Source organism: Gadus morhua, chromosome 23, assembly GCF_902167405.1.
Source record: "Gadus morhua chromosome 23, gadMor3.0, whole genome shotgun sequence".
Taxonomy (NCBI): domain Eukaryota; kingdom Metazoa; phylum Chordata; class Actinopteri; order Gadiformes; family Gadidae; genus Gadus; species Gadus morhua.
In genome coordinates, this window is record NC_044070.1 from 13493007 (window position 1) to 13767207 (window position 274201).

The following is a 274201-nucleotide window of genomic DNA, read 5'->3' on the forward strand; positions in this document are numbered from 1 at the left end:
AGAGTGAGACTGCAAAATATAAGCCGACGTGCGAGGCGAACATTTTTGACAACCCATAACCTAGCTTATTTGTTTTTTTTTACAAAACAGTCCTCGTTTATTTATTATAAACAAATTGAAGGAAGGATAACATAAAAGCCATTGGCTGTTGTTGACGTAGGACATTCAAAACACAGTCAGACACCTGCTGCCATAGATATGCATTTAACAAAGACCCCTGAATTGATTCCCAGTCCCAGAAAGAAGGAATTTAACAAACGGTAAAAATGTGTCATATCCGCATCCTCATCATTTTTTTATTGGTTGATAGCCAAGACTACATTCAGACATCTTGTAATTTTATTTTGTGGAGGGCTGTCAAATTATGAGAAACCTTAAGGGTCGATATTGTGAGAATGGGACCCCGCTCATAGCCAAACGTGACTTTATTTAGCCTAATGACAGATATTGAAAAGTAACAATATGTAATTAATGTTAAATCAGAATTAAAATATTATATATCCTAATTAAAATATTTGTAACCTGTAACATATGTATTATGTAGTAAACTAAGATATTCAGTAAACTAATGCCTATATAGAAGTGTTCTTCCCGTGCTTATTGCTCGAAAGGCACTTGTAATATAAATAAAATATATGCTAACACCAAGTTCTAGTTGAATTCCAACAAGGTCCACAGCCAACACAGAGAGGCAAGAGAGACAGTAGACATGGAAGGTGGGAGGGAGACAGACTGGAAGAGTTTTTGGAAAGGACCATTTATGAGAAGTTCTCTGGGTAACTTTTCGCCATCTTGTTTAGATGTTGGGAATAGCACAAAAATGCACATTAGATGTTCTTGTTCGTTTTGATACCCTGGCCGTAGGCCTACTTGTAGGTTAAGTATTGAGCAGATGCTCTAATCAGTCAATGAAACCAAATAGCGAAGTATCCGCAATTCCGCATTAATAAAACCACGTAACGTTGTTATTTAAAAAAGACAGCACTAGTTTGAGGCATTTATTTACGCTCTCAGAATGACCTTAACCAACACTTTATTTTCTTCTCCCAAAACGCGCGTCTTTCAGTCACAACTTTTCACGCGCAACAAAAAGACGCAAAGGGTGCGGCGTATCAACAGAGAAAGGTGCGCGGAGGACGTATCAGCCCTGCACTGCGGTCAACGCAATGCAGTCGGTTCGAATAGATAGACAGAACAGATCTACCGCTCATGTTTCCTCTATATTCAGTGGTCGTGAGTGATCAACGGACGGACAAAAGTTGATTAGCCTATTATTATTTTTTAAGAGATGAGCTATTTTGTGTGATATTTCTTTCGTTAGCGTAAGATTGATGCTGAATGCGTGAGTTTTACGCCAGATGCTTGAGTGTTGGCAACCTTGATTTACTTTAGGATGTTGCAAATTGAAATGACGGCTGTAGGCTACGTTTTGTACAAGGGCTATGGGAAATCTTCGCTCTGTTCACAATCATGTGTTTTTTTATGTTCCTCGTCCTATTTCATGTTTGACCGACAGGGCATTTGGTGAATTCCGGACATAATGGATGCAACACAGTTAATGTTTAATTATTCTCTCACGTTTCTTTCTTTGTATCAGACACAATGGCATCCTCAACCCCTTTGACCGAGGCCAACACCACCTTTACCCTGGCGTTGTTCAAAAAGATCACGGAGGAAAACAATTCTGGCAATGTCTTCTACTCTCCTCTCAGCATCTCTTCGGCCCTGGCCATGGTGCTGCTGGGTGCACGGGGGAACACCTCCACACAGATGTCAGAGGTATACACGTACGCACACAAATGCCCTTAAATTCTGTGGCTATAAACTGTATAGATCTTGGATTCCAAGTCACGTGTCAAACTTTTTAACAAAGTTCAGGTGTCTAGCACAATCGTGGGGTTAGACCTTGGTGTATGGACGTGTTTCCTTTCTAGTTGGTTTTCATAAAGAGCTTGCCTCTCCTTATCGTCCGTTGACGGTAGTAAAAGAAGCCATGTGTGCCTTAATGTAAATGTGTAAAAAAAGAAAGAAAAGAAAGACTGACAGAGAAACGTATGTGATGATGAATGCAGGGAGGGGCTTTGAGTCACCGAAATCCTGCCGAGGAGTTGAATGGAATAAAACCCAGTGACCTACATTGGTCCTTAACAGGGCCGTCATACCAAATTCTGGGACGTGGCCTGGCGGCCTTTTGCCGCTGAGCGCAAAATGTGGTAGAAAATTCCAAAGATGATTATTTATTTTTTTATTCCCATGGGCCCCCCTCTGCCTTGGAACCCCCCCACAGCTGTCCATCTTACATCCGCAGTACGACGGCCCTGGGTCCTTAACCTGTCCACCAACATTGAGGGTTTGAACACACCACGGCCTATTGACAGGGTATTTCCTTTTTTTTTTGATGTTGATGCAGTCAAACTCCGCCTGAGGAAGGGAGAGCGACAATACAGGCGTCAGTATCCGTTTGGAAAGGAGAGAGAGGAACCAATACCCTCATCTATGTCACACATGCCGCTTTCACACCAAAAAGAACCGAGAGCCAGTTCCGGGCTGGTGCTAGGGCCAGTTCCAAACTGGTTCCAGCCTTACCCCAGTTAAGAACCGGTTGGTTTCACACCGGCCAGAGCCAGCCATGGAGCCGGCGTGAGCAACGTCATGACGTCACTGCAAACGTCTCGGCTAGTGAGCTTGGACAGAAGCATAAGGCCGACATCTTTCTTTATTCTGGGTGGAAATAGTAACATAGTTACGCCATCAAATGCGTTTATGGAAACATTTTTAGCGAGAAATGTGCATTTTACTTTCATAATGTTCGCTCGGTGAATGTGAAGGATGTTTGGTTTGATAGTTATGACGAAGAGGGAACGCTCCGTTCACTTGCATGGACATGGACTCATCTAGCTGCGTTGGCGCGTTGACGCGTTGAACCACCACACAATGCGCGCAGAAGAACCCTCGCGCCAGTTTCAAACACAACAACAACAATTTCGTCTTCGATTCAATCCGTGTATGGTTCGTTCTTTGAATATTCCGATTTAAAACAAAATCCGAAAAAAAAAAAGAACCATACACGGATTCACGTCCATTGTTTACTTCGGTGTTTTAAAAAATGCCGGTCTTCGTTGGTCTTCCTGTTTATGAAGGTACGGATAACTCCGCCCCCTGCCCCCGGCGTAAAAGCGGTTCTAGTTCTAGCCCAGCTCTAAAGTGGAGCCAGAGTTGAACCGGTTTTTAGGGGCCGGAGCCGGTTCTTTGGCGGTGTGAAACCAAAGCCCTGGCCCTAGCTCCGAACTGGCCCGGAACCGGCCCCGATTTTGCGGCGGTGTGAAAGGGGCAACATACACACACACACACACACACACACACACACACACACACACACACACACACACACACACACACACACACACACACACACACACACACACACACACACACACACGGTGTGCACACAGCTGACCTCCCCAGCCGTCCTCGTGACCACAAGTCCCTGCCGAACCCCCCCAGGTGCTCTGCTTCTCCGAGGCAGAGGGACCCCAGCAGCAGGCTCTTCCAGCACTGGCACAGATGCAGATGCAGCAGAGGGCGCCCACCACCTTTCTGCCACCGTTTCTGCACAAGAGGATGGTACCAGGAGCCCAAGCCTCAAACGGGGCCATTTTGGATGTTGTAGCTAGCTTAAGTTACACTAACAGGTGGCTGATGTCTTTTGAACTGCAGGTCAAGAGGCCAGAGAGCCAGTGGAGAAGTTCTGGGATGTTATGAGCAAGGCCACCTTAAACCACGGGCTTACCTGGGCTGAAGCCCCAGCGCCTACGACGACCAGGGGGCCTATCATGAGCTTCAGTAAATGTTTATTTATTTAATTTTTTTAATACTGGCTCATGTTGCCCCCCGATCGGCTTAGACCCAAGACAATGTTATTTTTTTCTTTGGGGCTTACAAACATCGAAGGCCTTTCATGAGCCAAGAAAAAAGAGGGCCACTAGCGGGCACCCCCCCCCCCCCCCCCCCGTTTATGTGCCAATGTCGGAAAATAATTGACACATCTTCATTGTAAGACCCCCTATCAGGGGTCCTAAAAAACCTCTCAGCCCCAGGGCCCAATGGCAGGTTAATGCAGGCCTGGTTATGACTGAGATGGGATGGGATGTGTGACATGGCTGCTTCTTTACCAGGGGCACAGATGGGATCTTTGAACTGGGGGGGACAAAGCTGTCAGCAAATGATTTCAACTCAATTAATTATTTTTGTGTAATCTGGGCTTTACTTTCGTAATAGCCTATGGGCCAATGGTTTGCACTAAAAAGCCATTGGAAAATTCTTATTTGAAATCATGGATAAACAACAGTGAACATTGTTAATCAATGGCCTAATTTATCAACACTAGACATATGAAACTATTAGCAACCACTAGAGCAATCTCACTAGTGTCTCTACCTGATCAAACAGGCCACGGACTTCAGGGGGCATTTCTTTCAAAGCATGCACTGCATCTGCAGTTGTGTTGACCTTGTACTTGTTTTTAAACATGGCCAGTTGGACTCTCAAGTCTACCTCTCTCAGTTCAGGATATTTGCGAACAGCTGCATCATTTGTGACTGGAGTAAGGAGTGAGTTTTCCATTTTAATGTTGGAATTAGGGATGCACCGATTGTGAAATTCTGGGCCGATACCGATGTTTAAAATAACAATTTGGCCGACACAATGTTATTTATTGCCCCTTTCGTGCCAGGGAAACAAACCCTAACCCCCCGCGCACGCACGCACGCAGACATGCACACACAATGACACAGAGAGGCTTTTATGATTTGGATGAAATCATCTGTTTATTTCAACAACTGCGCCATCAACATTCCACATCCAAATTATTTCAACGTGGATAGGCCTAAATGCGCCGAAAACAGATCGCTATTTATTTGACTAAACACAGCCTGCATGACGGTGAATTAGACACGTCTTTAGCATATGGAAACTATGGCCGAAAAAATTACTTCACACGGTGTGTCTTTTCACCATTTATTTGTTGCCAGCATTCGTAGTGTTGATCAACTCAGAAAAAGTCGCCAAAGACATTGACGTCGCTTAGCAACCGAAGACGCTTGCGGAGTAGTCTCGCAAAGCCAGACCAAACTACAGCAAGTAGAATGCTTGCGGAGTGATACGACAGAAAAAATAAATAAGCCGTCAGCGCGCACTTGTGGTTGGTTTACAAATAAAATTGAAAGAAAATGTCGGTCGTGTGGGAGTATTTCACTGTCTCGGAGAAAGATCAGCGTATGCAGTTTGTAAGACATGTTCCAGTGACATTTCAAGAGGAGGAAGCCTCCGTTTTACCTGCGATGTTTGTCGCCTTTTGTAGGGACAGTGGGGAGGTCACTATGAATCTGAGGGGGTCATATCCACCCGTCCCTAGTGCCATCTGCGCGCATGTTCTTTACTAATGGGATGCCTTCATTCCCAATGCGGGACTTGTTGAGTGTGTAGGCTGTGTTTGACTGTTTCTTTCTTGCTGTTTCTGTAAGAAAAATACTGGAAGCGCTAATCGTTGTTATCGTAGACCGATTGAGCTGGTGAAGACTTCAGACTCACCTAAGCTCCTGCCTTAGAAATGTACAAAGCAAGATGTTTATTATGCCATACCTCTTCTAAATAATATACTTACATATGTTTACATATTTCTACAATTTCCCTCTCTGTCATTTTCCTCAAGGCTAGCAAATGTTTGACTCTGCCTTGCCTATGTGGGCTCTATCAAAGTACATGGCAGTAGCATTACATTTCTTGCTGCTACTTACTACGTTCTAATCTGTTTTGTGTGAGCATTCGGGTGGTGGAACGCGGTTGTACATCATCTTGCTGGTGGACAGGGGAAGCGGCAATCTCTCACGCAACCTCTCCTCTCTCAGACAGTGGTCTTACGTTGTGTTTCTCCCCCTCCCCTCCCCTCCCCACACACATACTCTGTACGATGTAGGCGCTGCAACATCAGAAGGGCGAGGAGGACATCAACGCCAGCTTCTCCAAACTGCTGAGCGAGCTGAACAAGCCAGACGCGCTGTACTCCCTCAGTCTGGCCAACAGGCTGTATGGAGAGAAGACTTACCAGTTTGTTCAGGTGAGGCTTAAATTTCAGAAATGCAGTTCTATTCTTCTTTTCTGTACAGTAATTTAAGGTATGGTAGGTATTTTGTCTTTATTTTTACTTCTCATTTCTACTAGTAATTAATTAACACTCCAAAAAGCTGGGTACTCCGGTTTTACGTTTTTTTGCATATTCATGCCTATGTGAAGTCAGAACACAACTCAGAGACGATAAATGATCATATTTAATTATTGCCCAGCACTAATGACATCATTGATGAATGATGGCATGAATACGTAAATAAAAAGAAAATTTGAGAGGCCCATCATCTCATCATGTGACTTTCCATACATGACCTGGACCTATTTATCCTCCATTTATAGGTATTATGCAATTGATTGTGTTATGCTACATGTGGGGGGTTGGTTGAATGTTTCCAGGGGTTCCTGGATGAAACCAGGAAGTACTACCAGGCAGACCTCCAGTCTGTGGACTTCAAAGCCAAGGCAGAGGAGGCCAGGGTGGAGATAAACACCTGGGTGGAGACACAGACCCAAGGTGGGACACAAACACACATATGCAAACAAACACACATACATTGTGTATGTGTGCGAGTAGTACTTATGTCTCTTGTTTTGTTATCTTGAAGTCGCAATGTGTTACATTTCCACTAGTTGGTATCTTAAAGCTACCCTGACAATGTTATCAATAGTGGTTTCAATAATGTTATTATGTTATACCTGATATAAAATAAATTATTTAAATTCTGGCCAGCCTATACCTCTCTCTTGGTTTACAAGGGTTAGGGTTAACCAACCCTAACAATGAGTTTCCCATCCATTGAGTGGATAAAACCCTGTCATTGAGTTTTAGCATTCTGAACGTCCCCGTATACTCACTGGGAGGGGTTCATTCTTACACATTGCGACCTTACGCATTCAATTGGATGTTTCCACCAAAATGCTGCATTTTCTTTCCTTCTTTTGATTATTTTTCTTTGTTCACCTAGATAAAATCAAGGACCTGTTGGTACCTGGTGTGGTTGACTCGCTGACAAAGTTGGTGCTGGTCAACGCCATCTACTTCAAGGGAAAGTGGGACAAGCAGTTCAAGGAGGAAGCCACCAAGGAGACTGCCTTCAAACTGAACAAGGTAGCGCTGCAAGACCGGAGCCAAGGGTGGGCCAGTTCACCACTGCCATCTTGGCACTGACACCCACCACAACTCAACCTAATGGTTGCAGATTGCAGGCTATGACTTGCAACAGCCAGCCCTCCATGCCTGGGAAACGTGATAGTGTCCGGTTGGGATTTGAGTCAGAGATGTGGAACATTTGAGAGTTTATATTTCCTTGCATAACAAGCTTCATGTGTCTGTGAAGAGGGGGATACATATGTTTGGTGAACAGAGAATTGATCTCCATACATCTAAGAAACATTGCTGCTTTGTCTAACTTGACACAGTTTGCTTGACACATTTTGTTAAAATATCACTCTTTTATTTCAGAGCTATTTTCAAAATGGTCATCGTGTGAGTAAGAACCAGTGTTGCCACATACAGTACATGTATATGCTAACAGAGCACCATAAAGAATGGGAAGGACACACCCTCACTTCCACACAAAGAGGAGCTGCAGCGCGACAGACGGGTGTGACCTCCACCGGGCTTGGCCGTGTTGCAACACAGAGCACACCCCCAAAATAATGTCTTGAGTGTGCTGATGCATCACGTTCTTGAATTATCAAATTCAAATCAGGCCAACAAACGGTCATCATCCTTGTGATTAGAAAGAGAAATACGGCAAGCCAGACCTTAGATTAGATTTTATGGACCGGCGTGTGCAATGTCAAGACTAGTCAAGTCAAATATGTTTGAACTGTGTTTAGTTATGAATGCATTACCCTGCTTGTCTTTTGTTTTACCCTCAGAATGACACTAAGAAAGTGAAGATGATGTACCACCAAGCAAGGTTCACTATTGCCTTCATTCCTGAGGCGAATTGCCAGGTAACCCCATTGTAATATTTAAACTATCAGTGGTTATTAGCCGAATATTCTTGTTTAGCTAGGTTTGTGGTGCAACAAGCTCATTCTTTATTATCTGTAATTTATGCAATCCTCTTTGTTTCAGAATAATTACAATGTCATACTGGGCACTGATTCCATACATTTTATTTAAATAAGAAAATAAATATGTTAATGTATGATAGTTTCCTTTTGGATTCATACCGTACTCTGAATGTGTTGGTAAAGATCCTGGAGCTGCCCTATGAAGGCAAAGAACTCAGCATGCTGATCTGCCTGCCTAGGGAAATTGAGGACGGCACCACTGGCCTGGAGAAGGTAGGAACAGTGCAGAGAGGTACACACAGTAAAAAGAAAGACCAGTGTTAAAGTGGCAGTGAACTGTAATGTCATCGTTACCCGGAGAAACACATCTCCCTCCCCCTTCCCCTTCCTCGTCGAACTGAGACTGAGTCCCGCATCATCTTTTTTTATGTCATAGTGAATTCGAGCTAAAGCAGGTGGTTCACTTGCAATGGAATCAGACCCCACACGCTAACAGTCAAATCAACCACCACCCCCAATTGTTTTCAGCTGGAAGCGATGCTGACCTACGAGACCTTCATGAAATGGACCCGGCCAGACATGATGGGCCAGAGTAAAGTCAATGTGGGCCTGCCGCGATTCAAGATGACTCAGACCTACGACATGAAAGACATGCTGGTCAGCATGGGCATGGTGGACGCCTTCGACCAGGGCCTCAGTGACTTCTCTGGTAGGGACCACACAGCCGGATCGCGTGATCCAATTGTATTATATATCTTAAAAATACACTTTTGGAAGGGACCATATTACGTTCTATAAAAAAAAGAAGGGAATAACCAATTTGCTTGATACTATAAGCACTGTATGTATATATATAAATAAATAACTTATAAATAAATCCGTCAATAGACACATTTAACTGTATTAAAGTTGTGTAAAAAAACGAACAATTGAATAAACGGCTGCCACTGCCGAGGCACTGCCTGAGCACACAGTCGTGAATGATAAACTCATTCAGCGCCAGCGGTAGTGAAACACTCCCACAGCCCCCGTATCAAGTGTGCTAGAGAGCTCCACACCCCCTCAACACCTCCTCCTCTCCGATAGGCATGTCCTCGGCCAACGACCTGGTGCTGTCCAAGGTGGTCCACAAGGCCTTCGTGGAGGTCAACGAGGAGGGCACCGAGGCCGCCGCCGCCACCTTCTGCCGATATATCCCTATGTGCGCCCCCTACCAATTCGTCGCCGACCACCCCTTCCTCTTCTTCATCCGCCACAACCCAAGCAAGAGCATCCTGTTCGCCGGCCGCTACAGCTCACCTTAGTGATGGCTGAGGGTGGGGGACGGAGGGGGGGGGGGGGGGGGGGGTGGACAAGTGTCTGTGAGAGCCTCCGATGTGATGTGCACAGTGCTTGCCTACATTCATTAAGTGTTCACTTGTCTTTTAAAGGTCCCATGGCATGCTTCTTTATGGCTGCTTTAATATAGATATTAGTGGGCCCCTGACACAATATTTTAAGACGTTCCCGAAATTCAGCCGTGGTGCAGAATTACGGCCACTACGAGTCAGTCGCACATGATTGAGCTTTCCCCAAACACGCCGTTTCGGTGTCTGTAGCTTTAATGCAAATGAGGAGGAGAGAGGCGGGTCAAGGAGGAGGGTGGGGGTGGGGCCCAGAGCAGCTTGCGGCCACGGTACCATGCGCTCTGTTTACAGTAGATGTATCGCAATGGCGAGGCACACACAGCCTTTGGCCGTGTTCTGTAAATATTCTAGAACACTCCGGGCGCTCCGGCGGGAATCCTGGAGTACAATGTCTAAATGATATCATATAATACATAGATATCTATATCATATAATACATATTATCATGGCCAAAAGCTGTGTGCGCCTCCAGACTATATCATGAATCTCAAACGACGTGTCAATGACGTGTGTCCGGTTCACTGACGTCTCTGGTTCTTCCACGTCCACATCAATCTGAAGTAGACTGAACCATGACATGGAGGAGAAAGGAATTTTTGTGTGCGATTGTGTACCGCAGTGTTTTGGTTTCACTAATAGGTTATAGGTCTAGGCTGTGTCACTACAAAAGCTGTCCATGCACATCTATCAGAGTGTCGTAACCAGACACCAGACAGCGATTAAAAAAGTCAAGTTCAATACAAAAATAACTTATTTTACGTAGTTTAAACGTACTATTCTAAACTGATTAAAATGGAAAGATATTCCAAGGTGTCCCTCTATTTCCTACCCAGCGGACCCTAGTTTACGGCAAAAACAACACAATTGACGGCAAAAACAACACAATTGATGGCAACTCTTTTGCCGCCCTTGACGTCGTTAACGTGGTTTGGAGCAGAGATGTTTGGACTCATGAAGTCGTTTGCAAAGTGAACGGTGCATACATTGTGTACATTAATGTTCCTCATCACAGCATCCTGCTCCTATCACAGGAATCTACAATCAATATGTTCGGGGCTTTGTTCAGAATATTCTGCATATAAGATGAACATGTATTAAATGCCGTATATGTGCGTGGATGTTACAGAAAATGAAATAACGGCCTTAGTCAAGTCAAGTCAAGTCGGGTCAAGTTTATTTATACATTGGTCCACACCAAAGTAAAGAGAATTACAGTAGTCTATAGACGGGACATTATGAACAGGTGAATGACTCTTTCAAAGTCCTTTGGTGGGAGATACGGCTTTACTTTCGCGTGTAAGACTGGTCCACAGTCTATGGGGAGTTGTGCACAAAACATCTCATTTTATTATTACCAAAGTATTGTTTAGTGTCTTTTTTTTACGTCATTGGCCAATTCTTTAACATTTTTTGTAATATTCTGAGGCTTTTATTGTTGCAGTGCCATTTCTTTTACGTTCTTTGACATGACTTGTATCTCATGAATGTTTAAATAACCGCAATCCAGGAGACTCATGACATAGTATATCATTTCCAGAGAAGAGTAGCCCCAAAGCATCATCAAGTCCATTGTTGTCCAAAATTCACTATCCACTCCTTAACCCTAATTCAACATCACGTGTATTTCACTGTTGATCATGCATTTACAATTTTAACTAATGTGTATCTCCTGCATTATCTTTCATCGTTGACTGGATTATCATGTTATGAAATGACCCACCAGTTTATATTTACATTGTTATCATTGATGTTGAAATAAATGTAAGTATCACACCAACACTGCTTTTTTTTTTTGTTCAAGTTTAACTTAACTGTTCACAGTTGTGTGTGTGTGTGTGTGTGTGTGTGTGTGTGTGTGTGTGTGTGTGTGTGTGTGTGTGTGTGTGTGTGTGTGTGTGTGTGTGTGTGTGTGTGTGACATCCAAACGGATGCTGACGCCTGTGCTGTCGCTCTCTCCGTAGGCGGAGTTCGATGATCTCTGTTTTATAAATAAAGGTCTACTCAGAAACTAAACTTGTTGTAATCTGAATAGACGTCAAGTTGTATTGGTGGTTTTCTGAGTTTTCAACTCTTGTCATTTGCTGCTCACTTCATGATTAGCTGCAAATCACTCACTACATGGTAAAAGGTAAAACGATGCACAGCTGCCTATTGTTTTGGGATAGACAGTTGGCACACATAGAACATCTTAGTAAAGCATTGTGTAGAATCCTTTCAAAAAATAAACCTGCGTAAGGTTAATACTGTATTTTTCCCCAATCGGCTTGCCGTAGTATTCGAAACCCAATGACAATTCAGGAAGTAGGGCTACCCCTTTTTGACTCCTTGGCGTTGGCCAAAGATTGCTTAGGCTTGAGCAAAAGGTTTTGGGCGTATCCGAATACCATCGACATTATCTATAAAGACTCTTCTCTTACCTATACTGGTCGCTTGTCAAGGACAGGAACAAACTGATGGGTAAGGTTATATGCCGTTGAAAGACTAATCCATGGCTTTAAATCTTTTTAAGTTTGGTTTATTTATTATGTTTTTTGGATTGTTTAAAGTAAGTGTGTCGCAGATTTCGACGGTCTGCTGTCATGAATTGTGACCGATCGGGGATTGCGACCTGCTGCTTGTGGACTCTGTGATGATCGCAGACATGAATAAATGTGTGTACATACAGATATGAGGACGACAAATGACCTGAAAACATTTGGCTGGGGTTTGCCTCATTTTCCCTGCATTTACGTGTGGGCGCAGAATTCGACGGTGCGCTAGATTGATTGTCAGTAATGATCGCAGACATGAATAATTTTGGCATTAGTTCATACTTATTTTTATAAACGGCAGTAAAAAATAATAATAACGGTGGGCATAAAAATAAAAACGGTGGACATTATAACAAAAACATAAATAAATAATTGCACACCGTATTAAATGTGCTTAATAAATACATTTGATTTCATTAGCATTTCACAGACCCATAGTATGGATAAGGTGTTTAGTACGATCAATCACCGTTGCTTCTTTCCCAATAAGACGCTACAGTCAGTACGACGCTTTCAAGAAAGAAAGTATTGCCCGGTGTCACAAAACGAATGTACCCATTCCGAGTCTAGCTTCAAACTCGTGCATGTTGCAGAAAATGTGCAACAGCGCCCTCTGGGGTCACATATTTCGACGGGTCGCAGAATTCGGCGGGTACGGCCACACCAACCGCGTTGCTCGTAGGGGCGTTGAAAATCGTCATTTTTGCATAGGGAACCATTGGTCTAGGCGCGGTACACGCGTTGAAGCGTTGAAGCGTTGCGTTGGGGGCGTTAGGCGCGGCAGTTGCACGTAATTACGCACGTAAACGCAGTAACGCGCCCAACGCACCAACGCCCGGAGTTCAAAAAATTGAACTTTCAACGCTCCAACGCGTGACGCTTAGCCGCGGTAGCCAATCAGCGTGGAGCTTGACCCGACGTCACTGGCAGAGAGTAGTGAGCTTGCACAGAAGCATACGGCCGACATCTTTCTTTATTCTGGGTGGAAATAGTAACATAGTTACGCCATTAAATGCGTTTATGGAAACATTTCTAGGGAGAAATGTGCATTTTACTTTCATAATGTTCGCTCGGTGAATGTGAAGGATGTTTGGTTTGATAGTTATGACGAAGAGGAAACGCTCCGTTCACTTGCATGGACAGAGTCTCTGATTGCTAAGCAACCTCAACGTCTTGGCGGACTATTTCTCTGCTGATCAACACTACGAATGCTGGAAACACACCAGACACACCATGTGAAGTTATTTAACCCGATTATTGTTATTTATATCCGAGATTATTTAATCTAACCCGATCCAAGCTCTATCATCCACCCAAACAAGGCGGCGTTTGGGTTTCCTTCCTCGGACTCCTAAATCCAGCGCAGCCACAGGCTGGGGGGGGGGAGTTTTGGGCGGTCTCATCTACGCGCGTATGCGTACGCGCGTATCTGACCATTTTTGACACAAAATGGTCAAGCAACATTTTAGCTGCGTTACGCGCGTACATGGTACGCGAGGTACGCGCTTGGTGTGTTCGCACCTTAACACCTGTTGCTCACAAAGTTTCGCTGCGAATATTTCTGTTCGCTTTGGTCGCTCATGACGTACAATTCAATTATGCAGACGCATTTAAAGGAGCCATCTGCTTTTAGTACAGACAGCCATATCAAAGAGTTAACTCCCATACACTTTGGCCATATTGCCGAGACGGTTTTGCTTGTTGGATAAAGTGCTTCGACAACAGTGATTCCCCCCAATATAGAAAAACTACTAAAATGTAGGCTGATTACAACCGAGAACAAAAAACCCTGCGTGCTGTAGTAGGCTAGTTATAATATGTTTCACTGATCTCCATCTGCACTCATTCGTCGCACTCAAAACAAATATACATTGGCGCACATGGCTAATTTGCATACGTGCACAGGACTGGTTGGCTCCGCAAAGCAAATAATGGAACATAGGCCTATCTATCTATCTATCTATCTATCTATCTATCTATCTATCTATCTATCTATCTATCTATCTATCTATCTATCTATCTATCTATCTATCTATCTATCTATCTATCTGTGTCTATTTTTAATGTGATGTATGTCCAGTCAGACTTGTTCTGTGTGGTCTTGTAGGCTTCTGTCCTCGGCCAACGACCTGGTGCTGTCCAAAGTGGTCCACAAGGCCTTCGTGGAGGTCAACGAGGAGGGCACCGAGGCCGCCACCGCTGCCGTCATGATGCAGTTAAGCCTAACGATAACCCCCCCATTCGTCGCCGACCACCCCTTCCTCTTCTTCATCCGCCACAACCCCAGCAAGAGCATCCTGTTCGCCGGCCGCTACAGCTCACCTGAGTGATGGCTGAGGGTGGGGGGCAGGGGGGGTGGACACGTGTCTGCGAGAGCCTCCGATGTGATGTGCACAGTGCTTGCCTACATTCATTAAGTGTTCACTTGTCTTTTAAAGGTCCCATGGCATGCTTCTTTATGGATGCTTTAATATAGATATTAGTGGGCCCCTAACACAGTATTAGACGTTCCCGAAATTCAGCCGTAGTGCAGAATTACGGCCACTACTAGTCAGTCGCACATGATTGAGCTTTCCCCAAACACGTTGTTTCGGTATCTGTAGCTTTAATGCAAATGAGGAGGAGAGAGGCGGGTCAAGTAGGAGGGTGGGGGTTGGGCCCAGAGCAGCTTGCGGTACCATGCGCTCTGTTTACAGTAGATGTATCGCAATGGCGAGGCACACACAGCCTTTGGCCGTGTTCTGTAAATATTCTAGAACACTCCGGGTGCTCCGGTGGGAGTCCTGGAGTTCTATGTCTAAATTATATCATATTATACATAGATATCTATATCATATAATATATATTATCACGGCCAAAAGCTGTGTGCGCCTCCAGATGATATCATGAATCTCAAACGACTGTGTCGGGTTCACTGAGGTCTCTGGTTCTTCCACGTCCACATCAATCTGAAGTAGACTGAACCATGACGTGGAGGAGAAAGGGATTGTTGTGTGCGATTGTGTACCGCAGTGTTTTGGTTTTACTAATAGGTTATGGGCCAATTGCTCTGTCAGTTAGCATTGCTGCGCTTTAAAACCGTACTCCTTAAAACTGAGGTTTTGGAGTTTAACACGCAGCTGGTTGAACGTGATTGCTGTGTAACGACTCGTACAGGATCAGCTGATTCCCAGCTGACTCGGTTTAAACTGCTTGGAAACCGGAAGTACTCTGATTTCTAGTGTACCCCAGCAGATGCAGTCTTAACTTAATGGTGGATGCATTTGGTGCTATAATTACCAACAAAAACTTAATGGGAATGTAAGGTGAACTTTAATATAATAAAACTATCATAAATAAAAACGCTAATAATGTTGACATATATTATGAAATAGTCTAGGCCAGTGGTTTTCAAACTGTGGGGGGCGCCAGAGTTCTTCAGGGGGGGCGCGACGTGAGAAAAAAAAAAAACGAAAAAGAAACTGAAAGTCGATGTTTCAAATCATCAGTCGTACTTCAACTGTATAAGTAACATAACCAGTGCTTAATTTGAGGGGGAGCAAGGGGGAGCGCGCTCCGGAAGCTCGATCTGGAGTGTGTGTGTGTGTGTGTGTGTGTGTGTGTGTGTGTGTGTGTGTGTGTGTGTGTGTGTGTGTGTGTGTGTGTGTGTGTGTGTGTGTGTGTGTGTGGGGCTAATACTGTGTGCATGTGTGTGTTTTGTTCAGATGTGCAGCAAGAGAGGTTGGACTTGGAGTGACGCGAGTCGGTTGAGTGATGTGTGATAAATCTGCGAGGAGTTAGCGAAAGTGGCTGCGGAGAAGAGGGGGGCAAGAAGGCCAAAATTAACTTTATTATTATTATGGTTTTTGTGCTATTCTGGTATTGTTCTGGTTAATAATATGTATCTATTTGTTAACGTGGCCAAGTTGTCATGCCAGATTGTTGTTCTAACTAGGCCTACTATAATCTATGAGGTAGCCTATCTATTTGTTTTCATCTTTTGATGCGACGGAGATCCATTTTCAAGGACTTGGTGTATTTTGTTGTGTTGAGAATACAATGACTCAATGACGCACCTGCGAGTGCATGACATTATTCCTCAACTGTTAGTAAACAACGGTAAACTTTATAACGTGTGGCTGTGTGTCTCTCCAGCCTAACATGTTTACTATTTTTTCTGGGTACATCCCCATTCACGAAGCTTTAGTAGGCTAATTTCTTGCGATGTTGACTAAATAAGTGTGGGTTGTTCGAAAGCCGGAGGCGGAGGTGCCTAAGCGCTGCCCGGCAACGATCCCTTTCTCCTCCTTGTCGCGGTTCAGTCTACTTCACATTGATGAGGACGTTGAAGAACCAGGAACGTCGGAGAACCCAACGCGGTCGTTTGAGATTCATAATATCGGCTCACACATCTTTTGGCCGTTATAATATATATTATATGATATAGATATCTATGTAGGCTATATGATAATATTTTGATATAGAGCTCCAGGACTCCCGTGTGTTCTAGAATATTTACAGTACACGGCTAAAGGCTGCGTGTGCCTCGCCATTGCGATACATGCACTGTAAACAGAGCGTATGGTAACCTTTGTGAAGTTGGCCCCCCGTCTCATTCAAAATATTAAAATAACACTGCTGTTCGTTTGTGCTAGGTTTGTGCTGGTTTGTGCTGTAAAAATTATCGTTTGTGCTGGTAAGGATTTTGAGTAATTCAAAATTGCATTTTCTGGCACGTGACGTCACCCAGCCCCCCGTTCACGCCCAAATCTCATCAAAATAGTCCCAATCGTTAGTGCTACGTTTGTGCTGGTTTGTGCCGTCAAAAGAAATTGTTTTGCTATTATGGTTTCTTAGTTTTTCCCGTTTGATTTTTCACACATGACGTCACTCAGCCCCCCGTCCTCCTTCAAATCGCGTCAAAATGGTCTCTATCGTTAGTGCTACGTTTGTGCTGGTTTGTGCAGTCAAAAGAAATATTTGTGCAACTATAGTTTAAAAGGTATTCCAGTTTGATTTTTCTCACGTGACGTCACTCAGCCCCCCCTCCATCTTCAAATCGCGTCAAAATTGTCTCTATGTTTAGTGCTACGTTAGTGCTGGTTTGTGCTGTTAAAATAAAAAAATTAGATACTTTACTTTTTAAGCAATTAATACAACTTTATTTTCCCTTCTTGTTATGTAAACAGTACACTTGTTATGCAACCATCACCCCTAGAACGCTCAAATCGTGTCAAAATGGTCTCTATCGTTAGTGCTACGTTTGTGCTGGTTTGTGCAGTCAAAATAAATGTTTGTGCCACTACAGTTTAAAAGATATTCCAGTTTGATTTTTCTCACGTGATGTAACTCAGCCCCCCTGTGCATCTTCAAATCGCGTCAAAATGGTCTCTATGTTTAGTGCTACGTTAGTGCTGGTTTGTGCTGTTAAAATAAATGTTTTTGATACTTTACTTTTTAAGTAATTAATACAACTTAATTTTGCCCTCTTGTTATGCAACACAGCCCACCGTCAACCTTCAAATCGCGGCAAAATGGTCTCTATGGTGCTGTCTTGTATTCTTGTTACTCGTTGCGTTCTCGTAATTTCAGGTTGTGTTCATTGTATTTCTCCGTGCTACGTATGTTCATTGTTTACTAGTGTTTCTGACCTCGGACTGAACCTGTGTGCCCTATTTGGATTTTGTTTGCTTACCTGTGTACCGTATCCTGCCAGTAAACGTTTGTTCTTTATTCAACTACTGAGTTCTGAGTCGTGCATTTAAGTTCTGCACATCACCTTCAATTCTTAACAACTATAGTTTTTTAAGTTAATGTTAAAGCTTTATTATGCCCACGTTTGACCTCACCAGCCCACAGTCCACTTTGAAATTTCAAAATAGGCTCTATCGTTTGTGCCGTCAAAATAATTGATTGTTCCCCAATCATCACATTTGCATGTCCTGTTTATATGAGGTGTTTGCTTGTTTTTTGTGCGTTATTTTCAAATACATTTGAGTTTGGTTCACTTCAGTCTGGTTTTGATGAGATTTGGGCGTGAACGGGGGGCTGGGTGACGTCACATGCCAGAAAATGCAATTTTGAATTACTCAAAATCCTTACCAGCACAAACGATAATTTTTACGGCACAAACCAGCACAAACCTAGCACAAACGAACAGCAGTGTCATTTTAATATTTTGAATGAGACGGGGGGCCAACTTCACACAGGTCGTATGGTACTGTGGCTGCAAGCTGCTCGGGGCCACACCCCCACCCTCCTCCTTGACCCGCCTCGCTCCTCCTCATTTGCATTATAGCTACAGACACCAAAGCAGCGCATTTGGGGGAAGCTCAATGTGCGACTGGCTCGGAGTGGCTGTAACTCCGCACCACGGCTGAATTTCGGGAACGTCGTTATGTAACTTACTGTTTTGTTATGCACCTTCAGCACCCCTACACACACAAACAATCACACACCCAGCATGCAACACTACTGATACCACTGATATTCACACCCCATCGTATGTTCTGTTCTGTTCATTTCTAATATATTGTTCATACTAATTCTACCCTCTGATTACAGTTTCTTTATTGTGTGGTCTTTCTCTGCTGACATTCATTCCTTAAGGCTTTGTAGTTATACTTGTATAACCATCTGATACTAGCCAAGAGTTAAGCATATTCATCTAGCAAACTATACCTACCTTGGAGTGTTACAATAGCCAATAATCATTTTATTCCATGTGTCCATCCAGGCAAATTGGTGGATCCAAATATTATTAAAAAACAAACATACATATATGATGTAATTTCTTTGTAATCATCCAAAATAATGTTAAGTGTATGGGTATTTTTCCCAGAAGCCTGAGTCTGGAATCTGCCCTCACCTACCTCAATCTACTCAATTACTTGTCATTGCTAACCATTTTAGTTAAGCATTGACCTTTTAATGTTTCGTTGAATGGTACGATCCTCTGTGCGTTCATTTATTTTTGTTTACAGACAAATAATCTGTTCTTTGTAGAGTTTTAGTTGGGCACTTTAAGCAACTCCTATATCGTAGCCTGTATTGTACTGAAGGCCTATCTGGTGTAATAAGTGTAAATGTATCATACCTATTAATAATAATTCATGATACTAATTCTGTGTCTTCGTGTCGGTTATGATGGAGCCTTGTTTCATCTTGCAAACTGGTGTAGTCTCCTCTAAAACCACGTCATTGTCGAGATTAGACTAACACGCACAAAATACGCCCTCTAGTGTCTAATGTGAATTTCTCTGAAGACACAGCAATTGAGATCAAGGTAAAACGCAGCTGCAGGTTAAACCACAAGTATATATGACACAGCAATGGGGCTTAAGACGTCACGTGAGTTCTTGAGTTTAAAACCGTATTAAACTCTCAAAAGTGGCTAAAATAGCGACAGAGCAATTGCCCCTATAGGTCTAGGCTGTGTCACTAAAAAAAAATCTTTCCATTCGCATCTCTGTGACGTAACTAGACACCAGACAGCGATAAAAAATAAAAGGTCAAGTTCAATACAAAAATAACTTATTTTACGCAGTTTAAACGTACTAGTCTAAACTGCTTAAAATGGGAAGATATTCCAAGGTGTCCATCTATTTCCAAGAGGTCACCATATTGTTGTTTTGACGAATCCTGCGCAGCCCGCCCCCCCTTTTGAAAATAATCTCCCGATTGAAATGCATTGGTTTAATATTGAATGAATTAGTAGTAGACCATGTAGCTATTATCGTTATAACAAGATCTGTATCTGACCATGAAAATCCACTTACACCAATCCAATCAACGAAGAGGGTTTTAACACCAAGTAAAACAGTGTACTTTTTCTATGGGGAATGTGGTTCAGGTGTGACAATATTTAAATATTTATAATATATAAAACTAGCCTATACGTAGGCCTACAGCATATCATACATTTGACAGATGGAGTTAGACAATTATATGTATAGGGTTAGGCCGAATTCGGTAAAAATGCAGCCTCTGCCGGCCCGCAACTAGATCGTCTCGTTGTCTCGTTATATGCTTTATAAGTTAATTATATTTAAATTATTATAACCAGGGCTGTAGTGGTCAAATAAGAGGTGGGTAAACTATGAATTTTTTGATCAGACCGACCTCGACACAACGCAACGTGTTGCGACTCTGTAAGGCTAGCCTGGCTATATTCCATTATGTTATCAATTAAAGTCATATTAAATCAATCAATGACAGTCAATGAATGTGTTTGTAGTTTATTCAAGTTATTCAAATTTCAACAGTAAAGAAAAGTATGTGTAGATTAAGAACTATCTATCTATGGCATGTGTGTATGTGTGTGTATTAGTATGCATGCTTTTCACAGTAGTACCCAGAGGGCCTCCATGTCCTCCACGTCAGGTTCTGCCTTGCAGGGGCGTGTTCTGGAGTTCATGGCTCCCCTGTGCTTCACCAGCCAGGACTTCACATACGTGTTGGATTGAGCTTTGTGGTGGCTGAGTGGTGGGCCATTCAGTTGAATAAACATCAAGGACGACACTGTGACCAAGTGCAGACTGCATCTCAGGGGGCACACTATGATGTTCATTAAGCTGAACCCCCTCTCACACTCAGCAGCGCTAACTGGAATGAGATGGTCGATATTCAGGAGTGGTGCAAGGTTTTCTGGAATGATGCTAGAGTTATCCTTAAAATCCCTATAGCCTTCAAGAATTTTTCTGTCATCAAGTCTGAACCTTTGGGCAAGTTGTTTCAACTTGGATTCCCCATACTGCTCCTCTAGGGAACAGGGCAGTTTGCTGGGAAAATAACTAAAGAAAATAAATAATAAAATACAAATATTTATATAAAATACAAATATTTATATTTTTATTGGTTTAACCGCCAACCGCCCGAATTTAATTGAAATATATTTTTGAAATTGAATTTTTTTTTTTGTCGCGTCATCCGCCCGATCCACGGTTCAGCCGCGGAGTCCACGGCTGCAACCGCCAACCTCGCATCTCCAAATTGAGGCTTTAACATAGCGACCAAGCTATAGCGAAGTTGATACGCCGAAACCGGAGTTTAATATGGATAGTGAAACTCTGACTGACTTTCACTCATTTTGACGTGGGCAGTACACGGATAGCATGACTACGCATTGGCCAATCTGAATGCTCGTAGTCACTTAATAGTTCGTCAAGTAAAATTGATTTATAAATCACAAAAACAACTCATGTGAATTGATCATCTTCAGTCTTACTTTGTACTTGAGGCCTTTTTCGGACATCTGTTGGAGTGGGAGCACTCGAAGGTCTCTTCAAAAATCGCCTGATATCCATGGCTAATTAATGACGGGTATGATAATCCACAACGCGCAGGGCCATGTGTTTACATACTTCCTGTTTACATATTTTCCTGGATCCTGATTGGTGTTGCTGCCGCAGCCGCAAGGCACTGATTGGAGGGTCACAGACCATAATAGCATAGGCCTTAACAGCGCAGATGAAAATGATTCAGATTACAGTGTTTATTTGTTCAACAATATGAAACGTTGTCTTAGGTGTTTTAAAATGATGCTGAATTTATTTCCGATTATTCCAACGGCAGAATACAAGGCACAGGGAACTTTGAGGTGCGTAAACGCTATTTAGAGGTGCGTAAACGCTATTTCCTAAATTCCAGAGGTGCGTAAACGGCGTTTACGTGCGTTTACCCTCCACTACAGCCCTGATTATAACCATGTTGTTATGTTAGCAGAGTCACACTCTCACGGCGGAATAATAATTCTAATACATTTCTCTCTTAGCCGTACTAGCGTAGTTAATTTGTGAACCACGAACAGACGCACGCTCTCCTAGAGCCAAGTGCAGAGAGAGGGAAAATGTCTGTGACATTCCCTTGTATGGTCACAGCCATGGCGAAACAGCGCCTCCTTTTGGTTCTGAACAGGTAACTACAGTTACATGCAATCATACATATATCATACGTATATCAACACTCCCACTTATGAATGACATGTATACTGTGCAACTTTAACATATTCAAATAAACAATCAAAAATAACATGGCAGTCAAATGTCCAACATTTATAATCAAAAATAACATGGCAGTCAAATGTCAAACATTTATAATCAAACGGAGCATGGCAATCAAATGTCAAACATTAACACACCAAACATGATCCCTGCAAATTTCATTAGCTTGAGTTTGGATAGAGGCTTGTTCATAGCATCTGCAACCATGTCATCTGTGGGACAGTACACAAGTGTCATCTTCTCTTCTCTTATGGTGGACCTAATGAAGTGATACTTAATGTCCACATGCTTACATCTCTGCCTGCACACAGGGTTCTTAACAAGTGCAATAGCACCCTGGTTGTCCTCATAAACAACAGTTTTCATGTACCCATAGGTATCTAATATCTATACCTTTCAGTTGCTACAAATAGATACACTCCTGTATTGTTAGAGCTAGAGCCATGTACTCTGCTTCGCACGTGGATAGTGCTACTGTGGGCTGCTTCTTGGTTTTCCATGAGACCAATGAGCTGTCTTTACTCATGCTCACACAATAACCACTTTTACTACGCCTGTCGCTGGCGTCTGACCCCCAGTCTGCGTCACTGTATGTGCGAAGGCCTAGACCCTCACTGCTCTTTGTAAAACAGAGCTGTTTGTCTACAGTACCCCTGAGATAGCGCAAAACAGGTTTCACTGTAACAAGTGCTCATCTGTGGGGTTAGCGAAATGCTGTGATAGTCTGCTTACCACAAAGCATAGGTCAGGTCTTTTACAGGTAGCTAAGTAGATGAGACTGCCGACAACTTCTCTGTACTTTTTTACATCAGCCATTTCAGGGGCATCCTCAGAATAGTCTTATCTTTTGGTCACATGGTGTCTCCCTAGTTCTACACTCCTGCATGTCAAAACGATTTAGGATCTTTCCAACATACTTCCCTTGTGACATCTTCACACAGCCATCAGACGTCTCGCCATAATCCATCCCTGCCCTCGGACTATATCCTTCACAAACCTGGCCTTGTATCGGTCATGTCCATCACTTTCCTCCTTAATCGAGTATACCCATCTACCTCCCACTGTCTTTCTGCCCTCTGGCAATGTAGTCAGGGTAAAGGTCTGGTTGTCCTCTGTTGGGCAAAATAACCTGCTGAGTACATCACATGTACATTATAAATATAGCTAACTCCTACCCTAGCTTAATGAGCACATTACATGGCAGTCACCTTACAATATAGTCAACTTTTAACACATAACACATACATGAGAATATAGTCAGGTCAAGGCCGGAGCCGAAGGCCCCATTTCCCAGGCTGGCAGATGGTGGACACTCAGACAATGCACCAGTCATCCTCAAGAACGGGAGAGCCACATTAATTTATCACACAGGAGACACTTTGAAGCTCTCCCCCGTTACCTGCCCATACCAAGGGCCTGAGAGCCACATTAAATTATCACACACGAGACAGTTCGGGGGGCACTCCCCGGTTTAATTTACCACACAGGAGACATTTTGAGAGCTCTTCCCCGTTAGGAGGAACCAAGAGATACCCCTGCCCACACCAGGGCCTGAGAAGCCACATTTCGGGGGGGCACTCCCCGGTTTAATTTATCACACCGGAGACACGAGGAGCTCTCCCCGTTAGGAGGCATACACAGCAGGGCCTGGGAGCCAAGGCCAAGCAAAAACACACAGAACCACACACACCTCAAACGCACACACCTCATCGAGAGGAGGATACAGCATAAAACTGTATCACACAGGGACTCTTCACCTTCTTCTGAAGCAGACCTTCCACGGAGGCGAAGCTCCGGACGAACCATCAGCGCTGATTAGGGACTTAGACATATTCGATTTCTCACGCTTATGACTCTGTATAACCGTTGCCACTTTACTTAATAAATCCAAGGTCCTCGTGCCGACAGACTTTATTACCTCTCCGTCTCATTTCATCTGGTCCAGTAACTAGACAGACCGTTTTTCCCTTCACCTCTAAGGACTCAATCTCCTCGTCCATTGCTCTTTTCCACTTTCCTGATTCAGTTGATGTCATGGCCTCTTTCAAGGTCAGCGGCACACCACAAACTGCTCAGTAGCAATAGTCTATACTAGTGAGTGTACTTTCCTCCTCGTCACTATCTCCCTGAGTATAATCTCCCAGATACCCTGGGGGTCTCTGGTGGGATATTTCCCACTGCTTGAGGCCTGTGGCGTCACCCTAGGGTGCTTCTCGCCATCATCCTCTGGTGACTGTGGACCGCCAGTCTGTATGTCTGTGCTGAGGACACTGGGTTGTGGTGTCTCTCTCTCCTCACCATCTATTTTGGGGTCCAGCCCCAACTCCTGAGTCTGAGTCCCGTTCTCGCAGGTTGTCTTTGTATCTAACTTTACCAGCCTGGGCTTTTGCACTTTCCCTTTATTGGGGTAGTAATCTAGAAAGGCGGGACTGCCCTTGTCATGCCCTACAAAGAGTCCTCTCTCACACCTAGGATCTAGTTTACCTCTGTCCTGTTGGTAGGCGTAGCATCCTGACCCAAACTTGTGCATCTTGGCTAGATCCCTGTCAGTGCTGTATAAGGGGTAGTGCCTGTGACGAAAAACTGTAAGATATGATTAGCATTACAATTACGGAGAGACACTTTCATAAAGTTCTGAGTGTCTTCTAGTTTCGGTGTTCCTGAATCCTCGAACGCCAGACTTCCGAGCGCATGATGGTTGAAACTGGAACACGGAAATGAGGTAGGGTTTTTATGTGACGTCAAAGTTTGCCAGGTTGGTCCTAAATCCGCAATTATCATACAGGCATGCTCTCGTAGCTCTCTCCAAGTATAAGATATTGATTTATTTTTCGTAATCTGATCATATATGATTATACATACTTACTTACTAGTCAATACAAAATGTTACAGCAGTTGTTCTTATTAGTAAAAAAAAAAAATCATATTCGAGTGTATGAAAGAATTGCTGTTTTTTATATTGTTATTTATTTCTGAGGGCATAAGGCTCCTAAAAGAATAATTATTAACCATTAATTATGGTAAGGGGATAAGGTCAAAGAAACAATTTACAACCACCAAAATTGAGCATGCTTAGTCTTTATAAAGTCTCTATAAGCCAGACACAAATTTACACACACTTAAAATAAATGTTTTCCACGGTTAATGACATCTTTGGTTGAATAAAATTCATCATTAAGTGTATATCTGGCATACTATGTCATTAGAAAAATACAACCCAGCTACTACTACTGCAGTAAAGGAGTTTATGTGGAGGACTTAAAGCGGCTTAGAATGGGCCTACATATGGGGGACCTAAGGCTGGAGAGTGACAAACCGGGGGTATACAGCGCAAGGCTAGTGTGTCATACCAGTAAATCCATTGTTCCACTCAGTGTTGACCCAACAGTAGACTGTATGTGAATGCATACCACCAACGTGAGTGACCTCAATGCAAAAAAAATATTATATACGGAATTATTATATAATGCTAAAAATGTATTATGTACGGAAATTATATACGTGCATCGAAAAAAGTTTCGAAGCACCACCCCGGTTTGATCAAGGCAGGTCTCCTCCAGTTTAAAAGACAAGTGAACACTTAATGAATGTAGGCAAGCGCTATGCACCTCACACCGGAGGCTTTCACAGACACGTGTCCACCCCCCCCGCCCCCCACCCTCAGCCATCACTCAGGTGAGCTGTAGCGGCCGGCGAACAGGATGCTCTTGCTGGGGTTGTGGCGGATGAAGAAGAGGAAGGGGTGGTCGGCGACGAATTGGGGGATAATCCTGATGCATCGCAGCATCATGATGGCAGCGGTGGCGGCGGCGGCCTCGGTGCCCTCCTCGTTGACCTCCACGAAGGCCTTGTGGACCACCTTGGACAGCACCAGGTCGTTGGCCGAGGACATGCCTATCGGAGAGGAGGAGGTGTTGAGGGGGTGTGGAGCTCTCTAGCACACTTGATACGGGGGCTGTGGGAGTGTTTCCCTACCGCTGGCGCTGAACGAGTTTATCATTCACGACTGTGTGCTCAGCAGCCCGGGCAGTGGCAGCCGTTTATTCAATTGTTAGTTTTTTTACACAACTTTAATATAGTTAAATGTGTCTATTGACGGATTTAGTTACAAGTTATTTATTTACATATATATACATACATACAGTGCTTATAGTATCAAGCAAATTGGTTATTCCCTTCTTTTTTTTTATAGAACGCAATATGGTCCCTTCCAATAGTGTATTTTTAAGATATATAATACAATTGGATCACGCGATCCGGCTGTGAGGTCCCTACCAGAGAAGTCACTGAGGCCCTGGTCGAAGGCGTCCACCATGCCCATGCTGACCAGCAGGTCTTTCATGTCGTAGGTCTGCGTCATCTTGAATCGCGGCAGGCCCACATTGACTTCACTCTGGTCCATCATGTCGGGCCGGGTCCATTCCATGAAGGTCTCGTAGGTCAGCATCGCTTCCAGCTGAAGGAAGACAATCGGTGGTTGATTTGACTGTTAGCGTGTGGGGTCTGATTCCATTGCAAGTGAGCCACCTGCTTTAGCTCGAATTCACTATGAACTACAAAAAGATGATTGGCTCTCAGTTCGACGAGGAAGGGGAAGGGGGAGGGAGATGTGTTTCTCCGGGTAACGATGACATTACAGTTCACTGCCACTTTAACCCTGGTCGTTCTTTTTACTGTGTGTACCTCTCTGCACTGTTCCTACCTTCTCCAGGCCAGTGGTGCCGTCCTCAATTTCCATAGGCAGGCAGATCAGCATGCTGAGTTCTTTGCCTTCATAGGGCAGCTCCAGGATCTTTACCAACACATTCAGAGTATTGTATTAATCCCAAAGGAAACTGTTTATAGCAATTTCTCAAGATAGAAAACTAGTAAGTTATAAAAATGCTTGGATATCATACATTTACATATATTTATTTATTTAAATAAAATGTATGGAATCAGTGCCAAGTATGACATTGTAATTATTCTGAAACAAAGAGGATTGCATTAGTTACAGATAATAAAGAATGAGCTTGGTGCACCACTAATTTAGTTAAACACTTACTGAATATTCGGCTGATAACCACTGATGGTTTGAATAGTACAATGCGTTTACCTTACCTGGCAATTGGCCTCAGGGATGAAGGCAAGTGGGAAAGTTGCTTTGTGGTGCATCATCTTCACCTTCTTAGTGTCATTCTGAGGGTAAAACAAAAGACAAGCAGGGTTATGCATTCATAATATATATTTATTATTTATAATATTAATACTGATGCTAATTGGGATACATTTTTATTATGTGCATTCAGCACATGTATTAAGAGAAACCACATATTGCCATGCTCATGGATGTTTCCTCAATGGATTTTAGCTGCTATTTGAAAGCCTTGCATCCCCCATATGGGAATACAAAAATAGAATGAACTACAAACAAGTGGAAAGAAATGGAAATGTTGATATAGAAATTGCAAATGGTCGGGTTGTTGGACCAAAGAAAATCTGTACAGTAGCAAAATGTGTGTACTGTCCTCTGCTAATTTGATCCATAGTATGCGATCAAGGTAGCCTGCATCCTGCATTGCCATTCAAGGGAGTTTCTGCTCCTCTTTTGATTGATAAGGTTATAGTCCATAAAATCGAATCTAAGGTGTGGCTTGCCGTATTTCTCTTTCTAATCACAAGGATGATGAACGTTTGTTGGCCTGATTTGAATTTGATAATTCAAGAATGTGATGCATCAGCAGACTCAAGACATTATTTTGGGGGTGTGCTCTGTGTTGCAACACCCGTCTGTCACGCTGCAGCTCCTCTTTGTGTGGAAGTGAGGGTGTGTCCTTCCCATTCATTATGGTTCTCTTTCAGCATATACATTCAAGAATGTGATGCCTCAGCAGACTCAAGACATTATTTTGGGGGTGTGCTCTGTGTTGCAACACCTCAACAGGGCCAAGCCCTGTTGAGGTCACACCCGTCTGTCACGCTGCAGCTCCTCTTTGTGTGGAAGTGAGGGTGTGTCCTTCCCATTCATTATGGTTCTCTTTCAGCATATACATGTACTGTATGTGGCAAGACTGGTTCTTACGCAGACGATGACCATTTTGAAAACAGCTCTGAATTAAAAGAGAGTGATATTTTAACAAAAAATGTGTCAAGCACGTGCTAGAAAAAGCAGCAATTGTATGTTTCTTAGATGTATGGAGATCAATTCTCTGTTCACCAAACGTATTTATCCCCCTTTTCACGGACACCTGAAGCTTATTATGCAAGGAAATATAAACTTCTCTCAAATGTTCCACATCTCTGACTCAAATCCCAACCGGACACTATAACGTTTCCCAGGCATGGAGGGCTGGCTGTTGCAAGTCATAGCCTGCAATCTGCAACCATTAGGTTGAGTTGTGGTGGGTGTCAGTGCCAAGATGGCAGTGGTGAACTGGCCCACCCTTGGCTCCGGTCTTGCAGCGCTACCTTGTTCAGTTTGAAGGCAGTCTCCTTGGTGGCTTCCTCCTTGAACTGCTTGTCCCACTTTCCCTTGAAGTAGATGGCGTTGACCAGCACCAACATTGTCAGCGAGTCAACCACACCAGGTACCAACAGGTCCTTGATTTTATCTAGGTGAACAAAGAAAAATAATCAAAAGAAGGAAAGAAAATGCAGCATTTTGGTGGAAACTTCCAATTGAATGCGTAAGGTCGCAATGTGTAAGAATGAACCCCTCTCAGTGAGTATACGGGGACGTTCAGAATGCTAAAACTCAATGACAGGGTTTTATCCACTCAATGGATGGGAAACTCATTGTTAGGGTTAACCCTAACCCTTGTAAACCAAGAGAGAGGTATAGGCTGGCCAGAATTTAAATAATTTATTTTATATCATGTATAAGATAATACCATTATTGAAACAACTATCGATAACATTGTCAGGGTAGCTTTAAGATACCAACTAGTTGAAATATAACAGATTGCGACTTCAAGATAATACAATAAGAGACACACGTACTACTCGCACACATACACAATGTATGTGTGTTTGTTTGCATATGTGTGTTAGTGTCCCACCTTGTGTCTGTGTCTCCACCCAGGTGTTTATCTCCACCCTGGCCTCCTCTGCCTTGGCTTTGAAGTCCACAGACTGAAGGTCTGCCTGGTAGTACTTCCTGGTTTCATCCAGGAACTCCTGGAAACATTCAACCAATCCCCCACATGTAGCTTTTCACAATAAATTACATAATACCTATAGAAGGAGGAAAATATGTCCAGGTCATGTTTGGAATGTCACATGATGAGATGATGAGACACCTTTTATTTGTATTAACGTATTCATGCGATCATTCATCAATGATGCAAGTAGTGCTGGGCAACAATTAAATATGATCATTTATCGTCTTTGAGTTGTGTTCTGTGTACCCAGTGTTAACTAATTACGAGTAGAATTGAGTAGAAAAAATAAAAACCTATCCTACCTATAATACCTACCTACCATACCTTGAATTACTGTACAGAAAAGAAGAATAGAAAGGCATGTTTGATATTTAATCCTCACCTGAACAAACTGGTAGGTCTTCTCTCCATACAGCCTGTTGGCCAGACTGAGGGAGTACAGCGCGTCTGGCTTGTTCAGCTCGCTCAGCAGTTTGCAGAAGCTGGCGTTGATGTCCTCTTCGCCCTTCTGATGTTGCAGCGCCTACATCGTACAGAGAATGTGTGTGGGGAGGGGAGGGGAGGGGGAGAAACACAACGTAAGACCACTGTCTGAGAGAGGAGAGGTTGCGTGAGAGATTGCTGCTTCCCCTGTCCACCAGCAAGATAATTCACAGCCGCGTTCCACCACCCGAATGCTCACACAAAACAGGCTAGAACGTAGTAAGTAGCAGCAAGAAATGTAATGCTACTGCCATGTACTTTGATAGAGCCCACATAGGCAAGGCAGAGTCAAACATTTGCTAGACTTGAGGAAAATGACAGAGAGGGAAATTGTAGAAATATGTAAAGTTACATTATTTAGAAGAGCTGAGGTGAGTCTGAAGTTTTCACCAGCTCAATCGGTCTAGCAATAACAACGATTGGCGCTTCCAGTATTTTTCTTACAGAAACAGCAAGAAAGAAACAGTCAAACACAGCATACACACTCAACAAGTCCCCCATTGGGAATGAAGGCATCCCATTAGTAAAGAAGCATTCATGTTACACAGCATCCCATCGCATCTCATAACATCCCAGAAAATCTCCACTGGCTCTCTGGCCTCTTGACCTGCATCCCGTTCAAAAGACATGCGCACAACGTCATAGCAGTGCAACGGAAGAGAAGAAGGAGCCATGTTATTTCCCTGGGGATAATAACGCTTTGGTTGACTCCAAAAGACCCTGATCAGCCACCTGTTAGTGTAACTTAAGCTAGCGACAAAATCCAAAATGGCCCCGTTTGAAGCTTTGGCTCCTGGTACCATCCTCTTGAGCAGAAACGGTGGCAGAAAGGTGGTGGGCGCCCTCTGCTGCATCTGCATCTGTGCCAGTGCTGGAAGAGCCTGCTGCTGGGGTCCCTCTGCCTCGGAGAAGCAGAGCACCTGGGGGGGTTCGGCAGGGACTTGTGGTCACGAGGACTGGGGAGGTCAGCTGTGTGTTTGTGTGTGTGTGTGTGTGTGTGTGTGTGTGTGTGTGTGTGTGTGTGTGTGTGTGTGTGTGTGTGTGTGTGTGTGTGTGTGTGTGTGTGTGTGTGTGTGTGTGTGTGTGTGTGTGTGCGCGTGTTCATAAGCATGCATTAACATGCAAAAATGGACAAAATACAATTAAACAGTTGAAGTCAAGAGGATGGCTGTGCAGTTCAACAGTGTGCCCGCTTTTGTGTGTGTGTGCGTGCGTGTGTGTGTGCGTGTGGTTGCTAGTGAGTATTTGCAAGCAAAATTTTGCAAATACTCACTATTTTGCAAATATTCAAAATTACACATGAATGTGAAAAAAAAGAAACAACTCTGTCAATAGGCCGTGGTATGCTTAACCCTCAATGTTGGTGGACAGGTTAAGGACCAAAGGTCCTAGGTTTATAGGTCACTGGGTTTTACGGCATTCAACTCCTCGGGAGGACTCCGGTGACTCAAAGCCCCTCCTTGCATTCATCACTCATTGCATACCTTTCTCTGTCAGTCGATCTTCTCTTTTTTTACACATTTACATTAAGGCACACATGGCTTCTTTTACTAGCGTCAACGGAAGATAAGGAGAGGCAAGCTCTTGATAACAACCAACTAGAAAGAGAACACTTATCCATACAACAAGGTCTAACCCCATGGTTGTGCAAGACACCTGAGCTTAGTTAACAAGTAGAATTAACTGCATGAATACTACTCTAATGTGCTGTTAAACATGCTGCTTACAGTGAAGGGGGGGACCTCACTAACCACCAAGAGCTTGCATCCCCTATAAACAGTAAAACTTAAATCCTACGGAAAACCGTAACATACACAGTCATACATATTGTGAAAGAGCCGAAAAGAGGGATGGGCCTACTACTGTTTGTAATAGGTTTATTGGTTTATTGGCATTACACATCTGGTGTGTGTGTGTGTGTGTGTGTGTGTGTGTGTGTGTGTGTGTGTGTGTGTGTGTGTGTGTGTGTGTGTGTGTGTGTGTGTGTGTGTGTGTGTGTGTGTTGTTGCTATAGTAACATAACATATGAAAAGGGAGTGGGGGATCACAGAACAGTCAGCATTGTGCTGACTGTGAGATAAACCTACAATGATTCATACTGAAAAAGGCTGAATAGGATTGCAACCCTCATGCATGTTGATTTTTAAAAAGGGCAGGTCATGAGATCATGAGACAGGTGAGATCATGAGCAGGATACATAACCTTCAGTGGTAACACTGAAGGTTACACTTTGGTTCACTTTGATAACACATTGATAGTATTCTAAAACAATGATTTCTAAAAGAATGGTCCTAACCTAAAAAGGGAAATATTATGCATATCATTTCATTTATTTTTCTTTACTTTTATATTTCTGTATACTATTACTCAACAAGAATGTTGCGATATGCCTTTACCAAATTAATTACACTTAACCTATGGAATAAACCCATACATTCACTGTGTAATTGGTTAGATGTGAACTCAAAATCATTTTCCCAAATACATCCACTTCAAATGGTGCATCCAAAATAATTATGCTACATACTTTCACATATTAGGTGTGCGTGCGCGTGTGCTTGCTCGTGTGCGTGCGTGTATACCTCTGACATCTGTGTGGAGGTGTTCCCCCGTGCACCCAGCAGCACCATGGCCAGGGCCGAAGAGATGCTGAGAGGAGAGTAGAAGACATTGCCAGTCTTGTTTTCCTCCGTGATCTTTTTGAACAACGCCAGGGTAAAGGTGGTGTTGGCCTCGGTCAAAGGGGTTGAGGATGCCATTGTGTCTGATACAAAGAAAGAAACGTGAGAGAATAATGAAACAGTAACTATGTTGTATCCACTATGTCCGGAATTCACAAAATGCCCTGTCGGTTAAACATGAAAGAGGAAGAGGAACACAAGAGGAAACACATACAATTGAACAGAGCGAAGTTTTCCTTAATACCACCATTTACATAGCCCTTGTAACAAAAGTACAGCTGTCATTTCAATTTGCGACATTGTAAAGTAAATGTTTAGAACTCCTATTACTTTAGCATTTCACATGTCAGGAAGTGCTACCTATTCTAATCTAACGTTGCTATTGATCATGTATCCAAACTCCGACACTTACACACTTACTTTACACAATCCTAATAAGACATAATAAACCGACCTATATATACCTATAAATATATAACACTAACTTAAAAAGAGTTTAAGCCATGAGAGAGTTAGTCATATAAACTTACGCAGTGTGTTCCTGTCCTTGACAAGCAATAGGTATAGGTAAGAGAAGAGTCTAATGTCGATAATGTCGATGGTATTCGGAAACGCCCATAACCTTTTACTCAAGCCTAAGCAATCGTTGGCCAACGCCAACGAACCTGTCAGGAGTGCTTCCTGAATTGTCATTGGGTTTCGAGTTCTACGGCAAGCCGATTGGAAAAAAATTAAATCGTTATTACCTACGCGGGTTTAAATAGCATTTGTTTGAAAGGATACTACACAATGCTTTATACTAGGACTATTCTATGTGTGCCAACTGCCTTCTTTTATTATATCCAAATACAATAGGCAGCTGTGCATCGCTTACCTTTTAACATGTAGTGAGTCATTTGCAGCTAGCAGCAAATAACAAGGAGTTGAAAACTCAGAAAACCACTAATACAACTAGACAACAAATTTGGTTTCTGAGTAGACCTTTATTTATAAAACAGAGATCATCGAACTCCGGCTGAGCAGAGAGAGCGACAGCACAATCGTCAGCATCTGTTTGGAAAGGAGAGAGGAACAAATACTGTCATCTATATCTCACACACACACACACACACAAACACACACACACACACACACACACACACACACACACACACACACACACACACACACACACACACACACACACACACACACACACACACACACACACACACACACACTAAACTGTGACCAGTTTAGTTAAACTTGAACTGAAAAAAAAACAGTGTTGGGGTGATACTTACATTTATTTCAACATCAATGATTACAATGTACCCTAAATATAAACTGGTGGATCAATTCATAACATGATAATCCAGTCAACGATGAAAGATAATGCAAGAGATACACATTAGTTAAAATTGTATATGCATGATCAACAATGAAATACACGTGATGTTGAATTTGGGTTAAGGAGTGGATAGTGAATTTTGGACAACAATGGACTTGATGATGCTTTGGGGCTACTCTTCTCTGGAAATGATACTCCCTTCTTTGGAAATTATACCATGTCATGAGTCTCCTGGATTGTGATTAATATAACATTCCTGAGACACAAATCATGACAAAGAACGCAAAGTAACGGCACTGTAACAACAAAAGCCTCAGAATATAACAAAACATTTTTTACGTCATTGGCCTGAACAATACTTTGTTAATAATAAAATGAGATGTGTTGTGCAAAGCTCCCCATAGAATATGAACCAATGTAACATTTTTTTTTATTCTATAAGACAATTAACCAGGTGTTTAATACGTGCACAGTTGTGACGCAAAAAAAAAAATAGATAATTGTGCTGTGTGACAAAGATAAATGTTGAATACATAATGCTATATATACACAGGGGATAACAACGTTATGTGAGGACGGATGCCCTTGAAGAGCCACCCTCTTGGGGTCAGGGGAAGGTCTGGCTCAGGGACCTTGCGGTACACTTCTTTAGGTGCTGGTCATTGACTAGTGGCGAGTTCCCCCTTCAACCCTCCCTCCAGTGGGGGGGGGTAGTGTCGCGTTGTCCTGCTTGCTGCGGTGAGGGTTTCGTATAATTGTTAATTAATTAAGGGCGCCACCAGGGGGCGCCCCCGACACATTTGCCGCCCTGGGCGATATATATATTTTTCTTACTCCATGGACCCCTGACGCCGTCTGGGCCCCGGGCAGCTGCACCTGTTGCACCGCCGATATTTACGCCACTGCCTCCCTCATCATGCAAAATTAGACCGTCCCCACGGGAGACGGAGTAGGGTTGGTGCTGTTGTTGTTGGTGGGTGGGTTCAGGCCGATGTGAAAAAGCCCAACACCTGCGTGGGGACTTCAGCCAACACACTCCGGGCCAGGGCCTCTGGCGGGGCCTGGATCAGGGAGGAGACATGACACATCGGGGGGTTTGCTATCGTACACGAAGACCAGAAGTACATATCCAAAAGCACTTAACAGCAACAGAGTAAATTAATGAACTTGAGGAAGGGGTGGGTGGTCTACATGCAGTGAATGAATGAATGCTGTATTCAAACCGCACTCCAGTTACAGCTGTCACTCTCTGGCTCTCCCCAAGTAGGCCTACCTGTGTAAGTCAATACATGTACAGTATGCTTGTTGCCGTTGACCTCTAAACATGAAACATCTAAAGACAATAGATAAATTAGACAATAGATAAATTAGATACTTAGACACACAATAGATAAATTATAATAGATAAATTAGACACAATAGATAAATTAGACACAATTAGGCGCCAAATAACAATGTATTGTAAAAACTTTTACTTTGCTGGTTAATATATGCTTGCATTCATAATGCAGGTTATAAAGGCAGCCTAACGAATGTTTAAAAACGTTGGTAGCCAAGCCAGTATGTCACAGTTTCACTGATATTTGAATGAAATCTTACAATGCCTCGAACAGATCTTTTCACAAAAGTGAAAAGATAACCAGGGCAATGGCAAGGGCAAGGGTCACCCTTCTAAACAATGAAAGAAAATAGTCTCAAAAATGACTTCTGAATGGGAAAGGGGGTGGCATCCACATGGAGACGTACAAAAAACGCTTCTGAGCTTGAGGACAGAAAGTCATGCATGGACTGAGGGAGAAAGGTATGAAGGTATTATTGTAGCAAAAGTCTTTAGCACCTGTTACTGCAGAAGTTGCCCAAAAAAACATAGATAAAAAAAATAGTTTGAATCCCCCCCATCGCCCAAATGATTCGAAAATATGTTTTAAGCGCCGGTTTGAACCGGTAAAATGATAATCACCAGATATCACGCGATCACCAGATAGATAGGCTAGTGGTACATACCCACCTCTGCAAAGAGTATGCTGCATCTCTATAGGTCCATGGCTGGCAATGCGTGTCCCGTGTCCTTGCTCTCTGTCCAAGAGCCAGTGCGGCGACTGGTCATTAGGGAAAAGTGGGGCTACTCTCAAAAGAAAAAAAGAAAAGAAAAAGAAAATAAATAAATTTATAAAAAATGTAATATATATTTTTGTTATATATATATATATATATATATATATATATATATTAGAGCTGTCAAGCGATTAAAATATTTAATCGTGATTAATCGCATTAATGTCATAGTTAACTCTAATTAATCGCGATTAATCGCAAATTCTTTTTCTATGCTAAATATCCCTTGATTTTTTTGTCCCATAATTCTTCTCATTTTAATTCTCTTATCAACATGGTGAAGTGCATCGGCTTGCCTTGTGCAAATGATTTTTTATTGATAACAACGTTGGCATATACACTGATCAAAACAGGACGATACAAAAAAAGAGCCTATAGTGCAATTAAACAACTGCTTTGAACAAATGTCATTTGAACATAGCAGTCAGGCTACTGCTTCTTTGTTTTGAGCCAAAGGAAAAAAAAAAAAGAATTGTTTTTTTTGGTACATTTTTTTTTCATGTACCAAATTGCTTCAGCACAGCAAAATTCTTACGACTTGGCAAGCATCATTCATCTACGCAGTAGACGTCATACATATAACAAAAATAACATAAAACTCTAAAACAATATGACAATAAAATGTAACATTTAACATACAACAATTTAAAAAACAACATATATCTCTGTAGCAGAGTACAGTAGAAGGGCTAGCAGCAGTTTAAGTGTGAATAGAGAATAAGTTAAAAAAGAAATGCTAAGCATAAGTTAAAAGTTTTTTAAAAATTGTGCAAATATATCTATGAAGTGAATTGTATGAGTGGGGGAGCAGGGAGTAGGTGGAGGTGGCAACTGTTCAGAGGTTCAGTGTTTCTGATTCAGAAGCCTTACAGCCAGGGGGAGAAAGCTATTTGTGAGTCTGGTAGTCCGTGTTCGGATGCTCCGGTAGCGTCTACCAGACGGCAGCAATGAGAACAGTCCATAGCCTGGGTGGCTGTTGTCCTTTAGAATCTTTTTTGCTTTCCTCAGGCATCTACTGTTGTAGATGCCTTGCACGGTGGGGAGATGGCTGCCGGTGATACGCTCCGCTGTCTTCACCACCCTCTGCAGGGCCTTGCGGTCGGCAGCGGAGCAGCTACCATACCAGGCAGTGATGCAGCCTGAGAGGATGCTCTCAATGGTGCATCTGTAAAAGTTTGTTAAAGTTTTTGAAGACATGCCAAACTTCTTGAGTCTCCTCAAGAAGTATAGCCGCTTCTGTGCAGTTTTGACTGCTGAGCCTGCCTGCATGGACCAGGTTAGGTCATCCTTGATGTACACACCGAGGAATTTGAAGTTGGAGACTCTCTCCACTTCAGCTCCCTCGATGTGTATGGGGTCCTGACCCCCCCTCTGCAGCTTCCTGAAATCCACGATCATTTCCTTGGTTTTGCAGACGTTGAGAGACAGGTTGTTGTCTTGGCACCATTCTGCCAAGACCCTTACCTCATCTCTATAGGCGGTCTCATCGTTGTTAGAGATGAGACCCAGGATGGTAGTGTCGTCTGCAAACTTCAGGATGATGTTGGAACTGTGTGTTGCCACACAGTCATGCGTGTACAGGGAGTACAGGAGGGGACTGAGTACGCAGCCCTGGGGGGCCCCGGTACTCAGGGTCAGTGAGGAGGAGGTGTGGTTGCCCATTCTCACCACCTGGGGTCTGCTCGTCAGGAAGTCCAGGATCCAGTTGCACAGGGGTGTTTTAAGACCCAGGCCCCTGAGCTTCGGGACGAGCTTGGCAGGCACAATAATGTTGAATGCTGAGCTGTAGTCCACAAACAGCATCCTCACATATGTGTTGCTCTTTTCCAGGTGGGAGAGGGTGGCGTGTGTAGCTAGGGCAATGGCATCGTCTGTTGATCGGTTTGGACGGTATGCAAACTGAAAGGGGTCCAGGGTGTTGGGAAGGGTAGAGCAGATGTGGGTTCTGACCAGCCGCTCAAAGCACATATATATGTATATATATACGTATATGTATATATATGTATATATATATATATATATATATGTATATATATGTATATATATACGTATATATATATATATATATATGTATATATATGTATACATATATATGTATATATATATATATATATATATATATATATATATATATATACATATATATATATATATATATTAGGGAAAAAAAAAATATATATATATATATATATATATACATATATATACATATATATATATACATATATTATATATATACATATATATATATACATATACATATATATATATATATATATATATATATATATATATATATATATATATATATATATATATATATATATATATATATATATATATAATTTATAAATATATATATTTATATATATATATATAAAATTATCTCCCCCTTGCTTCTTCAGGCTGAGTTCGTCTGGAGGGGCAAGGTGCTCTAGCCCATGCTCTGACAGCCCAATGCAATGACTTGAAACATTGAAATGCGCATGCTCAGAGTGTTTCTCTGTTGAAGTGGACGGAGATTATTTTACTTCCCGGTGGGGCTAGCCCCACCGGGACCACCATGGACATATATGGTTCGTTCCACTACAGCGTCATTTCGTTTTTCACAGTTCATTGGCTGTCGGGTGAGGCAGGTGATGAGTCATGACTCGAGTGACCTCCCACCTCACCTCACGTGCCGGCCGCGCGAAGGAGAAGGATAACTTTGCTAACAAACATGCCGGAGGCACACAAACGAAAACGAATCGACAACATGAATGTGGTAGATCATCTATTGGAGCACAGCTTTGAGACACTTAGTCTGGAGGAAAAATTAAAGGTAAAACGCCTTATGTCTTGTGCTCTTCAGTCTATTTATGTTTCCTCAGTCTTTATGTTCCCACTGCTGGCCTGCGCCTTGTAGTGGTGGCGAGTGGGCTTTAAACCAAGACAGGCCATTCTGAATCTTTTCTTTCACAGCTATTTTCTTTGATTAGTCCTCCAGGACACTGCTTAGGCCTATGGGAGGTGTACTCCATGGTAAAATTATATTGGGTTTTATAGTAGCTCTTACAGCTGTTTGCAGTAGTATCATTTTATTCTGAGGTTTACGGGAAGCTTAGTTTAAAGTTTAAAAAACTTTTAAAAACTATACTTTCATTCTTGCAATGTTTTGATGTCAGCAATAAAAGATTAAAAGCTGCACTAATTTACTTTATTAATTTGATATATATATCTGATACATGGAGAACAGTCACTTAGTTAAAAAACAAAAAGCCCAGCATACTGAATAGTGTTAAAGTATATTTTTATTTGTAATGGTTGTGATGGCCCCAGTACCTGCCTGCTGTACTGGCAGGTCCTTGTGGGTGGAGGGCTGAATGGAGAATGGGAAACACCAAGCCAGCATGGTGTTTACAAACAGCATGGTGGGACACTTGACTAAGTAAGACAAAAAAAGGAAGCTCAATCTCTATTTTGAAATACTATAGCTTTTTTAGGAAAATTACCATTTTTATTTGTAATATATTAGGGCTGTAACTTTTCCAAAAATGAATTTCAAACAAAATTAAAAAGCCCCATAAATTGTTTGGATGGATGTCTGTATGCCTGAAAAGCCAGTAGAAACACTAACAAAAGTGAAGGGGTCTACCATTTTTGTTGAATGATTTCGGCAGTTTTGACACTAGAGTATGAATACCCTTCACAGCTCAGATGTTGTACTAGATTTTTTACATACAGTCCTGTGTTGTGCAGGATAGCCGGCAGCAGGCGGAGTCAACGTCTACAAAGATCGCCACGACTGTGAAAATAAACGGGTGTCGTCACGAACACTGATTCGTCATTTAAAAGATTAAAAAATGTTAGCCTAGCCCCACCTGTTTTTTACATGTAGAAACGCCACTGCCTACTCCAGACCCATCCAAATGAAATTTTAAAACCCACACCTATTAAAAATGAAGTCATTGGCATGAGATGTACGGCTAACCAATGGCATGGAGGCACTGGGCGTGTCGGATAATCATAATTAAATTCCAAAAACACCCCTTCCCCCCAAATCCAGAATTTGCAACAGAAGTCGTCAAACTATTATTTGAACAACCCAATTAAAACTCAAACTATAGTACATTTCAGCAAATAGCAACTTAACTGTAGTCGTGGCTTGATAGGGACTTAAACATATAGTGGGGAGTGTCAGAACCTAACCAAATACCTAATCATAATTTTTGCCCCATACCCCAGAAGCTCCTGTTGATATTTACAATGATCTGATATAGAAATCGTCATTAATAATCACAGGGCTCAGGATTTGTAGTCAGTGCGCCCAAATATTGAAATGGTTAAACCTGCACTATGTAACTTTTCCACTAGAGCTAATAACTCTATTAAACAAGAATCTACAATTTCAGAACTAGAAAGTTTTCAAGAATAATACGCCGATCTACAAGTCGATCCATACAGTGAGTTGTTTACGATAAAGCATTTCATTTGTTCTGATAAACCTTTTGACATTAACAGTCATCTGAAAATGGTGCAGCCACAACTCAAGTCACTAGAGAGGCTGCTGATAATAATCAGCCTACATAATGCAGGTTAACACCCTTCTATTAGATTCCACTATCTCCATCCATCTGGCTGGGTCTGAGGCTGCTATGGTTTGCTTCGTCACACTGACTGGACACTATCCATCTAGAACTGCTTGATAAGGGCTAACGTATCTAGAGTGAAAACAATTATGGTGTTTTTTTCGCCCCGCATGAGACTACATTAGCATCAAGTGAGCATTTTGTTGCAAGCTCATCCATGCTTCCTCTACTTTACTTAGAATGTTATTTTGCTTTCCGATGTAAGTTGCGCAATTTCCTTGCACATCTTTCCATTTCGTTAGTAGCGTACGTCTTGTGTCCCCATGACTGCATGTTGCACGGCTCTAATGAAAAGCGACAAATTAAAAGTCACCGATATGCAGTCCCTCACCCTTTTCCTTTCCTCCCCCAGGAATCCATCTGTGCCGCCCAGTTGATCACCGAGGACGAGGGCTTGGGTCGGCTGGCCCACACGGTGCAGGTCTTGGTGGACCTCACGCCGACTGCTGCCAGCCACCGCCGCACTAGCAGACCGGAGCTGCTAGGGGCGGACTGGCTAAGCACTTCTCCTTCCTTCTCTTAGCTCCATGTCGTCCACTGATTTTGCTGTCATCCAAAGGTCCAAAATGGTACCCAAAAAAATCAATGAAACACTTAGTTTGCAATCATTGGTTGTTGAGGCGTTTAGTTCAATTTGTTTTGGTTTTCAAGCAGGCCTATATAAATTATGCACATTGCAAGTGTAAGTCGAACAACTTGTTTTAAAGTTGATTCATATTTATTTTTTTATAGGATTTTTAATTTTAAACATTTTTTTACTCGTCAAACATCTAATTATCAGGCAATTGTTCATACAGCGTTATCATTATCGGCATTATCTCGACCAACAATAACAGCATATGACTGCACTGAATCCATAAAAAAAAGCATTTATTTTCAATCTTTGTCAGTTCCATTCCCTGTCGTCGTCATTCAGTAAATTCAAATAAAATGCTATACATTTTGATCGACTATATGGGCAGTGACTTGAGTGTTGTTGGTTATTCCTGTGCCCATCAGACTCCATCCCACCTCTCATATTCAGTCGACGAAGAGAACACAGTCTATCTCTTGTTTAACAGTTCTACCGATAACTATAACCCTAACCCTCAACCAATCAGAACCCATTATGAAGGGCTCATAGGTCCTATGGTTCTTTTTAGCCCTGTTAAGCTCGGGCGCAACTTGCTTGCAAAATGCTTTGTATTTTTGTTTTTTAGCTAAAAAGTCGAAAGTTTTTTGTAAATCTAACAACATTGTGTGATGTTACATCAAATCATGATGTCACAAGGGTGCAGCAGATAGAGCTGTTTATAGCGACCCCTGGAGTCCTGCCACGATAGGTCTTCACTGGAGCTTGATGTAGAGTTAGAAGCCGAACAATGTCATGTGAGTTTTAAGTCAACTACCATAACCTCCGGCCACTTAGTAGTGTCTCGACGCTGCAGCGGTGAGTGCTCTTGGGTGGCAGCGCTCGAGACCCCGATCATTCGGCTTGAGCGTTGTCATGTGGTCTGAGTGACAAACATCATTCAGACCACGATTGAATGAGTGACTGAAGAAGTCTGAAGATTAATGTCATATGTAACCTATCTATGACATCAAATCATGTAAAAGCCCTACTTTGGGTGGTCTCCACTACAAAGTGGAGACCACTACGTTATTCATACAGTCAAGTATAAGTTATTCATACAGTCAAGTATAACTTTCAACTATACCCAGGCCTGTGACTCCGTGGTGCAGCGGAATAAAAAGCTCACTGAATAAAAAGCACAATAGAGGCTTCGTCTACAACTCATCTTCATAATTCTTTTTTTTTTTTTCCTGAGTAAGTTTGAATTCTGATCATAGAAAATTGAGAGAAAGGACTAGTGTTTGAAACGTAAACCAGGAAACAAGGAAAATCCTTGAGAAAGAAAGCGAGTCCTGAATCACCAAAATGTGGTCAGTCTCTTATTTATTTTTTCACAATTTAGCAAACTTTGTACGAAAATAAAGTGTTCAATTCTCCAACACACGCCATAACCCTTTGGTGTATAAGCTACATATAGTGTTTGTTTAACACACGTTGGATTAATTTCATGATTTCACTTTGTTCAGTGTACAATGATTTCAACAACAACTTCTTTCCTGAATTTTCTGTATTGTTATTAAAAATAAATCCTTTTTCCTTGAATCGAAGACTGTTAGAGGAACTGGGAGCTGAGTCCCATTGAACAGCCATAGATCCCGCACGGATGAGCCCCTTGGGACGCGGGAAGTCAGTCCGAGGGGGGGGGGTGCAGAGAGAGTCTATATTATGACGTCATAATAAATGCTGCGCAACATCCATTTTTTAGAGAGACGAGATGACGGGTGACGTCACATTCAGGGCTCCGCTCTGATAAACACTCTACTGGTGTGTAAAATTAGTTCTGCCAACTAGCCACTGTTATTCACAAACGTTACCAAGTAAACAATGTGGAAATTAGAGTCAACTCGGCTGATACTGTGCTGAATTTCACACACTAACAACATGCCGACGAGCTGTTGCGGTCCGGGATTATACACAGCGTTATAACAAGGATTCAGGAGGTTATTTCTAAAGGTTTACAAAGGGAAGTGACCATAAAAGAAAGCCTTCATTTTCATCCAGAGTTACAATGGTCTGATATGAGGAAAGTGACCGTTTCTCCCTCAAGTGAACCGTCCGTCTTTGCTCTTTTTTTGCAAACCAGTTTACGTGCGGGATTCCAGAATCAAAACGATAACATTCAACCTGTCTATTAATATGGCAGCAAAATTTTACACCAGTTTTAGAATGTTGACTACAACAGATCTTGAACACCAACATGCTTATGTAAAATCAGCATAGTACCATATTCAGCTATGGAAAGTTCTGCGTTGTGCGTCATAGCCTACGTCAGCCTACACAGACAATGTTCTAAATAAAATGAAATGATAATATCATAAATATCATAAAAAGGGAGGATGTCAATAATTAAATGAAAAATCATGTTGTATGATGAAATTATACAAAAAAAAAAAGTACTGATTTGTTCAGAAAACGTTCTCACTTGCAGTTACAGCCAGGGGCCGCCAGGGGGGGTGCTGCAGCACCCTAAGCATCCCCACTTCCCGCATCCCTGGGTAACACTGTTGTTTTTTATTGGTAGTCAGTCATGAAAAAAACAAAAGGGGTAACAATGTCGATATTTATCAAATAAAACATAGGGGGTAAGGCTGTTGTTTTTCTTTGGTCGTCATGAAAAAAAATACAAGGGCTAACACTGTCGTTTTTACCAAATGAAACATAAGGGGTAACCCTGTCGTTTTTCTTTGGTCCTCATGAAAAAATCCATAAGGGGTAACACTGTTGTTTTTCTTTGGTCGTCGTGAATAAAAACATAAGGGGTAACACAGTTGTTTTTTATTGGTCGTCATGAAAAAAAATATAAGGGGTAACACTGTTTTTTTATTGGTCATCATGAATAAAAACATATGGGGTACCACTGTCGATATTCATCAAAGATAACATAGGGGGTAAAACTGTTGTTTTTTATTGGTCGTCATGAAAAAAAACTTAAGGGGTAACACTGTCTCTTTTTATTGGTCGTCATGAAAAAAAACATAAGGGGTAACACTGTTGTCTTTGTCAAATAAAATATAAGGGGTAACACTGTCGTATTTTATTGGTCGTCATGAAAAAAACATAAGGGGTAACACTTGTTTTTTATTGTTCGTCCTGAAAAAAAACATAAGGGGTAACACTTGTTTTTTATTGGTCTTCATGAAAAAAAACATAAGGGGTAACACTGTTTTTTTATTGGTCATCATGAATAAAAACATATGGGGTACCACTGTCGATATTCATCAAAGATAACATAGGGGGTAAAACTGTTGTTTTTTATTGGTCGTCATGAAAAAAAACTTAAGGGGTAACACTGTCTCTTTTTATTGGTCGTCATGAAAAAAAACATAAGGGGTAACACTGTTGTCTTTGTCAAATAAAATATAAGGGGTAACACTGTCGTATTTTATTGGTCGTCATGAAAAAAACATAAGGGGTAACACTTGTTTTTTATTGTTCGTCCTGAAAAAAAACATAAGGGGTAACACTGTCTCTTTTTATTGGTCGTCATGAAAAAAAACATAAGGGGTAACACTGTTGTCTTTGTCAAATAAAATATAAGGGGTAACACTGTCGTATTTTATTGGTCGTCATGAAAAAAACATAAGGGGTAACACTTGTTTTTTATTGTTCGTCCTGAAAAAAAACATAAGGGGTAACACTTGTTTTTTATTGGTCTTCATGAAAAAAAACATAAGGGGTAACACTGTTGTTTTTTATTGGTCGTCATGAAAAAAAACATAAGGGGTAACACTGTTGTTCTTTATTGGTCGTCATGAAAAAAAACATAAGGGGTAACACTGTTGTTTTTTATTGGTCTTCATGAAAAAAAAAACAAGGGGTAACACTGTTGTTTTTTATTGGTCGTCATGAAAAAAACATAAGGGGTAACACTGTTTTTTATTGGTCGTCATGAAAAAAAACAAGGGGTAACACTGTTGTTTTTTATTGGTCGTCATGAAAAAAAAACATAAGGGGTAACACTGTCGTTTTTCTTTGGTCGTCATGAAATAAAACATAAGGGGTAACACTGTCGTTTTTTTATTGGTCGTCATGAAAAAAAACATTAAGGGTAACACTGTTGTTTTTTTATTGGTCGTCATGAAAAAAAACATAAGGGGTAACACTGTTTTTTATTGGTCGTCATGAAAAAAAACATAAGGGGAAACACTGTTGTCTTTGTCAAATAAAATATAAGGGGTAATGCTGTCGTTTTCTTAGAATTTATTCGGTGTCTTGATGGTGCATTGGTTAGTTCGGAGGTTAACACTCTAAACAGCTCAGGTTCGAATCCCCGCAAAAGCGTTGACAGGGGTACCACTGTCGATATTCATCAAAAATAACAAAGGGGGTAAAACTGTTGTTTTTTATTGATCGTCATGAAAAAAAACTTAAGGGGTAACACTGTCTTTTTTTATTGGTCGTCATGAAAAAAAACATAAGGGGTAACACTGTTGTTTTTTATTGGTCGTCATGAAAAAAAACATAAGGGGTAACACTGTTGTTTATTTATTGTTCGTCATGAATAAAAACATAAGGGGTAACACTGTAGTTTTTTATTGGTCATCATGAAAAAAAATATAAGGGGAAACACTGTTGTTTTTCTTTGGTCGTCATGAAAAAAAAATAAGGGGTAACACTGTTGGTTTTTTTTTGGTCGTCATGAAAAAAAACATAAGGGGTAACACTGTTGTCTTTGTCAAATAAAATATAAGGGGTAACACTGTTGTTTTATATTGGTCGTCATGAAAAAAAACATAAGGGGTAACACTGTCGTTTTTTATTGGTCGTCATGAAAAAAAACATAAGGGGTAACACTGTTGTTTTATTGGTCGTCATGAAAAAAAACTTAAGGGTTAACACTGTCTTTTTTTATAGGTCGTCATGAAAAAAAACATAAGGGGTAACACTGTTGTTTTTTATTGGTCGTCATGAAAAAAAACATAAGGGGTAACACTGTCGTTTTTTATTGGTCGTCATGAAAAAAAACATAAGGGGTAACACTGTTGTTTTATTGGTCGTCATGAAAAAAAACTTAAGGGGTAACACTGTCGTTTTTCTTTGGTCGTCATGAAAAAAAACATAAGGGGTAACACTGTCGTTTTTCTTTGGTCGTCATGAAATAAAACATAAGGGGTAACACTGTTGTTTTTTATTGGTCGTCATGAAAAAAAACATAAGGGGTAACACTGTTGTCTTTGTCAAATAAAATATAAGGGGTAACACTTTCGTATTTTATTGGTCGTCATGAAAAAAACCATAAGGGGTAACACTGCCGTTTTTATTGGTCGTCATGAAAAAAAACATAAGGGGTAACACTGTCTTTTTTTATTGGTCGTCTTGAAAAAAAACATAAGGGGTAACACTGTTGTTTTATATTGGTCGTCATGAAAAAAAACATAAGGGGTAACACTGTTGTTTTTTATTGGTCGTCATGAAAAAAAACATAAGGGGTAACACTGTTTTTTATTGGTCGTCATGAAAAAAAACATAAGGGGTAACACTGTTGTTTTTTATTGGTCTTCATGAAAAACAACATAAGGGGTAACACTGTTGTTTTTTATTGTTCGTCATAAAAAAAAACATAAGGGGTAACACTGATGTTTTTTATTGTTCGTCATAAAAAAAAACATAAGGGGTAACACTGTTGTCTTTGTCAAATAAAATATAAGGGGTAACACTGTCGTTTTTTTAGAATTTATTCGGTGTCTTGATGGTGCATTGGTTAGTTCGGAGGTTAACACTCTGAACAGCTCAGGTTCGGATCCCTGCAAAAACGTTGACAGCGGTACCACTGTCGATATTCATCAAAGAAAACTGTTGTTTTTTATTGGTCATCATGAAAAAAAACTTAAGGGGTAACACTGTCTTTTTTATTGGTCGTCATGAAAAAAAACATAAGGGGTAACACTGTTGTTTATTTATTGTTCGTCATGAATAAAAACATAAGGGGTAACACTGTAGTTTTTTATTGGTCATCATGAAAAAAAATATAAGGGGAAACACTGTTGTTTTTCTTTGGTCGTCATGAAAAAAACATAAGGGGTAACACAGTTGTTTTATATTGGTCGTCATGAAAAAAAACATAAGGGGTAACACTGTCGTTTTTTATTGGTCGTCATGAAAAAAAACATAAGGGGTAACGCTGTTGTTTTATTGGTCGTCATGAAAAAAAACTTAAGGGGTAACACTGTCTTTTTTTATAGGTCGTCATGAAAAAAAACATAAGGGGTAACACTGTTGTTTTTTATTGGTCGTCATGAAAAAAAACATAAGGGGTAACACTGTTGTTTATTTATTGTTCGTCATGAATAAAAACATAAGGGGTAACACTGTAGTTTTTTATTGGTCGTCATGAAAAAAAACATAAGGGGTAACACTGTTGTTTATTTATTGTTCGTCATGAATAAAAACATAAGGGGTAACACTGTAGTTTTTTATTGGTCATCATGAAAAAAAATATAAGGGGAAACACTGTTGTTTTTCTTTGGTCGTCATGAAAAAAAAATAAGGGGTAACACTGTTGGTTTTTTTTTGGTCGTCATGAAAAAAAACATAAGGGGTAACACTGTTGTCTTTGTCAAATAAAATATAAGGGGTAACACTGTTGTTTTATATTGGTCGTCATGAAAAAAAACATAAGGGGTAACACTGTCGTTTTTTATTGGTCGTCATGAAAAAAAACATAAGGGGTAACACTGTTGTTTTATTGGTCGTCATGAAAAAAAACTTAAGGGTTAACACTGTCTTTTTTTATAGGTCGTCATGAAAAAAAACATAAGGGGTAACACTGTTGTTTTTTATTGGTCGTCATGAAAAAAAACATAAGGGGTAACACTGTCGTTTTTTATTGGTCGTCATGAAAAAAAACATAAGGGGTAACACTGTTGTTTTATTGGTCGTCATGAAAAAAAACTTAAGGGGTAACACTGTCGTTTTTCTTTGGTCGTCATGAAAAAAAACATAAGGGGTAACACTGTCGTTTTTCTTTGGTCGTCATGAAATAAAACATAAGGGGTAACACTGTTGTTTTTTATTGGTCGTCATGAAAAAAAACATAAGGGGTAACACTGTTGTCTTTGTCAAATAAAATATAAGGGGTAACACTTTCGTATTTTATTGGTCGTCATGAAAAAAACCATAAGGGGTAACACTGCCGTTTTTATTGGTCGTCATGAAAAAAAACATAAGGGGTAACACTGTCTTTTTTTATTGGTCGTCTTGAAAAAAAACATAAGGGGTAACACTGTTGTTTTATATTGGTCGTCATGAAAAAAAACATAAGGGGTAACACTGTTGTTTTTTATTGGTCGTCATGAAAAAAAACATAAGGGGTAACACTGTTTTTTATTGGTCGTCATGAAAAAAAACATAAGGGGTAACACTGTTGTTTTTTATTGGTCTTCATGAAAAACAACATAAGGGGTAACACTGTTGTTTTTTATTGTTCGTCATAAAAAAAAACATAAGGGGTAACACTGATGTTTTTTATTGTTCGTCATAAAAAAAAACATAAGGGGTAACACTGTTGTCTTTGTCAAATAAAATATAAGGGGTAACACTGTCGTTTTTTTAGAATTTATTCGGTGTCTTGATGGTGCATTGGTTAGTTCGGAGGTTAACACTCTGAACAGCTCAGGTTCGGATCCCTGCAAAAACGTTGACAGCGGTACCACTGTCGATATTCATCAAAGAAAACTGTTGTTTTTTATTGGTCATCATGAAAAAAAACTTAAGGGGTAACACTGTCTTTTTTATTGGTCGTCATGAAAAAAAACATAAGGGGTAACACTGTTGTTTATTTATTGTTCGTCATGAATAAAAACATAAGGGGTAACACTGTAGTTTTTTATTGGTCATCATGAAAAAAAATATAAGGGGAAACACTGTTGTTTTTCTTTGGTCGTCATGAAAAAAACATAAGGGGTAACACAGTTGTTTTATATTGGTCGTCATGAAAAAAAACATAAGGGGTAACACTGTCGTTTTTTATTGGTCGTCATGAAAAAAAACATAAGGGGTAACGCTGTTGTTTTATTGGTCGTCATGAAAAAAAACTTAAGGGGTAACACTGTCTTTTTTTATAGGTCGTCATGAAAAAAAACATAAGGGGTAACACTGTTGTTTTTTATTGGTCGTCATGAAAAAAAACATAAGGGGTGACACTGTTGTTTTTTATTGGTCGTCATGAAAAAAAACATAAGGGGTAACACTGTCGTTTTTTAATGGTCGTCTTGAAAAAAAACATAAGGGGTAACACTTGTTTTTTATTGGTCGTCATGAAAAAAAACATAAGGGGTAACACTGTTGTTTTTTATTGGTCTTCATGAAAAAAAACATAAGGGGTAACACTGTTGTTTTTTATTGGTCTTCATGAAAAAAAACATAAGGGGTAACACTTGTTTTTTATTGGTCGTCATGAAAAAAAACATAAGGGGTAAAACTGTTGTTTTATTGGTCTTCATGAAAAAAAATACATAAGGGGTAACACTGTTGTTTTTTATTGGTCGTCATGAAAAAAAACATAAGGGGTAACACTGTTGTTTTTTATTGGTCGTCATGAAAAAAAACATAAGGGGTAACACTGTTGTCTTTGTCAAATAAAATATAAGGGGTAACACTGTTGTTTTTTTATTGGTCGTCATGAAAAAAAACATAAGGGGTAACACTGTTGTTTTTTTATTGTTGGTCATGAATAAAAACATAAGGAGTAACACTGCAGTTTTTTATTAGTCGTCATGAAAAAAAATATAAGGGGAAACACTGTTGTTTTTCTTTGGTCGTCATGAAAAAAACATAAGGGGTAACACAGTTGTTTTATATTGGTCGTCATGAAAAAAAACATAAGGGGTAACACTGTCGTTTTTTATTGGTCGTCATGAAAAAAAACATAAGGGGTAACGCTGTTGTTTTATTGGTCGTCATGAAAAAAAACTTAAGGGGTAACACTGTCTTTTTTTATAGGTCGTCATGAAAAAAAACATAAGGGGTAACACTGTTGTTTTTTATTGGTCGTCATGAAAAAAAACATAAGGGGTGACACTGTTGTTTTTTATTGGTCGTCATGAAAAAAAACATAAGGGGTAACACTGTCGTTTTTTAATGGTCGTCTTGAAAAAAAACATAAGGGGTAACACTTGTTTTTTATTGGTCGTCATGAAAAAAAACATAAGGGGTAACACTGTTGTTTTTTATTGGTCTTCATGAAAAAAAACATAAGGGGTAACACTGTTGTTTTTTATTGGTCTTCATGAAAAAAAACATAAGGGGTAACACTTGTTTTTTATTGGTCGTCATGAAAAAAAACATAAGGGGTAAAACTGTTGTTTTATTGGTCTTCATGAAAAAAAATACATAAGGGGTAACACTGTTGTTTTTTATTGGTCGTCATGAAAAAAAACATAAGGGGTAACACTGTTGTTTTTTATTGGTCGTCATGAAAAAAAACATAAGGGGTAACACTGTTGTCTTTGTCAAATAAAATATAAGGGGTAACACTGTTGTTTTTTTATTGGTCGTCATGAAAAAAAACATAAGGGGTAACACTGTTGTTTTTTTATTGTTGGTCATGAATAAAAACATAAGGAGTAACACTGCAGTTTTTTATTAGTCGTCATGAAAAAAAATATAAGGGGTAACACTGTTGTTTTTCTTTGGTCGTCATTAAAAAAACATAAGGGGTAACACTGTTGTTTTTTATTGTTCGTCCTGAAAAAAAACATAAGGGGTAACACTGTTGTTTTTTATTGTTCGTCCTGAAGAAAAACATAAGGGGTAACACTTGTTTTTTATTGGTCGTCATGAAAAAAAACACAAGGGGTAACACTGTTGTTTTTTTATTGGTCGTCATGAAAAAAAACATAAGGGGTAACACTGTTGTCTTTGTCAAATAAAATATAAGGGGTAACACTGTCGTATTTTATTGGTCGTCATGAAAAAAAAATAAGGGGTAACACTGTTGTTTTTCTTTGGTCGTCATGAAAAAAACATAATGGGTAACACTGTTGTTTTTTATTGTTCGTCCTGAATAAAAACATAAGGGGTAACACTTGTTTTTTATTGGTCGTCATGAAAAAAAACATAAGGGGTAACACTGTTGTTTTTTTATTGGTCGTCATGAATAAAAATATAAGGGGTAACACTGTTGTTTTTCTTTGGTCGTCATGAAAAAAACATAAGAGGTAACACTGTTGTTTTTTTATTGGTCGTCATGAATAAAAACATAAGGGGTAACACTTGTTTTATATTGGTCGTCATGAAAAAAAACATAAGGGGTAACACTGTTGTCTTTGTCAAATAAAATATAAGGGGTAACACTGTCGTTTTTTATTGGTCGTCTTAAAAAAACATAAGGGGTAACACTGTTGTCTTTATCAAATGAAACATAAGAGGTAACACTGTCGTTTTTCTTTGGTCGTCATGAAAAAAAACATAAGGGGTAACACTGTTGTTTTTCTTTGGTCGTCATGAAAAAAACATAAGGGGTAACACCGTTGTTTTTTTATTGGTCGTCATGAATAAAAAAATAAGGGGTAACACTGTAGTTTTTTATTGGTCGTCACGAAAAAAAATATAAGGGGTAACACTGTTGTTTTTCTTTGGTCATCATGAAAAAAACAAAACACTGTTGTTTTTTATTGGTCGTCATGAAAAAAAACATAAGGGGTAACAATGTTGTCTTTGTCAAATAAAATATAAGGGGTAACACCGTCGTTTTTTATTGGTCGTCTTAAAAAAACATAAGGGGTAACACTGTTGTCTTTATCAAATGAAACATAAGAGGTAACACTGTCGTTTTTCTTTGGTCGTCATGAAAAAAAACATAAGGGGTAACACTGTTGTTTTTCTTTGGTCGTCATGAAAAAAACATAAGGGGTAACAATGTTGTTTTTTTATTGGTCGTCATGAATAAAAAAATAAGGGGTAACACTGTAGTTTTTTATTGGTCGTCACGAAAAAAAATATAAGGGGTAACACTGTTGTTTTTCTTTGGTCATCATGAAAAAAACAAAACACTGTTGTTTTTTATTGGTCGTCATGAAAAAAAACATAAGGGGTAACAATGTTGTCTTTGTCAAATAAAATATAAGGGGTAACACCGTCGTATTTTATTGGTCGTCATGAAAAAAACCATAAGGGGTAACACTGCCGTTTTTATAAAATGAAACATAAGGGGTAACACTGTTGTTTTTCTTTGGTCGTCATGAAAAAAACATAAGGGATAACACTGTTGTTTTTTATTGTTCGTCCTGAAAAAAAACATAAGGGGTAACACTTGTTTTTGATTGGTCGTCATGAAAAAAAACATAAGGGGTAACACTGTTGTTTTTTTATTGGTCGTCATGAATAAAAACATAAGGGGTAACACTAGTTTTTTATTGGTCGTCACGAAAAAAAATATATAAGGGGTAACACTGTCGTTTTTTATTGTTCGTCATGAAAAAAAACATAAGGGGTAACACTGTTGTTTTTTTATTGGTCGTCATGAAAAAAAATATAAGGGGTAACACTGCCGTTTTTATCAAATGAAACATAAGGGGTAACACTGTTGTTTTTTTATTGGTCGTCATGAATAAAAACATAAGGGGTAACACTGTAGTTTTTTAATGGTCGTCATGAAAAAATATATAAGGGGTAACACTGTCGTTTTTCTTTGGTCGTAATGAAAAAAACATAAGGGGTAACACTGTTGTTTTTGTCAAATAAAATATAAGGGGTAACACTGTCGTTTTTCTTTGGTCGTGATGAAAAAAAACATAAGGGGTAACACTGTTGTTTTTCTTTGGTCGTCATGAAAAAAACATAAGGGGTAACACTGTTGTTTTTTTATTGGTCGTCATGAATAAAAAAATATGGGGTAACACTGTAGTTTTTTATTGGTCGTCACGAAAAAAAAAATACAAGGGGTAACACTGTTGTTTTTCTTTGGTCGTCATGAAAAAAACATAAAGGATAACACTGTTGTTTTTTATTGTTCGTCCTGAAAAAAAACATAAGGGGTAACACTTGTTTTTTATTGGTCGTCATGAAAAAAAACATAAGGGGTAACACTGTTGTTTTTTTATTGGTCTTCATGAATAAAAACATAAGGGGTAACACTAGTTTTTTATTGGTCGTCATGAAAAAATATATAAGGCGTAACACTGTCGTTTTTTATTGTTCGTCATGAAAAAAAACATAAGGGGTAACACTGGTTTTTTATTGGTCTTCATGAAAAAAAACATAAGGGGTAACACTGTTGTTTTTTTATTGGTCGTCATGAAAAAAAACATAAGGGGTAACACTGTTGTCTTTGTCAAATAAAATATAAGGGGTAACACCGTCGTATTTTATTGGTCGTCATGAAAAAAACCATAAGGGGTAACACTGCCGTTTTTATCAAATGAAACATAAGGGGTAACACTGTCGTTTTTTTCTTTGGACGTCATGAAAAAAACATAAGGGGTAACACTGTTGTTTTTCTTTGGTCGTCATGAAAAAAACATAAGGGGTAACACTGTTGTTTTTTTATTGGTCGTCATGAATAAAAAAATAAGGGGTAACACTGTAGTTTTTTATTGGTCGTCACGAAAAAAAATATAAGGGGTAACACTGTTGTTTTTCTTTGGTCATCATGAAAAAAACATAAGGGGTAACACTGTTGTTTTTTATTGGTCGTCATGAAAAAAAACATAAGGGGCAACAATGTTGTCTTTGTCAAATAAAATATAAGGGGTAACACCGTCGTATTTTATTGGTCGTCATGAAAAAAAAAATAAGGGGTAACACTGTAGTTTTTTATTGGTCGTCACGAAAAAAAATATAAGGGGTAACACTGTTGTTTTTCTTTGGTCATCATGAAAAAAACATAAGGGGTAACACTGTTGTTTTTTATTGGTCGTCATGAAAAAAAACATAAGGGGTAACAATGTTGTCTTTGTCAAATAAAATATAAGGGGTAACACCGTCGTATTTTATTGGTCGTCATGAATAAAAAAATAAGGGGTAACACTGTAGTTTTTTATTGGTCGTCACGAAAAAAAATATAAGGGGTAACACTGTTGTTTTTCTTTGGTCATCATGAAAAAAACGTAAGGGGTAACACTGTTGTTTTTTTATTGGTCGTCATGAATAAAAAAATAAGGGGTAACACTGTAGTTTTTTATTGTTCGTCCTGAAAAAAAACATAAGGGGTAACACTTGTTTTTGATTGGTCGTCATGAAAAAAAACATAGGGGGTAACACTGTTGTTTTTTTATTGGTCGTCATGAATAAAAACATAAGGGGTAGCACTAGTTTTTTATTGGTCGTCATGAAAAAATATATAAGGGGTAACACTGTCGTTTTTTATTGTTCGTCATGAAAAAAAACATAAGGGGTAACACTGTTGTTTTTTTATTGGTCGTCATGAAAAAAAACATAAGGGGTAACACTGCCGTTTTTATCAAATGAAACATAAGGGGTAACACTGTTGTTTTTTTATTGGTCGTGATGAAAAAAAACATAAGGGGTAACGCTGTTGTTTTTCTTTGGTCGTCATGAAAAAAACATAAGGGGTAACACTGTTGTTTTTTTATTGGTCGTCATGAATAAAAAAATAAGGGGTAACACTGTAGTTTTTTATTGGTCGTCACGAAAAAAAATATAAGGGGTAACACTGTTGTTTTTCTTTGGTCGTCATGAAAAAAACATAAGGGGTAACACTGTTGTTTTTTGTTGGTCTTCATGAAAAAAACCATAAGGGGTAACACTGCCGTTTTTATAAAATGAAACATAAGGGGTAACACTGTTGTTTTTCTTTGGTCGTCATGAAAAAAACATAAGGGATAACACTGTTGTTTTTTATTGTTCGTCCTGAAAAAAAACATAAGGGGTAACACTTGTTTTTTATTGGTCGTCATGAAAAAAAACATAAGGGGTAACACTGTTGTTTTTTTATTGGTCTTCATGAATAAAAACATAAGGGGTAACACTAGTTTTTTATTGGTCGTCATGAAAAAATATATAAGGGGTAACATTGTCGTTTTTTATTGTTCGTCATGAAAAAAAACATAAGGGGTAACACTGGTTTTTTATTGGTCTTCATGAAAAAAAACATAAGGGGTAACACTGTTGTTTTTTTATTGGTCGTCATGAAAAAAAACATAAGGGGTAACACTGTTGTCTTTGTCAAATAAAATATAAGGGGTAACACCGTCGTATTTTATTGGTCGTCATGAAAAAAACCATAAGGGGTAACACTGCCGTTTTTATCAAATGATACTTAAGGGGTAACACTGTCGTTTTTTTCTTTGGACGTCATGAAAAAAAACATAAGGGGTAACACTGTTGTTTTTCTTTGGTCGTCATTAAAAAAACATAAGGGGTAACACTGTATTTTTTTTATTGTTCGTCCTGAAAAAAAACATAAGGGGTAACACAGATGTTTTTTTATTGGTCGTCACGAAAAAAAAACATAAGGGGGAACACTGTTGTTTTTTATTGGTCGTCAAGAAAAAAAACATAAGGGGTAACACTGTCGTTTTTATCAAATGAAACATAAGGGGTAACACTGTCGTTTTTTCTTTGGTCGTCATGAAAAAACCATAAGGGGTAACACTGTTGTTTTTCTTTGGTCGTCATGAAAAAAACATAAGGGGTAACACTTGTTTTTTATTGGTCGTCATGAAAAAAAACATCCTGAAAAAAAACATAAGGGGTAACACTTTTTTTTTATTGGTCGTCATGAAAAAAAACATAAGGGGTAACACTGTTGTTTTTTTAATTGGTCGTCGTGAATAAAAACATAAGGGGTTACACTGTAGTTTTTTATTGGTCGTCATGAAAGAAAAAAATTGTCCTTGTCGAATAAAATATATTTTGTTTTTCCTAAGTCATCATGGAGAAAAAACTTAAGGGCTAACACTGTCATTTTTATCAAATGAAACTTAAAGGGTAACTCTGTCTTATTTTATCTGTCGTCATGAAAAACCCATAAGGGGTAACACTGTCGAATTGTATCGAATAAAACATAGGGGCTAACACCAGGGACGCGGGAAGTCAGTCCGAGGGGGGGGTGCTGAGAGAGAGTCTATATAATGACGTCATAATAAATGCTGCGCAACATCCATTGTTTACAGAGACGAGATGACGGGTGACGTCACATTCAGGGCTCCGCTCTGATAAACACTCTACTGGTGTGTAAAAAGAGTTCTGCCAACTAGCCACTGTTATTCACAAACGTTAGCAAGTAAACAATGTCGAAATTAGAGTCAACTTGGCTGATACTGTGCTGAATTTCACACACTAACAACATGCCGACAAGCTGTTGCGGTCCGAAAAAACATAAGGGGTAACACTTGTTTTTTATTGGTCGTCATGAAAAAGAAACATAAGGGGTAACACTGTTGTTTTTTTATTGGGTAACACTGTTGTTTTTTATTGGTCGTCATGAAAAAAAACGTAAGGGGTAACACTGTTTTTTTATTGGCCGTCATGAAAAAAAACATAAGGGGTAACACTGTTGTTTTTTTATTGGTCGTCATGAATAAAAAGTAAAACATAAGGGGTAACACTGTTGTTTTTTATTGTTCGTCATGAAAAAAAACATAATAAAATATAAGGGGTACCACTGTCGTATTTTATTGGTCGTCATGAAAAAAAACATATTTGAAAAAAAAAAAAAAAATGTTGTTTTTCAAGTCATCATGCGGAAAAAAACATTAGGGGGTAAGGAGAGGTGGTCACCAAGGGGACAGGCTACGAAACAGATGTTCAAGAATGCTGGTAGGCCCGATACTGGGTAGACGTAACGACGAACTGGCGCCGGCTGATAGTAGATCCCCGGCTGAAGTAGGGATTGGTGATTGTAGTCTGGTGTGTCAGGAGAAGGACCACTGGCGTCAAGTAGCCACTAGATGGAGGTATTGGACCGTCTAGCAGGATGCGGCGTGACATAACACGCCCCTCTCCTTCCTACAACTTTTAATTAATTTTGGTTTGAACGAGTTCTCTCTAGAGCTGTCGGTCCGTTCTGGTCTAACATGGTGTACCTACTCTGTAGAAGAGAACCAGGCCGTTCACTATGTAGTCTAGATGAAAGGGCTCATTCCTAGGATACGAAAACACATCAATTCATATTTCCATGCTATAATTAAAACAATCATGAATATAATATTTAATTTCTGCCATGTCTGCGCAATAACCGTTTTAAAGGTCCCATGACATGCTCGTTTTAATGTATAATCATTAAAACGAGCCGTTGTAATGATTATACATATATATTTCCTAGTCAATAGAAAATGTTGCAGCTTTTTGTTCTTATTAGTTAATAAAATGTTTCATATTCGATTGTATAAGAAAAAACTGGTAAACTGCTCCTAAAATAATTATTAGCGATTAACTATGGTAAGGGAATAAGGTCAAAGAAACCATTTACAACCACCAAAAATACAGAACATATATTTTATGTATGATTAGTCTTTATTAAGTCTCTATAAGCCATACACAAATTCACACACACTTAAAATAAATGTTTTCCAATGGTTAATGACATCATATTTGGTTGAATACAATTCAGCATTAAGAGAGAAGTAAAAGACAAGTGAACACTTAATGAATGTAGGCAAGCGCTATGCACCTCACACCGGAGGCTTTCACAGACACGTTTCCACCCCCCCCGTCCCCCACCCTCAGCCATCACTCAGGTGAGCTGTAGCGGCCGGCGAACAGGATGCTCTTGCTGGGGTTGTGGCGGATGAAGAAGAGGAAGGGGTGGTCGGCGACGAATTGGGGGGTTTTCATCATGCTGCATCCCAGCATCATGATGGCAGCGGTGGCGGCGGCGGCCTCGGTGCCCTCCTCGTTGACCTCCACGAAGGCCTTGTGGACCACCTTGGACAGCACCAGGTCGTTGGCCGAGGACATGCCTATCGGAGAGGAGGAGGTGTTGAGGGGGTGTGGAGCTCTCTAGCACACTTGATACGGGGGCTGTGGGAGTGTTTCACTACCGCTGGCCCTGAATGAGTTTATCATTCACGACTGTGTGCTCAGGCGGTGCAGCCTCGGCAGTGGCAGCCGTTTATTCAATTGTTAGTTTTTTTACACAACTTTAATATAGTTAAATGTTTCTATTGTCGGATTTATTTATAAGTTATTTATTTATATATATACATACAGTGCTTACAGTATCAAGCAAATTTGATACTCCCTTTTTTTTCTTAAAGAATGTAATATGGTCCCTTCCAAAAGTGTATTTTTAAGATATATAATACAATTGGATCACGCGATCCGGCTGTGTGGTCCCTACCAGAGAAGTCACTGAGGCCCTGGTCGAAGGCGTCCACCATGCCCATGCTGACCAGCAGGTCTTTCATGTCGTAGGTCTGCGTCATCTTGAATCGCGGCAGGCCCACATTGACTTCCCTCCGGCCCATCATGTCTGGCCGTGTCCATTTCATGAAGGTCTCGTAGGTCAGCATCGCTTCCAGCTGAAGGAAGACAATTGGGGGTGGTGGTTGATTTGACTGTTAGCGTGTGGGGTCTGATTCCATTGCAAGTGAACCACCTGCTTTAGCTCGAATTCACTATGACATAAAAAAAGATGATTGGCTCTCAGTTCGACGAGGAAGGGGAAGGGAGAGTGAGATCTGTTTCTCCGGGTAACGATGACGTTACAGTTCACTGCCACTTTAACTATGGTCGTTCTTTTTACTGCGTGTACCTCTCTGCACTGTTCCTACCTTCTCCAGGCCGGTGGTGCCGTCCTCAATTTCCATAGGCAGGCAGATCAGCATGCTGAGTTCTTTGCCTTCATAGGGCAGCTCCAGGATCTTTACCAACACATTCAGAGTACGGTATGAATCCCAAAGGAAACTGTTTATAGCAATTTCTCAAGATAGAAAAATAGTAAGATAGAAAAATGATTGGATATCATACATTACATTTTTTATTTTTTATTTAAATAAAATGTATGGAATCAGTGCCCAGTATGACATTGTAATTATTCTGAAACAAGAGGATTGCATAAGTTACAGATAATAAAGAATGAGCTTGGTGCACCACAAACCTAGCTAAACAAGTAACACTGAATGTTTGGCTGATAACCACTGATAGTTTAAATAGTACAATGGGGTCACCTGGCAATTCGCCTCAGGAATGAAGGCAAGAGGGAACCTTGCTTTGTGGTACATCATCTTCACTTTCTTAGTGTCATTCTGAGGGTAAAACAAAAGACAAGCAGAGGTATGCATTCATAATATATATTTCTTATTTATAATATTAATAATGATATAAGGTAATTGGGAGGTGGCTACTGCATGAATTTTTATTATGTGCATTCAGCATATGTATTAAAAGAAATGTATGTATTAATGCATATATACATATCTATTAAAAGAAAACACAAACAATATGTGTGTACTGTCCTCTGCTAATTTGATCCATAGTATGCGATCAAGGTAGCCTGCATCCTGCATTGCCATTTAAGGGAGTTTCTGCTCCTCTTAACTGTATGGCCTGCGTAGGCCTTTGGGACTGTAACTGTAACTAAACACAGGTTTGACTTGACTAGTCTTGACGTTGCACACTCCGGTCAATAAGATCTGATCTAAGGTGTGGCTTGCCGTCTGTCTCTTTCTAATCACTAGGATGATGAACGTTAGACAAAGCAGCAATTATGTTTCTTAGATGTATGGAGATCAATTCTCTGTTCACCAAACATATTTATCCCCCTTTTCACAGACACCTGAAGTTTTTTATCAAGGACGGATTAACATGACCACGGGCCCTGGACACAAACCAGCCATGGACCCCATACCAACACGCAAATACACGCACTAGCAAACCGAATTTGGTTGCATATAACTCATGCAATCCACAATCACACACATTATAATGCAGCGCACAGCCGAGAGAGAGAAAAAGAGAGAAAAAGAGAGAGAGAGAGCGAGAGCGAGAGCGAGAGAGAGATGACTGTGGGGGAGAGAGGGTAACCCCCCTCCCCATGCATAATGAATGTAAAATAATTAAAAGACTGACTATCAGAAGCCAGGATGCCAGAAGTTGGAGGGAGGGGGGGAGAGAAAGAGAGAGAAGCTGCACGGTACGATATATTGCAGCATTCTTAGAGAAGTCTCCTCATAGAGACAGTCTTGGATCCAATTGAAACGAGTACACTTCCATTGTTTGATATAAGACAGTGGGGGTAGAGAGAGAGAGAGAGAGAGAGAGAGAGAGAGAGAGAGAGAGAGAGAGAGAGAGAGAGAGAGAGAGAGAGAGAGAGAGAGAGAGAGAGAGAGAGAGAGAGAGAGAGAGAGAGAGAGAGAGAGAGAGAGAGAGACAGAGAGAGAGAGAGAGAGAGAGAGATTATCTAACCCCGCGGCTGCAGGCATGCATAGTGCCAGCCGCTTGCCTTAACGGCAGAACATGGAATCTGTCAGGTTAATATCATGACTTTAAAAGCACCTACTGACTTCCTCTAACGAATTAACGAGTCAAAATGTTGAGATGGACGGTACTTGTACCAGGGCAGTATCTTTAGAGTCTTTTTCTTTCTTTCTTTTACGCTATGCTGACCCGCTTAGCACACGTTTCTCCATTTTCACTGTGAAATTGACGGTTGACCACTACGACATTAACGTTCCTTCACGATATTTTTTTTTAAATGTGATGTATTTATTTTGCAAATCAAAAACGTTCAAATCCTTTCATGACCAAAGAATGAATTTGGAATTTTTTAATTAAAATAGAAATTAAAGAATAATATATATATCAAGGCCCCCCCCATTGGCCAGGGCCCTGGACATGTGCCCTCTTTGCCCATGCGAAAATCTGTCATTGCTTGTTATGCAAAGAAATGTAAACTTCTCTCAAATGTTCCACATCTCTGACTCAAATCCCAACCGGACACTATAACGTTTCCCAGGCATGGATGGCTGGCTGTTGCAAGTCTAGCCTGCAATCTGCAACCATTAGGTTTAGTTGTGGTGGGTGTCAGTGCCAAGATGGCAGTGGTGAACTGGCCCACCCTTGACTCTGGTCTTGCAGCGCTACCTTGTTCAGTTTGAAGGCAGTCTCCTCGGTGGCTTCCTCCTTGAACGGCTTGTCCCACTTTCCCTTGAAGTAGATGGCGTTGACCAGCACCAACCTGGTCTGCGAGTCAACAAGACCAGGTACCAATAAGTTCTTGATTTTATCTAGGTGAACAAAGACAAAGAATCAAAAGAAGGAAAGAAAATGTAGCATTTTGGTGGAAACTTCCAATTGAATGTGCAAGGTCGCAATGGGTAAGAATGAACCCCTCCCAGTGAGTATACGGGGACTTTCAGAATTCTAAAACTCAATGACAGGGTTCTGTTCACTCACTGGATTGGAAACTGAGGGATGCAAATTAGCATAGCTCAGCTGGCTGAGTGGTGTGAGTAGGAGGGATTTTTTGAGTGTCAAGAGATTCTTGTAAACCAAGAGAGAGGTATAGGCTGGCCAGAATTTAAATAATTTATTTTATATCAGGTATAACATAATAACATTATTGAAACCACTATTGATAACATTGTCAGGGTAGCTTTAAGATAACAACTAGTGGAAATGTAACACATCAAATTTGCATGTGTGTGTTTGTGTCCCACCTTGTGTCTGTTTCTCCACCCAGGTGTTTATCTCCACCCTGGCCTCCTCTGCCTTGGCTTTGAAGTCCACAGACTGGAGGTCTGCCTGGTAGTACTTCCTGGTTTCATCCAGGAACCCCTGGAAACATTCAACCAATCCCCCAAATGTAGCATTACAATCATTTACATAATACCTATAAATGGAGGATAAATAGGTCCTGGTCATGTATGGAAAGTCACATGATGAGATGATAGGCCCCTCATTTTTTCTTTTTATTGACGTAATCATGCCATCATTCATCAATGATGCCCTTAGTGCTGGGCAACAATTAAATATGATCATTTATCGTCTCTGAGTTTTGTTCTGACTTCACATAGGCATGAATATGCAGACGTACAACCGGAGTACCCAGTCTTTTTGAGTGTTAATTAATTACGAGTAGAAATGTGAAGTAAAAATAAAGACAAAATACCTACCATACCTTGAATTACTGTACAGAAAAGAAGAATAGAACTACATTTCTGAGATTTAATCCTCACCTGAACAAACTGGAAAGTCTTCTCTCCATACAGCCTGTTGGCCAGACTGAGGGAGTACAGCGCGTCTGGCTTGTTCAGCTCGCTCAGCAGTTTGGAGAAGCTGGCGTTGATGTCCTCTTCGCCCTTCTGATGTTGCAGCGCCTACATCGTACAGAGTATGTGTGTGGGGAGGGGAGGGGAGGGGGAGAAACACAACGTAAGACCACTGTCTGAGAGAGATTGACGCTTCCCCCACCAGCAAGATGATGTACAGCCGCGTTCCCCCAACCTAATGCTCACCCAAAACAGACTAGAACGTAGTAAGTAGCAGCAAGAAATGTAATGCTACTGCCATGTACTTTGATAGAGCCCACATAGGCAAGGCACAGTCAAACATTTGCTAGCCTTGAGGAAAATGACAGAGAGGGAAATTGTAGAAATATCTAAATATATGTCAATATATTATTTAGAAGAGGTATGGCATGATAAACATCTTGCTTTGTACATTTCTAAGGCAGGAGCTTAGGTGAGTCTGAAGTCTTCACCAGCTCAATCGGTCTATCAATAACAATGATTAGCGCTTCAAGTATATTTCTTACAGAAACAGCAAGAAAGAAACAGTCAAACACAGCATACACACTCAACAAGTCCCGCATTGGGAATGAAGGCTTCCCATTAGTAAAGAAGCAGCCATGTCACACAGCATCCCATCACATCTCAGTCATAACCAGGCCTGCATTAACCTGCCATTGGGCCCTGGGGCTGAGAGGTTTTTTAGGCCCCCTGATAGGGGGTCTTACAATGAAGATGTGTCAATTATTTTCCGCCATTTTGCCGTTGTCGGGGGGGGGGCATTCGATCTTTGTAAGCCCCAAAGAAAAGGCTTGTCTAAGCCAATCGGGGGGCATCATGAGCCAGTATTAAAGAATAAAAATAAATAAATAAACATTTACTGAAGCTCATGTAGGCGAATCTGCTCTTTCCTGGTTCACATCCTGACGAACCTGCTCTCTACCTGCTCTTTCCTGGTTCACATCTTACCTGACGAACCGCACCTATCAAGTGACATGGAATGGCACGCATATCGGAATGTCTGGCGGATGTCAGCACCTGGACAACTGCCCATTACCTGAGGCTTAACCTCAACAAAACCGAGCTCCTCCTAATCCCAGGGAAAGATTGCCCACACATGGACTTGCTGGTCACCGTCGAGAACATCACTGTATCTCCCTCTCCAACTGCCAGAAACCTTGGTGTGGTATTGGACCATCAGTTATCCTGCACTGCAAACATCACTGTGGTTGCCCGATCCTGCAGATTTGCACCTTTCAACATCTGCAGAATCCGGCCCTTCCTCACAAGGGAAGCAGCTCAGCTTTTAGTCCAATCACTGGTCATCTCCCGCCTCGACTACTGCAACCCACTCCTAAACCTTTGCAGCGCATCCAGAATGCGGCAGCGCGCCTCGTGTTCAACCTACCGAAGTTCTCCCATGTGACCCCCCTCTTCCGGGACCTCCACTGGCTCCCTGTAGTAGCTTGCATCAAATTTAAGACGATGGTACTGGCATACAAGGCAGTCGATGGAACTGCCCCTGCCTACCTCCAAGCATCGCTAAAGCCACACACCCCAGCTCGATCCCTCCGCTCAACTACCTCAGCTGGACGCCTGGTACCGCCATCGCTAAGAGCTAGCAAAGGCCGCTCAGCAAAGTCACAACTTTTCTCGGTTCTGGGACCTCAGGGGTGGAGCGAGCTCCCTGCCGCTCTCAGGACCGCAGAGTCGCTCACTATCTTCCGAAAAGGACTCAAGACTCACCTGTTCAGAGTCCACTTCGACACTGCATAGCCAAGCTCCCCCTTCTGGCCACCATTGTACACTGTATTGTATTGTGTTGTATTGTATTGTACTATAGCACTTAACTGTGTAGCAACTGCAGTAGCTTCTATCATGGTTGTAACACGGGGAATTGGTTAGCCTAGAGATTGCTGTGCTTGCACTTGGTTCTATGAACATCCTTTCTGTACCGACAGCGATATATTGATGCACTTCTTATGACAATTGTACTTATTGTAAGTCGCTTTGGATAAAAGCGGCTGCTAAATGCCCTAAATGTAAATATAAATGTAGGTGCTAGGGCTTCAGCCCAGGTAAGCCCGTGCTTTAAGGCGGCCTTGCTCAAAACATCCCAGAACTTCTCCACTGGCTCTCTGGCCTCTTGACCTGCAGTTCAAAATACATCAGCCACCTGTTAGTGTAACTTAAGCTAGCTACAACATCCAAAATGGCCCCGTTTGAGGCTTTGGCTCCTGGTACCATCCTCTTGAGCAGAAACGGTGGCAGAAAGGTGGTGGGCGCCCTCTGCTGCATCTGCATCTGTGCCAGTGCTGGAAGAGCCTGCTGCTGGGGTCCCTCTGCCTCGGAGAAGCAGAGCACCTGGGGGGGTTCGGCAGGGACTTGTGGTCACGAGGACGGCTGGGGAGGTCAGCTGTGTGCACACCGTGTGTGTGTGTGTGTGTGTGTGTGTGTGTGTGTGTGTGTGTGTGTGTGTGTGTGTGTGTGTGTGTGTGTGTGTGTGTGTGTGTGTGTGTGTGACATAGATGAGGGTATTGGTTCCTCTCTCTCCTTTCCAAACGGATACTGACGCCTGTATTGTCGCTCTCCCTTCCTCAGGCGGAGTTTGACTGCGTCAACAGCAAAAAAAAAGAGGGAAATACCCTGTCAATAGGCCGTGGTGTGTTCAACCCTCAATGTTCGTGGACAGGTTAAGGACCAGGGCCGTCGTACTGCGGGTGTAGTAAGGTGGACAGTTGTGGGGGGGCCAAGGCAGAGGGGGTCCCATGGGAATAAAAAAAATAATAATAATCTTTAGAATTTTCTACCTCCCCCTAGTGGCTAGGAGCCGCACACTGCGCTCAACGGCAAAATGCCGCCAGGCCGCGTCCCAGAATTTGGTGCGACGGCCCTGTTAAGGACCAATGTAGGTCACTGGGTTTTACTCCATTCAACTCCTCGGGAGGATTCCGGTGACTCAAAGACCCTCCTTGCATTCATCATAACATACGTTTCTCTGTCAGTCTTTCTTTTCTTTTCTTTTTTACACATTAACATTAAGGCACACATGGCTTCTTTTAGTACCGTCGACGGACGATAAGGAGAGGCAAGCTCTTTATGAAAACCAACTAGAAAGGAAACACGTCCATACACCAAGGTCTAACCCAGCCTTTCTCAAACTTTTTTCAGCCAGGGCACCTTTCAAAAGTGCATAAAATCTCAAGGCACCCCAGTGTAAAATATGATTAAAAACGACACTGCATAGCCTAAACGTAAATGCAAATGTCCTGTTTATTTAGACAGGACAGTAATGAACAGAGCATAATACAACTGTAAATATTAATAATAATAACAACTTCATAGCAACTTTATAGCACCTTTAAAAACACAGGTTTACAAAGTGCTTCACAAAACAATAAATCAGAGACACAAATGCCATAAAACCATAAGAGGTGGACCGCCCAAGCTATACAGCAACACAGGCAATACAAGAACCCAACAAATTGAGACCAGGAGAACTCAAATGAAGTGCAGAGATAGCAGGAATGTTTTTCCATCATAGTGCTTGTTTTCGTTGTACGTTCTCTTTTTAGCCTTATCTACCTTTGCGACCTTTGGTGCAGACTCAGAGCTGGTGGACGAAGGCTCGCATGAAGTAGTAGGCTGAGGCTCCATTTCACAGTCAATCATGTCTGGTTCTTGTGGGGCTTTTCTTTTTAAAATGTATTTTCGCGGTTAAATTATAAAACAATGTGCTGTGTGCTGCGCTGTCACGCTGACACCGGTGGGGACGTCACGTTACGTGAGACAGATTTTTATGGTTAATTTTATATATTTGTTTAACTAAAATGACTTTACAATTTTATTAATCCATTCATATGTAAAATAATGTATTTATGTATTCAATATATTCATATATGTCATATATGAAATGTCAGATTATTATTATTATTATTATTTTTTTTTTTATTAAATGTCAGAATACGTAATATTTTGGCGGTGTCACACTAAATTTGTACCGGCTGCCAAATTTGTACCGGGCGCGTCATCAATACGTAATCCATTCCAAACCTGCCCGGCAACAGATGATCGCGTCGTCCGTTGCCTGGCAACGGACGGTCGCGTCGAATGACGTGAAAGGCTCACGAACATTCGCGAACCTTCTATCAGCGATCCGTTATCTGTATTGTGCTATTTCGTCCTTGACCTGCTTTAAACACTCAGTTTACTTGCTAAATTTGATTAAACAATGAAATACAATACAAATATAAAGTAAAAACAAGTGTTATCTAGCGATCCGTTTTCTGTATTATGTTATTTCGTCTTTGGCAACATGAGCGCGAATGTTTTTTGAAACCCGCTTTAAACACTCAGTTTACTAGCTAAATTTGATTAAAAAATGAAATACAATACAAATATAAAGTAAAAACAAGTGTTATCTAGCGATCCGTTAACTGTACTATGTTATTTCGTCTTTGGCAACATGATCGCGAATGTTTTTTGAAACCTGCCCGGCAACGGACGACGCGATCATCTGTTGCAGGCAGGTTTGGAATGGATTACGTATGGATGACTCGCCCGGTACAAATTTGGCAGCCGGTACAAATTTAGTGTGACAGCGGCACCCCTGACACAGTCACGGGGCACCCCAGGGTGCCGCGGCACCCACTTTGAGAAAGGCTGGTCTAACCCCATGATTGTGCTAGACACCTGAACTTTGTTAAAAAGTTTGACACGTGACTCGGCCACACGACTGTGGGTTCAGGTTGGAATCCAAGATTTATACATTTACATTGCCCTAATGTGGGACACTGCCTAATCTGGGACACCTAAGGTCTAGAGCATTTATCTCTTATTCTGAAACATGCAAATGAATAATGTGGTTGTCAAATGCAAGCAGGGATGCCCTGTGATTGAAATCACACGATTTCACGATTTTGGTTATAAAGATAGGGGAGTGGCTACCGTCAAACCGGAGGTGCACAGTGTGAAGTCCCGAAAAGGTCAGTGACATAGGTTTTAGAGAAAATTAATTCTAAGGTTATAAATTTGTAATAAACAAAAACAAAATCATATTTGATATCAGATTGTGTTTATGATATAATTATGCTGCAAATTAGCCAAAAATATTATGAAAATGTGTTTAATTTTAATTTTTTTCTATCAATCTTTAGCTGTCCCACATTTGGAAAGGTGTTTCCGAACGTGGGACAGCATGATTTGCCTAATCTGGGACAGTCATGTTAATTGTGAAAATAAGCATTTAAATGTGTAATGTGTATTTAATTCAGGGTTTATTAGTACAATAGGATCAAAACCCAGTCTTGATGGGCCAGTTAATCTAGTTTAGTGGAGTAGCTATGTCAAAGCACTAGCTTTTAGTCACACTAAAATCAAGCTAGCTAGACTAGCTAGCCAGGACAAAGGCTTTTAGTCACTCACACATCGCGCGCGCACACACACACACACACACACACACACACACACACACACACACACACACACACACACACACACACACACACACACACACACACACACACAAAGTTTAAAGCAAGGCAAAGGCAAATTAAATTTAACTAAATAAAACAATGCAACCTATTACAGATAAGGCTACAATGGCAAAGCAGAAAGCAGGGAGAGAATGCAGAGAAGGAAGCCAGGGCAAGAAGCTCAACCAGTGGAGCCAGGAAAGAATGAAGGGAGCAATAAATGAGTACAGGGAGATTGTTGAGGCCGGTCGGGTCCCTCAGCTGAGGCTGTTGGCCAGGGCCTGGAGTGTGCCAAAGTCCACCCTCCAGAGCAGACTAAAGGGAGCTGGCCACCATCATTACACTATCGGCCGGAAGCCACTAATTGCTGCAGAGGACGAAGCTGAGCTGGCTGATTTGGTAAAGACCCTCGGTAAACGGGGCTTCCCTCTAAGGATTGCTGACATCCAGAAACTAGCCTTCCAGTTTGCGCAAAAGAAGGGCATCGTTGGTTTCAGCCAGAAAAAACCGAAGGCTGGCTATCGCTGGGGCTTCATGAGACAGAACATTCACCTGGGCATCCGCAAACCTGAAGCCCTGTCAGCAGCGAGGGCGGCAGGCATCAACCCCACGGTTGTGATGGGATGGTTCCAAAAATTCCAAGAAATCATCAAGACCCTGGGATTAGAAGATGTGCCCAGTCACATTTGGAACTGTGATGAAACAGGGCTCCAAGACCACTTCCTCTCTACCAAGGTGGTGGCTGAGGTTGGAGAGCCATGCTACGAGGTCACTGGTGGGGAGAAAGGGGTAACAACCACCTGTCTGGCCAGCCCGAATGCTGCTGGCCGCTTCGGGCCAACTATGATAATTTTCAAGGGAAAGAGAATGAAGCTTGAGTGCCTCTTGGGGTCTCCCCCCAACACATTTGTTAAAATGTCCGACAACGGGTGGATCAACAGCGATCTATTTGTAGAGTGGGGGAAACTTTTCCTTAATAGCCTTCCAAATAATGGTCCTCGACCCCACTTGCTCCTTGTCGACGGGCATACGTCCCATGTGTACAATTTAGATTTTTTAAAGATGATGAAGAACAACAATGTCTTTGTATTCAGCCTTCCCCCCCACACCACTCACTATCTGCAGCCTGCAGATAGGGCCCTCTTCAAAAGCTTGAAGCACTTCTGGGGGCTGGAGGGGAGGAAGATCACAAGGGAGACTGGAGGAAAACGGCTGGACAGGGTGTTGTTCATGCCACTGTTTGCCAAGGCCTGGGCCAAGGCAGCCACAGCCTCAAATGCCATGGCTGGCTTTGGAGGCTCCGGGATTTACCTGTTCAATCCAGCTAGGATAAAGGCAAGCTTATTCACACCAAGTGAAACCACTGAGCGGCACTTCCAGGAGAACCTAATGGACATGCCAGTAGATGAAGCAAGCCCTGCGGCAACTCCAACCCATCAGCAGCCTGCACCTGACAGTCCCTGCCATCACGATGTCCAATGGTATCTTATGGCGCAGACCCCATCCCATCCTCTGCATGATGCTGTCCAGCCAGTGACACAGCCAGAGACAGAAGAGGTCTCCTTCATAAGTCTCACTCCTATTCCAGTGAGAGAGCACCAACCACCAGCCGCCAGAGAGCCAAACCTCCTTCCTGGAACTTGATGAATGTATTGTAGGAATTGGTATCACAAAGCATGGGTATGTACATTTGACCATGAATATTCATGAGCAGATAAATTTAAATTAAATTGATATTGTCTTTTCTATTCCTAATGACTGTCCCAGATTAGGGCACACACTGTCCCAGATTAGAGCAAACGCATTTTCTTGAGCAATTTTGCACATGGAGCACTAATATATGTGAAATGTCTTCTCTGAGTATGATACCTGAAAATGTTTGCTTTTTTTTTTTTCAGTAGCCAACATCTTGAGGATTTCAGAATGGTATCAGGTGCGGGTCAAATGTAGTGGCTTAGTTTGGTAATATCGCACATAAATTGAAATTGCAAAAAGTGTCCCACATTAGGACAACTCACCCTACACTAGCCACATAATTTAAGGGCATTTGTGTGCGTGCGTGTATACCTCTGACATCTGTGTGGAGGTGTTCCCCCGTGCACCCAGCAGCACCATGGCCAGGGCCGAAGAGATGCTGAGAGGAGAGTAGAAGACATTGCCAGACTTGTTTTCCTCCGTGATCTTTTTGAACAAGGCCAGGGTAAAGGTGGTGTTGGCCTCGGTCAAAGGGGTTGAGGATGCCATTGTGTCTGATACAAAGACAGAAACGTGGGAGAATAATGAAACATTAACTGGTTGTATCCATTATGTCCGGAATTCACAAAATGCCCTGTCGGTCAAACATGAAATAGGACGAGGAACATAAAAAAACACATGATTTTGAACAGAGCGAAGTTTTCCTACCATTTACATAGCCCTTGTAAAAAAACGTAGCCTAGAGCCGTAATTTCAATTTGCAACATCTAAAGTAAATAAAGGTTGCCAACTCTCACGCATATGGCGTAAAACTCACGCCTTCAGCATCAATCTCACGCTAACGAAAGAAATATCACGCAAAATAGCCCATCTCTTAAAAAATAATTATAGGCTAATCAACTCACGACCACTGAATATAGAGGAAACATGAGCGGTAGATCTGTCTATCTATTCGAACCGACTGCATTGCGTTGACCGCAGTGCAGGGCTGATCTACGTCCTCCGCGCACCTTTCTCTGTTGATACGCCGCACCCTTGGCGTCTTTTTGTTGCGCGTGAAATTGTGACTGAAAGACGCGCGTTTTGGGAGAAGAAAATAAAGTGTTGGTTAAGGTCACTCTGAGAGCGTAAATAAATGCCTCAAACTAGTGCTGTCATTTTTAAATAACAACGTTACGTTGTTTTATTAATGCGGAATTGCGGATACTCCGCTATTTGGTTTCATTGACTGATTAGAGCATCTGCTCAATAGGCCTACTTAACCTACAATTACGGCCAGGGTATGAAAATGAACTAGAACATCTAATGTGCATTTTTATGCTATTCCCAACATCTAAACAAGATGGCAAAAAGTTACCCAGAGAACTTCTCATAAATGGTCCTTTCCAAAAACTCTTCAGTCTCTCTCCCTCCCACCTTCCATGTCTACTGTCTCTCTTGCCTCTCTGTGTTGGCTTTGGACCGTGTTGGAATTCAACTAGAACTTGTTGGTTTGGTGTTACTTAGCCTATATTTTATTTATATTACAAGTGCCTTTCGAGCAATAAGCACGGGAAGAACACGATATAGGCATTAGTTTACTGAATATCTTAGTTTTTACTACTTAATCCATATGTAACAGTTACAAATATTTTAATTAGGATAATATAATACTTTAATTCTGATTTAACATTAATTCCATCTTGTTACTTTTTAATATCTGTCATTAGGCTAAATAAAGTCACGTTTGGCTATGAGCAGGGTCCAATTCTCGCAATATCAACCCTTAAGGTTTCTCATAATTTGACAGCCCTCCACAAAATAAAATGACAAGGTGTCTTAATGTAGTCTAGGCTATCAACCAATAAACAAATGATGAGGATGAGGATATGACACATTTTTACCTTTTGTTAAATTCCTTCTTTCTGGGACTGGGAATAAATTCAGAGGTCTTTGTTAAATGCATATCTATGGCAGCAGGTGTCTGACTGTGTCTTGAATGTCCAACGTCAACAACTGCCAATGGCTTTTAAGTTATCCTTCCTTCAATTTGTTTATAATAAGTAAACGAGGACTGTTTTGTAAAAAAAAAATAGGTTATGGGTTGTCAAAAATGTTCGCCGCGCGCGTCCACTGATATTTTGCAGTCTCACTCAGCCAAAGTCCCAAAGTTGACAACCCTCAGTAAAGTTTGAACCTATTCTAATCTAACGTTATTTGTCATGTATTCAAACCGCAACACATTTACTATAAACAATCCTAATAAAACATAATAAATAAACCTAACTTAAAAAGATTTAAAGTCATGTATTAGTCTTTCAACGGCATATAAACTACTTACCAATCAGTGTGTTCCTGTCCTTGATAAGCGATCAGTCAAGGTAAGAGAAGAGTCTTTATAAATAATGTCGATGGTATTCGGAAACGCCCACAACCTTTTTTTCTCAAGAGGAAGCAATCTTTGGCCAACGCCAAGGAGCAAGGAGTAGGCCTACTTCCTGAATTGTCATTGGGTTTCGAGTTCTACGGCAAGCCGATTGGGGAAAATACATAGTTATAAGCTTACGCAGGTTTAAATAGCAATTGTTTGAAATGATACTATACAATGCTTTATACTAGGACTATTCTATGTGTGCCAAATGCCTTCTTTTTTTTATATCCAAATACAATAGGCAGCTGTGCATCGTTTTACTTTTTAACATGTAGTGATTTGAGTTGTTGAAAACCTGTTGAAAAAAAAGTTGAAAACTCAGAAAACCACTAATACAACTGGACGTCTATTCAGAATACAACAAGTTTAGTTTCTGAGTAGACCTTGGAATATAAAACATAGGTCATCGAACTCCGCCTGAGGGGGAGAGCGACAGCACAGGCTTCAGCATCCGTTTGGAAAGGAGAGAGAGGAACCAATACTGTCATCTATATCTCAAAAACACACACACACACACACACACACACACACACACACACACACACACACACACACACACACACACACACACACACACACACACACACACACACACACACACACACACACACACAAAACTGTGACCAGTTTAGTTAAATTTCAACTGAAAAAAAGCAGTGTTGATGTGATACTTACATTTATTACTACATCAATGATTACAATTTACCCTAAATATAAACTGGTGGGTCATTTCATAACATGATAATCAAGTCAACGATGAGAGATAATGCAGGAGATACACATTCGTTAAAATTGTAAATGCATGATCAACAATGAAATACACGTGATGTTGAATCAGGGTTAAGGAGTGGATAGTGAATTTAGGAAAACAATGGACTTGATGAAGCTTTGGGGCTACTCTTCTCTGGAAATGATACTCCCTTCTTTGGAAATTATACTGGGTCAAGAGTCTCCTTGATTGTGATTATTATAACATTCCTGAGGCACAAATCATGTCAAAGAACGCAAAGTAATGGTACTGTAACAACAAAAGCCTTTTTATTTATAGTTCATACTTTGGGAATGTGAAAATGTCCCCCCCTGCCCCTCCCCCCAGAGGCAGACACATAAGATATACAAATCTCCGGGAGCATCACTTGTCTTTTCGCCCTTGTGCGGCCTGTGCTACAGGTCTGTAATGGACTACGATCTGAACTAAGATGAAGCAGTTGATGACTAGGAAGAGCAGTCCGGCCAACCAGATGGCCAGGAATGTGTTGTGACCTTTGAACTCCAGGAAGTAGGCGGGGCCCAACCAAGCACCCTTGCAAAGGGAGAGAACATGTGTAACTTTGACTGAGTGACTGAATCACATAGGAGTTGATACTGTGTTTTTCTGTATCAAATTGTATGAGTGCACCGCAAAAAGAAAAGAAAAAAATTGACATCGATAGCTTTGCAATTCAAAAACATTGTCATAATAATTACATTGATCCAAATGTACAAAAGGATAAAAAAATATCCACATATCTTTTTGGTCTTTAATGGGAAAAAGTTCATGTTACCTGTCCGGTGAACCAGAGAGCCAGCAGGGCCACTCCTTGCCATGTTGAGAGACTCAGGTTAGGGATCACCAGTGGGAGCAAGCACAGGTACCACAGGAAATACTGGAAAAACAAGGACAGAAACATAGCCAATCAAGCACCGGCACCCAAGCAGGAAGTAATGGAGAAACAAGGTTGGACCATCAGCCCACAAATGCAGCCCAAATCAACACATTGGAGATTGTTTAGGATGAATGTTTGGATTAGGCAACTTTCTACGAACCTTCTTTGAATGTCTGTAACAACATTTCAACAACAACAACGTTTAGAATTGTCCAAAGAAATGAATTAAACCAATTTTTAAAAAAAAATGTATACCACCTCAACCATATTTTAAAATCATTCTACCATAATATAGTAATGTTTATTGTCACAACATAGGACGACATAAAGGGACATTTTGTCGTCGCATTGCCCTTTGTTTTGTACCCTTTGTGTTCTGTGCATTTACGCTCTGTACCTGCGAGGTGCAGACTTTGTTGAAGGAAACAAAGATGGCCGTGTGCAGGAAGCAGCAGAGCGCCAGGTCGCGGTGATGGACCCAGGACACCAGGAGGAGCAGCGCTAGTTGGGGCACGAAGGCTGCCAGGCCCAGCCACTGGCTCCACTCACTGTCTGCATGCAGAATGAAGAATTACTTTATTCCCAATCCAAGTTCCATAGAAAGACAATATAATAGACGATGCAAATACAAGTTCTACAATACATAGACATAACACAGCAGGGAGAAGCACCACGTGAGAAGCCACACCTAGAAGGGTTGCTTAGGCCGGGAAAACGATTTTAGTTGTCAAGTCCTTGGCAATGCAGTAGTAGGGGAATATAAGCAACAACAATCCAGTTACCATATTATGAAAAAATTGGAATTTCCCTGCTATAAGTGGCATATTAAAATAAAAATTATACTTATTTTCCAGTTTCACACACAGCTCAACTAGTGCTGCATTGGAGTTGAGTGATGGCTAGATGGATGGGAGGATACCAACCTGCAGTGAGATAGAGCATGTAAAAGTATGGGGAGAAGTTGTGCCTGATGTCCCTCCTGGTCAGGTGGTAGAGGTAGGTCTCATGGAGGAAGTCCCAGCCGTACCTTAACATAAAGGGACGAGACAGACAGGGGAGGGTGTTGGTGTTACCACTGAAGGTGTCTGATGAAGGTGACCCTTCATGTTTCATTCAATTTAGATTTAAAAAGGTTCTTGTGGCATACAGCTGAACAGACTTGGCAGAAATTGAATATAATATTCATGGTTGTTTTAATTATCGCACGAAAATATGAATTGATGTGTTTTCGTCACCTAGGAATGAGCACTTTACATCTACATAGAGAACTATTCTACAGAGTACACCATGTTAGACCAGAACGGACCGACAGCTCTAGAGAGAACTCGTTCAAGACCTATTTGTGTTTATTTTTTGGTACCGTTGTTTAAGAGCATGATAATGTTGTGATGTTGTCTATAAAATGTGCCACTCTGTTTCAATACACTACAAAGATCTGAGACGCTAATCCCTCTTTGGATACTAAATACTGTTCTAACCAAACTCAAATGTCAAAATATATTTTTAAGGAGTAGACCCACATGTGATAGAAGAGTGCGCCAAGCCCAAAGAACACGATGGCTGCCACCACGGCGAACAGCAGCAGCTCTCCGTTCAGGAAGCTACGGAGGAACCCCCACAGACTGCTCCCCCACCCCCGGCGCTGCGGGTGCACTGCCTCCCTCCCCACACCAGGGGTCACCTGCGTGCGGAGGGCCAGGGCGATGGGCAGAGCGTATGTGACCGGGTAGATCTTCATGTGGACCGACAGGCCGTACAGCGCTGCTGCCCACGTCAGACGACGGCCTTTAAAACAAAAAATGGACGCTTTTTAAGGATCAGGAGAAATAAATATAAATATACATAAGAGTCAGTATCTATTGACATAGAAATACATTATATTAAACCAGTCTGTATCAGAATTTCATTTTCTTCGTTTTTAAGTAAGCCGTAAAAACAATGATACAAGGGATTTGGTTTGGTGCACTGTGCTGAAAGGCCCAATAAACGCACACTAGGGCAGCATCGTATAGCAGTAGGTATAGTTTCATCTACTTTTACTTTACTGTAAGTGCAAGTTACAATGCCTCACTCCTTAAATATTCCAAAACAATCCAGTACATCCAAACATAAATCCTACAGCAAGATGTAGGCTATAGTACTGGACATCCCTTGGTAAAACTAGTCCAGCATTATCAATGTACATCACAATTCATTGTTCATATTCATCAGAACTCCTCCACAATGTATGTATTCTGCAGACCACTCTAGAACTTGTTCGCCTTGTGTCTGGCTGTGAGTGTGCGTGCATGCTGCTATGCTTAGGCTGAATCGCATCAAGACAAATCTGATTGGCCAATCAGCTAGCCAATCCATCCTGGGCAGTGTTCCTACAAAGCTCTTGCCTTTTGTCATATGCACAGAGCTGAAATCTTTTTAGTGTGTCAATTTGTTTGAAAGACATGAAATTAATTTTCTTGTATGTACTGTTATATATGTTTAATGAACAATACACACAATGAAGAAATGTTTAAGAGTACATCTTTTTCATTCACACACACACACACCCACACCCACAGCCACACACACACACACACACACACACGTTATGTCTTTTTCACTGATCCAAGCACTGCAGTACAAAAATGTGAAGTAACTTGTAATTTGAGTAACTTTGTAGCAAAGTACTTTTTTACTCTTAGGTTTTCCAATTGGAACATTTACTTTTAGTGGGTAGATTTTGAAGGAAGTAATTGTACTTTAACTTGAGTATAGTTTTTCAGTACTCTACCCACCACTGGTTAAACAACAAAATTAATTTCATGTCATTTCAAACAAATTGACACGCTAAAAATGTAAAGGACTTGGTGTAAACAATTCGACTTTGATGGTGTGAACTCAACCATGTCTTCCATTTACAGTATGCAAGTCAACAACAGGTTGTCTCTGAGTCCAACCCACCTTCTAGACACAGCAGTGTACACAGTACTAGGGCCGTCAGTATGGACTCGGCATTGCCCCGGCTGGAGACGCCCATGGGCAAGGGGTTGAGAAGCCACAGGGAGCAGACACGACACGCAACCTGGTTACATATCAAAAATAAAATAACAAAGAGTTGGTTGTTCCCTCTCATCATTCAGAAAGATCCTGATTGATGAGATTCTTCTCATCATTCATCATGATTCTTCTAGTAAAAGCCCTTCGTGGCTGTGGCTGTGTAAAGTAGCGTACTACACAAAAATCACCTTGCTTGACCACGGCAAACCAACTTAAATTACAGATGTTCTGATACTCTTTTTACTTCCGATTCTGATTCCGGAACTTGAGTATCGGCCGATACCGAGTATATGCAGCTACAGCATCGAGCAGTAACTGCTAATAGCACTTTTTCTTATTGAAGGGTTATGTATCAAGTTATTTCTGATACTGGTATCGTTATCTGAACAACTCTTATTTAAACGGACCTCTGAGCTGATCCCCCGCAGGCAGAGGTACTGGTAGATGAGCAAGCCTGTCAGCACATCACAGAGGATGAAGAGGATCTTCCCGAACGTGAAGTTCAGGTAGATGTTGGGAGTGAGAATCCAGGCCAGGACAGGAGTGTAACGGTATGTTGATCTGTTGTATGGTGACTCGCCCTGTGTGAAAAACACAACAGCAGCACTGAACACGACACAAACACATTATGTACAGCAAAAGCCATTATCAATTGTGTCATTATTGTGGTGGCAACTACGTTGGTTGTAAGATGTATGCGTAGCAATGTATAGGGGTATTTGTATTTTATGAATTGCCATAACTGTATTGTATTGTGGTTTTATGATATTGAAAACAGTATTGCGTTATTAGGTGTATTTTATTGTATTTTCATATAGGTCATGTATTGTGGTTCTATGATTCGATTTTCGTTCTATTTTAATACATGTCAAATCAGACAGTTGAAAATGATCAATACCCCAGTTGGAACTGTGTTGATTTGCACAGTCCATGTCAAATCAAATTCAAACATTTGATAGATCAAACCCCTTTGGTACCTTGCATCTGAAAATAATGACTTTTCCGACTCACATGTAGCATAACTGATACACTACAACCACACATACCGATATACAAGATGAGAGATGACAAGTCTGCTTATGTTGATGAGGATACCTGAGTGATGAACCTCGCAGCATCGGTAAACACGTGATAGTCGATGTCTGTGTATTTCACCTCCATGGTTCTGTCCTGGTAGTCGCCATAAATTACCAAAGCGAGTCGTATAATAAAAGAAGCGGGGAAAAGGAAATGTTTCTTTGTAATCCATGATGTATACCTTTCCATCTTTACAGTAGGTTATACGATTTATGGTTCAAATTGAACTCGAAGCAGCAATGCGAAGTAGTGGATGCTGGATGAATGTCCGATTATGTTTTCCTTTTCTATAAACTTCATTTTAAGCAATGATTAAATTTACATTTACGGAGACTGTCATAAACTTTTGGAAGAGTGTCTTCTAGTTTCGGTGTAAGCATGTTGATGGTTGAACCTGGAACCCGGAAATGAGATACGGTTTTTATGTGACGTAGAGGGTTGCCAGGTTTATCCTAAATCCGCAAGTTATTCATACAGACAAAGTCTCCTAGATCTCGAACTAAGGGATTAGTAATTATTAATCAGCCTTGGTCTGAATATTGATTTGTTTTTCGTAGCTTGATCATATATGATTATTATTACTTATTTCCTAGTCAATACAAAAATCAAAATGTTGCAGCATGTTTTTCTTATTAGTTATTAAAAAGTTACATATTCGAGTGTATAAAAAAAAAAGCAATTTATTATGGGGAATAAGGTCATAGAAACTAACCACCAAAAATGTATTTCATAATTTTTTGGTACGTTTGTTTAGTCTTTGTCTTTGTAAGCCAAACAAATTCACACACTTAAAATAAAGGTTTCCCACGGTTAATGACATAACCTAGCATGTGAGAGAAAAGTAAACTGCATTACTGACTGAACTACTGCAGTAAAGGAGTTTATGTGGAGGACTTAAAGCAGCCTAGAATGGGCCTACATATGGGTGACCTAAGGCTGGAGAGTAACAAACCGGGGGTATACAGCGCAAGGCTAGTGTGTAAATCCATGGTTCCACTCAGTGTTAACACAACAATTAACTGGATGTGAATGCATACCACCAACATGAGTTACCTCGATACTAAAAACAAGTACATTTCAAAGCTTTGCAGCAACAACCCGGTCTGATCAAGGCAGGTCTCCTCCAGTTTAAAAGACAAGTGAACGCTTAATGAATGTAGGCAAGCGCTGTGCGCTTCACATTGGAGGCTCTCACAGACACGTGTCCACCCCCCCCCCCCCCCCGCCCCCCACCCTCAGCCATCACTAAGGTGAGCTGTAGCGGCCGGTGAACAGGATGCTCTTGCTGGGGTTGTGGCGGATGAAGAAGAGGAAGGGGTGGTCGGCGACGAATCGGGGGGGTATTATGAGGCAACACATCATATCGCCACCAGCGGTGGCGGCGGCGGCCTCGGTGCCCTCCTCGTTGACCTCCACGAAGGCCTTGTGGACCACCTTGGACAGCACCAGGTCGTTGGCCGAGGACATGCCTATCGGAGAGGAGGAGGTGTTGAGGGGGTGTGGAGCTCTCTAGCACACTTGATACGGGGGCTGTGGGAGTGTTTCACTACCGCTGGCGCTGAACGAGTTTATCATTCACGACTGTGTGCTCAGCAGCCCGGGCAGTGGCAGCCGTTTATTGAATATTTAGTTTTTTTTTTACAAATCTCTAATGTAGCTAAATGTGTCTATTGCCGTGTTTATTGTTAAGTTAACTTATAAGTTATTTACATATATATATACTGTGCTTATAGTATCAAGCAAATTGGCAATTCACCTTTTTTTAAAGAACGTAATATGGTCCCTTCCAATAGTGTATTTTTAAGATATATAATACAATTGGATCACGCGATCCGGCTGTGTGGTCCCTACCAGAGAAGTCACTGAGGCCCTGGTCGAAGGCGTCCACCATGCCCATGCTGACCAGCAGGTCTTTCATGTCGTAGGTCTGGGTCATCTTGAATCGCGGCAGGCCCACATTGACTTCCCTCCGGCCCATCCTGTCGGGCCGGGTCCATTCCATGAAGGTCTCGTAGGTCAGCATCGCTTCCAGCTGAAGGAAGAAAATCGGTGGTTGATTTGACTGTTAGCGTGTGGGGTCTGATTCCATTGCAAGTGAGCCACCTGCTTTAGCTCGAATTCACTATGACATAAAAAAAGATGATTGGCTCTCAGTTCGAGGGGGAAGGGGAAGGGGGAGGGAGATGTTTTTCTCTGGGTAACGATGACATTACAGTTGGTACACCGGTCGTTCTTTTTACTGCGTGTACCTCTCTGCACTGTTCCTACCTTCTCCAGGCCGGTGGTGCCGTCCTCAATTTCCATAGGCAGGCAGATCAGCATGCTGAGTTCTTTGCCTTCATAGGGCAGCTCCAGGATCTTTACCAACACATTCAGAGTATTGTATTAATCCCAAAGGAAACTGTTTGTAGCAATTTCTCAAGATAGAAAAATAGTAAGATAGAAAAATGATTGGATATTATTTTTCTATCTTCTATCTTCTAGATTTTTCTATCAAATGAAACTTAAAAAAGGCCTCAGGCCGAAACGTTGTTCATTACAATATTATTCGGCATCTGAACAAGAGTGTGCGGTTTCTCTGAACCTGTCTTTATCCCGTACACGATACCGTCACCAGCACCTCGAAAAAGCTATTAAGAATTGGTGTGCGTTGGATTTCTCAACAAATGGATATCATACATTAAAGCTATACTGTACGATGTGAGAGAGCTAGCATGATTTGAAATTAGCTTCTCTTCGGAGTTCCGTTTAACTCCTCCCCCACCCTTCAGGACTCCCAGCCCCCACCCCTCGACACAGAGCCGTGCACGAGCGCTTCTGCTGCTTACGGGTTACTTGAACGGCAACCATTGCGTCACTTTTCAGGCCATTCAACTCCCTCAGCTGTGGCCATCGCTGAAAAGCTAATCCAATATTTATTCTCGTTTTTCCTTGAGCAGTCTCGAGGAAAGGAACCGGAGCTTGTGAGGGAGGTGGAGCGCTATCAGTTAGATCTGGTGGGGCTTACCTCCACGCACAGTCTCAGCTCTGGTACCGTACTCCTGGATAAGGGTTGGACTCTATTCTTCTCCGGAGTTGCCAAGGGCGTGAGGCGCCGGGCGGGTGTGGGGATACTCATAAATCCCCGGCTGAGCGCCGCGGTGTTGGAGTTTACCCCGGTAGACGAGAGGGTCGCCTCCCTGCGCCTAAGGGTTGTAGGGGGGAAAACTCTGACTGTTGTTTGTGCGTATGCACCAAACAGCAGCTCAGAGTACTCGGCCTTCTTGGAGACCCTGAATGGAGTCCTGTATGGGGCTCCAGTAGGGGACTCCGTAGTTCTGCTGGGTGACTTCAACGCCCATGTGGGCAACGATGGAGACACCTGGAGAGGCGTGGTGGGGAGGAACGGCCTCCCTGATCTAAACCCGAGCGGTCATTTGTTATTGGACTTCTGTGCTAGTCATGGATTATCCATAACAAACACCATGTTCGAACATAAGGGTGCTCATAAGTGTACCTGGTACCAGAGTACCCTAGGCCGAAGATCAATGATCGATTTTGTGATCGTGTCATCTGATCTGAGGCCGCATGTTTTGGACACTCGGGTAAAGAGAGGGGCGGAACTGTCAACCGACCACCATCTGGTTGTGAGTTGGATCAGGGAATGGGGGAAATTTCCGGATAGACCTGGTAAGCCCAAACGAGTAGTGCGGGTGAACTGGGAACGTCTGGAGGAGGCCCCCGTCCTAGGTATCTTCAACTCACACCTCCGGCGGAGTTTTTCTGGCATTCCTGTGGAGGTTGGGGGCATTGAGCCGGAGTGGGCGGTGTTCAAAGCCTCCATTGCTGAAGCTGCGGCGGCTAGCTGTGGCCTCAGGGTCTTAGGCTCCTCAAGGGGCGGTAACCCTCGGACACCGTGGTGGACACCGGTGGTCAGGGAAGCCGTCCGATTGAAGAAGGAGGCCTTCCGGGATATGATATCCTGGAGGACTCCTGACTCGGTTGCAGGGTACCGACAGGCCCGTAGGGCTGCAGCTGCTGCCGTGTCGGAGGCTAAGCAGCGGGTGTGGGAGAAGTTCGGAGAGGCCATGGAGAAGGACTTTCGGTCGGCACCAAAGTGTTTCTGGAAGACTATCCGGCACCTCAGGAGGGGGAAACGGGGAACCATCCAAGCTGTGTACAGTAAGGTTGGGACTCTGTTGACCTCAACTGAGGAGGTTGTCGGACGTTGGAAGGAACACTTTGAGGAACTCCTGAATCCGAATAACACGCCCTCTATGTTGGAGGCAGAGCTCGAGGTTGATGGTGTTTCGTCGTCAATTTCCCTGGTGGAGGTCACTGAGGTAGTCAAACATCTCCGCAGTGGCAAAGCCCCATGGATTGATGAGATCCAGCCAGAAATGCTAAAGGCTCTGGGTGTTGAGGGGCTGTCATGGTTGACACGCCTATTCAACATCGCGTGGGAGTCGGGTACAGTGCCAAAGGAGTGGCAAACCGGGGTGGTGGTTCCCCTGTTCAAAAAGGGGGACCAGAGAGTGTGTGCCAATTACCGGGGTATCACACTTCTCAGCCTCCCTGGTAAAGTCTACTCCAAGGTGCTGGAAAGGAGGGTTCGGCCGATCGTCGAACCTCAGATTGAAGAGGAACAATGCGGTTTTCGCCCCGGACGTGGAACTACGGACCAGCTCTTCACTCTCGCAAGGATCCTGGAGGGGGCCTGGGAGTATGCCCATCCGGTCTACATGTGTTTTGTGGATCTGGAGAAGGCGTATGACCGGGTCCCCCGGGAGAAACTGTGGGAGGTGCTGCGGGAGTATGGGGTAAGGGGGTCTATCCTCAGGGCCATCCAATCTTTGTACTCCCAAAGCGAGAGCTGTGTTCGTGTTCTCGGCAGCCAGTCAGTTTCGTTCTCAGTGGGTGCTGGTCTCCGCCAGGGCTGCGCCTTGTCACCAATCCTGTTTGTGATATACATGGACAGGATATCGAGGCGTAGTCTTGGTGGGGAGGGGTTGAAGTTCGGTGGTCTGAGGATCTCGTCACTGCTTTTTGCAGATGATGTGGTCCTCATGGGATCATCGGCCTGTGACCTTCAGCACTCACTGGATCGGCTGGCGGCCGAGTGTGAAGCGGCTGGGATGAGGATCAGCACCGCTAAATCTGAGGCCATGACTCTTAGCAGGAAACCGATGGATTGCTTACTCCGGGTAGGAAACGAGTCCTTAGCCCAAGTGAAGGAGTTTAAGTACCTCGGGGTCTTGTTCGCGAGTGAGGGTACTATGGAGCGTGAGATTGGCCGGAGAATCGGAGCAGCGGGGGCGGTATTGCGTTCGCTTTACCGCACCGTTGTAACGAAAAGAGAGCTGAGCCGCAAGGCAAAGCTCTCGATCTACCGGTCGATCTTCGTTCCTATCCTCACCTATGGTCATGAGGGCTGGGTGATGACCGAAAGGACGAGATCGCGGGTACAAGCGGCCGAGATGAGTTTTCTCAGAAGGGTGGCTGGCGTCTCCCTTAGGGATAGGGTGAGAAGCTCAGCCATCCGTGAGGAACTCGGATTAGAGCCGCTGCTCCTTTGCTTAGAAAGGAGTCAGCTGAGGTGGTTCGGGCATCTGGTAAGGATGCCCACTGGGCGCCTTCCTTGGGAGGTGTTTCAGGCACGTCCAGTGGGGAGGAGGCCTCGGGGAAGACCCAGGACTAGGTGGAGAGATTATATCTCAACACTGGCCTGGGAACGCCTCGGGATCCCCCCGTCAGAGTTGGTTAATGTGGCCCGGGAAAGGGAAGTCTGGGGCCCCCTGCTTGAGCTGCTCCCCCCGCGACCCGACCCCGGATAAGCGGACGAAAATGAGATGAGATGAGAGTCTCCAACTTCTTTTTTGTTGCTGCCTTTTCAGTTTCTGTCTTTCTTTTTCTTGCCTTTTTAAAAGGATGAACCGGGGCAAGTAACGGTGGCAGTGGTAACTTCAGTTGTTTCTCTTCCATTGAGTAAACGTTGTAGGCTCACTAGTCCACTGTCATGAACTACTATGACAACAACGCTTTCTTTGCCCTCCGTGAACGCGCTCAGGCCGGCTCAGGCTCGTACACAGAGGGGAGAGAACGCGCAGGCTTGTGATTGGTTCTTTAGATTCGGGTACAGTGTCTCCGATTGGTAAGCATTTTAACAGGTTTATAGCAGATACAGAATTCGTTTTTTTTTCGCTTCTTTTTCATTGCCCATAAGTTATTTATTGCTGTCAGGATGTAAAAACCAATTTCAACAACACATTAAAAAGTGCATATTACTGGATCCCGTACAATATGCCTTGGCCCTTTAACACATATATTTTTTTAATTTAAATAAAATGTATGGAATCAGTGCCCAGTATGACATTGTAATTACTCTGAAACAAAGAGGATTGCATAAGTTACAGATAATAAAGAATGAGCTTGTTGCACCACAAACCTAGCTGAACAAGTAACACTGAATATTCGGCTGATAACCACTGATAGTTTAAATAGTACAATGGGGTTACCCGACAATTCGCCTCAGGGATGAAGGCAAGAGGAAACCTTGCTTTGTGGTACATCATCTTCACTTGCTTAGTGTCATTCTGAGGGTAAAACAAAAGACGAGCAGGGTTATGCATTCATAATATATATTTCTTATTTATAATATTAATAATGATATAAGGTAATTGGGAGGTGGCTACTGCATGCATTTTTCTTATGTGCATTCAGCATATGTATTGAAAGAAATGTGTGTATATTAATGTATATATGCATATCTATTAAAAGAAAACACATATTGCCATGCTCATGGATTTTTCCTCAAGGGATTCTAGCTGCTATTTTAAAAGCCTTGCATCCCCCGAAATTAGAATGAACTACAACAAGTGAAAACAAATGGAAATCTTGGTTTTGTAGAGATTGCAAATGGTCGGGTTGTTGGTCCAAAGAAAAACTGTACAGAAGCAATATGCGTGCACTGTCCTCTGCTAATTTGATCCATAGTATGCGATCAAGGTAGCCTGCCTCCTGCATTGCCATTTAAGGGAGTTTCTGCTCCTCTTTGGATTGCTAAGGTTAGAGGGTTTCATAACTATATGGCCTGCGAAGGCCTTTGGGACTGTAACTGTAACTAAACACAGGTCAAACATATTTGACTTGACTAGTCTTGACATTGCACACGCCGGTCAATAAGATCTGATCTAAGGTGTGGCTTGCCGTATGTCTCTTTCTAATCACAAGGATGATGAACGCTTAGACAAAACAGAAATTATGTTTCTTAGTAGATGTATGGAGATCAATTCTCTGTTCACCAAACATATTTATCCCCCTTTTCGCAGACACCTGAAGCTTCTTATGAAATATAAACTTCTCTCAATGTTCCACATCTCTGACTCAAATACCAACCGGACACTATAACGTTTCCCAGGCATGGAGGGCTGGCTGTTGCAAGTCATAGCCTGCAATCTGCAACCATTAGGTTGAGTTGTGGTGGGTGTCAGTGCCAAGATGGCAGTGGTGAACTGGCCCACCCTTGGCTCCGGTCTTGCAGCGCTACCTTGTTCAGTTTGAAGGCAGTCTCCTCGGTGGCTTCCTTCTTGAACGGCTCGTCCCACTTTCCCTTGAAGTAGATGGCGTTGACCAGCACCAACCTGGTCAGTGAGTCAACCACACCAGGTACCAACAGGTCCTTGATTTTATCTAGGTGAACAAAGACGAAGAATCAAAAGAAGGAAAGAAAATGTAGCATTTTGCTGGAAACTTCCAATTCAATGTGTAAGGTCGCAATGTGTAAGAATGAACCCCTCCCAGTGAGTATACGGGGACGTTCAGAATGCTAAAACTCAATAACAGGGTTCTGTTCACTCACTGGATGGGAAACTGAGGGATGCAAACTAGCATAGCTCAGCTGGCTGGGTGGTGTGAGTAGGAGGGATTTTTTGAGTGTCAAAAGATTCATGTAAACCAAGAGAGAGGTATAGGCTGGCTAGAATTTAAATAATTTATTTTATATCAGGTATAACATAATAAGATTATTGAAACCACTATTGATAACATTGTCAGGGTAGCTTTAAACTACCAACTAGTTGAAATGTAACACATTGCGACTTCAAGATAACACAATAAGAGACACACGTACTACTCGCACACATACACACTGTATGTGTGTTTGTTTGCATATGTGTGTTAGTGTCCCACCTTGTGTCTGTTTCTCCACCCAGGTGTTTATCTCCACCCTGGCCTCCTCTGCCTTGGCTTGGAAGTCCACAGACTGGAGGTCTGCCTGGTAGTACTTCCTGGTTTCATCCAGGAACTCCTGGAAACATTCAACCAATCCCCCAAATGTAGCATAACACAATCAATTGCATAATACCTATAAATGGAGGATAAATAGGTCCAGGTCATGTATGGAAAGTCACATGATGAGATGATGGGCCTCTCACTTTTTCTTTTTATTGACGTATTCATGCCATCATTCATCAATGATGCCATTAGTGCTGGGCAACAATTAAATATGATCATTTATCGTCTCTGAGTTGTGTTCTGATTCCACATAGGCATGAATATGCAGACGTAAAACCGGACTGAACAGTTTTTTGAGTGTTAACTAATTACGAGTAGAAATGAGAAGTAAAAATAAAGACAAAATACCTACCATACCTTGAATTACTGTACAGAAAAGAAGAATAGAACTGCATTCCTGATATTTAATCCTCACCTGAACAAACTGGTAAGTCTTCTCTCCATACAGCCTGTTGGCCAGACTGAGGGAGTACAGCGCGTCTGGCTTGTTCAGCTCGCTCAGCAGTTTGGAGAAGCTGGCGTTGATGTCCTCTTCGCCCTTCTGATGTTGCAGCGCCTACATCGTACAGAGTATGTGTGTGGGGAGGGGAGGGGAGGGGGAGAAACACAACGTAAGACCACTGTCTGAGAGAGGAGAGGTTGCGGGAGAGATTGCCGCTTCCCCTGTCCACCAGCAAGATGATGTACAACCGCGTTCCACCACCCGAATGCTCACACAAAACAGATTAGAACGTAGTAAGTAGCAGCAAGAAATGTAATGCTACTGCCATGTACTTTGATAGAGCCCACATAGGCAAGGCACAGTCAAACATTTGCTAGCCTTGAGGAAAATGACAGAGAGGGAAATTGTAGAAATATGTAAACATATGTAAATATATTATTTAGAAGAGGTATGGCATAATAAACATCTTGCTTTGTACACTTCTAAGGCAGTAGCATAGGTGAGTCTGAAGTCTTCACCAGCTCAATCGGTCGAGCAATAACAACGATTAGCGCTTCTAGTATTTTTCTTACAGAAACGGCAAGAAAGAAATTAAACAACAGTCAAACACAGCATACACACTCAACAAGTCCCGCATTGGGAATGAAGGTATCCCATTAGTAAAGAAGCAGCCTTGTTACACAGCATCCCATCGCATCTCATAACATCCCAGAACTTCTCCACTGGCTCTCTGGCCTCTTGACCTGCAGCCCGTTTAAAAGACATGCGCACAACGTCATAGCAGTGCAACGGAAGAGAAGAAGGAGCCATGTTATTTCCCTGGGGATAATAACCCTTTTGTTGACTCCAAAAGACCCTGACAAGCCAACTGTTAGTGTAACTTAATTAAGCTAGCGACAACATCCAAAATGGCCCCGTTTGAGGCTTTGGCTCCTGGTACCATCCTCTTGAGCAGAAACGGTGGCAGAAAGGTGGTGGGCGCCCTCTGCTGCATCTGCATCTGTGCCAGTGCTGGAAGAGCCTGCTGCTGGGGTCCCTCTGCCTCAGAGAAGCAGAGCACCTGGGGGGGTTCGGCAGGGACTTGTGGTCACGAGGACGGCTGGGGAAGGCAGCTGTGTGCACACTGTGTGTGGTGTGTCTGTGTTTATTTATAAGCATGCATTAACATGCAAAAAAATTGTTAAGGTCAAGAGGATGGCTGTGCAGTTCAACAGTGTGCCAGCTTGTGTGTGTGTGTGTGTGTGTGTGTGTGTGTGTGTGTGTGTGTGTGTGTGTGTGTGTGTGTGTGTGTGTGTGTGTGTGTGTGTGTGTGTGTGTGTGTGTGTGTGTGTGTGTGTGTGTGTGTGTGTGTGTGTGTGTGTGGTTGCTCAGGAGTATTTGCAAGCACACATGCATGTGAAAAAAAAAGAAAATACCCTGTCAATAGGCTGAGGTGTGTTCAACCCTCAATGTTGGTGGACAGGTTAAGGACCAGGGCCGTCGTACTGCGGGTGTAAGGGGACAGCTGTGGGGGGGGGGTCCAAGGCAGAGGGGGGCCCATGGGAATAAAAAAATAAATAATCATCTTTAGACTTTTCTACCTCCCCCTAGTGGCTAGGAGCCGCACACTGCGCTCAGTGGCAAAATGCCGCCAGGCCACGTCCCAGAATTTGGTGCGACGGCCCTGTTAAGGACCAATGTCGGTCACTGTGTTTTACTCCTTTCAACTCCTCGGGAGGATTCCGGTGACTCAAAGCCCCTCCTTGCATTCATCATCACATACGTTTCTCTGTCAGTCTTTCTTTTTCTTTTCATACATTTACACTGAGGCACACATGGCTTCTTTTACAACCGTCAGATAAGGAGAGGGAAGCTCTGAAAGCCAACTAGAAAGAGAACACGTCCATACACCAAGGTCTAAGCCCACGATTGTACAAGACACCTGAACTTAGCACAATCCAAGGTAAGAGAAAATACAAGATCCATACAAACAATTTATATGCACACTAGCCACAGAATTTAAGGGCATTTGTTGGCTTCAAGAATGGTACTGCATTAATACTCTACTTTATCTACTTTAACATACTGTTAAGCATGCTGTTCAGCATCCTTGATGTTTAAGAGCTTGCATCGACTGTTACAGTAAAACGTAAATGATACGGGAAATCGTCATCCGCACTAACAGTTAATCCCCCGTTACCCCCATTGTCCCTTCCATTTGGGAACATGTTTAATAAATATGTTTTATTTCGCTTGTTTCATTAACGCTATTATACCGTACTCAACAAGAATGTTGCGATATGCCTTTACCAACTTAATTACGCTTAACTTATGGAATAAACCCATACATTTACTGTGTAATTGGTTAGATGTGAACTCAACATAATTTTCAGAATACACCCACTTCGAATGGTGCGTGCGTGCGTGTATACCTCTGACATCTGTGTGGAGGTGTTCCCCCGTGCACCCAGCAGCACCATGGCCAAGGCCGAAGAGATGCTGAGAGGAGAGTAGAAGACATTGCCAGACATGTTTTCCTCCGTGATCTTTTTGAGCAAGGCCAGGGTAAAGGTGGTGTTGGCCTCGGTCAAAGGGGTTGAGGATGCCATTGTGTCTGATACAAAGAAAGAAACGTGGGAGAATAATGAAACATTAACTGTGTTGTATCCATTATGTCCGGAATTCACAAAATGCCCTGTAGGTCAAACATAACAGAGGAAGAGGAACACAAGAAAAAACGCATACAAGTGAACAGTGCGAAGTTTTCCTTGATACCATCATTTGAATAGCCCTTGTTACAAACGTACTGCTGACATTTCAATTTGCAACATTGCAAAGTGAACAAGCTTGCAAACGCATCCTGCGTGACACATTTCAGCATCAATCTCACGCTCATGTCATGCGAAATAGCCCATAGCAAAATAGCCCAAAAAAACAAAAACCTTTTTCCGTTCGTTGATCACTCGCTAGACCACAGAATATATAGGAAACATCCTCGGTAGATCTCTCTATATATCTATTCGGACCGACCGCGCACCTTGACAAAAGGTTATTCTATTTTTATTGTTATAACTTTTGCAAATTTTATTGAGGAATTCATTGTCACTTTGCACATTAAAATAAACTTGGATAAAGGAGTAAAAATATGGTTAACTGTTGTCAAAAATGTTCGCCGCGCGCGTCCACTGATATTTTGCAGTCTCACTCCAGCCAAAGTACGTGGCAAGCCTCAGTAATTGTTTTGAATAGGCTATATTACTTCAGCATTTCACATGTCAGGAAGTGTTACCTATTCTGATCTAACGTTGTTATTTGTCATGTATTCAAACTGCGACACACTTACACACTAACTTTAAACAATCCAAAAAAACATAATAAATAAACCAAACTTAAAAATATTTAAAGCCATGGATTACTCTTTCAACGGCATACCAATCAGTGTGTTCCTGTCCTTGACAAGCGACCAGTATGGGTAAGAGAAGAGTCTTTATAGATAATGTCGATGGTATTCGGAAACGCCCACAAACTTTTGCTCAAGCCTAAGCAATTTTTGGCCAAAGCCAAAGAGTAGGCCTACTTCCTGAATTGTCTTTGGGTTTTGAGTTCTACGGCAAGCCGATTGGGGAAAATACCTTACGCAGGTAACGGTTTATTGTTTGAAAGGATACTACACAATGCTTTATACTAAGATTTTCTATGTGTGCCAACTGTCTATCCAAATACAATAGGCAGCTGTGAATCGTTTTACCTTTTACCATGTAGTGAGTGATTTGCAGCTAATCATGAAGGGAGCAGCAAATAACCAGAGTTGAAAACTCAGAAAACCACTAATACAACTAGAAGTCTATTCAGAATACAAGTTTAGTTTCTGAGTAGACCTTTATTTATAAAACATAGATCATCGAACTCCGCCTGAGGGGGAGAGCGTCAGCACAGGCGTCAGCATCCGTTTGGAAAGGAGAGAGGAACAAATAGTGTCATCTATATCTCACACACACACACACACACACACACACACACACACACACACACACACACACACACACACACACACACACACACACACACACACACACACACACACACACACACACACACACACACTAAACTGTTTCCAGTTTAGTTAAACTTGAACTGAAAAAAAAAGTGTTGGTGTGATACTTAGATTTATTTCAACATCAATGATTGCAATGTAAATATAAACTACAGTCAACGATGAGAGATAATGCAGGAGATACACATGAGTTACAAATGTAAATGCATGATCAACAATGAAATACACCGTATACACGTGATGTTGAATTAGAGTTAAGGAGTGGATAGTGAATTTTGGACAACAATGGACTTGATGAAGCTTTGGGGCTACTCTTCTCTGGAAATGATACTCCCTTCTTTGGGAATTATACTGGGTAAAGAGTCTCCTGGATTGTGATTATTATAACATTCCTGAGGCACAAATCATGTCAAAGAACGCAAAGTAATGGTACTGTAACAACAAAAGCCTTTTTATTTATAGTTCATACTTTGGGAATCGCATCAAGACAAATCTGATGGCCAATCAGCTAACCCATCCATCCTGGGCAGTGTTCCTACAAAGCTCTTGCCTTTTGACATATGCAAAGAGCTGAAATCTATTTACATTTTTAGCGTGTCAATTTGTTTGAAATGACATGAAATACATTTTGTTGTATGTACTGTTGTATATATGTTTAATAAACAATACACACAATGAAGAAATGTTTAAGAGTACATCTTTCTCACACACACACACACACACACACACACACACACACACACACACACACACACACACACACACACACACACACACACACACACACACACACACACACACACACACACACACACACACACACACACACACACACACACGTTATGTCTTTTTCACTGATCCAAGCACTGCAGTACAAAAATGTGAAGCAACTTGTAATTTGAGTGACTTTGTAACAAAGTACTTTTTTACTCTTAGGTTTTCCAATTGGAAGATTTACTTTTAGTGGGTAGATTTTGAAGGAAGTAATTGTACTTTAACTTGAGTATAGTTTTTCAGTACTCTACCCACCACTGGTTAAACTGTGGACTTGGTGTAAACAATTCGACTTTGATGGTGTGAACTCAACCATGTCTTCCATTTACAGTATGCAAGTCAACAACAGGTTGTCTCTGAGTCCAACCCACCTTCTAGACACAGCAGTGTACACAGTACTAGGGCCGTCAGTATGGACTCGGCATTGCCCCGGCTGGAGACGCCCATGGGCAAGGGGTTGAGAAGCCACAGGGAGCAGACACGACACGCAAACTGGTGACAGATCAAAAATTAAATAACAAAGAGTTGGTTGTTCCCTATCATCATCAAGAAAGATCCTGATTGATGAGATTCTTCTCATCATTCATCATGATTCTTCTAGGAAAAGCCTTTTGTGGCTGTGGCTGTGTAAAGTAGCGTACTACACAAAAATCACCTTGCTTGACCACGGCAAACCAATTTAAATTACAGATGTTCTGATACTCTTTTTACTTCCGATTCTGATTCCGGAACTCGCCCGATACCGAGTATATGCCGCTACAGCATCGAGCAGTAACTACTAATAGCACTTTTTCTTATTGAAGGGTTATGTATCAGTAATTTCTGATACTGGTATCATTATCTGAACAACTCTTATTTAAACGGACCTCTGAGCTGATCCCCCGCAGGCAGAGGTACTGGTAGATGAGCAAGCCTGTCAGCACATCACAGAGGATGAAGAGGATCTTCCCGAACGTGAAGTTCAGGTAGATGTTGGGAGTGAGAATCCAGGCCAGGACAGGAGCGTAACGGTATGTTGATCTGTTGCATGGCGACTCGCCCTGTGTGAAAAACACAACAGCAGCACCGAACACGACACAAACACATTATGTACAGCAAAAGCCATTATCACTTGTGTCATTATTGTGGTGGCAACTACGTTGGTTGTAAGATGTATGTGTATCAATGTATAGTGGTATTTGTATTTTATGAATTGCCATATCTGTATTGTATTGTGGTTTTATGATATTGAAAACTGTATTGCGTTATTAGGTGTATTTTATTGTATTTTCATATCGGTCATGTATTGTGGTATTCTATGATTCGATTTTCGTTCTATTTTAATACATGTCTAATCAGACAGTTGAAAATGATCTGTTGGAACTGTGTTGATTTGCACAGTCCATGCCAAATCAAATTCAAACATTTGATAGATCAAACCCCTTTGGTACCTTGCATCTGAAAATAATGACTTTTCCGAGTCACATGTTGCATATCTGATACACTACAACCACACATACCGATATACAAGATGAGAGATGACAAGTCTGCTTATGTTGATGAGGATACCTGAGTGATGAACCTCGCAGCATCGGTAAACACGTGATAGTCGATGTCTGTGTATTTCACCTCCATGGTTCTGTCCTGGTAGTCGCCATAAATTACCAAAGCGAGTCGTATAATAAAAGAAGCGGGGAAAAGGAAATGTTTCTTTGCAAACCATGATGTATACCTTTCCATCTTTACAGCAGGTTATACGATTTATGGTTCAAATTGAACTCGAAGCAGCAATGCGAAGTAGTGGATGCTGGATGAATGTCCGATTATGTTTTTCTTTTCTATAAACTTCATTTTAAGCAATGATTAAATTTACATTTACGGAGACTGTCATAAAGTTTTGTAAGAGCGTCTTCTAGTTTCGGTGCAAGCATGTTGATGGTTGAACCTGGAACCCGGAAATGCGATACGGTTTTTATGTGACGTAGAGGGTTGCCAGGTTTATCCTAAATCCGCAAGTTATTCATACAGACACAGTCTCCTAGATCTCGAACTAAGGGATTAGTAATTATTAATCAGCCTTGGTCTGAATATTGATTTGTTTTTCGTAGCTTGATCATATATGATTATTATTACTTATTTCCTAGTCAATACAAAAATCAAAATGTTGCAGCATGTTTTTCTTATTAGTTATTAAAAAGAAACATATTCGCGTGTATAAAAAAAAAAGCAATTTATTATGGGGAATAATGTCAAAGAAACTAACCACCAAAAATGTATTTCATAATTTGTTTAGTCTTTGTAAGCCAAACACAACTTCACACACTTAAAATAAAGGTTTCCCACGGTAAATAATGACATCACCTAGCATGTGAGAGAAAAGTAAACTGCATTACTGACTGAACTACTGCATTAAAGGAGTTTATGTGGAGGACTTAAAGCAGCTTAGAATGGGCCTACATATGGGTGACCTAAGGCTGGAGAGTTTCAAACCGGGGGTATACAGCGCAAGGCTAGTGTGTAAATCCATGGTTCCACTCAGTGTTAACACAACAATTAACTGGATGTGAATGCATACCACCAACATGAGTTACCTCAATACTAAAAACAAGTACATTTCAAAGCTTTGCAGCAACAACCCGGTCTGATCAAGGCAGGTCTCCTCCAGTTTAAAAGACAAGTGAACACTTTATGAATGTAGGCAAGCGCTGTGCGCTTCACATTGGAGGCTCTCACAGACACGTGTCCACCCACCCCCCCCACCCCCCCCCGCCCCCCACCCTCAGCCATCACTCAGGTGAGCTGTAGCGGCCGGCGAACAGGATGCTCTTGCTGGGGTTGTGGCGGATGAAGAAGAGGAAGGGGTGGTCGGCGACGAATTGGGGGGGTATTATGAGGCAATGATACATCTGGATGGCAGCGGTGGCGGCGGCGGCCTCGGTGCCCTCCTCGTTGACCTCCACGAAGGCCTTGTGGACCACCTTGGACAACACCAGGTCGTTGGCCGAGGACATGCCTATCGGAGAGGAGGAGGTGTTGAGGGGGTGTGGAGCTCTCTAGCACACTTGATACGGGGGCTGTGGGAGTGTTTCACTACCGCTGGCGCTGAACGAGTTTATCATTCACGACTGTGTGCTCAGCAGCCCGGGCAGTGGCAGCCGTTTATTGAATTTTTAGTTTTTTTTTTACAAATCTCTAATGTAGTTAAATGTGTCTATTGTCGTGTTTATTGTCAAGCAAATTGGAAATTCACCTTTTTTTAAAGAACACAATATGGTCCCTTCCAATAGTGTATTTTTTTAAGATATATAATACAATTGGATCACGCGATCCGGCTGTGAGGTCCCTACCAGAGAAGTCACTGAGGCCCTGGTCGAAGGCGTCCACCATGCCCATGCTGACCAGCAGGTCTTTCATGTCGTAGGTCTGCGTCATCTTGAATCGCGGCAGGCCCACATTGACTTCCCTCCGGCCCATCCTGTCTGGCTGGGTCCATTTCATGAAGGTCTCGTAGGTCAGCATCGCTTCCAGCTGAAGGAAGACAATTGGGGGTGGTGGTTGATTTGACCGTTAGCGTGTGGGGTCTGATTCCATTGCAAGTGAACCACCTGCTTTAGCTCGAATTCACTATGACATAAAAAAAGATGATTGGCTCAAAGTTCGAGGGGGAGGGGGAAGGGGTTAGATGTTTTTCTCCGGGTAACGATGACATTACAGTTCACTGCCACTTTAACCCTGGTCGTTCTTTTTACTGCGTGTACCTCTCTGCACTGTTCCTACCTTCTCCAGGCCGGTGGTGCCGTCCTCAATTTCCATAGGCAGGCAGATCAGCATGCTGAGTTCTTTGCCTTCATAGGGCAGCTCCAGGATCTTTACCAACACATTCAGAGAATTGTATTAATCCCAAAGGAAACTGTTTGTAGCAATTTCTCAAGATAGAAAAATAGTAAGATAGAAAAATGATTGGATATCATTTTTCTATCTTCTATCTTCTTGATTTTTCTATCAAATGAAACTTGAAAAAGGCCTCAGGCCGAAACGTTGTTCATTACAATATTATTCGGCATCTGAACAAGAGTGTGCGGTTTCTCTTAACCTGTCTTTATCACGTACACGATACTGTCACCAGCACCTCGAAAAAGCTATTAAGAATTGGTGTGCGTTGGATTTCTCAACAAATGGATATCAAACATTAACATATTTATTTTTTTATTTAAATAAAATGTATGGAATCAGTGCCCAGTATGACATTGTAATTATTCTGAAATAAAGAGGATTGCAGAAGTTACAGAAAATAAAGAATGAGCTTGGTGTACCACAAACCTAGCTGAACAATTAACACTGAATATTCGGCTGATAACCACTGATAGTTTAAATAGTACAACGGGGTCACCTGGCAATTCGCCTCACGAATGAGGGCAAATGGGAACCTTGCTTTGTGGTACATCATCTTCACTTTCTTAGTGTCATTCTGAGGGTAAAACAAAAGACGAGCAGGGTTATGCATTCATAATATATATTTCTTATTTATAATATTAATAATATTTTTAGGTAATTGGGAGAAGGCTTGTGCATGCATTTTTATTATGTGCATTCAGCATATGTATTAAAAGAAATGTGTGTATATTAATGCATATATGCATATCTATTAACAGAAAACACATATTGCCATGCTCATGGATTTTTCCTCAAGGGATTCTAGCTGCTATTTTAAAAGCCTTGCATCCCCCGAAATTAGAATGAACTACAACAAGTGAAAACAAATGGAAATGTTGGTTTTGTAGAGAATACAAATGGTCGGGTTGTTGGTCCAAAGAAAAACTGTACAGAAGCAATATGTGTGCATTGTCCTCTGCTAATTTGATCCATAGTATGAGATCAAGGTAGCCTGCATCCTGCATTGCCATTTAAGGGAGTTTCTGCTCCTCTTTTGATTGCTAAGGTTAGAGGGTTTCATAACTGTATAGCCTGCGAAGGCCTTTGGGACTGTAACTGTAACTAAACACTGGTCAAACATATTTGACTTGACTAGTCTTGACGTGGCACACTCCGGTCAATAAGATCTGATCTAAGGTGTGGCTTGCCATATGTCTCTTTCTAATCACAAGGATGATGAACGCTTAGACAAAACAGAAATTATGTTTCTTAGTAGATGTATGGAGATCAATTCTCGGTTCACCTAACATATTTATCCCCCTTTTCGCAGACACCTGAAGCTTGTTATGAAATATAAACTTCTCACAAATGTTCCACATCTCTGACTCAAATCCCAACCGGACACTATAACGTTTCCCAGGCATGGAGGGCTGGCTGTTGCAAGTCATAGCCTGCAATCTGCAACCATTAGGTTGAGTTGTGGTGGGTGTCAGTGCCAAGATGGCAGTGGTGAACTGGCCCACCCATGGCTCTGGTCTTGCAGCGCTACCTTGTTCAGTTTGAAGGCAGTATCCTTGGTGGCTTCCTCCTTAAACTGCTCGTCCCACTTTCCCTTGAAGTAGATGGCATTGACCAGCACCAACCTGGTCAGCGAGTCAACCACACCAGGTACCAACAGGTCCTTGATTTTATCTAGGTGAACAAAGACAAAGAATCAAAAGAAGGAAAGAAAATGCAGCATTTTGGTGGAAACTTCCAATTTAATGTGTAAGGTCGCAATGTGTAAGAATGAACCCCTCCCAGTGAGTATACGGGGACGTTCAGAATGCTAAAACTCAATGACAGGGTTCTGTTCACTCACTGGATGGGAAACTGAGTGATGCAAACTAGCATAGCTCAGCTGGCTCAGGGATTTTTTGAGTGTCAAGAGATTCTTGTTAACCAGGAGAGAGGTATAGGCTGGCTAGAATTTAAATAATTTATTTTATATCAGGTATAACATAATAACATTATTGAAACCACTATTGATAACATTGTCAGGGTAGCTTTAAACTACCAACTAGTTGAAATGTAACACATTGCGACTTCAAGATAACACAATAAGAGACACACGTACTACTCGCACACATACGAGTAGTGTGTTTGTTTGCATATGTGTGTTTGTGTCCCACCTTGTGTCTGTTTCTCCACCCAGGTGTTTATCTCCACCCTGGCCTCCTCTGCCTTGGCTTGGAAGTCCACAGATTGGAGGTCTGCCTGGTAGTACTTCCTGGTTTCATCCAGGAACTCCTGGAAACATTCAACCAATCCCCCAAATGTAGCATAACACAATCAATTGCATAATACCTATAAATGGAGGATGAATAGGTCCTGGTCATGTATGGAAAGTCACATGATGAGATGATGGGCCTCTCGATTTTTCTTTTTATTGACGTATTCATGCCATCATTCATCAATGATGCCATTAGTGCTGGGCAACAATTAAATATGATAATTTATCGTCTCTGAGTTGTGTTCTGATTCCACATAGGCATGAATATGCAGACGTAAAACCGGACTGAACAGTTTTTTTGAGTGTTAACTAATTACGAGTAGAAATGAGAAGTAAAAATAAAGACAAAATACCTACCATACCTTAAATTACTGTACAGAAAGAAGAATAGAACTGCATTTCTGAGATTGAATCCTCACCTGAACAAACTGGTAAGTCTTCTCTCCATACAGCCTGTTGGCCAGACTGAGGGAGTACAGCGCGTCTGGCTTGTTCAGCTCGCTCAGCAGTTTGGAGAAGCTGGCGTTGATGTCCTCTTCGCCCTTCTGATGTTGCAGCGCCTACATCGTACAGAGTATGTGTGTGGGGAGGGGAGGGGAGGGGGAGAAACAGAACGTAAGACCACTGTCTGAGAGAGGAGAGGATGCGTGAGATATTGCCGCATCCCCTGTCCACAAGCGAGATGATGCACAGCCGCTTTCCACCACCCGAATGCTCAAACAAAACAGGCTAGAACGTAGTAAGTAGCAGCAAGAAATGTAATGCTACTGCCATTGACTTTGAAAGAACCCACAGGCAGAGTCAAACTTTTGCTAGCCTTAAGGAAAATGACAGAGAGGGAAATTGTAGAAATATGTCAATATATGTCAATATATTATTTAGAAGAGGTATGGCATAATACACATCTTGCTTAGTACACTTCTAAGGCAGTAACTTAGGTGAGACTGAAGTCTTCACCAGCTCAATCGGTCTAGCAATAACAACGATTAGCGCTTCCAGTATTTTTCTTACAGAAACAGCAAGAAAGAAATTAAACAACAGTCAAACACAGCATACACACTCAACAAGTCCCGCATTGGGAATGAAGGCATCCCATTAGTAAAGAAGCAGCCTTGTTACACAGCATCCCATCGCATCTCATAACATCCCAGAACTTCCCCACTGGCTCTCTGGCCTCTTGACCTGCAGCCCGTTCAAAAGACATGCGCACAACGTCATAGCAGTGCAACGGAAGAGAAGAAGGAGCCGTGTTATTTCCCTGGGGATAATAACCCTTTTGTTGACTCCAAAAGACCCTGACAAGCCACCTGTTAGTTTAACTTAATTAAGCTAGGGGCAACATCCGTAATGGCCCCGTTTGAGGCTTTGGCTCCTGGTACCATCCTCTTGAGCAGAAACGGTGGCAGAAAGGTGGTGGGCGCCCTCTGCTGCATCTGCATCTGTGCCAGTGCTGGAAGAGCCTGCTGCTGGGGTCCCTCTGCCTCGGAGAAGCAGAGCACCTGGGGGGGTTCAGCAGGGACTTGTGGTCACGAGGACGGCTGGGGAGGTCAGCTGTGTGCACACTGTGTGTGGTGTGGCATGCATTAACATGCAAAAAAAAACTGTTAAGGTCAAGAGGATGGCTGTGCAGTTCAACAGTGTGCCAGCTTGTGTGTGTGTGTGTGTGTGTGTGTGTGTGTGTGTGTGTGTGTGTGTGTGTGTGTGTGTGTGTGTGTGTGTGTGTGTGTGTGTGTGTGTGTGTGTGTGTGTGTGTGTGTGTGTGTGTGTGTGTGTGTGTGTGGTTGCTCATGAGTATTTGCAAGCACACATGCATGTGAAAAAAAAAGAAAATACCCTGTCAATAGCCTGAGGTGTGTTCAACCCTCAATGTTGGTGGACAGGTTAAGGACCAGGGCCGTCGTACTGCGGGTGTAAGGTGGACAGCTGTGGGGGGGGGGGTCCAAGGCAGAGGGGGGCCCATGGGAATAAAAAAAAAAAAAATCATCTTTAGACTTTTCTACCGCCCCCTAGTGGCAGCGGCAAAATGCCGCCAGGCCACGTCCCATAATTTGGTGCGACGGCCCTGTTAATGACCAATGTCGGTCACTGTGTTTTACTCCATTCAACTCCTCGGGAGGATTCCGGTGACTCAAAGCCCCTCCTTGCATTCATCATCACATACGTTTCTCTGTCAGTCTTTCTTTTTTTTTTACACATTCACATTAAGGCACACATGGCTTCTTTTACTACCGTCAACGGACGATAAGGAGAGGGAAGCTCTGAAAACCAACTAGAAAGAGAACACGTCCATACACCAAGGTCTAAGCCCACGATTGTGCAAGACACCTGAACTTAGCACAATCCAAGGTAAGAGAAAATACAAGATCCATACAAACAATTTATATGCACACTAGCCACAGAATTTAAGGGCATTTGTTGGCTTCAAGAATGGTACTGCATTAATACTCTACTTTATCTACTTTAACATACTGTCAAGCATGCTGTTAAGCATCCTTGATGTTTAAGAGCTTGCATCGACTATTAGGCCGACAGTAAAACGTAAATGATACAGGAAATCAGTTAATCCCCCGTTACCCCCATTGTCCCTTCCATTTGGGAACATGTTTGATAAATATGTTTTATTTCGCTTGTTTCATTATACTATTATACCGTACTCAACAAGAATGTTGCGATATGCCTTTACCAACTTAATTACGCTTAACTTATGGAATAAACCCATACATTTACTGTGTAATTGGTTAGATGTGAACTCAACATAATATTCAGAATACACCCACTTCGAATGGTGCGTGCGTGCGTGTATACCTCTGACATCTGTGTGGAGGTGTTGCCCCGTGCACCCAGCAGCACCATGGCCAAGGCCGAAGAGATGCTGAGAGGAGAGTAGAAGACATTGCCAGACTTGTTTTCCTCCGTGATCTTTTTGAACAAGGCCAGGGTAAAGGTGGTGTTGGCCTCGGTCAAAGGGGTTGAGGATGCCATTGTGTCTGATACAAAGAAAGAAACGTGGGAGAATAATGAAACATTAACTGTGTTGTATCCATTATGTCCGGAATTCACAAAATGCCCTGTCGGTCAAACATAAAAGAGGAAGAGGAACACAAGAAAAAACGCATACAAGTGAACAGTGCGAAGTTTTCCTTGATACCATCATTTGAATAGCCCTTGTTACAAACGTACTGCTGAAATTTCAATTTGCAACATTGCAAAGTGAACAAGCTTGCAAACGCATCCTGCGTGACACATTTCAGCATCAATCTCACGCTCACGTAGGCTATGTAATGCAAAATAGCCGATCTTAAAAAAAACAAACAAAAACTTTTTCCGTTCGTTGATCACTCACTAGACCGCACAATATATAGGAAACATCCTCGGTAGATCAGTCTATATATCTATTCGGACCGACCGCGCACCTTGACAAAAGGTTATTCTATTTTCATTGTTATAACTTTTGCAAATTTTATTGAGGAATTCATTGTCACTTTGCACATTAAAATACACTTGGAATAAAGGAGTAAAAATATGGTTAACGGTTGTCAAAAATGTTCGCCGCGCGCGTCCACTGATATTTTGCAGTCTCACTCCAGCCAAAGTACGTGGCAAGCCTCAGTAATTGTTTTGAATAGGCTATATTACTTCAGCATTTCACATGTCAGGAAGTGTTACCTATTCTGATCCAACGTTGTTATTTGTAATGTATTCAAACTGCGACACACTTACACACTAGCTTTAAACAATCTAAAAAAACATAATAAATAAACCAAACTTAAAAATATTTAAAGCCATGGATTACTCTTTCAACGGCATACCAATCAGTGTGTTCCTGTCCTTGACAAGCGACCAGTAAGAGAAGAGTCTTTATAGATAATGTCGATGGTATTCGGAAACGCCCACAAACTTTTGCTCAAGCCTAAGCAATTTTTGGCCAACGCCAAAGAGTAGGCCTACTTCCTGAATTGTCTTTGGGTTTCGAGTTCTACGGCAAGCCGATTGGGGAAAATACCTTACGCAGGTAACGGTTTATTGTTTGAAAGGATACTACGCAATGCTTTATACTAAGATTTTCTATGTGTGCCAACTGTCTATCCAAATACAATAGGCAGCTGTGAATCGTTTTACCTTTTACCATGTAGTGAGTGATTTGCAGCTAATCATGAAGGGAGCAGCAAATAACCAGAGTTGAAAACTCAGAAAACCACTAATACAACTAGAAGTCTATTCAGAATACAAGTTTAGTTTCTGAGTAGACCTTTATTTATAAAACATAGATCATCGAACTCCGCCTGAGGGGGAGAGCGTCAGCACAGGCGTCAGCATCCGTTTGGAAAGGAGAGAGGAACAAATAGTGTCATCTATATCTCACACACACACACACACACACACACACACACACACACACACACACACACACACACACACACACACACACACACACACACACACACACACACACACACACACACACACACACACACACACACACACACACACACACACACACACACACTAAACTGTTTCCAGTTTAGTTAAACTTGAACTGAAAAAAAAAGTGTTGGTGTGATACTTACATTTTTTTCAACATCAATGATTACAATGTAAATATAAACTACAGTCAACGATGAGAGATAATGCAGGAGATACACATTAGTTACAATTGTAAATGCATGATCAACAATGAAATACACGTGATGTTGAATTAGGGTTAAGGAGTGGATAGTGAATTTTGGACAACAATGGACTTGATGAAGCTTTGGGGCTACTCTTCTCTGGAAATGATACTCCCTTCTTTGGGAATTATACTGGGTCAAGAGTCTCCTGGATTGTGATTATTATAACATTCCTGAGGCACAAATCATGTCAAAGAACGCAAAGTAATGGTACTGTAACAACAAAAGCCTTTTTATTTATAGTTCATACTTTGGGAATCGCATCAAGACAAATCTGATTGGCCAATCAGCTAACCCATCCATCCTGGGCAGTGTTCCTACAAAGCTCTTGCCTTTTGACATATGCACAGAGCTGAAATCTATTTACATTTTTAGCGTGTCAATTTGTTTGAAATGACATGAAATACATTTTGTTGTATGTACTGTTGTATATATGTTTAATAAACAATACACACAATGAAGAAATGATTAAGAGTACATCTTTCACACACACACACACACACACACACACACACACACACACACACACACACACACACACACACACACACACACACACACACACACACACACACACACACACACACACACGTTATGTCTTTTTCACTGATCCAAGCACTGCAGTACCAAAATGTGAAGCAACTTGTAATTTGAGTAACTTTGTAACAAAGTACTTTTTTACTCTTAGGTTTTCCAATTGGAACATTTACTTTTAGTGGTTAGATTTTGAAGGAAGTAATTGTACTTTAACTTGAGTATAGTTTTTCAGTACTCTACCCACCACTGGTTAAACTGTGGACTTGGTGTAAACAATACGACTTTGATGGTGTGAACTCAACCATGTCTTCCATTTACAGTATGCAAGTCAACAACAGGTTGTCTCTGAGTCCAACCCACCTTCTAGACACAGCAGTGTACACAGTACTAGGGCCGTCAGTATGGACTCGGCATTGCCCCGGCTGGAGACGCCCATGGGCAAGGGGTTGAGAAGCCACAGGGAGCAGACACGACATGCAAACTGGTGACAGATCAAAAATTAAATAACAAAGAGTTGGTTGTTCCCTATCATCATTAAGAAAGATCCTGATTGATGAGATTCTTCTCATCATTCATCATGATTCTTCTAGTAAAAGCCTTTTGTGGCTGTGGCTGTGTAAAGTAGCATACTACACAAAAATCACCTTGCTTGACCACGGCAAACCAATTTAAATTACAGATGTTCTGATACTCTTTTTACTTCCGATTCTGATTCCGGAACTCGCCCGATACCGAGTATATGCCGCTACAGCATCGAGCAGTAACTACTAATAGCACTTTTTCTTATTGAAGGGTTATGTATCAGTAATTTCTGATACTGGTATCGTTATCTGAACAACTCTTATTTAAACGGACCTCTGAGCTGATCCCCCGCAGGCAGAGGTACTGGTAGATGAGCAAGCCTGTCAGCACATCACAGAGGATGAAGAGGATCTTCCCGAACGTGAAGTTCAGGTAGATGTTGGGAGTGAGAATCCAGGCCAGGACAGGAGTGTAACGGTATGTTGATCTGTTGTATGGCGACTCGCCCTGTGTGAAAAACACAACAGCAGCACCGAACACGACACAAACACATTATGTACAGCAAAAGCCATTATCACTTGTGTCATTATTGTGGTGGCAACTACGTTGGTTGTAAGATGTATGTGTATCAATGTATAGTGGTATTTGTATTTTATGAATTGCCATATCTGTATTGTATTGTGGTTTTATGATATTGAAAACTGTATTGCGTTATTAGGTGTATTTTATTGTATTTTCATATAGGTCATGTATTGTGGTTCTATGATTCGATTTTCGTTCTATTTTAATACATGTCTAATCAGACAGTTGAAAATGATCAATACCCCTGTTGGAACTGTGTTGATTTGCACAGTCCATGCCAAATCAAATTCAAACATTTGATAGATCAAACCCCTTTGGTACCTTGCATCTGAAAATAATGACTTTTCCGAGTCACATGTTGCATAACTGATACACTACAACCACACATACCGATATACAAGATGAGAGATGACAAGTCTGCTTATGTTGATGAGGATACCTCGCAGCATCGGTAAACACGTGATAGTCGATGTCTGTGTATTTCACCTCCATGGTTCTGTCCTGGTAGTCGCCATAAATTACCAAAGCGAGTCGTATAATAAAAGAAGCGGGGAAAAGGATATGTTTCTTTGTAATCCATGATGTATACCTTTCCATCTTTACAGCAGGTCATACGATTTATGGTTCAAATTGAACTCGAAGCAGCAATGCGAAGTAGTGGATGCTGGATGAATGTCCGATTATGTTTTCCTTTTCTATAAACTTCATTTTAAGCAATGTTTAAATTTACATTTACGGAGAAAAAAAAAGTTTTGAAAGTGCGTCTTCTAGTTCTATTTCATGTAGGCTACGCCGTCTAGGCTTCGCCTTATGGGCTTGTCCCGTGCGCGCGCCCGCGCGCGCTGAAAATTCAAACTATGCACCTATCAGCGTGGGCACCGCCCACATTTCCCACGGTATCGTGTCTATATAACGCGGTGTATACCGTCGCTCATCCTCCCTTTTCTTTCAGCACTTGTGCTTATCAGCGAGAAATTGAGAACTACTATTAAGAAGATGAGAACTTCAACACGGATCTCCCAAGCCGGTGGCAGCGGCTCGGGCGAGGCCGCGGACAAACGGCCCTTTTCAGGGCCACCTGAGAGCGCTCCTAGAGCTAGGTCCTTTTCAGGACTCCTATGCGCCTCCTGTCCCGCCTCCCTGGCACCGGGTGACGGGCACTTGGCGTGCTTTTGGTGCCTCGGCGCCGACCACGCCGCGGCTGCTATGGCGGCCCCCGTCTCCTGTGTCGCCTGCCGGGAGCTGCCTGAAGAGGGGATCCTCTCCAGGCATCTCTTCTTTTCCCCTGCGGTGGAAATGGCTGACGCCATCGACCTATTCGGACCTGACGTCGACGATGGCATCATCGACGCCTCCCTGGACGACGTCTTCGGCGACTCGGCGTCCGGTTTTTCCCGCTCTCGGGTTACAACCGCCACCGTCATACAACACGAGGGTCCGCGCCGGATGACCGATCTCTTCCGGGAGATCATGGGTGAGGCGGCGGCCATCAAAGGGATTCCCATGCCGGCCCCGCCTCTCGCCCCCGTATCTGACGATATGCAGGGCGAGTGCTTTCGCACCCCATCTTTTTCCCGGCGGGTTACCCAGTGCCCCTTGTTCCCGCCTTTGCAGCACTTGTTTATTGCTGCCGGTGAGGACCCTTCGACCCTGAAGGCTCCGGTAAGATCCTACACGGATTTCACCAACGTGGAGGGGTGGGCCGATGCTCAGGCGAGGGGGATCCCTCGTCTGGAGCCTCCCCTGGCAGCGCTTCTCTGTCCGGGCGCCGGATGGCTCCTTAACGAAAAGCCGCTGCCCCCCGACCGCCTCCAGAAGCAGATTGTCGGCCTAACGGACAGGGTGTTCGTTTGTGCCTCTCAATCCGCGGCGGCGGTCAACAACATCGCCCTGCTCTCCTCTGCCATGGTCTCCTTGTCGGCTGACAGGGAGGCCTACGGCCCGGAGGAAGCCGCGAGATGGCTGGCGGTTTCCCGCTTTTCCAGCGCCATCCTCCAGTTATGCCAGCCGATAGCCGTTTCGGCCGGCCAGCATATGGCGTGGGCTACCATGATTCAAAGGGTCATATGGCTCTCCCACACTGCGGTGCCGGAACGAGAGCGGGCCAGCCTCGTCCAGGGTCCACTAGCGCCGGATGGCCTATTTGGTCCCAGGTTCTCCGAGGTGCTCGCGCACCAGCAGTCAGTCCGTGAGGATCGTTCCCGGTTCGGGACGATTCTCACGGGCTCCTCCCGCCAGCAGGCTGAGAGGAAGCGGGGTCTAGGCCGGTCCCAGCGTTCCATGGGGCCGCCTCCGACTCCAGCCCCGGTGCAGCAGCCGCAGCCGCCGCGCACGGGGAGAGCAGCAGCGCCACGGACCGGGAAGTTCCGGACGCTTGCTCCTACTTTTTCTTTCCCTATTAAAGAAAAGAGTAAAGACCGTTCGGCCGAACGGCAGTACATGGTACCTAAAGAGCGATATTCCCCAGGCCACCTGCGCCCTACGCTTGTGGTGCGCTCCTCCATGTTGCCTCTTTCCCCCTCTCAGCCCGGTGGCTGTAGGGTGGCGGTCGGACGGCGTGTTCACATGGCCTCTGGTTCACCTGCTTCTAAGAAGCGGCGTCCCTTGGAGCCTCGTGGACGGATCAGAGACTCGTTGCACGGTCTCCTGGTTCCCCACATTATAGGTGAGGAGATGGGTCCGCGCGCTGTGGCTACAGCCTGCGGACAGCGCATGCGCACAGGTGCTGCGGCCGGACGGCTCGCTCCCTGTTCAGCGGGCACGAGCGCGACGTCTAGACAGCTCGTTGTTTTTACAACTGCTAGTTGTGGTACGTCTCCTACGCTCGCTGAGCCTCCTCCCTTTCGTGGGAAGCCCCCCTTGGTCCACACGCAGTGTGAAGGCGGTAGGGGCAGAGGAATACGGGTTATTCCTGGACGGTCTTCCTCAGCTGTCGGCTCGCCCTCTCTCCAACCGCTATGCGTGTTGGCAAGAGCGGTGCGTTCTGCCATCGTGGTTGGACACCACGTTGAGATGGGGCCATCCCATACAGTTCAAGCGTCGTCCCCCACCCTTTACGGGGTTGGTGGAGACCACGCTACGGGACCCGGCTGCGAGCACGGCTCTGGCAGCAGAGGTGGCACGTCTCTTGGTAAAGGGGGCCATCACTGTCGTTCCCCCCCACGAGTCTCACCTAGGTTTTTATTCCCGCTACTTCCTGGTTTCCAAGAAGTCAGGGGAAATGAGACCTATTCTGGATCTTCGCGTGTTCAACAGATTCGTTGCCACGAGGAAGTTCAGAATGCTCACGGTCGGAGCATTGTTCCGGTGTGTGAGAGAGGACGATTGGTTCACATCCCTGTATCTCAAGGATGCTTACTTCCACGTCCCTGTTCGGCAGGCGCACAGGAAGTTTCTCCGCTTTGCCTTTATGGGGATGGCGTACGAGTACCAGTGTCTGCCGTTCGGCTATTCCCTGGCGCCGCGCACCTTCTCGAAGTGTGTGGAGACGGCGTTGGAACCGCTCAGACGTCAGGGAAAGAGGATTCTCTTCTACCTAGACGATCTGCTTATTCTGAGCAACTCAGAAGGGACACCATGTTGGTGATAAACCATCTCTCCTTCCTGGGTTTTGCCATCAACTGGGAGAAGAGCTCCCCGCTCCCCAGCCGGCAGACAGTCTACTTGGGGCTTTGCCTAGACTCAGCCACCATGACTGCGATGCTTTCGCCTCCTCGGCGAGACGCCATCCTGTCGGCGCTCTCCCGTTTTCACGTTCGCAGAAACGTGACCGCACTGTCCACCATGCGCCTGTTGGGGCTGATGGCAGCTGCCCACCCCGTGGTCCCCCTGGGTCTGCTTTTTATGCGCAGACTCCAGCGGTGGTTTGCTCGCCAACGGTTGGACCCCAGGCGACACAAGCTCAGGGTGCTCCTCGTCCCCCGTTCGGTGTCGCCAGACCTGGAATATTGGAAAGGACCCTCCGCCCTTCTCAAGGGTTCCACTGGGCAGGGTGGCGTCCTACGTAGTGGTCTTCACGGACGCCTCGTTGACGGGTTGGGGAGGAACGTGCCTCTCTCACTCGGTCGGAGACGAGTGGCGCACGCCCCCTACAGCACACATAAATGTGTTGGAGCTCGACGCTGTGAGGAAAGTGCTGTTGCATTTCTTTCACCTGGTGCGCGGCCGCCACGTTCTGATCAGGACAGACAGCGTGTCGGCGGCGGCGTACATCAACAGACAGGGGGGAGTCCGCTCCCCTGCTCTCCACCGAAAGGCGGTCGAGCTCTGGCTTTGGGCTCATCAGTATCTCCGCAGTCTGAGAGCCCTGCATATCGCGGGCGCCCAGAACTTTGGGGCGGACCTCATGTCTCGAGGCGGTCCCCGCCGAGACGAGTGGCGGTTACATCCCGACATTGTCAGACTGATCTGGCAGAGGTTCGGGACAGCGCAGGTGGACCTCTTCGCGTCCCGGGAGAACACGCACTGCAGGTGGTGGTTCTCCCTCAGCCCTCGGGATCTTCCCCCGTTGGGGGTAGATGCGTTGGCACACACACCTTGGCCGCGGACTCTCTTGTATGCGTTTCCCCCGCTCCAGCTGATCCTTCCTCTTCTGGAACGGGTCAGACAGGAGAGACTGTCCCTGATATTAGTGGCCCCGGAGAACCGTGCAGCTCTGTGGTTTCCAGAGCTTGCCGCGCTCTCGCGGTCGGCGCCTTGGCCAGTACCATTCAGGCCGGATGCGCTTTCACAGGCCCACGGGACGGTGCACCACCCGCCCGATGTCTCGGGACGGCTGTTGGTTTGGCTCCTGAGAGGTTGATCCTGCAGGGCAAAGGTTTGCCTGAGACGGTTATCAACACTATTCAGAGTGCTCGTGCGCCTTCTACTTCTTCCCTCTATGCGGCGAAGTGGTGCGCCTTCTCTAATTGGTGTGAGACGAACCACGCTGTCCCATCTCAATGCGAGGTGGGAAGCGTGCTTTCGTTTCTGCAAAACGTATTGGAAAAAGGTTTGGCCTTCTCCACTATCAAGGTCTATGCGGCAGCCGTTTCGGCTGGCCATGCAGGCTGTGATGGTGGACCGATCTTCAGCCATCCACTGGTCAAGAGATTCTTGCGTGGGGCTAGACGGGTTAGGCCTGTTTCACGCGTGCTTACACCACGCTGGGATCTCCCCACCGTGTTGCGCGGATTGTCCAGGGATCCTTTCGAGCCTCTCTCCCAGGCCCCTTTGGATGCCCTGTCATTCAAGACGGCGCTCTTGTTGGCCTTGGTTTCTGCCAAGCGGGCCGGTGAGCTAACCGCTCTGTCTGTCAGCCCGAGTTGCTTGTTGCTAAACGAGGACAGCTCCTTCGCGTTGCTCAGACCTAATCCTGCGTTCCTCCCGAAGAACATTAATAGTTCTTTTCGGTCGAGGGATATTGTGCTTAAGGCTTTTCACCCCCCGCCTCATTCTAGTGAGGCGGAGGCGGAGTTGCATCTCCTGTGCCCGGTTCGGGCGTTGGCTATGTACGTGAATCGCTCGGCAGCGTTCCGCTCCACACAACAGTTGTTTGTGTGTTATAGCGACGCTAGCAGGGGCCGCGCTCTCTCTAAGCAGCGGTTTTCTCGCTGGGTATGTGAGGGTGTTTGCCTAGCCTACTCTCGGCAGGGCTTGGCGCCACCGTTGGGCGTTAAAGCTCACTCCACACGGAGCGTGGCCGCTTCAACGGCTCTACTCAAGGGCGTTTCGGTGGAAGACATCTGCGCGGCTGCGTCTTGGTCTTCCCCCGGCCCCTTTGTCCGTTTTTACATGTTAGACATGTCCAGGGGCTCACTCTGCAACTCTGTGCTAGAGTCCGGGACCCCTTTTACGGCTTAAGAATATAGACATGTTCTTTAAAGCGGCGTGGTTGGATTTCCTCTCGCCGGCTGGCGAGTTGGTCTTGATTACCAGTCTCTTACTCTCCCACCTTTTTTCAAATGAAAAACAAGGCTAGGGGGTTTTCTATTGGCTCGCCAATTGTCTGGTGGTTTTGTTTACCAGTGAGGCACTCCCGCCGTTTTCTTCAAATAAGAAACGGCCGAGAGAGTCCCATTATTGAAGAGCCGAATTCCGTAGCTCCGCCCCCGGTGGTAGCGGACCTAATGGGAACCGTGTTGCTCTGGTTTTCTTTTCCTTTTCATGGGTTCCATGAAGCACGGAATAGAGCCGGAGTCTTTACAGACTCACTTTTTTCTCCCTTGATCATTGCCTTGCTTGATCTAGGAGGAATTAGTTTTTATAAAGCTGTTGTGTTTTACACTTCCTTGGCTTTTTGAGTCTTAATGTGCTCTGTAGACTTAGGTCGTTTTGACTGGGGTCCAGCAGGAGTACATTGATCGGGCTCCGCTCGCAGCTTCACCTTAGCCCATAAGGCGAAGCCTAGACGGCGTAGCCTACATGAAATAGAACGATAGTTATGTTATTATAACTCTAGTTCTATGATTGTAGGCGTAGCCGTCTAGTTTCCCACCTGCTGTACCCTCCAAATGCTGAAAGAAAAGCGTGGAGGATGAGCGACGGTATACACCGCGTTATATAGACACGATACCGTGGGAAATGTGGGCGGTGCCCACGCTGATAGGTGCATAGTTTGAATTTTCAGCGCGCGCGGGCGCGCGCACGGGACAAGCCCATAAGGCGAAGCCTAGACGGCTACGCCTACAATCATAGAACTAGAGTTATAATAACATAACTATCGTTTCAGTGTAAGCATGTTGATGGTTGAACCTGGAACCCGGAAATGAGATACGGTTTTTATGTGACGTAGAGGGTTGCCAGGTTTATCCTAAATCCGCAAGTTATTCATGCAGACACATTCTCCTAGCTCTCCAACTAAGGGATTAGTAATTATTAATCAGCCTTGGTCTGAATATTGATTTGTTTTTCGTAGCTTGATCATATATTATTATTATTACTTATTTCCTAGTCAATACAAAAATCAAAATGTTGGAGCATGTTTTTCTTATTAGTTATTAAAAAGATACATATTCGCGTGTATATAAAAAAAAGCTATTTATTATGGAGAATAAGGTCAAAGAAACTAACCACCAAAAATGTATTTCATAATTTTTTGGTACGTTTGTTTAGTCTTTGTCTTTGTAAGCCAAACCCAAATTCACACACTTAAAATAAAGGTTTCCCACAACAATTAACTGGATGTGAATTTATACCACCAACATGAGTTACCTCGATACTAAAAACAAGTACATTTCAAAGCTTTGCAGCAACAACCCAGTCTGATCAAGGCAGGTCTCCTCCAGTTTAAAAGACAAGTGAACGCTTAATGAATGTAGGCAAGCGCTGTGCGCTTCACACTGGAGGCTCTCACAGACACGTGTCCACCCCCCCCCCCCCCCCCCCCCCCCCCACCCTCAGCCATCACTAAGGTGAGCTGTAGCGGCCGGCGAACAGGATGCTCTTGCTGGGGTTGTGGCGGATGAAGAAGAGGAAGGGGTGGTCGGCGACGAATCGGGGGGGTAGGCATAACATCACACAGATGTTGGCGGTGGCGGCGGCGGCCTCGGTGCCCTCCTCGTTGACCTCCACGAAGGCCTTGTGGACCACCTTGGACAGCACCAGGTTGTTGGCCGAGGACATGCCTATCGGAGAGGAGGAGGTGTTGAGGGGGTGTGGAGCTCTCTAGCACACATGATACGGGGGCTGTGGGAGTGTTTCACTACCGCTGGCGCTGAATGAGTTTATCATTCACGACTGTGTGCTCAGCAGCCCGGGCAGTGGCAGCCGTTTATTGAATATTTAGTTTTTTTTTTACAAATCTCTAATGTAGTTAAATGTGTCTATTGCCGTGTATATTGTTAAGTTATAAGTTATTCATAAATATATATATATATATATATATATATATATATAGAGTGCTTATAGCATCAAGCAAATTGGCAATTCACCTTTTTTTAAAGAACATAATATGGTCCCTTCCAAAAGTGTATTTTTAAGATATATAATACAATTGGATCACGCGATCCGGCTGTGTGGTCCCTACCAGAGAAGTCACTGAGGCCCTGGTCGAAGGCGTCCACCATGCCCATGCTGACCAGCAGGTCTTTCATGTCGTAGGTCTGCGTCATCTTGAATCGCGGCAGGCCCACATTGACTTCCCTCCGGCCCATCCTGTCGGGCCGGGTCCATTCCATGAAGGTCTCGTAGGTCAGCATCGCTTCCAGCTGAAGGAAGAAAATCGGTGGTTGATTTGACTGTTAGCGTGTGGGGTCTGATTCCATTGCAAGTGAGCCACCTGCTTTAGCTCGAATTCACTATGACATAAAAAAAGATGATTGGCTCTCAGTTCGAGGGGGAAGGGGAAGGGGGAGGGAGATGTTTTTCTCTGGGTAACGATGACATTACAGTTGGTACACCGGTCGTTCTTTTTACTGCGTGTACCTCTCTGCACTGTTCCTACCTTCTCCAGGCCGGTGGTGCCGTCCTCAATTTCCATAGGCAGGCAGATCAGCATGCTGAGTTCTTTGCCTTCATAGGGCAGCTCCAGGATCTTTACCAACACATTCAGAGTATTGTATTAATCCCAAAGGAAACTGTTTGTAGCAATTTCTCAAGATAGAAAAATAGTAAGATAGAAAAATGATTGGATATTATTTTTCTATCTTCTATCTTCTAGATTTTTCTATCAAATGAAACTTAAAAAATGCCTCAGGCCGAAACGTTGTTCATTACAATATTATTCGGCATCTGAACAAGAGTGTGCGGTTTCTCTGAACCTGTCTTTATCCCGTACACGATACCGTCACCAGCACCTCGAAAAAGCTATTAAGAATTGGTGTGCGTTGGATTTCTCAACAAATGGATATCATACATTAAAGCTATACTGTACGATGTGAGAGAGCTAGCATGATTTGAAATTAGCTTCTCTTCGGAGTTCCGTTTAACTCCTCCCCCACCCTTCAGGACTCCCAGCCCCCACCCCTCGACACAGAGCCGTGCACGAGCGCTTCTGCTGCTTACGGGTTACTTGAACGGCAACCATTGCGTCACTTTTCAGGCCATTCAACTCCCTCAGCTGTGGCCATCGCTGAAAAGCTAATCCAATATTTATTCTCGTTTTTCCTCGAGCAGTCTCGAGGAAAGGAACCGGAGCTTGTGAGGGAGGTGGAGCGCTATCAGTTAGATCTGGTGGGGCTTACCTCCACGCACAGTCTCAGCTCTGGTACCGTACTCCTGGATAAGGGTTGGACTCTATTCTTCTCCGGAGTTGCCAAGGGCGTGAGGCGCCGGGCGGGTGTGGGGATACTCATAAATCCCCGGCTGAGCGCCGCGGTGTTGGAGTTTACCCCGGTAGACGAGAGGGTCGCCTCCCTGCGCCTAAGGGTTGTAGGGGGGAAAACTCTGACTGTTGTTTGTGCGTATGCACCAAACAGCAGCTCAGAGTACTCGGCCTTCTTGGAGACCCTGAATGGAGTCCTGTATGGGGCTCCAGTAGGGGACTCCGTAGTTCTGCTGGGTGACTTCAACGCACATGTGGGCAACGATGGAGACACCTGGAGAGGCGTGGTGGGGAGGAACGGCCTCCCTGATCTAAACCCGAGCGGTCATTTGTTATTGGACTTCTGTGCTAGTCATGGATTATCCATAACAAACACCATGTTCGAACATAAGGGTGCTCATAAGTGTACCTGGTACCAGAGTACCCTAGGCCGAAGATCAATGATCGATTTTGTGATCGTGTCATCTGATCTGAGGCCGCATGTTTTGGACACTCGGGTAAAGAGAGGGGCGGAACTGTCAACCGACCACCATCTGGTTGTGAGTTGGATCAGGGAATGGGGGAAATTTCCGGATAGACCTGGTAAGCCCAAACGAGTAGTGCGGGTGAACTGGGAACGTCTGGAGGAGGCCCCCGTCCTAGGTATCTTCAACTCACACCTCCGGCGGAGTTTTTCTGGCATTCCTGTGGAGGTTGGGGGCATTGAGCCGGAGTGGGCGGTGTTCAAAGCCTCCATTGCTGAAGCTGCGGCGGCTAGCTGTGGCCTCAGGGTCTTAGGCTCCTCAAGGGGCGGTAACCCTCGGACACCGTGGTGGACACCGGTGGTCAGGGAAGCCGTCCGATTGAAGAAGGAGGCCTTCCGGGATATGATATCCTGGAGGACTCCTGACTCGGTTGCAGGGTACCGACAGGCCCGTAGGGCTGCAGCTGCTGCCGTGTCGGAGGCTAAGCAGCGGGTGTGGGAGAAGTTCGGAGAGGCCATGGAGAAGGACTTTCGGTCGGCACCAAAGTGTTTCTGGAAGACTATCCGGCACCTCAGGAGGGGGAAACGGGGAACCATCCAAGCTGTGTACAGTAAGGTTGGGACTCTGTTGACCTCAACTGAGGAGGTCGTCGGACGTTGGAAGGAACACTTTGAGGAACTCCTGAATCCGAATAACACGCCCTCTATGTTGGAGGCAGAGCTCGAGGTTGATGGTGTTTCGTCGTCAATTTCCCTGGTGGAGGTCACTGAGGTAGTCAAACATCTCCGCAGTGGCAAAGCCCCAGGGATTGATGAGATCCAGCCAGAAATGCTAAAGGCTCTGGGTGTTGAGGGGCTGTCATGGTTGACACGCCTATTCAACATCGCGTGGGAGTCGGGTACAGTGCCAAAGGAGTGGCAAACCGGGGTGGTGGTTCCCCTGTTCAAAAAGGGGGACCAGAGAGTGTGTGCCAATTACCGGGGTATCACACTTCTCAGCCTCCCTGGTAAAGTCTACTCCAAGGTGCTGGAAAGGAGGGTTCGGCCGATCGTCGAACCTCAGATTGAAGAGGAACAATGCGGTTTTCGCCCCGGACGTGGAACTACGGACCAGCTCTTCACTCTCGCAAGGATCCTGGAGGGGGCCTGGGAGTATGCCCATCCGGTCTACATGTGTTTTGTGGATCTGGAGAAGGCGTATGACCGGGTCCCCCGGGAGAAACTGTGGGAGGTGCTGCGGGAGTATGGGGTAAGGGGGTCTATCCTCAGGGCCATCCAATCTTTGTACTCCCAAAGCGAGAGCTGTGTTCGTGTTCTCGGCAGCCAGTCAGTTTCGTTCTCAGTGGGTGCTGGTCTCCGCCAGGGCTGCGCCTTGTCACCAATCCTGTTTGTGATATACATGGACAGGATATCGAGGCGTAGTCTTGGTGGGGAGGGGTTGAAGTTCGGTGGTCTGAGGATCTCGTCACTGCTTTTTGCAGATGATGTGGTCCTCATGGGATCATCGGCCTGTGACCTTCAGCACTCACTGGATCGGCTGGCGGCCGAGTGTGAAGCGGCTGGGTTTAGGATCAGCACCGCTAAATCTGAGGCCATGACTCTTAGCAGGAAACCGATGGATTGCTTACTCCGGGTAGGAAACGAGTCCTTAGCCCAAGTGAAGGAGTTTAAGTACCTCGGGGTCTTGTTCGCGAGTGAGGGTACTATGGAGCGTGAGATTGGCCGGAGAATCGGAGCAGTGGGGGCGGTATTGCGTTCGCTTTACCGCACCGTTGTAACGAAAAGAGAGCTGAGCCGCAAGGCAAAGCTCTCGATCTACCGGTCGATCTTCGTTCCTATCCTCACCTATGGTCATGAGGGCTGGGTGATGACCGAAAGGACGAGATCGCGGGTACAAGCGGCCGAGATGAGTTTTCTCAGAAGGGTGGCTGGCGTCTCCCTTAGGGATAGGGTGAGAAGCTCAGCCATCCGTGAGGAACTCGGATTAGAGCCGCTGCTCCTTTGCTTAGAAAGGAGTCAGCTGAGGTGGTTCGGGCATCTGGTAAGGATGCCCACTGGGCGCCTTCCTTGGGAGGTGTTTCAGGCACGTCCAGTGGGGAGGAGGCCTCGGGGAAGACCCAGGACTAGGTGGAGAGATTATATCTCAACACTGGCCTGGGAACGCCTCGGGATCCCCCCGTCAGAGTTGGTTAATGTGGCCCGGGAAAGGGAAGTCTGGGGCCCCCTGCTTGAGCTGCTCCCCCCGCGACCCGACCCCGGATAAGCGGACGAAAATGAGATGAGATGAGAGTCTCCAACTTCTTTTTTGTTGCTGCCTTTTCAGTTTCTGTCTTTCTTTTTCTTGCCTTTTTAAAAGGATGAACCGGGGCAAGTAACGGTGGCAGTGGTAACTTCAGTTGTTTCTCTTCCATTGAGTAAACGTTGTAGGCTCACTAGTCCACTGTCATGAACTACTATGACAACAACGCTTTCTTTGCCCTCCGTGAACGCGCTCAGGCCGGCTCAGGCTCGTACACAGAGGGGAGAGAACGCGCAGGCTTGTGATTGGTTCTTTAGATTCGGGTACAGTGTCTCCGATTGGTAAGCATTTTAACAGGTTTATAGCAGATACAGAATTCGTTTTTTTTTCGCTTCTTTTTCATTGCCCATAAGTTATTTATTGCTGTCAGGATGTAAAAACCAATTTCAACAACACATTAAAAAGTGCATATTACTGGATCCCGTACAATATGCCTTGGCCCTTTAACACATATATTTTTTTAATTTAAATAAAATGTATGGAATCAGTGCCCAGTATGACATTGTAATTACTCTGAAACAAAGAGGATTGCATAAGTTACAGATAATAAAGAATGAGCTTGTTGCACCACAAACCTAGCTGAACAAGTAACACTGAATATTCGGCTGATAACCACTGATAGTTTAAATAGTACAATGGGGTTACCCGACAATTCGCCTCAGGGATGAAGGCAAGAGGAAACCTTGCTTTGTGGTACATCATCTTCACTTGCTTAGTGTCATTCTGAGGGTAAAACAAAAGACGAGCAGGGTTATGCATTCATAATATATATTTCTTATTTATAATATTAATAATGATATAAGGTAATTGGGAGGTGGCTACTGCATGCATTTTTCTTATGTGCATTCAGCATATGTATTGAAAGAAATGTGTGTATATTAATGTATATATGCATATCTATTAAAAGAAAACACATATTGCCATGCTCATGGATTTTTCCTCAAGGGTTTCTAGCTGCTATTTTAAAAGCCTTGCATCCCCCGAAATTAGAATGAACTACAACAAGTGAAAACAAATGGAAATCTTGGTTTTGTAGAGATTGCAAATGGTCGGGTTGTTGGTCCAAAGAAAAACTGTACAGAAGCAATATGCGTGCACTGTCCTCTGCTAATTTGATCCATAGTATGCGATCAAGGTAGCCTGCCTCCTGCATTGCCATTTAAGGGAGTTTCTGCTCCTCTTTGGATTGCTAAGGTTAGAGGGTTTCATAACTATATGGCCTGCGAAGGCCTTTGGGACTGTAACTGTAACTAAACACAGGTCAAACATATTTGACTTGACTAGTCTTGACATTGCACACGCCGGTCAATAAGATCTGATCTAAGGTGTGGCTTGCCGTATGTCTCTTTCTAATCACAAGGATGATGAACGCTTAGACAAAACAGAAATTATGTTTCTTAGTAGATGTATGGAGATCAATTCTCTGTTCACCAAACATATTTATCCCCCTTTTCGCAGGCACCTGAAGCTTCTTATGAAATATAAACTTCTCTCAATGTTCCACATCTCTGACTCAAATCCCAACCGGACACTATAACGTTTCCCAGGCATGGAGGGCTGGCTGTTGCAAGTCATAGCCTGCAATCTGCAACCATTAGGTTGAGTTGTGGTGGGTGTCAGTGCAAAGATGGCAGTGGTGAACTGGCCCACCCTTGGCTCCGGTCTTGCAGCGCTACCTTGTTCAGTTTGAAGGCAGTCTCCTCGGTGGCTTCCTTCTTGAACGGCTCGTCCCACTTTCCCTTGAAGTAGATGGCGTTGACCAGCACCAACCTGGTCAGCGAGTCAACCACACCAGGTACCAACAGGTCCTTGATTTTATCTAGGTGAACAAAGACGAAGAATCAAAAGAAGGAAAGAAAATGTAGCATTTTGCTGGAAACTTCCAATTCAATGTGTAAGGTCGCAATGTGTAAGAATGAACCCCTCCCAGTGAGTATACGGGGACGTTCAGAATGCTAAAACTCAATAACAGGGTTCTGTTCACTCACTGGATGGGAAACTGAGGGATGCAAACTAGCATAGCTCAGCTGGCTGGGTGGTGTGAGTAGGAGGGATTTTTTGAGTGTCAAAAGATTCTTGTAAACCAAGAGAGAGGTATAGGCTGGCTAGAATTTAAATAATTTATTTTATATCAGGTATAACATAATAAGATTATTGAAACCACTATTGATAACATTGTCAGGGTAGCTTTAAACTACCAACTAGTTGAAATGTAACACATTGCGACTTCAAGATAACACAATAAGAGACACACGTACTACTCGCACACATACACACTGTATGTGTGTTTGTTTGCATATGTGTGTTAGTGTCCCACCTTGTGTCTGTTTCTCCACCCAGGTGTTTATCTCCACCCTGGCCTCCTCTGCCTTGGCTTGGAAGTCCACAGACTGGAGGTCTGCCTGGTAGTACTTCCTGGTTTCATCCAGGAACTCCTGGAAACATTCAACCAATCCCCCAAATGTAGCATAACACAATCAATTGCATAATACCTATAAATGGAGGATAAATAGGTCCAGGTCATGTATGGAAAGTCACATGATGAGATGATGGGCCTCTCACTTTTTCTTTTTATTGACGTATTCATGCCATCATTCATCAATGATGCCATTAGTGCTGGGCAACAATTAAATATGATCATTTATCGTCTCTGAGTTGTGTTCTGATTCCACATAGGCATGAATATGCAGACGTAAAACCGGACTGAACAGTTTTTTTGAGTGTTAACTAATTACGAGTAGAAATGAGAAGTAAAAATAAAGACAAAATACCTACCATACCTTGAATTACTGTACAGAAAAGAAGAATAGAACTGCATTCCTGATATTTAATCCTCACCTGAACAAACTGGTAAGTCTTCTCTCCATACAGCCTGTTGGCCAGACTGAGGGAGTACAGCGCGTCTGGCTTGTTCAGCTCGCTCAGCAGTTTGGAGAAGCTGGCGTTGATGTCCTCTTCGCCCTTCTGATGTTGCAGCGCCTACATCGTACAGAGTATGTGTGTGGGGAGGGGAGGGGAGGGGGAGAAACACAACGTAAGACCACTGTCTGAGAGAGGAGAGGTTGCGGGAGAGATTGCCGCTTCCCCTGTCCACCAGCAAGATGATGTACAACCGCGTTCCACCACCCGAATGCTCACACAAAACAGATTAGAACGTAGTAAGTAGCAGCAAGAAATGTAATGCTACTGCCATGTACTTTGATAGAGCCCACATAGGCAAGGCACAGTCAAACATTTGCTAGCCTTGAGGAAAATGACAGAGAGGGAAATTGTAGAAATATGTAAACATATGTAAATATATTATTTAGAAGAGGTATGGCATAATAAACATCTTGCTTTGTACACTTCTAAGGCAGTAGCTTAGGTGAGTCTGAAGTCTTCACCAGCTCAATCGGTCTAGCAATAACAACGATTAGCGCTTCTAGTATTTTTCTTACAGAAACAGCAAGAAAGAAATTAAACAACAGTCAAACACAGCATACACACTCAACAAGTCCCGCATTGGGAATCAAGGTATCCCATTAGTAAAGAAGCAGCCTTGTTACACAGCATCCCATCGCATCTCATAACATCCCAGAACTTCTCCACTGGCTCTCTGGCCTCTTGACCTGCAGCCCGTTTAAAAGACATGCGCACAACGTCATAGCAGTGCAACGGAAGAGAAGAAGGAGCCATGTTATTTCCCTGGGGATAATAACCCTTTTGTTGACTCCAAAAGACCCTGACAAGCCAATTGTTAGTGTAACTTAAGTAAGCTAGCGACAACATCCAAAATGGCCCCGTTTGAGGCTTTGGCTCCTGGTACCATCCTCTTGAGCAGAAACGGTGGCAGAAAGGTGGTGGGCGCCCTCTGCTGCATCTGCATCTGTGCCAGTGCTGGAAGAGCCTGCTGCTGGGGTCCCTCTGCCTCAGAGAAGCAGAGCACCTGGGGGGGTTCGGCAGGGACTTGTGGTCACGAGGACGGCTGGGGAAGGCAGCTGTGTGCACACTGTGTGTGGTGTGTCTGTGTTTATTCATAAGCATGCATTAACATGCAAAAAAAAATTGTTAAGGTCAAGAGGATGGCTGTGCAGTTCAACAGTGTGCCAGCTTGTGTGTGTGTGTGTGTGTGTGTGTGTGTGTGTGTGTGTGTGTGTGTGTGTGTGTGTGTGTGTGTGTGTGTGTGTGTGTGTGTGTGTGTGTGTGTGTGTGTGTGTGTGTGTGTGTGTGTGTGTGGTTGCTCATGAGTATTTGCAAGCACACATGCATGTGAAAAAAAAAGAAAATACCCTGTCAATAGGCTGAGGTGTGTTCAACCCTCAATGTTGGTGGACAGGTTAAGGACCAGGGCCGTCGTACTGCGGGTGTAAGGGGACAGCTGTGGGGGGGGTCCAAGGCAGAGGGGGGCCCATGGGAATAAAAAAATAAATAATCATCTTTAGACTTTTCTACCTCCCCCTAGTGGCTAGGAGCCGCACACTGCGCTCAGTGGCAAAATGCCGCCAGGCCACGTCCCAGAATTTGGTGCGACGGCCCTGTTAAGGACCAATGTCGGTCACTGTGTTTTACTCCTTTCAACTCCTCGGGAGGATTCCGGTGACTCAAAGCCCCTCCTTGCATTCATCATCACATACGTTTCTCTGTCAGTCTTTCTTTTTCTTTTCATACATTTACACTGAGGCACACATGGCTTCTTTTACAACCGTCAGATAAGGAGAGGGAAGCTCTGAAAGCCAACTAGAAAGAGAACACGTCCATACACCAAGGTCTAAGCCCACGATTGTACAAGACACCTGAACTTAGCACAACCCAAGGTAAGAGAAAATACAAGATCCATACAAACAATTTATATGCACACTAGCCACAGAATTTAAGGGCATTTGTTGGCTTCAAGAATGGTACTGCATTAATACTCTACTTTATCTACTTTAACATACTGTTAAGCATGCTGTTAAGCATCCTTGATGTTTAAGAGCTTGCATCGACTGTTACAGTAAAACGTAAATGATACGGGAAATCGTCATCCGCACTAACAGTTAATCCCCCGTTACCCCCATTGTCCCTTCCATTTGGGAACATGTTTAATAAATATGTTTTATTTCGCTTGTTTCATTAACGCTATTACACCGTACTCAACAAGAATGTTGCGATATGCCTTTACCAACTTAATTACGCTTAACTTATGGAATAAACCCATACATTTACTGTGTAATTGGTTAGATGTGAACTCAACATAATTTTCAGAATACACCCACTTCGAATGGTGCGTGCGTGCGTGTATACCTCTGACATCTGTGTGGAGGTGTTCCCCCGTGCACCCAGCAGCACCATGGCCAAGGCCGAAGAGATGCTGAGAGGAGAGTAGAAGACATTGCCAGACATGTTTTCCTCCGTGATCTTTTTGAACAAGGCCAGGGTAAAGGTGGTGTTGGCCTCGGTCAAAGGGGTTGAGGATGCCATTGTGTCTGATACAAAGAAAGAAACGTGGGAGAATAATGAAACATTAACTGTGTTGTATCCATTATGTCCGGAATTCACAAAATGCCCTGTAGGTCAAACATAACAGAGGAAGAGGAACACAAGAAAAAACGCATACAAGTGAACAGTGCGAAGTTTTCCTTGATACCATCATTTGAATAGCCCTTGTTACAAACGTACTGCTGACATTTCAATTTGCAACATTGCAAAGTGAACAAGCTTGCAAACGCATCCTGCGTGACACATTTCAGCATCAATCTCACGCTCACGTAGGCTATGTAATGCAAAATAGCCGATCTTAAAAAAAAAAAAAAAAAACTTTTTCCATTCGTTGATCACTCACTAGACCGCACAATATATAGGAAACATCCTCGGTAGATCAGTCTATATATCTATTCGGACCGACCGCGCACCTTGACAAAAGGTTATTCTATTTTCATTGTTAAAACTTTTGCAAATTTTATTGAGGAATTCATTGTCACTTTGCTCATTAAAATACACTTGGAATAAAGGAGTAAAAATATGGTTAACGGTTGTCAAAAATGTTCGCCGCGCGCGTCCACTGATATTTTGCAGTCTCACTCCAGCCAAAGTACGTGGCAAGCCTCAGTAATTGTTTTGAATAGGCTATATTACTTCAGCATTTCACATGTCAGGAAGTGTTACCTATTCTGATCTAACGTTGTTATTTGTCATGTATTCAAACTGCGACACACTTACACACTAACTTTAAACAATCTAAAAAAACATAATAAATAAACCAAACTTAAAAAGATTTAAAGCCATGGATTACTCTTTCAACGGCATACCAATCAGTGTGTTCCTGTCCTTGACAAGCGACCAGTATAGGTAAGAGAAGAGTCTTTATAGATAATGTCGATGGTATTCGGAAACGCCCACAATCTTTTGCTCAAGCCTAAGCAAGCTTTGGCCAACGCCAAAGAGTAGGCCTACTTCCTGAATTGTCTTTGGGTTTCGAGTTCTACGGCAAGCCGATTGGGGAAAATACCTTACGCAGGTAACGGTTTATTTTTTGAAAGGATTCTACACAATGCTTTATACTAAGATTTTCTATGTGTGCCAACTGTCTATCCAAATACAATAGGCAGCTGTGCATCGTTCTACCTTTTACCATGTAGTGAGTGATTTGCAGCTAATCATGAAGGGAGCAGCAAATAACCAGAGTTGAAAACTCAGAAAACCACTAATACAACTAGAAGTCTATTCAGAATACAACAAGTTTAGGTTCTGAGTAGACCTTTATTTATAAAACAGAGATCATCGAACTCCGCCTGAGAGAGACAGCACAGGCGTCAGCATCCGTATGGAAAGGAGAGAGAGCAACCAATACTGTCATCTATATCTCACACACACACACACACACACACACACACACACACACACACACACACACACACACACACACACACACACACACACACACACACACACACACACACACACACACACACACACACACACACACACACACACACACACACACGACCAGTTTAGTTAAACTGTAACCAGTTTAGCTAAACTTAAACAAAAAAAAAAAAAGCAGTGTTGATGTGATACTTACATTTATTTCAACATTATTGATTACAATGTAAATATAAACTGGTGGGTCATTTCATAACATGATAATCCAGTCAATGCTGAAAGATAATGCAGGAGCTAAACATTAGTTAAAATTTTAAACGCATGATCAACAATGAAATACACGTGATGTGGAATTAGTGTATAGTGAATTTTGGACAACAATGGATTTGACGATGCTTTGAGGCTACTCTTCTCTGGAAATAAAATGATACTCCCTTCTTTCGAAATGATACTCCCTTCTTTGGAAATTATACATGTCATGAGTCTCCTGGATTGCGATTATTTAAACATTCCTGAGATACAAGTCATGTCAAAGAACGCAAAGAAATGGCACTGCAACAATAAAAGCCTCAGAATATTACAAAAACATGTTAAAGAATTGGCCAATAACGTGAAAAACACACACTAAACAATACTTTGGTAATAATAAAATGAGATGTTTTGGGCAAAACTCTCCATAGGCTATGGACCAATCTTACACATGTATATACTATCAGACAATATATGGACCTACAGGTGTTTAATAAATGCACAGTTGTGACGCAGAACACAGAAAATCTTAAAAACTAAATAATTAAAAAAATAGAAAATTGTGCTGTGTGATAAAGATAAATGTTGAATACATAATGCTATATATACACAGGGGATAACATTGGATAAAACATGCATGCGAGCAAAGTCCCTTTGCCGATTGGCTAAAGCAAACATATCCATCAGTGCGGAGTGTAAGAGTGTGCTTGGTCACTTTCACTGGTGCACAGGTAAGAGGGGAGCCAGGCAGGCGATATTTGGCACAGAAGGCTTGCAGAACGAGCTACGTTACGCGTGTACGGATACCCTTCTAGAGCCACGCTCGTGGGGTCAAGGGAAGGTTTGACTCAGGGACCTTGCGGTCCGTACGGTACTTCTTTAGGTGCTGGACGGTGACTAGTGGCGAGTTCCCCCTGTAACCCTCCCTCATCATGCACAATTAGACGGTCCCCACGAGAGCCGGAGTGGGGTTGGTGCTCCTGTTGTTGTCGGCGGGTGGGTTCAGGCCCGTGGAGGTGAAAAAGCCCACCACCTGCGCGGGGACTTCAGCCAACACGCTCCGGGCCAGGGCCTCTGGGGGGGCCTGGATCAGGGAGGAGACATGACACATCGGGGGGTTTGATATCGTACACGAGGACCAGAAGTACATATCCAAAAGCACTTAACAGCTACAGAGTCAATTAATGAACTTGAGGAAGGGATGGGCGGTCTACATGCAGTGAATGAATGAATGCTGTATTCAAACCGCAGTCCAGTTACAGCTGTCACTCTCTGGCTCACCCCAAGTACCTGTGTAAGTCAATACATGTATGCGTGTTGCAGTTGACCTCTAAACATGAAACAACTAGACAATAGATTAATAAGACACTTGCCTTTGAATCAGAGACCATTTTTTCAACGTCACTGGCGGCGCCAAATAACAATGTATTATAAAAACTTTACTTTCCTGGTTAATATATGCTTGCATTAATAATGCAGTTTATAAAGGCAGCCTAACAAATGTTTAAAAACGTTGGTAGCCAAGCCAGTATGTCACAGTGTCACTGATACTTGAATGAAATCTTACAAGGCCTCGAACAGATACAAAAGAGAAAAGATAACCAGGGCAATGGCAAGGGCAAGGGTCACTCTTCTAAACAATGAAAGAAAATCATCTCAAAAATGACTTCTGAATGGGAAAGGGGGTGGCATCCACATGGAGACGTACAAAAAACGCTGCTGAGCTTGAGGACAGAAAGTCATGCAGGGGCGGAGGGAGAAAGGGTTCATGCACGAAGGTTAAGGACAAGCGGCCAAGGCAGCGGGTTAAGGGTTTGTTTCTTGTTGTTGTTATAAACAATTCTAAAGAACCGAGGTACCCCCTAGGATGCACTGGCCTCCTTGGGAGGCTTCAGCCCAAATAGGCCGAAGAAGGTGGCCACTTGCTGCGGGAGCTCGGCCAGTACGCTCTGGGCAAGAGCCTGGCTTGGGGCCTGTAAAGACACGGATACACATGGCACACAGGTGAGCTGGGCGTGCACCGGGCCCACGGGTCGGTCGGAATTCAGAACCAGAGACCAGAAGCGACAGGACAGTGTCAGGCCGTTTAGCTCCATGTTTTTTTTTAGGCTTAATTCAACTATTAATCGGCCGGTGGTTACGAGCAAAGCACGATCCATGCGGTGACAACCTCAGAGCTATCGTCTCGCCTACTTACATTCTGGAAGTCCCTGAAGGGGACAAACTGGACGATGTCCCGCATGGCCGACTCGCCGGTCTGAGAGCGCAGCCGCCCGTCGTCGCCGTCCAGGAACTCCATGGCGCTGAAGTCGGCTCCGCCCACGCCGATGATTATGATGGACATGGGGAGGCGGGAGGCGTTGACGATGGCGTTGCGCGTCTGGTCCATGTCCGTGATCACGCCGTCGGTGATGATGAGCAGCACAAAGTATTGCTGCAAAGAGTTGGATTGTTAAAGTTGCATTGTGTAACATTCCAACTGGCTGGTAGTTTAAAATAACCGGAACATACCTGCATTCTAGTAGTAATGTTCTCAATAAAATCACTTCCTATAACGCATATATATTATACAAACAAAAGATGTGTACCTACCTGTGTTTCCAAGTATGTTCGTGCGCATGCACGCGTGTGTGCGGTGTGTATATGCGCGCTTGTGGTGTATGTATGCGTTTGCGCGTGCTGTGTGTGTGTGTGTGTGTGAGCTGCAGACTGCTTGGCACATGCGCACATGAGTAACTGGTGCGACAGCCCTGCTATTATAGTAGTAAGATATTTAAAAAAATAATAATGCGGCCCAGCCCATACCACCCTTTGTACACAATAATCGTACCATCGACAGTTGCACAGCCAGTTAGTGGACAGAATCCTGATTTTGTTTCTTGAATTCTAAAGGTCTCTTGCCTACTAACCAGCTTGTGGCTCAAACTCACACATTGCGGAGGAAGGAAACGTAGCTCTGTAATATAAACTACAGTGATAGAAAAACTCAAGTGGGTTTCAGACACAAGCCTAACCAAAAGAACCCAAAGACAGTTAGACCTTTGCGGTCTACGGCAACGTGCTCACCGATGCGGTGGTCTGCTGGATGGCCTGTTTGGCGAAGCAGGCCACGTGGTTGATGACGGGGGAGAAGTTGGTGGGGCCATAGAGCTTCACCTGGGGCAGACACACACGGTAGGCCTCCACCACCCCAGCCACCCCTACACAGATACGGTTCAGGGATATCACCTCTTGGTTAGGGAAAACACATGGAAAAACCTGCCCTAGCTTGTATGTGGAAACCTACCGGAGCAGAAAGGGTTAGACGGGTTGAAGTTCAGAGGGAACTGGTGAGAAACCTGCAAAGAAGAAACCGAAAATCGGTTGAAAAGAAGAACCATGCGTCAATACCAACTGAATTAACTGTCCTGTAGCAACCCCAATGTGATGCAAGTACTGACCTGCCATTGGGGAGGAACCTGAGCTCCAAATCCAAAGGCAGGGAACATCTTGTCGCTGAGCAGGAAATATTACAAAACACAAGGTGAAATGTGAAGTTAAAACAGCATTGTTTGAATGCAAAAATTACTTTTGTTTTGATCCGTTTATATTTGAGCTATTTCATACTTTTATTGTTATCAATCATCTACCATAACCTCATACTACGTTTTTGCTGTGTAGTGGTTTCTGGGAAAGCACACAAACTTTTGCTCATGGGTCGGAGTGCAGAGTGGGTTTGTTTGTATTACCTGTCGTAGTCCTGGATGACGTTGCCCACGGACCATGTGGCCGTGAGGTACTGGTTGACCCCCTGTGGGCTAATGTAGTGGAGTGACTCCGGAGATCGGGGGTCACCGTTGGACGCCGTGAAGTCGATGGCGACCTGAAGACAAGGGGCCAATGAGTGAAGAGTCAAGGGATGGATCGTGAGACACATTTAGATGACACTGATTGCTGCACAAAAAGGAAAAAAGCTTCTTACGATTTAAGAGGACTGGGACGACACACAACTTACAGTAAAGTTGAGCTGACAACCTCCCATGATGTAATCCAAGAAGGTGTACTCCTTCTTCACCTAAAGAATTTGAATAGCAAATGATTGAGAATGGTAGTGAGAGATGGGTGCAATGTAAAATCAAACAAACTCAAAGAAATGGGTTCAAGGCGAGCGCAACTGGCCTCACAAAGCTTCACGCTGATGACGCCAGAGTTTTTGTAGCCCTTCTTCTTCTGTTTCTTTTTGCTGTTGACGCAGTCGAACTCCGCCTGAGGAAGGGAGAGCGACAATACAGGCGTCAGTATCCGTTTGGAAAGGAGAGACAGGAACCAATACCCTCATCTATGTCACACACACGCACACAAACACAAAACAGACCGGAGAGGATCGAGTCGCCTCCTGGAAGCGTTTCAACGTGGTCTCGCAGGATCCGATGAGGTCATGTGATCCGTCATTGTCGTAGTCGTAACATTCCACCTGCGGGAAGAGGGCAGAAGCAAAACAATTCAACGCGCATTGAAACTTTTGCGCAAGTAGCGGACGTGCAGCACATGCTAACAACATGCCATTTCCCAGATTTAAAAGCCAGTGTCACTTTTCACGGCAGCCATCACTTTGAATGATGTCTTTTCCTTTTTTTTCTCTTTTTTCATCTCTGGAAAAAAATCTAGGTGATAACTATTTAACATTATTTCTTAACAGTTTTTGAAGAAATTGATGTCTGTCGTGAAAAAGAAGATAGTGCAGGTTGAAGTGCTGCAGTTAGCAGAAGTATTAACAAAGAAGCATGCAATGTCCGTGATGAAATAAAGAACTAAACCCCTGATAGGCTTGGTAAGGTGGAGGCAGCCCGGCCCTACTCGGAAGAAAGACCAAAGGACCGCGTCAAATAATGGGCATATGGTGATATCCACCCACTGAGTCGTAATCTATTGCTCCTCTCCCCTCTACCACATGTGCACACACATGCCCATGCACACACCTCACCCGTGAACTCATGGAAAATAGTCAATTGAAGACACAAAAGGCCTCGATGCCAAACTTACATGTTCAACACCGCTGGTAGACACATTGGCTCACTTCGAAGGTTGAAAATCCACAGAAAAGGGAGCTCATTAACAGGCCAATATCAGTTAAGTTTCCCAGAGGCCTTGGGGCTCATATCAACTCAACGCATTCCTAAATGTGTTGATGCCTGTGTGTGTATTACTGTTCCTGTGTGTGTATTTGTGTATGTGCGTGCGCAAGCAAGGCAATATGTAATTTCTAGCAAATAATCAGCCACCCTAAACCAGATTATGCATTTCAAGTCTGATCATGATAAATAATTAGCAAAGAAAACAATGCAACCCTGTGTTAATGATCCAGCAATAGCAGAAGGAGTGCTTGTTGTGTTTGTTCAAGAGGCAGGAGGGTGGGGGAGAGAGGGGGTTGGGGGAGAGAGGGAGGCTGGTCACAGTACCTTTATGGGTTTCTCCATGTCTCCACCACAGAGCGACTGTACCGGGATACGGAAGGGCTTCCATGTTGGATTCAGGTTGTTGTTCACCACCTGGGAACATTGAAAACTTGGCATTCATCTTGGCTGTAGTCTCTGAGAGGTTCTCCTTTATACAATCCAATTACAAGACTAATCCAGGAACTATTAACTGCTTTCAAAGAGAACCACCAGATTACATTTCTTCTCTTCATTATCAACATAGCTGGGGCAGAGACTGCTTTGTTACCAATTGTTAGATGTTCATGATCTAGGGTTTGGCCTTAACTAGTGAATTGATACAATAGAACAAATAGTGAATGACATTGCCTACTTGTGAAGCTTGACTCACAACTCTATTTTTGTATTTAAATTACAAATCAAGTATTCTTCTGTTATTACACAAAAAATGTGTTCGGTCAAAATACAACAGCAGAATACACTAACGCTAACAGCAGAATCTGTATACCTCTGTCCTGTGAGCTAGCTGCCACCCAGTTTCTGTCTGCTTGTAAAACTCCAAGTAAGGGTCAGACTTTCCAAAGAAATCCTAAAAAAAACAAAAACACAAAGAAGAGGTTGAAATGACACTGGAAATCTCTTGGTAGAAATTGCATATTTTTTCAGTTTTGTACTATTTCAAAATGCACAAGTAGCAGTTGCTGTCACTTCCAGAAAGTTACGATGGTCTGCACCTTGTTATCCAGTTTCCTTGCTTCCACCTCAAAATTGGCCACTCTGTTGTCATTTATTTCTTCAGCCATGATCTGTGGGGAGCCACAGAAGGTTCAAAGAAACAATGGGTCAAGGGATGGATGCGATGATAGGACATTGCATCTCTTTCTCTCCATTTCTTTATTCATCACTTACCGTGATGCTGCCACGCCCTGCTGGAGTAGAGTTCTTCAGGATGAGCGGTCTAGTTAACTTTTTGCTGGACACCACCTGGGCAAAAGGAGCACGGCAGTGACTCTACAGCCTCTTAAAGTGTAATTCCGGTGAAAATTGAACCCAGGGCCTTCTTCGGCATGAAGACCCATAAATAAGCCCTGCAGACACTTCTTTTCGTTGATAATCGAGTATAGAGCTTGCCCACTGATGCCCGGAGCAATGCAACAGCCCAAAAGGCTACCATGTTATTGGCTAGGGGCAGTGTGAACTCTTCCAAATCAATTTTTTTTAAAAGGGCAGAATTACAGCCACTACGAGCCAGTCGCACATTGAGCTTTCCCCAAACGCGCCACTGCCGAGGGACCACCGCCTCGGCAGCGGGCAGCAGGGCTCCAGCGGGAAACAATCGCGGGCAACAATCCCTTTCTCCTTTGATGTACTTCAGGGAGTCAAAGCCAAAGTTCCTTTCCACCCAAATCCTTATCAACCACTACAGTCAGAGATAACCCCCACTACAGTCTCATTGTGGAAATACCAGAGATGTCAGAGGACCCGACGTGTTATGCGCCATAACACCAACAGCAGAACAGCAGAAAAAAGTGTACAACACTTGCGTTACAGTCCTGGAGCTCTATATCTAAATAATAGATATCTATATCATCTTATACATATTATCATGGCCAAAAGCTGTGTGTGCCTCCACACGAGTGACAGTGTGTGTATTCACACACACACACACACACACACACACACACACACACACACACACACACACACACACACACACACACACACACACACACACATACACACACACACACACACACACACACACGTGGCGCTCGCACGGTCGTAGCTCATTGGGCAAAGCAGAGAAAAGGGAGGTAACATGTCCCTGTATGACGACATACAGGAAAAGATTCCCAATCGGCGGGTCTGAGCTTTGTTCTTTCAAAAGGCAGAGTAGGATAGCTAGTGCTCGTTAACCATTTCTAGCTACTGGGGGACCATAGTCAGGCTAGGGAAACTCATATCAAGGTTAGAAAACCTCATAAAGGGACATTTCCATGCCATGGGACCTTTATCCACCAATATTGCTAAAACATAGCACCAAACCTCTACAGTAGCATGACTAGGGTCCCTACACATAAAACAAAGCAACAACTTAGTTAGCGTACCGGGAATTTATTAAAAAAATGCTATTTTTCTGTTCCTTACCAGTAACAAATATAATTTTTGTAGGATGGTAGGGGCAAGTACCGCCTTTCGCTTCTGATTGGTTAGAAGGGCTCTCCTTTAGATTGCTATTTTAAACCACTTAAAAATCTAAAAGTAGCCCGATAGGTAGATTGACGAACACAGAGATTGTGACATCCGTCAACACGCAAACTCTGTGTTCGCCAATCTACTTATCAATTCTTAAAAACAAAATGGCGTTGACGGCTGATCTACTGATGGTATTGTGTGTTTAAAATGTCCTTTTTAATAAACAATCTTTACACTTACAAAGTTCTCAATGCCTCGTTGTATATGTTAAGACCCTTATTATACTACCAAAGAAGTGTTGGGCTACTTTTAGCCTTCTAATTGGTTTAAAATAGCGATTTAGTTTTTATCATAACCAGTGCCCCCATCGTTCCAAGGTTATAGCGTTTTGATAGAATCGGCTAAAAACAGCCAACTCCAGGTACGCTTACAAAGTTGTTGTTGCTTAGTTTCATGTGTAGGGACCCTAGTCATACTACTGCAGAGGTTTGGTGCTGTTTTGAGTAATATTACTGGTTAAGAAATGTTGATTTGGAAGAGTACACAATGCCCCGAGCCAATAACATGATAGCCATTTGGGCTGTTACATTGCTCCGGGCATTCGTGGGCAAGTTCTATTCTCAATTATGCACCGAAAAAAGTGTCTGGACTCTGGAGGGTTTACTTTATTGGTCTTCTTGCCGAAAAGGCCCTGGGTTCAATTTTTGCCGGAATTACACTTTAATACAACTCCTCTGAAGCAAACCGGCACCCTCAGAAATGAGCCTGAATGTGTGTGGGAGGCCCACAGGACTGTAGAAACCCCAACAAAAAATCAAACAGGGGCCTTGGTGCTACATGTGGGCTCTGATTTCAAAAGCAGTGATGGTGTCTGCTTGTGTTGTGTGTAGATACACACGTGTTGTGTAACACTCTACTACAAGTGAATAAAAGGAGCGGAGTGACAGAGAGGCCTCACCTGGCCCATGGTGCACTCCAGCTGTCCCAGGAAGTCATCGTCACTCAGGTCCACCGTTTTGTTGTCAATGTCGTAGATGCCAAACTGCAGCTTCTGCACGATCTCAAAGTAGTAGTCCACGACAAATTTCTTGGCAAACTTGGGGCTTAGGCAATTTTGGACCTGCTCTGTGCGACCAACCTGTTGAAATACTAGGGTTTTTTCGGTGGTTCTTTGCGAAATGTACATTTCAACATATAAACAAGGAAAATAAATGTCGTTTTTAAACGAGGCAATAATGGAAGCATATTAAACAAAAATAGTAAAATGTTTCACAGACCAGGCAGGGCTAAGTTTAGGAAATTAAACTTCCTCTCAGGTTAACTTGAATTATCCTTGGTGTACAGTACAAAATCATAAAAGGTGTATGCATTCTAGCACTCGTGTGCATATGTATAAGTGTATATGTCAAAGGTCTAAAATGACGATTGAGCTGTCCATTAATTATTATTATTCTTTTTGCACTGTCTGCATCCATCACTTTTGTTCAAAAGTATTGATACTGAATGTCGTCCAATGCTGAACTGCAGGTTCAATGGTCTTTACTTCAGACCTGTCCCTGTGGACTCTGGCAAGCCAACACATTCAGCCTCCTACTGACCTCATACCAATGGCCCTCCTTGCTGCTCATCAGCAGCACACACAGAGGGTCGGACTTGGAGCCGATATCTTTATCCAGGAGATTATCACAAGTCACAGTTAGCTCCACCTTCGTGACACATTGTGTAGCAGCCATGACTGACGCCTGAAACACACAAGCGAGGGAAATGGGGCACTGTCAAAACACTGGCAACCCCTGTCAATGCAAAGCGATGTTTCCTTACTGTGCGTTTGTGTAAGTGAGGTACACGCATCCTACATTAAAGTTACCTGACGTCAATACGGAGCAGACGAGTTGTCAATGAAGCAAGACTTTACGTAGATTTACGACGTCTACTAAACTTTCGCTAGCTTAAAATAGCCGTCTAATTCCCGTTATAGATATATTGAATGTGATAAGCAAACTTGCCACCTACCGTCAAATGTTTAAATGGGTAAGATAGACGAGTGAAATAGAAGACGATAGCTGTCAATGTTGCCACACAAGTAGTTGGGTGGTTCGGAAATAAAACCCCGCCCTGCACAGCCCACCTCGTCGATTAAATTGTCTGCCTGACTCTGGGTGCGCTCGTTTTGTGAACCGCGTCGCGGTGGCGCTAGTGGTAGACACCGGAGCGCTATCAGCAGGATAAAAGTATAACTACTTTCATGATAGGCTGTTGGTAGGCCTATGACTTCCTTTTTGCAACATTCATGTATAAAATAGGCGAAATAAATGACAAAATATTTTGTTACAATTATAATTATAACGACAGAGTTCAAAATAATCACTGCTGTGCAGGCACTGAAAGTAGCTACATTATCAAGAGGTATGGCATTAATAATGACATAAACGTACTAACAACAGTGCTCTATATATTTATATAAAATCAAAGACCATCGAGTGTGAATTGTATACATGAAACATAAATGTAAAACATGTTATTGATATAAGACACTGTTGGACATAGATAATAAAAAAACAATATTATTTACTACAGCTAGTTAGCATTTAGGAAGATAACGTCACTCCAGGACCATCTTACTGTAGTACATGATATATTAACTATTAAACAATTCAATCTAAATGTGGCTATAGTTTTTAAAGTTTGGCAAACCTAATAATCCATATTAATAATTGTTCTAAATATTTTGAGTCAGAGCTGTTTAACAGTCAAAATGTCAGATAATGATAACTCTGAAACAAAAATATATAAACTATTTGTAGAATTAGTACAAAGATGTTTACATGCAGAACACCTGAATATTGTTGGATTTACCATCACAAGAATGCACATGACAATATGTTACCAACCAAATGGTTACTGGCTCTCCACTGTAAACATTGCTAAAGTGCAGATTTTTCTGGTGATGGCTGAAACCGTTTCGAATGACTGGTTATAAAGGGTTCCTCAAGCAGGGCTATACATCATTGAACAAGAAATGGTCATTCAATAGCATTGTGGTAAACAATTAAGCAATCGATTTGCAGCCCAAACATGTGGATTACTCTCAATAAACATAAAAAGATCCTCTGTAGGTTTACGATGATATATTCTGAGCGGTTTTCAGAGGGCAAAAACATGTCGTCATTGAATAACTAAACATATCTTGAGAAAACACTGTTAATAGTCAATAAAACCCTGAGACCCATGCATTTTTTTTCTCTTTCCCTTTCAAATAACTTCATTTGGCAGCAGAGTAAAAATGCAGTTCTTGGCGGACAGGAGAATAGGTTATTCTTGCATGAAAGATCATGTACGAACTACAGGTAGGCTTTCCATGCTCTTGATGTTCTAGTACATGTTAAGATACCGACAGGCTTTCCATGCTGTCGTTGTTGCAGTACTTGTAAGTGTCCAGTAGGATATGTGGTTTGGGTGTTCTCCAGAGACATCCACTGGTTGGGTTAGTGACCCGACGTCATCGACGCCCCAGGTTCACCACGCAGCGCTGGGGGCTGAGGCCTGGGAGTCGGGGGCGGCGGGGGCAGGGGCGATGGTGTTGTTCGTGGTCGCGTCTGGCGGCGGCGGCGGTGGCGGCAGCTTCATGGTGCGAAAGAAGTCCACAACCTGACCTGGGACCTCGGCCAGGACGCTCTTGGCCAGCGCCTCCCGTGGGGCCTGGAGACGAGGGAAGGAGGAGAGGGGCGGAGGAGCAGGAGATAAGGAACGGAGGAGGACAGCGGGCATGGGGGGAAGCGAAGAGAGCAGAGCTGGTGGAGAGTAAAAGGATCTAGAAGAACCTTTGAGAAGGTCAAGGTGGATCTCCCCTCAAAAACCACAGGTGGCTTTACAAATAAAAAAGCCCAGGATCTTTACGGCTCTCTGGCTTTAAAGCTTTATCTTCCAAACTTGAGGGTAAACTTGTCCTCATGGCTGATGGATAGATAAGCAGCATTTGCTCTAGTCCACCGACTGGTTAGACTGGTACACTGATCTATCCAGCCCTCTAAGCATAGGGTATGAATGGGTACAAGTAAAATGTTAAATAAATAAACAGACAAGGCCTTGAAGAAGAATGATTGCAGCTGTGAGGTGTACTGCAGTAGATAACACAGCTTACTAGCCATTATACATGCATTAGCTTCCTAATGCTAAGGCCGATTTAGAGAGCATTTATCTCTTTAACGGGTACGCGGGGGGCACATTCACCTTCCCACCTTCCCTAGAAAATATCATAATTTTTTCAACGAAGTCTGAGCCTTTACTTCTGTCTTGATAGACCTCTTAATTTACAAGTTTGAAGGTCTGGTGGTCGACCCTTATTTCACAACACTGTGCCGATAGACAAACTTGTGTTTCGCACCTAGCCTGGAGACCATCCTGATCACATGACCTCACATTCTGTTACGCTACACTGATCAGTCTGGACCTCGTTGCTTCGGGAGACGCGATCAATGTTTAGCAGCGGCCTGTAGGTTACGTCATCAACCATGCCGCAGTCCCTGATTGGAACCACAACGTCATTAATCAGAACACAGTCCGCCAAGATTGCATTACAATTTCTGTAACTCGAGGTTGGCGGCAGGAGGAGATCCAGACGGATTTGTGCAGGGAAACAGAATGGCAGGTCATGTGATCAGGATGGTCTCCAGGCTATTCCGCAGCAGCAAAAGTTGAAAACCCCTTCATATCCCCACCGCGATGCGTTGTTTGTATCACAGAGGAGCTCTTTACCCAGAGATGTTAATGCTGTCTAAATCCTTACACACAAGAGGGGGAGGTGAAGCAGGAAAGCAGATCAAGGGCTGACAGACAAAGACGAAGGGGCTGCGCCTACGCTTCTAGGGAGGGCTGGGTTCCGTTGGAGGCTTCAGCTTGAACGCATGGAAGAAGGAAGCCACTTGGTCAGGCAGCTCTGCCAGTACACTTTGCGCAAGGGCTGCTGTTCCGGCCTGAAATGTGTTGTGTAGACATTTGCATATACGAGTTACGCTGACTTCAGAAATCCCCCACTCGCCAAACGAGGTCTGATGACATTGCTGTTTAGAATAAGGACTATTAAACTATACCTCGGTTGCTTCTTTTTTGTTAGAGAGGTGTTGGATTAGCTCATTATTAGGATTAGCTCAAATTAATACAAATTTGAGTTGCTGCTGTAACTGCAGTATATTGGTTGCCATTTTGTTTCTGCTCACAATTAAATCCTAAAGAGTTGCACTGAATATTTTTCGTTTTGCCTGACAGGGAGATAAGATAATTCATATTGGTTTAAAAAATATTTAAAAAACAACAAACAAGTAATCAAAGGATAATACATTTCTGTCAATCAACAAATCGAGTTTTCATCTTAATGGATTGGCGAATTGTTTTAGCAGTCTATAAGGGGCATAGACAACCGATCACAGAATCAACACACCTCATGCGGTCTCTGCTGCAATTCGCAAAATAAGTGTTGTGGTGATTGGCATGTGGAGCAAGCATGAAACAAAACCTGTGTCAAGATCTGGTGCTCAATCAAACCCTTGCATCTCATAGCACTATGTGGAAAGAGTTGGAGAATAGACACCGGGTCCGAACAGGGTCTTTATAAAAGCAGCACGACACACAGAAGAAGAGCAAACGTTGAAGGTTCTCCCTGCTTACGCGTTGGAACTGACGGAAGGGGACGAACTGCACGATGTCCCGCATGGCAGCCTCGCCAGTGGTGGAGCGCAGCATGCCGTCGTCCCCGTCCAGGAACTCCATGGCGCTGAAGTCGGCTCCGCCCACGCCGATGATGATGATGGACATGGGGAGGCGGGAGGCGTTGACGATGGCGCTGCGCGTCTGGTCCATGTCCGTGATCACGCCGTCGGTGATGATGAGCAGCACAAAGTATTGCTGGTGACGTGGGACAGCAGGTGAGGGAAGGGTGGATAATTCTTTTTTTATAATTATAAAAAAGGCGAATGTTAAATCAATGCTAAGTAACTCTGGACAACCCTACTTATACAGAGTTACTAAGCATTCCCCGAGATGCAGATGGTAATTCAATACATTTGAGAGGTTTGTAGAGGTTATTGACTTGCAATACCTAGGCCTAGCCGCAACATGAATTGACAAAAAAAAGACTATCCCTATCACTATGAACTATCCCTTTCAGAAGGATGGAATTCAAATACTGATCCCCACCCCCTCCACTATTATAAAGGATGTAAATCTGTCAGAGGCTCACAATTAGCATGGGTAACTTCATGGCAGAACCAAACCTACTCCAAACCACATTTAGACGGTTTTCCTACATTTGCGTTTTGGCTAAAGTAAAAAAAACAAGAATATGTTCCATGCAATTGCTAGAAACCTTGACGCATAGTTAACTGTTGCACTGTTTAGTCCAATGAATGACCTCATGTCGTTAAAAAGTACTGCCATCGCAACCACACCCAAACATGGAGGCTTCAGCTTGCCCAGGAACTCACTGAGGCAGTGTTCTGCTGCATGGCCTGTTTAGCGAAGCAGGCCACGTGGTTGATGATGGGAGAGAAGCTGGTGGGTCCGTAGAGCTTAACCTGAGGCAGACACTGCTGGTAAGCGGACACCACCCCTTCGATGCCTGGAAACGAACAAAACAAGCGTACGCATGACTCATTAAATTCAATCAATGTGTTGGAGGAGCTGAATGATTCAGGGAATGACCCATATGTTCATTCCCACATGGTCATTCCCTCCAAAAATACTTGTTATATACCTAAAACTACATTTGTTTTATCCTTAATAATCAATAAACTAAGAACATTTTAGAGATATTATTCATGCTCAGTGATGGTTTACCCTCTTGGAAGTGGTAGAACCTTTTATTTAAGCAAATATGTAGAGGCAAGTTCACCATGATTTAAGCTGTTCTATACTATTTGTGAATAATGATGTTAAAAAACATATTGCCTTTACGTTTAACAATGTCAGAAAGTGCTAGGCAACTAAACATTAGATATCAGTCGTGTGTGCGTACAGCCTAACAGCGCATGAATATGCATGCACAGGCTCCAACATACCGGCACAAAAGGGATTAGCAGGGTTGAAGTTGATGGGGAATTCATGGGAAACCTGGGAAAAAACAACACACCACCCCTCATTGAAGCCCTCTTCCGATTGATATGAAAAACCTGCATAGGCAAGAGGCCTGTTGGACATTCAGCTGACCTGCCAGGACGGGGGGACCTGTGCTCCGAACCCAAAGGCTGGGAACATCTTGTCGCTGTAGGGGGGGAGGGAGAAAGGGAGAGGGCAAGGGAGAGATCACCAATAAGTCATAATAACCAACCATTATTTATAGAATCATAACAACTAGGTAAAGTGGAGTGTATTTTTGTATAGTCCTTCAACCAAATGACAGATTCACATGGCTTCCCAGACGAGGTTCGAATAAGATTTGATGTTCAATATTGGATCTAGTCCAATTCTCCAAAAGTAGGAAAAGGAGGAAACCTTGATAAGGGACACACACTATTAGGATGGTAGAGAGGTGGTTGGACATCATAATGCCGTGTATCTTCATCGAGAATTGCAGTGAATGTTTTGAGATATCATTGAGGAGCTTGAGACAGGGGCCAGCACACCGGTCTCAAAGGTTCCTACTGCGTCATTGAGGTTCCAACCAGGAACCCATGTAGTAGGAGACACTCCCAATACGAGATTAACCCGCCGCATACACCATAATAAATGAACAATGGATCCAAAGAACTGAATACACAATGAAACACACCGATGGAAATCTATCCCCGTCAATGCATTTGCGTCCTTGGAAGCAGGGACTCACCTGTCGTAGTCCTGGATCACAGAGCCCACGGCCCAGATGGCGGCCAGGTACTCGTTGTAGCCCTGAGGGTCGATGAAGTGGAGGGACTGGGGGGTCCGGGGGTCCCCGTTGGAACCTGTGAAGTCTATGGCTATCTGAGGCAGAACCAAGATGAGGATTAGGGGGGATGAGGTTGTTTATTCTGATATCTGCCTCCCCCCATGATCCACACTTACAGTATCAATTGTCAGTGTTTATCTTGGTTGTCTGATTGTTTGTCAAACACAACCTTAATACAAGCTTGCACACCTTTGTTAAAAGATAAGACGATTGCCTGTTAATATGTTCAAATGAAACCGGTAGAGTCCAAGTCTGTTTGGCTTTACCCCATAAAAACTGTACAGTAACAAAAATATCAGTTTCTTCTAATTTTTAAGAGATGGTAGACTAGTCCTATTGCTGAATTAACAGATCCCCAAAAGTATCAAAAGACCATACTTACTGTAAAGTTGAGTTGACAGCCGCCCATGATGTAATCCAAGAACGTGTACTGCCTCACTATCTGCACATAAACATAATCCCAATTACACACTGATCGTGCTTAAATGTGCAGTATGGGTCACAGTATGGGACTGACATCATAAATACACTGGCTTGACCTGACGAGAAGAGCGACTACAATTATCTATCTCACACACACCTTCTACGCTAACTTGACTGTTATACTGACCTGATTCAAACTTGATAAAAAAAGAAAAAAGTTTCAACCTCATTTTGCACTACAGCACTCACTGCATTTACTACAGTGAATTAATTTTATAGTGACTTTTGGAACTTCTAGACATTTGCAGTTAACGTCAAACTGAGGCCTAGAGTTGCATAAAAAAATATTGCGACACACATTTTCCATTAGTTGAGTGTTACGAATGGAATGGTCATGTCATATTTTGGGTGTTCTGCACTGCTTCATGTGAGCCGCTACGTGATAAAATATAAAAAGACTGAAGCATGCTTCAAGCTAGTATCAAGAAATGCTGGTTTGTAAGCCGTTTTCTTGTTCAGGTAAATGGAAGAGGGGGACCGGAAGGCTCCTCCAACGAGTTAGTTCAAAATGTTCAAGCTCTGCCTAAAAACAAAAAAAGATGGAATGCTGATCTGTTTAAATTAAATGTAGAAGATAAGTATTAATCATGTAGTTCATTATCATTCTACTATAAATGTTATGTCTCATTCTCTTATAACTAAACATATACAGTACAAGCTTCACAAAACCAGTGCTTTGGAAAGGAATCCCCATGAATCCCCTCCGAAAGTTTGATTTGATCTACAACATCCGCCACAACAACATTCCTCAACCGAAGGAGAAAAAAATACAAATACTGAGGGAAATCAATCCAAGACCCAACATACCTCGCATTTTTTGATAATGATCACCCCAGAGTTTTTATAGCCCTTCTTCTTCTGCTTCTTCTTGCTGTTGATGCATTCAAACTCGGCCTGGAAGGGGGGGGGGGGGGGGGGGGCCATAAAACAGGCACATCTGTGTCAGAGGTAGCGCATTACCGTCACCCCAATGAAGTTGCTATGATGCTCTGCCTTCAATGTTTCCCCTACCATTGTTCAGGCCTGGCGGGCCGCCAGGCCAACGAGCGCCCCCGCCAGGCCAACAACAGGCCAAAAAAAAAAAATGAAAAAAAAAAAAAAATGAAAAAATGAAAAAAAAAAAAAAAAATGAAAAAATGAAAAAAATAAAAAATAATGCGGTGTCGCGCGTGCGCAGATTATGCCCCATCATAACGGACAATCTGACAGCATTAAATTATATCATCATTAGCATGGCACTGTCACACTAAATTTGTACCGGCTGACAAATTTGTACCGGGCGCGTCATCAATACGTAATCCATTCCAAACCTGCCCGGCAACAGATGATCAGATGATTAGAACCTTTCGAATGACGTGAAAGGTTCACGAACATTCGCGAACCTTCTATCTAGCGATCCGTTATCTGTATTGTGCTATTTCGTCATTGACCTGCTTTAAACACTCAGTTTATTTGCTAAATTTGATTAAACAATGAAATACAATACAAATATAAAGTAAAAACAAGTGTTATCTAGCGATTCGTTTTCTGTATTATGTTATTTCGTCTTTGGCAACATGAGCGCAAATTTTTTTTGAAACCCGCTTTAAACACTCAGTTTACTAGCTAAATTTGATTAAAAAATGAAATACAATACAAATATAAAGTAAAAACAAGTGTTATCTAGCGATCCGTTAACTGTACTATGTTATTTCGTCTTTGGCAACATGAGCGCGAATGTTTTTTGAAACCTGCCCGGCAACGGACGACGCGATCATCTGTTGCAGGCAGGTTTGGAATGGATTACATATGGATGACGCGCCCGGTACAAATTTGGCAGCCGGTACAAATTTAGTGTGACAGCACCACCAAAAATTGTATTGTAAATAAAATTAGTTTATTGTTAATAACGTGTTTATTGAATCATTATCAACTTGTGATGGCTAAGCAAGTGTTTTACATGGAAATAACCAACAAATACTCTAGCATCCCGTGAAAAATGTATAAAAAAATCACACTATCAGCTCTTACCACCGGGCCTAAAAAAAATTCTAGGGGAAACACTGAATTCCAATATCCACACTGGCAACAAGAACAGGTAATTCAGATGGTCAGGGGAATTGCAAGTAGACAGTGTGACACAGACAAGTGCACTGACCCACATTTACACACACCTTACCGCGTATGACTTGGATGACTCTTGTATTTGGGCAAGGTTTGTCTCAAAGGTCCCTATGTAGTCATGGGACCCGCTGCTATTGTAGTCATAGCACTCCACCTAGCATACAGGCAGCAAGGGACAAAAACAATGTTTTTTTAATGGCCTGGTAGATAGAAAAATGATATTAATTTATTTAGCTAGGAATGGCTTTGAATTAGGATGGACACAGGACAGGGGAAGAGAGAAATGCTTGATTTGACTGATGTGTTGTTTTTTTTAAATCATTGCATTTATTCTCTTGTCCAGGAAATGGAAAAAGGGGGTCACTCATTGGCCTTCTACAAACGTCAAGACAGGATACACAGTCCAGCAAACATAATGCTGTTAAAGGTCTTCAGCCATTGATGCGATTTGATATTAACATGATCAGACATGAGTTGGTCTCCTTGGCAACGCAGTTATATAAAGGGCCAATAAATGGCCTTTTTTTTTTTACTGTGTATCCTTCTGGTTCAATCTAACCAGTATCATGATGGGCGGATGGTTTGAGACTGAAAACAGAGAACACAGGAGGGGAAATGGTAGGCCTGAAGACCAGCAGGAGGAAAGTCTAGCCCACTAATGAGTACCAGCCTGGATGAGTAGCAGAAGAACACACTTTGACCCCTTTGATGAACTCAAAAAACGCCAAAGACTACAAATCAATAAATTCGCCCCGCAATACAGAGCTTTAATCTGAAGCACACACAGCAAAAGTTGTGAACTCACTTGTAGCACTGTCGACTGGGAAGTGCCACACTCTGACAAGCTTGTTGTTCAAAAAGAAAATGATACACACATCAGCTATAATGGTTTTGTTTATGCTGGGTATGGGAGCACAACACATGACCTAACAGAAAGTACCTTATTACGTCATGCGTAGACAATACGGGTGATTTTAGCTCCAAACAAGTACAGACCACAGCAGCACAGCTTAAGGTCAATTGTACAAGAGGCATCCATGAGCGATTAGCTTGGGCACTTGGCCTGCAGCATTGTACCTATGACCGAATCACAGCCCTGCTGTTATTCAGTATAACAGCACTCCCTTTCATATGAACACTTAATTACTAATGATTACCAACTCTGTAGGCAATTTGTCTTAATTTTAGGGAATTATTACTACGCAAATAACCGAACACTGTAAGATTGGGGGAAATGCAAGGAAATCCGCCTTGTAAAACACACCATATAATCCAGACATATGCAGGTATGAATATTTGTATGTTTTAGTATTGAGGCATAAGCTTCTATGTGTTAATGTATGCATGTGTGTATCCATGCATCCGTGTGTGTGTGAGAGAGTGAGAGTGAGAGTGAGAGTGTGTGTGTGTGTGTGTGTGTTTGTGTGTGTGAGGAAGTGTTTTTAGTGCACCTTTATCCGTCTCTCTATGTCGCCCCCACAGAGTGACTGCAGAGGCACCATGAAGGGTTTCCACGTGGGGCTCAGGTTGTTCATCACCACCTGAAATGAGGAAACAAAAAAACCACCCTGCAATGAGCTGGTGTGCTGGCCTGACATTAGCCGCCACACGTGAAGCGATAGGAGAGGACTGAGGTTTGAGGCATGAAAATGCCTTGCTGTCATAATGGGCAGTGTCGCAGTTTTAGTGCTTTTTATTTGTGTAGCCGTTCTGATGTCTGGGGGGAAAAACGCTAAGAGCAGGTAGAATGGTAATGTGTGTGCGTATGTTGACCTGACGTTTTTCTCGTCAGGTCAAGCCAGTGTATTTATGATGTTGGTCCCATGCTGTGGCATGATGTCACGTGTATATATGTACACCATTACGAGCCCTAGGGGCGAAGCTTTTTAAAGACCGGTTTCATGCCAGTAATACACATCTAAGCACGATCAGTGTGCGTCATTGTGTCCTCGCCTCAGTCCGGTGAGCCAGCTGCCAATCTGTGTCGGTTTGCTTGTAGATTTCCAGAAAAGGATCCGAGAGTCCGAAGAAATCCTTAAAACAAACAAGTTAACTTCACATGCAATCAAATGGAATGGATTTATTCTTCTGATTCTTCCTGTCAGCGATTATTATCATCAACCGAGTCCACCTTTTTATCCAGCTTCCTAGCAGCCATCTCAAAATTCACCACTCTGTTGTCCGTCTTCTCTTCAGCAACAATCTTGATAGAAAACAAAAATAAGAATTCATCTAAATATATAGATAACTGTATGTGGACACACGATGCTAGATGACTTCACATGGAGATGCTAGTGAGTGACCTACTGTGATGGTCCCCTTCCCAGCCGGTTTCCGGTCTCTCCTCAGTAGGGGTCGAGTCAGCTTCCTGGAAGACACAATCTAAACAAAAACCACAGAAAGATTGAACAATTGGATTCGCTTTTGTACAGGAATTCTGAGCCTGTTGGGTTTCATTTGAAGCGGTTTTCGACCTTTAATATATTGCTACCATTGAGCTAGACTGTGTTGTTGTTGTTGTTGTGGAATTATGCAAAATTTGGGGAAGAACATCGTTTTAGAAAAGACATGACATTTGGGTTACTTGACTTCTAATCTAATTTATTTCCAAATGTAATAAAACCAAAGTGGAGAATTTAAAAACAGTGTCCAACACACTTTCTCAACCCTGATATCTCACAGTTTTTTTAAAACCTGTAAGTGAAAGGTGCAATTTTAAAGCAATGTAAAACAGTAAAACCTCAAACGCTTTAGACCTCAAAAGCAGCACAATACTTGACAATACTTTAACCGGTCTCAGGAGAAACTGTCCTCACCTGGCCCACGGTGCACTCCAGGGACCCGAGGAAGTCATCATCCTCCAGGTCATAGGTGGCGTTGTCAATGTCGTACACAGAGAACCGGATTTTCTGCACCACCTCAAAGAAGTAGTCGATCTCAAAGGTTTTGGAAAACTTTGGATCTAGGGTATTGTTTATTCGTTCCGTGCGCCCAACCTGGACAGACAATGTTATTTCAGACAAGCTTCCATGGAAAAACAAATGTTTGATAAACACAAGAGTTAAGTTGTTATTATTATAATGGTAACAATGACGCAGACCCAGTAGTAGGTCCTATGTTCCTGGTCCCTGTGTAACCTTGTTTTTATTGTTGTATGTGTTTTGTATTATTGTATGAATATATTTTGCAAGTAGAAGCATCAATCACGGCCTGGGCGTTTCTCCTCCACACTGACCTCATACCACTGGGACTCCGAGGAAGTCATGTGGATCACACATAACGGATCGGACTTTGAAAACACGTCCATGTCCAGGAGATTGTTACAGGAGACGCTCAGTACCACTTTGGATAGGAACTGAGCGTTCCCGGGTCCCGCAGTCGGGGCTGGTCCAGCGGCCATGACAACCTCTCGTCAAACACACGCGATCCAGCGGCTCTGTGAACGGAAACAGCAGGAAGGAGTGAATCCAGCTTTTCCACTTTTTCAACCTTATGGTTGCGTACTACTAGGCTATACGTGGTATGGAAGTGGAAGCGATGTGATTTTACTCATACTCTTTGATTAAGTTTCCCGTGATGCCTATATAGTCACATTATAAGATGTTTGGTGAAAGAAAAAAGCACATTCCGTTAAAAAACGCGTTGGGTTACTCACTCTGTTACGCTAACCCAAATATCCTGTTAATGTCGCGGTATAAACCGTTTCATCATACACATTGTTGCAATTAAAGTTTACACAATGGTGATAGATACTGTCAATATCCATATTTACCAGTGTATGCTGCATTAGTAATATTCAATGTTGATCTTTTTAAGAGGTCTTACCATTTGTCTTTGGCGATTGAACCGTTGTCAGAGCTGCTGGGGCACGGAGTGGGCGTGGTCCGCCTCTCAGCACCGGGGTGCGTCTGTTTTCGGTACTAGTAGGGCCAGTGTTCTGACCATTACCGGTGTTCTGCCAGAATCTGTAAAATCATGCTACCCTGTAAAAAAAGTTCTACTTTATTTGTTTGATAGAGGCAATTGGTCTACAGATCAAATACGCTATCAAACGATGGTCCCACTGCAGTATCACTTGTGCTATTTTTCACCACTAATCACCCAATGTACACTGTAAGAATATGGGGGCATATTTTGATACCGTTTTATTGAAAACTTCAGGGTGTTCTGCCAATTTATGCTACCTATCAATTGTGCGACATGGTTGTTCTGCGCATGCGCGTCGACAACAATGAACATGCGTCGTGCGCATCCATCAATTTGTGCTACTATTATTTTGGCTGATGGTGAGTACTTCTTTAAAACATGTTTTTAACTGCGCCTTTTGACCGGTAAGCGTGTAAATATGTGCATGTACCAACTGGCTTTGCTGCTAAATGTAGAAATAAGATTATATATGTGTTATCTTAGGGGACTGGGAGCGGAGAAGGTTTTGTTCGGTGGTGGGGGAGGGAGGCGGCGACATCTTGTCGTGTTATAACAAGATATGTATCGTGTGTTATATCAATTCTAAATACTTGTGTGTTATTGCTTTTTTGTTAAGCGATGGACAAAAGGTGGGACGAATTATTTGACCTCCTTTCTCACGGAACATTCCCGGCTGGGTATGATAAGTCCCAGAAATTAAACCTGAGGAGGTACGCTTCAAAATTCACGTTAAAGGGTGAGTTTCCAAAGTACATTAAAATGTGGATAGTGTCTTGGTAAGATTGCTCTTTAATGATGAAAGTTTTTTAATGAATGTTTACTGCAGAAGGAGAGCTCTACGTTAGAGGCAGAAGAGCCATTAAATCCAAAGAGGATGCAAGAAAACTCTTCACAGAATTCCACTCCTCTCCAATCGGGGGCCATACGGGCATCCTGAAAACCCGGACTGCAATGTCCTCCAGATTTTACTGGCTTGGCATGTCCGTGGACATTAACAACTGGGTAGGCAATGTGTTTGAGTTATTGTTGTGTTTTTATTTTTTGTCTTTTATTAACAACTGCTTTCTTAAAGGTCTTGGAATGTGATAAATGCCAGAAGGTTGGAAAACCTTCGACTGCTGCACAGCCATTACAGTGTATACAGGTAAATGTGTACAGTGGTATCTTGATATTATCCAACAGCTATTAATAAAGAAATATTGAGAATGTAAAAATAATTATATTTGTTTTACCTTGATAGGTGTCTGCTGTCTGGGATCTCGTTGGCATTGACCTGATAGGACCTCTCCCAAAAACTGTGGATGGCTTCCAGTATATTTTAACAGCCACAGATTACTTTTCCAAATGGGTTGAGGCTTTCCCATTAAAGACTAAAACCGCAGCTGAAGTGGGACGCCACATCTGCTCTATTATTTATAGACATGGTTGTCCCAAAAGAATCCTATCTGACCAGGGAAAAGAATTTGTTAATGAAGTATGTGCATTTTAAAAAAGCGTTTGTAGTAAATACAATTCAGGAATAATTCCTTTCTGTTTTGGATTTTTTTTTACTGTAACTCTTTTTATTTCAGCTCAACACCAGCCTCTGCAATATGTTGGCTATTGAAAGGAGTGTGACAGCTGCCTATCATCCCCAAACCAATGGTCTGGATGTGAAGACAAGCCACAACATAAAGCAGCAAGTTTATTTCAAACTTTTTTAGTATAGCTTTGTGACAGCGGGTCTTGTTTCGTTCCACTCTGATTTCCCGAAACGGAACTGTGTTGCTTTTAACCATGGATAATATAAATGTATTCACAAATTTAATCTATTACTATTCATTCAATATTGATATGTATTTCATACCAATACGTGATGTAGTGCATCGTTGGGCCAGACATTTTGAACTATTTGTGAGACAGGCGTAATTTAATTTGTTTATATTGTGTTTCTTATTTTACATCTTAGAGCTCTCATAAAATTGGTCAACGACAAGCAGAACAACTGGGATGTCTTCTTGGAAGCTACGTTGTTTTCATTAAGGTCGAAGGTCCAGACCACCACCAAACACAGTCCTTTCCTCATGATGTATGGGAGAGAGGCTGTTTTCCCATCCGAGGTTCCTGTTGACATGCCGGTCAGTTTCAGCAGTCCTTGAAAAAATTATCATAATGACTGAACGATTAGTACATTTTCCTCCATCCATAAACATAAATTGCACATAACAGGTTGAAACTGTTTTTGATTAGCAATTAAACTGTAAAATACTTGGAATGAAGTTACTATTTTTTCACACTTGTTTGTCATTTCAGCTTTCCACCATCAGTTTGCCCGAGGAGAGGACCTTTCATTCATTTTTGGATGAAAAAATAAAGTCGATGGAGTGTGTAAAAAAAAGAACTGCGGAAAACATCTCAAAGTCTCAGGACAAACAGAAGCAGGCATATGCTAAACGTGTACAAAAGAAGAACCAAAATACACTGTCTTACATTGGAGAGGAGGTGCTTTGGTTCAAAGTGAAGAGGGAGAGGAAGGAAAGGAAAATCGAGCCTGGCATGCACGGTTGCATGTAGCTTCAGTCCAAAGGTCAGTGGCATCAAACTGCAGGAAGCATTGCCATGAAAATAGTTTCTTAGTCAAAGTCAATGCAAATTCCATCACCTCAGTCACATAAGGTGATTAGTCTGTGTGGGTCATGTACTATAAAGCAAGGTTACTTTTTACATTATTAAACATAACTATTGATTACACTATTATTGGGTATTTTGGTCAGTCTTCTGTGAAATTTATTTTTTCTACGATAACATGTACCATGTTTGTACAATGATTTATATACTCACACATAATGATTTGAGTTGCCACAGTTTATAAGCTTTTGAAAAACATTGTTTCTAGGGAAGGCAGAGGACAACTGTGTGGTGTTCTTTTGCTCAAAAAAAATGCAGACGAGAGCATAATTGAAATGGTAAAGTATAACATAAAATATGTATGTATGTATGCTCTTTTTATTGTTTTTTTGGTAGGTGCAGTGTGAATTGTGCATTAGATGGGCACATTTTGAGTGTGACCAATATGGCCACGACAGGAGCGCTCTATATTTCTGTAAGAAATGTCTAAAAGGAAAATAAAGATTTACGATCTTTGGTTGTTATTATTTTTTGAATAATTATTCTCTATTGCATATTCAGTATAAACACATACAGAATCCAATTCACAAATATATATATATACGTTTTAATAATATCTTAGCAACACTTTTCTTGTTGAAGGTATTTATTTAGTTTAAATTAATATTATTGATGCTTTTTCTTAAAATGCTATGTATATATTTTTTACATTACATACATTGCCCACACTGTACCCCTGAAATCCTCAATAAAGACTTTATAATACAGCATCAAACTATACTCCCCATATTCTTACAGTGTCAATGGTGTGTGTCCACTACTGTTGTTTTACAGTATTGCTGTAAAACCACTTGATTCTGCAGCGGGTGCATCTTTTGATAGAGGCAAATGGTCTAACCATTAAATATGCTGCCAAATGCATAACGTAGCATTTTTTGATAGGGTAGCATGGTTTGATAGACTTCTAGTCACATTACAGTAGCAACAACTGACAAGGGACCATAAGAGACATTCAAGTGAATTCTGCGTTTATAATTTTATTTTTAGAAGATGAGTGACATAAAGCAATCTAAAACAGTTATAAAGTTCAAGAAATATATGAAGCATACAGGCACACACAGAAGACTGATAATGTTGTTTTTAACACTATAATTCTGAATACAATTATTGAAAACAACCTTAATGTCAAGGCAGTTATATAAGCCTGCAGCTCCTATCCTTTAATTCATTCCATGTTGATAGTCATTCTGTTGGTAATGCATATACGTATGAACATCCTGAATGTTCCAAGAGATAACACTTTCAACTAACCATGCGTGAGTCACGGGGGCCACCGGTTGTCTTGCGGTCTGGTTTGTCCTTTTACTTTGATTTGAGTCTTGACCAGTATCACAATGCAAGGGAATTCCTGTTAAAGGATCAAATAAAATAAGATGCCATCTGATAATACATATATATAGATTTACATAAGAACCAATATAATACAATAGAGGCTCTTCAAAAAGCATGTACAAACCAAAATTGTGTGCAAAGCTTACTACCAAAACAAGGATAACTAAAATAATCAACACAGGTGAGGAGACTAAGCTGAACAAAGCAAATATCTCACAGCGTTGGTACTGAGAAGACCACACACCGGTTACCAAGGCAACTATAGCTACTGTGTCACAAGCCAGCAATTTCCACTACACCACCAGCCATATATAGTTCAGCCACAGGTACAAGCCAGTTTCAACCACAGCCTATGAGTCAAGTACGAGCACTCATCTTGAGCCATTCAGAGCAATCCACTGATTGTTTTAAAAAAGGTCTTAAAACATTTCTTTTTAAAAAAACCTTTGGCTCGCACTCTTAGATGTTTTTAAAACCCCCTTTTTATTTTTATTTTTGTTTTTAACCTGTAGCCCTTTGAGATCTTCGGATGAAAAGGGCACTATAAATTAAATGTATTATTATTATTATAGAGCTGGTTCATACCTTCTCTATAGAGTGCTTGCTTGACTGGAGTCTTCATTGGGGGGCTTCAGTTTGAAAAACAAGGATAACTAAAATAATCAACACAGGTGAGGAGACTAAGCTGAACAAAGCAAATATCTCACAGCGTTGGTACTGAGTAGACCACACACCGGTTACCAAGGCAACTATAGCTACTGTGTCACAAGCCAGCAATTTCCACTGCACCACCAGCCATATATAGGTCAGCCACAGGTACAAGCCAGTTTCAACCACAGCCTATGAGTCAAGTACGAGCACTCATCTTGAGCCATTCAGAGCAATCCACTGATAGTTTTAAAAAAGGTCTTAAAACATTTCTTTTTAAAAAAACCTTTGGCTCGCACTCTTAGATGTTTTTAAAACCCCCTTTTTATTTTTATTTTTGTTTTTAACCTGTAGCCCTTTGAGATCTTCGGATGAAAAGGGCACTATAAATTAAATTTATTATTATTATTATAGAGCTGGTTCATGCCTTCTCTATAGAGTGCTTGCTTGACTGGAGTCTTCATTGGGGGGCTTCAGTTTGAAGAAGTTGAAAAAGCGGCCCACTTGGTCGGGCAACTCTGCCAGGACACTCTGAGCTAGAGCAATGCTGTTTGCCTGCGAGGGAAGAGAACACACAAATAACCAGACGAGGTAAGCCTTTATTTATTATCTTACCCACCAATTTATATAAATATACATATATTTTTTACTCTTCATATATTTATGAATGATTTAATAATGATTTATTGTCCAATCTTAATACCGGCGCTCACCTTGAAGGCCCTGAAAGGCACGAACTGGACGATGTCACGGAAGGCCACGTCGCCCCGCGACGACCGCAGCAGTTTGTCGTCGCTGTCGAGGAACTCCATGGCGCCGAAGTCGGCCGCGCCCACCCCGATGATGATGATGGACATGGGGAGGCGGGAGGCGTTGACGACGGCAGTTAGTGTCTGGTCCATGTCCGTGATCACGCCGTCGGTGATGATGAGCAGAACAAAGTATTGCTGTGAGGGACAGGAAAGTTGTTGGGGCAGGGCAACACACACAGGTGGACAGGTAAACACAGAATGAATATAAGCGGACGCATCAGGGATCGGGCAAAGTGCAATGCTTGGCTTGTCTAACATCCGATGCCGTGCAGACAATGAACTAAAATAATTCTGTTCCCGACTTTACAAGAAGGGATAAAAAAATTATTAGATGATCCAAAGAGTTGTTTCAAAGAAGTCTGTTTCCGACAGGTGTATCTGATTAACAGTCGCTCAGCTCATTCTAATACACTAGTCAAATCTGTCATGTCTGACTGTAACTACCTTAAAACCACATTAAGCTGGATCTCTCTATACTAAATTGACAAGATGAGCTATGATGAGTGCAGCCAGTTCAGCTACTGGTCCACATGGCTGCTCCCGATAGGGGGTCGGGTAAGCGCCAGCTAGGACGTTATCTCACCGAGGCAGTGTTCTGCTGCATGGCCTGTCTGGCGAAGCAGGCCACGTGGTTGATGATGGGGGCGAAGCAGGTGGGTCCGTAGAGCTTCACTACGGGCAGACACTGCTGGTAGGCAGACACCACCCCTTCGATGCCTGAACATGGAAACCCACAAGTATTCATGGTAAGCATATACAACATGGGTCGCATTTCCACAGAGATCGACTGTTGGATCACAGCACACAGGTAAATACAACTTTTGGAAAATAAGCTTTGGACCTACCATGACAGAATGGATAATCTGGGGTAAAGTTTATCGGGAACTCATGGGACACCTGGGGAAAAAGAATCAATGTAGTATTATATAATCTAACCTAACTGTGAAACAAATTTTAAAAACCCTGGCTCAATCAACCCATGGATAGGGTCTTTAAAAAATCGATTTGGTCTGTGCACGAATGAAGAGGAAATATATAATGTTTTATTCTCTACGGAATGTTGAGAAATATGCACTGACACATGGAGTTATTTTTTGAATGAATGATGGATAGAGGAGTCAAACCGATAGTGACGTTATCGGCGACTCATTCGAGTTGGATGTAGTGGATGCCCACAAATGATGAATGAGATTTTGAGGTGACGTGACTACTAACTGTATCTCTCCTAGTGTCGTTCCATTGTCCCTCCTACTGGTAACTACTGGAGGATTTGGTAAAGAGATTAAGATCACATGCTACAACTAACTTGCGATGGTTTTTTAATGGGTTGGACATACCGTCCCAGTGGGAGGCACGATGGCTCCAAACCCGAAGGCGGGAAAGGATTTGGTACTGCACAGGTAGGAAAGAGTTCAGTTATTATAAGTGAATTATCGCTTGTATTTCATAACTTTTGAGGTCATTTAAAGTTAAAATTTTCACATTAACAGGCACATTAATTGACTCCCAAAGATAATGATGACTATTGTTGACCTTCCTCTGGAAACATTAGGACCCAACATAGAGAACGGGTTGTTGGTAAATAGGGAAACGGACAACGCAATGTTTGCTGTCGCACTGCGGCTCACCTGTCGTAGTCCTGGATCACCGAGCCCACGGCCCAGATGGCGGCCAGGTACTCGTTGTAGCCCTGAGGGTCGATGAAGTGGAGGGACTGGGGGCTCCGGGGGTCGCCGTTCGAGGCTGTGAAGTCTATGGCTATCTGGAGCAGGCGGGGGGGGGGGGATAAGGATCAACTTATGAAGCAGGAAAACGTACCGACAAGACAAGGTGCACATCGTACTGATCATTTATATGCATGGCTTGTCTGCCAACCCACCGTGAAGTTGAGTTGGCAACCCCCCATGATGTAATTCAAGAAGGTGTACTCCTTCACCACCTGAACGTTGATACAAAGCTTTTAATCTCAAATACACCATTCATTTCAGATAACATATCAGACGGCTTATATTGACATTTCATTGAGGGCGGTAGCAATCAGCTAATTTGACTCCGCAGATTGTGGATGAAGATGATGTGGACCATATATTAATACATTTAGACTGACTCAGTTGTCACTTTTCTTAAACAAATTTGTGACTTGTGACCTTAACTCTAAGCCAAGCAAGCTTATTATAAACATGATATGACATATACCTCACATCTCTTGATGCAAATGACACCAGAGTTCTTGTAACCTGGCTTCCTCTCAGACTTTTTCCTGTTCACGCACGCAAACTCAGCCTGAAAATCAGGAAAAAAATATCTACATTTGGACGAAACACCCTTAACACACAAATAAGTGCACACAAAAACGCACACAATTCCCACCGGAGATGTGTATGTGCCGGCTTCCAACTGTGACAGGGTGGTCACAAAGGATCCGATAATGCTGTGGGCGCCGTTCGTGTAGTGGTCGTAACAGTCCACCTGGGGCGGAGAAGGACACACAGACCACAATGTCATCTAGTCTCCCCTCTCACAAGTCAGAGGCGCACACACACACACACACACACACACACACACACAGGTGCATTAAAAAACAAAAAAACATGCATTAAATGGTGCACACACCACACACTACTTAAGAGTGCCACAGACAGACCAACACAGACTGTGTGTGAGAGTGAGTGAGTGAGCTAGCAAGCATGCGTGCGTGCGTGCGAGAGAGATTTTCACACCTTCGTGATGCACTGCCATGAAACTCGGGCCGGAGGCCGCAAGCATACCTTCGTCAAAAAGCTGTTTCCACACTGGGATGCGCTGTTAACTGAGCCACACACACAAGTTAGAAAATGTAAAGAAAAGCTAAAGAAAATAAACAGCACACATCAACCTGTTAATGAAGATTTTAGGGAGCAACGTGCAAGGTTAATACAAAGAATGCAATTATTACAGTGGTAGTGTGTGCGTGTGCGTGTGTGTGTGTACTCGTATGGGTTTCTCCACGTCGCCTCCACAGAGCGACTGCACAGTGATACGGAAGGGCCTCCATGTTGGATTCAGGTTGTTTTTCACCACCTGGGCGACACAAGCCGATATGAGGCGGTTGAACAACAGACTGCTGTGAGTAGTAAGACCGCTGTAAGACCGTAAGACAGCGGTGGAAGGATTGTTATGCTGTGTACCTCAGTTCTGTGGGCCAGCTGCCACCCAGCTTCTGTCTGCTTGTGGAATTCCAGGAAAGGGTCGGACCACCACAAATACTGCAATAAAATAATTTCACATAAACCAAAGAGACACATATCATAATAGCCCGTCTGAAAACGGAGACAAACTTTGTCAGTATTCTTTAGAAAAGGATGGAGGAGGTACACACGACAATAGTTGGGAACTGTTGGATGGGAAGGCAGTGTCTCTGAATCCCAGTTAAGAGTCTGAATGCCTTTTAACTTTTTGCACACCTGGCCTTCTCACGAGGAAGAGGTACAGGATCTCAAAGTGTCGGATAAAGAGCTATAATATCGTGGAGGTGCGGTTGCTGTACCTTTTTGTCTAGCTTCCGAGCTGAAACTTCAAAATGAGCCACTCTGTTGTCCTGAATCTCCTCAGCGCAGATCTTTGGAAGAAAAATATTTCATTGTTTGTTCTTCGTTATATTAAATTAAATTCAGGTTATTAGACCATTAATCCTATAGTCTAGAGTGATATGATTAGTGGGAAACCCTGTCCTACCCAATATATGCTAGTTAAAGATATATAACTATAGAGCCAGTCACATGTAAAAAAAAATACTCATTATTTGACTGATCTTTCTATATACTTTGTCGCTATCGAAATTGAAGCAGCAAATAAGTAATATTATTGTAAGTTGACCATGAATGTTCCATTGTACAAAAGTAAACTCGAACTTCTGTGAACGTTCTGAAATAGACCTGAGTATCATAGAGGAGATATTCCATTCTTTCTGATGGCCTTCCATGTGTGCATAACTACGACAATAACAACATGACTGAGGAAGTTTACTGTGATGGTTCCCTTCCCGGCTGTCCTCCTGTCCTTCAGCAGAAGAGGGCGAGTCATCCTTCTACACGACACAATCTGAAGGAACGTCAAAATGACTTGAGGATACAGGGAACCATTACTCACTACAGCACAGCACAAAATGGGCACATATGAAAGCACAAAATACATATCCGAGCACAAACCCTAAACAAAGCAGGGCATTAAGGATAGTGGTTTCGGGTAGTTTGACTCCCGGTGTAAAGGTTCCAGGTTCAAACCCCATTGTCCATAGTCTAACTGTAGGCACTTAGCATGCAACATTCATCTGTATCATGCAAGTCGCGTTGGATACAAGTGTCTAAAGTTGCTAAATTATGTGAGAGTGGACTCACTTGGCCTAAAGTGCACTCCAGCTCTCCCAGGAAGTCGTCGTCTCCCAGGTCATACGTGTCGTTGTCGATGTCATACACGCAGAACTTCAGCTTTTGAAGCGTCTCAAAGAAGTAGTCAATTTTAAACTTCTTGGAGAACCTTGGATTAAGGCAGTTCAGAACCATCTCTGTGCGACCAAACTGTTGGGGGGTTGGAGAAGCATTGTACAGATATACAAAAAGCATTTTAATGTGCAGAAATTAATGATGTACTATACATTAACTTTTTGAGAGATGTAAGACTGTTGTTTTTCACCTGAAATCATAGAATGCTGCACAACACAGCTTAATATATGTGCCGCTTTATAGATAATGGATAATAATGTTGAAAATGTGTTTTAATTAAACTAAACTAATCCACTTAAAGGATGTCTGACGGCTGTCCTCCCCCATAATCTATTCTGAGTGCATGGAGTAGGCCTATTGGTGAATTTATTTTGCAATAATGTTTGCAATCATGCAAGGTTTAAATAAGTAATATGTGTACTGGAGCAACTACACACCTCATACCAGCCAGTTCCTGATTCGATGTACAACGCACAGAGTGGATCAGACTTGGAGAACACATCCATGTCCATTAGATTCTCACAAGAGATCGTCAGCTCCACCTTGGTCACACATTGGAGAGGAACCACGGGCACTGGCCCACCGGTAGCCATTGCAGCTTTTTAGACGCAAAAAAAAAAACTCAGCCCAACAGAAACTTCTCACTGAATAGAGAAAGCATTCATTGGTGACAACTGAATACCATCTAACCTAATCCTACCATCTAAGAATACCCTACTGATATTTCAATATTAGAACAGTCAATTTTACATAAACAATATAAAAGAGTCCCTATGCTGCTGTTCACGCTAGTCAGATGCCATCTGACAGCAGTGGGCGTTTCCCTCACTGACGTTGTGGAATGTACACAACGCCCAAATACATCATGTCAACTTTAACACAAAACCCAAATCCATTTAATTAAAGTCCGAGTGTGGATTAAGTGAATTATATCATAATTTATCAGTCGTTAAACTAAATGTACCAATCTAAAATGATTCCGGAACTATTATGCTCATATTCTGTTTCATATCGACAGCAAACACGTGGCGGGCGCTATTGAGTTGCATTCAATAGCAGTCACGTAAAACCGAACAGTTAAAACTGAATAACCACCGCTAAATTGTGTTTTTTTATATGTATTTAGTTAACGTTTGATTATAGTTTACCAATTGAAATGAATTGTTCATAGGTCAAATATTCATATGGAAAAGCTTTCCGGTTTTGCAACATTATCAGTGCGTTGCAATCTTGAATGCCCTCCTCTTTTTTTCAACAAGTATCCGTCTATTTGTTTATCGTTCAGCAGCAGTACCTTGTAGACATCTGCCAGCATGACAGGGACACTACTAATGCGGTTTTTAACAAGGAGTTTGTTGTCTGGCAACCCGATCATCAGGAGCAGGGGAGTTGCATCGTTTATTTGGACAACGGCGAAGAGAACTAACGCATTTTTAATTGTAAATAATGATTCATACTGCTATTCAATGGAAGTTGATGATGGTTAGTTGCATCGGACCGTAATTTAGTTCTTAAGGGTTAGATCATCGTGTTTTGACCTTGGAATTATCGGTATGATTTAAATGCGATGTAGGTGAAAGGGCAAGCATTGATAAATCTGTAGCTTAGTTATTAACCATCATAACCCCACTTTACTGAGTTATAGTGATACTTAAGAAAACCTAAAAGGATGCCCTCCTGAGCAAACAGTGGCATGACAAGTGTCATGTGTAGGCCCTACCTGTTAATTAATAGATGCACCTGGTAACCTGAGCTGACTTTGTTTCTCTTTCTCTACAGAGTGGGAGAGTAGCGTTCTGCCTAGGACTACCTACAGTGTGTTACCTGGGCCATGAAGCTTACAGAGGAATTCATAGTGCAGCAGTGGTCTTTGCTTTAGAAAAAGGTGATTTGCCTATCCATCCATCCATACAAATATTACAACACATTCATTCTAAACAAATTCATTTTGCTTTTCTATTGTACAGCAGAAGAGGAGATAATTGAGCAGGCTGACTACCTCCACAGTTGTGCAGAGACAGAAAAGCTTTATCAACTTCTACAACAGTATAACAACAGGTTAATATCTTACTGCCTTGTTTATAATATGCTCTTAAAATGATCTGCCGTTGAAAAGGTTTAGGCATTAGGGCCTAGATATCTGTTAATGTATTGGGATCAGGTTATCACATCTCACAGCTTCAACAAAATCACCCTGCCTTTTGAGTCTGGCTCTTCCTAACCTTTCAGTGCCGTTTTTAGAGCAGTAATAAGGTCTAGGCATAGCCGTCATTCTTAATCCAGTGACATGTTGAATTTGTGTATATCACGAGTATGAGTTGCAGTCATGACACCCAAGAATCGGACAGTGGTATGAATCACAAGTCTGAATGGCATCACACACGAGTCTACCCTGCGTGGTTTCAGCAATGACGTAGAGTTCTTATGGAGGCTGGCGCGGGCCACGCGGGACCGGGCCATGGTACAGGGCGTGCCCGCCGACCAGAAGAAGGCGCTGGTGTACGAGGCCTTTGGCTACGCCGAGAAGGCCCTGGAGAAAGACGATGCATGCTTTGCATCGCACAAAGTAAGTAAAGCTCACCCCCATCACCTCTGTGTACTCGCATTAATTATAACCATTTTTAATTCAAAGATTATGCTCACCTCTCGGTTGGTGGGTTCATCATGCTGGGAAACAAACCAGTACTTGACTAGTTGGAGTAGGTTTGTCTGTTCTACTTAGAGCAATAGATGTATAGCTACATATTGACACAGGCAAAGGTGTTTGAGAGTCAAAATCAAAAAGTCGACCAAATTCAGTCATATAATGTATCCTGGAAAACCTTGATATTAAAAAGTTGTTTTCCAGTCATAGAACATTTTCAAATGTAAAGAGTGTCCTGGAAGACGTCATGGAAAATTAGAAAGTTGGGTAAAGCGAGTTTAACATCCTACCCATGCGTCAGGGAGTTCCATGAGGGCTTTCGCAGTAACTCCAGGAGCTGGCCCCATTCTGGTGGTCACTGAATCCTTCCAAGCCTAAAGCAGCTTAGTTCCATATCCAGGCGTTCCATCTCATTGTTCCGTCCAGCTTCCTCCAGAAAATAAATTAAATATAAAAAGAAAGACATTTCAAAAAATCTATTTGCAAATAGATTGACGTTAAATGCTTTTATATCCTAGGTTATAATACACCTCAATGAATTTGGTTCACTGTGAATGAAAATGTATCACGGTACACATTCAATAGAATAGCATTGCTGCCACTGACAGTCCGTACAGGGAATATGCACAACTGAGCACAGAAAGGTTTTGGTTGATGTCCTGGAAAATACCAGAAAATAAGATCAAAATAATGGGAATCCTGTATAATGTAAACTAACCGTATCTAATGGCCTCTCTGCCCTTGTGTCATAAAACTCAATGATCTGGCGCTTTTGATTCAGATGCGTTTGACTTTGCGTACTAGGATACTAGTTACTATGGAAGATGCTAAACCACATACACGTTTCATCCTCATTTTCTCCCCTCTCACACAGTGGTATGGTATCCTCCTCAGTGATTTAGGGGACTACATGGGAACCAAACACAAGCTGGAGAAGTCCCTTGTTATCCGGAAGCATCTGGAGGTAAACACTAATTTGCTGCAGGGTCGAATTATAACCATGTGTATATGTATATAAATACATAGGGTGTTCCAAGGGTGTTCCAAGGTACACATAGGTTGTTCCAGTACATTGTGTGTGACCTTTATGAATCCTGACGGGGGAAAATACTCATGTTTGTAATGCTTTAGAAATATTTATCTGTCCTCCCTTTGCAGAGAGCTAAGGAGCTCAATCCCAATGATCCTACCACAGTATACATATTAGGATACTGGTGAGTCTGTTTTAATGTCCTCGGGTCTGTCTGACATGTTGTGCACCATTAAAAGTGAATCCAGTTATTGGAGAACTTTGCACTTGAGACGTACAATTGGTCAAACAGTAAACACCAACGCTCCTGCTTGTCCAAAAGGTGCTTCTCTTTTGCCGAGTTGTCATGGTCCCTCCGGAAATTGGCGACCGTGATTTTCGGGACGCCCCCAACGTCCTCGTACGAAGAGGTGAGCAGTCAGCACTCCTTAGCCCGATTACAAATAAAAATGTTTAAAAGAGCTGCAAGAACACATGAGCAGCTCTTTACAATATGAACAGGAATGAGTCATATTTTACTGACTCCATTAGGCTCTGGAGTTCTTCTTGAAAGCAGAAGAAGGTAAAAGAGGAGCGCCATCAAACACACCAATTTAAATAACAAAGTGGGGTTTGGATCCGAACTTTGCCCCATCATTGACCGGCTCATCCCAAGTGCTGTGTTTTCCCCCTCAGTGAAACCGGGCTTCTACAGTAAGAATCTGCTGATGCTGGGGAAGACCTACCTGGCCCTGAAGGACAAGGAGAACGCCCACCTGTGGCTGACCAAGGCCAGAGACTACCGGCCCATCACCACAGAGGACAAAGAGGTAGGCCTCAGCCATACCCAATGGGATGGGACCCTAGAAAACAACACTTATTCTTGAATTGGGAAAGGTATAGTTGAAAAGGAAAAAGCTAAAAAAGTACGAGTGAGTGATACAAGTCCTAGCTATTTATTTTTTATGTCTGTATAAGTGTTTCATTCATACAATTATGTATTCCTTACAAACACATCCCCAAATAGCCCCTGATTTTACAGCTCAACTATTGTAATGCCAACAATTTCGATAATTTATGAGTTGAGTCCAAATACCTTGAGGGAAGCATATGTTGTTTGGGTTGTTTTGTGGCTGAAGCTGAATACATGCACTTCTCCACAGGTCCATCAAGAAGCTGTACAGCTCCTCAAACGGCTGGGCTGAGGGACAAATATCTCACCCTGATCTTCGTAGGCTTTACTTCAAGCCCCCGCTTTCTTAATCTTAATTTATTGCATTTGTAACAATGAGTAGTGAAATAATGTGATAGGAGCTGATAATGTTATTTGACCCTTTTGATAACAGAAAATCGAAAAAAATATTTTTTTTCCTGGAAGAGGGCATTCGTTAATCATGGGCAACGCTAGCAGAAATAAACTGTCAATAGGCTACGTCCGTATCTGTCTCAACTTCAATGCATAAACCTGTCAATCTACAAAGAAACACGCATACAATGAGAAATCCGAATAAAGACAAAGTCAACCTTCCGTAAAGGTGGTCAGATATATTTATTAAATATGGTTCCATTTCCACAGGCAAGATCCAACCAAAAGAAACAAATAATAATCAAAAAGGAAATCTATTGTTTTTACTTTGCTTCAAGAACAGAATAAAAATTGTTCCTTTTGACTCCTGAGCAGAAGGAATCGAGTTCCCTGTGATTCTTAACGACATAACATCATTGGAGGTCATCGGAGGGGTTCATTCAGCTATTTGGCTCATACATCGATCTCTTCATTTAAAACGCGGTTAAAGGGTTGGGGGGTATATTACGCAACGACTCCACTATAGCATCTTTCCATACAGTGTAGTTGATGGTTACAGTGTGTATCTACACGCGATATGTTACGTTTGGGGTTGTTTTGCGTTTCAGATTGCCTCGATAAAAGTCACAGCAGCACTCTCCCCGATTAACCCCACCTTCAGTTTTTCAACGGCCTCTCATCACATTTTGGTTCGACAGCTAGATCACGAGTAGGCATAGGGTGTGTGTGCTCCGTGCTCCCCAGGGTGCCGGGGCGCCTCAAGGCAACCTGATACGAAAACCTCCACGTCTGAGAATGAAGGTTATTGAATAAAAAAAAAAAAGGCTAAGATTTTTCATCAATGAAACATCGGTTCCGCAGGATTAATTACAATAACTAATTACTTTAATTTCTTAAAATGTTCTCTGTACAATGAATACTCATATACACAGTTTGATTTCCTTCCTCTGATAGTGGATTTTGTAGTTCAGGAGGGAGCACAGCGTTACACGATCATTATTATTTTTTTTAATCTCCTTTTGTCGGTAATAATTCCTCTTTTTTCCTGCAGTCCCTGTGGTCAGCTTCGACCAGCGGGATCAATGAAATGTTATATACAAGGCATATATTTATTTTGACATGGGCGACTCCTCTGTGAGACAAAAAGCGTTTTTAACAGGGACACACTCATACGCACGCACAGTGGTTTCGCTTGCCTTGCCTCCAGACATTCGACATGAAGCACCAGAGTTTTCTTCCAACACTATTTATACACGTGTATAATTCACATTAATAACTGTGAAAATGTCACCTGAAAACAAAAAACAAACATAAAAATGGGATGGAGAAGCAGAGGGGGGACATTTGAAGATAAAGACGGACAGCCCAAGTTTCTTTTTTAAACAAACATTGGTCGCTGTCAAACTGAATTTGGCTACATTATCTTATTCTGTAAAAAAATCGGAATCAAGGAGAAATGTGGAAAAGGATTTTAGTTCAGCTAGAATACAGTTCGGAGCTGATTTAGAAGGGACATTCATGTATACTGTATGAGTCATTCATTTAATTTCAACATCTACAATCTCTAACATATGTTTTAAGGGCCATTTTACAATCCAAGCGGCAAAAATATGTTGTTCGTAAACACTCACTTTATGTTTGCATTCGTGTCCATTTCTTAGTATACATGTTGCCTTTTGTGCATTACGGAAATAAATGATTGTGTCAAATGGCCAGTGTAAATGTTTCAACATTAACATTGCAGATGTATGCAGGCAACCCATGACAACTTGCATCACACAGAAGTTTTGAATGGTAATTCTCCAATGTTTGTTCAAATGCTGCTATACCAGTTCTAACTACACTTTCCAGCGGTTCACATCGATTTCCACAATCTTAATCCCAAACTGCTGACTGTATTAGCACAATGAACCCAGGCGTTGTATGTAGGCCTATAAAGCGGTTATGGTAAATGACAACACTTGTGTGAAGCGCCCCCTGCATTCAATGTCATACTGCTATAGGTCACTATAAAATAAATAAACTGATGGCGCGATTGCACTCCAAACTGTTAAATACATACATTTAAAGGCAGAAAAGAAACAAGGTGTGCAGTTTTCTAATAGACATTTGAGTTACACTTATTAGCTTATTGCGCGTTCCTTATCAAAGTCTTGCACGGCAGCGCGTTTCTATGCGGAAATATATTAAAGGGATTGGCCAAATTGTTTACTGCCTCTTTCCTAGTTGGCCAACAAAATAATCTAGGTTTTTACAAATGCTTATCTATTTTGGTTACCAGGTTACATTTCATGCTGAATGTAGACCATCTTTGCCCTCTATAGAGACCCTTCAGACTGTGAGCTTACAACGGCCATCGCTTCTAAACAAGCGTTACGGGCGATTTGTGTCAGGTATTTATTTCTACCCATGATCAAAGCTTGTTCCCTACTCCATGTGTGCAAAGGAAAGTGAAACACGTTAAACTCTCTGAGGTCTATTCGTCACTATACTGTGATGGATGAGAAACGAATAAATGGTGGGGGACGTCTCTGCTGTCGTCACCACGGCGACCCTGGAAAGCCTACGTTTCCCCCGGCAACGCAAAGACACCCCAGAAAGAACCAGCTGCAAGTCGCAAGCAGCAAAATAAATACATGGCACGGTTTAAGTTGTGTGTGTGTGTGTGTTAAACCCTGCATCTTGGATGAGTCACCAATTTTCACAAGGTTACAGGTGAGTAATTTTTTGTCTTTTCTCAAGGAGGGGATCTTTGTCCCAGCTTGGGTTTCAAGGACATCCAATCACAGGGAGAGGGAAGAGTGTGAGTCCGAGTCCGAGTGTGTGTGTGTGTGTGTGTGTGTGTGTGTGTGTGTGTGTGTGTGTGTGTGTGTGTGTGTGTGTGTGTGTGTGTGTGTGTGTGTGTGTGTGTGTGTGTGTGTGTGTGGTCAAGGGAAGTATGATCTATGTCTTGCGTACTGCGATGTACTGCGGTAAAGGAAACGAAGGGGGGACAATACTCTTCATTCAGTCATTCAGTCATGATGTCGTCGGGTGTTACCGTGGGAACACACCGGCGTGAGCTATGAGTGGCGTGTGTCCATCAGGTGGTTTGTTTGCTTGTAAAGTCTGTGGGCGATAAGACGAGGCGGACAGGGCTTCCCCACCCCCCCCAAACCTGGGGGGGATGGGGTCCGATGGGGGGGAGGAGGGGATGAGGGGGTGAAATCTCAGGCACTCTGAAACTACAATCAGCCTTTTAAAAGCTCTATAGAACTAGAGCCGTAGAAGAAGTTAAATGCTTTAGCTATAAAATCCTCTTCAGAACACTTTCAGTTTCCTTAATAACGATTAAAAAAAACGATGATTTCGTCTCCTCAAGACGGCGGGGCTTAGGTGCTTGCATATTTCATGACGGGTTAGCTATACTCTTCTGAAGGGCGTAGGGGGGGGGGGGGGGGGGGGGGGACAAAGGGATTGCTGCAGAGAAATGATTCTGTGGATTAAGATTTGGTTTAAAATGACAAAATAGCTTATATACATTGGTATTCATCTGTGCAATTCTTCCTTTTTTTGTTTACTTGGCTGTATAAACAGCATGGGGGGGAGGGGGAAGGGGGTAGGGGGGTGTGGGTCAGGCAGCGCGAGAGGGAGGGAGGGGGAGATAGTGATGAAGCACCCCCCGCCTCCCCCCCGTCCTCCCGCCATGCTCTTGTTGGCTCTCTACTCCTGTCCGAATCCTTCAGTCTCCTCGATGGCGAACAGCAGCTTCTCCTTCAGCTGCTCAAAGCTCTTGTAGGGGGGGAGGTCCAGCCGGTTAAAGCTGGAGGGAAAACAAACGCACCCCAGGGTGAATAACAGGGGAACCATGGAGCACGGCTGGAAGTGGTCCAGGACACTGGCCTTGAGAATACATAAAGAGGAGGATAACGGCTGATCACTGCAACAAGGCAAAGCACCAGATCCCCTCAGTCAGACAGTCTCCCTTCATCCTGTACTGTTCATTTATTGTATTTTTAATACAAATAACACATTCCTCGTAAGTGAAAGCCGACCTTGTAATACAACCCTCTGGTTCTGATATCACGGGGATCTGATATCATTGAAAGTTTTTTGTTAAAGTTGCTCCTTTATAGAGGCGTGCCAAGGGTGCATGCAATGTAGGGTGTGTTGGTCCAGGGTGTTTCGATACGATACGTAATAGACCTATGGTTGTACTCACCATGTGTGACTTCTGGGAAGCCAGGTTTCCTTCCCCACCTTCTCGATGCAGAACTTCTGAGGCCCGTTACTCCCTAGGGTAGGAAAACCCGGCACAAGAATTATGGACAGGGTATAAGACATTTAAAATACTGGGTTAGGGCAAAGCCGACCTCTTAAAAGAATCAGGGCTCAGGACTAGAATTTTCAAACAAATTTGGCCACAACACTATTTACATTTGTAATTAACAGAATATTAATTTGTTGTTGTGTGTGTGAGTAAGTGTACCCATGAGCTCGGCGAAGCCCCCCAGCGGCAGCCTGCAGGTCCCCGTGACAAACTGCATGAGCCTCAGACGCACCTCGTTGTCCACCTCCTTCACCAACTGCAGGGGGCGCCAGAGAAACACAAACACTGAGCAGTCCTCACCACAAACACACACAAGCATCACGGGTGTGAAGTGGATGAGGATTAGGTTAATAAGGATACTTAAATCTCAAGGGCTGAGTAAACTAGAGGAAGTCACGTAAAAGGTAAGCTTGCTTAACAATTAAAAAGCCCCCATGTTGTAGGAATCCAAATTAGGTTTGTTTAATGCGAAATGATACATTGTCAATATTTATGCCCTATTAAAATAAATGTAAGTCTATATCATTAGTAAACATGCCCTCATCCTTGTAATAAAACCATAAATGGGAATCAGATACCCCCGGCTGAAGATACACAAAGTACTATTTAAGAATAACTTTCCCGCTCTTCCTCAAGGTCCAACCAAAGGAAAGACCTCGTCTACATTACCTGCCAGAACCAAATGATCTGTTTGCTGTTTCTAGTGTAGTGGCGATACACAGTGTTCCTCTGCCAGTCCTGCAGATCCACCTCCTGCATGCCACACAGCATCACCTGCATCGACACACACACACACACACACACACACACACACGTGTGAGTGTTTGGCCCATTTTTCATACATCGGTACTGGCCATAATACCAACCATAGTAATGTGCCGAACATGTGCGTGTGTGGAGGAGCACAGCCACTCACCTCTAACTCCTTCTCGTCAAAGTACTGGAGCCACTGAAGCGGAACCACCTCATTGAACCCGTCCAGGAAGGCCTTGGTCTGGCCCTCCACCCCCCGGGAGAACCGCCACTCTGCCATCAAGCTACACACACACACACACACACACACACACACACACACACACACACACACACACATTAGCACTAGTATATATGGATGCCAATGGGTAAGCCTGGACAATAATCAATACAACCTTTTATCGGTATGAAATGAAGAGATCGACTCAACGCGATGCCCCGTTTTATATTCAAAAGAAGTTGCGATAAGAAGACCCTTATAATGATCAAACATGAGATTTAAAACTTTAGTCGGATAACACATTACATCTCCATATGCTTCAATGTAATAACCCTCAGTTTGACTGTTTAGGAAAGTGTTTAGAATACAGGAGTATATTGTGGTATATACAGCCGTACAATGCCCAATAATTATCCATTTCATCATAACACCCCACGAATGCATGCGTGTGTGGTGTTTCCAATCATTATGAGGAATTACAATCACCATGACAAAACCTCCTCCTCAATCTGATTAGCGTGTCCTAAAGGCCCAGAGGTGGCCCTCAGGAAGGCCTGTCCCGGCGGGACCACCCAGAGGGCACCCTACCTGATGTACTCCTCCTTGTTCTCCTCGGTGACCTGCACGTTGGTGCCGTCGGCCTTCAGGTCGTGGGAGGTGATCTTGCCCAGGATCTCCATGTCCACCGAGAAGAACATCTCCAGGCCGCACTCCTCTATGTTGTTGTCCCTGCGGAGGGGGAGGAGGAGGAGGGGAACCGATGATGGAGGAGAGGAAAGATTAATGGTTTCGCCCTGACTAGCATGAAAAATTCTTTCCCCAGTGCAAGCGGGTGATGTGAAACATGTCCTGGATTCGCACACTAGGGCTGGCCCGAAAACCAATTTTCAAGCATTGTATATCTTAAAAAAAAAAATATCTCCGTTACAAAGTGTTCTTTTGGAGAGATTTTCAAACTCGAAAATAATTGTTTGAATAATCCTGATTCAAAAATTGACCAAAATAACCGTGATTATGATTCTTTCCATAATGGTGCAGCCCCAGCAGAAGGCGGGTAGGGTGGCGTTACCGGATCCAGATGAGGGAGTTGTAGAACTCTGGGTCGATGGACTCCAGGTCCTTCAGGAGCAGCTTCTTGTTGAGCATGCGCTTGTAGAAGGGCAGCGAGAAGCCCGTGTCGATGAACTTGCCGTGGAACAGCGCCTGTCGACCGCACAGACAAAAGAGCCAAAGAGGCCGATGTCAACACGGTGACAGAGAGCGAGAGATGGAAACAAAGCCCCTCAGTCTGTGGATAAATAAAAACCCTTTCAAACAAAGCAATGGGGACAAGGGGACACTTGGTGATTGGATACCCAAATAATTGTACTGACATTGTGAAGCGCGATTTGTAATGAAATATTGTCATGCAAAAAACAAGAGTAAACAAACGATGGAGATTATGGCGATTCAGTGTGCTGCCCTCGTTGTGCTTATACTGATTGGTTTTATGCAGCTACAAACATTTGCAGTACTTTTTTTCTTTTGGAGCATCAGAGGCGTTTGGCACAACGTCGATTTTATGATGTTATGCCATACGCGGACGCTCGAACGCCTTCTCACCCATCCTTGTACTGAATGTATTAAATGCATCGGAATTTTTATAAGTGTTCTCCAAAATATTTTATATTTTGGCGTCTGCCCAAATATCCAAAAGACATTTCGTCTCCTCTTCGCTCCATGTTGAGCCACGACTCATTTTTAACGGGTCTGATAATGTGATGCCGGTCTGATAACGTGACGTTGATCTTTGAATTAACTGCGCTAATCAAACAATATAAATGAATACACAAGCAGCAATGGGAGTCTGTTGCGTCCAATAAGGCATTTTATTTTCATAACTGGGTCGGACCGAGCGTGGTCGCATTCACATCCAAAGGGAACCGCACCAGGGTGCGTTTGGAAGCGACCCGAGACCACCTCTCCGGCTGGGTCTCGGACCGGCTGTTTGGTCCGCAACCGAGTTCGATGGTTTGTATTCACACCAGCCCATCAGTGGCACCCATCTTGGTTGTTTCCTGTTCCTCCTCTCAAAGTCATTGTATTAAACCCGCCCCATATAAAATTGGACCAACTCGGGACCGGTCTGCTGGAAAACCTTCTGACCCGGAGGGGGGCCAGACGCCGATGACAGAGCAGCTAAAACAGCTACCAGATTTGTCTGGTTCCCACGCTCGGCCGAAACACTTTGCGTCGACAACTTTACAAGGAAGCATAATGCGCTGACACCTGATTCGACTTGGTACGGTCACCTGGAGTGCTGAATCGCCACTACAGCTCGAATCCACACAGATTTAGGACTCTCTTAAACTTTGCAGGTGTGGGCAAGAAGAAGGTGACGGGTGAGCATGAAGGGTGCGGTGCGTGAGTGTGCGTTCGGACTTACCATGGCGATAAAGCGCCCTATGAAGCAGAAGTAGGAGAGGTGGTCAGGGTTGATGGTGGAGGCGGGGTTGATCTGCAGACAGTAGTTGCTCTTGCCGGCGTACTCAAACAGACAGTACATGGGGTTGAGCACCTCGTGGGACAGCAGGAAGAACCACTCCCTGAGGGGGGTTGGGGGAGAGAGAGAGAGATGGAGAGAGAAAAAAAAAAGGACGTGTGATGTGAACGAGAGAGGGCACCAAAACAAAATCAGACTACATAATTAGTTTAGCCATCTACTACTTTTTTACATTTGGGGCTAAATACAGAAAGTGAGAGAATTTGAACCCTGAGTTCTCTCACTGATGCAACACGGACATGGGTTACGGTTCATCAGACTGCTGCATTTCGAAGCACCAACAGTTTGCATTCATTGCCATTCTTACCGAGCCAGGCCACCATAGTCCAGTCCCTCCTCTCCTCTGAAGATGACGTAGAGCCTCCTTCTCAGGTCGTAGGGTTTAAGGGCCATAATCTAAAAGCACGCGTCAAAAAAAATGATTTTATTATAAAATATATCCTTACTTTCGGTGTGTCACCTTTGCTGCCGTAGCGCATCTACAAAAAAAAGCAACCAAATAAAAGTACCCAAATATATGAATAATCTAATTAGCTACCCATTAGTTTTGTATTTTTATCATACATTACTCGAAACCTTTTGGTTATTGTTCTTATCGGTTAATGACTGGTTGACAAGCGTAGGTAATCGGTCAGCAAATAAATAATAAGCAAAAAGAAGAAAGGGTAATAATAGAGAATGTTCAATGCAGTTGCTAGTTTAATGCATATGGGGATAGTAGGTTTTGTATCCACGATGCACAGAAGAGCGTCAGATCAGTGACTTCTGCCTCAGGGTCGCAGGCTCTGACAACTCACTCACTTGCTGGAAAGAGTCTTCGAACAGGGTCTGTCTCGACACAGTGATCTTCACATGGCTGGGAAGTGCATTGGACTGAGGTAACAGCGAGAGAGAGAGAGACAGAGACACACGAGTACGTCTGTGAAAACACTGCATTTTCAACATATCTTCTCCATCCACGACACTGGGAAGTGATTACCTAAAGTAATAAGTAATGGGAAGTAATTACCTGGCACAGGTAGCGAAAGTGGGCGAGCTTCCACCTGAAGCTGCGCTCGTAGGCAATTTGAGGCCCCTTGGTGCTAGGGAGAGAGCGCGAGAGAGAGAGGGAGCGAGAGAGAGTGCAAGAGGAGTAATTTACTATGTCAACAAGGAGAGGGCATCTCAGGTCATATTCAAAGCGCCTAGGTCCAATAAACAACATGTCAGGTCCGTGAATCACCACTTTAGGGGTCATTGTTATGGCAAGGCCAATTCATCAAGCCTGGGACACTTGAATGGATGACGAGGGGCCCCGAAGAAAGCACGAAACTGCCCCGGCGGAGGCAGGGGTCTGAATGGGACTACTGAGTGCATTAGTGTGCCCCTACACAGAGGATTTTCCGGTGCGTGGGTCATTGAAGGTGGTGGTCCGGGTGTTATGGTCCACAAAGTAGCGCACCCCTTCTCTGGTGTAGCGGATCTCCCAGCCCTCTGGGAGCGGCTCCTCGTTCTGGAGCCTGAAAGCCAGGAAACCCACAACGCCCACTCAGAGAAGCACACACACAACAACATAGACCACGGTGACACTTAGGACGCTCGCCGTACACAGAGCGTTGACATGCCATTGCATTGAACCGGGCAAAAACCCGCTACTCACCCCTGTGTCCGGGGGTCCTCCCACTGCGTGGTCTTAGTGCTGTGGTTGACGAAGTACACACGGTCGTTGGAGTCCACACGCCTCTCTGCTTGGGGTGGAGGACAGGCAGGCAATCAGCGCCGGGGTACATAACGAGCCAGGCGCGTACTGTGACCACTGTGGACCACCCTAGTGTTTGTGAACGAGTCTGGGTCACATCTGGATCCGTCACTCTTCTCTTTCACAGGATGGTACCATGCAGTGCGTCAAACGCAAAGCATCTTGTGTGTGTGATTCTTTAAATCTCACCTCAGAATCCAGGAGATGCAGATTCTTTCCTCGGATGCCACCCACACAAAATGCCCACGTGAGTAAGATACAGATACGGATCACTAAATGCCTCCCATGTGATTGGTCGACCACAACGCATCAACCAATAACGTGAGCTTTTCCAGTTTCCCAGAGTCTGGGGAGACGAGTGCATACAGACACCCTTATTTGGTCATGCAAATTACATCAGACTCGGATGGTACATGGAACATACGGCTGTTGTATGACCTCCCGAGAAGAACAGCTAAGAAGCGCACTGGTGACTAGGCAGTATACGAATGATTAAAGAGCTTCCCACAAAGAACAATCTAACATGTACCCATCCAAATCAGTGTACGCTCTGAGCTCCATTGTACATCAACGTTACCTACTCAAATCCCAAGATAATAGTGTCTATCAGGCAGATAATACCAGAGCCACCAACGTTTATACAGAGTGTACCCATGAAAGTTATTTAAAATAAAGCAGGCGGAAAAAATGCTTAAACTTGACATGGGCAAGATTGATACATTTAAAAAGGTATACCCTTGCTATTCACTACTATGCTACCACAGTGCAGCACGGAAAGTAACTAGAAAGTTAAACTCTGCCCCCAGCAGTGTTACAATTAAAATATATCGCTTTCCAAATTACCGGTGAGAGAATAGGGATGAAAATGGCACCAGGGCCGAGGTTGCATCAAACATGGGACCAGAATGTTGTTGTACTTTCACGAGCGTTTTGCTGCTTGTGTATGCTTTGTGTCCATGCACGCTGAGGTGAGGTCGATAGCGTACATGGACTACAGTAGGCTCATGCTGCAGCCATAAGTCCTGGTGAATGGTGGCCCTGTGTGAACCTCAGGTAGAGGAGCAGAACTCACCCCAGCCAGGCGGAAGCGGGCCTAGGGGGTCGTTCTCCGCCGACATCATGGAAGCCTGGTGATCGGGGGGGGGGGGGTAAAAACAAGATAAAAACAAAAAAATAAGCGAAAGCAAGATTCAAATCAAAGCTGTTTTTCTATCGAGCCTGACAGGGCGAGCAGCAGACTGCCTCTGTAGCCTTGCAACGCTGGTTTCGCTCTTTCGACTGGGTCGTTAATCATGATGGCATCGGGCTCAAATCAAAGACTCAGAGAGAGGCCTTCCCGAAGAACACCTGGAATAATGGGCAGATGGAGGAAGGGAAGGGGGACAGGACCCCCCACCACCACCACCACCATCCCCCCCCCCGCCCATGGATCACCGTGGAGCAGCCTCCCCAGACACACTGCTGAACTGCCGCTTAATCAAAGTTTCATAGCACCTGAGGGAAATAAAAGAGCTGGTTTATCGGTTTTGCATCCCGCGGGACTTGTAAATATGAGAACAATTCTGTCAAAAACTCAAGAGCGGTCGTAAAATAGAAATAAAATTTTATTTTTATTTTCTTTGACCCAAAAGCCCTCAAGGGTGACACAATTACGTCATCAGGCTTTAAAGACCCTCAGCTCATCCGGAACGCCCTTCGGAGGGCCTGTGAAGTGGTGAGAAACGGCGTCCCCTTACGGAATAGAGGTATCTCTGGTTGAACTGGTGCATGGCTCCCTGAAGCTGGCTCCTCTGGCTCTGCCACTGCTCAAAGTTGCGGACCGACTCCATGGTGGGCCGCTGCCACGTGGTGGTGCGGGTGTTGTGGTCCACGTAGTAGATACGGCCCCGGTCGTCCACCCTTCTCTCCCAGCTAGAGAGAGAGAGGCGCAGAAAGAGAGTGAGTGAGAGAGTGAGAGAGAGAGACAGAGATACAGAGACAGAGAGAGAGAGAGACAGAGACAGAGAGAGACAGAGACAGACAGAGACGGACAGAGACGGACAGAGGCAGACAGAGGCAGACAGAGACAGACAGAGACAGACAGAGACAGACAGAGACAGACAGAGACAGACAGAGACAGACAGAGACAGAGTTAGGGACGTTGATCAAAAACATGAAGCCAAGCAAACAAGGCAGAGAGAGCTTTGTGAAAGGTTAGGGTCATGGAAGCGGAAGGCAATAGTTCACAAACAGTGACATTTGTTCCACACACTGATAAATATACTAATTTCCTCCCCTGTCACTAAGATCTAGAGGATATACGTTGAGGGATGGGGTGAGTGAGACTGACCCTGGGGGTAGAGGCTGCGGCCTCTCCCAGGTGGTGGTCCTGGTGTTGTGGTCTACGTAGTACGTCCGGCCATGTGGGTCTTTCCTCTGCTCCCACCTGGTAGTCCCAAGGAACAGTAAAATGATTTACACAAAACACAGGGCTGTTGTTCCGGCCCTTTGAACAGTGAGCCTGGCTTGCCGCTTGAGCCATCGTTTAGCAGTTCAAACGCAGACACGACACAGATGGGAACCTGATGACAAGACACTTGATCGGAGGCACATCTAGAGCGGCATTGTTGCCTCCATGGCCCTGAGCATTTCCAGATTCAACAGGATTTTAGGTATTGGATGTTAGATAATGGATGGATTGACCGTTAAGTACAGAGGATGTAATGACATGACCCTAATCCACAAACAGTATCTCATGTGGCTTCAAAGCCTATGCAATGTCGCAATAGAGATCAATGCTGTTATTTCGTACCCTTCAGACCGTCCGGATCACCTGACCACACATTATGTTTTGCTTCACGAATCGGCCCGTCTACATCATCAACTACCACACAGTCCCTGATTGGCCCGTCTACATCATCAACTACCACACAGTAGGGCTGTCAACGAATATTCAAAGTTCGAATATTCGTTCGAAATGCATCCAAAAACGCGAATTCGAACGTGAAAATTAATATTCGAATGTGAAAAAACACTCCCGCAGTACAAGCGCCTCTATCTGCTTTGTGTGTGTGTGTGTGTGTACAGACCGGGTACACACACACACACTGTCTGTTCGCGATGTCCCTCATAATATTCGAATGTGAAAAAACACTCCCGCGGTACAAGTGTAACAGACTAGTATTGTGAAGAGCGAATGTATTTTATCCCCTCGGGGTTTCCGTACTTGGATATAGGTATTCCAGCTCGGCTATGCCATTCAATAAGCATCCGAAGTAGAGCCCAGGGAGCTAGTAGTCTGGCTGGTGAAAGCTGCTATAACGCAATGTTCCCGGCAAAGTCCGAGACAGCTTTTTTTTCATGAATCCGAACGGTGCGTAGTGCTGGCCCTTTCGCTGGCATGGTGGAAGACGTAGGCGACATGCATTTTTTTCTTTATCGATTTTAATAGGCCTTCTCGATAAATGGTAAGCAAAGCAAGGAACGTTACCACTAGCATACTTTGTAACATTTAGAAGCGGGCGTCTTCTTCAGATTACTATAGTTTGCGCGCTTGCAGGTGTGGTGGTGAAATGCAAGCGATACAAAGTTGTGGCTTTTCATGATTAGGCCTCCACGTTACTGGGCTGTTTATATAGGATATATATATATCCCACTAATTTGAACCATGGTTTTGTCGCATTATTGACATATTGACGGCAACTGCGTAAAATAGGCAACCAGATATTCGAATAGTTCGATTTCGTGATTTTTTTCCAAACGAACATTCAAATGTCATTTTTGAGCAATTTTGACAGCCCTACCACACAGTCCCTGATTGGCCCGTCTACATCATCAACTACCACACAGTCCCTGATTGGACCGTTTACATCATCAACTACCACACAGTCCCTGATTGGCCCGTCTACATCATCAACTACCACACAGTCCCTGATTGGCCCGTCTACATCATCAACTAACACACAGTCCCTGATTGGCCCGGCTACGTAGTAATGTCAGGATTTGATGTGTGCGGCTAGAGGTCCAGACTGATGCATGTCATGTGATCAGGATAGACTCCAGGCTAATCCCAACGGCCCCCCCCCCCAACAAGGCCGGCTGGTTTACCCCGGCGGCAGGGCGTCGGAGGCGGCAGCCGTGCTGCTGGGGGTCGTCTGCTGTCTGGGCTTGGCCCCGTCCGCCGGTGGGTCCTCAGTGCCTCCGGCGACAGCCCCGCCCTCCCCCCCGGGGGGGGGTGCCGGTTCCCCCGGAGCAGGGCAGGGCGACGTCCCGGCCGCGGGGTCCGGGGCGGGAGCAGCTGACGCACGGGTCGGGGTGCTGGAGTCGGAGGGAGCAGCAGGCGCTGCAGTAACGGAGGATGAGGAGGTGGTGGTGGTGGTGGTGGAGGTGATGGTGGTGGCGGCGGCGGCGGGGCCTGGGGTTGTGCTGCCGGCGGCCGGGTCTGGGTCTGGCGGGACGGGGTTCTGGCTAGGGTCTTCATGGCTCTGGGAGGAGGGCGGTGCGTCCTCTGTTGCTGCGGTAGAAGTGGGGTGGGCTGCGTCCACGCCGTCTCCGTTCACTGTAGTGTTCAGAGAGAGGGGCAGGGGCGAGCGTGACCGAGTATAAGAAATAACATCATGAATCAACATTTCCTTTGACATATACTGCACCCCTTCTATAGAATATTTCCCCATTGGAGTTCAGTAATTCTCTCATACACACACACACACACACACACACACACATACACGGAGAAAGAGACAGAGAGACAGAGAGAGAGATTAGGGACGACTGCATGATTCATGCGTGCGAAGCAACTAAGGGGATTTAGGTCTGCAGATGGCATGGATCTACAGGCCTACATGCTCTAAAGTATTGTGAAGCAGGTGAAGGTTTGAGGTTTTTTTAAGCGAGGAGGCACCGAGGTAGCCTGGCTCCGCCCGCCTAAGTACTTCCGCTCAATTTGAATTTCCCTTCAGTACTAGGTCTGGACCTGCTGTATGTAATTTGGTTTTCTGGCGCCGCCACAGCGGCGCCCAATCAGCGTCATTGTCTGAGAACAATGACGATAAAGTCGTGCGCCAGTTTGAGTTGTTGTTGTAGTTCGGTAGTTGATTTACAATGTGCAATATTTCCCTGATAAATTCAATTCGACGAACAAAACCTGCAGCTGTCGTTGACGGACATTTTCGTGCAGACGCGCAAGGTGTTTGGTTTGTGTACAACCTGCGCGTGATTCCCGGCGCATGACATACGTCACAACCAAACGTTAGCGATTGGTTATGGCAGATCCAGAGTGGCACTGGGCAGATCCAATCATTTTAAACTTCAACAGACACCCGCCTTCAAGTGAGTTAATGTTTGTCAATTGATTAGGTCCAGACTCTCTGTACAAATGAAATGAAATGAAGTGAAGTACGAGAGTCTGGTAGAACCAGGCTAGCACCGAGGTGCGAGTGAAGGGGAAATAGCATCCCGTCGTCAGCAGGCAATCACAATTATTCGGTGACAGGGGTCTAGAGCCTGTGCCTGGGCTACACCTGCCAGAGTTTCCTCACCAGTGCCGTTGGTGGTGGTGGTGGTGCTTGCGTCACTGTCTAGGGGTTTGCAGGCAGCGGTGAGGTTGGATGTGGTGGCGTTTCCGTTGACGACAGGGCAAGGGTCGTGAAGGGAGGAAGGGTCGTGCACCGAATCGGTGTCTTCGCCATTGGGGGCTGAACAGGAGCCTGGGCTGGAGCCATTGGCTGGTCCCGCTTCCGTACCATTCGATGTGCTTTAGGAGAACAAAAGCACAACTCCAGAAAATGAGTAGTTATATATAAATGAGGGCTGCTCGATTATGGGAAAAATCATAATCACGATTATTTTGGTCAATATTGAAATCGTTTGAGTCAATATTCAAACGATTATTTTTGAGACATGTATTCATTTCAGCATGTTTCTCCGAATTTTTTAGTTGTAACCGAAAACTTTGAAATTATGCCATAAAAATATACACAAAATGGTCAAAAAGAAAATGTTCCAATCTAAAATGATATACAGATATGTATCCAGCTGTTCTGCCCTTTCTATAAAACATACAAATAAAATAAAATAAAGATTGTCAATTTTATGATCGTTTGAGGCTAAAATCAAAATCGCGATCAAAATACGATTAATCGCCCATCCTTAATATAAGTAGTGATAAATGGCAATGAAAGGAGCAGAGCACTATTCAGAGATAGAAATACAGAGAGAGACAGAGAGACAGAGAGACAGAGAGAGACAGAGAGACAGATGCTGCTTTCACACCAAAAAGAACCAAGAGCCAGTTCTGGGCTGGTGCTAGGGCCAGTTCCAAACAGGTTCCAGCCTTATCCCAGTTAAGAACCAGTTGGTTTCACACCGGCCAGAGCCAGCCATGGAGCCGGCGTGAGCAACGTCATGACGTCACTGCAAACGTCTCCGCTTTCCCCAATAGTATCTGTCTGCGTCCTGCAAGACGGAGGCGTAACTTGTAGTAGGAGGCTTAACTTGTTCTTTTCTAAATCGCGGTCCACTCGAGATCTTTCTCTTTTCGCGGTAAACAAAAAGCGTTGTAAATCACGGTTCACACGAGATCTTCATTGAAGTCGGGTCTTCCGATAATCATGACGGTGAGTACATTTAAGACCTAATATTTGTGGTCCGAGTTGCGGTCATTTATGTACCCGCGCGCGGTGCACCACTGCTACATACAGATCACTTCCACGATTTAGAAAAGTACTAGACACGCCTCCGACTACAAGTTACGCCTCCGACTACATGTTACGCCTCCGACTACATGTTACGCCTCCTCCTACTACAAGTTACGCCTCCGTCTTGCAGGACGCAGACAGACCCAACTCGTCACTGGCAGAGTAGTGAGCTTGGACAGAAGCATACTGCCGACATCTTTATTTATTCTGGGTGGAAATAGTAACATAGTTACGCCATTAAATGCGTTTATGGAAACATTTTTAGCGAGAAATTTGCATTTTACTTTCATAATGTTCGCTCGGTGAATGTGAAGGATGTTTGGTTTGATAGTTATGACGAAGAGGGAACGGTCCGTTCACTTGCATGGACATGGACTCATCTAGCTGCGTTGGCGCGTTGACGCGTTGAACCACCACACAATTATGGCAAGCCATCCCCGCCAGAAAACGGCATCATTTAGACACGTATCACCTTCATTACGCCGTAAAAAACGCCGTAAAATGTAGAAAAACGCTGTATTTTAGGCCTTCATGCGCAAAAAAGCGCTGCTTTTTACGCCGCAATTAAGCCTTTCAAGAGCGCGCGTAAAAAGCGCAGTTTTGAACATCAAACCGCGCGTAAAATACGGCGCTTTTGTGCACATCACAACGCCGTAAAATACGGCGTCTCTCTAGTATGCTAATAATCTCTGCCCTTCTTTTCTCTCAGCCAATGCATTTGAAGTGTTTGCGCCCAATCGCTGAACAAGACAAGCAGACCAAATCAGTTTAGCACAGATCTGCTTTGAGGAGTTCTCCTCTCATTTGTTGTTAGTTGTAGCGTCATATCCAGGGCCGACGGACTGCGGGGGAAAGTGAGGCATTCGTTGGGGGGCCCAAGGCAGAGGGGGGGCCCATGGCAAACAAAAAAAAAAAAAATAATAATAATAATTCAAATTATCCACCAGCCCATAGTGTTAGGAGTCGCACATAGTTCACGAATAAAATCACCATAAGGTTCAAGTGCGGCCATAACCAAGGCTAAATATAATTAGACATCGTCTATTGCTGGTTTAGGTGGTCGGCTCTTTTTTCTTCGCTGCGTTCTGCCTTCTGGTGTAGCCTATAACTATAAATGTATCTATTTTTGTAGGCCCTATTTGTTTTTCCTGTTTCGGGTTTTAAAAACCAACACACAAACACAAAATCAAATGCCGTTTATTTGTTTATTCCTTTTGCCCTTTTTCAGTTTCAAAACCAAATCAGAAAAACCAAAAAACAATCCTGTTAATTTTTTTTTCTGATTTTGTTATAAATCGGAATATTCAAAGAACGAACCATACACAGATTCTCCTACCTCATCACTTTACTGACACACACAATGTGTGGCAGTTAAGTGACAGGATCATTCATAGACAAAAATCTTTCCATCTAACTAATTTAATTTAGGAGGATAGTCATTGCACAGATGTAAGTTAAGCAAGTATTCTCATTATAGCCTAGTTATTTCGTAGTTTTGCATATTTATACATTGCATCCTATTTTCATATTTCATGTGGCATCTGTATTTGTATGTAGGCTACAGCATCTGTATTTTAAAAGTAGCTTATATCTTCTTTTTACATTTTACCTTTTGCTGAGGTGGGCGCTGTATTAGCCTACTGTATAGGCTGTCTGTATTTGTGTAAGAGTTATTTGTATTGTGTAACCTGCTGGATTATGAAAGTTAGTTTGGGGTAAATAAAGTGTCTGTCTGTCTGTCTGGGGGAAAATGCCGTGAAAAATGTACGCACGGTGCGTTCAGGATTAGGACTGATATTATGTCGGCATAGGCCTAATCAATCGGGTTTTAATATTTGAAGCATTCATATCAGTCTATTCTTTTCGTAGGCTACTCTGCTGTTGGCCTTGATGGGGAGATATTTTTTTGCTTCCATGCACAAATAGTTGAATCCAACAACATTCCTGCGTCTCCAGAGCCCATTTAAGCACCGTGTCAGACTCAGTAGACTGTTACAAGCCAGGCCTCTGGACGTTGTTAGAGCATGGCTCCCCAGTTCATCAGTGTCTCTCTCTATGGCTCCCTCTCACTCCTTTCCACTGTGTATTTATATCGATTGAACAAGAGAGGACGTTACGATAACTCCGCGAAAATAAAGGCTCCATGGCTGTAATAATTTAAATATAATTAACTTATAAAGCGTGTAACAAGTGACCTAGATGATCTGGCTGGCTGACTAAAAAGGCACTGAATTTGGATCTTATAACACAGGAGGTCTGGCTTGCGGACTAAAAAGCATTGTGATCATAAAAGCGTGACCATCTGACAAAAGCACAAATCTGACAATAAAGGCAAGCGTCACTATCGATTGGACCACGGTTATCACAACGTTGAAACTGCATTTACTAATCTATATATCTATATGAATATGACGCTACAACTAACGCCAAATGAGAGGAGATCTGTGTTGAACTGATTTGGTCTGCTTGTCTTGTTCAGCGATTGGGCACAAACACTTCAAATGCATTGGCTGAGAGAAAAGAAGGGTGGAGATTATTAGCATACTAGAGAAACGCCGTATTTTACGGCGTTGTGATGTGCACAAAAGCGCCGTATTTTACGCGCGGTTTGATGTTCAAAACTGCGCTTTTTACGCGCACTCTTGAAAGGCTCAATTGCGGCGTAAAAAGCGGCGCTTTTTTGCGCATGACGGCGTATTTTACGGCGTTTTTCTACATTTTACGGCATTTTACGGCGTAATGAAGGTGATGCGCGTCTAAATTATGCCGTTTTCCGGCGGGGATGGCTTGCAATACACAATGATCAAGCGTCAGGTTAGGCGCGTTACTCGCGTTATCCAACGCGAGTAACGCGTTTGGTGTGGCCGTACCATTAGAAGAAGAACCCTCGCGCCAGTTTCAAACACAACAACAACAACAACAATTTCGTCTTCGATTCAATCCGTGTATGGTTCGTTCTTTGAATATTCCGATTTAAAACAAAATCAGAAAAAACAAAAAATTACTGTTTTAAATCAGAATATTCAAAGAACACGGATACACGGATTCACGTCCATTGTTTACTTTGGTGTTTTAAAAAATGCCGGTCTTCGTTGGTCTTCCTGTTTATGAAGGTACGGATAACTCCGCCCCCTGCCCCCGGCGTAAAAGCGGTTCTAGTTCCAAAAGTGGGGCTGGAGTTGAACCGGTTTTTAGGGGCCGGAGCCGGTTCTTTGGCGGTGTGAAACCAAAACACTGGCCCTAGCCCCGAACTGGCCCTGAACTGGCTTCTATTTTCCGGCGGTGTGAAAGGGGCAAGAGAGAGAGAGTGAGACAGAGAGACAGAGAACGTGAGAACAGAGGGGCATAGGCACAGTTGGAGACGGCCCGTAATGGCTCTAACCCAGGACACATATGGCATGATCTTCACTCCATCACACACTACAAAGAGAGAATTACATGAATGGGATTCCCCCGCCATGTGTCTCATTCCCTGACAGCAGGGAACCGGACTGCAGCCCGACCCCCGCCCCAAAGATGTGGGCGCGTTTTGGACGCAGCTCCGCTGTGCCCTCCATACAGGGAGCAGTATTAAATCCGACACCGAGACCCCCCAGTCTGACCGAGAACTTTAATGAGAGGCGACGAACGGGACTGCAGGAAATACAAACCAAAGACAGACGTTTGACAGATAAGGGTTGCACTGTTAAAGGAACCACAGTTCCCACCGAGAGGCCGGGGAGTCTTGCCAAGGTCGTGGACGGTTCAACATTAGCTGAACTCAAAATGTACTGGTAAATTAATCTACAAAAGATGTATCACCAGAGCCACGGTTTAACAATCTGTTCAATGAAATCTGAGTTTTCGATGAGCACATTTTATGCTGCCAGGTACAGTCTATTCTTCCAGCCAGGAGTCCTACTATGTCCAGGTACAGTCTATTCTTCCAGCCAGGAGTCCTACTATGTCCAGGTACAGTCTATTCTTCCAGCCAGGAGTCCTACTATGTCCAGGTACAGTCTATTCTTCCAGCCAGGAGTCCTACTATGTCCAGGTACAGTCTATTCTTCCAGCCAGGAGTCCAACTATGTTCAGCGTTTCCCTGATAATGTACTCCGAGGTTCCCCTCCAGGCCAAGAGTCTACAAGCAATGGTTGTACTTTTTTGGAGGTAAATACTGTAGCGAATGGCTGTTCGTGTATGAAGAGGATTGTGATGGGTGGGTGTGTTTTGGAGCGTTTCCCTGTTCAATAACTAAAATAGGCCATCAATCTTCTCAAAGAAAGTTGGTATCACTACGAGAGATAGTGATAACATTTCCCATTTACAAAAAGTAGAAAGGTCGTTAGGCAGCCTTGAAAATGGTATCAATAAAAATGAACGATCCCCAGCCCTAATCCACAGCGAGGAGAAACACGCACGTGTCTTTTAAGACCTCTATTTAATTGACATGACCTGGCCTGGCATGTATAAAACCTGCACTTAGCGAATAACATGTGTTTATCCCGTATACTGGCCATTTAAGTGCGGCAATATTCATTAATAAATGCCCCGTGTGCTGCTTTAAAATGTACTACCAGTACCTACTGCTACTTTTAACTACTTCCTGCTTGCCTGCCTGCCATAAGGAAAGCGGCGGAGTTTCTTTTTCTGTGGAATGCACCTGGTGTACCTGCTAACAGTATGTGATTTCAGAACTCGTTGGTTAAAGGATGCTGATTTCAGCCAATAAGGAACAAGACGCGCATGTGTTTGTGTCTCCGGAACTGTCGAGTCTGGTGTGGTGACATAAAGGCCCCCTTCAAAACCAGCTCACGCACTCACTTCTATAGATTAAAGCTCAAGCTTAAAGAGCCCATGCCATTAAAATCACATTTTTCCTATTGTTTGTTAAATAACATAGGTCTGAATAAGTTTGTGAGCTGTGGTAAGTTTGAAATCTATGCAGTTTGTCGGCTGAATGCAATAGGCAATGAAAGGAAAAAGGCAGAAGAAATGAGCCGATCTGGATAAGGTGACACTGTGACGTAGCGTTGTCAAATTATTATTCATGGCCCTGCCCACTTGGTTGGTTCGTAACCACCCACAAGAATTCTGAAGGAGTCGTGATTGAGCTAGTGCTAAATGCTAATACGTGTACGGTAGTTGCTTAGTTCGTAGTAACAGGCTAGTTACAGAATTTTGAATGCAATGGCAGAACGACATCGAACTACATGAACTGCGACATGCTGCCTGCCGCCGGTTGCCGCGAAGCACCACCGCCCGGCAGCGGGCAGCCGGGCGGTGGTGCCTCGCGCCGGCAGCAGGCAGCAGGCAGCGCACGGTTCTGTCTACTACAGATTGATGTGGAAGTGGAAGAACCAGAGACGTCGGAGAACCCGACGAAGTCCTTTGTGATTCATTATATCGTCTGGACGTGCACACAGCTTTTGGCCGTGATAATATGTATTATTTGATATAGATATCTATGTATTATATGATATTATTTAGATATAGAACTCCAGGACTGTAACGCAAGTGTTGTACACTTCCTTGTTATTTGGATAACCGTTGGATAACCTGCTGTTGGTGTGATGGCGCATCACACGTCGGACTCTCGTCTATGGTATTTCTACAACTAGACCCGTAGTGGGGTTATCTCAGCCATGGTTGAGAATGAATTGGGGGAAAGGAACTTTGGCTTAGACTCCCTGAAGTCATGAACCACGACATGGAGGAGAAAGGGATTGTTGACCGCGGTCGTCTCCCGCCGGAGCCTCGCTGCCGATGGACCACCGCCTCGGCATCAGGATGCGGTGATTAGCGCTGACCGCTGCCGAGGCGGTGGGAAGCAGGGCTCAAGCGGGATACATTCGCGGCCAACAATCTCTTTCTCCTCCATGTCGTGGTTCATGTAGCCTACTTCAGGGAGTCAAAGCCAAAGTTCCTTTCCCCCAATTCATTCTCAACCATGGCTGAGATAACCCCCACTATGAGTCTCGTTGTAGAAATACCAGAGACGAGAGTCCGACGTGTTATGCGCCATCACACCAACAGCAGAACGGTTATCCAAATAACAAGGAAGTGTACAACACTTGCGTTACAGTCCTGGAGCTCTGCTCTATATCTAAATAATATCATATAATACATAGATATCTATATCAAATAATACATATTATCACGGCCAAAAGCTGTGTGCGCGTCCAGACGATATAATGAATCACAAAGGACTTCGTCGGGTTCTCCGACGTCTCTGGTTCTACCACTTCCACATCAATCTGAAGTAGACGCGACGTTTGAGATTCATAATAACCTATCGTCTGGAGGCTCACACAGCTTTTGGCCGTGATAATATATATTATATATTATATGATAAAGATATCTATGTATAATATGGGTTTCTAAGAGCCATTGCGATACATCCACCGTAAACAGAGCGCATGGTACCGTGGCTACAAGCTGCTCAGGGCCAGGTGATAATATATATTATATATTATATGATATAGATATCTATGTATAATATGGGTTTCTACGAGCCATTGTGATACATCCACCGTAAACAGAGCGCATGGTACTGTCAGTGGCTACAAGCTGCTCAGGGCCACACCCCCACCCCCCTCCTTGACCTGCCTTGACACGCCCACCGTATACAGAGCGCATGGTAGTGGCTACAAGCTGCTCAGGGCCACACCCCCACCCCCCTCCTTGACCTGCCTTGACACGCCCACCGAAACAGCGCGTTTGGGGGAAGCTCAATGTGCGACTGTTTCGGAGTGACTGTAACTCTGCACCACGGCTGAATTTCGGGGACGTCTTTGAATACTGTGTTTGTGGCCCACTAATACCTATATTAAAGCATCATAAAATAGAATGGCATGGGATCTTTAAGGCTAAGGTCCATTAAAGTGGTGTCAATTAAAGAGAACATGTTCTCTGTCTTGCTTGCCAAATCCATACTGCCGGCAGCGTTTTGAATTATACGCATGGCGGCGTCTTTCAGGGATAACCGACACCTTTCCAGGATAACTTTGGGATACCACTGGACCTTGTTTTCCCATCGTGGGATTAATGTGGACAACATTTATTTTTAATTCGCCTGCATATATCCCATAGACCAAGAATTATAGGAAAATAGGGTCCAGGTTGGAAAAAGTTATAATTAAGAGCGCTGTAAGCAATATTTAATATGGAATAAATATTCAATGGATAAGCAAACTCATAACACGCCCTGACTATTCCAGACAATCCATTGGCATACCTTTTCCATTCATAAAAACAGTATATAACAGACTTGCATGTAAGGGACACAATCAGTGTATGAATGTGAAAAGTCAGATAAAGAAACGGTACATCTGGAGGGAGAGGGGATTCAACTCTGCTGGCTTGCATTGGTCTATGTTTGTGAACGAGTGTGTGTGCATGCGTTGTCTTTCCTATGAAGGCATAGCAGCCAGGAACTGCAATGCAGATGCCCGCCTGGCTGGGGCTGTCCCCCCACCCCCGTCTGCTTGCTGCAGCAGCGTGCAGACGACTCGTTCAGTTGGTTTTCAGCACATACGGGCTGCGTCTAAATTACACTTTGGTGCACAGACAAAATCGGCACTGTGGTTCCGGAGAGACAAACTAAAAGTAGCAAGGACAGCAATAGAAGGAGTGAATTAAAGAGTGACGAGGGAGAGGTGAAAAGAAAGGGGTCAAATGGATTTGATGTAGAAGTATTAAAGGATAACTTCAACCTGGACCACATTCTCCGATCTTTTAGGGTGGCAAATGCAGAAAAAAATTTTTTAACTGATCCATCCAACATTAAATCGAGAGTGCTTCAGACACTGCAGTAGCAAACCAGCAGCAATGGCACCCTAGGGGAATAACGCCGAGTCAATGTACGTCCCTAAAAAGGACTGGATTGTTATTATAAGGGTCTTGACAACATTATGGAAAGGATGGGGTCCCTATTTTGTGCGACCAAGTCTCACTCAAGGAGAAATCTCACCCTGAAATCTTGTTGTTGCAGGACATTTCCTTATTGACACTACAATATCAACCCTCCCTCACCCGAATCGCTCCGATGAAACAAAGCTATGCATTCTGTAGTCCGACAAAACAAACACCTGCAGGGCAGTCCTCTCTCACTTAGGGTTCAGAGGCTTTTCCTTCACTACTACTTCAGCGAGAATTGGTTAGAACACAATAACAAACCGAATCAAGTAAAAGGTCAAGAAAAGGTTGAAAAAGTAAGCCTTTCCATAACATTGTCAGACATATAATAACAATTTGAGCCTGTCAGCGGCAAAAACAAGCACTTTTCGAGGAGGTACATTGACGGGGTGCGGTTGCCCCAGAGGATTACATTGCAGACCGTTTGGTGGATTACGGCTGCAGCATTATCATCCCTTAGACCCATACAGTGTAAACGATGGGAAAACAGGGTCCAGTTTGAAAACGCCCAAAGTTATCCTTTAAGTGTGAGGGATGAGACCCATGCCGTTCCTCCGGCCAGCACTGATAGTTATTACATTCTCAAAATGCCAATTTGAGACGGTGCACTGCACCCTTTGACCCAGGGTACAGTCTCAAACACACTCCTGACACAAACCCTATTTGAAACAGTAACATACTTGGCAACAGTATTAAACTTTCGGCGGAATATTTGAGGGCTAGTTCACCAACCCTGCTTTCCAATTGCAAGGTAGCTATAGTGCTGAATCTGAAGGTCGGCTCGCTCCTTTAAAACGACACTGTTCTGCAACATTGGTATGATCAGCAGCTATCCAGTCATAGCTCTACCCCGCTGGATGTTGTACCTGTTGGCTGCCCTTGAAGAGGAAGACAAATCTTCTCCATTTTCATGAATGGCATCTCCGTTCTGTTGGGTTTCTGTAGAGGGAATGACAGCGATGGTCAATTCTCAAACGCTTATTACTCTGGAACCGCTCAGTTTATTTTGGGATTTCCATGGGGGCGTTATCAACGGTTGCAGATCAAAATGCTTCAGGACAAAATTGGACAGACCTACAGCTAATCAGAGCAACGAAAGGTGTGATACATCATCGGTAGTCTTCCTGGTTTGTTCATGAAAATGCCTCAACAGCGCTCCAATAAGGATCTCCTCTGTACAGTAAACATATCAAACCTGCTCAAAAGAATAGATCAGCGGGGGGCCATACACATAAGGCAGGGCCAATAAAACATGAGCTTGCCGATTCGTCTGCTCTATCGGCTAGATTAAATAAAATACAAAAACTCAATTTCATTTCTACACCTCATGGGAGACCCTTCTGAAAAACCAAAAATAACACAAAAGGAGGGATGCCCACTGACCCCCGCTTCACACACACACACACACACACACACACACACACACACACACACACACACACACACACACACACACACACGGCTCTTACTGGTGGGGTTGGTGGTTGTTGTGTTGCCGTTGGTCAGGGGCTGCACCGCCTCCTGGTCAGCGACCGTCAGCCCGTCCAGATACACCGTCAGCTCCCCCGTGGACACCGCCGCTCCTTTCTGCTCCACGCTCAGCTTCAACACCTCCTTCACATTCTCCACTGACGGGGGGGAGGACGGGGACACGCCAGAACATGAGTCACCACTGTATCGCACGCACACCCATTCATGGATATCATTTATTTTGAGAAGAGATAAAGTATACAAAAAGGTTGTGATGATTGTAGATAGTTTATCAATACAGGTAAGCGTTCAGTAACTTATGCTCATCTGATTTTGATAACATATAATCTAATCCATATTCCGACCCCAATGTTTCAATCTATACGATAATCCAATCTTAAAGGTTGGGTATGGAATTCTCTTTTTTGGCAATTTTTGCAAAATTACTTGAAATCCTTATCATTACCCACTTACAGCCACTGAGTTAGAAGTACTGACATGAAAATTAAACTAGTCAATCATCTGTGGAACGGGCAGGGCTCGAAAAACCCCAGCCAATGATTTCCAGAACTACCGAGTGGCATTGGACAGTAAGTACGTCAATCAAACGGTCGTACTGCACTCCCCCTCCCCCTCCCCCGCTCCCCGCGCGTGACCCCTTCATGCACATACTCAAAGCTCGTGACCCAGAGCAAGCTTCTGTTTGTTGTTATCCTGCGGTAGCTACTGGAGCTAGCTAACTAGCTAATCCACATTTGGACCTACCACTAGAAGACAACCCTAAACTCAAACCTAGCTGGCCTGGCTCGCTCTCGCGCATCTGTGTTCGCGCTGGTGCATGATTGCGCGTCCATGTACTTGGAATGGGTGGAGTCAGAGTCAGCGTTGAAGGAGAGGGGGTAGGACCATTTGAGTTGTGCATTTTCAAAATCTGCAGGGGTTTCGCAAATCCCATACCCAACCTTTAATAATAAATAATGAATCGTTCTCATGAATGAATGTTCACAAATGTTTTTGCTGCTAGGCTGGTCTATGCAATCAACATTTCATAACTTTGTGCCTAGGGAAATACTGCACTATAACAACAGCTTGTTGCTCTTAGCAGCCCAGTGGGGGGGTCACAGCAGTCAGCTTGGGAAAGCGGCGAGGAATGTACAGACATGTATACGTCGGTGGCTTACTAAAGCACCTAAGCCAAAACACATCTGAACTTTGATTAAGCTACCTCAGGAAAATAATTGCACCCAGGAGCATGACATTGTTGGTGTGCTAGTGTATATGTCCAAGTGTGCTATATGTCCAAGTGTGCGTGTGTATATGTCAGCGTGTGTGCGTGCGTGAGTATATGTCCTTGTGTGCGTGCAAAAGCATACATTTTCTTTCATGCTGGTCCAGGACTTGCCGCAGGTTCAAAGTGGCTTTGCCCAGCAGAGAGTCTGCCTTAATTGTATGGTGGCTCCATACCTTGAAGTCCACCTCTGATTGGGGCGATACATTCCTGAAGGAAAAACACAATACACACACACACGTTACACAAACATGCACATACACGCCTTTCAGATAATACTTAAACATGTTTGTTTTCGACTGGTCAACCAGAAAGTCAAGTTGAGGGCTCTTTTGTTCTCTCTGAGAAAAGCACTTGTGCCGATATATAAATCGCGAAAGAACGCCATGGGCTAATGATAGAAATATGCATACAAGAATTAGACCAGGTTTTATATAGTCCCAATAAACCACCTTTAAACAATGTTTAGGTTTCGCAAAAAACATCTAAATCTTTTATAATTCTGAATTTCATTATATCTGGTTCATAATTTTCCATAGCATTCTGCACCCCAGTCAGTAACCGCGGCCCGGTAAGGCATGCTGCCCTTCTCCATCTGTTGTTCTTTACATGCCTTCATTAAAAAAACTGTTTTAATTAGATTCTGAATAATAACCTTGGCTCTAAGAAGCTTGTTTTGCCACTATTGTACTCTGCCAGACACACACACACAGCTCCAGAGCAATGGAAATATCAATAAATTCAGTCAGTTTCACAGTATAGAAGCCATGATCCAGCTGATTCAATTATATTTAGGGCATTTAGCAGACGCTTCTATCCAAAGCGACTTACAACCATTCTTACACACATTCACACACGGACACATAAAGCCTGCTCGCACGAACAGCCTGCTCAGTCAGTGATCAGATGGATAGATAAATAAAAAATCACAATCATTGTCATCATGTCACTCGACAGACAGCTGCATATTTTGGATGATTATTTGATTTAAACATTCAACTGCTAACTGCTTATCCCCCCTCCATAACAGTTCAACGGAACGATGCGTCACACATCCACTACACGTTCACTACAGCTGACTGAAACGCTGCACGTTGAAAAATGTCACACTTCCCAGCCTTATTTAAGACAGGAATTCATCATAAGCATTTCAGATGACTCTTATAATACACAATGTTTAGTCCAACCACGTTGGGCCTCTTAGATTATAATGTGCTCAACTTCTACAGACTTCCAAGTAAGCATTATCATTTGTATGGATTACTCGTTCACAAAACGTCCGGTTATTTAGTCTTGCCCAAAACACAGATAAATAAAAAGCCCACATAATAAAAACAGGCCGTTACGTTTTTGGTTCAGATATTCACCATCATCAAAATTGAGATGTTTCCAAAACCAAAACTCTCCTGTTCCTGTTTAGTTGTACATTTAGAGTAAATGTATAATGTTGCTGAACTTTAAGTTTAAGGGTGGAAGAGGTCAGATAATTTAATATTTTTGTAAAGAGGTTAAAAACAGGATGAGTGAGTGATTTCGTTTCTACAATATTGTGAAATGCAGTGTCTCAACTTTTTAGGATAAGGATCAATCACATTTGTGAAATTGATATAGGACAATGGTGTGTCATAAATTTACTTCCCAGGATACAACTGGGCTGCCCAGAGCAGCGGTTTTAAACTGCCTCTGACAGTAGGGTTTCTTGGTCTTAAAGTTGTCTCTTTTTGACAGCTTCCTCAGTTTTTTGGAAGATGTAAGGCCCATTGTAGTGTGGCGTTGTTATGATAGTTCCAATTCAGTGAAACACGAGTTTTGTGTGGGAACCCAACACCATAAACTCAGCTATCGACATTCACTTCACATATTTGCAGTTGCATTTCGTACATTGCCCTTGAGAAAAATGAACATGCAACTACAGTGGAGGAACGTGTAAATCCACTTATATTTTTTTAATAAACAAATAACATGGTCAAAAGTCATGGGCACGAAACAGCGCATGAAAAACAATTGGTACATTTATGGAAAACTGGTTCTGGGAAATCCATTTGCAGGGATCACCTTGTGCTACACCTGTGGTGATATAATTTATCGGGGACGACTTGAAATAATAAATTATGTCCTCATTATGATCTTTCAACTTTAACCCGTTCTGGGACACAGTCCTCTCGTATTTTGCAGGCCATCTCAAGACGCAATTATAATTTATTGATTTGAATTCTAAACCCTTAACAAACTTCTTCCCCGGCTGCATGCTGGACGTCTCTCTGCCACAGAGCATGACGGTATTGCTGCGGCTGTGGACATAACTCAAAGGACCGCATGAAGGGTACACCAGTAAAAATGAATTGGGGGGAAAAACTAGGAGGGAGGTAGATACAGGAAAGAGGCAGTCGGCACGCACCCCATAAATCCCTAACACTCGGGGTGTGACGATTTACTCAGCTCACAATTCGATACGATACATGATATATTGGGTTCACGATTCGAAATTATAACTATATTTTGAACAAAACCTGAATGAAGAACATTTTTATTTATTTGAAAAGACAGAAAACAACGCCATTCGCTCTATATTTCCATTTCTTATGAAATTGTAAACAAGATGTGTTAATTGTAACATGGTATAGACTAATCATCTTGATGGCAATAAACAAAACGTTTTTCTGCTGCTTTTCCATCGACCCACCCGCCTTTTTTTGCGTTTCCATTGCCAAAATCTGGAACTTATTTAGTTTCACCTCCGTCGAGGTTCCATGGGAGCTGAACCAGTACTTTTGTGGTACGTAAACAGGTTGCTGGCCACTGATTGGCCAGAGAGTTACACCACTGGACGAGCGCGTCTGAAATCGCAGCCCCTCTCCGCTTTATAGCAGTGTTTACATCATATCGTCACAAGATGAGACATTTATCGCAGAAAGCAATATGTTCGATTTCTTCTTCTGACGAAAGGAGGGTTTATAGTTTATAGCAGTGTTTATATCATATCATCACAATATGAGCAACTTGTCACAAAAAGCGATGTTCCATTTTATAGGCGACCCACAACGTACGATTTCCCAGTCACGATAATGAACTACGAATGCACTAAAATACGCAGTGTTTCCCACACATTGACGAGACTATGGCGCCCCGCCATAGTCTAATTTCGGCCGCCATAGTCTCTGCGTGCACATGAATTATTATTATTATAATTATTTTTAATAATGTTTTTTTTTTTGTGTCGCTCTCATTGGGAAAATGAGAGCGACACGAACTCCCCCCCCCCCCCCCCACAATCGCTCCATACCCCCCCCCTCCCTCCCCGTCAACAATCGCTCCATACCCCCCCCCCCCCCCCGTCGTCAACAATCGCTCCATACCCCCCCCCCCCCCCCCCCCCATAGTCTCCAAAATTTCTGTGGGAAACACTGATACGTAATAGTTTAAAATTCATACATGTATGCATGATGTTACCCTAGAAAGCACAGAAGAAATAAGAGAAAGCGTGTTCAAGCGGAGAGGGGTGCGATTAGAGCAAATTTATGTCCATAAAAAAAGTCAGAAAAAGGTAATTTATATTGCAAACCATTTTTTCGTCTCACCAACGCATTTCGTCACGTTTTAATATCTTGATATTTCGCAGCACGAAATATCGTCACACCCCTACAGCAGAAAAAACAACAAAAACGTAAATGTTCCATTATGATTCGAGGGGAGGACACCGGTGACACAACATCCAAGGGCTGAAGTTTCAGTCATCAAATTAGCAGTGGCATTTAAACATGCCTGGAATCAAGCATAGCCAATAAGATAGCCTCCCTTCCCTTACCAAATCAATGTGGATGACATTTTTGGTAGAATCCTCATGTTTAAAATGCAAAGCCAAGTCTCTCTAGAAGCACATCCCTGAGGGTTGCATAGTGAGGCAGAGATCTGCTGTTGCCCTGAAAGGGGGAGGACTGTGGGGAGAATTCCAGCCGTTTCATTGGTTGACATGGACTTCCTTTCGTCGCATTGGTGCCGTGTCCACATTGCTGTGGTCTCCAGGGATTTATGAACTACAACTGAGTGCAACCACCACCACAACCCCCACCAGCACTGTAAAGGTTCCTGGGGTGCATTACGTTAGGCCCTAGCTCGCAAAACACACTGATGAGCACATGATGTGGTCAAGAACAGACACATAACAACCACAAAGAGTAGACTGGAAAGAAAGAGACGGATCTCTGTCTGGCTTCCATCTCAAGGTTTCTACTCATTCTTCCATCACTGGTGTCTAGCTTTATGGTCAGTGCCCTACTGGGGGGGGGGGGGGCTGCCTGATCTGGGACCCCTGAAGCCCTTTAAGACCAAGGACAAAGGCTTCACTGTGTGAATGCGGGCATGATGATGGACCCGACAGGCCGAATGATAGAAACACAAGCAGACTGACAGACAGACAGATCACCAGAGCCGTTGGGTGCGAGTCTGACTGGCCAAATGATAGAAACACAATTAGTCAGAGAGCACAGACAGACAGACAGACAGACAGACCACCAGAGCCGTTGGGTGCGAGTCTGACTGGCCAAATGATAGAAACACAATTAGTCAGAGAGCACAGACAGACAGACAGACAGACAGACAGACAGACAGACAGACAGAGCCGTTGGGTCTTACAGTGCGAGTCTCTCGTCCCACTTAGGGTTGGAGGAGCTGTGGGTCTTTGCCGTGCGCCGCGTCTCCCCGTCCGCTGTCACCTCCACGTAGATGGACCCGAACAGGCTCTTCTTCCTCCGGAGCTTGGCACAAGAAACTGGCAGGGGACAAGAAGGACCCGTCAGATCCCCATGGTCGAATCCGATATTTCATTTACTTATTGTGTCATTTTGGAGACGAATCACTGATGTGAAACGATGTGTAGGTTTTCGAGGGCACTTGTCTCCGTAGTGACATGGTCTCTCATCTCCGAGACTGAATGTAAGCAGACTCACTGATGGCATGAAGTTGTGAAGATTCTCCATGGTTATGGCTGGACTCCGCCCTGGAGGCCGTGGCCATGTCACAGACCTCAGTGAGAGACTTCAGGAGCAGACACAGTAGCTGGTTAGGGCTGCACTTTACAAATCTTGTCTAGTTAACAGGTTATTACGTTTATAGTCCATGAAATATCATAATTAATGGGGATAATCATAAAGTGTATTATTTTTCAATGCATGAGAAGGACAAACATGAACATGATGATTTCCTATTCAGCTCTGGTATTAATCATAATAGAATAAAATAGCCAAGGGTCCAACCGTTTTTGGATAAACTAATACTGGGCTGGGAGTGTGAGTGTTACACTGAATAATGCTAGAAGACATTTTTTTGTTCCATGGATCAAAATATATGCAGACAAAGCATACCCCTGTCTCTCATAGCGATAGGGGCAGAAGATAAAACAAAGATAAAGCCAAACCCAGACACTGTGGGCTACTTTACGGCTCAGTCGCCCTCCTGCTACACCTGAGAGTCGCAGGTCGCAGGTCGCGGCTACCTACGTCTGGTGTGCGTGGCTGGGCTGTCTGGTTCAGCCCACTCCGTGTCCCATGGTTCCGCTGCAAACAAGAAACAGGAAGTGCCAGAATCAGCTGAGCTGGTAACAACAGTGCAATGACTCATTGTCGGCAGCCTCTTACAAGCTGTCCTCGTCGACTACAAAGCCTGGTCCACTTTTGCATTCTGCTGGTTAGCATTTTTACAACCCTTTTAAGCATGTTGTAATTGCCAACTGTGCAAAATCAAACATGCTTCCTCCCTTCGCAGCTAAATAGAGTCGGTGATGACCACATGTTCTACAAGAGAACAAACTACTGTATCACTGTACCCCACTTTTATACTTCCTATTGTATACTTGCTCATATTGCTAACAGTGACAAGTTAGTTCAAATACAACATATTTTGGCTATTGACAGCTTTCTATGATATTATTACATTTATATTTAACGTTTGTGTACTAATTCTCCTATACAAGAAGTAATTCCGTGGTACAGCCCCGATGGCTTACTCATAATACAAAGTCATCTGCAGAGGAAAGAAACAAAAAGATACAACCAGACAGACATCAACATAACGGAACAAACTGTCAGCAAGTTAAAATTCTTTGTAGAGTGAATACAGCATTCTGCAGCATCTTTCTAATCCTGCAAATTTGCACCAAGAAGAGATAAAAAGCATTCTATATGATGAAGAGGATCCTTCATAATTTAGAACATCTGAATCGAAATGTCGGGTACGTGGACGTCTCAAAACTTTGATACCTCACAATATCTGAAAACTAGCCTTGGGTAAGTAAGGTTTTGTGAATAACAAGGTACTAGTGTTTTTCCCCTTGAACATTTACAGTCAGTGCTGATGTGCACGATGCTGACGTGCGTGTGCAAACAATGCTGATGCATGTGCGTGTGGAGCAAATGTGCACAGGCACAGAGGATTGAGTGTGATCAGTTGGGGTGAAGCAGTTCACAAAACCACAGTTTGGTACAATACGGTTTAGTGTTGCCAACAAAATAAATGCCTGAACATTTTTCATTTGCCTTTAGATTTTTCCATTTATCAACATGGATAGCTTGGCCTGGAGCAGCATAGGGAGACATAACCAAACAATGCCTGTTCTATAACATAATTTTCCGTGGAGATGTCTCGCTTTGAATATTTACAGTACAGTCCAACAAGCCAGAATGTTTTCAGCAGCAGCTGACGTGTGTTTTCATCTTGCCGTGCTTGAGAACACAATGGGAGCGTCATTTCACTTTATGTGGATATTTAACACATGTTAATTCCGTCATAGGCTATTCCCATGGTTACGCATCTTCTTCATGAAATTGATAAATGAGAATTTGATTAGTAACATAATGAAAATTGCGGTAACCTGTTTAGAGAACCCAAATAATATAAAAAATGAAAACTGCAGACAGATAGGGCCTAGGTATGTGTGGTTACAACACTCTGAAGTCTACCTCCCCAAGGCATTCTACTCGTATATATGACAGCACCCCATTAAAAACTTCTTCTTTACAACCTGTGGGTAGAAGCTAAATTGTCTCATCAACTCCAAATTCTCCAAACAATGTGAAGAATGAATTGCAGCTACCGCATAGACAAAGATAAGTCTTCAACGACTCAAGCTTATGTCTGTGTCAGAGGGTTGCCAGCTGACTAAGTCTGGCCATTAATTAACAAATGGATTGTTTTGTTTGCCTCGTCTGCATTCTCTTTAAGGACGTCCTTGTTTATCTCAATAAAAACAAAAACGGATTACAAAAAAATCACTGAAAACGATACACTAAATTGGAGATTTATTTTAAAACAACAAATCAAAAGGTTATTTTTACTACAGATCGTCGTCATAAATCGACTTGTTGATTAAACTGCACACCCTAGCCGGCTCCAGAAATACTAGTCAGTTCAACGCTTTGGCAACACTATATGATAACGTTTATATACAAGACATATACATGCCTTCAGTCATGAACTAATCATTAACAAAACCTTAATATACATAGATAATGACCAAGGGCTCAGTCTACCAGCCTATCTAGACAGTAGCAACTGGGAGACTAGTCTACCAGCCTATCTAGAGGACTGTTCCAACTGGGAGCCTAACAGGTAGTCATACAGGTAATCATACATCTGGTGGACACTCCGCCTGGAGAAGACACTGGGACATGGCGGGTAATAGCCCTTTCAACTTCACGCCTGTTGGTAAAGTAGGGTGCCATAAAAGCATCAGTTATCAGCATGATTATATTTATATTTTCTTTACGGAGTTTGAGAGAAAAGCGGCTTCATTGTTATCACGTCATGACAGACGATCATGCAGACTGCAGTGAAGCATGTCGTAAAATGTCCCCCTTTTAGTCTCATCTAAAAAAAAAATAATAATAATAATAATAATAATAATAATAATAATAATAGGATTTTGTCCCAAATACGGGATGTTGACAGATTTCTAGCGAGTTTTGTTTTTTTCAACTCATGAAACGTCCAGATATCCATCTGAGAAATTTGTTCGACGGAATTTATTTGACTTGGCAATTGGCATGTATGGCCAGATGTTATCAGCACAAACCATTTGCTTTAGGCGACGCCTATGATTAATATTTCCCATTCTGACTTCTGAACCAGCTGATGTGAAAATGTTATGTTTTACATCCCTTTGACAGAGCACTTAAAACTAATTGTAGGCAATGTATTGGAACCACTGAAGTATAATGATATTACATCCATCATTGAAATAAAAAGAAAATAAACAGTGAATTTGAATGATACATTTCCCATGTAACATTATGAATAAAGTGTCCAAACAGGGCCAACTGGCTAGATTCCCCATTCCCCAGCAAGCCAAGTAGACACAGCACTCAAAGTTCGGCAACAAAACCTTGGTTGGCCAAACCAACGCATGCATCCCAAACCATTGACGGAAACCACTTCATCACGGCTGTTTTCTCTACGATTCTGTCTTGGACAGAACAACAGACCAAGTGAAAAAATGACATTGCCATCCTTAAATCCTTTGCTTTTGCAAGTGCGGCTAAAAGGGGAGAAGAAGCTGGATGCGGTCTTACCCACAGAGAAGCTGAACATGAAAGCAAGAGGGGAGAGGGCTAAGTGCAAGAGACTGGGACTCAATGTTTGTGCCAATGTTTTTAACGCCCCGGCTAATGACTAACGAAAACGGGCAGCCCTTTCAAACCGCTTCTGAGACTTTAGATATGTCAACCAATAGGTCTTGTCAATTTTTGCTCATCACTAAGAGGTTCAAACGTCACAGCCCTCTCAAATGATAAGACCAAAAACATAATAAATAACAAGTTGTATAATGTGATTAACGATAGTTAATCTGTTTTACTAGTTTACATTTAGGGAACTACGTTTTTACAAACACACACACACATTCTCTCTCTCAATGCTGCCAGGCAATTTAAATCACACTTTCCAGATAACAAGGCCATCTTGTAGCGATAACTTCCTCTATTTGCAGGGTTTTAAATGCAAAAGAGCAATACTAACGCACTAAAGAGATGGATGGCAGATGTGTTCTCTTCAAATGCAAAAAGGAAAGGAAAAATAGCAACAGTAAACTAAGTAACCTATGTCTCCCTTAGACTACCTCTTAATACAAGAGGGAGTAATTGAAGGATTTGTGACACACGCACACACTTATGCACAAGTGTAACCCAGTGACGCATCTCATTTATCTTACGCTTCTCACAATCAAACTGCTAGATCTTTATCCTTAGGTATATAACGAAATCCCAGAAAGTCTCCTCATTCCACACAGTAGCGTGGGTACAATCTGACCAGAGCCAATTCCACTCTGTTGTTTTGCAACACCAGACAGAGCTATGAATAGTAGGTTCAAAAACAATGCACAGTTAGTGTGCGAGTTTGAGTATGTGTGATAATTCAAGTTAATTTAGTTTTGTATTAATGTGTAATTTATTAAAGAAAGTGGAAGAGATGGCGTTTGTAAAGAATATGTAAGACCAAAAGAGAAGATCCCTAAAACAAGATTGAGGGCCAATTCAGGCCAGGTAGACAGGAGATAAATAATCAGTTACTTTGGCATGTAGTGGCTTAATTGGCAGTGGCAAAAACCAAAACAAAGCTTAAGCACGTACACAGCCTGCCAGTGGATAAGTACCATAATGCTATAAGAGGGGCTTTTGAATATGAAGGTAAACATGGCCTTAAGGAGTAATGACTTGATTGTAGAATAAGGCTTTATGGTTTTTCATAAATGTTCAGCTTCATCGTTTTTAATAAACGTTCAGCTCAAAGAAAACATTGATTTGCTGAGGTCAGGCGATACAATAAAAAAAAATAAAAAAAAAAAAGTAAAAAGATTTGTGTTTTTATGTTTTGGCTTGGTTTAGGCACCAGGTTGTCTAGACTCAGTCACTCAGTATATTGTTTACCAAATCAACACCGACATACAGAAATAAATACTGATCTTCCGGATACAACCAAGGACAGAGCACAATACCAGACTGAATGGTTGTGTGGGGAAGTCTTATTTGACAGAGCTTTTGCAATACATGCAGGGCATGTACTGCTCTCCAGATTGGAGTGGTAAAACCCTATCGGCCCTGCTAGAGCAGACAACAACAGCTACAGGAGACAAGAGTGATAATGGAGTCTTTTGCGGTTTGTCATTATAGGGTCATACAACATTTTTTAAATTGTAATAACTTTTGAAAGGTTCTGAAATATTTTCTTTATACCAACAATCTTCTGGAGACTAAGTCAAAGTCAAAGTCAAAGACAAAGTCCTCAAAAAACTTCAATATGTCCAGAACTCAGCTGCACGCCTCCTCACTGGTACCCGCTCCAGAGAACACATCACACCTGTCCTCCGTGAACTCCATTGGCTTCCAATTAAACACAGAATCAACTACAAAATATTACTCATCACCTACAAGGCCCTCAACAGCCTAGCCCCCCCCTACCTTGCCGACCTCCTCCATCACCACGCCCCCTCCCGATTCCTCAGGTTCAATTCTGCCAACCTGCTACAAGTTCCACGGACTGAGCGACGGACTTGGGGTGATCGGGCCTTCTCAGTTGCTGCCCCCACCCTTTGGAATTCACTCCCCTCCCACATCAAAGTCTCTCCAACCCTCTCTTCTTTCAAATCTGCCCTCAAAACATACCTTTTCACACTAGCCTTCCCCACCTAACTCCCACCTTATTCTTCATGTTTAACCTCTGTTTTTCTTTTATTCCTAGTCTGTCTTACATAGTTTTGATAGGCCAATATGTAAAGTGTCTTAGAGTACCATATTAAGCGCTATATAAATTTAATTTATTATTATTATTATTAAGTATTTGGAATTATTTAAATGTGCATTGAAAACTTTAATTCATTCCCTTGAAGTGAGACACTGACACGATTACATTATGTTGTAAAAGCCAAAGTTAGTGTAACTCTGATGACAGGGAAAAGTCTATGGAAGACCTAATTGATCAGATCTGGCGCTGTTTTGGTGCTACTATTTCCCCATGTGAATTTGCTTAAGCTCATGTAGGGGAAGACACAAACAAAGTTGGTTAACATACCTTATTGAGTCTATTTACATGGACACAAATAACCGAATTTAACTTTATATAAAAACAATAACGCAATTAGATGCGCACGTTTGCCAATTAAAACAGAATATTTAAAGTCAGCATGACAATGCCTAACATTGCTTGGTATGAGGAAGTCTATTTGGCATTAATTATTTAAGCATCCACCCTTTTTTCTTCAATGCTAGACTCTGTCTTCTCATTTCCAGATGGGGTGAGACAGCATGACAGTATCATCGTTTCCGGTTAATTTGAAACTAAGTTGGACAAGATTTCAAACTTTACACTTAAAGCCCAAAGTGTGCCAAACATTGCATTATAGTATTTTAATATTGAACTGCTAACGATTATTCAAGTCATGAGATGCAAGTCCGGTACGTCTGTTCTGCTTGCTGTCATTTAGCAGCAGCATAACAATAAACGGAATTATTTTTAAGCGTCTTTAATATACTGTTTTGTGCTGTATAATTCAATAGAGCAGGTAATACATTTCACAGGCCTGTTTTCCAATTGTGCTATGCTCCAAAACTTCGTGAGTGAATAGACATCTTGCACACAACACTCAACTTAAACGTTAGTGTGAGCACCAAGGTATCCCGCATTACCTGCAATACAATACAGATTGTATTGCAAGGACTAGCCATACAGTTCAGTACACAAGGGATTTCATTTGCACTTGTTCCAATGCCTCGGGAGATTTCAGTCCAGAGCGGTTGATGCCTAGAGCCCTGTTGTTGATGCCTCAACCACGGCAGTATCGACTAATGTCACGGCAGCCAACTCCGATGACAAACTTGCATTAGCTCAAACTGCCTCTAGTTTTTGACAGTGCTTGCGACGTCAGGATTTAAAAGCTGCTCGAGTAGCTCTAACTATCAAGGTACTCCGTTTTAATGTGGTGATTTTTGTTATCACAGTATTCGATGCGAGCAAATCCAGATAGAAACAAGCTAAAAGACTGGCGAAGGGGTAAAAACAATGCTAACGTCTTGTTGGCAAAGTAATTTAGCTAGCCTCCCTAGCTGTCCCATGAACCTGAAATGCTCGGACCAAATGCATTAAGGACTGAAGAACAGCTACACTAGAATGCAAACGTTGCATAGGCCTGCTGAATAGCTAGAGAGACTCCTAGATAGCATGCAGTACAGCTTAAGTCACCTAGGTCCACTCTTACTAGCCGTTAGCCAGCTGCTTGCAGAAGGGCCCAGTAGCTTGCTAGTTAGCTATCTAGCTAGCTCCTTAGCAGCCATGTCCGCCATCACAAAGATGGGCAGTCAGCTGGCTGAAAGTGGAAAATAGACCGTTAAGAAACTATCTGTGAAACGACACGGCTTCGGGTCTTTGTGATCGGGTGTAAGGAGTTAGTGTAGTCAGCCAGGTATGTTTTATTACCGTGTCAGTCGCTCCTGCTTCCCGTTACTCCGAGTTACTCCGGGGTTCCTTTTTGCTGGCTGGTAAAATGCCAGTCGTTTTGGCTTTCTGGGCCCGACAAAGTGCTCCGATCAGTGGCCATAAAGCCCCAGTACCGCAAAAACAAAATAGACACCTTCCACGGCAAAATCTGATCCAGCGCGCTACCCCAAATAATGAAGTGTAATGACATTGTAGATATAAAAGTCGGTCTTTTAATAAGTGATTTTACTTATTATTTTATATATAAAAAATAAATAAATAAATAAATAAATATATATATATATATATATATATATATATATATATATATATATATATATATATATATATATATATATACAAAATAAATACATTTAATTTCAATAAATAGAAGAAAAGTGTATTTTATTTTTGTAGACTTACTGAAACCAGGAAAACTTAAGTTATAGAATAATATAGGCCTACACACACACACACACACACACACACACACACACACACACACACACACACACACACACACACACACACACACACACGTAATATACTTTATATGTAAAAATGCACATATAAGTTTAAACAGCTTCAGATTGCTGGCCTACTCATATCCACAGTATTGAATTGAATGTGCACTTCATGTAAGACTGCTGCAGATGGTGAACTATATGCAGAGCTTTAAATCATGCAACAATATCACCAATAACATTAATTAAATATGAATCAGTTATAAAATGGCAAATAGATGTACTCTATATAATCTATACATTAGTTTCAAGTAATTGACCCAAGACCATGTCAATGGGGGTAAATTACTAAATTGCGCCACCATCTGATTGTATTAAATCACTGTTATCACCATCTGTTAAAATTTGATTTGAGTATTCTCCTGGAAAAAACATTTACATAAATTATGCTAACATATAAACATACGTTTATAGAAACAACATGGAATGACAGGTGACAAGTCATATTGTTTATTGTAATTGAGAAAATATAGCTTAATAGCCATAACGGAGCCAAAAACTCACGTCATAGGCATTTTTGGATTTGTACAAGAAAATATACACTGGAGAATACATATAGATTACAAACTCTAAAGCAGCTATAGACGATAACAAAAATTATCATTTTGTACCAGCAATGGTTCCTTCTGTTCAGTAAATAGGTCTATGCTCTATTATCGACATGCATTTGTTATTATAGTTATATCACATCTGTTCTTGTGGTACGGTTGCATGTGTGTCTTTCCTCATGTTCCGTTCTATGCCTTCTTTCCGCACATCGAGTTGGTCTTGCGGCAGAAGCAGATGGTGTTAAAGAATCGACACTGGCAGCTTGCGCACGGGTCACAGCAGCGGGAATTGGGGAGGCAGCCTTTGGAAACCTCGGTGCACCTTGGAGCATCGGGGAGCTTAGCCACTTTAGGAGGCGGCCCTTTGGGGTATGCCGGGCGCACCCTGGGCCGCTGTAAAGGAAGCACAACAGGAGGGCAAAGGGTTGTGGATGTCTTGTGGTTGGGGTCGACTTGTAGTTCAAGACTGAGGGGCTGAGAACACGTCATTCCTTGAGAATTCCCCTTCCTATCAATTGTTATATTCCATAACTGTGTCAGATTTATCCCCCACACTAGCAGGTCAAGTTATGGCCATAGGCTGCACTGATGTACCAAGAAGGACATGTAATATTTAAAATCCAATGCAGCTAATCTGATAAGGCAACCTATATTAAGATGGATAACCCAGACTATCGCACATTAATGAATTCCAACTATGTTCTTGTTAATACAATGATGTATATATTTTTATATTAGCGCTCTATTGCCAATAAACTGTTCAATGGTTCATATCTGACACTGCCTGTTATGTTTCAACCTGAGAGCGAGCGCTGGAGAGAGATACGAAGGAAGGTCTGGAACGAAAGACGAAGAGCGCAATGATTGAGACAGAATTTCACCTTACCATCTCATAGACTCTTTGCCGCTCGTACATTCTTCGTGCAAACAGTGGCCTCTGTTTGCCTTGGATGAAGAAATCTGTTATGGCACAAAAAACAAGGCGTCTTTATAGTGTCCATTAGAGTTAGATCATCAATTTACTTCAGAAGAACCAACTGAAGAGGCTGATATCACAGGAGTTATTTAAATAGGAACCAGATAAAGGTTGTTGAAATACAAATTGTAGTGTGTGTGTGTGTGTGTGTGTGTGTGTTTGTGTGTGCGAGATGCTTTGATAAAAAGGTGTGCATACATTTTCAACAGACATGCCGAATATGTGTGTACAGTACAGTGTAGGTGTTTCACAAATCTTAATGTAGATGGTCAAAAGAGGCAAAAAAAGGTTGGACTAGACACTATTACATTCCAATGGAGGTATAATCTAACTTAGGAGCAAGGAATGTAGAATGGACTCTTCTTCTACTCACTCAAAAGAGCATAAATCAGCCAACGGGCATTAAGTAGCTTGCCTGATGTGCCGGCACTGAATCATTATCATTACTTCTTAAAGATTATGCCTTGTCCCACACTTTACAAGCCCTTTAAAAGGACAATTCCATACATTTTAACGGATCACAATTGTCCATCCCTGCTAGTAGAGGCCAACTGAAATCACAACATATTAATTTGTTAGGAATCAAATTCGCCTGAAACACAGTCATAAAATAGCAGTCACACCTCAATATAGTCCAGCCATGGAAAAAGGGTTACATATACTACCCATCCCGAAGTAATCTAGAACTGATGTACTTCTTTAAGTAGTGTCACTTGACTAATGGCTCAGTCACCTCCCCCCCTTCGGCCCAGGCTGTGGGCCGGCTAGCCCCAGAACTTCTGCTATTACACAGTACGAATGCTTGATCCGAGGTAAATTTATCACAGACAGCATCACATCCCTGGCACCGCTTGAAGGGCTCCCTATTAGGACACAAACCTGAGATTTCACAGATTACTTTAAAAGCACACTAGACATGCCAAACTCTTATGAGGTATCTAGGGTGTGACCATTGATCTTCACATGCAGCCCTATTGGCAGATCCATGCAAGTCAAGGCTTATAACTTAAGGCATCTGTGCATTCGCCTTCAGAGATCCCTAGGCTCTGGAACACCCTAACAGCGGGAATAAGGCGTTAACCCCTAGCAATTGAGTGGTTTGTTAAAAGAATGCGAGAATATCTGTTTTGAGTTGATTGTGTCTGTATCTAGATTTTAGACTGCTCCTTGCTAATTTCTCTTCCCTTATTGATGAATCCATTTTGTTGGTCAATCACAGGTGTGTGAATGGAGCACTCGTCAAAGGTGGAGAAACGAAGGGAGGGAGCAGAGGGTTTGCTCTATTGATTGTTTTGGTTTAAAAGGTTGATCTCGCTTGTTTTTATTCTGAACTTTACGTTTATGTATAACACTTTTATATGGCTATTTTGAATGATGCATATATTTAAGGGAATAAAGAGAAGGTTTTTTAATGCATAAATCGCATGCATAAAAGTCTTAGTTTGATGACGTCGTTTAGTAGCATGGGCTCATTTCCAGTGGAAATCAAGCTGACCAAGCAGGACTCATTTTCACAGACGAGGTAATGCAATGAAAGATTTATTCACGCTAAATTTAATCACACGTCATTTCATTGTAATGATATAGCCACAACTAATTAGTTAGTCAAATTAGCATTACCCTGCTAATTGTAGTTAATTAGATTACGCAAACATCACATTTTTTGAGGTACGGTTCAGGTGCGTTCATAAATAGCAGGTCACCGTTATCCAACAATGGTAGAAAGGTTGCAGTGAACAAATGTTTCCTGGCCTGCATTGTGAAGCAAGTTTAATTTAAAGTTTTTCAATATGTAGTTGAAAATATAGGTATTTGCACATATTGACCGTTTCAATTTCAACCTTGTGGGTTGTTAAAAGCTTTGGCATATTATTTGGTAGCTCTTAACCATTTGAAAAAAACATTAATTATTTTTTATCTACATTTAAAACCAATTTAAATTCTGCTGTGACTGTAAAAAATCAAAAGCAGACTGCAGGAAATAAAACGTGTCTACCATTGAAGGGGATGAACAATAAATAACAGTATCATCTGCATAGAAGTGACAGGCAGCATTGGATATTTTGGTCACAAAGATTGTTTATATATATTGAGAACAACAATGGCCCTAGTATGGAACCCTGGGGCACACCCTTTAAAAGTGGAAGAAAGGAGGACGAAGACCCAGCAAACTGGACACATTGGGTTCGCACTGACAAATAATTTGAAAACCAGTTTACGGCCTGCCTGGATAAACCAATTTTGTGTAGTCTATCTGCCAAGGTGGCACGGTCAACCATATCAAATGTCTTGGAGAGATCAATAAAAACAGTGATTCAATAATATCGTTAGCAACTTTTAAGGCTGCAGTAATTGTGCCATGTCATTTTCTAAAACCTGATTGGTGTTCGGATAAAATATTACTCATGTCAAGAACTTCTTTAAGTTGGTCACTGACACACTTTAAGGACTTTAGCTTAACACATAGTTAAAAAATTGGCCTGTAATTGTTTAACACTGTAGGATCGCCTCCTTTAAACAGAGGCAGGACAAGGGCAGATTTCCAAATGTTAGGAATCTTATTGTTGAGAAAAGTAAGATTAAAAATATGGGTCAGAGATTCTGCTATAAAGTCTAAACCCACATCAAAAATAATGGCTCAAGCTTGTCAGGACCTGCAGATTTAGCAGGACCAGATGTTTTAGTGCTCTCTGGACCTCAATTATGTCCAGTGGAACAATATTAAAAGATTGAACAGAATGTGGTTAGCCAAGCAATGTTATCCATGGTCTCAACAATCATACTTAAAATAACGTTTTCAGCGTTCATAGCACATCGTAGTAGGCTTGATCGATATTTAAATGTCACATCATTAAATAAGATAGTTTTTAGTGCATTGAAAATCTACGTTTGAAATTACGCACAGCTGGTGCAACAGGTTGACTTGCTAATTATGTATAACTATCCTGCATTGGAAGTCATTTCCAGTCAGATTCATGTTTTTAAACCAAACCTTTGTTTTAATTGCATAAGCAGAAAAGCATTGTAATAAACCATCCTATGTATAGAGACACAAACAAAGAATGCAAGTAGTACTACATAAAACACATGACAGCTCTTTCAATGTAGCCAAATAAATGTTGTCAGCTGATGATATCCTCTCTGTATCTCAAGGTACAATATGTTACAGGCAGACCGATCTCATTGGATGTATCAATGTAAACTGTTGAGACCTGGAGATCTCATCTAGCGGTGGCAAGTGGAAGAGGGACGGGCTCAGCAGGCGGCACAACAAGAGTGAGCAGAATAGTGTGAGAGATACATGACCAATACCCAGACCCAAACCCGCATGGCCAGCACACTTGGTCCATGGCGGCAGTATTATAATTACTATAACAACATCACTCCTGTTATGTTCTTTGGAAATATCTTCCTGGAAGTGTATGGCTGGTATTCTATTCTTGTTATAAAAATGTATATTCTATATTTCCATACTGCAATACATTCATATTTGCAATGAATGTATTGACATGAAAAATGAGAACAATGTATTAAAGTGCAGCTCGAGTGCGAAGGAATGAGGTTGTAGTTCAGCTCTTATCACTTTTCTCTTGTTGTGGAGAGCAGGCCCCTGTGAGGGGGCCTGCACATCTGATTGCATTCAGATGTGTAGGAATAACCACGTTTTGACATCTCAGATAAATATAGACCAGGGCCATACCACTATTTATTATAGTAGACAGTAGAAATTTCAAAGCTCTGCTATTCCAGTCTCTGATAGATATAGTCCTCGTCAAAACTAACATCTTCACCTTCTGCTGGATGCTAATGGAGTGGAGTGTATAGCTTAGTGTTCATTTAAAACAACCAACACCACATACCCTTTATAAAACATCACATTTCATGTAGGACCAGTGATTATTTTTTCTGACATGGAAAGGTCTTCAACTCCAGGCTCTAGAAAACAGTGGATAAGTTATACTCAGTATTCCTAGCCTATCTGATGGTGAGTCAGTGGATGGGGCTGTGGTGGAGGCTGCTAGGTAGAACAGACCTCAAGATGCTTTCAAGGTCTCCTGCTAGAAGTTGAGGATTGTCCTCCTGTTTGGTACTACACATATTGAGCATGTTCCAAAAACTGATAATACATTGATGGCAAAAGTTAAGGCAAGGGATACTTACGAAATAACGGACAACCCTTCATAACATGCCTCTGTGAAATTGAACACAAGCACAGAATATAGTCTTGGTTTATGAACTTAGTGAGAAAAATACTGCATGCTAGGATAACTGTTAGTACTATACTTGAATAGCGTAGCCCAATGGGTGCTTGCCTGTCTAAGAGAGCACTATCTCTCCTCCTGTCAGATAATCTTCTTGGGTCCTTTGAGTCACAGGTACATTTATGCTTCACATGCCCAGCCTCGGCAAGTCAGAGCAAACTGGACTGAATAATCGTGAACCAAATCGAGTGAGCAATAGAATAAAAAAAATCACATTTTAAATAGCTATCTAGTTTGTCGACTTCCATCCTCACGCTCTGTGTTTCCCGTATTTCTCGGATGCTAAGGGTTAAAGGGCAGATGGCGCTGTTAAAACTCGAAAAATTGCCCAGGACGTTACCCTAATAAAAAGGAAAGATATCTTTCCTCTTTACAAATGATTGGAAACATTAAGGATATTGTAAGTGCACAAGAAAAATAAAAATATATAATGTAGGTCTAGGATGTTTTTGATATTTTGATGCCTAAACCTTACATATATACCTTTAAATGGCCACTGTATGAACAGGATGTGATTTAACTTATAAAATGAGACCTTCAAAAACCCTCTCCATTACGTAGAACAGACTGTGGGCTGATTTTGTTTGGGAAAAACTCAGGAAGAGTTTCTTATACATAATACCTTTCATATTTAAACTAATATTTAACCTCTCTAATATTTTGTCTTCTCTGGTGGCTGGATGCTATGAAGACGTTGGTAGATGTTAGGGCTTTTTTAAATTATTTGATGGGTTGTCTTTCCCTGCAGTGTAATGGAGAAACCCGGCACTATACTTTGATCCCATGGGTGGGGCTTGTGTGGTACGACTTTGTTAGGGATGCGCTCCGGCCAAAGGGGGCGTTTCTGAAATGTTGTCCTGGGGTTTGCTGATTGGCTAGGTGCATTGTGTCTGTGAATGTCCCTGGTTCTAGGACTCTAATCTTTTCGAAGAGTTCTGTGTATCTGTTGGTTACAGTATTTATTTTTTTAACCCCACTTATATGCAAGTCATTGCTATTGTGTTATAATTTCAATAGTTTATATTTAGTTTAAGATTTTTTATTTGATTATTCTGACTGATACAAAATCACAATAGCCAAAATAAATAATGAAATGATAAATGAACTTACATTTCAACCTGCAGTACATATTTCACAACTAGCCATTATGATAGTCTATAATTAGTAAGAACAGTAGGCCTATAGCCTGCAACTTACCCATCCAGTCCTTCAAAGCGCCTTCTTATTTAAAAGGAAGCTCTATAGCCTCGCTTATCGCTACCATCTTGACGAACCTCTTAACTTATCGCTTCGATAGACAATTACGAAGGACTAAATCAGTTAAACCTTTAAACAGTTTCTTAAATGGGCATGTCATGCTGATAACGTATGGAACCGTAAACATGTCAATCTTAAAATGGAACATAGACATCTATGGTCGGGGAGTTATTCATCTGAATCGACTTTAACAGGCTCATAAAAGTGTATTGCATGTAAGAATTCCACTGTCACAAACAGCACCAACACGTCCAGCAAGATCCAATGCAACATTCCAAAAATTGCGCTGTTTGCACAATATTTTATTTGCACGAATCACGTCTCCTCCAACCCAAACTATCTATCGCTATAAAGACAAATAAAAAGAATAGGCCTAAAGCAACTCATATGTCCGATCGCATGTTTTTATTAGGCCTATATATAAGATAAGATAAGAGGATACTTTGTCTGTTACACAAGGGTTACAGAAATGTTTATGTGACATGGCTCCAGTAACATAAACATTCACACAGACATAAAGTGTGTTGAGGTAGGGTTCTGATATTGGTAGCACGGTGCCGCCTAAAACGCCTTCAAAGTGTCAATATCAACAACATAGACGTATCCTCAATAAAAAAGTAGCCCTATAAATGGATGCTATCACCACTATTTCCAGATAGACCGACTTGTATTGACACCTGATTAACAGACGAAAGTAAAACTCATTCGCAAATATTCCTTGGATATTATTTTCAAACTAATTATTTTGAATTACTAATTATTTAACCTTTTATTAATTTGCTAGAGCTATTAATAGCTTTTTAGTAATGTCCTAATTGTTCTTTACATTTCAGCTTGCAAGCACATCGAAGCAAGAAAATAAGTTTATAAACTACAAAATACAAAAAAAGAACAGATTTTGGAACAGAGTAGTAGACTATTGTAATCACTTTAAATGATCCAATATGCACTGCACTGAGAAGGAACAGCTTGTAAGAAAACATGGCCTACGCATCCTCACCTGAGTTATGAGCAGATTTACCGGGGCCCGTTAATCTGCTGCGGATAAATTTGCCGTCACTTTTTGATAAAAGTCTAGCATTTAAGCATTTCAGCTGGAGAAGCAACAAACACAAAAATATCGAGAACTTCATTCCGACTCTAAAGTTATATCCTAAGTTTGTCAGCAAGTTGTCCGTGGAAAAACAGACGTCCTCTCCTTGCGAGAGCTCAACACTTGATTATTGATGTCTCTTTTCTCCCTCACTCTCCTCCAGACAAGGACACGCCCCGTCCCATCATGACCCGTTACTCACTAACCTAGTGGTCCACCTTATTTTTATTGAGCATATAATTCCCTCTCTGTTTTTGCGCTCCCTACACCTGCTCAAGCTTGTTTGACATGACTCACTGAAGGTAAAAGTAGAAGAATATCAGCATTTATAAAACATGGCTTAATACATAATTACATCTGAAGTGTATTTTTTCTTTTGTCAGACGTCCTTATGTCAAAGTGTAAGAGTCAAGTCTTAATTTCCCAACCACCATGTTAGATAACGATTACATTTTCCTGGTTGGATTCTCCCAGCCTTGTCTTTGTTCATCTCACATGCTGACAAGTTTGAGGAACTAGGCCAAAGCCGTTAAACGTGTCCAACAAACAGTGCTTTGATGAATAGTCTAATCTCAGGGATTTACCCATTTCCAGGGTGTCACGGGAAAATGTATCCTCATAATATCGAATTAAATATCAAATGAAATACAAATTATACAACCTTGTTTACTTGGTGGATGGCTGCGTGGTCATGTGCGCTGTTTTTCCCACACTTTGGTGGCCGGCAATCGTCTAAATCTGCCAGAATATTTAGTCCCATGAACCACATTTAAACTGACTAATATGGTTCATTCGGGCCCTAGTTGTCTTCGTGTCCAACGCGGTGCTAAAGACCAGCGATGGTAAATATTGGGTTAGGTCATTTTTTACATCAAGCACATAACGAATAAAATAGGGGCACCAAATACAAGGCCACTCAACCCTGTCATGAGACCAAGTTGAATGGTGTCATGACATGCCACCAGCTGTGGTGTGATTAGCCGACAAGCCGTTTTGGAAATCTGCCCCAAGATGAGCGACGTTTGCTACAGTCCACTGGGTAGGCTGGTAGACTGATCTATCCAGCACACATCTAGGTGGACACACCCACCTGTGATGTCATAATGAGCAGTTTTCCAAAACGGATTGTAACGGCTAATCACACCACACCTGGTGGCATGTCATGGGACCTTTATCAAAACCTCAACACCTAGAGAGCAAAAGGTGAACAAAGACCACAGTGGCAACTGGCAACAAACAGCACAAAACGAAGCTAACAGGCAGGGACACAAAAAGTGCATGTATCCAAAAAGCATGAGCTTGATGGAGCATCCGGAGACCAGGAAAAAACTGATGAGGCCTTTAATCGGCGGGTTGGCCCTCGGTAGCAGGCCTCCACCAATCATTTCAGTGCGGACTGCAGAACGACCATATTTGTAGTCCTAAAAATATAGGACAGGGAGAGAAAAAAGAAAGAAAGGGGCAAACCAAAACCGCACAAATACATAGGAACGTAACACCCCTACCCATGCAATTTCACATCAAGTAAACGACTTCTTGTAGCTTATCTCAAGGTTGTATAATTGAGTTGTGTAATTGATTTTTTACCTCACTTTTTATGAAAGCAAAGTGAGTTTGGTGTTATTTCTTTCAGCACTCACATTATTTGAATGAGGTTCAAGGGGGCTACTTCCAGAGCTGGCCCCCAAATAGACACGGCCATACAACCTTCAACCAGTTGTGTCACATCTATCATCAGGCAAGGGAAGTAACGCACGTTCCAGCGATCCCCGTGATGCATCTGGGTTAGAATCTCGGTGTGGTGCCTCTTCATTTATCTTTGTCCACTCTGGTGAATGACAGGTGGCCTAACAGGGACTATGAACACCGCAAGCCAAGAACCTCCGGCCTGCGGCAGGGTTCTGATGGGCACCCACTCACCTTGTTGTTGGCAACAGTAATAAGACTCCCCTGAAGCTAAAGTCTCTCTTCTTTGAAGGGTACTTTTCTCTCTACCTTCATGGGTACGCATGTTTTCATTCAGATATAAAGTCCCAGTTTCCAGATGGAGACTCCAGATGGTCTTGCTTCAGAGAGGTTCTGGAATATGTATTTGTTTCATGGGAATTAAGCCTCGTGGAACTCACTGTTGGGGACACAGGCATCATCGGGTTTCGACATTCGGCTCACACTGTTTCAGCCAATGCCTCACGCAGTGCTTGCATGCTTCCCCCTTGGGTTTTCCATCCTGTTTTGAACATTCATGCCAAACCTCCATTTGAACTTTTAAAGCAGTCTGGAACAGGGCCTTAAGACTTCCTTTTTCCTCACAATTGACGACAAAGGTGTGCCAAAAGATTGACGTCCTGTACTGTTTGTACAACCCCCTCATGTCTGCTACAGGAATGAGAGGGCACTGAGTTAACTCTAACACAAATCCTGATGTAGAGCCAGTAATCTACTTCAGTGTTTTAAACTCGGCCATTCATTTTTGAGGTGTTGTTATGTGGAGCTATGTGGCTTGCACAATAACACAAAGCCATGTTTTATTGGATGTGGAGAGGCCAGGTCATGTCTGAACTGCATCTGGCCAACTGGGTGTTTTGTGTAATAAGTGGCAGCAGCTGGCTTGACTTTCCCAGATGTTTGCTTGGATTAACACCTAAATGCGACATCATCCTCCCTCCCACAGACACACACTTTACTTGTATTACTTAGCTATAGTTGTAGCATTAACTCAGCAACATTTCAATAACAACCACAATGACATGGGTTTGTGGGCCCCACCTATGCAACCCCCTCTCGGATATGCTAAACAATTTGGGTTGACTGAAATTAAATGGAACGAGTACACTCTGTACTAAGGGCAGCGCATAGGGTTATAACAGGGCTGCTTGTTGGCAAAAACAGAATGTATGCGCGGACACACAGTCATATTTATAGCTGGTGACGACTTCTGCACCGTAAGCGGCAGGTTAATTGCTGTATAGTCTTTAAGACGGCTGACTCTCTTGGGGAGACTGACCAATACAGTTGCGTGTTTAGCGTTATTAATAGAACCGAAACCAACACCAGTCCTTAGGGGAAAATAAGCATTACGGCAGGTGAGGACCGAGGGCATGCTTTCAAAAGAAAAACATGATAATAAGTTGATAAGTTTGATAGGTGATTATTGTTCTCTCTCATTTTTGTTAATTTCGTTTCTTAATTTCTCCTCAGATAGACGTATTTGGTTTGCTTTCTTTGGACCAAAAGGACCATCTGTGCTGCATCTCATATTCAACCCTGTGGGGATTTATTAGGATATTTATTTTCATAAGGATGTTGAGTGCATGCCTGTCATGTGAAATGTGCTACGGTGTGGTGGTGGCGGACAGAAGCCCGTCAACCGTCATCGTTGAGTTAGAATTAAGAAATTTTAAATTCTGATTAAATGGATTTATGGGGTTTATTTTTCATTCATAAAACATTCGAGCCACAAATGCCCAGGCCTAGCGACGCAGCTGCATGTACATTCCAATAAAAATATAAAAATACGTTTTCATGGTATATATAAAACCTATATTAACATACATTTCAACTGCAAATGTATATAAACATACGTTCTATAGCTAAACGTATATTAACATTAATTCTAAAGGGCAGCCAAACCCATTACCGGCCAAACCACAATTTAAATTCAGCTGCTTCTGTTGCTGCTGAGCTTCATTGGGGGACTTCTGCCCTGGTAATCTATTCCTCGTGAACCCCGAAGGAATGCCTCTGGCATGAGCATCTCATAAAACCTTTAAACAGCCAGCAAACCCATAACCGTTCATATTTTTCAAAAGGTGGTGATTAGTCTCATATGATCGTCCGCATAGCCATCTATTCCATGTCATCACTGTGACTGATATTTTTTTTCCTAAAGTCCTATGTTTTTGCCAGTCTCCAAACACTGTGATTGTCCATATGCTGCGAACGCAGATGGTGTTATTTTCGTGAGTGGCGGAGTGGTAATCGGGAGAGACGGGACCATTCCCTGTGGGCCGTTATTGTTTCGGGGCCACCGGGCTGATTACCGCAGGCTAACAATATTGCGTTTATAAAATTCCCTTGTTGCGCCATCCAGCCAGCCTGACCTGTGCGCTCCTCTCACACACTGTCTCCCACATACAAACAAATGCAAGCACTCACAAACTGTTAACGTCGCTACCAGGTCTTTGCAGAGGGGAGTAAACGAGCGCCCCCTCCCCAAGTGGCACAGCCCAGTTGGTCCTTGAACAGCTATGACATCACTGAACTGTCATGCAGCTCGTAGAGAGTGTAAAGATTATCCTGGGATAGCTAGTGCGTCTCCTGCGGTAGACGCATCACTAGCTGGCAAGCCTGGCCATCAAGTTATAACAAATAAATCGATGTAGGCAAAGAAGAAGATGAAAATGGGCAGATTTTAGAAAAAGTAGCTAGCTAACCATCAGAATCAACATTATTTATCATTACAAAAGTTGTATGGTGGTAGCATGTATGTTTCCACAGAATGTTTTTATTTTTCGAGCCACAGAACTGAGTCAGCCCAGTGATGCTGATGAGACAGGTCAGGAGGCAGCAGAGACAACACAGCTACCGTTGTGCACACTGCACAATGATATAAGTGCAACAAAGGATAGAATGCCGTTTCTACTGTAATATTGCAGGAAATTACATAACTGCATGTGCTATAACTGCAACATATGGAGAATATAGAAAAACATATGCCATAATATGTTGGCCGCGGTGTCAACTTGTGATTTAGCTGATTTTAACCTCATCAAACCTGAAGGAATTTCTCAGGCATGAGCATCTCATAAAACCTTTAAACAGCCAGTGAACCAAAAAACGTTTTTGCTTGTAAAACCTGGTGATCTGATATGATCGTCCACAAATTAATCAATTTAACGATGACTTTGATAACGTGGCATAGATATGGTGACACGGCGTCGCTAAGCCATTTGTTGATTCTTGAATGTTTTATGAGTGAGAGCCCTATAAATGAATACGATCGATAATAAAAAAACGCGTTTTGGCCAAAGGGGATTGGCTCGTGACTTGTTTGTGACATCAGAGTGCCTCTGAAAAGGTAATCTGACGTCAGAAAAATTAATCCATCTGCGTTCGCAGAGTGTAAAATCACAAATGTTTTGAGGAGAATGGCAAAAACAAGATTTTATAGATTTTTCCTCTAAATTTGGCACTTATTTCAGTAACAGTCGGAACATGGAATAGATTACTATGTTGACGATCATAAGAGACAAATCACCACTTTTGAAAAGTATAAAAAAGGGTTTTGGGTTCACTGGCTCTGAGTTTTTCACAACATGGAGAACAAAAATGTGGCTTGACATCTTCTGTAATGACAATATTTTTGTAAATCTTTCGGTGAACCAACAACCTAGCACATACCAACCGTACTCTTAAGTGAAATCAACTTCTGGTTGAATCTTATGACTACGAACTGATTTGCTTTTGTATTCTATAATACATTTTCTATGTGTGCTACTCAGCAGTTATCCAGATGCAACATATATTATGAGCTGCAGGGGAGAGAGATCTTCAATGAACATCGAGGTACACTAATAGTTAGCTGCTGTCGGTATCCCCTTTTTGACCTTTTCACACACAAAACGAGATCACTCGCCTTGCCTTTATTTGGGTTTAACTGTGTGACAGCAGGCTTCCTATCACCATCTTATTGTACTTTATGATGAGAATCTATGGAGAGAACTACATTGGGAATGCAAAAATGGCTTCAGATATCAACCTTGACCATGCTCCCATCATTTTGGGTCCAATGGACTAATAGAGAAAGTATTTTTTGACATTGGGAGAACACTTCAACCATTGAAGTTGATAAAAAAGGGAGGCAATTTGAACCCTTAACCCGCAATAGCGCCCTGTCAATGTTCGTCGTCTCAAAGTGCTTGTTTTTGCCAGTGAACTGTTATGTTGTGTCCTTTTGTCTTTAGCTTTCACTTTTGGGTCTGTTTGTTTCTAACTATAAGTCTCTTTCAAGGAGAAGTTGAGTTGAGTGGTCGCAGGAAGGAAATCTGGACATATTACGCATATCATATTAGGTATTGTGATTTACTTGACTCTTTTTCGAGAGTATAGCCATGGCACAACTGACCCCCTCAGACTTATGCTTTAGAATTTGTTAATAAAAGAAAAACAGATCATATTTAGCATTGGCTTAGTGTGAAAAAGCTACTAGCAATTGCTGGGTGCTCAATGGTACATAACATTGGGATGGATGGGATTTTCTTAACTCCCCTCCTGGCCTGGAAGCATAAAAGGCTGTCTTTGATTTAATACAGATGCCTTTGTTTGTTGGATGCATAGGAGAGAGGCCCCCCCAAAGTAAAGGTCTTATATATATACTGTATAAAGCTCGACCCTGCAATCAACTCCTTGAGCCCTCCTTACTTACAGAGTGTTTACTCAACATAATTTCAGCCAAGCAGATATGTGTAAGTCGTGCAAAATTGTTTAAAATAACATCAAATTACATACAAATGATATAACCAAAGGACATTTTTTCTGATATTAATGACAAAAATCACAAAATGTAATATTTAGTAGCATGGATAAAAGGGTCTGCTACAATGTGTTAATAGATACATAAACTGCATACAAAAACACTGTTTATTGTTGGTGGTTCATCTAATAGTAATCCATAGTAGGAGCTGATCTAAGATCACTTAAGTGATGATTAAAAAAGGACAAATATTTCCTTTGGAATGCGGCAGAGTGTACCATCCACAGACCCATACTGTCTTATCACTAGGTTACCCTCTATTTGCAGTATGTTTTCATACTGGTTTGTTTCCAATAGCACTAACATTGGGCAAATCTCCTGTTTTATATGACTACTTAGGATATCAAATATTTTAATACATTTATAAACCCTCTAATGATGATTGCTATATTTATACTTCTCATTTAGTGGGTCTATGCATACACTGCATGAAAAGAGTTAAATAAATAGTGTCCTTGTTATGGTTAGCTACTTTCACAACGGGGAAAACCGGTCTAGGGTTTCTTATAATGGCACCCTGACATGTGCTACTCATCAGAACAAGCAGACCCCTTACCTTGTACTGGAGTATACATGGACCTTTTCAGGGTGAGAAATATACTGTCTCTGGGGGGGTTGTTGCCTAAAAAAGTAATTAGCAAACCAACATCATTTCCTGCATCGATATCCCCTTAGAAGTACGTCTATAAGACAAGAGAATGACATGTCAAATGTGCACTACGCAAACTGCAATATACAGAATTGAATGATATCATTGAGGCCTACAATGTAGGCTATTCATTAAGGAGCCCATTGAGAAACCTTTTGCAAATGTCGAGAGATATTATGTACTATGTGTGAAGGATAACTGATAAAAATGTAAAATGTAAAAGTCCCTTTTAAACCTTGTGGGTTAACATTTTTTGAATTCAATAGTTGGAGGTGGTTTTATTTTAGAAATGTACAGGCTAGAAAGCAGGCTATTGTTCATAGTCATTCTTAATTTTCTTTCACTGTGGGCTTTAGCGGCAATATTTAAATCGATAGGGAACAATCTAACAAGGTGCTTTCAAACCACTTGTCCCTCCTAAGGATGTACAGGGACAACTGCAGCAGGCTACAGATTTGTTAATCATAATCCACCATGGAGGTCGTTACATTTGTAATCCAAATGTTGGAGTCAATATTCTGACACACACGAAGACATGCATATTTAAAAATTCAATAGTTTAATTGAAAATACCTTCCCCCCCCCCCCCCCAAGTTCTCCTGGTGGTTCTCCAGAGGGGGCCCTCATCACATCTGCCCCCCCTATAACCTTAACCTTATGTAGGATGGGACATTCAACAAAAAGTCACCCTCTTTGAACGTTATCACTCGATAGAATAGACACTAACTCTTTTTCTCACAAGATGTAATGTCTGCAGCCTCACTTGAAGGGGGGCAGAATGGACCCAGGGTCAGGGAGACCATTCTTCAACGGTTGGCTCCAACAAAATACACAAAAGCCAAATCTGTCCCCAGAGAACCGACAGGTAAGTTTCCAGGGTGTAACTACAACCAAATGGACCTCTGAACATGAGTGTGTTTGCATTTGTGTGTGTATGTATATATATCAGTGGCGGCTGGTGGTTTTTAAAGTGAGGGAGGAAGGACTGCGCGCTTGGTTGCCATTGGCCTGCTTGCACTGTTGGTGTATGGTGGCATAAGAATGTGAGACTCAAGTTGTTTCAGGGTGTTTTGGTGAACTACAAAATAGCAGGGAGGGATATGTGAATAAAATGTATACAAAGCCACCAGTGGCCACACCGTAATTTGAGAAGGAAAGGATGCAAAGCATATTAGTCAAATCAGGCCTACTATTGATTTGTAAAAGTAAATAAAAAAATCTGGGCCTATCATTGGGCCTATTTTTGCCCTCACTGACTGAAGTTATTTAGCTATGTTAATTTTCAGTTACAATTGTTTTAAGAAAAGACTCAAGAACCAAAGTGATGCCATTTAAAATGCATCATGCTCTGAATCATTCACTAACACCCTTTCCACAATATCAAACAGAGCGGTCAGAGTAACAAACTAGTAAAAGAACAACAAGAACATTATTTCAAAACTATTTACATGGGCTGTAAGTCTAACTATTCAGATTGAGGGACTTCATTTATAGATCAGGTCAATCCTCCTTGCTGTTTGCGTTGCGAAGACAACATCAGTGAAACCATGAACAGCCCACGTTGGAGATTTGCTATTGCAATGTTCTTCATGGAAAGAGGGGTCGAATCCAAAGGAATAGCTTTAAAGAGACTTTATTTGTATAAAGTATTTTCGGTATGGTAAACTGATGCTCTGAAGTAAAGAGAGATTGAAGATGTGTTCTAAGCACGTGCGAGAGTGTTCTCCTAGCTGATCCTAGCCACAAACCCACGTATGTCTAATCGCTGCCGGGAGAGTTCTAATGTTTTCATGGCCAGGTGGGCTTCTTTATGGACTCAGCGAGGACCGGAAGACTTGGAGAGGAACCGGTGTGACGTAATCCTCGGTTTTCCTCGCCTGGTCTGTGAAGCTGCCCTCTGTGGCTAAAGTATCTATTGCAGCCTTCAGTAATGTCCTGCTTTCCCTTGTGGCTATGTGTAGTATTTACGGCTTATATATTTGGTCCTACCCCCTATTGGTTAAGTGAGGGAAATACAGCTTGTGTTCCTAAAATACGTAACACTATTATTCATAAGCAAACAAGGCCAGCAATAAAGTCGATTGCTTGTAATGCTACCAGTAAGCCATGCGTACCTAGCAAACCATGTAGCACTCACAACACTGACGTTGCCATTACTTCTGGTGACTTTGATTTTGGGAAGTAGTCTACCTCTTTCTTTGGTCGCTAACTTAGCACTGTAACTGAATGAATGGAATGATTTTTGTAATAAGACGTTAACAATGTCCTCCGTTTCCAATGTTTCCATTGTTCATTTAGGATCTCGCTATCGCAGGTTTCACCTGCTCTGCGTCTCGACTGAGCACCGCGGCAATGCAGACCGGGTTTGTTATCGATAGCGTTGCCAGATTGGGCAGATTTCCCGCCCAAAGATAATTGTCCCAGCCTAACATGGTTAGAAGTAGCCCAATTGGGTGGGAAATCGGACCAATCTGGCAACGCTGCTCAACGTCCAGGGATCCTGCTTATTGGTTCATAGCGCAGACGGATAGATTTTTGCGCGAATCAGACCCCTTAAGGTCCCACCCACTCAGAGGAGGATTTTCCTCCTCTCTCCCATTGAAACCCATGTTATCCACCGGCCGCCAGTACTTTCGGGGAAATGAATGGGAGTGAACGGCGGCGGAGGGAGGACGTTCCTCCCTGAAGTAATTGTCAATAGGCGATAGGGGGTGCCAATGTCCCTTTACCCAGGGAAACGAACATTATATATTCAAAGGCAATAAAGTAGTTATATTTAAGGGCATTAATTCATTACAATAGTCTGGGCAATCTACATTTTTTATTCTCAACAATGTTAGGGAGGATATTCCTCCCTCTCCTCAATGGAGAAGCCTCCACTGATATATATATATACAAAAAGAGAGCGAGAGCGAGAGAGAGGGTTAAAGCCTTGCAGGAAATTCGATTTTTCTGGGTGTTAACAGAGACGAGAAATTTCCTATCTCGAATTAATAAGTACATTTTGTTTTCTCTGTATTAACTTCCCTCCATAGAATATGGACCTCATGGTAAACGTAAGGAGTTGTTGATAAGAGAGAGAGAGAAAAGGAGAGAGAGGGAGAGAGAGAGAGAGAGAGAAATTCACAGGAAATCCACTTCGAACTTCCAGTGGAGTTCACAGAATAACAGTCTCGGCCAAAGCTCATACTTTAATATAAATATATAAGCTCTTTAAGTTGCTGACTCTGGAAGCCCCAAGAAAAAAACACATGCATGATGATAGCCTGCATATCGAAGAGGCCCCTGCTAAAGGCGCCCATCAGAATGACTGTCCCGTGGCCCCCCCAATGACGGCGTCGTTGCCCTCTCAATCGTAAACTGTCCGGCGTGTTATACTATGTTATTGTATGTTATGTGTTAATGCGGTTCAAATATCAGGTTTAATGGTTCAAATAAACAGAAAAATACGAACACGCCCACCCCTTTAAACCCCCCCAGCTGTTGACAACAGAAGCAGAATCTACCCAACACCGCCCTCCACTCTGACATGTTAAGACGCCAGCTCCTCTCACTAGTCGCTCTGACCAAAATAAAAACCATGAAACTGTAGAACTGACATGAGGGTAACGAGCCGGACGTTAACCTTCTAAGTTGGGCTCAAACAACCTTCCCATAAAAATATATGTCACGAGGCATAAAAAGAGCACTAAGGAGTTAAGGGCTCTTTATGGTTCCACGTTCCCGCAACGCAATGACAATGCAGACGCTTCGATGCAGTCTTGAACGTTTATGGTTCTGCGTTGGGTTTTAGTGAGCGGACCAATCACAGCCCTTGCTGCTGTGTCGCCTCGACGGAAGGTTGCAATTTTTGGGAGGCGCACGTCCGGCCCCTGCGGTAGACGCATGGAGGGTCCGCATTGCGTTGCGTGAACATGGAACCATAAAGAGCCCCTAAGAGCCCTTTATGGTGATCCGTCAGCCCCTCTCTGTGCACCGCTGAAATGCTCTTCAATCTTTAACCTTTTCTTCCTCTTCTTTCCTTTTCACTTATAGTTGGGTCATCTATAAAAGTTCCGTGACTGTGGAGAGCAAAGGTTTGTTTCTCACTGGATTTGTCATCATTTCTCAAGGATTTGTATAAAGGTTAAATAAAAAAAATTGCCGGGGTGCCCCTTACAAAAATGTTGGGAAATTTTGGGAGAGCCCTATATCCAAAATGGCTGCTGTCAGCCAAGCTGGAAATGCACTTTTTAATGGTTTGTCCCACAGCGCTGCATTATAAATGGTTTCTGAGACTATTTGTGTCAAGAAATTCACAAATGATGTAGATTTATTGATTTGACCTTCAAATGCAAGAATGCTACCACTTTTGGCTCTTTAAATGTCAATTCTTCAAAATCGTCATATAGCCTTAATATTAGGCACAAATGAAAAAGGTCTGCTCATACTGAGTTCAGTTATGGACAGTAAAATTACAACATACACATAGGTCATCAGATGTCTGGGGTTGAACCAATGAAAGCAGGGAGACAGAGAAGATTCTTTAGGTTGGAGTTGTTTTTATTAACATAACATTAACGTTTTTATTATTATTTATTGAATTAACTAAAAGGACTCCATCTGAATCTGTTGAATCTCCACACTGACTCCTGTCATCATCACTGCTACTCTCATCAGAGCAGTCATGAGGTGTGAGCTACTGCGGCAAGGGGGGCAGGGTTTGACGCACTGGTCCACACTTTCCGTTCACTAGTTCCCAGAAGTGACCAATGGGAGAAGGAGGCTCTTGTAGGTTGTAATGGAGCAGGCAATATGTAAGGTTTGACCTTTCCATATGAAGCTTCATAGAGTCAGGTGGGAGACGGATTATATTCTTATTCTTCAGTTTGTGCCATTTGGAAACTCAGGCCTGCCCGCAGCTCACATCTGCACTCTCAGCATAAATTATGGAGAGGACAAATGCCTTCATATCCGCTCCAACTTCATGTTTTAATTCCAGACTCTCGCCCACTCGTCCCAGGAGCTCTCTTGCCTCAGAATTGATCTTCACCTCCTCCAACACATTCTCCTTCCCATACCCATAGAACCCTGAGGTGTGGTCAATGCCAGTGATCACATGGAGAGGTATGATGATATCTGCAACCTCTTCCGAGAGCATAGCACGGCAGTTGATTAATGCATGCTTGCGTTTAATCAGCAGATCCCCTCATTCTGTGAAACAGTATGATAATTTGTCAAATGTGGACGAAGTCAGGGATCCCCCTGACTTGCTGCGAGACGTAAGCTGCTTGGACATACACATCAGGTCCACTGTACTTACTGGCTCTCACCTTTGCATAGAAAGAGAGCAGCATTGTATCTGCTGCTGGATGTCTGAAGACATAGTCCCCATTAGCCACGCCAGTGCACCATCGACAATGATGACTTCAAAATTGACACTCTGACCCGCAACTCAACAGGAGCCCATCGAACAAATGTTATGTATGTGCAGCCAGAGAGCTATAACAAGAAACGAGATGAAGTTCCTGCAAGGCTCTCCAAGAAGAAGGAAATCTTTGCACAGCTGAGGTAGAAGTGTGCAGAGCTGACAAAGGTCCATCAGTAAAGATTCTAACCTGGTGGCAAGAGTGAGCCACCAGCTCGTCCCATGGTAGATCTACCAGTGAATGGCACTGCTCCACAGCGTGCTCGCTCTGTCATGCATGCACTGTCTCGCATAGACACTGATGGTTCAAGACCACCACCTTAAGAGCAGAAGGTTCAGGGATACAGTGTTGCTCAGTCTTGCCATCATCTACCACACAACAAGAGCAAGCCTTACTACCACACAACCTACAATGAACCTCCAAGCAGGTCAGTGGTGCATGACATTATTGCATCCAGCTCTGGAGAGAGGCTCCAATACATACATGACGAATTAAGACTAGACTAATTAAAACATGAAGTCAGAGCGGATATGAAGGCATTTGTCCTCTCCATAATTTATGCTGAGAGTGCAGATGTGAGCTGCGGGCAGGCCCGAGTTTCCAAATGGCACAAACTGAAGAATAAGAGTGCAATCCGTCTCCCACCTGATGATGACTCTTTGAATCTTCAAATGGAAAGGTCAAACTACCTTACATTATTGCCTGCTCCATTACAACCTACAAGAGCCTCCTTCTCCCATTGGTCGCGGCTGAGAACTAGTGAACGGAAAGTGTGGACCAGTGCGTCAAACCCTGCCCCCCTTGCTCCGGCAGCTCACACCTCATGAGAGTAGCAGTGATGATGACAGGAGTCAGTGTGGAGATTCAACAGATTCAGATGGAGTCTTTTTAGTTAATTCAATAAATAAATAATAAAAATAATGTTAATGTTATGTTAATTAAAACAACTCCAAGCTAAAGAATCTTCTGTCTCCCTGCTTTCATAGGTTCCACCCCAGACATCTGATGACCTATGTGTATGCTGTACTTTTACTGTCCTCAACTGAACTCAGAATGAGCAGACCTTTGATTTGAGCCTAATATTAACACTCTATGACGATTTTGAAAAATTAACATATAAAGAGCCAAAAGTGGCAGGCATCTTGAATTTGAAGGTCTTGAATAGGTCAAATCAATAAATCTACATCATTTATGAATTTCTTGAACCAAATAGTCCCAGAAACCATGTATTATGCGACACTGTGGGCAAAACCATTAAAAATTGCATTTCCAGCTTGGCTGACAACAGCAATTTTGGATATAGGGCTCTCCCAAAATTTCCCCACATTTTTGTGAGGGGCACCTCACAAAAATAGATGACAAATCCAGTGAGAAACAAACCTTTGCTCTCCACAGTCACGGAACTTCTATAGATGACCCAACTATTATCTTTTATTAAAGCTGCAATCATCAACATTTGCTCTGAAGTTTTTTGATGCAAGTCTCCAAGATGTCAACAAGTGGTTAGAATCCTGGTCATTGCTATTATAGATCCCAATAACAAGCGAAACCATGAGACTCAATCAAAACACAATGTAACCCAAAAAAAACTGGGCCTGCAAAAATGGCTAATTTCTGCTTGCAAATTGGGGGGCACATTCGAAGATGGCCAATGCAGCGGTCTGCTAAATAGCACAACACGCTTCGCCTAAAAATATGCCAGTAATTGAAAGAATGAATCATGGCATTTTATCCACGTAAAGCAAGGAATTTTAGCTGAAGGAGAAATTCTCCTGAAGGTGTCTTTAAATACAAAATCTTTTATTTCCATTAGTCAGAAGAATCAACAGTTTGACTATAGAAAAGTGTTAATGTAAACAATTAACAAGTGTGCGCACACCTTTTAAACCTACTGACTAACTATAACGAATATACTAGCAACAAGGTGAAACCCAAACGAGAGATCAGAGACCAGATAATGACACAAATAATCAATGAATTGTTTTTAGGATAATTAGGTCATAAAATGTCTTAAAAAATGGCTTCAAGTTACCAGAATCCAAAGCGTATATTAATTTCATACTCATCAGAATATTTCTATTTCGGATTGCAAGTCTGTAGCTGGATCACTACAATGATTGAAGATAAGCAGAATTAATTACCAATAAAATTTTTTTTTTTTTATTTCAGCACCAATCAGTGGTAGTGTGGAGTGTTAGTGTATGATTATATATTAAGGCCTATGTATTACACTTGGAAAGACAAACTTAATTAGTCACAATATTTTGAAAAGATACACATTTTTACTTTAATAAGTTGTGACATTTAGTCCAGTGTCAAAAAACTTTTTTGGAGTGAGCTATCGATATTTACCCATCACATATTCTTTTTTATAACCATATACATTCAATTTTAACTTTATTTTAAGAATTGAAACAAATGGAGAAATTAGATGCCATTGAAACAAAGTCCCATAATCTTAGAAAAGGGAACATTTCAAACACAAACCCAAAGCTAAAAGTCAAATAGACAGAAATATGAAATGGAGGTCACAAAGAAAGTCAAGGCACTTCATACACAAAACAAAAACAATCATGAGGAACATACAATGCGCACGAACAAAAAAGGCACTACTTTTAACCAGTGATCAGCAAAACAAAAACCTGTGTTCTTCCCATAGCTCCATAAAGTGCATGACTTGGCGCCTTGATGACGCCATTCCGTTTTAAAAGTACTCAAGCTTACCCAGCTCACTGTATAAAGCAACTACACACTCAGTCACCGCGCGAGGTCCCATCACAACTTCATGCTTAAAAAAAGAAGGTCAAACTTTGAAGGCCAGGCAGACCTATAATATGGCTTTTGTCTCGGGACCCGAGATGGATTAGGATGATCGACAGCCCCTACCTCTGTCACAGCGGTAGCAGAGCACCTGGGAGTTTTTATTGCATTCTGTGAAACAGTATGATCATTTGTCAAATGTGGACGAAAGTATACAAAGACTGATTGAAGTTTGTAAAAAATAAAATAAAAAATAAAACCATTTAAAAAGCACAGGCATCAATTGGAACTACTTTGGGAAGCCTAGAGAGAGCCTTAGGCCACACCGTCTCCTGCCCGGTTCTTTCTTTAATTATAAGACAAACATCCAGCTGAATCCACAGGGGCTAGGCGCCGATTTTATAGAAAGACTGGCCAGCCAAAGAATACATACATTCTGGCACAGACCAAAGGCCTCAATCACAACCACGCTGATGAATGTAAGAACATGTGAAACAGCCGAACGCTCGACCCATGGGCGGGATTCAGTAGAGACGACCAATAAATAATCATTTCGCTCTCACCGAGTTGATGCAATGAAGGGAAAAAGAAAAAGGAAAAACAAGAAAAACTGAGGAAGGTGCGAGCGTAACATGCAGCCCATTCCATAATAACCCGTAACATATAGCCCCCTACCCCAATGCCCGTTTACCGCAAGAGATAGAAATGGTTGGAAATGCCCCTACAAGTCTGTGTACTCTGATGCAATTAATTTTTCTTTCGTATCCACGACGACATGAGCGTATTCACATGTATAGCGACGGCACAAACATATTCATTGTATCTGCAAATTCCACATTGACTTTGTCCTTCTGGCCAGGGCATCACTGGCTCCCCAAGAAAGTTGGTGCATGAACCCTAACTAAAACCATGAGCCCTGAGACGCAACTACTCAAGCAAATACCGTCCATGGCCACAAGGGGGTGGTCTTTCACCAACGAGTCATTACAGGCATATGTTGGTTAGTGGCTGCCATTACCATGGCAATGGCAATTAGTGAAGGGAAACAGGGTCTTATGCAGATTGTCATCATGTCTTATGCAATGTCTCTTGCAAGGAAAATATGATTGAAAAAAAATACATCAACCCACCCACACAGTGTTTTATTCTTTCCAAGGCAGCTCCGTCGGTATCGTGGTATTGTGGTCGGTATTTTTGCACCTCCTGCATGGTTAAGCCAGCCATCCAACGAGTTGTCAGTATGAAGAAATATCTACAATGTCCTCCGTCAAAGATGAAATTATATTCAAACCAGATGCTGCAAAGGCGGAGAAAAGCTAAAAAGCTGGAAAAACGGTTGGCAGGAATAGGGATGCAGGGACCCTCTTCCCCACCAGAACTCTAGCAGCTCAGGGTCTACCCGGTCACAGGGAGTGGGCCCTGCATTCACAAGGGCCAGGGGAGTGGTTGAGGGCTTGGGTAGGGGGGTGGGGGGTCCTCACCCTAGCATCCTCCTACTGGCAGGAGGGGGGGGGGGGGGGGGGGGGGGGGGAGCTCATGGCTCCGATGGCTGACGGCCGGGCCAGGGAACCCTCACGGCCGGGGGGGAGTTGCCCAGCGGGGGTCCGCATAAACAGGCGGAGGAGCGCAGAGGAAGGACCCTGCAGAGGCCACTGGAGAGGACAGAGAGAGGCAGAGACAGAGAGAGGGATGGAGGCACATGTTTAATGGCAGCGTTAAAACCAATATTTCCCATCTGGGGTTGATATTTTCTATCTTGTTTCGTATTGTGTTTTTATCTTGTTTTTTGTTTCGTATTCAGGATCAATTAAAGGTGTTGTTGATTCATGTAAAGAAGGAGAATGCAAATCCAGATCCGAGTTAGAGCTCAATCTCTGGTGAAACTGATTATTGCAGCTAGCGCAATTGGGATTTATAGTTATGTGTTTGTGATTTTATTTTAATGCTTGGTTAAAAATAAGTGTTGGTAACACTTTATAATAAGGTGCCATAATAAATAGAAAACTAGTCATTACCTAACCCTTTGTTAATTGTTACTAAAATATCTATTTGGCACAAGTTAATCGTTTTTTTTCACTGACCAGAGTGTTGCTGGTTAGGGTTAGGGCCGTGTGTTAGGGTTAGGGCCGTGTGTTAGGGTTAGGGCCGTGTGTTAGGGTTAGGGCCGTGTGTTAGGGTTAGGGCCGTGTGTTAGGGTTAGGGCCGTGTGTTAGGGTTAGGGCCGTGTGTTAGGGCCGTGTGTTAGGGCCATGTGTTACGGTTAGGGTTGGGTTAGGGTTATGCAAACAACTAATATTTAATTAATGATGAAAAAACGATTAACTTGTGCCAAATAGATATTTTAGTAGTAATTAACAAATATTAACAAAGGGTTAGGTAATGACTAGTTTGCTTTTTATTATGGCACCTTATTATAAAGTGTAACCAAAATGTCCTTCATGTTGCATGCTGTGAGCAACACAATGAGCATTTGTTCCCCTTTATATCTTGTGTAGCAATTGCCAAAAAACCATAGCAATATTAGAATACGGTTGAAATCTGAATTTAGTTGCAAATCCGAGACCAAGCAATCAAATTGTCAAGTCAGACTAAGCAGTAAACATGGATGACCGAACGCCCCAGAAGGTGAAGACACCCTAAGGAGAGACACAAACCGGGAGAGGCCAAAGAAACGAAGAGAAAGTCTGTGGAAACAACGACAGATGAAGCGCGTGTTAAGACACAACAAGAGGATGTAAGGAGTAAAACAGCCATGCTCCCGTCCATTAGACCGACTCCTCAACCTCTCCGCCCGGCGTACGGCGAGCACTGTGATGAACCGGGCACGACAAAAGGCAATTATCCTCCTGTAACAATGTCGTTACGTTTGATTGCCAAACTGTGGGCCAGAGAGATGCGATTGGAGCGAGAATAAGGGGCACAGAGAGAGATGGGATTGGAGGGAACTAACGGACGCGGTGAGAGGGGATTAGAGGGAGACCAAAACAAACATGCTGTGAACAAACCGCTTTGTCCACACCAGGTGTCATTGGGATCCACTCTTGGTCCGATCAGACCCGTCACGTAGTACAAACCACAGCACGTGCCAGAAGATTTGATTCTAGCTCTTGTTGCCTATTGCATGGAATGGTATTGCTTGGACAGGTGGATGGAAACTGTAAAAACAAAGACATGCAGACGCGGCATCGGAAAGGTCCACATATCGGTGAACCCACCTTGGAAAGAGAGGGAGGGGGACAGGTAGAGAAAGACGGACGGACTGACGGTTCTGTAAGGAGTTGTGTTGAAAGGCAGACCACACACACACAAACAGACCCGCTTACATGACCGCACACAGGAACCAACACGCATATATACAGGAGAACACACTTTGGGCTCAACTGAAGGCCTGCTTAATTCCTGTGTGTCAATGTCTATATTCCTATAGATATTGCACGTGTGTAGATATAATTACATGGGTCTCACTCAATCCATCTTTATGTATACAATCACTTTTCGATACATAATAAAAGGTAAGCTTTCCTGCTGCAGCTGAGCCCATAGTGAGAGTTCTCCGAACCCTTGGAGCACACAGTAGCTGTCCATCACCCCTGATGGACGTGCTGTGGCCACACACACCGCGGCATGACGCAGCATACACCAGAGGGGGCCAAACGGTGTGTGTGTTTGTATGGGGGTCAGAAGGAAGCAAGAGAGAGAGCGACGAGAGAGAGAGAGCGCGGCTCGGTACCGTGTACCTCGCATCGCTGGTCTGTGTGCTCAGACTGGGGCGGCGCTGCTGTGAGGGGAGGAGAACAGGCGTCAGAAAGAGGACCTGGGAGAGACACTGCGGAGGTGACGGTGGCGACTGGCCGGCGCTCTGAGCTGCAGACTGAGTCATCCTTACAGTTCCCGATCAAATTCGGACTAGTAATGTTCTATTGACATTGAGAACTGCGTCATCGTCTCCAGGATTGAGGACGCTAAAAGAAAAACGTGGTTTTGGGAAGGCACATATTAGGTAGGGGTCAGGAAAAGGCTCTCTAATCTACAAAGGGCAGGGTTTATAGTCGAGACTTGGTTTTAGGTCTAGTTTAAACTGCCGTGATAGGAAGAACACTGCTTTATCGTCCGGTTGAGGTGAATGAGGACGCCAATGAATCAAGCTCCTGCCTTAGTCACGTAGAAATGCAGAGAGAGGAAGCTGTTCAGTCACTGCACTTTGAAAAACTCGGGAAGGGGGGGGTTCAATGTGTGTGTGTGTGTGTGTGTGTGTGTGTGTGTGTGTGTGTGTGTGTGTGTGTGTGTGTGTGTGTGTGTGTGTGTGTGTGTGTGTGTGTGTGTGTGTGTGTGTGTGTGTGTGTGTGAAAAGTATAGCTAAGAGTCAAATTCCTACACAGACAGAATCAAGGGAAGCCCAACAGTCCTTGTATTTTAAAAGCATGACTTGTGGTTACTGGAAACTGAAGGCTTTTAACTTGATCAGATAGGCTGGCGGCTGTACATCTGGGGCGTTTCAGACCTGAATGATTCAATGTCACGTCTTTGTGGGAGCGGGAGGATTACGCTTGTGTGTGTGGATCGCTTGTAAGGGATTTGTGTGAGGATTGCTTGTGTGGATTGTGTGTGTGCTGATTTTGTGTGTGTGGATTACTTGTGGGGATTGCGTGTGTGTATTGCGTGTGTGCGTGCGTGCAAGCGAGCGTCTGCGCACGTGTGATTGCTTGTGTGTGTGTGGATTGCGTGTGTGTGTGGATTGCGTGCGTGTGTGGATTGCGCGTGTGTGTACGGAGTGTGTGTGTATGGACGATGTGTGTTTGTGTGAGCGCGTGTGTGGATTGCTTGCGTGTGTGTGGATTGCTTGTTTATGGATTGCGTCTGTGCAGAGTGTTCAGAGTGTGCGTGTGCGTGCTCTGTTACCCTCTCTCCTGGGTGAGGCCCTGGTCAGCCTCGGTGGAGGAGGACTCCATGTGGGACTCTGGGCTCGCCCCGACGCTGCAGGAGAGAGAGAGGAGCCGTAAGAGGTGTTCCTTGGGCGAATTAATGGAGGGAATTATAAAATGTATTAAACTAAGGTTTTAAAAGTTTAGCATCAACGCACTTTATTGTGCATGTGTGCACGTGTGTTTCCTACATAAGCCTGGGAATTGGATCAAGGGTCCACACCTAAAGCACCACACCTGCTGGCATGTCATGGGACCTTAAATATAAAAAGTTGGAGGGCAGGCTAGATCACGTCAGGGCATGGAACCTTCTTTCGCTAATTCGCTATCTGTTTTGACCAATCAGGTGACAGAAGGTGGGAATCAGTATAATCAGCGTAAATGGCAAATACGAACTCGGAGAACAGTGTAGACCGTAGAAATACATATGTGAGAAAAAAAAAAAAGCTTCATCCACCTCCACATACAAGCTTTCTTCTGTAAAATATCTTTATAAACGTAACAATCAAGTCGCAACTCAAGTCGGAACTCCGCCCCTTGCGGTTTCTGGCCCGGGCTCCGTGCCGTCTGCCCACAGACGTTCTGCGTGAACACAGTAGGACCCCCCCGGTCCCAGATACACGCCCGTCACTGCTCTGGCGGCCCATTACAGCATCACAACACCCCAGCGCGTCCCAGCCGTGTACCTGTGTATCTGCACTGCCCGGACGCCTCTCTCCAGCAGCAGCGCTTCCTGCTCCTGCAGCCTCCTCCTCAGAGCCTCGATCTCCTTCTGCTTCTCCTGCACCTCCTTCTGCAGACGGTAGTTGCTCTCCTCCAGGGTCTCGCAGAATGCCTGCGAGAGGGAGCGATTCAGAGAGACGTATGGAGGGAAAGACACAGACAGAGAGAGCGAGAGACAGACAGTCATGGACTTTAGACACTAGCATACCTTTGTTAATACGACACTTCACTCCCTGTCTGTTTCCGTCTGTTCCCAATGAGTGCACTATTGCACATCTACTCCACATTGTAAATATGGACTTATTAAACATTGTGTGCAATGTTAACGATTGCCATGATGCCAATAAATCTTTTTCGAATTACATAGAGCGAGAGAGAGCGAGAGAGAGAGAGAGAGAGAGAGAGAGAGAGAGAGAGAGAGAGAGAGAGAGAGAGAGAGAGAGAAGTCAGAGCTGAAGCTGATTGCGCACCACCGCGCGGCAACTCGCCTCCTCCATTCACTTCAATGAGGGAAGGGCGGCAGAGGGGAGGCGGTTACAACCGCGGCTGTTGGACCAGGAAGCGGTGCCGCCCAAGTGAACGCGCACAGATTTTGCCCCACCGCTCAGCTTTCCCCAAGTTGTAACTTTCGGCGGCAGCAGAAAGTTCGGCTTTTAAAAACGCCTGGCCCTTTCACGCGGAACCTTTCGGCAGCGAGGCGGTTATCGGGACGGTTGCCGCGCGGCGGTGTGGAAGCAGCTCGAGAGTGAAACAGGAGAGGTGGGAGAGAAGAAAAATCAAGAGGGCCGAGGGTGGGAGAGAATTTGAGACACAAAGGATTTTTGTTGCTAATGAAAAACAAGTTCAGCTCTATTGTGCCATGGACTTTTGCTGTGTGGGAAGTTATTTGATGATGCACAAATACCTCAAATGAAGCCTGCTATCTGGTTTCAAAATCTGGGTCAGCTGTAAGCTCACAGCCAGGACTAATTAAGATCTAACCAATCACCTTCAAACCTACATACATGCACAAACCAACACATCTCAACCAGTGGCTTCTTCATATTCAATAAGGAAGGGTTGTAGCTTGTTCAATGAGCGGTGTAAAATCCACCCAGGAACATATTCCAAGAATAGCAAATTAATAATAATTAATAATAATTAATTAATTTAGTCAAAAACTGATCCATCAATAGTGTGTCTATAGTATTATAGCCTAAAACCCTGGGACAGAAGTCTAAACTTTATAGAAGTAACTAAATGTGTGAAACTAAAGTGGTCTTAAATAGGCTGCATCGTTGACCAGGTAGTGGACTGTTTAGCAAAGAAAACCCAGAGGAATCAGAATGATCTGGATTAAAAGTATCATGAACATCAGATTTACAGAACCTTAATTCTGGACTACTTAAGTACTGTGTACTGATGCAGCAGAAGGCATGCATGCTTGCGTTTGATAAGGCAGACGAGAATGCATCGCCAAGTATGATCCTTTGCTGCGTTTTAAATGGAATGCCGCCCGGCTGGCTGGAGAGTGGCGGTGGGCGTGGCCTGAGCTGGGTATCTGTGCTTGGAGCAGTGTACGCTGGTTCCTAGGAAAGAGCTCTGGGACTGTTGTCATTGGTTTCAGGAAGCCCTCCAATAAAACTTATTGTGTTAAAAAAGGGAACCCGATCGTGAAACCAGATTCACTTTGCTAAAAGCGGAGCCGACAATGTGTCGGTGGGCGGGACGGACACACACACACACACACACACACACACACACACACAGACACACGACACACACACACACACTGACCCGGCTCTCCTCCAGGCTGTCAAAAGGACCGGGCGGGTCATCGAAACACAGGAACTCTCTCACAGGGAAGCTAATGGAGGGAAAGAGAGACCTATGAATGTGTGTTTGGTCACAGGGCTGCATGCCTGTTCCTTTTGGCAGACAGCATACCAGCAATCCAGAACATCAAATGAGATATGTAACGTAATAAAACCTACGAAAAGGATGCTCTGTGCGGGGAGAGGGGTCTATATAGCTTCTGTGAGCATGCATGGCTGTTTCCGCAGGGTTTGGGGATTACAATAAAGTCAAGACAAACTAAATTAGTTCAAAAGTAAAAACATGCCCATCTGTATACAACATGTGTAAAAAAACACAATAGCTCTCATAAGAGCACTCCTGACTCCATGACCGGCTTGTCGATTTTTGCCAACAACAACAACAAACACACACACATGCACAAACGCACCAGTTGGCAATGTCCTTGTGTGCGACCAGGTTCTCCAGGAAGACCTGGAGGCCCCTCTGCCGCGCCTCCAGGAAGTCTGCCTCGTAGTTGTCCTTGAACCAGCGCTTGGGAGGCAGACAGAGGCGGAAGCCTGGAAACATCTCCTTCAACTACGGCCCAAAAACAGGAAATACACAGTGAGTGGCTACTCTACACACTGTGGTACAAGATGTGTAGGAGAACTGTTCCACACACTGTGGTACAAGATGTGTAGAAGACCTATTCTACACATTGTGATACAAAAATGCTTATTATTTTATGATATAGGTTTTCAACGGCAGTCGCTCACACGCTGAGTGAGACGCGGGTGCGGGACGAGATACTTTATAGGGGACATATTATACCACCAGGTGTGAATGGGATTAGCCACTACAAGCCGTTTTGAAAATCAGCCTTTTCTGCCATCACATGTGCACACGTCCACCTGGATTTGTGCTGCATAGATCAGCCTACCCAGTGGACCGTAGCAAACGTTCCTCATCTATCCGTCATACGTCTAGGCGGACACGCCCACTTGTGATGTCAGAAGAGGCCTATTTTCCAAACAGCTTTCACGCGAGTGCTAATCTCACTCGCACCTGGTGCTATAATATGTCACCTTTAACATTCAGCCACGCAGACAGAACAGCTGTGCCAATAAGCAGGTTTGGGCCCCATCCTGCCAACTCACACATGGCCGTCCTCGGGGGAGGACGACCACAAGACCGGTTTAGTTGCGGTCATAAGCCACGCCAGCGGGAGCACCTGAGGGACAGTTTGTTTGAACTGTTTTCGAAAGGCATGCCCGATATCAACATTCAAATAGTCACGGGACACTCAAGTGGATTAGGCCCCGTCCACATGGGCTAAAAACTATCTTTTCCCCTCCGCTTTCCTTGGCAGCGTTGTTACTTGTTGCGAAAATTCATTAAGAAACACTGTAGTACATATTCAAGGCCACTGTGTGGCGCTGGTTCTCCCAACAAAAAGGAAAAAGACGAGGGTGAGCGTATCAAGCCTGCACGCTGACTGTATACAAACAAACAGTCGAGAAGGAGAGACAGTTGTTAAACCTTGTAGATTGAGCAGAAAATACTTTTCAATGTACAGTTAGTAATTACATTTACCAAGGGGCTGTATTTAAATATACACAAAAAATACAAATCTAATAAAAAAATAAAAATACGGAACTCAAACACTGCCCAGCTGGTGGGGGGGCGAATGATAAAAAAAAACACCTGTCTTCTCTGACAGTTGCTTAGATGATGAGGATATTCTTCCTATGAATAACCTCTAGAGACCACGCATGTTAAGATCAATTGAGACATTGACATTGAGACCGTCATAAAATGGAGGGTGTCAAACCAAAGTGGAAACTGTATAGCTCTGAGTTTTACTGTGTGCATTTTACAGCGAGTCTGCTTTCAAATGAGAGTATGTGTGTGCGTGTGTCCATCTAGCATCACATACATACAAACACGTCACTAGGGAAAGGGATCAGTCTCGTATTCGAGGAACTGCTCATAGATCTGAGCGAGACGACAACAAATTCTTAATAGAAATGGTATTTATTTTAGTGTTTAACTGACTCTGTGACTGAGTCGTCACTCAGTATTTTGTTTTGACCACATCTCACAAGCCGGCTGTTTAGCAAACACTGATTTATTTAGGGTTTATGGAGAACACTGATATAGCACATTTAAGAGATTGGATATTTTTAAATTATTAACAACAATAATATTATTATTATTATTATTATTATTATTATTATTATAACGAACAGGACTTGCTACAAAGTTTGGGCTGCTTGTACCATGAGGGGAGAAGGATGACTGGACCACAACCGCAGGCGGAGATCAATATCCAACTCTCAAAGACAGTCTAAGTTACCCTGTTTTGGTGGCCTGGGAACCACAACTGTTTATTTAACATGAGGCGGGATACATGTGATGACGGTGCAGAGGAGCCCCGCGGAGGCATTTTTGAACGACAAAGATGGCTCGGTATAGGGCGAATAATACATTTCGATGATTTATTTGAGAGAAATACGGAAAATACATCATGTTTTTAAACTCAAAAATAATTGTGATTTCAATATTGACCAAAATAAACGTGATTCTGATTTTATCCATAATCGAACAGCCCTAGCGCGATGTAGGACGGTCTGTTGATTACGCTATTGTGATTCGTGACGGTACCACACGGTATAATTTCACTAAAATAAAAACAAACGACTTCACTCAAAGCTTTTGTTGTGAAGAAAGATGTTTTCTTGTTGCTCAGGGCTGCGCAATCCCCTTTCATTGCCATTATTGGTTATAGACCGATCAAAGTGCGTCCAGAGGCTTTTTTGAACCATGCCCTTTGGTGACGCCCTTTGGAAATTGAAAATGACCGTAGGGGTTCCCAGACTAATTGCAATTGGATCCTCATCCGTACATGTTACAGACACGCCGAAACTTTTCTTCAACATACTGAGGTTTCGGCTGCGGATAGAAACACGGTGCCTTGGGAAGGCAGCCTTGGCCGATGGCCCAAGCGAGTACATATCTAATCCGGCACCATTTCGCTTTTGGCAGCCACGTCGCTGGGATCTGGTCCCTAACCATGGGAGAGCTTGATGGAGTGCTGAGTGAGGCTGATATTTATGCTGTCGTAAATATTATACAGATGTTTGGACTTCATCACGTGCCTGGGAAGCTTAGAATTATGGGAGCTGAATTCTACTCGACAAACACTGAGAGTGAGGGAGGGAAAATAATAAGCTAAAGTGGGACTACGACAAAGCTCCCCAGAGCGAGTTTGTACATTGTGAGCGAGGTGTTTTTTCTTAGACATTAGGACCATCCAAAACACAATGCGTGTGGGAACAATTGATTTTGAGTGTACAGGGAAGACGCAGACCCAACAAGCTGGGTTATTCCAACCCTAGCTTGTTCTCCTTCGCCAAGTGACCATGTGATTTAGAAATACAACAAAAGACACATATTATTGCTGTTTGGAGAGTGAGCGTCCACATCTTTACGACTTCACTGTAGTGAGTGTCGTTGTAGTGGGGGTGGGTTGACCTGCACGGCCTCCTTTCCCTTGAGCCTTTGTGATCTCCAATTCAATACTGGAGGAGTTCCAACCTGCTCAGAATACGATTTCTATGTCCAAAGCTATGAAGGTCTGCTGATTAGCTTTGCACAAAAGGTCACGGCAACTCTGAAGGACAAGCTCCAAGAGATTGTACTGAACATGAATGTTATAATAATATGTTATAATAACAACTGGCCTTTTTGTATAGAGTGTATATCACTCATCATTATCCTAATCAAAATGTTGTTGTCTGCAATCCTCAATACTATTCATGGTTAAAGGAAGCCTGTCCCTCGTGGATTGGCACCGATCCATCAGTTCAAACAGTAGGTCTTTGTGCAGCAACAACAATGAAAGCAAACCAAGGAGGGTCTTAGTCACAGTGCCCTTGGCATTTTTACGTGCACGTAATCAAGGTAGAATTCATTGATATCTATGGCGTCTAGCACAATAAACACAATACTGTCTACCAATTTTCCCTAATTTAGTTTATTAATGAATTATAATCAGTCTTTTTGTTTTAACGTCCATTTGAGGTTTTGAATTCAGCTTTCGTCTGCTGTTTTCAACAACACAGAGAGCTCCGACATTTTGGTTCACTTTACATTTGTATTCAAGATCAAATACCCTTGCCGGACACAATATCTTGAACAAGCCGAAATATTCGGAAGGAACACCAGAAGTTGAATCTTTGCCTAAATAAATAAAGATATCTAGAGATTTTAGAGCAATAGGTGGAGAGATTGAGCGACTTTCAGATATCATTTTATACTATCAGATGCGAGCCAGTGGGACAAAGGGTAGTTTAATAAGTAGCCGTAAATGATTGGCTATTAAGAAAATAATAAGTATCCTGTAGTAATGACTGTGGAGAGAGAGAAACAGGATATGCCCCTATGTCTATATGATCTGTATGAATTCAGTTGTATTTTCCCCCTTATGAATCTTTGTGTGTAGATAATAACTTGAATCCGACTTGGTGTGAAAGGTACCGACCCTTCAAAGTCTCCTCCGCTTTAACAGTGCCGAATAATCTAACTTGGCGTGCAAAGGCCTTTAGCCATCATAGTAATTGTCAGGCCAATTCATATTTATACATTCCATTGTAGGAAGATAAAGATCCATTGTAGGTAAATCACAGCTAATATCACCATGTTTAACAGATTTGCACCGTACTGGTTGGAAGTATAAGTCATTAATATTTCAGATAATAGACCTTTATCACAGAGGCGTAACAGTAGGAGTGAACACAGGTGCCTCTAATGAAATGAATGATGGGCACTGGCTTGCCTACAGATCGTTCATTTACTTAAGGATCTACACCGGTTTTTTGAACTATGTTAAAACCTCTCTGCTAAAGGTCGATATGGCATTTGACTTAAGACTGACATTGCAAACCCAAACATGATGTACACACCTTGTCGTTGAGCCGTGAGAAGTCTGTGTATCTTCTGAAGACAACCCAGCTCTCCTCATGGGACTTCTTGACTAGGACTTTATACACCTTTAACAAAGACACACACACACACGCGCGCGGGCGTTTAGCCTGGAAAACAACAGTCATTTGACAGAAACTGAACTACTCAACTTCCTTCGTCCTAGCATCAGTAAGCAGTGGTAAATGCAGCCTACGATGACTACTAACAAACACAAGACAGTACAGTCATATGGTTGGTGTAGAATTGTTCTGACCGAGTTCAAACTTCAATGTCTGCTTTCTATCTGTAGGCATCAGGCCCTTCCAGCTCCTAAAATGACATGCATCTGAATTCACAGCAAGTCATTTTGGATAAAAGAGTCTCCTCAATGGCAACAATAAAACAATACAATACAATGCTTGAAAGGTTCAGAGAGAATAGAGGGATGAACATTGAGGTCAAAGGCAGGGAAGGAACACTCTAAGTAAAAACAATTAGGCGCCCAGAACAAAGGCCCAATCCCATTTCTTCCCCTTACCCCTTGGCCCATGTGATTGGGCCAAAGTATCATAGGAGTCAGTGGACAGGATCTACTCGCGTCACAGTTCCTGGATGCCATGATGGAGCTTTACGTTAGGCATTACATTAGATGATCCATTAATGGGAATCAATGATGAGCAAACAATATACCCCTCTTAAAAAAGTCCATATTAAGGCTCTGTCGACATTAATGCTATTCTCAAACGCATTGCAATCTAGATCAAATGCCGTTACATCCTTCCTGTCTTTCTTTCCCAGGCCGTAGACAAAGTGAGGGTCTGTGTCCTGGAAAAAAAATCAATTTTCTCCCCTCGGCCGAATTCTCGCAACGCCTCAGCTTTCTACGCTCGGTAGTAAAAACATTCTGCTCCTCCGTCGCATCCTGTTACACGAGGATGCTCTCCACTGCCAAGGCCTGAGTCATTGTGTGGATTGGTACGAGGGAACCTCCTGGGGCAGCACAAGTCTATTCTGGATGGACTCCAAATACATTTGTGTATCTAGGAAGATATTTGCCTTCATGCGTCAAAACTGAACGTCAAGTACCTTTAAAGTAGCATTCATGTATGACACGGCACGTATGGCCACCATAGTCATACATCTGAAAATGTGTGTCATCTAAAATTATCAAATCGTTAAAAACGTATCAAATGAATCAAGTCAATGTATCAAAATGTATCTCTAACCCGAAAGATTTTAACGTTTACTCTACTTGATTGTCATGTCATAGTAACATGCTCGCTAGCCAGACAGACAGCCTACTAGATGGAATGGGTGAACGCGTGAATGGGTGAAAGGTCGGTCAGCAAAGTCACAACTTTTCTCTGTTTTGGGACCTCAGTGGTGGAACGAGCTCCCTGCCGATGTCAGGATCGCAGAGTCGCTCACCAGCTTCCGCAAAAGACTCAAAACTCACCTGTTCAGAGTTCACCTCGACTCTGCATAGCTACCCAGCCCGTTCCGGCCACCATTGTATGTTGTACATCCTGGCATTTAATGTACGCACTTATTTATAGTACTTAATTGTGTAGCATCTACAGTAGCTGCTATCACTGCTGTACACGGGGAATGGGTTAGCCTAGCGATTGTTAGTACTTGCATTTGGTTCAATGAACATCTTTAATGTACTGACAGCGATATATTGTTTCACTTCTTATGACAAATGTACATATTGTAAGTCGCTTTGGATAAAAGCGTCTGCTAAATGCCCTAAATGTAAATGTAAATGTGACCGGGGCAATGTACCGTGAACTTGGCCCGTTCCTCCATGACCTCGTAGCCCAACAGCGTGGGTGCGACGGGCCGAGCGCCCTCGGGGTCTGACGCAGAGCGCGGGCAGGTGGAGTACTCCACCGACGCCTCCAGACAACCGCCGTTCACCCGGGCCTGCGGCGCAGGGCTATGGGTGGCCGGAGGCGTCCGGCTCCTGCTGCCCCTGCCCTCCGGCCCGGTCCTGCCCCGGTCCTGTCGGCTCCCCCTGGGGACGCCTGACACGGATGACGTGGACGACGACATGGACGACTCGGTCGCACCGCCGGAGACGCACCCCAGCGACGAGGCCCGCTGGGCCCGCCGCGGCTTGCTGGCGCCACCCCCCCGTAGGCCCCTTTCCTTGGGCATGGGCATGGGGACCGGCACGAAGGGAGATGCCATCGTCCCCGAAGCCCCCCACTCTCTGTACGACCGTCTCCCACTCCCACTAGGGAAGTGCTGCTGTACGATGAGCTGGCTAGCAAGGACCAAGTGGACCCCCGCAAGGAAACACAACTCTGTATGTTCAGCACACGGGACCCATTAATCTGGAAGACACAAACCAAAAGCAAAAAGGACATCAACTTAATATTGCTAGTTTGTATGTGCAGCAAAACATGATTGCCATTTCATTATTCACCACATGCTCACATCCATGGAGTATGTTGTCAATGAGTAAGTGTGGTAAAATGAGGGCAACAGACTTCCAGGGATGATCAATTATTGAAACTATGAAGCGAATGCCATTTATAATTCATTCAATATGTGGGCTACAGAGTCTGGTAGAAGGAATGTGCCGACCCGGTTGCTTCGTTCCTCCTGTCCTTTGAATCAGGGCAGGAACGTTTTGCATATGGGCCCTTGTCGCAAGGCCCTCAGCAGGATAAGTCAAATGGTCCACTTGCGTATTTGTCCTACACTTTCACTTCGGCATGCAGCCTAATATTTACCTGTCAACTCACTGGGAAATGTCTCGACAGCGCCATAATAATAAAAGTGGGACAGAGCTGGAGGCTACTCCACCACGTACAACAATTGAATGGAAGTGTTCATACAGATATGATGCGGATGAATGTAAAAGGAGCAAACAAATCACAGAGCAACACAACACGCAACTTAATAAAAGTTTGGGAACTAGGTTAGGTTGTAGTCATGTTTCTTGAACATAAAAGCTAGCCAGTTAAAGCCGGGTGGGGAGACGGCTTCCCGTTGTGCTAATCAGATAAGCAGTTTAATGATGAAACTATTCAATAATGATTATTCTAGCCTTTTTTCTCCAAAGCATGACATGTTTAAGCGTGGAGTCAGAGGCGTCCGGCTAATCAGCTAGCCTTTCCCTCCAACAAGTACGCCGACTAGCAACACAGCAGCGCATATGTGCAATGCTCAAGTTACCGCATGATCACTCGGGACTAAACCATATAAACATAAAATACTCATATTCAAGTACTACTTACCGCTGAGCCTCTCCTCGCGTGAACCCGCGATCAACAAACCAACGTAAAGCGGATCATGACACGTTCAAAAACGTAACCTTTCCTTCCCACATCCTTGTTAGCCCGCCCGCGTTACACAGCACGATGGGAATAACAGAGCCAGGAGCCCTGTAAGAGCGCTGCTACGACCAGCGGCCCCGGACGAGGGCGCCATGGCGGTACATCCACAGGTCGGGGCTAGTCCTGCAGAATCTGATAGTCAGATGCGCCCGAATGTATTCACTTGAACACCTGTATATTTAGTGAGCATTTTGCAGTGTTAAACGACATTGCATCACATTGTATTGCAATGTTCAGATACATCTCGATATGACTACTAAAAAAAAGTATTTTACTGTTTAAGTGGATGTCGTTTTCATGATTTGCCATTCAATGTTGTAGGTCACACACTTTTAACGACAGAACTATCTGTTGTAGTGCGTGCGCGTGTGTGTGATATTCTTGATTTGTTGGAAAAGTCCACACAATCGACAGTAGATGGCAGCAAGACACCTCTAAATAATTTTCCAATTGCAAAACGCATGCCGTAAGCAATGTTCTCTGCGATATATTCTTTCGATTGTTCTATAGTTTCATAAAGTATATATGAGGCTATTCTATTCACATACAAATCTCACAACCTGTTTGGTAGTGTGAGTAGTTTTTAAATATCCTGCCATAAATTGAAGGCCTACATTTGGAGGATTAAACATTCATATTTTTTATTATATCGCAAAGCCAACATTTAAAAGTATTCAGCTGCAGACCTAGCCAATGTTTCACTGTCAGCTAACAGGGATCCTAATAAAATCCTAAATCGTAGCTATAGTAAGATTATTTTGTTCATGTCTGCCTTCAGGTAGTGTAGTGTGTGTGTGTGTGTGTGTGTGTGTGTGTGTGTGTGTGTGTGTGTGTGTGTGTGTGTGTGTGTGTGTGTGTGTGTGTCTGTGTGTGTGTGTGTGTGTGTGTGTGTGTGTGTGTGTGTGTGTGTGTGTGTGTGTGTGTGTGTGTGTGTTTGTGTGCATCTGCGTCTGCGTCTGCGTGCGTGTGCGTGTGTCACCCGTGTGTGTCTTCCAACAGGTGGCGATATTGTATTATATGTGAAGGCTTTATGTCACTCAACAGAATGAGCTCGGCTGATGTTTTTGTGTCTTACTCAAATACACTACACACATTATAGCTGAAGAAAATCATCAGCTAGGCTCAATGCCCTATAATAGAATAATGCATTTATCACCCCGGCCTGCGTCTGGCATTTCCACCAAGCGACTTTTTTTTTTTTTTACATTTTTACTTTGGAAAGGCGGAAAAGGGAAGGCCTCCCAATGTTTCCATGCTCTAATCGCTGAGCCCTCCCCCTCCCTGGGCCAGCCATCGATAGGATAACTAGTTGGTGTCTGACTCTCCCAGCCATCTTCTCAAGATACACTTGGAGGTCTAGGGTCTGTAGCTGCCTGTCTGTACGGTGATGCTTTACGCCTCACTCCCTCTATTCGATTAGGCCTATGTGTGGAATGCTGCCATGTCACCCCATCACTGTTACTGCCTTTTAGTTTTTTTTTTTACCAAACAGTACGCCACTGTGTGCTCTCTTTGACACAGACACGGTCTGGCCTGGAGTCACACGGGAGCTGCGCTATGCTACTGCCGTGGAAAAGGGTTGTCGTGTGCGGTTCTCTCAGCCCACTGCCCTCTCCTGTTCAGATACACAGTATTGAAAGACAAAACGTTTCCGACGTGATATAGAGTCCGTCCAAGGCCACACGTGTTTAAAGGGTCCCTGTGAGTTTGCTGCCATCTATTGAAATCTCTATTAAGAACTCATGTAGTAACATGCAAGGCTAATCTTAGTTTATTGGTAATATTGGTGTACGCATAAAAACAGTAAAGCACATATACAACCTTCTATGCACTTTATGTGAAATTGTTATATCCAACAGGCTGTTTCATTTGGTTCGGAACACACCAATTGGAACACTGCTTGTTAATAGTGCACCATGAATAAAGTCATTATGATCAATGTTTGTTCAATTTAATGAACAGTTTGTGCGTGCATGCGTGCAATGCAGCTCCGCCATCATCAATAAAATAAAAACGACTTAAGAGTCACATGACGCAGTGATCTGCTGTGGTTCCTCTATTGTCCCACCTGCCCAAGCAACAGCGATACCCCGAGGACACCCCCCTCCCTGGGTGTGCATGAGTCACTCGGACCATAGCCTCATACTCTGAACCCTAAACCACACAAGGGGGGCCTTGTATCCTGTATCTGCCGCTCCGGCCGCCGTCGGCCCCAGACCCCAAGTGCTCATTCATCCAGTGAATTATGTCACAAACGAGGCTGTAGTCGATTGGACGGGAGCCAATACAGTCATGTCAATGATGTCAAGGAACGTATATATCAAGGGACTTCCTTTCTTGATTTGCCCGCGGGCCTCGTTTAGTCTTCTGTTGTGGATGGTCAGGTCATTCAGAGCTTGACTGGGTTTGTGCTGGATTTGTCATGCATAGGAAACGTTTTAATAATCGGTTAAAACCTGATGCTGTAATATTGACTCCAATCCCCTTGCATCCTTTTAATGTTAAAGCAGTCAATCAGAACCCTATGTGGAGAACATCTTCTCTGGCAATGCTAAATGGGGCCCTCTCCAGTTTCCACCATGTACTGTTATGTTGTGTACTGTACATTAGGTTCTATAAACCCATGCTTGAATGGCTGTCACGCAACCACTCACCTGTGGTGACAGACATGGCAAATATCTGTGCGTGCATACATGTGTGAGAAATGCTTAAGCTTTTACTAGATGTACGCAGTTAAAAAACTGGAGTTTAGTCCCGGAGCATTCCGTGCAGCGAACCGGATTTCATTTGTCCAAACAAAAGCCATTGAAAGTGAAAGCCCCTCACCAGGAGGTGAACAGACCGGCCTCTGTCCCGGGGTGTGGCCCTAGGCCACTGAGGTGGAGGCGTGAACGGACTAACTAAGCTTACACCTTGCTCTAAAAGGCTATAAGGCGTGAAAGAGTTCGGACGACGCCATACAGTGAAAAAAGTCTGCTTCAATAACACCATTGGAATCACACCTCATAACGGGTTAACGCACTTTGGGCTAATTCATTGGACTTGTTGTTTTTAAATGTTTATGTTTATGCGTTTCCTGTTTACGATGTACAGTGTGGTTCAGTGTAGGGATTGGTGTTTCTAAATGTGTTATCTATACACTTTCTAACTTATTATTACTGTTATCATAAGTTATATGTTTTCCATGCAGTGGAAATGAACAGCTTTATTCTTGGCTCAAACTTCTCCTTCCCCCCCTTCTCCTTCCCCTGCTTTAGGATTTGTGAAAAAATAAAAGAATTTTCCACTGTCCCAAAAAAAGAAGCTAATTATATTGCCAAAATAGGCCGTTTTGGGTTCAGTCTCTGGGATTCGCATCCATCTGCAAGACGTCTTTAAAGACGTACCCACACATGACATGCACAGAGAATTATTAGGTACTTATGTGGTATACAACCGGCATTTGCTATCCACACTGGAATTTGCTCATTTTCAAGGCATTTGAAGACATGGACATTTGGCAGGCCTTGTATTCGGAAAGCTATAGTATAGATAGACTTATACCGTATATTATATACTAGCACACGCATAGAAACTTTACAACAATTGAAATGAACATCATGTCGCTCACAGGGTGTTCATATAAGCCATTCATAAACAACTAATAGATTGCATGAGTTTCCGCCAGAAGGTTACAGGAAACGACCCAGAAATCAACATTCCAGAAGGGTCTGTGTGGTAGAGGAGCTCTCTGCGTGCTTCACCTCCTCCACTCACAACAGGCTTGTTTTAACGTCACAACCAGTGCTCACTAATTGGCAGTTCAACAAAGGGAGCCCTGGTGTTCCCATTGGCCCAAATGGAAACGGAGGTATTTAAAGTCTGCACCACAGGGACATAGGGACTCCATTGTGCTGCCTTCTGCAGACCTCTCTTATCACTGACCTGGCGGTAGAGAGAGCGAGTCAAAAGTCAGTTGTTCTATCACTTTCCTCCTCTCCACAGAGATAGAAGGCTTTCCTCAATGCATCACTTTCGTACCAAGACGAAAAACCTACACGAGGCAAAAAATAAGAAGATTAGGAAAATTGTGCGCAGCTATTACTGGGGCACCATCTGGGTCCAGTTATGTAAGGCCTTTAACAACATTAGGCAAACAGACCTTTTGTTGAGATTTTCTCACTTCTTTTTCCACTTAGCCTCTCTTTTGGAATGAAAATGAGCACCGCTGTTATCCTAAGGCTGGGCAAAGTGTAACAACTCACATAAGAACATAAACCTAGTATCCGTTCCTTGGAAGTTGGACTCCTGCAAGCGCTTTGCTGATGTGGTCGATTTGACACTAAAATCCCCCAAATGTGGGTTGCCGGCTATGTTATGTTTTCGACACTTGAGTAGCATCAAGTTATTGCTGTGTTCATAACGATGTGTTATTCTGGTTGTATCATAAAAGGTAGCCGTCAAATGAGACAGGAGTCAAACTTGTCAAAGTTGGACCTCAAAGTCAGAAAATGAACAGTGACGGCATGACAGACAATCCTTTAACACCGTTGTCATCAGAGTCCAACACTTCACAGTCCACCAACCAGAGCTCAAAGGCGTGTTTGGGTGGGGGGGGGGGGTACACTTCTCGGTACCATCCCTAGGAATACCGGCCCCTCCGTGTGACCAGAGGCTGAGCCAAGGCCCCGGGTAGGAGCGAGGGCCGGAGATAATAAAGTCCAGGCGCTCTGGAGCAACAAGGTTTCCTTCCACAGAAGTGTGTGTTTGTGTATGAGTGTGTTTTTCCCGACAGTAATTGTGATATTCATGTGAGACTTTGTGTTTAACAATCCAAGGCCATCTCTTGTAAACAGACGTTTCATCTAATGCTAGGTATTGGAGACTATTTCTCGTGAAAAACAAGTGATTGCAATTGTTCAAAATGATGAGGTGAGGTCATCTGCCCTTCAACTACCGTGACATCACAAGGCCGTAATTCAATCCGACCAGATAATTGTAATACGTCTATGTGCTTTGATTTCAGTGTTCGGTTTCTATTTGAAATTCAAGAAATGGTGGGTTGGTATGTTCCAGGACGCTGTGGTTAAAAATGTCAGCACAAACCATCAAGCCCTAATCCTGCACCTCATCAATTTTAACTCTCTGGCCTGGGGTAAAATGTATTGGCAACCTGATACAACACACACACACACACACACACACACACACACACACACACACACACACACACACACACACACACACACACACACACACACACACACACACACACACACACGCACAAATATTTAATAGTATAACAGCACCATGGCTGTAAGGTAATACTTTGTGTAATTAATCAAAAGTGCCAGGCATGATGTACGTCTGGCCCCTGAGAGACATGTGTGGGGTTGTGGCTTTAAGGAGGGAAGCCGGTTATACTGTCAAGTCTGCTTTCTGTTTGGGACGGCGCATGCTTTGGAGGCCTTTGCAGGAATGGATGTCTTTCATTTTTTGTATGTGTGGGTATGTTTCTGCCCTTCCCTTTTGTAAAGCCCTCTGTGGTTGCTAGCAGTTACCATGCTGGTTTGGACTCCCGCTCTATAATTGAGTCCTTTGCGTCTTTCACCCTGGATTCCGCAGGCTTGCACAAAGCAGTGATTATTCCAGAGCAGTGGACTGGTGGGGGACTGGGGTTGGGGGGGGGGGGTGAGAGAGAGAGAGAGAGAGAGAGAGAGAGAGAGAGAGAGAGAGAGAGAGAGAGAGAGAGAGAGAGAGAGAGAGAGAGTTGCAAGAGATTGAGAGCCAGGGGTCTTGAATGAATGCCATGGTTTTCTCATGTATCCCATTGGCTGACCCCCTCCAAACCCGGTGGCCAGGCGTCCTGCTCATTGGACGCATAGGTAACCTCACCCCTCCACCCTGGTGCAAGAGCTACAACACAGAGACTCATCACAGCACAGCCCTAATGAAAAGTGACCCGGGTTCCACCAGTAGGATCCTGTGTCCCTGTGTGCACAATGACATCGGTGCAGACCTCCTAATTGGGATTAAAATAGCCTTTTATTCAGGGAGAAAGCCCCTTCGTGACATACCCCTTTGTGTATGTGCATGATGGTCCCCGTCATACACCGACATGCTAAGGGTCAACTCTGTTTAAGGGCTGGATGACTTTTGCTTCTTGGCCTGCTGAGGAAAAATGTGTCCCGTGGCCCGTGCCTGCATCGATAGCACTCAGTATCCGTATCCAACGAGATAAGTCAGCGCACAACATGTTGCAGCTTTCAACATTCCCCCCTTGTTTGAGGCCTTGGACTAGTTGCCATGGCATTGTTTACCGATGAAATCCAATGAAAATGCCCCCCTCCCCTATACATCCCCATAACAACGACCCGACTACTTGAGGTGAATTACGTTAAAACATTTTACTAACTGTTATTAACTATCTATCTACAAATCTGGTAGAGAAACTGTTTGAGTACTTTAATTTGACAAGGCTAACAGCAAGGGAGTGAGGGGGTAGGAACTGCAGTTGTACATTAGCCTCAGCATATATGCTGATACGCATTCCTTTGTATTTGTGTCAACTACTCTATGTTGACACTGCAAACAGTACCAAGGAGGTCCATAAGCCAATATTTGAATGAAGAAAGCAACTTTTGGGGCATGGGATGTGTCACTTCTATACTCTCACAGGTTAATAGTCGCAGGTTAGCTTTGCAGAGCCTGACTACAAGACACAATAAGGTTCCGTTAGTTCTGATTATGTAATGATTATGGTTGATGATTTAGGGTGTTAGTCCGCATAACAAAAATGTAAAGTTGAGGAGCTGAGGTTATTAGAGACCGTATTAAAACAAATAATGCTCACCTTTTCATTAATCTTGAATAATGAATTCCTTTTGTGATGAAAAGTTAATCAGATTTACAAGGGAATGTTTGAATTCTTTGTTGATCTTGGAGACCAAGTTACACGATAGCGCTCAGCCATACAATAGACCACAAATAGGACTCATTCAGAAACTAAGCACTGTAAAAAGATACTTTAGGATCCAAGGAATTTAAGGCTTTATTTATATTGAAACATACAATTTATCTTTAAAAGAAAACATCACACAAGGGACTGGTTTATGATCAGACACATGGCAATAAATACACTTTAGGAATGTAAAAGGAAACAATGGACATTGTAACATGCTGGGACAGCGGGAATCACCTCCATAGCCCCAATTGATAAAACTGGAATGGCACGAACTACAGTCTGATCCTCCAACTCAATGGGAGATGCGGGCAAGTGTGTGTATATTGGTGTTGGAGGTTGGTCAAAGCAGTCTTTTTAACCTTGAAAAACAGGTACATGGAAACTGGTACATTATTCATACATATCAATTATGAAGCATCACAATTTAAAAACAAAAAGATAAGGGATAGACAAGTTGGATTTTAAACTTGGCTGTTGCTACAACGCTGGTTAGACGAATGCTATTGCTAGTTCACAGTGTCCTGTATTTTTTATATTTTTTATAAAAACAGTAGATTTTCTTTCTTTTTTTTTTAAAAGGAATGTACTCGTGCTCAAAAAACTAAACAAAACGCGGAAACATTAACCTCACGGTTCTATTGTAATGAATGAAAGAGAATCATTTAAACCATCGCCGCTTAGGTTGGGGGGGGGAGTAGCGAATGAGGTGAAACGCACTCAAGGCAACGACTGAATCTTATTGCTTAGAAACAAAAAAGAGTAAAAGAAAAAACGAAGACTAGCGAGGATAGCAAAAGACTTGCTCTGTTGTGTTGTCGATAAAATACGCATTGTGTTAATACTGCTCCGACTAGCGGTATAGTAGGGAAGGGGTTAAAGGGGCAGGCCGTCTCGTGGTTGGGAGGGGGGACGGGGGGGACGGGGCGGTGTGCAGGTAGCCACTAATAGTCAATACCCTGGTCGTTGTAATGGGTGCTGTAGTCGTCGTGGTAACCGGCCGGGTACTCCTCGTCGGGGAACTCCGCCTGATAGTCACTGTCGCTGATTTCCGATCCGTTGGTGCCCGTGCCCTGGCTGCCGTTGGTGTGGACGGCCGGTTCCGTGGCCGTGGCACAGTACTTGGGGTCGTACACCTGCCGGCCCAGCCCGTACACGCTCATGCCCTTCTGCGACGCCACCTTGTTGGTGCCCATCTGCAGGGAGATGGTGGAGTTGTCCATGGGCACGGCCGACTTCTGGTCGTAGATGTCCCTGCGGGTGCCCGGGGCGGACATGCCTGCCTGCTCGGACACAGAGCACACGCCGAGGCGATACATTAACGATGGGTTTCAGGGGAGAAGGCGTTTCAAGCAGGAGGCCCTCAGAAGGTGAGGCAACTTGTTTTAGACAAATATACGCCGGTCCGCAATTGTAAACCCGGAAGCATTCAGAAGTATTGCCCCAAGTTTTCTCCTTTTCTCTTTATTGTACCGTGGGTCAGAGACTAACGCAATTTCAATTCCTCTAATTGTCTGGCACATAATTTGGAAATGACAATAAAGCTGACTTTGGCTTTGAAGTTTGTGTTTTTGGCCTCCACCTCAAAGTGGTCTATTTGTTGATCTTTTTTTATTGTTATACATGCTGAAAATAAAAGACGATACAATGAATTAACTACCGAAGGAATGCATTACCCCATCTAGGTTTGCCACCTGTCCCTTAATATGGGATTGTTCCGTACTTTCCCCAACACGTCTTACATACACAACCACACAATCATGCTATGATTATAGAGTGGTGAAAGAGAAAGTGTTGGACTACAGTGAGGTAGTCCAACACTTAAGACCGCGGCTCTCTTAAGACCGTACAAGCTGCCGTTGGCTGGTCCTTTAGTGCTCTGTTTATATCTCTTGCGTGTTTATTGGTCTAATTACAGTAAACGGCTTGGGTAGAATCTACAAAAAACTGATTCTTCCGCTTTTCGTTTTGCGAAAGCTCTTTGAGAAAGGAATTAAAAGGCTTGTCCAAAATAAAGGCCCTGGTGGTGATCATGATGGAAGCAAAATAGACACCCGGGCTTAAAATGGACGTTTTATACACTATTTTGTTTTGCAATTTTCACACATCAGTGTTGAGCATAAGTGCATGGGGGTTCAGTCAAAGTGGTTTTGATTCGACTTTCTTATCAACTCTTGATCAACAACATTTGACTCCATCGCCACGGCCCTGCGGGGGCTTGGTGGGCGATTCCTCACCTGGCTGGCTCCCTTGTTGGTGCCCATCTGGAGGCTGATGGTGGTCTGGTCGAAGGGTTTGTCCGTGTGCGTCTTTGGGTCATAGAGATGTCTTCTGGTGCCATAAGCAGTCATTCCTGCCTGACTCGCACACTTGTTTGTTCCCATCTGAATAGAAGAACGAATTTTTTCCTGTTAGATACATACATGCAAAAACATACAACAAACACACAAAAGTGCTTAAACGGTCGCACCTGTAGTCCAATGACACACTGGCCTGCCTTGATCTTGTCGTCGTCGAAATGCCGAGCCTGTTTGTCTGCATATTTCACACCAATGTCAAACTTTGTGTCAATACCTTTGGTCTTTGCCTAAGAAAACAAAAATAGGTTACTCACTAACAATGGCTGTTGAAAAAAAAATTGGGAGAGAAAAAGAGGGGAGGGCGAACACAGAGGACACAAACACATGAGCGTTCATAGTAGGTCTGCGGTGGCTCACCATGTTCGCCAGGGCAAGCAGTGTGGTCTGAACTTGAGTGAGGTTCCCGTTTTCAAACAGGTCGTTGGCCTCAAAGATGTCGTTGGGCTTCATGCCGTAGGCCAAGATGGCTTTGATGAAGTTCCCGAGGTTCTCCAGCTGCAGGGAGGCGAAGAGAGAGAAGAATGGGAATGACTGTGTGTGTTGGGGGTACTGGGGAATCCCAGCTCAGAGCAGGGTTAGAGTGCAGCGCTGGCTCGGTCACTTGAAGCGGTGCGAGTTTCATGAATGACTTGTTCCCAGGTCGTGTTCTGAATAGCTTCATTATTATTGGGAACTTTTTTTGTTTGTTGCAAGGATCCATGAAGGAAATGAACAGTTCTATAAAATGAGGGTAAAAACACTTAGGTCTCACCTTGTGCCAGTTGAGTTGTGAGTGATTGATCTTCTTCACCGAGCCGGGCTGCAGTTTGTTAATCAATCTGGGGGAAGGCAAGCGAGATAAGATCAGACATGGAACATCATCATTTGGCTGACAGGAGCCAATCAAGTGTGAAAAGAGACTCATTATGATCTGCTGTTCTGACCATAACTGGATATTGGACATGAGCATATTTTATTTTCTTGCAGAGCTCAGCCCAGAACATTGCAAGTCCACCACACATCTGCAATGTCAACCCCATCAGCGCGCAAACACACACACACGCACACACACAAACACACACTTACTCGCTCAGGATGACCCCATCTTTCAATCCCTTCTGGAAGTTGTCTCCAATGGGCATCCCGGTCACCTCCTCGATCCAGTAGCGCAGCTCCTCTTCCCGTTGCAGGTCGTACTTCTGAGCGATCTAGGCAAGGGTCAAACAATACATATGATTAATTAACAATGTTAATTGTGACTTAAAAACAGTGCAACTGGTGTGTGCTTAAGGAAAACATCCGCATCGCCCAACCCTCCTCAGAAACTAAAATATGCCGGTCATCTTGCGGCTTTTGAAGACCAACATCTCAAGTGACGTTATGTGCATTGGTCAACCGAAACCAATGACAAACTGACGGGTCAAAACATCAGAGGCCTTGTAGAGAAGTATGACATCCGTAGGACTAAAACATTTCGGCCCAGAGAGCATTTAGATGTTCAAAAGTCGTCCATACCAGTAGTTTTGCCATCACAATTGTAAGTCAGTGTTTTCAGATATATACGTTGTGCCCGTCAAATAAGCATTAACATGTTGGTAATGGTACGTGTACAGAGGAAAATGAATTGCATGTTTATTTTGCGTTGTGTGAACAATTGCCTTTAGATGCTGAAAGCAAAGCCACTTTCCCCCACCCTCTTCTTTTCCGTTAGGATTTCTTCCTTTTAGATTCCCCAGATGGGGGGCAGAAGGGGTTACAACAGAATTGATACACAACTAACCACATGGACTATAAGGCCCAGAGACCCTGCTTCAGAAGATCAAAGACTTCTTTGAAGTCCAGCCCAACTTTGCATTGTTGCTACAATTGTGGTGGTTGCAACCATTGCTGATCCAACTGGACTCTTACTAGGTAAGGCTATTGCTATATACATAAGAAAGCTTGGGCATCCAAGAATTCCGAATCGGAAAATACATCCAAACAATAGTGTACGACTTCCATCTGGGTTTGTTGTGCTGAAAATGACAGTCTGGCACAGATTCCGCATGTCAAACTACACCATTCGGATCAGCATTGTTTCGCTCTAGCCTCGACCTCAAAAAGAACAGGCCTAAGATCACAACTGATTGCGTCTGAAAACTCTCTCCATCCAAGAAGCGCTATTTGTGAGAACGAGTCCACTTGTGAGCCCCATCTCTACGGCTTATTTTCTTTCCGTCCTTCTTGTAAACACTCCATCTCTAGGTCAAGGTCAAGTCTAGTCAGATTTCAGGAACTGAAATGGAGGCAGCAGAAAATAAATAGGAAAATGACGTTCGCCATGTGAATTTACATCTGGAAGCTCACATTATGGAAAGGTATACATGCAATCAGAATGGGTCAGAAAAACACATGTTTCCCAAATCAGTCAGTAGATGGAACATTTCTTTTACAAGTGGGAAGTATAAAAAGTGACTCTGAACAGCGAAAGGTCCTTGACCGTGCGTGCGTTTCCGGGCAGACGATGGTGTGTGAAACAATCCCTTTTGGTCTTTCCTGTAATAAAACTTCCATGGCGGCTGCAGCCATTAGCTCATGGGCTCGTTGTAAACAGCACTCTAGTATTGGCTGCAGTCCCGTAAACACAGCGTTCCTAGCTCGTCAGTTTCTGAGGACTACAATAAAAGAAAGAGAGCGAGGGAGAGAGATAAAACATCTGGTCTTCCTGCCAAACCCCAGTAGTTCCCCCTCATCCTGGGGGGGTACTGCAGGACATTGACCACTGGAACGGGAACTGAAATAGCACATTTTACAGTTGCCTATTTGGCCATTTCAAACGGAAGGAATACAGACCTTGAAAGTCTGACCAGACATTTTCAGTTTGGGGGCTTCCACGAGATGGGGTCCTGCTATAGTATCTAAACAAGGAAAGGTGCTGAATCTTGTCTAAATACAACCCATAATGGGAACCCTTAACAGCTTCTACACCCCAACCAGTCCCGACCACTTAAAATAGACGATCAAATTGTCGTCAGACATTGTACAGATTTGCAAACGCCCGTGTTGCCAACTACTGGGTGATGAAAGGTGTGCCAAATACGTTATATGTGCGCTCATCGCAAGCACCAAAACTGGGCAGAGGTGAGGAGCGGAGGACGGGGAACACGATGCCCGGTTTGAACTCCATAAAACGTGCTACGCAGGCTCCATCAACTGGGAGATCGCCGACTCTCATGAGATCTTCGAGCCCCGAGTGCTATGGATGGAATTATGGAAGGCTTCGATAGTATAGTGAGGAAAATAAAGTTTGACCGCATCACTTCACATCAGCAGTTCAGCACAGTTTGGACCACCGAAAAAAACGAGAACACATTGAAGTTCGTCCACTGTACAGAGTCTGCACTTCTGCTGGCCTTCACGCAAACAGAAAGGATTGTTTCATTTCGGCTACGTTCCATGCCCCCCCCAGCCTCCAATCGCCGTTTCAGTGTAGCATCCAGAAACCAGACGCCACCAGGGCAGGATGTGACCAAACTGCTTAGTTTGTAACTTGAGGCTGAATACATATCTGTATCGTTCCTCATATTACCCACTGGAGCGAGAGAAAAAACAAAAGCTAAAATGTTCACGCGCTCTTGTTAAAGGGCAAGCGATGTTGTGTTCCACGACCATGACTGCATGGGAGGTTGGAGAGAAAAGGTTAAAGTGGAAAGTTGTCCATAGTACCAGGCTGGAAAGCACTGTCATTTAGGAATTAATCAGACAGGGATTTAGTGTACGCAGATTTTGGAGTTCTCCTCTGGGAAACACGGAGAGCACAGAAAGAGAGAGAGAGACAGAAAGAGCGCAAGAGAGAGGGCTAGAGCAGGGAGAGGGTGATTATAGAGAAGAGATTTCCCTCCTCTCACTCCACACCAGTTCACTTCGAAGAAAAAAACTAAAAAAGATCCTGTTCTCTTTTATCTTCTGAGGCATTACAAAATCTGGGATAAAACAAGAAATGTCAAAGTTGAAAACTGTCCCCCCTGACGACCTTTCAGCCAATCCCGTCTCTCTAGTACCTACCCAGTTATGACAGTATGAAAAACATACAGCCACAGACCAAGAGAGAAAGCAATGTGGAACCCGTTCACCTTTTTAAAAACCAATGTAGACATGCACCCACCCACAATACATGCCAACACTAGGTTGTAAAAAACACACTTGTGTTAATGATATCAATTGTAACCGTTATATCAGCAAACATTTGGATTCCAGCCACATAAGTAACCAGCTAGCCAGTCTACAGCCCAGCCCTACGTGGAAAACCCCTCCACTGAACAATGGCATGTGGTTATAGTTGAAAGAGAAGGAATTGGGGGTCAAAACCCTCTCGGATCAAATGGACAACAATCTTAATGTGAACGAGGACCGCAGTGCCTGAACTGAAACGAGCAGTTGGCCAACCACCGGTGTGTGACCCCATGTTGGCTAGCACCACAATGCAGATTAACCATTTAGTGAATCATACACATGGCGTTTACTGCACTATGGCTAGATCAATATTGCAGCTGGTTCCCTTTAATATTTAACCACAGCCCGACTCAACTTGGGAAGAGATTCAAAGAATAAAGGTTGATCGACAGTTGACATCAATGTCAACTGAACAGACAACAGAATAATCATAAGGTAAAACCAGTTTCCATTACTTTAACATTCCTAGCTGGAAGTCAAGTGAAGAGCAGTGTCTCACAGCCTTCCAAACCAAGACAGGAACACAAGTGACAGATTTACAGCCTCTAGAAAGCAGAGATCTTTTTCTTATTGAAAACAGAAATGGAAGCAATCATCCAATGGTCTCAAATAAAATGTTTACTTTATTTGAGCTTTGATTGAAAAGTATTTGTGCTATACTGTAGATAGAAAAAGACTCTAAACAATTCTGAACTCGATAGAAATAAACACAGGTCAGGTTTTCTTTGCTATAAAAAGGATAAAACCTGAAACTACTACAACAAAACCATATTGAAAGGTAAAACCCAACTTGGAAAAACAGTTCCTCAACTTTCGTGAAGGGACCATGACAACCAGAACAACAGTCTCCATCCTGTTCATTAATGAAAGCATTTGGTTAACAACAACAGACCTATCAAGGTGCAGCCTGGCAGACTGAACGCCACACTGACTTCGAAGAACGTCGCAGTGTCAGCACATTGCATGGGAAAAATACTGTATACAGCCTCCCAGGAGGTCTCCCCCCGCCCTCCTACACCGCCCCCCCCCCCCCCCCCCCCCCCCGCACTCCCACAAGAGCCATTACTCTGAAGGATGGCCAGTTGGCCACGTCGGTTGAGTTGTAAATAAGGGGAGCTGCCCTTGGCACTGATACCTTGTTGTAGTGGCCATGCAGAGGTCGTGAAGTCAGGACGGGGGGGGGGGGGGGGGGGGGGGGGGGGGGGGCAGCGACGCCACGTTAGTCGCCCCTCTCCCAGGGAAGCCTCAAGCTGAGCCCTATACATCCGGGCTCTGGGCCAGAACCGCCCCCCCCCTCCCCCTCTTCCCATTGAGTTTAAAGGCCAATGAATGATCGCCCACGGAGCGACAGCACTACGTGTGTGTGTGTGTGTGTGTGTGTGTGTGTGTGTGTGTGTGTGTGTGTGTGTGTGTGTGTGTGTGTGTGTGTGTGTGTGTGTGTGTGTGTGTGTGTGTGTGTGTGTGTGTGTGTGTGTGTAAACATAGCACAGAAAAACCACACCTGCTTCTTGACAGGGGTGGAAGTGGATTGAAATAATCCATTGTCTGTGAGACTTAGTAGTCTTACGGAGACGAGAACGTCTCGATAAAAAAGAAAAAGAAATGCAGTCCCAACAAAAACTGAATGCCTGGTGAGGTGCGGCGGGACAATAACAACCGCCACTGCATCCCGTTATTCTAGAGGTCTGGATCTGAATAAGAGGACGCACTTGCGGGGGTCCACTGGGCCCGAGCTTGTGGGAACAGGCACAAAGGCCTTCTTTAGTCGAGCTGCCTACTCTGATCAATTGAGGCAGATGTGGTTCAATAAGCTGCTGTCGTCGGCAGTATTGTCATTAAATGCCATTTGACATTTACCAATCTTCAGCTGTGCAGAGCCACTGGGAAGACACTCTGCACCCTCTGTGTGGAGAGGTCCATCGCCTCCAATCAGGGGACACGTTCAGTTTCCCAGGATGGTACAGACCATCCTCTTATAAATTAAGCCATTGGTTTCTTCAACAAATGGAGTCAAGAGGCTTCCTTGTTAATGTTTGATTTTTAACTAGCTTACACGGTTGTGAATTGTCATTCTTATCACTCGTTTAGTTTAAGAGTTGACTCCCAGTATGTCCCAGGCTGGCCCTCATTGATTGTATGGCTTTATCTCTGATGATTACGATGTTGGTGTAATCCATTTGTTGTTTGCATGGGACTACTTTGAGTAGGCTACTGTTGTACAACCAATTGTCCCCTGGGGGACATTAATGATTCACTCTACTGCAATAACCAACCAACGCATAAAGGATTATTAGTCTCCCATTTGTATTGGTCACAATGGTACTTGGTTTAAGGACTTTTGTCCGGCAAGCCCTAAACAAACAAAGATCTGTTTGCTTAGTTCAGAGGCAACAGGCCCGGCCATGATCTAACTAAAACCACGACGGGAAAGGGAAAAACAAAGACAAGAGACACACTTTTTTTAGAGACACAAGAGACACAAGGATTACCGGTCCCAAACTAGGAACAACTAGTTTACCTTAAGGCGTCCATTGACAATGGACAAATAATTATGGAGCTTGCTTGCACTGAAATGTGGGTAAAGTCAAATGTCAAGAATAAATATTGTTACTACTACATCTGAATTTCTGGCAAACATATTTCACTCATTAAAAAAATATTTTCTTTAAAACTTCAAAAAAGGAGTGGACAGGGAACTGTAGCTTCTTGCCAAGTTAGTGTCAGCTGCAAACAGGTTTAAAGATTGTCTATCTATAGTAAGAAAAGCAAACCGTAATTCAGTACGACAAACAGTATTTCAGATCAGACAAAAGCATTGTAGATTAGGTTCCAAAATTTTCCAAAAAGTCATTCAAACAGGGTAGCCATTTCAAAGAAAATCACATTCCATGCTTGGCTAGATAATCTTTTGCAAATGATTATTAATGAAGGGGACATTTCTCAATATAATAACAATAATTTGAATCAACAAAACAAAAACACCTCACGCAATAAGCACTAAACAGGTTATTTTGCATAAACATCCATGAAAACCTAAAGCTAAAATAACTCCAGCGGGTTTAACTAGAGGAACGAGTCTTCGTGAGAGTTCATGAACTCTGCCAGGGCTGTCCAAGACAAGGGTCTGGGGAGAAGCGTGTAAACAGAGCGCTGGCGCGTGGGAGGGCTCTCGGGCTGCCAATCTAATACTCTGCCAGCACTTCTCCATCTCGCTTCCCTGACTAGAAGGAGGAGGTTCTGAATAGGAGGAGTTGCCGTGGCCTACGGCATACCCAGATTCATTATAAACTAACAACCAAGACCAGGTAGACAAGAGGAGGCTGGCTCTATCTGGGGCACTACATTTCAATTAGTGAAATTATAGTATTAACCATCTGAGACCTTTAAATAGTCAATAAAATAACAGCAGTAATGTAATATTGGCATGATTCGCTTGTTGCTCCCATCACTGACCCGAAACAGAACAACAACGCTAGACCAGAGTAGAAGATTGTTATAGTAACGAGGGGTTTGAAGAGGACAAGTTAACCTCGGGACAAATCTGCAACATCCTTCACTTCAGTATTGATTCATCAATAGCATGTTGAAAGGTTATGCCTACAAGGTCATTTCATGACCCCGAACCAATAGATTGGATTCAGTCTCCTGTCTGAGAAGATCATTGTTAGTTTGTTGGTGGTGGGAGAGGGGAGTACTGGTGCATCAGTATTTATAGGAAACTCATTGAGTGACAAGTGTTCATGGCGTTCATTGCTGTGTTAACAGGCAGAAAACAGCTTGGCTGAGCTGTTTTTCATGCTCTCCATCACACACACACACACACGCACACGCCAGTGGATGTTGAGCGACTGCACTCCAGTTAAAAAAAAGTGTGGCCACTGGCCAGCATATTGGCAGTGACGGTGGAAAGAATGAAAAAAAAGAGAAAAAAAAAAAAAGATTAACATGGGATTGGAATCAATTTTCAACTGCAGTTCCCCAAATACACTTCCAGAAGCTCCTGTGAGCCAATGGGTTTGACGGATTGAAAGAAGCAAAGTGTGAACTTACACTTTATATAGGGAGATATTTAGTAAAGTTATGCATAGCTTTCGTCTAAATCATCACTTTAGACATTAAAACCAACTTCATTCAGAAAAATACAACTAAGCTTTAATAGACAATAGGATTTCCAATGATATGTTTCATGAGGGCTAGTAGGCTCCTGAATCCCGTGTGCGTGTGCGTGTGGTAGTATGATATATAGTGTAAGTGTAAGTGCTTCATTTGAGCTCTGGAATTCCAGGCATGCAGCGCGCGCAGCTTCCCAAGGAGCCCAGGGTAGGGAATCACACCTATAGCAACACAGCCCGCAGAGGGAGAGGGCCCCCTGCCCGGCCACATTCTTTTGTCCCAGGAAAATGTCTCTGCGTCACATTTTGGTTTTCCAGTTAAGTGAAAACTGGAATTGAGAAAACGAAAATAAGACTTCACCTTTAGAAAGGTAGACTGTTGGCCTGCGGCAGAATATAATTCCCTTTCAATTAGTGTTCCGTTAAAGGTTCATTAAAAAAATAAAACGCCGGTTGAGTGTTGACCTTCCGTGTTTCTGTTAACCAAACTAACGTGACTGTAAACAACATTATGCAAGTTAAAGCCTATCTGTGGAATTCGACCTATTCACTAAAAAGGGCCTATTAAAATCGGCTCCTGCTCTGAGGTTTTTCCTATGATGTCATGATTTAGCCATTTCCTACGAACAGGAGACAACTCCAAAAACCCATTGATGCGACATAAGGCCTATACACCATCGTCAGTCTGAAAATCGAGCATAATTTACGACACAAACAGATTTCCCATCCTAAAAAACTAATTTGTTTACAAAGGTTCTTCGACGTCTGCAAAGCAGATAGAGCATGAGGCAAACGTATTAGATCGTGTTGAAACACAAAATGTGGCTTTTTATTTACACTTTTATGCCTACTGGCACACATCACTGTGCAGTAAAAGTTGAGGGGATTAAAAGTGAATAGGATAATCATTCCCACAAGTAAACTAAACGGTCTCAGGAGCCATCTACTGTGCTGCAGCTAGCGGAGCTCCTCCCTATAGGAACAATGAGCTTGATCTGGATTTCACTATAATCAAGTATTTCCATGGCATTTTACCTTCAGTAACGTTATACATCCCAAAAGAGAATTACCAAAAAAGGCACAAACTTTGGCGTTCACTGCACAATAGGATCCCACATCTCCTCCAAACCAGACCGCAGTAGCTCCACATCAAGAGACAAAATGGAAACTTTAGAAGAGATTAAATAAAAAACAATGAAAGGTTGCACATGCATGGAAAAAAATGCCAATCGGGGCGATGCAAATCGACTGCGATGAATTGGTCTGCAAAGTTCGGGAGAAAAGTGTGTTTATTCATAGGTGAACGCATAAAGCCAGCATTCATGATGAGCCCGACATGTGGTTCAACTTTGTAAGCCCTTCAAGTCCTCGACTTCTGATTTAATTGAAAGATCGCTCCACGAAAGATGAATTCGTGTAAAACGCCTTTTCATTTACGAAGGAGAAAAAAAACAGCCTACTTACTTTGCTTTTGACTTCGGCGGATAATCCGTAGGCCGGTCCCTTATTGAATTGAGTCATTTTTTTTATTTGGATAAATAAAAAAGAATAGGCTAAATTTATATCTTCGGCTACAGTGCAATAAAATGTAGCAAAAGCACTTGAGCTATGCAACTTCGTAAAAACCACAGTCCCCTTCAAAACAAAAGTCCTCAGAGAAAATAAATCCGTGCAGAACTGGTGTGGGAAAGCGAAGCGGAGTGAAGCAGCCTGTCTGAGTCAACAAACTAACCGAGGCTTTTTTTTCTCTCCAGAGTGTCAACGACTGACAGAACATGATAGACCAATCAGAGGCGCCTATTTTACATTGTGGGTGGGTACCTACGTTCCTCTTGGAGGGTCTCTGCTGTGTTGCCTATGTATGCTGCTGTTTAGAAATCATTGTGTACCTGTTAATATCACAAATAACATGGGGATTACTACGAGCCATAAAAAGATCCCTATTAAAGTAGCCTTTAATAGCCAGTCCTTGGTATTTCCATATTTCCTCAACTTGAATAAACCGCATAAACAGTGGATGGCAGATGTAGGATGTCATTCTATAGCCACACCATGGTTGAATGAAGAAGGCCTGAATGAAAAATATATCACTTAACGGCTGGAAATCAGTAACACGGTACTTTTTATTCATAAACAGAGAAAGGTTGCTTTGTTTGAGCTACCCTCGGCTTCTTAGATCCAGGGCCAGGGTGTAATTCTTAAAAAAAAGTGGGTCGTCAGCCGAATAAGGGCTGCTCTGATTTCAAACGATAAGCATTGGGTTACTGTGACTCAGTCATCATTCATAATAATCCTGCTCTGCCTTCACGGGGTATAGTGTGATAACGTGGAAACGGATGAGAACTAATTTAACCCCTTTTTCTTTTCCTTTTCCAAATCATGGAGAAGCCCTTTAAACAATTGCCTGTGTGTGTATGTTGTAGCCTTGGTGGTGGTGGTTTTGAGGACAATCCAAGGACCAATACGAGACAGGTTGGAATAAGCCCCGACTTGGCCTGGCCTTGCCTTCTCCCCGAACAACCTCACATACATGGCATACATCTCAAGGGCTCCCCGAGTCAGGTTCAGATTACCTCTCCGGTTGGACGTCTGCCACCCTGCTCCTCATCTCATTCCCGGCGATTTCGTGACCCTGCAAGGTGGTCGTTTGCCAACAGCTACACCGGAGGCCTCGCCTGCAGCACCCGCAGATGAGGGCGGGGCTACGGAGCCTGTACGGCCCGGTAATAATTCGTGGTGATACAGGCGTGGCAGTTTATTATATGGTAAACGACGGACGGGCCGTCGAAAGGGTATCATTTATGGTTCTGTGTGCGGTGACCGCAGAAAACTCCCAGTGAAGTCGCATTCCTGTACTGTCGTCTCTATGTTCATGTCATGGATCACTCATGTTTCAACTGCACCGTCCACACGGAACGAACTGGTGTCCTATTATTGTGGGGAAAAAATGCAACTACAGATGTTTATATTGTAAATGTTGGGAGCAAAAACATACTGGGAGCAAAAACATGAAGTTATTGCGTGGAGCAGACACCAGCTGTGTGTGCATATCCCACACGGATGATTAAATATAAGTATACATTATGAATCACCACAGCCCTGTGTTCATCTGCACTCTCCAATCTCTTTCACCCCATTATTGGTGTCGCTCAAGAGGAGCTCTTAATATAGACCATGTGCTTTTCCGGTCCCACTCTAGATCCAGGAACGGGAAATGGACAGAAAAAAGTTAAGACAAACAGTAGAAACAATGTTCATGAACACAAACATGAACACCAACGAACACAAACAGCTCCCTAAATCAGTACAACGGAGGTTCACTTATTTTTTGGGATTCGTCTTAAACAAGTGTAGAATGATATACTTCAATAAGTGAGTCCTGCTGGTATATCTAAACGGTTCAACCAAAAAAAAGTAGGAGTCTGCATTCTCTACTATGATAATTTCAATTTCTACATAAAAAAAAGATTTAGGTTGAATATAGATCAGATGTCACCACAAGCTAAGCATGTGTTCATGTTTACCAAAATGAGGCTGGGAAATTGATGCCAGAGCAACATGTGTATTTTTCAATGGTAAATCACTGGGTCTGTAAAGCCCATAATAGGCACATATAGTGTCAATGTGTCTGTTTGTAGCTGACATTTCACAGCCCATACTAAGAAGATATATCAGCTGGTTTGGCCACACCCAAACATAAATGATCCCTTCCCACGATCCCAGACACTTTCTGAAAGCGTTCTGATGGGGGTTCATCAAGAATGGGGGACGACATGAACCCTGGTCCGACTGGAATTATGGGAAACTTATACCTTTTCCCCCTCTCTCCGACACTTCAACAGCAAAGAGCTCCCAACAGCTACCGTGATATAACTAATTAAACCACACTCAACACCACAGCTACAAACAATACCAACACTCAAATTGCAGTTGTAACATTTAGTAGCTTGCCTACATACAGCTGGCTACTATATTAATTGAAGGCTTTGATAAAATTGTTGAGACAAATAAGAACAGCTATGTCAGTAATGGGCACGTACTGCCACCGGCGATAAAACATGGTATTATGGGCTGTTGTGCACCACTTGCACTACAGTCACCATGAGAAAACTTCCTTGGTTAAGTTCGTGCAATAAGTAACAACAAAAATGGTTCCCAAATTTGCTTGAAAGAGTTGAGGGACGGACCTCTAGTGTGCTGGTATGAGATATTGTTTGGTATATTAGCAAATGATATGATGAAAATCAACTTTATTTCTAACATTGCACGTGGTCCAACTCGCATTGTGATGCTCTTAACCATTTAGCCTTCTAATATTGTTCATACATCTTCTATATGGTTTCAATGGGATGAATATAGTCTAATTCTAATGTCCTATATTACCACCATGACGTGTGGTTAAGTCTTTACTTGTCAGTTAATGGAACACTTTGGTTCGGGTCACGTTTCCACATCTTATTAACCGGTACTAAAAAGACTTAAAATGGTTGTCAGCAGTGGAAAAAGTGGTACTGGCCGTCCTTGGTGGAAACATTTAGAGAAGTCCTTCCTCCTTGTGTCTGTGTACGCCATCGTACCTCTTATTGAATGTCCCTTGACCGAGACCAGTTACTGAGACCAGTGACCGAGACCAGTGACCGAGACCAGTGACAGGTGGGCTTCCTCCAGGTTCAGGTTCCGGGCCCTGGGGAATGTACCTGGGTTCTTTTCAAAACCCAAACACCAGGACGATCTCATGTCATGTCAACTAAATTTAGATAGCACTAATAAAAATACAGACCTGTATCTATAAGAGTTTGCTCTGACGGAAAAAAGAAAGAAAAAAAGTTGTACTTTCCCCAGGATTCGGTGCTCAGTCCAGAATACGTTCCACACACGATTCAGACTTTTCAAACCAGTCTCCCGAGGAAAATAGATCTGGGGTATTTGTCTCTCAGAGTCGACCACTGCACGAAAAAGTAGTCAGCCACCGGATAGAGGATCTTCCCGGAGAGCGACATGGTCTCCACCCGACACAGGCTCTCCACGTAGACGATCAGGACCCTCTTTAGCCCGAGCACCCCCAGCAGGAGCGCCGACGCGCACAGGGGGACGCAGGTACCCGGGCCGTTGCACAGCACCTGTAACAACGACACAAAGAGAGACCGGGTTACCGGGAGCCACCCGGGAACAGGGCTACGGTTAGGAATATTGCGGTGCGTGAAACACAGTTGGGTGGGGGGGGGGGGGGAAAGCATCAAACGTCTCCAACTGTATGGCTGTGTAGGCGTGTGAGCACTTCCACTACAGCCTACTAGGGTAGGCTGAGAAATAGGATGGCAGTCTGTTATCCAAGATAACTTTCCTTAAAATGAAATTTTCTTTTTTGTAAATATCTTTTACAAAAAATAAATATCTAACCCTAACAGCAAACACCATGGGCGTCAAAATTAATTGGAGAGGGAAACTATTCGCTATCATAATCGCGGATAACATTGCATTGCGTTTATCTCTTTATGTTTTGGTGTAATATGGAAATGAGTAAACATGAGGGTCAGCTGATACTAAGTGTTGTAAAGTGGTTGTCTTCTGTTGATGGTTATTTTTGCGCTGTAGCTCACATGCAAGATAATTGTCGACGCACAGGTCAATGTGTGTTTCGTTGTAGCCCCAGCTTAGGACACACGGACACACAAATCTGTAGATTTGTAGACCTCCAATATAAATCCAGCCAGTTGCCTCTTTAATATAAAAAGGAATGTCTCAGAAACAGCATGTACAATTTCAGGTGGATTCACTCTTGAAAATACAAATCTTTTTCAAACAAAAAGTAAGAACCCCCCCCCTCCTCTTTTAAGAAGGGCCTCAGCTCAATTTGCTCTCCAAGCAGAGGAATGTGCTGAACTCTGTTGAGCATGAAAGTACAGCCTCAAGACAGAGACCGAGACAGAGGGAGAGGAGACAGACAGACAGAGGGAGAGAGACACAGACAGACAGACAGACAGAGGTGTGAGAGAGACCGACAAAGAGATAGGGGATAGGACATAAGACAGACAGAGAGAGAGACAGAGAGAGAGACAGAGACAGAGACAGAGACAGAGACAGAGACAGAGAGAGAGAGAGACAGACAAAGAGAGAGACCGACAAAGAGAGAGACCGACAAAGAGAGAGACCGACAAAGAGATAGGGGGAGAGAGGAGAGATACAGAGAGAGAGACAGAAATAAGGAGACAGTCAGACATTTTAGACAGGTGATTCAGACAAAAAGCCCGGGGGCTTAACCAGGGAGTGTGAGGGGGTCGAAGGAGAGACAATTTAAACAAGCAAAAGGTGAGCGATCAGATGAAGAACTGGCTTTGGGCTAAATAGGATCAACAGGGAGTTGGGCAGATGAGGTGGGGTTTGGAGGGGGGGTTTACGAGAAACAGCGAGAAAGGAGAAACAGAGAGCGAGGGGAAAGAGAGAGAGGGAGAGAGAGAAAGCCCTGAATTGTCTGGAGAAGTCATCATTAAAGTCTGCGCTGCACAGACATGGCAGACTGCACTCATGCTACAGCTGTAATATCCCTTTCCCTCTGCGCTAGGCTGCTGGCGCCTGGCCATTGTATAATTATTCGGTTTCTTTTCACAAACGATACTTTCAGGCACACTGTAATTTCCACAGTGTATTTACAGGTAAAATGGGAAGTTGCCATTCTATTCACAATTTCTTAAAGATAATATATGTTGCATTGACACCGAGCGCTAAAAATTAGTACCGCAAATTAAGTACTTCGAAATTCACAATATTGGAGAGGTGTCTATGCCTGACCTCCTCTCCTTAGAATCAAAGCTCAGGTGGGTTGCGAGGTTGAGTACACTGAACGAACAAGAGTGCAAGATGAGCCCAGAGCATCGTCTTGGAATACAACCCCAAGATTTAGCCGTGTTTTAGCACGGCTCTGGTATATGAGCTTTTTCGAAAGAAGACGAGGCTTTTAGGTTGGGGAAAGTCTAGTACAATCTCAGTTGATACAGTAGGTTTGCTTGCGTCCATACCTCCAGCATGCTATGTTTCTGTGCCAATGTGTTTCATATCTGGCAGCCCGGGAAACTCTGAATAGTGAATCATAGACAGGCCATAAAACAAACGTCCCAACTCCAAAAGCAAATTTTCACAGAACATACTGCCTGCAGCATTGTTGCCAGCCATCCTTTCAGTTGAGCAATTCCGTCTTTAATCTCTGATTACATATCATTGTCATTTTGATGTGTTAACTTGTTAAGTCGTTACTTTAAACTCAACAAGGGCTGCAGCAGCAAAGGTCATTGAGTTTTACCATGAAACTTTTGCACAATCTTTTTACACAGCGAAGCATCGCCAGCCATGTCCCAATAACTCCCGACCATCCCTCAAAATGTGACCGATTCTAAATGGATTTGTTGATATGGGGGTTGGTATTTCCCACACAACTGTTGGTCCAGCTAAGTGGCAATGAGGCTAGGCTGTCGACCGCTGGTGAAGTGCTGACCGCACGGATCGAAACGCGGCCTTTGGAAAGGCGTCAGCGAAATTGTTTACCCGCTGGTCGGTCCAGAGGTATTCGTGCAGGAGTTGCAAATGCCTCAAGCACAATAACAGGAGTGATAAATGAAAAGAGTGCACTAAATGATGAGGGACCACAAGCAAGTATGTGACCACTGTTTGTTAGGCGAATAGCCACACCCAAAAAAGCCTGAACTTCAGATCCAAAGAAAAGTGCTACAATGTAATTCACGAAACAAGGAATCAGAAACATCAAAAACATGTGCCGTTATGAGTTTAGTGTTGGGTTACACTTTTTTTCATTTTATAGGTGTTAGGTACAACCTAGTACTCTCTAACACATAGTAGCATAGGTTAATGCTCATTACGCAGTCTTCTCTGGGATAGGTGGGAAATCTCAAACACCATATGACATGACCCATACAATTTCCCCCTTAGAAAATCTGCTCAATCACTCTTTAGAAGTGCTGACCCTGGAACATTCCTTATCCGAGGACTGGGTCACTGGAACCCATTCTAGCGCGAGCTGAAAGACCACTGGCCAGCCAGCTCTGGAGGCCTCGGGAGAGAGTTCACTGGGTTTATTTGCAAAAATCTCGTCCATTTATCAACCTGTGAAGCGTGGTCAGAATCAGGATGGCGCACGCACACACGCACGCCGCACACGTAATATCAACCTTATAGTTTGGGTTACATGAGACTACAGTATTTGACTAATGCTCAGAAGAGCGCAATCTAATGATAGATTCTTGGTTTACTGTAAGTCATTGCTTCTGCTTTTCCCCTGTAAGAGAATCCAAAAAACTCATGAGTAGCTGAAGAGGTCTGAACGTTAGCCAATACTAGCTTATTGGGCTTACAGGAAGGCATGCAGAAGCATGACAGCTAACAGGTATGCTACCTGACACCTGCTTTTTGGTTTGAAGACTGTAATCTTCGTCCGTCGCACTTCAAAATATACCGCTGGTTCTATAATGACAACTTGCCGTGGCAGTTTTTATCTTTTTACATTTGTGTTAATATATGGAATTTTCATTATGGCAGGGGTGGTTCAAAATGTAGGTCACAGTAATTTTGAAAGTTACTTCATATTGGTTAATCGTAGGTGTGGGGTTTGTGGGAAGGCAGCTGGTAGGATGAGGGAGGGGCTGCCTGCTGTGATGACTAAGGTCATTGCCTGTTTCCAGAAACCGGTGCTCACTAACTCATCAACGTTACTGTATGTTTACATGGCCTTGGTCTATGACATCTACTTCCTCGTCATTGAACTGCATGCCTCATTCCTACGAATCATTAGTCTATAAAATGTCATACATAATGGAAAATGCATTAGAAACCTCAAGGTGATAGTTTTATACTGAAAGTAAAATTAAAAAAAATCGTAGGAAAGTATGCTCTATCTATACTAAGCAAATCGGTGTCGTAAAAAGACAGACGGGTAACCGGATAGCAGGTGATTCCCAGCGAGCCACTTTCAATACCTGACTACCTGACAACAACAGGGCCACCGTATCACCAGATCCCTGATTAGCACCTGGTCAACAATGAACAGACAAGGCCATTGTGAGGGCATGCATGGCTGCTTTCATCGAGGGTTAAGGTAAAACAGATGGGCCAATCAGGCCTGTCCTCTGGGAGGAGGGACCACCAACCACACATTGAGTAGAATCCTTCTTGAAACGAGCTCCACACAGAGTAGAATACCCACGGGCTCGTTATTGCCTCTTGGCCTCTGACCGTTGTCACCCGCGCCTTCCTGCGTGACTCAGGGCTGGCTCTGCGGGCCTACACAAGCTTAACAACACAGAAGCGGTTGTCCAAGTGCGTGGTCTGTTACCACAGGACATCAGGCTGTCCCGTACTAGTAGTTCTACAAACCAAACCCGGATCCCACCTTTCACGTTCTCTGATGTCGTTTTTATTTATTATTAAAATAAGGGTTTATTTATGTGTCTCAAAATGTTCTACTTGGGACACTAAATAGCTGAAAAGTAAACAAAGCTTTATTTATATTTGGGAGGCAACATGTTTCCACTCGGGCCACCCATACTAATGTATGCACTTTGGATAAACGTGTCCATCAAATGAAAGGGCATAAACTATAATAAATTACATTTTTATAGCGTCTTTCATTCATTGAAAGTCTGCCCTGCGCCTTAGTGACATCACAAGTGGGACTGTCCACCTAGATGGCTAATCCCAGTCACACCTGGTTGTTAAATATCCCTTTAATGTCAAGAGTGAAATTACTTGATAATATAATTAACGATTTTCATGTAAAATAACAAATAAACGGATTCCCGGTTGTCTTCAAGGAGATGTTTTGAGCAAAGGCTTGACCCCAGATAAGTAGGTTACTGGGCTACTGGCTAACCCCACACCATAGTAACCCAGGCCTGGTGGATGAACCCACACATCTGGAGTTAATGGACGTGGTGGTGGTGGTGGTGGTGGGGGAGCCGTCGGTCTATAGAGTGACTGAGGAGTGTGAGCTCACAAAATGCCCTTTTATGGAGAACACACGCACATACCCCAGAACCGTTCGGGGTCCCCCCTTTTCCGCTTTCTCTCCCCTTTTCCCCCCGGCATTCTACAACCCCCCAACCCGGCCTCCTCTACTCCCTCCGCGTTCCCAACATACGTCTGCTGGCTGGGACTCTCGGGGGAGGAGGATCGAGGGCGCGGGGGGCGGGGTACCCCCTCCTAACACAGCATTCCCCGGTCGTATGTGGAACACACATGCAAAAACCCCCGACCCGTTTGCCGCTGCCGTGGCAAAGTGTTTGTTCCTTGTTTGGTCGAGACAAACAACTGACAAACCACTATCTTCCCAGGCCCTCCGCTCTGCCACACCGGCAAGCCGACAACAACACACTTGGAGGTAGGAGGTGGTGTGGGAGCAACGCTGAAGTCACCAGGGCCTCAGAAAGAACTGGATCGGACATTCCACAGAGCAAAGGCAGGGAGAGACGTCGTAGTAGCAGTAGTAAGAGGAGCCGTTAAAGATGAGATATCTGCAAGCTACTGGGACCCTGGCGCCTGGCTTCAGTGGCGCCAGGATCTCTCCACGCAGAGGAAAGAAAAAAAGAGAAGGAGAGGAAGAAGTGGAATTTACACTTTACTCAAAAGAAGATCAATGTGTATTCCTGCCGCAGTAGATGATTAATTTTCTTCTTAATTTTTCCATTTTTAGCCATGGCGGTGTGTCAGAAGAAGGGGTGTGGTGGGAAATATGTGTGCGTTACTATCCTGGCTGGACACAGTGATGACATGCCCTCATCTGGACCCGAAGCAACGCAACCCAAACTCGATCTTCCTGCGTAGCTGTTTCTGTTGACCTGCTCTGTCCCAGGGCCCTGCTTAGTCACCCAGCTCCGCCCACGTACGCCTCACTCTTCCTATTCATCCTCCCCCATGAAACAGATAACAGGAAACCTGATGTAGCCGCGCACGCACGCACACACGCACACACACACATCTTGTGAACAGGACCCTTTCTTGCCGGGCCCCTGTAGTTACACAACACACTCAGCGGGGGGAGTGTGCAGAGGAACTGGAGAGAGGAGGGGACCAGGGGAAAGGGAGAGGGCTGGGGATGGGTGGGAACAGGGAGGGGAGAAGGGAGTGAGAAGACAGAATAGGGCCCACGATGCTGATTAAGTCTGAGATTCTAAAACCAACAACCATGTTCCACTACGCTTGGGGTCAGTGAGTCCAAATAAGAAAGAAATACGGTGTACTCACTTTGATATCTGAAGCACTTTCTTAAAAAAGAAAAAAAGACACTTTGGCTGCCGTGGACTAAATCCGGGGTTGCAGTAAGTGTGCGATTGCCTCGTTACTTAGAGCACTAACCTGTGTAAATAGAGGGCTATGAAGGAGTCCAGGTGGCAGCCTAGCAGTGAAAAGAAGTAACGCTAAGTGCCCCTGTTTATGGGATTGTCGAGGCTGCGCCCTTCAATTTAATTCACATGAAACAGTTGCTTTTGCATCAGAAGATTTATTAGATTACCGATGGCTTTGTCCGTCGCCTGAAACACAAAAGGCAAGATCTAAGGACGGATGTGTTTGAGCATGATCTTTGAAGCCGTAATAGATCTCCAAAGCCACTCCATTACTGAGCCGGCCTCGATGGGATTGGATCACGTGATCTGGTTATGACAGATGGGCAGAATCTCACCGTTCTGAATTCTAATTTCAAAAACAATGTGTTAGTGAGCAAAGCTAGGCAATACAGTCTTAATGCCAGAATGATAGCTTTCCCTTCCAACTCTAAAGTGCTCAGAAACCACAGGTACCGACAGAAAGACGGGGTTTCCTCTGAAGCATAACTGCATACATTAAAAACCAGCCTCTGATATTAAATATGCTCCAGGAGAGCTGCACTGTGACCAGATGGTGGAAGATGGTCGGTCCAGCCGAGACCGTCTCAGGTGGGGGGCCTTGAGAATCAAACTGAAGGGAATAGTGGGAGAAGAGGCCGCTGATTTCTCTGGGATGCATGGTTTCAGTTTATTTTACATGCCTAAAGTGTCATGGACACAGCAGTTAAAAGTTTTAGCACAACTATAATATTTCGGGTAAAACAATTGATATAGGCAAATGCGGTTGGATCAGACTGCGGGTGTTTTTTTGGAGTTACAACGCTGGACAAGAAGACAGCTGTGTTCCCAGTGGGCCAGGGTGATTATGTGCTGGGAGTTTGAGGGCCTTTTCCAGATATCCAGTCAGCTTCTGCATCTGTCAGCATTGCAAACAACACGTCCACTAGGGTTGCACGCTACTTCGAGACCATTCACCATTGAGGGTACTCGTAACTGTGAGCTAGGGAATTGTACGAGCTGTATACACACACGCACGCACACGCACACACACAGTCTGGAGTCAATATTCAAATGCTGAGTGGCAGGTTGAACGTACCACGTCCGGTTGGAGTCTAAAGACCAAGGGTACGGAGTAGAGCAGGGCGTTGAGGGTACTCTTCAACGAAGAACTCCAGGACTGCAGAACCTCTCGACTGCGTGGGATCCGGTGGACCGTATACTAGAGGAGATAAAAATTGCCTTTTATCAGTAATGCCGGAGCTATTGCACATCAATACTACTAACTGGGCACTTCTGCTCAATGGTTACCAACTTCAGTCGGCAGATATACAATGTGTTTCAAACAATGTATAAAAAAAAAATACATATTGAAACTGATCCAGTATGAACAAGATGTATGCATAGCATTCTATCCTTGGTAACCATTCCTCTAGTCTAGCCTCATGAGGCAGCTTCACATTTGAAAGGCTTAAATTATGTGCCTAAGTTATGGCCAAACTACCGTTGGTTCAGTCCAATATGTGTCCCATGAGGAACAACTTGATCTACGCTGATGGACAGATGGTTCATCTAATCACCTGCCAAGTATATTTCGAAAGTGCCTGCTCTTTTCCTAACAATTTCCAAGGACAACTTACCATATGGTTCTTTGAAAAGAACCTACTGGCACGTCAGGTTACCGTTCCTGTTTAGTGAAGCTCAAACAAAAACTACAACGACGCCATCTGCTGGAGGTTGTGATTTTCACATGGCTGTTTTCATGCCAGACTATCTCCCATTTACTTAGCGTTTAGCGTTCTATCTGGCGTGCATACCTTTGACCCAATGGATCCATTTTCCTTGGCACTTTCAAAGGCACGGATTTTCTCCTCACTCATCCGGTCAGTGTCTGCGATGACGTAGTGGCGGGGTTTGTAGGACGGCGACAGACTCTCCATCAGTCGGAGAATTTCTGTAGTGTGGCCCCCTGTTTAGGACACACATGACAACTCTTTAGTTCAACGTATTGTTAAAACATGCAGTCATGAATAAACAAATGTAATTCTAGGGAAGACAAATGAAACCAATGTCTGTCTCTGAAAACTATGGGACTCAGAAGAACCAAGTTTTGGGGATTTGAAGGAAAGACTATTCTTAATCTTATCCAAGAGTTTACGGGTAAATGTAATAGCCTATCCGACCATTTAGTGTAATGAATAAAGTGTAATGTGATACCATGACAGATCATTGTCATATTTGTATTAGAAGAGACACACTTTCAAAGCCAGATACCAAGACAATTGCAACGCATAAATGCGCCCGACTTCTCACACAGATACAGACACACACGTCGTTGAATGCTGTCAGAGCCAGATACTATGATTCTATAGTTCGTTTATTTTTATAGTTTGTTACAAGATCAGTACTGAAGAATTACAATAACACTCAACACTTCCGTAGTGTCTTTGCAATACTATTGCAACCTAACAACAATGTTGTATAAAGAATACGATGACATTCTATTTCAGGAGATACCATCATCTCCCGAGACAGTATGCATCAAAGCGGCATCATCAACCTTCTTCTACCTTGGCAGATACTGTTGTTCATATTTATGCCCTGATATTTCAAGAGGCGTAAAAAGTACCGCTGCTGAAGTAAGATCATTTACAAACAATATCGGCAACGTTTATTACCTGACCCAGCTACTACGAGCACGCAGACAGAGCCTTTCCCTCCAGGTTTACAGTTCGGACCAGAATTGACTACTAACAGTAATCTTAACAAAAATATACACACTGTGCAGAATAAACACAACAACAATCCTAGCATAAGCGACATGATTGCAGGTAAGGGTGCTTAGTTGCGCCAAATGTGTTACAAATGCAAAACCAGTATTAGCGCCCCCAAACGTTTCGTAAGCACAACTGCAACAGAATAGTCAATAATAGAGATCAGAATTTGGACACACAAAATTGATTAGACCCACATACTATTGCATTGAAAATCTAATTTTATTGATAATTTAGTGTAACTTGAAAATAGAGCCAATGTAGTTTTCTATCCATTCCCTCATCCTTCCATCCTTCTACCCATCCATCGACCCACTGCAGTGAGGCTCACACTTCATACATCACATGCCATACTTGAGTGAGGCTATGAAACCACTTCAATAGGTACTTCTGAATATTGATGTCTGTTTGCATAATTGCTATTTGACTTGGAAGCTATGACCAAAAGATGTACAGACTAAACAACTAAGAATTGAACGTCATTGCTTGAGTCTTGGATACTTGATGGTGTCGTAGACAATGACTCCTTTTTATAGAAGTACCTACTAGCACTTAACAGACCAGTACAGGCCACCGCAGCTTCTCATACGTCGTTTGAATGGGAGGGGTAAATCCTACACGCTGCACTTTTATTGTTAGTATCATATGTAACCTGAGAGGCATGATATGCTGTTCAGGGCATGAGGCGTGGTTTAATTAAGCAGTTGGGGTTCTGATCTGATCATGGCCTGATTGTGTCTTCACTACGCTGAGACTCTAACAGTATACGACCCAGTCTAACTTGGGTGTATGCAACCACAAAAAGGGCCAAAATGGACAAGAGATGTGTTCTGGCGGGATTGGATTGCACAAGTCACATTCGTAAAAAGACAGGTCTAGCCGACGTCAAGATCCCAAACTCAAAGCCCACTTACACACACTCCCTCCCCTATCACAGAATCAACCAAAAGTTAGGTAAAACACTTAGTGCACTGCCAAGTAGATCATTGTTTCACACAAACATGCATGGATTGGACACACAGAGACCATGACCTTGTCATGCTTATTTCCCCAGTCAACCGGGTGTTCCCACAGGTCGTATCACCACAGAGACAGGCTGGTTGAGCAAACATTTATTTTACTACATCTAAAAAAAAACATTACTACGCTCAATAGTGATTCAACCAGGTGACAGAGTTGACCTTAGCCTCTTTCAACGTTTGACGTTGTGTGCTTGGTGTATTTGAGTTTCCGTCCACTCTTCACATCACCCCTGGCTGGTTGCCAGGCGACGGGCCCTCGTCCGTCCTGCGGGCCGCACGCCGGTTGGTTGGCCACATTTTGGGGCTGACGTTTCCGACGAAGCCGCCTTGGAGGGGCAGAGGAGGCAGCAGCCCCGCCGGATGTGGTCGGGGCGTCAGCTGCTGGGGGGGCAGCACGGGGCCCCCCTTGCGGGACAGGATGTGGATCTCCCTCTTGATGACCTGCGCTTCCTCCCGCTGGGTCCGCACCAGCCGCCGCAGCCTCCCCAGGTCCTCCCGCAGCCGCTGGCCGTCAAACCGCCCCCTCTTCGTCGGGCGCACACAGATAGACACACACACACACACACACACATACACGCACACGCAGAAACACACACACATTCACACACAATGTATATATTTACATTCAGGGCATTTAGCAGTCACTTTTATCCAAAGCGACTTACACTGGTAATTCACATTGTTCCCACCATTAGCCCTCAGCTACATAGACGTTTATATATACCTTTTTCTTCTGCCTGACTTTCATCAGTTCCTCCAGTTTCCTCTTCCCGCAAATAAGGGTGTTCTTTTTCACCAGGCGTTCAGTGTGAGCCCGGGTCACTTCCATCAAGGCCTGTTGAGCCTTGTCCAGCTTAGCCTGAAACACACACACACACACACACACACACAGAAAACACACACACACACAGAAAACACACACACACACACACACACACACACACACACACACACACACACACACACACACACACACACACAGAAAACACACACACACACACACACACACACACACACACACACACACACACACACACACACACACACACACACACAAACCCACACACAAACACACACACACACACACACACACACACACACACACACACACACACACACACACACACACACACACACACACACACACACACACAAACACATACACTAAAATCAATGCATCAACTGCAACAAGCTGCAACAATGCTAATCTCTGCCACTAGGTCGAATCTGTTTTTATAACAAGGGACCAACACCCACCCCCACCCCCACCCCCACCCCCACACACACACACACACACACACACACACACACACACACACACACACACAGGTGAGTACCTCCCAGTGCTTGGCCTCCTTGGCGCGGGCGGCCTCTCTGAGCTGGGTGTCCAGGCGGCTCTTCTCCTGCTGGAGGTTCATGTTGGCCACCAGGCTGGGCAGGGCCTCCACGTCCACCAGCCGGCCCAGCTTCTGCATCTGCTTCAGGGTGCAGCGCTGCTCTGCCTCTACACACACACACACACACACACACACACACACACACACACACACACACACACACACACACACACACACACACACACACACACACACACACACACACACACAGACACACACCAACGCACACACGCATACACACACACACAGTATAACATCTTCCTTTCAAAACCCCAATCAAAGACAGTTCAACTTGTTTTCAGGGCTCTCAATAAATGTTTGCATTTCACTTTGAAAGCGACGGCAGGCATCGTTTAAGGGCCATAGGCCCCGTCCACACGAAGCCGAAACAGGCGAAACCGTTACCGTTTCGATCTGTCCGGTTTCGCAGTATCTCCGTTAAGACGAAGCCAAGCGAAACCGGGTAGATCTGTAGAAACGCTGTAGTACACATTCCAGGCCCATAAGGGGCGCTGCTTCTGCTACAGAAATCCTTGTTGCGAGTTCTGAGACTCCGCGGGCTTAACAGTCATTGGCTAGAGGGTCGAGGGGTGGGGCGATGACGTCAAGGTTTACGGTTTCAGTCGGTTTCAGGCGTCCACACGAATCCAAAACGAAACCGGGTAGATTTGAAACCACCTCCGAGGGTGGTTTCAGAAGTTTGCGGTTTCAGTCAGCGGATTCGCCGGCTTCGTGTGGACGGAAGGCCGAACCGTACAAGACCTTTGCGGTTTCGCCATGAAATCGGCTTCGTGTGGACGGGGCAAGAGTCTGTTCCTGGTCACAAGCTGTATTGTCAAGCAACAAAGAAACAGGTCCACTTGGATCAATTCCCACCCCCCCCCCATGTGTGCGCTCTGCCTGATGCCACCCATCCCCCCCCCCCCCCCCCCCCCCCCCCCGTGTGTGTGCTCTACATGGGGCTGCCCCCCCTCCAGTGTGTGTGCTCTACATGGCGCTGCCCCCCCTCCAGTTTGTGTGCTCTACATGGTGCTGCCCCCCCTCCAGTGTGTGTGCTCTACATGGTGCCGCCCCCCCCTCCAGTGTGTTAGCCCAGCATGGTGCCCCCCCACCCCCCCCAGTGTGTGACCCCAGCAGGGTGCCGTCCCACCGAGGAGCTGGGCCTCCATGTGGGCCCTGTGGCGCAGCAGCAGGACGTTCTGCTGGCGGGCCAGGCGGTACTGCTCCCGCTGCTGCTGCTTCTCTGCCTGCAGCCCCTGGACCCGCGTCTGGAGGCCCGGCACCACGCCCCGGCCCACCACCACCGCCTGGGACAGGTCCGACGGCACCGTGCCGCCACGCACAAACTCAATCTGGAGGAGGGAGGGGGGGGGGAGAGAGAGGGGAGAGAGAGAGAGAGAGAGAGAGAGAGGGGGGGGGGGGGAGCGAGAGAGAGGAGAGGAGAGAGAGAGAGAGAGAGAGAGAGAGAGATGAGGAGAGAGAAAGA

The 274201-nt window shown here is 43.4% G+C and overlaps 16 protein-coding genes across 51 annotated transcripts in view; 2 read left to right on the plus strand and 14 right to left on the minus strand.

Annotated features, from left to right (window-relative positions):
* LOC115537475 (leukocyte elastase inhibitor-like) overlaps positions 1-11334 on the plus strand; it is a 13080-nt gene extending 1746 nt beyond the window's left edge. Inside the window, exons 1-9 of one of the 2 annotated variants that reach the window (XM_030349432.1) lie at positions 733-776; positions 1598-1779; positions 5975-6115; positions 6523-6640; positions 7092-7234; positions 8011-8088; positions 8335-8424; positions 8680-8860; positions 9238-11334. In XM_030349432.1, coding sequence (XP_030205292.1) covers positions 761-776; positions 1598-1779; positions 5975-6115; positions 6523-6640; positions 7092-7234; positions 8011-8088; positions 8335-8424; positions 8680-8860; positions 9238-9455 — 1167 coding nt within the window. In that variant the 5' untranslated portion in view covers positions 733-760 and the 3' untranslated portion in view covers positions 9456-11334. Of the gene's footprint in view, positions 1-732; positions 777-1597; positions 1780-5974; positions 6116-6522; positions 6641-7091; positions 7235-8010; positions 8089-8334; positions 8425-8679; positions 8861-9237 lie in introns of those variants that run through there. The other variant, XM_030349433.1, reaches the window with a different exon arrangement.
* Positions 11335-25128: 13794 nt separating this feature from the next.
* LOC115536990 (leukocyte elastase inhibitor) lies at positions 25129-33097 on the minus strand. Of its 2 annotated transcripts, XM_030348530.1 has the most exons (10): positions 32902-33097; positions 32273-32454; positions 30491-30610; positions 29590-29730; positions 29106-29223; positions 28516-28658; positions 27169-27246; positions 26771-26860; positions 26344-26524; positions 25129-25962 (listed from the first exon to the last, which is right to left on the minus strand). In XM_030348530.1, the coding sequence occupies exons 1-10, from the start codon at positions 33062-33064 to the stop codon at positions 25736-25738; spliced, it is 1443 nt and encodes a 480-aa protein (XP_030204390.1). In that variant the 5' UTR covers positions 33065-33097; the 3' UTR covers positions 25129-25735. The 2 variants fall into 2 exon arrangements, with proteins under 2 accessions (XP_030204390.1, XP_030204391.1); XM_030348531.1 differs by lacking the exon at positions 30491-30610.
* Positions 33098-57450: 24353 nt separating this feature from the next.
* On the minus strand, positions 57451-77951 carry LOC115536984 (leukocyte elastase inhibitor). Of its 6 annotated transcripts, XM_030348509.1 has the most exons (12): positions 77545-77951; positions 76857-77030; positions 76354-76474; positions 69730-69911; positions 64433-64552; positions 62138-62278; positions 61619-61736; positions 61044-61186; positions 59129-59206; positions 58733-58822; positions 58300-58480; positions 57451-57919 (listed from the first exon to the last, which is right to left on the minus strand). In XM_030348509.1, exons 1-12 carry the CDS (start codon positions 77713-77715, stop codon positions 57690-57692), a joined length of 1749 nt encoding a protein of 582 aa, XP_030204369.1. In that variant the 5' UTR covers positions 77716-77951; the 3' UTR covers positions 57451-57689. The 6 variants fall into 6 exon arrangements, with proteins under 6 accessions (XP_030204369.1, XP_030204370.1, XP_030204372.1 ...); XM_030348510.1 differs by lacking the exon at positions 64433-64552 and having other exon boundaries at positions 77545-77946; XM_030348512.1 differs by lacking the exons at positions 76354-76474; positions 76857-77030; positions 77545-77951 and adding an exon at positions 71678-71878.
* Positions 77952-78188: 237 nt separating this feature from the next.
* Positions 78189-92989, minus strand: LOC115536989 (leukocyte elastase inhibitor). 3 transcript variants are annotated; one of them, XM_030348528.1, is made up of 12 exons: positions 92595-92989; positions 91913-92086; positions 91418-91538; positions 88651-88832; positions 87180-87299; positions 86213-86353; positions 85693-85810; positions 85052-85194; positions 84021-84098; positions 79795-79884; positions 79378-79558; positions 78189-78995 (listed from the first exon to the last, which is right to left on the minus strand). In XM_030348528.1, the coding sequence occupies exons 1-12, from the start codon at positions 92763-92765 to the stop codon at positions 78772-78774; spliced, it is 1743 nt and encodes a 580-aa protein (XP_030204388.1). In that variant the 5' UTR covers positions 92766-92989; the 3' UTR covers positions 78189-78771. The 3 variants fall into 3 exon arrangements, with proteins under 3 accessions (XP_030204388.1, XP_030204386.1, XP_030204387.1); XM_030348526.1 differs by lacking the exon at positions 87180-87299 and having other exon boundaries at positions 92595-92987; XM_030348527.1 differs by lacking the exons at positions 87180-87299; positions 91418-91538; positions 91913-92086; positions 92595-92989 and adding an exon at positions 89651-89800.
* A 249-nt stretch (positions 92990-93238) lies between these two features.
* LOC115536983 (leukocyte elastase inhibitor) lies at positions 93239-110201 on the minus strand. Of its 9 annotated transcripts, XM_030348499.1 has the most exons (13): positions 110184-110201; positions 103869-104251; positions 103230-103403; positions 102735-102855; positions 99976-100157; positions 98550-98669; positions 97590-97730; positions 97070-97187; positions 96448-96590; positions 95416-95493; positions 94803-94892; positions 94373-94553; positions 93239-94038 (listed from the first exon to the last, which is right to left on the minus strand). In XM_030348499.1, exons 2-13 carry the CDS (start codon positions 104073-104075, stop codon positions 93812-93814), a joined length of 1782 nt encoding a protein of 593 aa, XP_030204359.1. In that variant the 5' UTR covers positions 104076-104251; positions 110184-110201; the 3' UTR covers positions 93239-93811. The 9 variants fall into 9 exon arrangements, with proteins under 9 accessions (XP_030204359.1, XP_030204360.1, XP_030204361.1 ...); XM_030348500.1 differs by lacking the exon at positions 98550-98669 and having other exon boundaries at positions 110184-110199; XM_030348501.1 differs by lacking the exon at positions 110184-110201 and having other exon boundaries at positions 104068-104251.
* Positions 110202-110478: 277 nt separating this feature from the next.
* On the minus strand, positions 110479-121910 carry LOC115536991 (leukocyte elastase inhibitor). Of its 2 annotated transcripts, XM_030348533.1 has the most exons (10): positions 121748-121910; positions 120744-120925; positions 119287-119406; positions 118320-118460; positions 117799-117916; positions 117158-117300; positions 116127-116204; positions 111901-111990; positions 111484-111664; positions 110479-111082 (listed from the first exon to the last, which is right to left on the minus strand). In XM_030348533.1, exons 2-10 carry the CDS (start codon positions 120918-120920, stop codon positions 110865-110867), a joined length of 1266 nt encoding a protein of 421 aa, XP_030204393.1. In that variant the 5' UTR covers positions 120921-120925; positions 121748-121910; the 3' UTR covers positions 110479-110864. The 2 variants fall into 2 exon arrangements, with proteins under 2 accessions (XP_030204393.1, XP_030204392.1); XM_030348532.1 differs by lacking the exon at positions 119287-119406 and having other exon boundaries at positions 121748-121909.
* Positions 121911-122504: 594 nt separating this feature from the next.
* On the minus strand, positions 122505-132351 carry LOC115536987 (copine-3). Of its 4 annotated transcripts, XM_030348522.1 has the most exons (17): positions 132194-132351; positions 131779-131922; positions 131139-131318; positions 128894-128968; positions 128719-128790; positions 128493-128573; positions 128009-128098; positions 126925-127023; positions 126729-126815; positions 126565-126624; positions 126299-126432; positions 126011-126065; positions 125857-125908; positions 125637-125770; positions 124768-125004; positions 124430-124543; positions 122505-123654 (listed from the first exon to the last, which is right to left on the minus strand). In XM_030348522.1, exons 2-16 carry the CDS (start codon positions 131911-131913, stop codon positions 124433-124435), a joined length of 1602 nt encoding a protein of 533 aa, XP_030204382.1. In that variant the 5' UTR covers positions 131914-131922; positions 132194-132351; the 3' UTR covers positions 122505-123654; positions 124430-124432. The 4 variants fall into 4 exon arrangements, with proteins under 4 accessions (XP_030204382.1, XP_030204378.1, XP_030204381.1 ...); XM_030348518.1 differs by lacking the exon at positions 124430-124543; XM_030348521.1 differs by having other exon boundaries at positions 122505-124543.
* Positions 132352-132503: 152 nt separating this feature from the next.
* LOC115536986 (copine-3) lies at positions 132504-144790 on the minus strand. Of its 3 annotated transcripts, XM_030348517.1 has the most exons (17): positions 144507-144789; positions 143917-144117; positions 143498-143677; positions 142989-143063; positions 142813-142884; positions 142635-142715; positions 142133-142222; positions 140737-140835; positions 139386-139472; positions 138478-138537; positions 137997-138130; positions 137381-137435; positions 137233-137284; positions 136660-136793; positions 135845-136081; positions 135039-135153; positions 133585-133879 (listed from the first exon to the last, which is right to left on the minus strand). In XM_030348517.1, the coding sequence occupies exons 2-16, from the start codon at positions 144079-144081 to the stop codon at positions 135043-135045; spliced, it is 1632 nt and encodes a 543-aa protein (XP_030204377.1). In that variant the 5' UTR covers positions 144082-144117; positions 144507-144789; the 3' UTR covers positions 133585-133879; positions 135039-135042. The 3 variants fall into 3 exon arrangements, with proteins under 3 accessions (XP_030204375.1, XP_030204376.1, XP_030204377.1); XM_030348515.1 differs by lacking the exon at positions 135039-135153 and having other exon boundaries at positions 132504-133879; positions 144507-144790; XM_030348516.1 differs by lacking the exon at positions 135039-135153 and having other exon boundaries at positions 132504-133879; positions 144454-144530.
* Positions 144791-148222: 3432 nt separating this feature from the next.
* Positions 148223-155386, minus strand: LOC115536988 (copine-3). Of its 3 annotated transcripts, XM_030348524.1 has the most exons (17): positions 154986-155386; positions 154444-154623; positions 154073-154147; positions 153594-153665; positions 153235-153312; positions 153038-153127; positions 152438-152536; positions 152264-152350; positions 151947-152006; positions 151696-151829; positions 151405-151459; positions 150913-150964; positions 150651-150784; positions 149969-150202; positions 149683-149810; positions 149193-149236; positions 148223-148623 (listed from the first exon to the last, which is right to left on the minus strand). In XM_030348524.1, the coding sequence occupies exons 1-15, from the start codon at positions 155139-155141 to the stop codon at positions 149688-149690; spliced, it is 1629 nt and encodes a 542-aa protein (XP_030204384.1). In that variant the 5' UTR covers positions 155142-155386; the 3' UTR covers positions 148223-148623; positions 149193-149236; positions 149683-149687. The 3 variants fall into 3 exon arrangements, with proteins under 3 accessions (XP_030204384.1, XP_030204385.1, XP_030204383.1); XM_030348525.1 differs by lacking the exon at positions 149193-149236; XM_030348523.1 differs by having other exon boundaries at positions 148223-149236.
* On the plus strand, positions 150725-159729 carry rmdn1 (regulator of microtubule dynamics 1). 6 transcript variants are annotated; one of them, XM_030348537.1, is made up of 10 exons: positions 150725-150813; positions 156328-156433; positions 156516-156606; positions 156955-157114; positions 158067-158156; positions 158351-158406; positions 158545-158632; positions 158754-158784; positions 158898-159031; positions 159365-159729. In XM_030348537.1, exons 1-10 carry the CDS (start codon positions 150781-150783, stop codon positions 159404-159406), a joined length of 831 nt encoding a protein of 276 aa, XP_030204397.1. In that variant the 5' UTR covers positions 150725-150780; the 3' UTR covers positions 159407-159729. The 6 variants fall into 6 exon arrangements, 5 of the variants coding, with proteins under 5 accessions (XP_030204397.1, XP_030204394.1, XP_030204395.1 ...); XM_030348534.1 differs by lacking the exon at positions 150725-150813 and adding an exon at positions 155701-155987; XM_030348535.1 differs by lacking the exon at positions 150725-150813 and adding an exon at positions 155701-155987 and having other exon boundaries at positions 156519-156606.
* Positions 159730-159731: 2 nt separating this feature from the next.
* On the minus strand, positions 159732-198987 carry wwp1 (WW domain containing E3 ubiquitin protein ligase 1). Of its 2 annotated transcripts, none has more exons than XM_030348497.1 (25): positions 198854-198987; positions 191893-191949; positions 191344-191431; positions 191030-191165; positions 186483-186607; positions 185109-185267; positions 184506-184578; positions 174586-174800; positions 173156-173606; positions 171399-171494; positions 170806-170980; positions 170142-170196; positions 168971-169058; positions 168702-168830; positions 168341-168413; positions 168133-168204; positions 167639-167727; positions 167215-167374; positions 165859-165992; positions 165378-165518; positions 164733-164853; positions 164486-164590; positions 163976-164072; positions 163709-163781; positions 159732-163309 (listed from the first exon to the last, which is right to left on the minus strand). In XM_030348497.1, exons 3-25 carry the CDS (start codon positions 191408-191410, stop codon positions 163210-163212), a joined length of 2934 nt encoding a protein of 977 aa, XP_030204357.1. In that variant the 5' UTR covers positions 191411-191431; positions 191893-191949; positions 198854-198987; the 3' UTR covers positions 159732-163209. The 2 variants fall into 2 exon arrangements, with proteins under 2 accessions (XP_030204357.1, XP_030204358.1); XM_030348498.1 differs by having other exon boundaries at positions 168971-169055; positions 198854-198986.
* An 824-nt stretch (positions 198988-199811) lies between these two features.
* Positions 199812-207665, minus strand: LOC115537708 (agouti-signaling protein). Its single transcript, XM_030349755.1, has 3 exons — positions 207421-207665; positions 200812-200885; positions 199812-200318 (listed from the first exon to the last, which is right to left on the minus strand). Exons 1-3 carry the CDS (start codon positions 207551-207553, stop codon positions 200115-200117), a joined length of 411 nt encoding a protein of 136 aa, XP_030205615.1. The 5' UTR covers positions 207554-207665; the 3' UTR covers positions 199812-200114.
* A 14220-nt stretch (positions 207666-221885) lies between these two features.
* Positions 221886-238641, minus strand: snx16 (sorting nexin 16). Of its 4 annotated transcripts, none has more exons than XM_030349407.1 (9): positions 238497-238641; positions 237034-237587; positions 235248-235334; positions 230732-230880; positions 230284-230353; positions 228471-228619; positions 227762-227836; positions 226600-226637; positions 224378-224514 (listed from the first exon to the last, which is right to left on the minus strand). In XM_030349407.1, exons 2-8 carry the CDS (start codon positions 237439-237441, stop codon positions 226622-226624), a joined length of 954 nt encoding a protein of 317 aa, XP_030205267.1. In that variant the 5' UTR covers positions 237442-237587; positions 238497-238641; the 3' UTR covers positions 224378-224514; positions 226600-226621. The 4 variants fall into 4 exon arrangements, with proteins under 4 accessions (XP_030205264.1, XP_030205267.1, XP_030205266.1 ...); XM_030349406.1 differs by having other exon boundaries at positions 226600-226640; XM_030349404.1 differs by lacking the exon at positions 226600-226637 and having other exon boundaries at positions 221886-224514.
* A 6966-nt stretch (positions 238642-245607) lies between these two features.
* LOC115537048 (calponin-3) lies at positions 245608-257941 on the minus strand. 2 transcript variants are annotated; one of them, XM_030348654.1, is made up of 8 exons: positions 257663-257941; positions 248961-249082; positions 248647-248713; positions 248253-248390; positions 248006-248122; positions 247773-247919; positions 246494-246818; positions 245608-245897 (listed from the first exon to the last, which is right to left on the minus strand). In XM_030348654.1, exons 1-8 carry the CDS (start codon positions 257717-257719, stop codon positions 245893-245895), a joined length of 978 nt encoding a protein of 325 aa, XP_030204514.1. In that variant the 5' UTR covers positions 257720-257941; the 3' UTR covers positions 245608-245892. The 2 variants fall into 2 exon arrangements, with proteins under 2 accessions (XP_030204514.1, XP_030204513.1); XM_030348653.1 differs by having other exon boundaries at positions 245608-246818.
* Positions 257942-258303: 362 nt separating this feature from the next.
* alg14 (ALG14 UDP-N-acetylglucosaminyltransferase subunit) lies at positions 258304-270441 on the minus strand. The gene is made up of 4 exons (XM_030348655.1): positions 270201-270441; positions 269340-269491; positions 268622-268744; positions 258304-261318 (listed from the first exon to the last, which is right to left on the minus strand). Exons 1-4 carry the CDS (start codon positions 270343-270345, stop codon positions 261088-261090), a joined length of 651 nt encoding a protein of 216 aa, XP_030204515.1. The 5' UTR covers positions 270346-270441; the 3' UTR covers positions 258304-261087.
* A 58-nt stretch (positions 270442-270499) lies between these two features.
* cfap44 (cilia and flagella associated protein 44) overlaps positions 270500-274201 on the minus strand; it is a 19342-nt gene continuing 15640 nt past the window's right edge. Inside the window, exons 31-34 of the mRNA XM_030348650.1 lie at positions 273866-274067; positions 272656-272822; positions 272043-272177; positions 270500-271843 (exon numbers count right to left, since the gene is read on the minus strand). Coding sequence (XP_030204510.1) covers positions 271538-271843; positions 272043-272177; positions 272656-272822; positions 273866-274067 — 810 coding nt within the window. The 3' untranslated portion in view covers positions 270500-271537. The remainder of the gene's footprint in view (positions 271844-272042; positions 272178-272655; positions 272823-273865; positions 274068-274201) is intronic.

Coding starts and splice junctions, on each gene's coding strand:
- LOC115536990 (XM_030348530.1), bottom strand. CDS start 33,064: ATGACAATTCAGGAAGCACTCCTGACAGGTTCGTTGGCGTTGGCCAAC. Junction 26,861..27,168: donor TCCCTGAGGCCAATTGCCAG/GTAAGGTAAACG, acceptor GTGTTGGTAAAG/ATCCTGGAGCTGCCCTATGA. Junction 26,525..26,770: donor GCACCACTGGCCTGGAGAAG/GTAGGAACAGTG, acceptor GTCTTCCTTCAG/CTGGAAGCGATGCTGACCTA.
- LOC115536984 (XM_030348509.1), bottom strand. CDS start 77,715: ATGGAAAGGTATACATCATGGATTACAAAGAAACATTTCCTTTTCCCC. Junction 64,553..69,729: donor CCTCCACACAGATGTCAGAG/GTATACACGCAC, acceptor GAACCCCCCCAG/GTGCTCTGCTTCTCCGAGGC. Junction 58,481..58,732: donor GCACCACCGGCCTGGAGAAG/GTAGGAACAGTG, acceptor GTCTTCCTTCAG/CTGGAAGCGATGCTGACCTA.
- LOC115536989 (XM_030348528.1), bottom strand. CDS start 92,765: ATGGAAAGGTATACATCATGGTTTGCAAAGAAACATTTCCTTTTCCCC. Junction 87,300..88,650: donor CCTCCACACAGATGTCAGAG/GTATACACGCAC, acceptor GAACCCCCCCAG/GTGCTCTGCTTCTCTGAGGC. Junction 79,885..84,020: donor TCCCTGAGGCGAATTGTCGG/GTAACCCCATTG, acceptor GTGTTGGTAAAG/ATCCTGGAGCTGCCCTATGA.
- LOC115536983 (XM_030348499.1), bottom strand. CDS start 104,075: ATGGAAAGGTATACATCATGGATTACAAAGAAACATATCCTTTTCCCC. Junction 100,158..102,734: donor TACACTGCTGTGTCTAGAAG/GTGGGTTGGACT, acceptor TCTTTGTATCAG/ACACAATGGCATCCTCAACC. Junction 96,591..97,069: donor GGTGGAGAAACAGACACAAG/GTGGGACACAAA, acceptor TTGTTCACCTAG/ATAAAATCAAGGACCTGTTG.
- LOC115536991 (XM_030348533.1), bottom strand. CDS start 120,920: ATGGCATCCTCAACCCCTTTGACCGAGGCCAACACCACCTTTACCCTG. Junction 117,301..117,798: donor GGTGGAGAAACAGACACAAG/GTGGGACACTAA, acceptor TTGTTCACCTAG/ATAAAATCAAGGACCTGTTG. Junction 111,991..116,126: donor TCCCTGAGGCGAATTGTCGG/GTAACCCCATTG, acceptor GTGTTGGTAAAG/ATCCTGGAGCTGCCCTATGA.
- LOC115536987 (XM_030348518.1), bottom strand. CDS start 131,913: ATGGCTGCTACACAATGTGTCACGAAGGTGGAGCTAACTGTGACTTGT. Junction 128,791..128,893: donor CAGGGCGTGGCAGCATCACG/GTAAGTGATGAA, acceptor GGCTCCCCACAG/ATCATGGCTGAAGAAATAAA. Junction 123,655..124,767: donor CCTTCAGGGACTTCCAGAAT/GTAAGTAGGCGA, acceptor TCCCTGATCCAG/GCCCCCCCAGAGGCCCTGGC.
- LOC115536986 (XM_030348515.1), bottom strand. CDS start 144,081: ATGGCCGCTGGACCAGCCCCGACTGCGGGACCCGGGAACGCTCAGTTC. Junction 143,064..143,497: donor TGGAGTGCACCGTGGGCCAG/GTGAGGACAGTT, acceptor GTTTTTGTTTAG/ATTGTGTCTTCCAGGAAGCT. Junction 137,436..137,996: donor GTGATCCAGGACTACGACAG/GTGAGTCCCTGC, acceptor CCCCCCCTACAG/CGACAAGATGTTCCCAGCCT.
- LOC115536988 (XM_030348525.1), bottom strand. CDS start 155,141: ATGGCTACCGGTGGGCCAGTGCCCGTGGTTCCTCTCCAATGTGTGACC. Junction 153,313..153,593: donor CTCGGAAGCTAGACAAAAAG/GTACAGCAACCG, acceptor ATTTTATTGCAG/TATTTGTGGTGGTCCGACCC. Junction 151,460..151,695: donor GTGATCCAGGACTACGACAG/GTGAGCCGCAGT, acceptor CTACCTGTGCAG/TACCAAATCCTTTCCCGCCT.
- rmdn1 (XM_030348534.1), top strand. CDS start 155,862: ATGACAGGGACACTACTAATGCGGTTTTTAACAAGGAGTTTGTTGTCT. Junction 155,988..156,327: donor GAACTAACGCATTTTTAATT/GTAAATAATGAT, acceptor CTTTCTCTACAG/AGTGGGAGAGTAGCGTTCTG. Junction 156,607..156,954: donor CTACAACAGTATAACAACAG/GTTAATATCTTA, acceptor GCGTGGTTTCAG/CAATGACGTAGAGTTCTTAT.
- wwp1 (XM_030348497.1), bottom strand. CDS start 191,410: ATGGCCACGGCCTCCAGGGCGGAGTCCAGCCATAACCATGGAGAATCT. Junction 184,579..185,108: donor AACAACCACCAACCCCACCA/GTAAGAGCCGTG, acceptor TTCCCTCTACAG/AAACCCAACAGAACGGAGAT. Junction 163,782..163,975: donor GGGCTTCGCCGAGCTCATGG/GTACACTTACTC, acceptor TTCCTACCCTAG/GGAGTAACGGGCCTCAGAAG.
- LOC115537708 (XM_030349755.1), bottom strand. CDS start 207,553: ATGAAGTTCTCGATATTTTTGTGTTTGTTGCTTCTCCAGCTGAAATGC. Junction 200,886..207,420: donor TAAATCTGCTCATAACTCAG/GTGAGGATGCGT, acceptor GTGCCATAACAG/ATTTCTTCATCCAAGGCAAA. Junction 200,319..200,811: donor GGCAAAGAGTCTATGAGATG/GTAAGGTGAAAT, acceptor CTTCCTTTACAG/CGGCCCAGGGTGCGCCCGGC.
- snx16 (XM_030349404.1), bottom strand. CDS start 237,441: ATGGCATCTCCCTTCGTGCCGGTCCCCATGCCCATGCCCAAGGAAAGG. Junction 230,881..235,247: donor TCTCACGGCTCAACGACAAG/GTGTGTACATCA, acceptor TTTGGGCCGTAG/TTGAAGGAGATGTTTCCAGG. Junction 224,515..227,761: donor GGCCTCACCCAGGAGAGAGG/GTAACAGAGCAC, acceptor TGTCCTCTCCAG/TGGCCTCTGCAGGGTCCTTC.
- LOC115537048 (XM_030348653.1), bottom strand. CDS start 257,719: ATGACTCAATTCAATAAGGGACCGGCCTACGGATTATCCGCCGAAGTC. Junction 249,083..257,662: donor CCGCCGAAGTCAAAAGCAAA/GTAAGTAGGCTG, acceptor ACCCTTGCCTAG/ATCGCTCAGAAGTACGACCT. Junction 248,123..248,252: donor TGCTTGCCCTGGCGAACATG/GTGAGCCACCGC, acceptor TTGTTTTCTTAG/GCAAAGACCAAAGGTATTGA.
- alg14 (XM_030348655.1), bottom strand. CDS start 270,345: ATGTCGCTTATGCTAGGATTGTTGTTGTGTTTATTCTGCACAGTGTGT. Junction 269,492..270,200: donor GCTCGTAGTAGCTGGGTCAG/GTAATAAACGTT, acceptor TGTCCTAAACAG/GGGGCCACACTACAGAAATT. Junction 268,745..269,339: donor ATGGATCCATTGGGTCAAAG/GTATGCACGCCA, acceptor TATCTCCTCTAG/TATACGGTCCACCGGATCCC.